The sequence below is a fragment of the Pan paniscus genome, chromosome 14 (genome assembly GCF_029289425.2).
Source record: "Pan paniscus chromosome 14, NHGRI_mPanPan1-v2.0_pri, whole genome shotgun sequence".
NCBI classification, from domain to species: Eukaryota; Metazoa; Chordata; class Mammalia; order Primates; family Hominidae; genus Pan; species Pan paniscus.
Genome location: NC_073263.2, coordinates 52,110,123 through 52,312,110, shown reverse-complemented (window position 1 = coordinate 52,312,110; position 201,988 = coordinate 52,110,123). Strand labels below are relative to the sequence as shown.

The 201,988-nt window shown below is 39.9% G+C and overlaps 1 protein-coding gene across 10 annotated transcripts; it reads left to right on the top strand.

Annotated features, from left to right (window-relative positions):
- The first annotated feature begins 26,149 nt into the window (after positions 1-26,149).
- Positions 26,150-174,565, top strand: DLEU7 (deleted in lymphocytic leukemia 7). 10 transcript variants are annotated; one of them, XR_004665923.3, is made up of 3 exons: positions 26,169-27,190; positions 145,112-145,216; positions 156,759-159,878. XR_004665923.3 is itself a non-coding variant. In XM_055096801.2 (2 exons), the coding sequence occupies exons 1-2, from the start codon at positions 26,732-26,734 to the stop codon at positions 139,863-139,865; spliced, it is 579 nt and encodes a 192-aa protein (XP_054952776.1). In that variant the 5' UTR covers positions 26,150-26,731; the 3' UTR covers positions 139,866-139,880. The 10 variants fall into 10 exon arrangements, 6 of the variants coding, with proteins under 6 accessions (XP_054952776.1, XP_034792621.1, XP_034792620.1 ...); XR_008620634.2 differs by lacking the exon at positions 156,759-159,878 and adding an exon at positions 145,440-146,782 and having other exon boundaries at positions 26,170-27,190; XR_004665921.3 differs by lacking the exon at positions 145,112-145,216 and having other exon boundaries at positions 26,173-27,190; positions 156,759-157,598; positions 158,574-159,878.
- The last annotated feature ends 27,423 nt before the right edge of the window (positions 174,566-201,988 follow it).

The following is a 201,988-nucleotide window of genomic DNA, read 5'->3' as shown; positions in this document are numbered from 1 at the left end:
AATCTCATCTGGTTTTCTTTCAAGCACCGATTGTCAACAGAATTCCTTTTCTTCTCATCCTTTCCACTCGGACCCCTCTTTCCTCAAGCTAGTCTGAGTTCTTCTCAAGCTCTGAATTCCTCTGCCTTCCCCTTCGGTCTCTGCTTCTAAGATTTCCTGTGATTAATTGGTTCTACTAGGAAAATCCTGAATAATCTCCCTATCTTAAGGTCAACTGATGAGTAACCATAATTACATCCACAAAGTCCCTTTTGCCACATAATGTAACATATTCATGAATATAACAGCATCATGAAGGTCATAGGAGCCCAAATTTTGAAACCTAAATACTCCTTTTTTGTTGTTCATTTGCTGCAATCAGATTAATATCTGATTGCAAGATTCAAGCATATTTTTGCAGTTATCAGTAGTAAAAAAAAAGTTTTGAGAAGTATTCTATTATGTGAATATATGATAGTTTGTTTAATCATTCTCTTCGTGGATTGATAGGTGTTTTTCCAATTTTTGGCTTTTGTAAATAAGAATGCTAGGAATATTCTTTTGCAAGTTCTTTGTTAACATATGTTTGCATTTCTCTTGGGGACTACCTAGAAATGTAACTGTTGAGTCATAAGGGATATATATGTTGAATTTTATAAGAAACTCCCAAACATTTCTCCAAATTGCTTTCACCATTTTTTTACACACCCACCAGCAATGTTTAAGATTTTCAACTGCTCATATTCTCTCTACATTTGTTGTTGTCAGTTTTTTCATTTTTTAAAATCATTCTAGTGGCTGTAAAATTATATCACATTGTGGTTTTAATTTGCATTTTCCAGATGACAAATGAAATTCACCTACCATTCTTGTGCTTGTTGGCCATTCATATGTCTTCTTTTGTCAAGTTTTTTGCCCATTTAAAAAATGAAATTTTAAAATTATTATTTGTATATATCATAAGTACTTCATCAGATATGTACTGTGGATATGTTCTCCAGTTTGTGACTTGCCTATTCATTTTCTCAATGATGGCTCTTGAATAACAAAATAATAATAATTATAATTTTCATAAAGTCCAATTTATCAATATTTTTGTTAGTATGATTAGTGTTTTTGTAGTTCTAAGAATACTTACTTATCTTCCTAGAAGCTGTATATAGGTTATAGATTATTTACTTTTAAGGCTATGATACATCTCATATTAATTTTTTTGCTACAGAATGACATAGGGGTTGAAGCTGCCTGATTACGGCATATAAAAAGTCTCGATATCAACTTCGCCCTTCTTCAAAGCTGTTTTGGAAGTTATAGGTCCTGTGCATTTCCATATGAGTTTTATTGCCAGCTTGTCAATTATGCAAGAAAAGCCTGCCGACATTTTGAATAAGGTTGTGTCGAATCAATTTATTCATTTAGGAAAAAATTGACATCTTGACAATATTTGATGCCTTTGATCAATGAACACAGCATATCTCTCCATCGATTTGGGACTTCTTTAATTTCTTTCAGCAATGTTTTGTCATTTTCAGTGTACAGGTCTTGCACATCTTTTGTCAAATTTATCCCTAATTATTTCTTGCTTTTTGATGTATTGTAAATGGCACTTCTTTTACAATTTCAATTTCTAATTGTTTGTTGCCAATATAGTAAAAAAAATTGATTTTGGGTATTGACTTCTATCCTGTGAATATGCTGTACTTATTTATTAGTCCTAGTGATTTTTTTTTGTAGATTCTCATTCGATTTTCTACATAGATGGTCATGTTGTATGCAAATAAAGATAGTTTCACATCTTCCTTTCCGATCCATATACCTTTTATTTATTTTTCTTGACTTATTACACTGATTAGAATCTCCTAGAATAACGTGAATAGAAGTTTAATAGAAGGATGATAGTGGACATCCTTGCCTTGTTTCCAACCTTAGGGGAAAAAAAAATCTTTACCATTAGCATGGTGTAGCTATAAGTTTTTCATAAAGGCACTTTGTCCACCTGAGAAAGTTTCTTTCTATTCCTAATTTCCAGCAAGTTTTTTTGTTTTTGTTTTTATCAGAAATATATGTAAAATTTTGTCAAATACCTTTTCTGTATTTGGTGATATGATGATAGTTTGTTTTAGACCACTAATATAGTGTATTTCATTGAAATACTGTTCATTTTTCTTCAGCATTTTTTCTGCTTGTTTTGGCTTGGGTAGGTTCTGTTTATCTACTTCCCCCTTACAATTTCCAATCTGTCGTTAAGCCCATCGGTTAAATTTAAGTTTCAGTTTTTGTAGTTTTTACTTCTAGAAATTCTATTTTTTAGAGTGTTCATTTCTATGTAGATATACCCTATTCTATTATTCACTGATACCATATTTTCCTTTAGAACTTTAAATCTCTTTATAATTGCTGTTTGTAGCCTTTGTTTGCAAATTCCAATATCTGAACCAGCTTGGAGTCAAATTCTATATAGATTGCCTTTATTTTCTTAGTATGGTCACACTTTTCTGTTTCTATGCATGTTCAGTATTTTTTGTTTAGAGACTGGACATTGTATTTAATACATTGTGGTAACTGGATTTTGTGATGTTCTTCTGAGGATGACAGGTTTTTATTCTATGAGACAGTTGATGTGTGTGAATTCCAGCTGCTAATTTTCCTCTTTCACATGCGCTGCTGAGATTGTGCTCAGTTCTCAGGGTGCTCCTTTGCTGCTCTCTGGACTTGCCACTGCATTATTTGTCAGTCAGTCATGTCTTTGGGCATAGATGGGGCTCACCCTCTCAGTGGTTTCTTTGTTTCTAGGTATCCCCCTCGTTTCCAGCTGCTCTGCTGTTCTTTATTCTTTATTCTGTTCTCTATTTTTCAGGGCCATAATGATTCATCTTCCTGCAGCCCAAGTTGTTGCATGGTTGGGAATGTGCTTAGAGAAAGAAAAGAAAAGGAAAGGGAAGGGAGAAAGGATGGAGGGAAGGAAGGAAGGAAGAAAGGAAGGAGGGAGAAAGGAAAGAAAGAAAGGAAGGAAGAAAGAAAGAAGCAGGAAGGAAGAAAGGAAAAGAAAAGAGAAGAGAAGAAAAGAAAAGAAAGGAAAGGAAAGGAAAAGAAAAGAAAGGAAAAGAAAAAGAAAAGAAAAGAAAAAAGAAAAGAAGAGACAGCGAAGCCATAGATCTGGCCTCATGTAATTTTGTCTTTCAGGACTAGACTTTTTTCTGCATGCTTATTTTGTGGACCACTAGGGTCTCCTCCATGCCTTTGGAGTTTGGCTGTTAGTCAGGGATTTGGGCAGAGTTTATGTTCAGAACTTGTGTTTCACTTTTTCCCTTACTCTTTCCCTGCCAGGATTGTCCCTTTAAATTTCCAGCTGCTTTTCCACCCCTCAACTCTTATCTCTGGCACCTTTAACTAATAAAGATGTGGTTTTCTTCCACAATTTTCTGTAGCCGTAGACACAGGGATTGGGCCATGCCCTTGGGCCAGAAAGCCACAAACTCATTTTACCCCTTCTAATTGCAGGTTTTTGTACTTAAACTCTCCTGCAGCTTCAGTCAGATCCAGTTTTAAAACAGACTCACTGTCTTAAAATCTTTTTATTTTATTTTACCCAGTTTTTATAAATGTTATTTGAAGGGTGGGTTCATGTGACCCACCCTGTTTACTCCTCTGCTATTACCAGCAGTAGCGATTGGTAACCATCTTCTTGTACCATTTAAAAAATATAACTGGAATCATTGTATACAAGTTCTGTGACTTTTAAAAAATACGTCATACCTAGACAATTTTTCCATGTCAGTATGGTAAGTCCTCACTTAACATCGTGGATAGATTTTTAGAAACTGCCTGTGACTTTAAGGAAACCAATGTGTAATGAAACTAATTTTACCAGAGGCTGATTGATATAAATAAGAGTTAAGTTTCTATGGCATATTTCTGGTCAGAAAAACCAACAAACTTCTAAATAAAGACCAAAACACTTTCCATATTAAAATTTGAAATAAAGGTAAACGATATACACATTTAAGAAAGATTAATAAAAGCAAGCTAATTATATTATTTACCTGCTTATTCCATTTTACGGTCCAGACTGGCTGGAGCCTCTCCAGGCAGCGCAGAGTCAAGGCAGGAACCAGCCCTGGACAGGACACCATCCCATTGCAGGATGCACTGTCATACACCCATACTCACCCAGACCGGGACACTTCAGACACGCCAACTCACCTAATGCGCAGCTCTCTGGGAGGTGAGAGGAAACTGGAGTACCCAGGGAAAACCCATGCAGACATGGGCAGAATGTGCAAACTCCACATGGTCAGTGGTCCCAGCCAGGAAGTGATTTCTTTTTTTCTCATCAACATGATAACAAAACAATGTTGAACAAAATGGCATTATTTGAGGACCTGCTGTACTTACATTGTTCTTTTTAATGGTTTCAGTGTATTTCTTAGTATGATATACTCTAAATTATTTATTCATCCCTCTAATTATGTAGATGAGGCTAAAGAAATGAGCTTAACAAAATAAATTATCAAATGACCAAGGCTTAAACCAATTAATAGTTTGGCATTTACATAATATAAAGCTGACTCTTGAGCAACATGAGTTTGAACTGCATGGGTTCACTTACGTGCGGAGTTTTCTTTCTTTTCTTTTTCTTATTTATGTATTTTTTTTTTTTTTTTTTGAAGTCTCACTCTGTCGCTCAGGCTGGAGTGCAGTGGTGCGATCTTGGCTCACGTCAACCTCTGCCTCCCATATTCAAGCGATTCTCCTGCCTCAGCCTCCTGAGTAGCTGGGATTATAGGCACCTGCCACCACGTCCAGCTAATTTTCGTATTTTTAGTAGAAACGGGGTTTCACCATGTTGGCCAGGCTGGTCTCGAACTCCTGACCTCAAATGATCGGCCCGCCTCAGCCTCCCAAAGTGTTGGGATTACAAGCGTGAGCCACTGCACCCGGCCATGTGTGGATTTTTCAACCAAACCTGGATCAAAAATACAGTATTCCCAAGTATATAAAGAGGGCTGGCTTTTCCTGTACTTGGATTCTGCAGGGCCCCTGCAGGACTTGAGTATGCTTGGATTTTGGCATATGTGGACGTTCTGGAACCAATCCCCTAATGATACAGAGGGACAACTGTACTGACAACAAATACACACAGCATGCCTAGATATACCCATGCCTGTGTTTGTATATGAAATATAGCTTTGTTGTCAAAAGGATGGGCTTTTTGTAGCCAAATCAATTGCTTCTCAACGGATCCTGTTGTCTTTCTGTTTCCTAGGGCTGCTCCTGTGCCATGAGGAGTAAGGGAGATGGCTCACAGCTGGTCTCTACACATGTTAGCTATTTGCCTTATTACACTCACAGATAGGGCAGCTTAGAGTGCAGTAAGTTTCTCTATTCTACATCAATTCTTTGCCACATACACCTATGTCTTTTTCTTCTTTTAGCAATGACTATTACTTTTCTCTGATACCTTTTTAAGCTATATAATGCCGAACATTCTATCTTAAGCAAAATACTTAGCCACACATCTTTAAAACAGCAAAGACCTACTAAAATTTTAAGCTGTCACTAAAATTTTGTAACTAAATGCACCTCATATCCCTACAGATCCAACATGCCATAATATCAACATCCCTGAAGCTGAAATTTGTGCCATACTCCCATGGTGCTTTCAAAGTTCCTGGGGCTGTTAAAAGGCCCTGCAGCTGTTGTTTCCATTAGCACCTGAAGTGCATAGGAGGTGCTCTGACAGTATTTGTCAATCATCATCTACTGCCTCAAAATGATGCCAAATACAAACTTTCCCACAAAGGAAATTGTGTCAAAGTTAATTCTTCAACAGTAGCTCTTAATGCACCAAAGAAAATTTACTTGTATTTGGCTTATCTTCTTTTGAATGTCATGAGTAATATATAATTTGATAAAAAAATTGCTTCTCCCCATTCTACTTTTTCTTTTTGTTTTTTTGAGGGGAGGTTTTATTATTATTATTACTGTGAAAAAACACATAACATAAAATTTAACATCTTAACCTTTTTTTTTGTTTTTTTGAGGAGTCTCACTGTGTTGCCTAGGCTGGAGTGCAGTGGCGCCATCTCTGCTCACTGCAATCTCCGACTCCTGGGTTCAAGTGATTCTCCTGCCTCAGCCTCCCAAGTAGCTGGGATTACAGGCGTGCGCCACCCCGCCCAGCTAATTTTTGTATTTTTAGTAGAGATGGAGTTTTGCCATGTTGGCCAGGCTGGTCTTGAACTCCTGATCTCAAATGATCTGCCCGCCTCAGCCTCCCAAAGTGCTGGGATTAAAGGCATAAGCCACCACGCCCGGCCCATCTTAACCATTTTTAAGTGGCATTAAGTACATTCACATTGTCGTGAAACAGATCTCCAGAACTTTTTTATCTCGCAAAACTGAAACTCTATGCCCATTAAAAAAATCCTCATTTTCTTTTGCTTCCAGCCCCTGGTAACCACCATTCTGCTTTCTGTCTCTATGAATTCGACTACTTTAGATACCTCATGTAAGCAGAATCGCAGTATTTGTCTTTTTGTTAACTGGCTTATTTTACTTAGCATAATGTCCTCATGGTTCATCTATGTTGCAGCATGTGACAGAACTTTCTTACTTTTTAAGGCTGAATAATATTCCATTTTATGAATTTACTACATTTTGTTTATCCATTCATGTCAATGGACATTTGTGTTGCTTGTAGCTCTTGACTATAGAGAATCATGCTGCTCTGAACATGAATGTACAAATATCTCTTCAATATACTGACTTCAAATTATTTGGATATATATCCAGAAGTGGAATTGCTGGATCATATGGTAGTTCTATTTTTAATATTTTGAGGAACCTCTATACTGTTTTCCATAGCAGCTGCACAATTTTACAGTCCCACCAATTGTGCATAAAGGTTCCAATTTCTCCACCTCCTCAACACTCGATATTTTATGTTTATTGTTTTTTTTTTTTTTTAGAGTAACCATCCTAAGAGTGTGAGGTAATATCTCATTGTAGTTTTGATTTGCATTTCTCTGATAAATAGTAACATTGAGCAGCTTTTCATACGCTTGTTGACCATTTGTATCTCTTTGGAGAAAGGCTTATTTAATTCATTTGCCTATTTTTTAATTGGTTCATTTGATTTTTTGTGGTTGAGTTGTAGAAGTTTTTATGTATTCTGGATATTAACCCCTTATCACATATATGATTTGCAAATATTTTATTCCATTCTGTAGGTTGCCTTGTCACTTTGTTGATTGCTTCCTTTGATGAACAAGAATTGTTTAAATTTGATATAATACCATTCGTCTATTTTATCTTTTTTTGCCTGTGCTATTGGTGTTGTATTCAAGAAATCATTGCCAAGTCCAATGTCATGGAGCTTTTCCCCTAGGTTTTCTTCCAGGGGTTTTATAGTTTTGGGTTTTTCATTTGGTCTTTAATCCATTTTGAGCTAGCTTTTGTGTATGGTATAAGAGAAGGGTCCATCTTTATTCTTTTGCATGTGGCTATTCAATTTTCCCAACACTATTTGTTGAAGAGGCTGCTCTTCTCTCATTAAGTGGTGTTGGTATCCTTGTTGAAGATCACTTGACCATATATGTGAGGGCTTATTTCTGAGTTCTCACCTCCGTTCCATTGGTCTGTATATCTTTCTTTATCCCAGTATGACACTGTTTTGATTACTGTAGTTTTGTAATATATTTTGAAATCAGAAAGTATGTATCCTCCAACTTTGTTCTTTTTCCAAATTGTTTTGGCTATTCAGGGTACCTTGAGATTCCATATGGATTTTAGGATAAATTTTTCTGTTTCTAAAAAAAATGCCATTGGAATTTTGATAGAAATTGCATTAAATCTGTAATCACTTTGGGTAGTATGGACATATTAACAATATTAAGTCTTCCAGTCCATGAACATGAGGTATTTTTCAATTTATTCACATCTTCTTAATTTCTTTCAGCAATGTTTTATAATTTTTAGTGTATGCGTCTTTCACATTTTTGTTTAGGTTTATTCCTAAATGTGTTATTTATTTTGATGCTAGTATAAGCAAAATTGTTTCCTTAATTTTCTTTTCAGATTGTTCATTGTTAATATACAGAAACCACTGTTTCTTCACAGTATTAAAGACATATGTGTCACATAAACACAGAACCATCAGCTCAAGGTTTTTTATAGATTATTGTAGTTTTTATTTTATAAGATAATGTTGCAATGTATAACATTAAAATTTAAAGTGTTCAATTATGTTATTGTCAAATGCCATCATTTTTTAATGACAAACTTCCCTCCATCTTTTTACATTGTATAATTATATGTGAACAGATCACCTGAGTTCAAATTAAATCTTTTTTTTCAACTTTTATTTTAAGTTCAGGGGTACATGTGCAGGATGTGCAGGTTAGTTACATAGGTAAATGTGTGCCATGGTGGTTTGCTGGATCATCCCATCACCTAGGTATTAAGCCCAGCATGTGTTAGCTGTTCTTCCTGATGCTCTCCCACCCCTTACCCGCTGACAGGCCCTAATGTGTGTTGTTCCCTGCCATGTGTCCATGGGTTCTCATCATTCAGCTCCCACTTATAAATGAGAACATGTGGTGTTTAGCTTTCTGTTCCTGCATTAGTTTGCTGAGGATAATGGCTTCCAACTCCATCTGTGTCCCAAAGGACATGATCTCATTCCTTTTTATGGCTGCATAGTATTCCATGGTATATATGTACCACATTTTCTTTATCCAGTCTATCACTGATGGGCATTTATGTTGATTCCATGTCTTTGCTATTGTGTATAGTGCTGCAGTGAACATGCACATGCATGTATCTTTATAACAGGATGATTTATATTCCTTTGGGTATATACCCAGTAATGGGATTGCTGGGTCAAATGGTATTTCTGCCTCTAGGTCTTTGAGGAATCACCATACTGTCTTCCACAATGGTTGAACTAATTTACATTCCCACCAACAGTGTAAAAGGATTCCTTTTTCTCTGCAACCTCACCAGCATTTGTTGTTTGTTGACTTTTTAGTAATTGCCATTCTAACAGGTGTGAGATGGGATCTCACTGTGGTTTTGATTTGCATTTCTCTAATGATCACTGATGTTGAGCTTTTTTTGTTTGATGGCGGCATGTATGTCTTCTTTTGAGAAGTGTCTGTTCATGTCCTTTGCCCACTTTTTAATGGGGTTGTTTTCTTCTTGTAAATTTGCTTAAGTTCCTGGTAGACTCTGGATATTAGACCTTTGTTAGATAGATAGATTGGAAAAATTTTCTTCCATTCTGTAGGTTGTCTGTTCACTCTGATGATAGTTTTCTTTGCTGTGCAGAAGCTCTTTAATTTAATTAGATCCCATTTAAATGATCCCATTTGTCAATTTTGCTTTTGTTGCAATTGCTTTTGGCATTTTTGTCATGAAATCTTTGCCCGTGCCTATGTCCTGAATGGTATTCCCTGGATTTTCTTCTAGAGTTTTTATAGTTTTGGGTTTTACATTTAAGTCTTTAATCCATCTTGAGTTAATTTTCATGTATGGTGTAAGGAAGGGGTCCAGTGTCAATTTCTGCATATAGTTAGCCAGTTCTCCCAGCACCATTTATTACATAGGGAATCATTTCCTCATTGCTTGTTTTTGTCAGGTTGTTGAAGATCAGATGGTTGTAGGTGTGTGGTCTTGTTTCTGAGTTTTCTATTCTGTTCCATTGGTCTATGTGTCTGTTCTTGTACCATTACCATGTTGTTTTGGTTACTGTGACCTTGTAGTATAGTTTGAGGTCGGGTAGCATGGTGCCTCTAGCTTTGTTCTTTTTGCTTAGGATTGTCTTGGCTATTCAGGCTATTTTTTCATTTCATATGAATTTTAAAATAGTTTTTTTTCTAATTCTGTGAAGAAGTCAATGGTAGTTTAATAGGAATAGCATTGAATCTATAAATTACTTTGGGCAGTATGGCTATTTTCATGATATTGGTTCTTCCTATTTATGAGCATGGAATTTTTTTCATTTGTTTGTGTCGTCTCTTCTTTTCTTGAGCAGTAGTTTGTAGTTCTCCTTGAAGAGGTCCTTCACATCCCTTGTTAGCTGTATTCCTAGGTATTTTATTCTCTTTGTAGTAATTGTGAATGAGAGTTCTTTCATGATTTGGCTGTCTGCTTGCCTGTTGTTGGTGTATAGGAATGCTACCAATTTTTGCACATTTAGTTTGTATCCTGAGACTTTGCTGAAGATGCTTATCAGCTTAAGAAACTTTTGGGCTGAGACGATAGGATTTTCTAGATATAAGAATAAAGACAATTTGACTTCCTTTCTGCATATTTGAATACGCTTTATTTCTTTCTCTTGTCTGATTGCCCTGGCCAGAATTTCCAATACTATGTTGAATAGGAGTGGCGAGAGAGGGCATCCTGTCTTGTGACTATTTTCAAGGGGAATGCTTTCGGCTTTGGCCCACTCAGTATGATACTGGTGTAGGTTTGTCATATATGGCTTATTATTTTGAGTTATGTCCCTTCAATACTTGGTTTATTGAGAGTTTTTAACATGAAGGGATGTTGAATTTTATCAAAGGCCTTTTCTGCATTTATTGAGATAATCCTGTGGTTCTTGTCTTTAGTTCTGTTTCTGAGACAAATCACATTTATTGATTTGTGTATATTCAACCTTGCATCCTAGGGATGGAGCTAACTTGATTGTGATGGATAAGCTTTTTGATGTGCTGCTGCATTTGGTTTGCCAGTATTTTGTTGAAAATTTTTGCATCAATGTCCATCAAGGATACTGGCCTGAAGTTTTCTTTTTTTGTTGTATTTCTGTCAGGTTTTGGTATCAGGATGATGCTAGCCTCATAGAAAAAGTTAGGGAGGAGTCCTTTCTTTTCAAATTTTTGGAATAGTTTCAGTAGAAATGGGGGTAGCTCTTCTTTGTATCTCTGGTAGAATTCAGCTTTGAATCCATCTGGTCCTGGGCTTTTTTTTGGTTGGTAGGCTATTTATTACTGCCTCAATTTCAGAACTCATTATTGGTCTGTTCAGGGATTCAATTTCTTCCTGGTTCAGTCTTGGAAGGGTGTGTGTGTCCAGGAATTTATCCATTTCTTCTAGATTTTCTAGATTATGTGCATAGAGGTGTTTATAGTATTCTTTGATGGTTGTTTGTATTTCTGTGGAGTCAGTGCTGATATCCCCCTTATCATTTCTGATTGTGTTTATTTGATTCTTTTCTCTTTTTTTCTTTATTAGTCTAGCTAGTGGTTTATCTATTTTATTAATTTTTTCAAAAAACCAGTTCCTGAATTCATTGATTTTTTGAAGGGTTTTTTGTGTCTCTATTTTCTTCAGTTCCACTCTGATCTTGGTTACTTCTTGTCTTCTGCTAACTTTGGTGTTTGTTTGCTCTTGGTTCTGTAGTTCTTTTAGCTGTGATTTAGGTTGTTAACTTGAGATCTTTATAGCTTTTTGATGTAGGCATTAAGTGATATAAATTTCCCTCTTAACACTGCTTTACCTCCATCCCAGAAACTCTGGTATGTCGTCTCTTTGTTCTCATTAGTTTCAAAAAACTTATGAGTTTTAAGGCATTAGTTTCTGCCTTATTTACTCAAGAGTCATTCAGGAGCAGGTTGTTCAATTTCCATGTAGTTGTGTGGTTTTGAGTGAATTTCTTAATCTTGAGTTCTAATTTGATTGCACTGTGGCCTGAGAGACTGCTAGGATTTCAGTTCTTTTGTATTTTTGGAGAACTGTTTTACTTTTGTTAATGTGAACAATTTTAGAGTAAGTACTGTGTGGCAATGATAAGAAGGTATATTCTGTTGTTTTTTGGTGGAGAGTTCTGTAGACATCTATCAGGTTCTCTTGATCCACAGTTGAGTTCAGGTCCTGAATATCTTTGCAAATTTTCTGTTTTGATGATCTAATATTGTCAGTGGGGTGTTAAAGTCTCCCACTATCGTTATGTGGGAGTCTAAGTCTCTTTGTAGGTCTCTAAGGACTTGCTGTATGAATCTGGGTGCTCCTGTATTGGGTGGATATATATTTAGGATAGTTGGCTCTCCTTGTTGAATTTAACCATTTACCATTATGTAACGCCCTTCTTTGTCTTTTTTTTTTTAAACTTTGTTTGTTTAAAGTCCATTTTGTTAGAAACTAGGATTGTAACCCCTGCTTTTTTCTGTTTTCCATTTGCATGGTAAATTTTCCTCCATCCCTTTATTTTGAGCCTATATGTGTCTTTGCATGTGAGATGAGTCTCTTGAAGACAGCATACTGATGGGTCTTGGCTCATTATACGGCTTGCCATTCTGTGCCTTTTAATTGGGGCATTTAGCCCATTTACATTTAAGGTTACTATTGTGATGTATGAATTTGATCCGTCATCATGATGCTAGCTGGTTATTTTGCAGACTTGTTTATGTGGTTGCTTGATAGTGTCACTGGTCTGTGTACATCAGTTTGTTTTTGTCACGACTGGTAATGGTTTTTCCTTTCCATGTTTAGTGCTTACTTCATGAGCTCTTCCAAGGAAGGCCTGGTGGTTACAAATTCCCTTAGAATTTGTTTGTCTGAAAAGGATATTATTTCTTCTTTGCTTATGAAGCTTAGTTTGGCTGGATATGAAATTCTGGGTTGGATATTCTTTTCTTTAAGAATGTTGAATATTGGCCCCCAGTCTTTTCTGCCTTGTAGGGTTTCTGCTGAGAGGTTTGCCGTTAGTCTGATTGGCTTCCCTTTGAAGAGGACCTCACCTTTCTCTCTGGCTGCTCTTAAAATGTTTTCTTTCATTTCAACCTTGGAGAATCCAATGATTATGTGTTTTGGAATTGATCTTCTTGTGGAGTATCTTACTAGGGTTCTCTGCAGTTCCTGAATTTGAATGTTGGCCTGTCTTGCTGGGTTGGGGAAGTTCTCCTAGATGATAACCTGAAGTATGTTTTCTAACTTCATTCCATTTTCCCTGTCTCTTTCAGTTACCCTAATCAGTTGTAGGTTCAGTGTCTTTACACAATCCCATATTTCTTGGAGGTTTTGTTCATTTCTTTTTCTTTTTGTTCTTTTTTTATTTATTCTCATTTGCCTGTCTTATTTCAGAAAGCTAGTCTTAAGCTCTGAGATTCTTTCCTCTGCTTGGTCTATTCTGCTATTGATACTTGTGATTGCATTGTGAAGTTCTCATGTTGTGTTTTTCTGCTCCATCAGGTCAATTATGTTCCTCTCTAAACTGGCTATTCTGGCTGTCAGCTCCTGTATTGTCTTATCATGATGCTTAGCTTCTTTGCATTGGGTTACAACATGTTCCTTTAGCTCAGCGAAGTTCTTTATTATCCATCTTCTGAAGCCTACTTCTGTCAATTCAGGTATCTCAGCCTCAGCCCAGTTCTGTGCCCTGCTGGAGAGGTGTTGTGGTCATTTTGAGGAGATAAGGCACTCTGGCTTTTTGAGTTTTCAGCATTTTTGTGTTGATTCTTTCTCATCTCTGTGGGCTCATCTACCTTTGATCTTTGAGGTTGTTGGCCTTTGAATGGAGTTTTTGTGAGGTCTTTTTTGTTGATGTTTTTGTTGTTTTCTGTTTGTTCTTCTTTAAGCAGTCAGGCCACTCTTCTGTAGGGCTGCTGTGGTTTGCTGGGAGTCTGCTCCAGGCCCTAGTTGCCTTGGTATCACTAGTGAAGCCTGCAAAATGGCAAAGATGGCAGCCTGCTCCTTCCTCTGGAGGTTCTGTCCCAGGGTGGTACTGACCTGTTGCCAGCCTGAGCTGTACCTGTAGGAGGTGGCTGGAGACCCCTGTTGGGAGGTCTCACCCAGTCAGGAAGAATGAGATCAGGGGCCCACTTAAAGAAGTAGTCTGGCTGCTTTTTGGTAGCACAGCTATGCTGCATGGTGGAGGACCCTTCCTCATCCAGTCTGGACTCTCCAAAGCAAGCGGACCGGAATAGCTGAGTTGATCAAACTGCAAAGACAGTGGCCACCACTCCACCTGGGAACTCAATCCATCTTAGGCAGACTTCAACCTGTCACCACTGGCTGGCTGGAATTCCAAGCCAGCAGGTCTTAACTTGTGAGGTGCTGTGGAAGTGGGGCCCACAGAACAAGACTGCTTGGCTCCCTGGATTCAGCCCCTTTACCTAGGGATGGATCTCCCACCTTGCAAGGAAACCTGGGGCTGGAGTATGCAAAACTCCTGGGTCTCTGTGTGTGGCCGACTGGCTGCTCTGCTGGGACTCCACACAGCTTATGAGGGGATCTCTGGATATGCTGATTGCAAAGACCCATGGGAGAAGCATGGTTTCCCAGGTGGGATCACATAATCACTACCTGCTTCCCTTGGCTGGGGGTAGGAGTTCCTTTGGCTCTGTGCTGCTCCTGGGTGGGCCATAGCCCCACCCTGCTTTTCTTTGTTCTCTGTGTGTTGGGCTATTTGCCTAGTCTGTCCCAATGCAAGAATCTGGATATTTCAGTTGAAGGTGCCAAATTCACTCACCCGTTTCATTCCTCTCTGAGAGTGCTGCAGACCGCAGCTGCTTCTAATCAGCCATCTTGGCCCCCTCCCCAGCATACGTTTAAAAGAAATCAGGCAAAGCCATAGCAGTCTTATCAACCAAGTACCTTGCCTTTCTAACCTATCTTGTGTAATGCTTATGGGAATTCATACAGAAAATATGTGAGGAGCTGTAGAAGCCAGATATGCAGATGTTGGGGCTAGAGAAACAGATCTTGGATTTAAGGTAAACATGAGAGGCTAAAAATTGAACTGGTGGATCCGGTGATATTTTAAAAGACATAATAATAACCAATGCTTATGGAGAATTGCTACATAGCAGGCACTGTTCTCAGACTCCTAACTATCTTAACTAATTCAATTCTTACAATAATGCTGTGCGTGAGCTAGTTTCTGATTCTTGTAAATTTCCAACAGTCCATTTTTCACTGGCCATTTTATGAGAGCAGGACCCAACTAAGGCACACATATCAGAAGCTACTCATAATCAAATTTGATTGAACCAAACGAGCATATACTTTAAGCTTTGAGTCTAGAGATAATACTTCATATTTTTCCCTAGAAATGCCAGATGTTTTTAAAGTTTAACATTTTATTCTTAACTTTTAATTTTTTGTACTATTTTAAAATGTATACAAAATAAGGGAGAATAGTATAAGGAATCCCTAAATATTCCATTTCCCAGATTCTGAAATTTTTACAACTTTGTCACTCTTGCTTTATCGATTCTTTTCTTTTCCTCTCTTCCTCCTCATTACCTTCCTCTTTCCTCTTCCTTTCCTTCCTCTTCTGCCCTTCTGTCTGTCTCTCTCTCTCTCTACTAAAGATTTTAAAATCAAATGACAGATAGTAAGTCAGTTTCCTTATACAGAATTCAGCATGCCCCTCTACTATGAGGATATTTAAAAATATAACCACAACAATATTATTGCACCTAACAAAATATCCATGTGTCCTTGTTATCATCTAATATCCAGTCCATACTTAGTTTTCCCAAGTTATCTGAAAAATTTATTCTTTTGTAGTCAGATTATTAGAAAAAGGAACTGAAGAAATGCTATATACAGTATTTGGATATTATATCTGTTACATCTCTTTCAATAAAATTTTGCATATTTATCAAAACCTATATGGAAATTTATTTATTATAAGGGGAAAAAACACCTCTCAAGTCTAAACATGGTATACAACTACTCCCTCTACTTTCAAAACCTTTCCATAGATGCTAATAGAATAAGTGGATCTTTTACTAAGAAAGACATTTCAACAAGATTGAAAACAAAGAGAAAATATATAAAACATGTAAGAATGTAAAGTGGTTGGAGAGATTGAGAAGATGACTATCCTAGAAATCCTAGCATGAGAAAGCCCTCTGATTTTAGCAGAAAACATTATTTTGAATGTTTGACAGCAAAAGCAGAGAGGGAAAGTGATGGACAACATGACTTCATAGTAGTTGGTCAGGAGAGGCAAAGTTTTAAAGCTCTAAGCTCCATCAGAAATTTGCAGTGTGGATGAACCTCTGTATAATGAATGTTGAGGTACAACATGGATAATGTTAATAGCAGTGTATTAGTCTGTTCTTGCACCCCTATACAGAAATACCTGAGACTGGGTAATCTATAAAGAAAAGAGGTTTAATTGGCTCACAGTTCTGCAGGCTGTACAGGAAGCACAGCATCAGCATGTGCTTCTTGGGAGCCTCAAGGAGCTTTTACTCATGGCAGAAGGCAAAGGGTAGACAGCACTTCACAAGGCCGGAGCAGGAGGAAGAGACAGGGGAGGTGCCATACACTTTCAAACAACCAGATCTCATGAGAACTCACTATCACAATGACAGCACCAAGGGGGATGGTGTTAAAGTATGGGAAACCATCCCCATGTTCCAGTCACCTCCCACCAGGCCCCGCCTCTAACATTGGGGTTTACAATCGAACATGAGATTTGGGTGGGGACACAGATCCAAATCATATCAGGCAGTCTTTCTGAAACACCATGGAAATGTTCTAGATACAATCTTTGCTTAACCCCACACTCAAAGGCAGAGGAAAACTGACATTTAAGGGCCAAAGAGAAAAAGGATCTGACAAGGAAGGACCAGCCAGAGAACTGGGAGAAAAAAAATAGACAAAGATAGCAGAAGCCACGAGAAAAGAAATGCTTTTTCAAGAAATGGTTAAGAGACTGACAAAGGGTCACTGAAGTTATAAAAATGTTGACTGGCTCTTAGGAAGGGCTCTGCTCTGGGAGTGGAGGAGGGCTGGAATGGAATTAGAAGTGAGGAAGTAAAAACAGGGCAAACAGGGAGGCCTTCCAAGGAGTTTGCTTCTGAATGGAGGATGGAAGTAAGCTGGATTGACAGAAGATGGGATTTTTAAGCAGCAAAAAATAACCAGCGTATTTGATGAAAAGAAGCCAGTGTAAAGAGTGCATTTGGAAACTTATGAGATGAATAAACTTAAAATAAAAAAGGATTTAGTGATGCTTTATGGGCTACATTAAAAAATATTTTCTTATTTAATTCATAAATATTAATATTATCCCCAGTTTACAGATAAGGAACTTGAATTTCAGAGAGTTTAAGAAAATCACTCCATTTACATAGTAATAAGGGTTGTGGGGCTGCATCTGTGTCTATCTGATTCCAGACCTTGTTTGTGTGTGTGTGTGTGTGTGTGTGTGTGTGTTTAAAATGCCTTTTAAAAATTACACAGACAATTCAAGGACGTACTTTTTTTTGATAAAATATCTAAACAATGTAGAAATCCACTGTTAGTCATTTGGTTTAGATCCTGCCAGACTCATGTGTAATTTCTTTAAAACATCAGAATCACACTATTACCCTCCAGTGGCTTCCAGTCATTTAAAATCCAAAGTCCTTGGAACCACAGAATCAAAGTTTACTGGGGAAACTGAATATTCACACAGTCTCAAAATATCCCTCATAAATGATTTATTAGTTGCAAAGCAGCAAATGTACCTATGCAGGGGAAACCATTTTAAATGAGTGATCAAAAGTTTACACCACCACCAACGAGATATTAATAGAATGACATCTGGGGTCTCCTAAAGTATGCACTGAGGTCACAGTATTTATGTAACATTATTGCCAAAAATGCAAATGAATTTAATTGTGAGGGAATTTTTATACAAGCAGGAATTGAGGGAAAGCCTACAAAAAAACTTACCTGTACTATTAAAAAATATTAATGTTATGAAAGACAAAGAAAGGCTGAGGAATGGTTCTAGCTTAAAGGAAACAAGGAAACAAAAGACACATGACAATTAAATGCAATCCTGGATCAGAACGAAAAGGAGAGAGGGGTCCTATGAAGGGCATTGTTGGGGGCATTTAGTGAAATTTGAATGTATTAGACGGTAGTAGCTTGTCAACGTTCAATTTCCTGAGTTTGATAATCATACCATTATTATATAAGAGTATGCCCTTGTATTTAGGAGATTGATAAAAAGTATTTGGGGATTAAGGGTCATGATGTATGCAACTAACTCTCAAATATGTTTTTAAAAATGTTTGCTGAAAGAGATTGATGGAGAAATGAAGCAAACGTGGCAAAATGCTAACAACTGATCAGCTTCTAAAGAGTATATGGGAGTCCTTTGTTGTATTCTTACAATGTTTTCTCAAAATAAAGAGTTAAGAAAAAAGTCTATGTCCTTATAGAAGGCCCTCTGAGGTCCCAGCGCTCTTCTATTCCATCAAGTCCCCAGCATGCACTCTGTTCCATCCCTTATGGTCAGAGATTTCAGTTATTTACATTTTCCCCTTTCTTAAATTACACATACTGTACATACAACTGTGTACACATGTGAATATTTCTGTAGGACAAACCCGCTTCAAAGAGGCTACATCTGTATTGTCCCCCACATGGCTAGCATATGACGCTAGCCATTACCCTGCATTGTTGGTGAACTGTGTATTAACAAACTTTTATTTCTGCCAGTGAGGGGTTGGGGGTGGGGGGATCATATCAACAATGGTGATCTCATTTGCATTTTCCTGATTACTCATGAGGTTGATGATCTTTTCATATGTTTGTCAGACCTTGAATTTTCTCTATTACCCTTCACCTATATTCAATCAAAGTCTATGCCATTAAAAAATTTGTGGTTGCTCTTTGTATATTAATTTATTAATTCTTTGTTTTTTACATTGCAAATATGTTTTCTCAGCCTTCCACTGGTTTTAAAATGTTATTTATAGTGTCTTTTATCAAATTAAGGTTTTAATATTTTATGTAATAAAATTTACCCAGTTTTTTCTTTATGACATCTTGACATCTGGCTATTGTGTCTTATTTCAAAATGTCTTCCCCATTTAATGCTTGTCAATATATCTAATAGTATATTCTTTGAAAAAAAGTTTATTTTTAACTTTTATGAATACACAATAATTGTACACATTAATGGGGTATATGTGACATTTTGATACAAGCATGCAATGTATAATGATCAAATCAGTATAGCTGGGATATTCATCACCTCAAATATCTAACATTTCTTTGTGTTGGAAACATACCAAATCTACTTCTCTAGTACACAATACATTATTGTTAACTATACTTGCTCTATTGTGCTACTAATTACTAGATCTTATCCTTTCTGTAATAACTGTAGTTTTGTACCCATTAACCAACCTGTTTTTATCCCCTTCCCCCAACACACTCTTCCCAGTCTCTGGTCTCTATCATTCTACTCTGCACCTACATGAGAGCAACATTTTTAGCTTCCACGTGAGTGAGAACACACAATAATTGTCTTTCTTGCCTTAATTCTTATTTGTCTTTCTAGCTTATTTCGCTTAAGAAATGTCCTCCAGCTCCACCTATGTTGTTACAAATAACAGGATTTTATTCTTTTTTATGGCTGAATAATATCCTGTTGTGTATATGTACCACTTTTTTTTTTTTTCTTTTTGAGACTGAGTCTCACTCCGTGTCCCAGGCTGGAGTGCAGTGATGTGATCTCGGCTCACCGCAACCTCCACCTCCCAGGTTCAAGCGATTCTCCTGCCTCAGCCTCCCACCACATTTTCTTTATCCATTCATCCACTAATGGACACTTAGGTTGAATCTGTATCTTGGCTATTGTGAATAGTGCTGCAATAAACATAGGAGTGCAGACATCTCTATGATATACTGATTTTCTTTCTTTTGGATATATACCCAGCCGCGAGATTGCTGGATGTTATGGTAGTTCTATTTAGTTGTTTTGAGGAACTTCCATACTGTTATTCCTAGTGGCTGTACTAATTTACACTCCCACCAACAGTGTATGAGGGTTCCTCTTTCTTCATATCCTCACTAGCATCCATTATTATTAGTCTTTTTGTTCTGTTTTTCTGTTTGTTTGTTTGTTTGTCTGTTTGTTTTTGCTCCTGCTTGAAGTCTCTCATGATCAAGGTAGACTATAATATACATGATGGATTCATCATATGTATTATATATTTTACCCTGTCATGGAATAATAATTACTCAAAATTCTTTAAAAATAAGCCACTGTTAAATAGATTGTACATTAAAATGAACATAGAGAAAGTATTCGATTTTTGTTCTTAGCAAAAGTGAGTAGGACATTAAGAATCACCTTCAATGCTTCTTTAACAAATTACCTATCATTAACTAGAAATGATCCATCAAGTCTATGATTTAAACTTTTGAGAAAGTTTAGATTTTTGAACAGAGGCATTTAAGATCCTTATGAATGTGGTTTCAATTTTCAAATGGAAAGTACAGATAAAATAAAATGTACATATGATTTTTTGAACAAAAGCTTGAAATTTGATTATTTCTGTGGACCATTTGCATTTTACGGTCAAATCAGCATCTTTAAGATCCACTTGCTAATTAAGAGTGAATATTAGAGAAACAGATGATGATAATTTAAAAAGAGATATACTTTATGCTAAAATATATATCATATTTTTATGTAAACATATTTTAAAATATTTTATATTTTTTCCTCCAAGAAAAAGAGTCAATTCAATCATGTTCAAGTATTTATTTTAAAAACATATTTTACCTATTTCAACTCTTCTGACCATTCTTAACAATATTTTGAAACAAAAGTGATCAAAATGATCAAACAAATAAAATAAACACATCTGTTGGCTTCTCTTGTTTTCCTAGCACAGACAGACAATGTGGGAAGGCTGTAGTCCAGTTTTCAAAACTAGTTTAGTTCTCCCTTGCTGCACTCAGGGTTTAAGAGTTGGAGATTACATTGAACCTCCCCAGATGAAGTTTTGACTTCATGAATATACCCATAGTGATCTTGTAACAAAAGCTAAGCAAAAGAACCATGTGGCCCCTCAACCCCCTCTCCTTGCCCCTTTTTTTCATGGTAATTACCATAGGAAAGGAAGCTTTGGAAAAACAGACAGAAGAGAGGAGCAGATGAAAGAGTAGATAAAACTCCAATGTCTGCTCAGCCATAAAGCCTGCCAGAAAAGAACTTGGAGAACAAGAGTAGAAAATTCCTTAGAGGAAAAGAAGTGTGTAAGGGAATGAGGATGAATGTAAGGAAAGGTACAGAGAAGATTTTTTTTAAAATTTAAATATAACACCGGGTGTGGTGGCTCACACCTGTAATCTCAACACTTTGGGAGGCTAAGGTGGGCATGGGCAGGTCACTTGAGGTCAGGAGTCTGAGTCCAGCCTGGCCAACATGATGAAAACCCACCTCTATTAAAAATACAAAAATTAGCTGGGTGTGGTGGTGCACATCCATAATCCCAGCTATCCAGGAGGCTGAGGCAGGAGAATTGCTTGAACCCGGGAGGCAGAGGTTGCGATGAGCTGAGATTGTGCCACTGCACTCCAGCCTGCCCGACAGAGCAAGACTCTGTCTCAAAAATAAATAAATAAATAAAAATAAAAAATAAAAATAAATTTAAATATATAGACCCAAGTCAAGCATTTCTTTCCATCACAGTAAAAGGGTACCTACTGAAACTTGAAAATACAGGATGATCCTGGAAAGTGATAAAGATGGTCACATTTTTTTCATTAAGGATCCTAGAATTTAGTTGGCAAAATCACTGAAACTCACCTGACCTTTCTCTTCTCCATTTTTATCACTACTACTCTTTCTGCCACCTCATTTCAATACTATAAGCCATATCTACACAGATAATCAAAATAGTTCAGGAAACCAAGAAGCTTTCTTGGTTTTCTCTCCAAGTGAAATTTTTCCAAGTAAATTTTTCTCTCCAAGTGAAAGGATGTTCCGCAGGGGTTAGATTTTATAATCCAAAATGGAGGGGGAAATCCAGCAAGGCTGTCTTACTGAAATGTAGGCAGCATGAAAATTCATGGCATTCCGTCACTCTTAAACTTGAAATCATCCACCAAAGCTACGATAGTTAGAAAAAATTATATTGACTTTTAAAAAATCCACTTTTGATTTTTTTCTGCCAATATCAATAATTCTCCTTGGAAATAAACTAACTGATTACTAAGCCGAAACCAAATAACTGATTATTAAGACAGAACCAAGCACAATGATTTGTATGTCCAGAAAGAAATGCATTTTGTGTTGACAAATTGCAAAGGCGCAAATGTACATCAGATGACATCTGGACTGGCAGGTGAGAGTTAACATTTTTAACTTATTTTCTTTCCCTTTACCCACTCTTGTCTATTTTTCTTCTCTAGCTTCATTAAACTTCACCAGCTTCACAAGGTCTGGGAAGGTAGTGCATATGATGTTCTGAAAGCACACCATCCTATGTAAACAATTGTTTTTGGCAATTCAGAGACTTCAGGGCGGTATTGCATCTTTGTTTTATCCACCAAAATCAAATGTTTAGGCCAAAGTTAGAAGGGCACGTGCATTTACTTTTATAACTTGGCATATTCAAACATTACAATGGTACGTTTAAAAAAAAGAATTTGGTCTTTTTTGCTCTTTCTTTCTTTCTTGGGCCTACACCTTGTCCTAGTTCCATTGTTTTCTCTTTCACAGTACATTTTCATATCTTGGTGTATCTCTTCATTATCTGTTTCTCCTCAATCATAATTTTCATTCACGAATAATAACTCTTTGGTCTCTTTGGACATGTTTTGTTCTGACCTCACCTATGAACTTCACCAGGGTGCGCTGAAGGTTAACAGCTCTATTTCTGGAATTCTCTTGGATCCTTTTTGAGGAAAAATGCCAAAGAATATAAATAGGGCTCAAATGTATCTGGGCTCTGCCAAGTCCTTTGAGGACAGCTCCACAGAACTGTACCTTCTGCCAGCTCCCTTCAGTTCTCATTGTGCCCGGCTTCTCCACGATTCCACATAGGAACCTGCATCTTTTGCTCATGCAGGAAAGGAAACTTTGGATTAACAGAAGTGCCAGAATATTCATTTATCTAACAACACTCTACCTTGCCCATTAACAGGTAGAAAACTGCTTCTCACTTCACTGAGCTTTCTACCCTCTTCTGTTTTCCATCCCACAGGGTGCTGAATGTTTCCAGTGCTCATTTAAAAATGCTCCCATCAGAGTTACCCAAAGAGCTTTTCCCACAATCGTTGAGACTGTAGAAAGGTTAGGTGAATGGCATAAGCACTGCTAGAAGTAGTTGGTTGGAGGGACCTTCTGGCAGTGCCTTGCCTAAGGGGCACTGGGTCACAGGGTCACTCCATGAACATGCCATCTTTCCTATAACATATGTCAGGCTATTTGCTTCAGCTGTGACTCCTTCTGTTGCAGTAGGCAGTAAATCCAATCCAAAGAGGCTTAAGCAAAAAGAGACTTCATCGGCTCGTATAACTGAAAAGCTCAGAGGTGGGGCTGACTTCCTGTGCTGCTAAATGTGGACCTCAAATGCTGCTATACAGCCACGGTTTCTCTCTATACATCTGTTGGCTTTTGTTTCATGAATGTCTTCTCTCCATGAGTGCTGGCTCATTCATAGGCGGGCTGTCCCCATCAAACTCACAAGATGGCTGCAGAGGCTCCAGAACTTGTATCTTCTCAGCTTTACTTGCACAGGGGTCACTGAAGTCAGATATTTGACAGTAGAAAGATCAGCCTCATGAAACTGGACTTGCTGTGTATTGATAAAGAGAAGCAGCCCTGGAAATCTGATATATTCTTTACCTGGAAACCCCTGCAAAATCCTCATTGTTCTCTGTTGCCATTGCTGATGCTTGGTAACAAAACCTTGCTTCATATCAAGTAGTTTTCATCCTCCCTCCACCAATTGCTTTGAGAGAGGCTAGGCTCAGCCCCAACTCCTACACTGAATTCTAGTTCACCTTAGACTCTCATGGTAGCCTCTTTCCTCTTGACTGTGATTAATTAGGCAAGAACATGTGACACAATTCTGGTCAAGGAGATGTGAGAGGAAGCCAGCTGAAGGCTTTTGAGAAGTGTTTCCTTGCTCTTGAGAAGGAATACACAGGAAAAGATGGCCTTTTCTTCTAGTTATTGTTGTCTAGACATGATGCCAGCAGCTGCTAGTAGCCATAGGAGAACTAGCCCAAAAATTAAGGACAAAGCTGATGTGCTGGGAATGGCATGGCAGAAAGAAGGAAGGAACAAAGGGCTTTGATGACACTGAGGAGCTGCTATATTAACCAACTCTGGAGCCACTCTGCCTTTGGACTTCTTGTGATGTGAGACAATAAATTATTCTTATTGATTAAACTATGTTATGTTGAGTTTTCTGGTTTAAAGGGAATTTGATCTTTTGCTGTTTCATCTCTTGGCCTACACTTCTTTTTTGGCCTGTACTCTTTGCATCTGTTGTTTTCTCTTTTACAGTGCATTCAGCTGAAAGCATCCTAAAAGATACTGTCTCGTTGGCTCTAGCTGGGTCATGTGCCCATTCCTGACCATGCACTGTGGGGATGTGATGTGTGATGGGACTTAGGCTAGATGATCCAGTACCCTTCTGCAGTGAGATGGGCTCATCCCATCTGACTTCACGGGCAGAGTGTGGAGGAAAAGGCATATCTACTGAGAAATGAGGGTATGATTTCTATAAAATAGTGAAATATATGTTGTGAAACAAACATATCAGATATCTAATACTTTGTCCTTTTGAATGTGCCCTTTATTACAGAATGGCCTCAAATTGTGAGTACAGTGGGTAAGAAGTAGGCTATCTGTTACTTCGTCTGGTAGCCCAGCAAACGTAACTACGGAGGTGTTTTAGACCAAAGGTAGATCTGCTATGCTATTGACTCATCTAAATAGACTATGAAAATTTTTCCTGAGTTAGGCTCTCATATCTCTAGCTTTGGAATACAAGCCATTTTGAGATCATAGCAAAACACAGTGCGACCCATAGCCAAAACAGACAAAACACTCAGTTGCCAGATGATCCAGGGCTTCCTAAGAATACTAGAAAAAGCAGGCAGCAATTTAAGCAGCACGTGCCATCCCTCAGGCCCCAAGGTTTTCTGGCACCCTTCTGTCATGCCCCCTGAGGTTCAGTTGGTCTCATGGCTCTGACTCAGTGTGGTATGTAGAAGAGTGGGGCCTCAGGTCAGCCTGTGTCTAGTGATTTCAATTCTGCTCTTGGCTGCAATTCCAACTGTCAAGAAAGTTTTGCAGTCAGCCATTTGATAGTGGAAGGGTTAGCCCATGAAACTGAATTTCCTGTGTATCTGGAAAGAGAGGCACCCCTAGAGATCTGACATGCTCTGTGAAAATTAGGGGTTCATTTTTGCTATTGCTGGTTAGTCTCTGCTGAACCTAATATATTTCAACATTTGAAGATTTTTTTTAAAAAGAAAAATTTTTCTTTCTATTTTTTATTATGAACTTAAGTAACTTCATGGCAAGAAAATCTAATCAACATTAAACTATTTACTTCCCTCCAAAGTAATTTCCTCTCTGTCAATGCACAGACGTGCATTTTTACTTAGTTATAATTAGTGTGAACATACTCGTTTTTGTTTAAGAAAGGTTTTCTTTACCTTGGCATTCAGATTCGTTTTCATAGGCGAAGAAAGCACTGGGAAGGAGAAGGAACCTTTGCTGGCAAGTTGGGAGGATTATATGGGGTCATACTATCCCAGAGTTAAGGAAACCTTAAAGGACCCAACATCCCTCTCCATATCTCTTCTGATGATCCTTTTGTGCTCACAGACTAACCAGTGTGGCCTTTTCACTCAAAGGCCTCTCCAGATCTGCACAGCACCAAGGGTGCAGTCTGGCTCCTAAAGGAGTAATGCAATTCCATCCTCAGGTCTGCCAGGGCCCACCTGTCTGTCGTGGGCATGCACCATTGCCCTGGCTTTACTGGGCTGTTGGGTTGTCTAGTGGTTTTCCTTGCAGAAAGCAAGCAGGAACAATGCTGCTCCGGACTGGTTTTCCATACCACTCCTCTCAAATATCTTCTATTTTCTTAAGTGTGATCACACACCCATGGTTTCCAATCTATCAAAGCATAACATTGCTAGTCGCTTTTTTCTAAGTTAAGGAAGTAGCCATGTTGGGTTTAATTAAAAACAGCAACTATTTGTACAGCTGTCCCTAAGTTCATGGCTCATAAAAGGATTAACTTCAACCTTGCTGCCTAAGTCTTTTGGGAGTGTCACAAAAAAACATTTAGGCTTTTCTGGGCAGTGCCAGGCCTGGGCCTTGAGGCTTGCTGATGCTAGTTCAGCCACCAGGCTCTCTCTCGGTGCTCAAGTGGCACCCAGCAAAGCAGAGAAGAGCAGAACTTCCAGATACACAACTCCTCCTTCTTTTGTTTGGGGGATGCAAGGCCTTGAAGGCTGCTTCAACAAGTTTCTGAAAATTCCCCTCGGGTTGGGAAAGGCACAGTCTTCCTTTTGCAAGTTTTTCTAGAGCCCTTCGTACTTTTGCCCTAGAGTGGGTCTTTTGCACCCCCACCTCCCAGACCTCAGTGGTCATTGGCAGGCATCCTTCGAAGGAGGTGGGGGCGGGGTATCCCCGCCGATGGATGCGCCCGCACAAAGCAGCACGTTTTCTCATCAAAGCCCTGGAGAGAGGGAAGAAGCAACGCTCAGCATTTCGCTGATTTTCAAGTGCACACCGAGCAGCGCTTCAGGCAGCTTTGGGTCAGAACACGCCTGATTCGGACTTCAGGCGAAGGCAGAGGCCAGCACGGGTCACCGATTCAGAGCCGGAGGCGGGGCCGACCACACACGCTGTGAGACCCAGAGGCCGAGGAGCCGCGGGTTAGAAAATGTGACCTTGGCGACCCCAACGCCCCCGCCTCCCTCGCTGCTGCTCCACCTGCACGCGGAGCACGCCGAGCCGCCAGCGGAGGCGATGGCCAGCCCTGCGCCCTTAGTGGCCTCCATCAGCCACCAAATGGTGGCTCTGCAGACCTTGCAGCTGCTGCAGCAGGAGTGGGGCTGGGGGGACGGTCCAGTCGCCCCCGGGAACCCGCGGGACCCAGACCACGTGTCCACCGCTCCAGCCCGTCGCTCAGGCCCGCCGCGGGCCCGGCCGGGGCCCGGGCGCGAGGAGCGGGGCGGGGGCGTGGGGACCAGGAGTCGGCGGACCGCGGCGCGGGCGAACTCCCCAGAGGAGGAGGTAGTGCGAGGCGCTGAGGGGGGCGCCGAGTTGCTGCCCTTCCCCCGGGACCGCGGGCCCTGCACCCTGGCCCAGATGGCGATGCGCAGCGCGCTGGCCCGCGTGGTGGACTCGACTTCGGAGCTGGTCAGCGTGGAGCAGACGCTGCTGGGGCCCCTCCAGCAGGAGCGGTCCTTTCCCATTCACCTGAAGGTAAGTCTGGCCCCCGCCATCCCCTCTGGCGTGCAGGGTAACCTCCCATCCTCCAAGGGTGGGGCTGCTGGGATGGCGATGGGTGGATCGCAGGATCCCAAACACTGCTGCCCACTGTGATTCAGCCCCGGTGGGAGAAGGAAGGGGGCGGGGGACACTCTGGGGACTCAGCAGGAGGGGCAGGGAGCCCCAGACCCACCTGAGGCCCGCCTGGCTGGCACAACCGAGATGTGGGGACTGCCTTGCCAAAACCTCCCCCTGGAACTCCTTCCTCTCTCACATAAATCAGCTTCCTGCGCTAGAAAGGCCCTTTCCACACGTGCAGCTTGTAGGGATAGAGGACAGCTCCCCCCACCCACTTTCCAAATTAATAACGCGTCCTCCAGAGCCTTAAATACACTTACTAAGTCCCTTCTGCCTTTTGTATGATGAAATCATCTACATTTATTTAAAGTTCCTTCACATTCATGAATCACTATTATTTTTTGCATAAATCCAATTCCCCACAGAGCTAAGGGGTCTTACAGAGTCAACCTACATTCTCATAAAGTGGGGTGAGAGCCGGGTGGGTCCCGGGTGTTAAAGCGTGAATACTAAATGCTAAACTCTTGCTAAGTCACCCAGCTCATATAGGTAGGGCACATTTCCTCTTAAGGTACCAAACTGTGTTAGCCAATTTAGCCCGGGAAGGGAGCAGCTGTCTCCCGGGCTGAGTGAGATTGCGGAAATCTGGGGGTCTGGGTTTCAGTCCTGGACTTGCCATTAACTAACCTAATTGGTTTAAGGTCACGAATCTCTCTGAGACATTCTGGCTTTCAGATTTTGACCAGGAGCATTGCTGTATTTTATTTCCCTGGGGCATCTAGCAGAAGGAGTTGGGGAGGGGTGATGAGGAGAGCTTAGAATATGTCTCAAGAGTTGCTATTCTGTACAAGCCAAGGTTTGGAAAAAGTTGCTATACATTAAGTTGTACTATACACTGTAAAAGATTTATTTAAAAATCAAACATAATAAAGCCTATTATATACCCAAATAGGTATTGTTTCTCTACGTAGAGGTTTCTCAATCTCTGTACTATTCACATTTTGACCTGGCTAATTCTTTGTTGTCGGGGGTTGTCCTGTGTATTATAGGATGTTTAGCAGCATCTCTCGCCTCTACCTGTTAGATGCCAGCAGCATATTCCTCGCCGCAAGTTGATACAGCCAAAAATGTCTCCAGACACTGCCAAAGGTGGCGGGGGCGGTGGGGTGGGAGGCAAGATGAGAAGCACTCCTACACTCACTTTAGAAAGTTAGAAAATGAAGCTGCATTTCACCAAATGCTCTCCAATGTAAGATGTACTTTTTTTTGGTATCACCAAAATTTTTTTTAATCCTGTCATTGAACTATGATACACCATTGATTATAAGTTACATGCTAATTTAAGGGATTTTTTTTTTTTTTAATTTTGAGACAAGGTCTGCCTGTGTTGCCAAGGCTGCAGTGTGGTAGCCATTCACAGGTGCGAACATAACACTACAGCCTCGAGCCCTGGGCTCAAGTGATCCTCCTGCCTCAGCCTCCTGAGTAGCTGCAACTACAAACATGTACTACCACATCTGGCTGATTTCAGGGATTTTTTAAAAATGTGAATAAAAGTGCATTTTAAAATAGATGAAATATGAAGTGACTAGTGATGTCAGTAGCACATACAGGGCATAGGTAAGGCTGGCAAAAAGAGAGACTGACAATCAGTTTTACCTAAGGTGACCCTGGAAGGCTTCTCAGAGGAGGCAGCCTTTAAAAAAAAAAAAAACATGTTATTTCCCAGACATTAAAGGGAAAAATATTTCAATCCTTTGGTTAAGGCCCAGCAGCACTGAAAGGGCCTGAGGCTCTGGAGGAACTACAGTGAAGTTCAATATGGCAGAAGGCAAAAACTGATGCTGGAGACACAAATGGGGGCCAGTTAGGGAAAGGCCTGTGTGTCATGCTGAGGACCTTGGATTGTCTTGCAAGCAGAGGGTAGGTAAATCACAGAAGCCTGGATAAATCACAGAAGGGTAGGTTTCAGTTTGAAAGTCAGGTCAGAAGACAGCTGTCTAAGGGCTTGACCCAACTCAGTGGCAATGGACTAAACCCCGTGTCCTCTGCTCTGGAAGCAGTCCACTATAAACTATGCCATTTTAGCTTAATGCCACAGTCACTTCTACTTGGAAATCCTTTTAGCCCTTTCTAATTGACTTTTGATTCTAAACATTTTCCATCCTCCTCAAGCCTTCTTCATCCAAACCTCAACCCTCTCACACCTTTTCTGAGAAAATAGAGGCCAGTGGACAGAAATATCTTTCTACCTAAAAAATTGCATTTCTACTCATCTTCATTTTTGTTTCTAAAATTCAAGTGCTGCCCCCCATCCCCATGTATATTCATGTTAATTCCACTGGAGCAAATCTTTCACTTGCTCCTGGACCTGTTTCTATCAATTTTCTCTCTCCTTACATTTTCTACTGCCCCCTCTTTGCTGACCCTCTTGGTCCATAACACTCTTTACTTACCCACCCCTTGAGTCCCCATCCTTCCCTTCCTTGTCATGAGCAAACTTTGAAAACATTTAGATGTATTGCTTCCACTTTCTAGAAGTATACAACTACTGGAGTCTGCTGTTCACCCGCAGGGGGATAATGAGTTTTAGGGCCCCTGGGAACAGCCAGGCTTTTGAGAGAAGCAGAGAGCAGTTTCTCTGCATGATTTGTTCCCTTGGGAGCACCTAGGAATTTTGCTTGGCTTGCTGTTTGCAGAATAGGTAATATCTCCACTTGGTTTGTAGAGTAATGATTACACAGCACTTAGACTTGAGGAGATGGCATTCTGTCTTTCCAGGGGGCTGGTTATGCAGACTTAGCTTCCTTAATACTAGTGTTAATTCAAATGACTTGGAAGGGTGTTTTGTATATTTTTAAATTAGGAACATACAGATTTCATACAATAGAATGATTTCAGAAATCCTTGCAGGAGGGTTTCCGGGAATGGAAATAACTATTTTGTATCACCTAGAAGTACGTGGGAACCTCCCCAACATCAGATCTCTTTGGTGGTGTTACTTACCACAGAAGGTAGGAGGAAGACTCACTTGAACTAAAGCCCATGGCGCAGATGACAGGCATTAGAGATCCTGCAGTGGAGAGAGCATAGCACAGCAGTCAAGTCCCATGGAGCATTTCAAACCTACTCTTCCACTTCCTGTCATTGGCCCTTGGGTAAGTTATTTAGCCTTTCTGTCCCTCAGTTTCCTCCCTGTATAGTGAGGACAATGGTATCTAACCTAAAGGGTTACTGAGATAATGCATTTAGTCAGTGGCTTCCCAAAGTTAATCTCCATCTATTCGAGCTATTATGATTATCATTATTATTACTGTTAACAGGTTGATGCCTCATGAATACTTATTGACTGTTATTTTTGTGAATTCTATTCTTGATATTAATGAATATGATCCATGAACTCTGTGTCTACTTTTCTGGAACTATTGACAAAAACAGACTTAGGATGACCCAAAGAGATTTCCAGGAAGCCTACACTATCTAGAGGTCAGCTTTAGCCTCATGCCTAGTGACAGGCTTAGAGGTGTCACCAGTGAGTGACTCACTGATCAATCCACCAGAAGGTTAAGGCAGTGAAATCTGCAGGCATGGAGGCAGAAAAATTCTCACCACAATGATAACAGACATTTAAAAATAGGATTTTACTCTCTAATTAAAGAAACCAACACAATACTCCTTTTGAACACTTAGAAATGATCATACACATGCAAACACCTATGCAGTGAGTTTCTTCATGGTGGATGACAAATGCTTAACAGTACCAAGTCTTATTAAATTTGCTGCAGAGACTAGATTTAACCAGCTTAACAAACATTTATAACAGGAGGAAACTGAGGCTTGGAGGAATTGAGGACTTTGCTCAAGACCCTGCAGCTAAGAAGTGATGGGTTTTATCTAACTTATTCTCCTACATTACAGTGCTTGCCCTTAGGGGCGTTATGAACATCATGCTGAAATTGTGTATGTGAGAGATCTTAGGGGCCGTAGTTGTACATGCTGTGCACTGTGTACACTGCTTGGACTACAACAGTCACATCGTAGCCTGGCAGCTCTGCTTGCCATAGCAAAATACCAAAGACGGGGTGACTTAAATAACAGACATTTATATTCTCCCTGTTCTGGAGGTTGGAAGTCCAAAATCATGGTGCCAACAAATTCCATTTCTAGTAAGAGCTTCCTTCCTGGCTTGCAGACAGCTGCCTTCTCGCTGCGTCCTCACATGGCCCGTCCACAGTGCGTGCAAGCAGAGAGAGAAAGCTTTGCATGTCTTTGGTGTCTCTTCTTATAAGAACACCAGTCCTATCAGATTCAAGCCACCTTGTAACTTCAATTTATCTTAATTACCTCACTAAGACCATATCTCCAAATACAGTCACATTGGGGGTTGAACATATGAATGAGGGGACCACACAATTTAGTCCATAACACTGGATGATCTCTGTACCTCCTTCCATCATGGCCACCTGATATAGTGACAGAAAGCACTAGGTAAACTCAGGACATCACTATCAAACTAGTAATACTAGCAGGAATGCATTTAACATTTGCCACCCAAAGGGAGCATAGAAGTGTGCAGGACACCAGGAGGAAGCTAGTCTAGGATTTTTAAAACTGCTGAACATGACTAATTCACATAGGGACCGTTAGCCAAGCCAATTATGAAGTTACTCTGATTGAGTTTTGTCTATCTTCATTTGAGAATTAAAAACATTTATAGTTTCCAAGAGTTCTGTTCTAAAGCAAGTTTCATGGAAATTGTGGCGGAAGCTAACTTTCAGAGGCAGAGGAACGTTTTTGCCCTTGCAGATGAAACCTGCCTGTGAGCTCACCCGTTTCAATGAGTGCATTCTGGTACCAATTATTCCCTCATGTTTGATAGTCCTTGCTGGTTTTCTCATTCTGTGGTGCAAGAGCAGTAGTCATAAAACTGCTGGCTTTGGCTTCGCAGTCATTGCAAACTGCAAGTATGAATATTGACTTGTTCAGAGGAAGACATTGATGATGAGTGCTTTTTTTCCCATTGGTAAAAAAAAATAATAAGCAAATCTTTCACTTGCCCCTGGACCTGTTTCTATCAATTTTCTCTCTCCTTATATTTTCTACTGCCCCCTTTCTGCTGACCCTTTTGGTCCATAAACATGCTCAAAGCTTTCTCTCAGTACCCAGCCCCATGAGTTCGCAACCTTCCCTTCCTTGTCATTAGCAAACTTTGAAAACATTTGAATGTGTCCCTGCCATTTTCCAGAAGTATCTATATTTGTTAATATCAAGAACGGAATTCACAAAAATAACAGTCAGTACGAATTCATGAGGCATCAGCCTTTTAACGGTAATAATAATAATCAAATCTTTTTCCTATTGGCGAGAAAAGCACTCATCATCAATGTCTTCCTCTGAACAAGTGAAGCCAGCTTCTGCAAATTTGAGATTTGTGTCTTCAAAGATTACTAACATACTATTGAAGACATAAATGCTCACGGTTATATAATCAGTAGCCATAGCCAAGGTGGTGCTCATTATCTGTGACAAAATCATGCTTTTATATTAGAAAAAAGGTGCAGTGATGAGTCACAGAATTTCGGTTATTCTCTCCCCCTAAGCCACGGATACGGTGACTGCTCTAGAAGTAGCTTATGTATAGCTTTGCAATTTCTTATAATATGAATGATATGAAAATCAGGACATAAAAGCTTTCTGAAATGAACATTTAGGGAAAGATACTTCAGGAAAGGCCTAAAACAAAACTACTTATGTTTGACATCTTGGTGAAAATGTTACAGTGTTTTATTTTACAATTTTTGGGTTTGCCTGGTGAGCATCCCTGAATCAAGTGCTTATACCCATCACAAAAGTGCTTTTCACTGGATTTTCAGCTGGAAATGGTGTGGTACCCAAAGCAAATGCATCAGGAGCCTTAGTTATTTGTGTGCATTTCCAGTAGGTACACCACAAGTAAAAATGTTTAATTTCCTGTGGATGATAGACTTTTTAATGGTGACTGGCTAATACTTTGGTTCTTCATTGGGTGTTTTATTAATACACAGTTACACATCTATTGAGACTGACCTTGGATTCAGGTGATGGATGACTGCTCTGGGCCCTGTGATTCGTAGTTCAAAGCCAGATGTTGATGAACCAAATGAAGTTGGGGCAAATCGTAATTCATGATAGTATGTTTTCCACAACATCCTATTAAAACAGAAAACATCACTCCCCTTTTATGTAGACATCCAGTGTAGAGGGTGCTAATGGGTCTGGAGAAGGGATTTGTGTTCTTTTGTTGGGCCCAGCACTGGACTGCTTTAATGGAGAGCAACTTGCTGGCCAGGCAGAAGTTTATTAAGGACAGCCCTCAACACAGACTTCTTCCTTCCTTGCCTCCTTCCTTTCTCTCTTTCTTTTTTTCTTTCCTTTTTTTTTTTTCTTTTGAGATGGAGTCTTGCTCTGTCGCCCAGGCTGGAGTGCAGTGGCATGATCTCGGCTCACTGCAAGCTCTGCCTCCCGGGTTCACACCATTCTCCTGCCTCAGCCTCCCGAGTAGCTGGGACTACAGGCGCCCGCCACCACGCCCGGCTAACTTTTTGTATTTATAGTAGAGACAGGGTTTCACCATATTAGCCAGGATGGTCTCGATCTCCTGACCTCGTGATCCACCTGCCTCAGCCTCCCAAAGTGCTGGGATTACAGGGATGAGCCACCGTGCCCGGCCTCTTTTTTTCTTTCTTTTTCTCTCTCTTTCTTCTTCCCCTCCTCTCTCTTTCCTTCTCTTTCTTCTCTTCTGTTCTCTTTCTCACTGCCCTCCCACCCCCATATCTCCATCTCTTTCCTTCCTGCTCTCTGTAGAGGACATGAAGGCTTCAGGGAGAGCTAGAGGTGGAAATGTGAGAAGAAACAAGCTTGTGGAGGCCAGTGTAAGAGAATAAAGCTCAAGGTATCTCAAGAGGTGACTGTTTTGAAAAGAGCCAACTTGTTGTAGAGCTGGTGGTTAAGTGAGTATGAGCTGATTTACAATTTACGTAGATTTAGGAGTGATTTTGAAGGTGACATGGTAGGAGAAAAAAGCACAATCCTTGTGGATTGTTTAAATGTTATCTGCATTTTAGAGTCTATTAAGTCATATTGGGTTTTTGACTTTATTATCCACTGGTGTTGGTTTCAGAAAACAGGCTTTCAAATTGACTCACACTGCTAGATTCTTCTTGTCTTCAAGACTCCAGTTATGATGAGAGTGTTTATTTTCAGTACCAAGCTTTAAAAACAGGCTTAACTTGTCTTCCGTTTTAAGATTTTGCAGGTGCATTTTCAGTTGTTCAAGAATTCCAGATGTGTGCATTCCTAATAAATGCACAATGCAGAATGCAGAAAAGTACACAGTGTGGCGGTTTTTCCGAGAGACATCCCTCACAGTGGGTAGGAGAGAACAGAGCTGAGGAAAGGAAACCTCCAGCTGGGCAGTCTCTGATTAGCTCAGGGTTGGTTTTACATGGGGTGTAGAAGGTTCGATGCCTTGAATATCTTTCAAATAGCCAAGCCCTCTCAATTACGCTGCAGGGAGGAGGGATGGGCCAACAGGCCAGTCTTCCATTTGGATGTGATCCTTGCCAATTTTTGAGCTTCGTACCACTCATAACACTCAGTCAACCTTAAGAAAAATAGTGTGAAGATGGCCAAAAAAGAAACATGAAACGATTCACTTGTAGGCATTTTGTTCCATCCCCAAAACTGGTTTAGTGCTTCTCCCACTTGCTTTCAAGAAGCCCCTGTCACCCCACCGGAGCAGCTACAGCTCTATAATTCCTGCCAGTCTTGTCTCCCACACTACATGGCTGAGCTTGGCTCTGTGAGCCATTACTGCACCTGGCATCATTTGGGATCTGGGGCGAGTCTGATGAGTGAGTTCTGAAATAGAGGAGTGAATTTTTTTTATTATACTTTAAGTTCTGTGCAGAACGTGCAGGTTTGTTACATAGGTATACACGTGCCATGGTGGTTTGCTGCATCCATCAACCCATCATCTACATTAGGTATTTCTCCTAATGCTATCCCTCCTCTAGCCCCCCACCCCCCTACAGGCCCCGGTATGTGATATGCCCCTCCCTGTGTACATGTGGTCTCATTGTTCAACTCCCACTTATGAGTGAGAACATGCAGTGTTTGGTTTTCTGTTCCTGTGTTAGTTTGCTAACAATGATGGCTTCATGGCTTCATCCATGTCCCTGCAAAGGACATGAACTCATCCTTTTTTATGGCTGCATAGTATTCCATGGTGTATATGTGCCACATTTTCTTTATCCAGTCTATCATTGATGGGCATTTGGGTTGGTTCCAAGTCTTTGCTATTGTGAATAGTGCTGCAATAAACATACATGTGCATATGTGTTTATAGTAGAATGACCTATAATCCTTTGGGTGTATAACCAGTAATGGGATTGCTGGGTCTAATGGTATTTCTGGTTCTAGATCCTTGAGGAATCACCACACTGTCTTCCACAATGGTTGAACTAATTTACACTCCCACCAACAGTGTAAAAGCCTTCCTATTTCTCCACATACTCTCCCGCATATGTTGTTTCCTGACTTTTTAATGATCTCCGTTCTAACTGGCATGAGATGGTATTTCATTATGGTTTTGATTTGCGTTTCTCTAATGACCAGTGATGATGAGTTTTTTTTTTGCATATGTTTGTTGGCCACACAAATGTCTTCTTTTGAGAAGTGTCTGTTCATATCCTTTTCCCACTTTTTGATGGGGTTGTTTTTTTCTTGTAAATTTGTTTAAGTTCCTTGTAGATTCTGGATATTAGCCCTTTGTTGGATGGATAGATTGCAAAAATTTTCTCCCATTTGTAGGTTGCCTGTTCACTCTGATGATAGTTTCTTTTGCTGTGCAGAAGCTCTTTAGTTTAATTAGATCCTATTTATCAATTTTGGCTTTTGTTGCCATTGTTTTTGGTGTTTTAGTCATGAAGTCTTTGCCCATGCCTATCTCCTGGATGGTATTGTCTAGGTTTTCTTCTAAGGTTTTTATGGTTTTAGGTCTTACATTTAAGTCTTTAATCCATCTTGAGGTAATTTTTGTATAAGCTGTAAGGAAGGGGTCCAGTTTCAGTTTTTGGCATATGGCTAGTCAGTTTTCCCAACACTATTTTTTAAATAGGGAATCCTTTCCCCATTGTTTGTTTTTGTCAGGTTTGTCAAAGATCAGATGGTTGTAGATGTGTGGCATTATTTCTGAGGCCTCTGTTCTGTTCCATTTGTCTATATATCTGTTTTGGTACCAGTACCATGCTGTTTTGATTACTGTAGCCTTGTAGAATAGTTTGAAGTCAGGTAGCGTGATGCCTCCAGCTTTGTTCTTTTGGCTTAGGATTGTCTTGGCTATGAAGGCTCTTTTTGGTTCCATATGAAATTTAAAGTAGATTTTTCTAATTCTGTGAAGAAAGTCAATGGTAGCTTGATGGGAATAGCATTGAATCTATAAATTACCTTGGGCAGTATGACCATTTTCACAATATTCATTCTTCCTATCCATGAGCATGGAATGTTTTTCCATTTCTTTATGTCCTCTCTTATTTCCTTGAGCAGTGGTTTGTAGTTCTCGTTGAAGAGGTCCTTCACATCCCTTGTAATTTGTATTCCTTGGTATTTTATTCTCTTTGTTGCAATTGTGAATGGGAGTTCACTCATGATTTGGCTCTCTGTTATTGGTGTATAAGAATGCTTGTGATTTTTGCACATTGATTTTGTATCCTGAGACTTTGCTGAAGTTGCTTATCAGCTTAAGGAGATTTTGGGCTGAGATGATGGGGTTTTCTAAATATACAATCATGTCACCTGCAAACAGAGGCAATTTGACTTCCTCTCTTCCTGTTTGAATACGCTTTATTTCTTTCTCTTGTGTGATTGCCCTGGCCAGAACTTCCAATACTATGTTGAATAGGAGTGGTGAGAGAGGGTGTCCTTGTCTTGTGCTGGTTTTCAAAGGGAATGCTTCCAGCTTTTGCCCATTCAGTATGATACTGGCTGTGGGTTTGTCATAAATAGCTCTTATAATTTTGAGATATGTTTTATCAATACCTAGTTTCTTAAGAGTTTTTAGCATGAAGGCCTGTTGAATTTTATCGAAGGACTTTTGTGCATCTATTGAGATAATCATGTGGTTTTTGCCATTGGTTCTGTTTGTGTATGGATTACATTTATTGATTTGCATATGTTGAACACTCCTTAGCAAATGCAAAAGAATGGAAATCATACAGTCTCTCAGACCACAGTGCAATCAAATTACAACTCAGGATTAAGAAACTCACTCAGAACCGCACAACTACATGGAAACTGAACAACTGGCTCCTGAATGACTGCTGGGTAAATAACGAAATTAAGGCAGAAATAAATAAGTTCTTTGAAACCAATGAGAACAAAGATACAATGTACCAGAATCTCTGGGACACAGCTAAAGTAGTGTTTAGAGGGAAATTTATAGCACTAAATGCCCACAGGAGAAAGTGGGAAAGATCTAATATCGACACCCTAATATCACAATTAAAAGAACTAGAGAAGCAAGAGCAAACAACTTCAAAAGCTAGCAGAAGATAGTAAATAACTACAATTAGAGCAGAACTGAAGGAGATAGAGACATGAAAAACCTTTCAAAAAATCAATGAATCCAGGAGCTGGTTTTTTGAAAAGATTAACAAAATAGACTGCTAGCCAGATTAATAAAGGAGAAAAGAGAGAAGAATCAAATAGACACAATAAAAATGATAAAGGGGCTATCACCACTGATCCCAAAGAAATACAAACTACCATCAGAGAATACTATAAACACCTCTGTGCAAATAAGCTAGAAATTCTAGAAGAAAATTGATAAATTCCTAGACACATATACCCTCCCAAGACCAAACCATGAAGAAGTCGAATCCCTGAAAAGATCAATATTAAGTTCTGAAATTGAGGCAGTAATTAATAACCTACCAACTAAAAAAAGCCCAGGACCAGATGGATTCACAGTTGAATTCCACCAGAGGTACAAAGAGGAGCTGGTACCATTCCTTCTGTAACTATTCCAAATCGTAGAAAAAGAGAGACTCCTCCTAACTCATTTTATGAGGCCAGCATCATCCTGATACCAAAACCTGGCAGAGACACAAGAAAAAAAGAAAATTTCAGGCCAATATCCCTGATGAACATCAATGCGAAAATCCTCAGTAAAATACTGGCAAACTGAATCCAGTAGCACATCAAAAAGTTTACCCACCACGATCAATTCTGCTTCAACCCTGGCAGAAGTTAATTTTAACTCTGTCACTAACTTGCTGTGTTACTTAGCTACATCACGTACTCTCCCCAAGCCACATTTCTTTTCATCTATCATGGATTGTGGTGAGCACTGAGTGAGACAAAGTATAGAATGAGTCAAGCTTGCAGTCTGGTGCTGAGTAGGTGCTCAGGCGTGTGGGCCAGACCAGTGTTCTTCAAAAGCTGGTTTGCATGTTATCCAATGATTGGAAGTGTTCAGGGACTTTACTCTGACATTCAAGGCCTTCCACGATTCTGACACAATCATGTCCTCATATTCAACACAAAATTCTATTCTTTTCATACTAATGTTCTCCTTCTCCCTGACCCAGCCCCTTCTTGACTCCACACTTTGGCTTCTGTTATTTATTTTGGTTACAGGGGCCTATAAGCCAAATAATGCTTTCCTCCATACCACCTATCTATCTTGTAGTATCTAATGTAGTCCTTCCCACCTACCACTTCTCTGATACTTCATGCAAGCCTCCATTCCCCTCTTCTGCAAAAAGCTTACTGATGGCCTCCACTTTTGTTGTTGAACCTTAATCTTATTTTTGTGACATTCCTACTGAACAATTGCAAATAGATTTCATCTCACCAATTAGATTCTAAGTTTCTACAAGGCAGATTTTTTTCTTTTCTTTCTCTTTTCTTTTCTTTTCCCTTCCCCTTTCTTTTTCCCTCTCCCCCGCCCTCCCCTCCCCTCTCCTCTCCTCCTCCTTACTGATCTCCCAACATCTAACAGAGTCCACTATAAGTTTAGTTATTAATGTAAAGGACCACTTAAAAAATAGAAAGACCTTCCATATCCATGAGCTAATTTGACTTTTGAAACCCCTCAATGTGGTAGCTATTATTGTTTCCATTTTACAGATGAGAAAACTGAGTGTTCCATAGGCATAATAGCCATAATAGCTTGGCCAAAGGGGTAGAACCAGCATTCAGATGGCAAGTCCACTGCTCTTGAAGGAATGAACTGTGTCTCCATCCCCTGGGTCTTTGTAATGACTTGGAGAGCTTCCCATTCTAAGTAACATCTGCAAAGTCCCTGTGCCATGTGGGGTAACATACAGGTACTGAAAGGCTATTATTCTGCCTACCTCAGGGCAGATATGTGCTAAAAATTAATAAGCCATATTGTAAAAACTAGAGCTATTTCTTTGATTGGATTGCCTCCTAAGCACACGAATTTCTCTAGTGTGTCCAAATGAATTTTGAACAATAAAAACCCAGCACTCTATAGGAAGGAGTCACATGACAGAATGAGCTTTGCATGAACCCCGTGCTGTGCTTAAATTATGATTGTATACATGTCTATTCTTCCATAGAATTGGGGTTTTGTGTTTTCACCATAGCCCTCATCATACTGCAATGGACATTTGCTATATGATCTATGTGTCTCATTTCCCTCTAGTAGGTTATAAGCTCTTTATAGATCAAGTACCATATCTTATTGCCTTTTATCCAGTCATGTGGTGGAGGCTTGATACACATTTGAAATAAATTTAACTAATTCATTTAGCTGAGTTAAACAGGCCAAGGCCATTACCCCAATAGATCAGTTGAGTTACATGAGAGTATCTCAACTGGCTTAAAAATGTAAATGCTGGCCATCAATTTGGACTGCTGTAGTAATCAATACATTTCATATCCAGAGTCTGAAATTACACAAGGCTTTAGAAGTTTCAAAACCTGCTTTTAGATTGCTCAACCATGTAGTTCTAATTCTGGCAAAGTACTCAAAGCATCGTGTAGGATATTACATCATTTCTGGGAGCATCTGGGATTTGCTAAATAAAAGCGGCTGGGAGGATAGGCTTTGTTGTTGAATGGAAAGCATCCTAAGTGAAATCATCACCAATATTGATCATGTGAGTTTCTACTGAAAGCCCATGAGCCATTTAATATACTATTGCCTTAATGCTGTGACTTGTGACCCCTACCTTCCATTGCAGACTCAGCAGAAGTTTGGTCGAAGGCAATGATTATTGGATCCAGAGTTGGCCTTCAGACCTTCTGGAATGGTAGAGAAGCACACACCTGTTTTATTTTTCCCTACCCTGGCTTAAGAGTCCCACGGAAAGCCTATTCCTATTAATTTGTTTTCTTTGCTAATATATTTGAGAAAGGATAAAAAGGAAATACTGTACTAGAATAGTAAAATAAAGTGAGTTTGCAAAGCTTGCCAGAGATCTGAAGTTTGCCCAGGGCCTCAGGGACCAGTACAGCCCAGCAGTCGAATTTTATTGTACATGTAATTTCCCCAAGCAACACCTTCTTTGATTCTTTACAGTAAAACATGAAATTGACTTCAGGTTTTCGGCCCACAACTATATTTTTAAAGGCATTTTAGTCTTCTTTGGGTGATGAATTCCTTTGCATACTGGCTAATAGGCACATGTCAGCACACGTTTTAGTGGTTCCTTCTATTTTGAATTTCCCCTTGCATGTTTTCTTTGATCCTTATACTTTGTAGTTAGTATTGGATTACTTCTATAAAGCAATCGGACAATTTTCCCTGATGTGGATCTTGAGGAAGTAGTCTAGAGTGATTTTTCTCTCCTACTTTCCCATTCCCTAGCAGTATGCTTCAGCACACAGGCCACCCCATAAGCTATGGGACAGGTCATCTACAGCAGGGATGTCCAATTTTTTGGCTTCCCTGGGCCACATTAGAAGAATTGTCTTGGGCCACACATAAAATACACTAACACTACTGATAGCTGATGAGCTAAATTTTTTTTAAAAATCACAAAAAAAATCTTACAGTGTTTTAAGAAAATTTACAAATTTGTGTTGGGCTGCATTCAATGCCATCTTGAGCCACAGGTTGGACAGGCTTGATCTAAACAGCTCTTTGACACCTTCTGGGCAGAAATGAGCAACACACAAAGGTAGGGAAGCAAGAATGCTTTAAAGAGAAAAGAACAAAAAGTATGGTAGCTTGCGAATCCTTGAGCATGGTATGGTTCTGTCCTGGCACCTAGCTCGCAGGTGGTCCTGCTGCCACTGTTTGCTAAGTTGAAATGAACATTGGTTTTGTTTCTGGGGGATGTTTTCTAATAAGCACTTTGTCAGAAACCCAGGTCCTTCTCGGTCAAAAAACAGGGTTTTTCATAGGGAGAAGAATAGTTTCCCCTTATAGACAGAATTAGGAAGGAATCTCTGGTCCCTCATCAAACTTTGGTTCAACTTTTAGTTCTTCCTTCCATTTTTTTTGAGTGACAGTATCTGTTTCTCTTTTCCTACATTATTGAGTTGAATTTTTAGCTCATGGATTTTCAGGGATTATTCTTTATTTACATAATCATTTAAGTCAAAGTGTTTCTCACTGTGGCTACATCCCACAAATTTGTGATATAGTTCAGTATAAAGTATTTGAAATTTTCAATTATTTTTTCACTGATCCATGAATTATTTAGAAGTGGGTTTTCTAAGTCACACATGTTTTGCGAAGGGTGTCTATGTTATTGATTTCTCATTTATTTGCATTGTGATTTGCATGATAGAGTCTTTCTGATATTTGTTGAGATTTGCTTTGTGACATTATAATATAGTCAGCTTTATAAATAGTCCACATATGTTTGACAATAATGTATATTTTCTTATTTCCATTGGCTCAAGCTTGTGATTAGTGTTTTTCAGTCTTTCTCTGTTTTGTTGTTTGATCTATCTAGTTTCAGAGGAAGCTAGGTTAAAATCAGCTTGTATGTGTGTAGACTGAATGTATGTTATGATTATCATATTAGGGACATACAGGTACAAAATTGTGACATCTGCTTGGGGAATCATTCATTTTTTTAGTCATAGTGTATTTCATCCCAAATAATGATTTTTTTTGGTTTTATTTTGGCTTCTCTTTGCTTGGCATATATTTAAATATCCATTCACTTTCAATCTTTATGTGGTTTTAGATTTAAATGTGTTTCATGTAAACAGCATATAAAACCAATATAGTAATCATTATCTTCCAAAAGGTGAGTTTATTGCTTTGCTCTTGTTGTGCTTTCTGATATGTGTAGGCTTACTACTATCTTTTTTAGTGCTTTCTGTTTACCTTGCCTTATGTTTGTATCTTTATTTCTCAAGTTTACTTTCTATATACATAAGGTCAATAATCTGTTTTTTCTTTTTCTTTGAGACAGGGTCTCGCTCTGTTGCCCAGGCTGGAGAGCAATGGCATGATCATTGCTCACTTCAGCCTTGACCTCCTGGGTTCAATGTGATCCTCCCACCTCAGCCTCCTGAGTAGCTGGGACTACAGGTGCATGCCCTCTTGCCCAGATAATTTTTGCATTTTTTTTTTTTATAGAGACAGGGTTTTGCCATGTAGCCCAGGCTGGTCTCGAACTCCTGGAGTCAAGCAATCTGCTTGCCTTAGCCTCCCAAAGTGTTGGGATTACAGGCATGAGCCACTGTGCCCAGCCAATAAAATTTTAATTCATCTTTTCCCTCTGCTGATTTTGAAGTTTTATGTATTATTTCTCTACTTTTAATAATAACTCTTACATTTTTCACACATGTACCTAACAAGTCTGATATTTATGAGCTTGCCACCTTTCTCTTGAATAATACAGTGCTTAGAGTGCCACTCCATTCGACATGTCACTGCTGTTCAGCATTTGAGAAACATCTTGCTCAGATGGTTCTAAAATGAACCGTCATTCATTTACCACATTTAGATGTCCTAAACTCCACGTTCGTTTTTATAATTTTTGTTTTGAACAATGAATTCTTTAGATTTATACCATGTGTTTGAGTTTCTTTGTTCACTGTTGCATCCTGAATCTCAACCATTTTCAGTTGAATTTCCTCTCAGAATTATGTCTTCAGAAATATCTAACTGTGAGAGTCTATTAGTGGTAATTCTGCCCTTTTAAATGAGAGCATATTTATTTTTCCCTGAGTTTTAAATGATAGTTTGGTAGGAATAAAAAAAAAATTCTAGGTTGACAGTTATTTGAAGCTATTATTCCATTGTCTTCTCTATTGTTGTGGTGAGAAATCAGCTGCTGTCTTGTCATTCGTTGAAGTCCATCTGTATTTTTCTGATTGCCTTTAAGAGTAATTTTGCCTCGATGAGTTTAGATTTGGATTTCACTTAACTTGTTCTCCCTATGACATATTTTACTTCCTTAATATAAAGATTTCTGTTTTGGATCTACTCTGTATAATTCTAATCCATTGTTCTCTTTGAATATTGCCTCTTTCTCATTCTGTCTGTTGTTCTCCTAGAAGTGTTCATTGGACTTTCTCATTCTGTCATCCATGTTGTTCAACTTCTCATTCATATTTCCCACATCTTCAACTTGTAATCTTGCATTCTAAGGTATTTTTTTCATATTTATTATCTGGTTTCCTCATCCTCACTTTATATATATTTAATCAGGTGTTTAAGCTGTCAATTAAGTTTTAAATTTCTACTATAATTATCATTTTTTAGAAGTGGATGGGCTTCTTTTGCAAGCCTGTTTTTTCTTAAAACGCTTTTCTGATTTCTTCTTCTATATCTTTAATCACTTAAGGCACAGGTCCCTAACCCCTGGGCCATGAACAGGAACTGGTCTGTGGCCTGTTAGGAACCACACCGCACAGTAGGAGATAAGCAGTAGGTTAGCAAGCATTATCACCTGAGCTCCTCCTCCTGTTGTATCAGCAGCAGCATTAGATTCTCATAGGAGCACAAACCCTATTGTGAATTGAGCATGAGAAGGATCTAGGTTGTGTGCTCCTTCTCACAGGTGGGAATTGAACAATGAGAACACCTGGACACCGGGTGGGGAACATCACACATCGGGGCCTGTCGTGGGGTCGGGGGAGGGGGGAGGGATAGCATTAGGAGATATACCTAATGTAAATGACGAGTTAATGGGTGCAGCACACCAACATGGCACATGTATACATATGTAACAAACCTGCACGTTGTGCACATGTACCCTAGAACTTAAAGTATAATAAAAAATAATAATCTTAGTTCAATTTGTTGTTAAGAAAAGCACTAGGTGTTCCTGTTAATATCTGCAAGAATGATTGCACTTAAATATTATTGTAAAACTAGGGCTAAGAGAATGAAGATTTAACAGAGAAATTCCAGCCACTCATCATCAGATAATAGGTGGCTAATACAACAAGTAAAATATTAGAAATTTTTAGAGTAAATAAGAAGGCCTTATCGAAGCTACCAAATTCACACCACACAACTGGATATTTGGCAGTACTTTAGCAGCAAATTTTCTTTCTTCTAATTCTCGGTTTTATTAATTAAATTACAGAATATTTTCTGAAACTATACCTGACAGTATCCAGTATGATCAGGAAGTAATTATTGAGATGATTTTTTTCAAGAATAATATGTATTCATCCAATCATTCATTCAATCACTGAACACTTGTGGGCCATCTACTATATGCCAGCCAGAATAAGGTGACACATGAGTATTAAGGTGACACATAAGTATTAGAAATTAGTTTCTTTTCAAAGTACAAATGTACTGCATTTTCTCCTTTGTTCACCTTCAATTTATTATGAAATAGTCAGCATGTTGTGATCTGCCTTTCAGGAAAAAGATTGTGATTTTTTAAGGTGCATACTGGGTTTATTTTATAATTGGTAACAAGAAAATTTTGCCAATCATAAAATAATTTTTATTTGATAAAGCATGCAGAAATACTTAAGGATGACTAATTATTTGACTAAAATAAAAAAAAATTATCATCTCATCTCTTAAAAAAAAAGAGAGAATCTAATGCCTGATGATCAGAGGTGAACAGTTTCACAGTTTCATCTCGACACCATTTGCCACCACCAGCCATGGAAAAAAATTGTCTTCCGCAAAACCGGTCCCTGATGCCAAAATGTTGGAGACTGCTGATTTAAAACATATTTTATAGTCTCTATTTTAAATTCTTAGAGTTTAATCTTGTCCCACATTGCATCTGCTATATCACGGTAGATTGTATTTTAAATTTCATATTTTGACTCCATCTTCAACATAGGCATTATGCAAATACTATTGTAGGGCAATGGTTGCAGACACGTTTCCCTGGAATAGGTTTTTGTTTGTTTTTGCTATGTGTTCATGGCTATTTCAGCCCAGTTCAAAATTTTAAGTTAATTTCTTAGCATGAGTGTTCCCAGGATGTTCATCTAGTACAGAGGGCAATTCCAAAGTCAAATGACTGTGTGATACAGGTCCTCTATTACACATTCTCAGGGACAACTTTACTCTCCATCCCAAACCCAGCCCAAGAGAGACTAACTTTCATTTCTTCATAGTATTGGTAGGCAGCTAAAATAATCTTTAAAAAATTTTTGGCTTCTGAGAGATTTCTCTTATTTTCTTGCAAGCTCAGAAAGGATGTTTGCCCTATTTTTATTTAGAATTTTAGGAATTCAGTAGCAAAGAGAATTCCTTAGGAAAACTAAGTTATAGTTTTGTTGCCAGACCCAGAAGTCCAGGGGATGTCATTTCCCTATACTGAAAAGAGATCTTATATTCAACATTATCTTTGATGTGGAATCATCCAAATGTACCATTTATTTGCAATGGATTTTAGAAAATAAATCATTTAGGGATTAAAAATATAGAATTACCTCCTTCTTTTAAACTACCTGGGAACTGTTCTTTCTAAATTGGCATTTGGGGATTTCTTGAGACCATGTCCATTAAATAACAAATTCTGTATTGGAATACTGAACTACTGAACACAGTGAGTATGGGATAATAGAAACACAGGCTATTTGTGTATTTGTCACAGTTCTTTTAGGAACAAGTAACAGAAACTCAAGTCCAACTGGGTTAAGTAAAAAAGTGATATTTATTGACCCAGATGGCCAAAAAATCTTGGGGTTTATTGTTCAAGTATAGCTAGAGCCACATACTCAGAAAGTATTAGATTAGAATCTGGCTCTTTTAATCTCTTGGTTCTCCTTTCTTCTGTGTTGGCTGCATTCTCATTTGGATGCTATCCTTATGGTGGCAAGATATTTTCCAATAGCCTCAGTTAAAGAGGATAGCAGATCCTCTTTAGGTCTTGTCTAGCAGATATTCTGGGCCTGTGGCCTATTGGCCTTGGCTTAGATCAGCTGTCCATTCTGATCAGTCCACGCTGTGATTGGCCTGGGCCCTGGAGTTGTGATCAGCTTTGGTCCAACTGCATAGGCTAAGAGTGGGGTGTAGTTTTCCAAGAAAAAAAAAAAACCAGAGTGCTGTCACCAGAAGAGAAAAGAATGGAAGCTGGGTAAGCAAAGTACAACAATTGTCCCCCATAACCTATCTAATTTCTTGTTTGTGTTTGTTGTTCATTTCAGGATAGTGTTGAGTTTAGAAACATCTGCAGTCATTTGGCTCTACAGATTGAAGGACAGCAGTTTGACAGAGACTTGAATGCTGCCCACCAGTGTTTGAAGACAATAGTCAAGAAGCTGATTCAGTCACTTGCTAATTTTCCTTCAGATGCCCACATGGTAGCCTGTGCTTCCTTGAGACAGATCTTACAGAATCTCCCAGACATATGAGTGTTAAAGGCATCGGGAGTAAAACCACAGCCAGCACTGTTAAGAGAACCAGATACCTTACCTTCCTAATTGAGTCAGCAGACAATGGATATTTTTATATCCAAAGGGGAAAGACTTGATGGTACGTGGAGCAGTCTGACCAGTGGCATCTGTAGCCTTCAGGATTATAGCATGTTAATGAAAATTTTTTAAAGCAGTAGTTCATATTTTTAAGTATATTGACCTATTTGCTGACTTTCTGATTGAAATACATTCTACTTTGTGAAGCTGATTTGATTATGTATGTATATATTTATTCATATTATTAGTTTTTATTGAATGATACCTTAATTTGTATTCATATTAATGTAGGTCTAAAGGGTTTAATGTGGTTATTTATATAATTAAAGTTCCATGGTTCTTAAAATTACCTTGAATGAATGAGATATTTGATAATTGCTTTGTTCTATTAATACTTACTGGACACTTCCTTTTATAAGAACGATCTTTGTAGGACTATATGTGTCAGTAATTATGAGCTTCAATCCTGACATTAATAACTTACTGTTGAGCAGAGAAGAGTTGCTTCTAAACCTTGTGCTTTTATATACTAATTTAAAAACTTAAAGTGGTAGTGAGCTATGAAGTGCCAATCATGTATGATATGTAAATACAAAGCACAGTATTATTAAAGTCTCATGTGGAAAAGTCTAGCTTTTACTGTTTCTAAATATTCTGATTGAAGTAGGAAATTATTTAAAAAAAGGAAAGGAGTGGATCTACTGGCAGGTTTCCCAAACCGTTTACAGCCGGGAAGAGAGAAGGTGATTTTTTTTTTTTTTTCAACAACAGTCCACACATACTTAGGAAAAACTAAATTTCTTGTTGTTCAATGATGACTGTGTTGAGAGCCAAAGTAAAATGCTATTTTTTCCCTTAAAATTTTAATAGAAACAGCAACATATTTAGAAAAAAAGGATTATAGTGATTATGTGCAGCTTGTTTTCTAAAAGAATCATCAACTGGGTCTGCGTGGTGGGAGTACAGTATATTTCTAAGGTGTTAATAGTAATCAAAGCCTTTTTAATCTCACCCACTCTAATCCTAGTTGGTTCTAAATGTTTTCTTCCAGAATCTGAGAATGAAAGGTAAACATATTGCTTCTCTTTGGACGTAACTGACCATTTCCAGAGAAGGGAACTAAGTATATGATACTGAATTCTAAAGGAAAGGCAGATGCTCTGTGTGTCTGTGTGCATGCGTGTGTGTGTGTGTGTGTGCTCATGTGTGTACATGTGCATGAGTGTGTGTAGGGGTGAGGTGGGCCAGAAATAAAGGGCATTTATTTCTTCACTTGATCTTAGCCAAAAGGCTGAGAAGCGGTGGGCATTTATTTCTTGAGAATAATCTTTGCCACTCAGTTTTCCCACACCTAAGAAACATTGTATTCTGGGGGGATGCCTTTCTTTTATGATGAGGTCTTTCTTCCCCCAGGGAAATTAGCTCTGTGCTTTTCTTTCAAGACCCATCATTATTTATATGCTGCCTACCCTATTGTAATTAATGATTCCCTCAATGAATATTAAGTTTTTTTTACCTTACCCAACGAAATAGTGAACATTTTTAATTTTCTGTCTGTGCTTGTGCTTTTTCCTCACTTTGTACCATGCTTCCTATATGCTGACAAAAATCCTATTCATCCTTCAAGATCTGACTTACCCACCACCATGAACCCTCATGGGCCATCCTAGCCAGAGGTGAACTCTTCCTCTTCTAAACTCCCATAGAACACATTTTGTGCTACTTTTCTGGTGTTTATCACATGACATCTTAATAGCATAGCTGTTGGTAAATCTGCTGTCAAGATTAGCTTGCTGAAGACAGGGATTATCTAGACATCTTTGTATGTTACATAGCATCTACAGTTCTTAAAGTTCTATGATGCTACCAGAACTTTGGTTGCCCCTACCACCTTTTTACACCCCTCCCCCACCCCATGCTAACTTTGGTGTCTTATGTTCTATGGTCAGTCTGCATAATCAATTGGTGCCACATGCCACCAGTTCCCTTCCCTTTTTTCCCTTTCGTTGAATGCTGCTTGCAAAACTCAATCCCTGGTCAAGTCCAACTCTCTGCCTACTCAACGTCTGTAGAGGAGCTCTGAATATGGCTGGAGAAAAACACCCAGCCATACCAATCTCACTTCAGCTCGTGGCTCCCAGTCTCCAGGGACCCTTGGCATTCTCCATTAGCCCTACTTCATTTCCTAGACCTGCAATGTTCAGTATGGTAGCACTGGCCGCACGTGGCTACTGAGCACTTAAAATGTGGCTCATCTGAATTGAGATGTGCTGAAAATGTAAAATGCACACTGGCTTTTGAAAACTTATTACTAAAAAAAAAGAATCTAAAATATCTTGATACTGTTTATACTGATTACGTGTTGAAATGATAATATTTTGAATATGTTGGGTTAAGTAAAATATACCATTAAAATTAATTGTACCTATTTCTTTTCATGTTTTCAATATGGGTACTCTAGAAAACTTAATATTCCATGGATGGTTTGCATTATATTTCTATGAGATAGCGCTGTTCTGGAAAATCCACTAGATAATTCACTGCTGGCCTTAACAATTCACTCTCTGAAGGCTCTTCCACACCTTTTCAAACTTTACCCTTGTTTACTCTTCTCATTCTCAGCTGATGAGCTTGCTTCTGATTGCACAGGGACAATGGAAGCCATCAGAAGAGCATGTTCCTCGTCTCCCTAGCAGATCTACCTACCCTGAATCTGTACACAGGTACTCTGAGTTTGTTTCTGTTATAAGGAGGACTGCCCTGCTCCTGTGCAAGGCTGGTTGGCCACTAAGGCTCTGGACTCTGTCCCTTCTCACTCACATTCATTCTCTTGCTTGCATTATCAATTTTTGCCTCTCATAATATCATTGAGTCAGCATGATATTATGTTATAGTATCTCCAATTCAAAAAAAAATTCCTCTGGCTACTGTTTTGATTTTTTTGCTCCCCTTAACAGCAAAACTCATTGGAATAATTGTCCAAATTAGTTACTTACAATTCTTTTTGTCCGATTCCCTTTTGAATCCACTCCAAATGGATTTGTGCCCACAATGCTATCAAAACTTCTCTTGTCAAGACTCCTGATGACTGTCTCACTGATAAATTCCATGGTAGATTCACAATCCTCATATTACTTGATCTATCATCAGCTTTTGATGCGGTTGACTATTCCCTCCTTGAGTCACTTTCTTATTTGTTTTCCAGGTCAGCAGACTTTCATGGTTTTACTTCTTCACTGGCTTACTTTCCAGACCTTTGTCCTGGTTCTTCCACATCTCTTGATTTCTTAATTGTGTAGTGCTTTGGGGCTCAGTTTTGGTCCTTTTCTCTAACTACACCTAATAGTTGGTGATTTACAATACTGGCTATTCACTAATGATGCCCAATGTATGTCTTTCACCCTGAGCTCCAGACTTCTGTGTTCAACTGACTACAGAATATCTCTACTTGGATGCCGAAAGTCATTTCAAATTCCAAAATGGAATTATGGATTCCCAAGACTGCTTCTCTGCCATCTTTCAAATTTCAGTTGGCTATGGCTCTTATCCTTCCAGTCACACAGGCAAAAAACATTAGCGACATCCTTGACTTCCCTATTAGTGTCACCTAAATTCACTCAATCAGCAAATCCTGTTGGGTCAACCTTCAAAACATGTCTCAAATCAGATCACTTCTCACTACTTCCATAGCCACTATTCTGGTCCTAGGCACTATTGTCTCCTGTCTGGAATATTGCAGTACCTCTCTGAGGGGTCATAGTATTTCTCTGCTCTCTATAGTCTATTCTCCACACATCAGCCACAGTAAAAAACGTTAGATCAATTATGTCTCTGCTCTACCAATAGCTTCCCTTTTTACTCAGAATAAAATCCAAATTCTGCCTTTTGGAACCATCTCCTACTACACACCTAAGACACGAGTCTCTTTACCACTCACCTCTTCAAATACGACAACGATTAATCCTATGGCCTTTGCACTTGCTCTTCCCTCTGCCAGAACAATGTTTCTCATCTATTTCAAGGAGGTCTCTGCTCCAAAGCCTCCACATTAGGGAGGCCCTCTCTAGCTCCCTCAGCAAAAATAGCATCCCCTTTTACTCTCTTATCCCTATTCCCTGCTTTGTTTTCTTTGTTGCTCTCACAATGGCCTGAATTTGTTTATGTTTTTATTGCCTGTTGTAGTGGCTAACTGGTGGCCCAAAAAGTTATGTTTATCTTAATCAAAGGGACCTGTGAATATTATCATATATTGCAATAAAGTGAATATTACCTTAGATGGTAACAGATGTGATTACATTAGGGATATTGTGGTGAAATTGTTTGGGATTATCTGGGTGGACCCCAAATGCCATCACAAATGTGCTTATAAGAAGAAGGCAAAGGGAGAGAACACAGGCAGAAGAGGAGGAAGCAATGTGCCCATGGGAACAGAGTACAGTGACGGGCCCACAGTCAGGGAATGCTGACAGCTACCAGAAGCTGAAAGAGGCCAGGTGCAAATTCTCTAGCGCCTTCAGAGGGAGTGCTGCACTGGGGCCATCTTGATTTGGGGCTTCTGGTCTTCAGAACCATAAGAGAATACATTTCCATTGTTAGAAGCCACCCAGTTTGCCGTAATCTGTTGCAGCAGCCATAAGAAATGAACATACCTGTTTTTCCTCTCTAGAACGAAAGCGCCAGGGATGTTGTTCACAGCTGTATTCTCAGTACAGCAGCAGTGCCTAGAACAGGTTAACAGCTCAATAAATATTTGATGAATTAAGTCATGTGGTTAGTCACTTACGTTTTTTGGTAAATAAACCCAAAAAAAGTGAAAAGAATCATTTTAAGGATTAAATTGATCAGTGCATTTTAGGCGGATGTTGAGTTAAAAACAATCATGTAGCAATCACTCAATAAATGATTAATAATTGTGATGGTCATCCTAACAATGACTGGGCCAGCCTGGGCCATTCTGAGTGGCCTTTTCTCCTCAATTTTCCCATGTAGTGCTTTTCCTTTTCTCTCTCACTTCAAAGTCAGACTGTGTTTTTTAAATTTAAGACCATGTAGTACCTTGGGTAATGTGTGACACATGCATAAAGACAGGTTGTGGATGTCCTTTTATAACTCTGAAAAAAGTCACATCATCTGATGTTTTCTCCATTGAATTTCCTTAACTGTTTCACCCTCCTATTTCCTTTAATTCTTATTTTTAGATGATCTATAGTAATGAATTTCTGGATGGTGGAAACACATTTTCTTATAGAATAAAAGTTGGGGACATACTGGTGATCTTTTAATTAGAGCTGGATACAGGAGTGACAAGATGGCACTTGTCCCCTTCTCTTGTCTTGAGATGCTCTCCTCACTGTATTCTGTAATTTCCTGGGAGCTCCAAGAGCTCCCAGATCAGCTTATCTTACATCCTTTTGACTGCCGGCCTTACATTGATTGAGGAACTATCTTCAGGTTCCTTTGGCTGTTTTCCATTTCTTGATTTAAATGAAGGCCTTTGGAGGGTAGGAAGCCATCTGGACACTTGCTTCTGACAGAACATAGGACTGCAAGAACCAAATCTTCCCCATCTTAAAATTCCCTCCAACAGTTGGCTCCATTTTCCATTTTTCCTTCATGCTCTGGTGCCAGATCCTCATGCAGTAAATCTATCTGAGAGGAGTACAAATCTTGTAGATCCGTGAGTTTCAAGACACATTTAATTCAGCAGAACTTCAACTAGCAGTGTTCCATATCATCTGGGTGTCCTCATCAGGGATCCCAGTGTTCCATTCTACAGCCAAGAAATTACCACAGTCCTGGTTTCACTTAGCTACATACCAGAACCAAAGGTCTAGGCTGTCACAGCCCTAGTATGTGTTACCAGAGAGCTTTACCTTTGTTGGATGTGACATGTTTACTGCTTTGCTCAATAGAAATGGTATTTGAAGCTGAACCATAGTTTATAAATTTCTCTCTTTGCAGACAAGTTCATATCTGCTCCATGCATACAGTCATAATTCAGGAGACACTTCCAAGGTTGGTAGAAATCTTTCCTGGCACAGAAGTACCAATAATTTGTTCCCCTTGACTTGGTGGAGACTTTGATAATAATCACGGCTTTATTTTCTTTTTCCTTAAAAAAAACCATTACAAAATGCCTATGGAGCATAAGGGTATCTGGCAGAAAAACCAATTCACAGGGATCCTAGAAACAAGTTGGAGAAGACAATGTTGGCTTAGATTGGTACAAAAGGGAGAGAGGAGGTTCTGCAAAGACCTCTGCCTCCCTGCACCTATATTCCAGCTCTGAATGGAGCTCGAGAGTACAGGAGAACAGCAAAGCTTGGCGCCGTGTGTGTGTGTGGCGGGGGTAGTGCAGATGGAGGGAGGAGAGGGGAAGAGGTACACTAAGCCTGATGCTGTAATCCCAAACATGAAGAAAGCAGTGGGATAATCTGGAAAATTAATGTCCTTGGGATATCCACAGACCCACCTTAAAGAATTCCTCAAATGCACTTGGTTTGTTGATTTGCCCAAATGAAAAAATATAGTGCTCCTCACAAATGACACTTTTCATAACGTCTGGGAAGTGCTGATGCTCTTTTATACACAGCCTCATTCAGTCCTCTGAGTTTGTCTTTGATACCCTCTTGTCTCTCATTCTTTAATCTTATCTCAGCCCCTCTCTGTCTTGGGCCACATTCCACAGAATTGTGGCAAAGGCATTTAGAAGGCTATTAATGGCATTATGTTTTTATGGCTAACTATTCTTTTATACATAAATAAAGTTAACAGATGTTGGTCTTTCTTTTCCTTCCATTTTTTATATATTCCCTTGCCTCTCTTCCAGTCTCAGTTTACATGATACTTGTTAGACACCTATTTCCTGTGTAACTCAGAATGGAAGTATATGAGTGTATAGCAGGATTACTGTTTACACTCACATTGCATTAATTGGCATACTCAGAGGGAACAGAAATAAGCTATTCTATCCATTTTCTTGCCTTGCAGCAAGTTTAATTGAAGGATGAAAGGGAGAGAATGAGATAAAAGTTATCTCATTCTGTTAACTTTATTTATGTATAAAAGAACAGTCATATAAACCATAATGGAATTAATAGCCTTCTAACTGCCTTTGCCACAATTACGTGGAATGTGGCCCAAGACAGAGAGGGGCTGAGATGAGATTAATGAATGAGAGACAAGAGGGTATTGAAGACAAACTCAGAACACATTTGATGTAATTGACCTCACACTTTTGCTTAATTAAATTTAAATGTTTACTATGATACCCACTTTATATTATAAAATTGTACTTTTCTGCAGCCCCCACTCAAGAATATTTCCTGTTCTTGAAGCAAATTTTTGTATTTTTCATAAAAAAGTGGGGTAGTTTTGTTGTTTAGTAGTATCAGAAGCTCTAAAGTTAATGGGGCTGGAATTACTGCATAGTCATGAGGTTGCACTAAAAGTTGTTTTGCTCCTGTTTTCTGGGACTTGCTTCTTTAGGGAAAATGTTGTACCATTAAATCACAAAACATTCACAAATTCACATGCACCATAAGTGGGCCTGTGGGACAGTCTACTTCAAGTTCATCTAGAGCATTTAGAAGCAAACATTCCTACATTTCTTGGGCCTAGCTCAAATGCAAGCCACCCTCTAGTCTGCTTGCAGAATACAGCTAGTCCATTGTTTCCAGGTGTTTTAATGAATGAACCTGCTCAATAGTTGATCTAGTCAGTATAGAAATAATTGAAAAAGAATTGAGAAGAAATCCAATAAACTCAGTAAGGCTCTGTATGTGTGCGTATATGTGTGTGTAATTTTTTGTATCAATAAACACATGATTTACAGGTGTTCCCTCTCATTTTCTTCCCCTCATTTCAGTAGACTGATATATAGGTTTAAAAGATCTTTGAGTGTAGAGATTTTTCTGTCGACAATGAGTATTCAAAGAAGTGAGAAATTTCAGAATGACATGCAATTGTAAGTAATGATTACGTATCTAACATGCTCCCAAATGGACTTCTATGCATTAATTATCATTACATTACAATTTCCAAGATGTCTTTTAGCTACAGGTTTTAAACACTGTTGATAACAAATAAAATGAGTTCTTGGCGGGGGAAAAAGAGGGAGACTCTTAGCAAACCTGTGTCACAAGTGAAAAATAGTTTGCCAAATAAATAACTCAGACACTTTAATATTTGTCTAGATAACTATATCTCCATTTTTTACCTTTTATTTAAATAGAATTATAGATTTATAGATTCTGTTCATAAATTATTCACAGATTATAGATTCATAGTGGCAAAATCTAGTACATGGAGTCTGATGAATTCTTCACCCAATCCAAATGATGATAACTTGTATGACTGTAGTACAATAGCAAAACCAGGAAACTTACATTGGTACAGTACTGTTAACTGGATTGGTACAGTACATACACAGGATTAAATTGCATAGAACTACACACACACACACACACACACACACACTCACATGAATACATGTAAAAACTGATGAAAACTGTTTTCATCAGTTTTCATGCGAGTGTGTGTGTGTGTGTGTAGTTCTATGTAGTGTATAGATTTGTATAACTACCACCACAATCAAGATACAGAACCTTGATTCCCTACAGCCATGTTGGTTGGCCCAATTGGGTTCTTTATGTTCTTTTTGTTTCTTTGTCTAATGTTAGACATGTAATCATTACTTACAATTGGATTGTAACTATCCAAACTATCAATATGCTAGGTATTATTGTTCATTATTATTAGTTTGTTGTTGAAACAACATAATTTATATAAATAAACTAAAACTCAACTTAGTCACAGGAACTAGACTTTTTAGTTTCTCTAAAAATATGAGTGAGTGAGTGGACGGCTGGCTGGCTGGCTGCCTGGGTGAATGGATAGATGGATGCATGGATGGATGGGTGGATAGATGATTCGTCTGGGTTGCTCAGCATTTTATCAGCATTGATTCTGGCTTCTGGACTGAGACTGGATTACCTTGTAGAGGAGAGCTAAGGAATCATGGAGTCAACTTCTATTTTTTTCACTTTCTTCTTTCCAAAGTTCATTTCCTAAATAAAACTGTTTTTGTGAAATCTGTTGGCAATGTTCATACCTGAATAATGCCATGAAGTTGGTAAGCTCTATATTAAAAAATGACTATTATCAAAATCTTCATCTAAGTGGTTGAAGTGAAAGCAAGCATTCTCTCACCTTGGTCTGACAGAATGAACGTCTATATGTGGACTTCTCTTTCCCAAACCCATATCACAAATGGCATGAGCTGAATATTTCCAAGTGTGGGTCTGACTTTTAAGTGATTTCCCACATTTTCACTTCACAAGACATCCCTTAAAATATTGTAGTGGTGACAATGACTTCACTCAAATAGACACAGAACCAGCCTTTCACATTTCTAATGCATTTTTCTGGAGTTCAGACTAAAATATACTGCTTATTTGATCTATCAGGTGAGATTGGTAATCCCTCACTAATTTAAAAATTACCATGTTGAATTTGATCCAATTTAAAAAATATATATTGCTTAAAATGCCATTTTTGTGATTTCTTTTTTGTTATTCTAGCCATGAAATATGGAAGCTCAGTCTCCTTAATATAAATGAGTTAATTATTTCAAAGATCAGAAAATGACATTTGCTCTTTATTTTTAAAGTAGATAATAATGCTTTTATGGAAAAAATCTCCTAGAATCTCTATTTCAATCTAATCAGAGGGAAATTTGTATAATTTATAAGAAATAAATACACTGTGGAAAACAGAACTATTGAAAAATAATGCAGGGTATTTCCTAAGCTGAGCCATAAAACATAGCACTTGTTTATTTTACCATATAATTCCAGGGTTATCACTTCGATGTTTAAAGCAAAGACCTCTATCAGTTATCTAAGTGTATATATATTGGATATAAAAAGTCTCAAACAAATTACAGAGTTTTTTAGTGATGTAAGGAAGGAAATTTAAACTCTCAGTCATCCTTCCTGAAGCTTACAGCATTTTAGTGAAACTCACATAGATCAATGTAAGCATATATTTCATATATGCTTATATATTCCATCTGATCTTGAAAGCTAAGCTGGGGCGGGCCTGGTTAGTATTTGAATAAGGGATCATGTGGGAATAATGGGTGCTGTGGGCTTAAAAGAAATTTATTTGGTGTTTTATCTTTTCGGAGCTTTTGGGTTTTCAAAGGCAACAGCTCAAATCAAACCTTAAGCAGAAGTTTTAATTTTTAGAGTTTTTTTTTTTTCTGTCATTCTACAGTCTTTGCTACTTTCATGTTAAGAATTTCCTCCATTACTTTAAATATTTATTTACCTATGGCTTTACTGAGAAGACTTATACATATACATACATATGTATAACTGGATTTATACATATATAGCTATATGTAACTATTTATACATATATAGCTATATGTAACTATTCACATATATCAACAAGTAACACCCTGAATCCTAATTGTGATTGATGTAAAGCTGTTTGTTTTTACAGACTGAAGTTTATGCCCCTCTGCAGACATAACTGTGGTAGGGGCTGTGCTACACCTCAGATGCATGGAGACAGGACCTTTATAACTGCTTTTCTTGGGCTTAGTTTTGAGTAAACTGTTGATCTTGTCATGGCCTTTCTTGCCTTTACCCTACATACAGACTAAAACTCCCCTTTGAAAATGTTAACCACATGTGCACACCCAAGTGGGATTTCTGTAGCACTAGCCCTGAGTCAGCAGATGTGAGGGCTGGAAGAATGTCAGTCAAACCCGAAATGCATCTTCGCCTGAGGTCTCAAGAGGAGTTTCTCAGAGCAGTTGGGATCAGCAGTGTCCATGGGGGCCCCTCAGGTCTGAGATCCAGTGTCCACTCCTGCAGCCCCTTCTACACACCATCAAGCTGCTTCTATATTTATGCATTTATATTGATTTTCAAATCGCATTTCTACTGAAAATAGGTTCTGCTACTGAAAAAAATACCGTAAATCAGTGAATAAAATAAAACAAAACACCCCACTGATATTCACCAACTTTCTTCATCTTACAGATTTTTTTTTTTTTTTTTTGAGATGGAATCTCGCTCTGTCACCCAGGCTGGAGTGCAATGGTATGATCTTGGCTCACTGCAGCTGCTGCCTCCTGGGTTCAAGTGATTCTCCTACCTCAGCCTCTGGAGTAGCTGGGATTATAGGAGTCTGCCACCATGCCCAGCTGATTTTTTATATTTTTAGTAGAGATGGGGTTTCACCATGTTGGCCAGGCTGGTCTCCAACTCCTGACCTCAAGTGATCCGCCTGCCTTGGCCTCCCGAAGTGATGTGATTACAGGCATGAGCCACCATGCCCAGACATCTTACAGATATTTAAATATGAAGACAAGTCCAGTTCTTCTAACTCCTGATCCAGGCTTCCCTCTGTAAGGCCCTAAAGCTAAAACACATCAGGTTGTTGGGGCAGCTAGGCTTTCCTACTTAGCATCCGCAGGCCATGTGGCTAGTGCTGGAAGGCTGGCAATGGCTAGGAAGGGAGCCTCAATGCTAAACCCATTTGATGGGTCCATTTTCTTCCTGGACTGAGCCACAGAAGTTCTGCCAGGAACGTTTCACAGGTGAGCAGACTTCCCTCTCAGAAATGCCCATCATCACAATCCTTTCTGGGACAGGAGGTTTTAGCCAATTTTACGCATGTCTATTTAATAGATAGGAGTGCTATATAGAGGAGAAAGCTCTCAGTAAAGCCATGGATTGCTGGAGCCCTGAGGACTCCTTGTAAGAAGTCTGGCATATATGAGCACTCCTTCTTCTTGGTGTTCTTCCTCTCACCTCTCTGCTTACTTCTCTTTCTAAAGGCTTTCCCTTGGTTCTTAACTTTCAGTTTCTGCCTAAACTGTTCTAATTTGCACTTCCCTTTTCTGGTTAGATGTTTTCTAAAAAGGACCAAAAGTGACCTTTATAGTTTGCCAATTTAAGTCAGAGCAATAAGTTGCAGTTTTCTGGGGCCCTGACAAACAAAAGTAGGGCTCTCCCTGGTAGGTGCTTCCAGCTGCCACGCACGCACACACATGCAAACAGATGCAGGCACACACATGCATACCCATACAAGCACACACATACACACTTTCCTGCATGAAACCCCTAGGAAGTCTGTGTATGTTCACTGGTATCACAAGTTATCCTGAAAATGTTCAGAACACTTTCTATCTCTGTAACACTACTTTTAAAAATGAATTTCTGGGGTCAAGGTCATTAAAAGGAAAACATCATTAAGCTCTTTGAAATTCCACTGGGCTTTAAAGATTTAAGAATCCAGGGATGTATAATATAAATTTTGCCAAACTTTAAAATAAACTAAAAAATTCACAACAGTTGAATTCCTCCCAAGGCCCCTTTACAACACTTATAGATTGCTGAGATACGGGTATGATGAACAGCTATGGGTATGACAGCTCTGCATGAACCACACACAACAAAACACCTCTGTGTTCTACAGCCCTTGGCACAAGACATTCCCGGTGGCCTTTCCCCTAATGCGGTGATTTCCAAATGCCCGTCTGTGGACCAGGGCCACTTACTGATATAGTCTTCAACTTTCAATAGCTAAATGAGAAGGATTGGGCTTTATCCTTTATTTTGAGGCTTTTATCCTTGCTTTTCTTGCCTTTCCCTTTCGGTATTAAAACATTCATATCTTATAGAAAGCAAAGGTAATAATAGATGGTAGAAACATATTGTTTTGTTTAGATGACCTTTCTTTGTAAAATTAAAAGATAGAAACTCTGTATTGGGTTTAAAACCAATTTTAACTCTCCATGAAATTTAAAGTCTGGAAAACATTTCTGTAAGGCTGGGCCAAATCCCAAACCTGGGGGAAAAATAGCTTCAGGAGTGAATGCCTACAACCACTGAAATTCTTAAGAGAATTTAGCTTTTTAGCTTTTTTTTTTTTTTCCAGAATTTCTTTTCCGGAAAGTATAGAGAATGAGGATGGTGGAGACTCATCACTATAGTTTCCTCTCTTTCCCCAACATCCACAGACGTATCAATGGTCTGAATGTAATGTCCTCTTAAAATATGAAGCAGAAAATGGGTTAGGTTAAAAAAAAAAGTGCTACCCCAAGCATCATGAGAAAGCTGCTTCTGTTGTTGATCTGTTCTTGTCCCTGCTGGCTCAAAGGATCATGTGTGACACTGTGTCACAAACAGAGTCCCTAACGTGTTTACTTTTCCCTGACAAATGCTATAAATTTTCTTCTTGTAGTGAATGAACATTGTTTATGCAGCTGTGTTCCTTAAATCAATACTGACTTTCTGTCCCACTGTATCCTTTTTGCAAAGACACTTAAGGAGAACTTTCTCCTGGCATTTGGGGAGAACTTTTCAAGTCAGACCTCCTAATTAGGAACAATCATTGTACACTGGATCCACCAAAAAGAAAAAAGTGTTTTTGGCCTGGTTAAGTGTTTCCATCTTGGGTTACAGCCTTCATCTAAAGCAGCTTCTCCCTTGGCCTGAATGGGCTTTTCCGTGGAGACAGAAGGTAAGATTGCATGCTGGCTGACCCAACAGAGATCCAGAACAAACTCTCAAGAAATCTCAACCCCTCAGGCAGTTGAATTCTCACTCCTCTGAGACCAGCTGAGGTTATTTTACTTCATTTAACTAGCCAGATGATAGGTTGACTGATGGGGCCATTATGTCCGGCGTTAAGTAATTTTAGAATGAAAATTATACAATAGGTTAGACCACAGCTCAATTTTTATCACCCCAATTGCATACAACGTCCCTAATGTGATTGCCTTTGGGCTAAGATGGAAAGAAATGTTCAGTCCCAAAGTGGCTATATTTTCTGGAATAGATTGAGTGAAACGTCTCTTTTTTTCAACCAAAACACATGGAAATAAATTTCTTCGGTTTTGCTTTCTAAATATCTGGTACAAGGTAAAAACTGCAGTGATTAATATGTCCTATGGGGCTGCCGGTTGGTGAGGAAAGGTTGTCAAGCTTTAGATAACTCCACCAAGTTGCTATTATCATTTTTAGGCCTGGGTCAGTCAAGTAGGTAGACAAGCTTCTTGACATGTGGAATTGACTGGGACACTGGTAATTGATCCTATTTAAGAAAATGTCCTCAACGCAATGATTTTGCTTAAGTACCTTCTTATTTTAAATGTACCCCAGGACACCATAGTTGTTTCTCTCTGTGGCTTTTTAATTTCCCTTTTTGTTCCAACTGACCTTTCTAAGTTTTTTTTTTCCTTCTGAAATAAAGAATTCTAAACTCATGATTTTATAGAAAAGCTCAGTTTGCAAGAATATCAGCAATTTCTTATTTAAATATCTTCTACTATACCCAATTGCTAGAGCATAACTCTTGGCTCCTAAACCCAGTTTATAAATCAGTCATCCTTTCCACCCCTACTCACCCCAAATTTGTTCTTCTTCCTGGTGTTGCTGTCTTATTTCTTGGCACCCTCATCTACTCAACAGCAGCAGAAGAAAAGAAGAAACTTCATAGTTGGAGGATCTTCCTTCTATCTATTTATTCATCCATTCACTCAACACATATCTGTGTCAGATACTGCTCCAGGTACTAGAGACAAGCATGTACAGGACAGATATGGAACTCTGTTCTCACAGTGATTATACAGCGATTATATTCAAGTACATTTCTTCTAGAAACACTTGGTACTTCTTGCAGGGACCCCCAACCTCATATAAGTATATATACTTAAATATGTCTAACAGATCTTGATATATTACATATTTAAGTAAATAATGATAGAAAATGAATATTCTTACATGGATGCCCCAATTTCTTTCAGCTGCCTCAGATACTCACTGGATAGTGATAGCCAATGATATGCCAGACTTGATATTGATTGATAATGTTATGGCCCCACCAGGGAAGGTTAGAAGAATGGAAGCTGCTTATTTCAAATTTGAATGAGCAATCAAACATTCCTGTTCTGATTAATGTTTTTTTGCCTTGATGCACATATAAGAACTGGGACTAGCAGAAAGGGTTTAGCTTAGGACTGTGGAGAAATGCTTTTCTTCATTTCTGATAAAGCTCCATTTGCTGTTTGATCCTGTCTTCTTGATCTCCCAAGTTCCTGATAAGTCTACAAAGCTAAAACACTCACAGTTTGATCATTAGTAGTGTAGATCTTCCTCTCATTCAATGGAAGTCTTCTCTTGGAGGTCAGCAGTAAATGTCTCATTGCCGTGACCCACTGGTCAGTCCTTATGCCTCTTCATCTTTGCACATGCTGATCCCTTTCTCAGAAAGAAAGTCCCTTTAGCCAGGCATCATCTCCTTTGAGAAGCTTTCGCTGACCTCAGACTGGAGAACTCTATTATAGCATTTGACACTCCCCGCAAAGGGGAGAACAGTAAGTTGCAGTCTGATGAAGTCATATGATGCCCGGGCTGGCTTATGAGTAAAGAGGTGAGAAGGTCTCCTACTGAAACAGATTTTCCCTCTTTCTTCCCCTTAGAATAGCCTTTCAAAGTTCTTGAAATGTCCATTAAGGAATTCCTATACTTTACTTTTGATTTCACAATTTCTCAGTCAAAAGCTCAGTATCATTGCATAGGATAATACATTACCTTAAAAAAAAACACCAAAAAAACCTCAACACTCAAAGATTAAATTTGTGTTTGGAAAAGGCTTTATAGGCAGTGGTACCTGGAAACTGGTGCTTGAGAGAAGCAGGAGGAGGGAGGGGAGATGTCAAATACCATCTTTTAAAAAATTTGTTTGTTTTTGATGACCATCTTTAAGAGATTTTTAAATGCCATGCATGAATTCAAGAAAGAGAATAAAGCAGGATTCTATGAAATAATAGAAAGCTTCTTAAGGAAGCTGGTATAGTAACATTTTATATCTCTGATATTTCTGCTCATCTACTAAAGCTCATTAAAACCTATTAATGATTAGGAAATACTTCTGTTTTATGAAATTTATAAAAAAATTTAAAGATAACAATCTAAACTCTCTTTAAAAATTAATTTTTATATATATCTTAACACCATTTAACACACTTAATTTTAGTACTTTACTAAAGTTTGCAGAGGCAGACTACTCTTAAAAGTAGGAAAACAAAAGGCAGAGGAGCAGACAGACTTTTTTTTTTTTTTTTTTTGAGAGGGAGTCTAGCTCTGTCACCCAGGCTAGAGTGCAGTGAGTCTAGCTCTGTCACCCAGGCTGGCATGCAATGGTGCGATCTCTGATCATTGCAACCTCCACTTCCCAGGCTCAAGCAATTCTCCTGCCTCAGCCTCCTGAGTAGCTGGGATTACAGACTTCTGAAATTCTGAATAGTATAAATACAACTGGAATTACACTTTATTTTTAAATATACATTTCTAGGTAAAAACATAATTAAAGATCAAATAATTTTGGTTAAATTTTAAAATAAGCCCAATATGTAACTAAATAAGTCTTAGCAGAAAAATGTGAGGATAAAGTTGAGATTGCTCCTATTTTTTAATATAGCATTTATTTATTTGTAATTACTTGTGAAGTTTCAAGTACTAAATATTACTCCAAACTGTCTAATATGAGTCAGAATTTAGGGCAATAGAAAATATAAAACAAATTTTTCCTAATACATGTTTTTTAAAAAGTTGTGTTTATGTTCTTCATTGAGAACTAAATAATCACTAAAAGAATTGCAGAAGTCATAAAATCATTAAATTAAGGAGAGAAAATCTATATATATTCAGGATAAAGATATTTAGTATGCTAAGATCTCTATCCAATGGTCAAAAAACAACCAACCAAAGATGAAAATAAAAAATAATTTCTTGGAATATTATCTGAGGACTTCCAATTTTAACATGCAGAGCTAAGTGAGTATTTTCTTATTCATATCTCAGAAAAACCAACCAAAACATCAAGGGAATCAAGAAAAACAGGAATGCAAAGCTTATCCTTTGTAAAACTGGGAAACGACAGAGATTTTTAAATGAGAGAGAGAGAAGACTTAGTGGCATAGGACATAGGAAGTACCAGAGTGAAGATGCCTGTGGATTCTGAGCTTCAAGAAAGTCATAAAAGCACAATTCTAAGTGATACATACTGAAATGTAAATGGAGGTTTTTACAATAGAGGGCAGCAAACCGCTTCTTATACAACCAAATAGTAAATATTTTAGAATTTCTGGGCCATATGGTCTCTGCCATAACTATCAAATTCTGCCATTGTAGTGCTGAAGCAACCATGTACAATAAACAAATGGGCATATCTATATTCCAATAAAACTTTACTTATAAAAAAAGAAAGCTAGCCAATGGGCTATAGTTTGCTGATATTTGTTCTCTAGCAATAAGGGTGTGTCAGCTTGACTGAGTGCTTCCCTGGGCCTCAAAGTGGCGAGGTTTCTAGAAAAAGGAAAGGCGATAAAGCTGAATGAGAAGTGGTAGGAAACTGCACAAAGAAGACAGGGCATTGCTGAAAGCATGGCTAGACATGTGGAAGACAGAATTAGAAAAAAATGAGTAAAAAGAATAAATAAAAAAGATATTTAAAAGGGTTATATGATAGATGCAAAATATATAAAAAATAAATCAAACATGCATAATTGGTGTTCTTGAAGAAGAAAATCAAAATAATAAAACAATAACTGTTAGGATTATTACACAAAAATTATGAATATAAAGCATTATTAAACAAAATCCAGTTACACATTAAAAAACTAACACACCATGAGCAATTATATTTATTCTAGAATGCAAGGATGGTTCAATATTAGGAAATCTGTTAATATATTTCTACCACACTAATAGATTAAAAATCATGTTTCTAGATGCTGAGAGACATTTGGTAAACTCCAGCATCCATTCTTACTAAACAAGCAAATAAACAACAAAACAAAACTGTCAATAAATGGCAATAGATACTTCCTTAACCTAGTGCAATATACTAATCTCAATCTAAAAGCTAGTGCTATAATCTATAAGGAAACTCAGAAATATTTATATTAATGTCAGGAACAAGACAAGAATGTCTACTACTACAACTATTCATAGACGTTGATCTAGACATCCTAAGCAATGCAGTTTTACAAGAGAGAAATAAAGTGTATACAAATTAGAAAAGAAAAAGACAAATAATAATTGCTTGTAGATTATAAAAGTAAAAATTTTATTATATAAAAAGTGAGCCAACTGAAAAAAAATATTAGAACAATAGTGGAATTCAGTTAGGTCTTTGGTTATAAAGTAAACATATACAATCATCATCCTTCCTATATTAAAATAAAAAAGGCATAATAGAAGAAAATACTTCATTTTTGATAGCAATATCACTAGAAAATATTTAGAATAAATTTGTCAGATGTGAAAACCTATGTAAAGAAATCTTTAACTGGCTGGACGTGGTGGCTCCTACCTGCAATCCCAGCACTTTGAGAGGCGTAGGCTGGCGGATCACCTGAGGTCAGGAGTTCGAGACCAGCCTGACCAACATGGTGAAATCCCATCTCTAATAAAAATTTTTAAAAAATAGCTGGGTGTGGTGGTGCATGCCTGTGGTTGCAGCTACTCAGGAGGCTGAGGCAGGAGAATCACTCGAACCCAGGAGGCAGAGACTGCAGTGAGCTGAGATCATGCCACTGCACTCCACACTCCAGCCTGGGTGACAGAGTGAGACTCTGTCTCAAAAACAAAAACAACAACAACAACAGAAAAAAAACCCCCATAAAACGAACAACATTACACTGTCTCTTGTGGACACAAAAGAACACTTGAACAGATATAAAAGTATATTATATTCTTGGTGAGGGAAACTCAGTATCAGACAGTTTTCAATTCTCTCTAAAAAAATATAAACATTTAATACAGCTCCTATAAGAATATCAATAAAATTTGGGAGTCTATATATGATTCTAAAGTTCATATAAAGGAAAAAAACAAGCAGGAATAACCAGGAAAATTCAGGGGAAAAAATAGAAAATACATGGTACTAGCCCTACCTGACATTAAAATATTTAGGATGTGATGACATTTCAATTAGTAGGAAAAGGGTGAAATTAATAACTGTTGTTTATTCTAGCCCTCTAAAAAATTAATATTGGATTCTAACCTCAGACCTTACATCAAAATGATTTCCCGATGAATCAAAGATTTCTATGTTAATAAAAATATAAAAATACTAGGACCCACCATGGAAAAGTTTTAAAAGTATTGTAGTAAGGAAGACCTCTTTAAGTCCATTACAAATCTCAGAAGTCATAACAAAAAACTGATGAATCTGACAATATAAAAATAAACTGGGCAAAAAATTTGCAGCTCACATAGTAGACTAGCACTGTCAATGGAAATACAATGTAAGCTACACGTGTAATTCTAAATTTTCTAGTAGTTAGTGTAAAAAGTAAAAAGAAGTCTGTTTTTAAAGAAATGCATCACCTTTTTTCTTTAAAGAAATTAATTTTAGTAATGTTTTATTTAATTTGTCATATCCAAAATAATTTATTTCAATAAGTAATCAATATAAAATATTATAAATAAGATATTTCTATTCCTTTTTGTTCCAAGAAATCTGGTGTGTATTTTATAATTACTGTGCATCACAATTGGAACTAGCCACATTTCAAGTGTTCAAGAGCCACATGGGGCTGGTGGCTACCATATTTGACACACTTTAATGGGTTAATTTTATTAATGTAGAATATTCTAATATAGAGAGAATTATATCAATAAGGAAATGTCTAACAACCTAATAAAAAAGGGCAAAGCATTATTAATTCACTAAAGTTGAGAGCATTTCAAGTTAAATTATCAGAAAATATTACTTCACATCAGATTGACAATGATCAACACATTCTATAACATGCTGAGTCCATGAGGAAGGGGAGAGTGAGTCGTTTCACACACTGATGGTTAAAGTATAAATTCGTACAATCTTAGTTGAGGGAAATTTGTCAATATCTATCAAAATCACAAATGCACATACCTTTGACCTAGCAATTCCAATTTGAGGAATGTTTCCTACAGATGTATTTGCAAATGTGTGAAATGATTTATGTACCAATGACCTGTTAGGCTATTGGTTATACATGTAAAAATCTGAAACTGCCTAAATGTTATCAATAGGGAACAGGTTAAATAAATTATGAAACATTACACAATGAAGTGCTGTGTGATAAAAACTAATAAGAAAATATATTATGTAATAATGTAGAAGCCTATTTAAGCTCTATTGTTATGTGGATAAAAAGACAAGGCACAGATAAGTATAAATAGCGTGGTCCCAACTGTGTAAAAAAGTACATGTACATGTATGATATACACATGTACAGACATATAAAACATATCTGGAAATATCCATATATAATTAGTAATTCAGGTCACCTCCCGTGAGGAGAACTGTTTGTCTCAGTGACAGAGATAAGAGGGAGAGTTACTCTTTAGTGTATATCCTTTTGTGCCATCCAAGTTTAGTACCCCAAATATGTATGACCTATTCAAAATTAAATAAAATATTTAAATTAGTTTTTGAGGGCATTGAAACAAGAACAACCATGGAGAAAATTTTATTCAATTTTTGATATATATTGCATTTTCTTCATTTCTGCTTAATATTTCTCAACATAGCTGTTGACATAGGCACTGTCGCTTTCTAAATGAAGACACCAATATGAAGAACATGGGCTTGCTATCTGAGAATTTCATTTTTGGCTCCAGCTTTCTTGAGAGTCAGGAGCACTAATTAAATGGTTTTGCTTAGTTCTTTCTTTCTGACCTACTCTGTTTAGTGGAACCAAATGGGAGGTATTTCCAAATCATAATCTCTTTCACCAATTGCTCTCTTAACTTGATTGTACCTTCCTGGGTGGAGAAGCATCAGTTGGGTTTCTATTGAAAACAACAAGTGCCCAGTTCCTCAGAGGCCAGCCACTCTGGATTAAACTGCATCAGGCCTGTTCCCAGAAAACTAAACTAATGGGCTTGTGCCTTTTTTTTTTTTTTTTTTTTTTTTTTAGTGTATAGAGGCTCCCTTGTTCATTTTGCCTTGTATCTCTCCTGAAATCCTGGCTTGTTCCAAGTCCTGACTACCCCCATGAGGAGAATCACAGCCCACCTTTAGTGGCACTGATCCAAGCGGGCCTTCCTTGCCCACCTCCAGACAACTAAGGCATTGGCAACACAACATCTGGCACAGATTCTCTGCAGGCAAGATTATTATACCAATTGAAAATGGGGTTACAATGGCCAATTGGAGTTTGAGGCATTTAAAAGGTAATAATAAATCTATTGGCAATTGAATAGTCATTAATAACATGGAAACAGATTGACATAGATTTCTCAGATTCTCATGAATTCAACTTTGAACTCCCTAACTTGGTGTAAACAAAATGATGTTGTGGTTTGTGGTGGTACAAGGGCGCGCTGAGGTCTCAATGTTGGATCAGAGTTTTCCAGAATCTACATATATGCTCCTTGGAAGGTAATTTAAAATCATGTAAAATCTCAACCAACAGTGCAGTGCAAGGTGCTGAGGGCTCCCTGTGCACCCCGTGAAAATGGCCAAGGCATTGAACGAAAGGGATTAGGTATTTCCATGCCAACCAGTGGAGGTCAGTGTTGAGTCGTCAATCTCTTGCCTTAACTGGATGCATTATGTTGCCACAGTAGACCGGTCTCTGCTCAGAAAAGGGATACTCAAAAATGAAAATGTGGGGCTGATGACACTTCGAAGTATGAACAACAGCTCCGTGCTGCTAAAGAATGGTCACCTGGAATAGCTGAAAACATCTGAAGTGACCTCAGGAAGGGTTGCTGCACTGGGAGCAGGTGGATTGAGGGGTGACGGTGTAGTTATGCAGCTTCAGCTACTGAGAGCTCACTTTGCCTTTCAAACCGACTCCCCTCCCAAATTCCTCTCCACTGAGAGGTACTGGGATCCAAGATGAGCATGTTGGTCTCTTTATTAGCTAAGCGAGTTTTTAAAAAGCAAGGAGAGGACAGCTAAAGTTGCTTCCAAAGAGTAAAGGGACCTTCTTGTAGACAACAACTTTTTTTGTAGTCACAATCCTCATTTCTATGAAATTTGAAAAGCCTCTTCAAACATTCATTCCAAATTGAGAGGCAACCCCACTGCTGGCTTGCTAGTGGTCACTCTCAGAGTGGGCCTTCCTTATTAATCTCTAGATACTGTCCACATGGGGAAACATAAAGTGTGAGGGAAGAGCCTAGCACTGTATGCTGCAAAACTAACCACTAAAACACCAGGAAAACATAAGGAGACAGAAAAGTCCAAGAGGCCATTGAAATCTCTGTACTTTCTTCACCTCGCCTCTCTCTTCTCCCTAAGGGCTGCAAGCTTCCTCTCCATAATTCGAGGATTTAGGGTATAAAGCACTAAGAAGAGTATTTGTCCAAAGCAAATATTTAAGCTCCTGGACATTCATTCAGCACGATTATTTTGGTCTTCATCATGATTAACGTGATTTGGCTGGAGGGGAGGATGGGCAGAAGTTTTAATGTGCGGGAAAACCCCTGAGGTTCTATTTTTAGATGCTTATGTTCTTCCTCAAAGGGCAGCCTAGGAGGAGTGAAGGCAGCTCTGTTTGTTTAATGCCAGGGGGTATAGGTAGCAATTAGTAACTTAAAATTATCCTCAATGAGGAGGCCTCTTCATTCCTCAGGGTGTGGTTCCTGTTCAAAGCTCAGATATACAAAGTGTATTTTTTGAAACTGAAGGGGAAGGGGTGCTTTCCCACTTTCCGAATTTGGTATTCTGTTTTACATTTTGTCGGTATTTTTGAATATTTTAAATCTATTTTTTACACTCAGTCAACCGGGCTGAGCATTAGCCATAGATAGGACTCTTCTGATACAAGTACTATGTGCTTTAACTTCCAGATGCCACCTCTGTCCTTTTCATACCATGAGCTTTTATTCTCTTGTGCCCTTTCTTACACTACTTTCTATTTGTCACACTCCTTTCTTTGTGCTTTCTTAATCTGCCACCCTCAGCAGAGGCATCGTACCCAAATGCTGAAATTCTATTTATTCTGCAAACTTAGTTCAAATGCCATCTCCTGCATGAAGCCTTCAATGCCCCTTGCCAATCTTTTTTCACAGGCAAAATTAATCATTCCCTTCTCCATACCCCCAGAGTTCTGTGTACAGTTTGATAGTGTTTACACACATATATGTGGACATCCAGTAGTTACACAGCAAATCTTCAGCAACGCAGGACAGATAATCTAAAACTTCTACTGTTGCTATTGAGAGAATGAAGACAATGCAATACAGTTAGCAATCACAGAGTAAGACTCCAACGTAAGCAGAGGAAAGAGAAGCATCTAAATAGAAAGTTGTAATTGCTGTCCACAAACAAGAGGGTCCTAATATAATACCACTCCCTTCCATAATAGTGAAGAGAGGAAAAGATATTTTGTAGCAGTCATCTTGTAGAGTCCATTTTAAGGCAGACCCACTAAGTTTCTGCATTTGCCCAAGACCTGCTACTACAGTAGCAACTAGGAATGGAAACTGCTGGTGCTACAGAAATGCTGTTATTAAAGGATCTAGAGTTTAGAATCTAAACTACAATGTCAAAGCTTTTTACAATTGCAGAGACGCACAATTGTCTGTATAAAAATCACTTTGCTACAAGGCAGTTAGTTACTAATCTGACCAACCTGCTGGAGTGAAGGTGAGACATGGACCAAAGTGGAATAGAGAGCAGGATCAGCAAATAGCAGAAACCCGTGAAATGCAATAGAATACAAGAATCCACACAGGAACAAGGCAAGGGTGTTTTACACGGCCATTTCTGCCGAGGATTGTATCAATGCGTTAATGAAGAAGGGCTTGCAGTGAGTCCAGATTGTGATTATCTCTGTGTTATTTGAAGGTTGTAATATGCATATATGTGTGCATGTGTGTAGGAGGATAAAACTGTTACTTCTTCACCAGTCCACTGCCCTACCCCAACCAAGGCAAAGCGCATTGTTTGTGGTTAGCTGACTCAGGGAGAGGATGTATTCATCAAAAGCAGAGAATAGGGACCCTGTTCTGGCTTTTGAGGTTGCAAAAACATAACCCAGGGAAAGGCAGGGAAAATTCGGAGCAAAGATCCTCACTTCCAGGAGAAAGATAAAGCTTCTCCAGCTTGGGTGAAAGAGGAGAGTTGGAGGAGAAGCAAGAAGCCCTGGACAGTGGCATGCCTTTTCTGCAGGTGGAGTGAGGAGGGAAGGAGGCCCACACAGGTGAGTGGGTCCCAAGAGCTAGGGGGAACCAGGGTTCCAGAATACAGAAGGCTCCAGGAGCAATGGCTGTGTGCACTAGTGCTTTGACAGTCTCCTCGAGGTTCCAGCACTCTGATACAGGGAGTGACCAGCGGAATTGTCCTGCTTATCATTTCTAGAGTGGCCTGGAGGTTGACATGAGACCCGGACAGCCTCGGAGAGTTTCTCTTGCCTCATTGCATGTTGGGAGCAGCCAAATAGCTTGCATGAGCTCAAGAACAGCCCAAATATAGTACAAAGAGTCCCCAGGCTGGACAAGGCCCTGCACACATGATTTAAGGATTGTGGGTGGAGACCCAGAGAGATGGAACAATGGGAGCTGGCATCATCAGGTGAGAAAGGACTAAAGGCATTGGACTCCTAGCCCTGTCCCCATGCCACCTTGAACGTCTATGGCATCACAAATTGCCTAGGTGTCAGTGTATGTCCCACTGGACAAAGGGAACTTAACGTAAAAATTAAAGTAAATAACCAAAAATATTAAAAGTTTAATTTTTTGCACAACTGAGTTTGCAGTCAGGTTTGTGACTGCGCCACCCATATTGTGTTGTACACATATATGTGCTATTTATTTTGAATGAGTTGTAAATATACATTTCATTTCATGTGGGTTAGGTCACTTTCAATGACTTCCTTAGTTATCATATTATGAATATTAATGAGTGGTTGCAGAACCAGGTAGAGTGAATAGACAACTGCCATCAAGGTGTCCAAAATGGCATACCACCTGCAGAATGACATGTGAACCAGGCCTATTTGGTGGTGCCACCTATTACAATGGCATTCTGAAATCTGCTCTTCTGTACAATTGCTTAATTCTTCATCTACCCATCTGTTAGACTGTGAACTTCTTAGTTAATATGTTTCCCTAAGCCAAAACAGTGTGACCCAGAAGAGGGGCTAAATCAACTTTTGCTAAATGAAGAATGTTCCTAATAATAGGGGACAATAATACGTTCTTACAATTCCTCTGTGGCCCCCATTAAATTCTGGCAGATTTGGGAGCACAGAATCTGAGCTCTATACTTGTTAAGTGAATGAACAAATAATAATTTTTAGGCAAGATAAAATATGTGACACCAAAGGGATATGCAGTGTACTCCGCATTTTGCAAACATAAGTGAATCTGCATCTCTGTCCATTTTCCTTAGTTATATGCCTAAAGATCTAAGCAGGAAAACACCCTTAATCTTTTCATATACTTTCCTGCCATGAGAATAAACAATTGCCATTGAGTTCAAGACCTACCAAAACACAAGAATGCTTTTAAACATCACAATGAAGAAACTAACATCTACTCTTTTTCCATTTCCTAGTCCTACTTAAAAAATGTTTTTGATTCTTCTTTAAAATGTAAGGGCTTGTAAAGAAAAAACACTTCTTGTACGTGCTGCTTGGTGATTGAAGCTTTAAAGTGCAATAGAAGGCTCCCGTGTCTGGAACCCTTATTATATTAGCACGTCCCAGAAAAAGATTAGATTTCTCTCAAGATTGACTTTGGCTGAGTTTCCTCCCTTATGTCGTACTCCCTCAGTGTCTGAGCTTCCTGTCTTGGACTCCAGGCTGTGATTCTTACCACTGGGCCCCAGTTTCCTGGAGGATGAATCCCAGCACGCTTTTTCATGCCAACTACTTCCCTTGGGTTGAATCCAGGTTCTAGACCTACTCTCTGCACTCACGTTCCTACCCTATTTGTCCCAGAACAACCAACTCCATCCAATGTACTCCACGTTCGGATCTTACATCCTCTCAAATCTGATCATGCATCAAGTCTGTTTCAAAACCTGTGATACATCTTCATTTTCAATTGCAGAATTTTCCTTCTGCTTGTCTATAGCACATTTTATTCAATGTATTAGTTAGAGTGTGTTAACTGCATTAACAAACAACCCCACATTTGTAGTGGCTTAACACAAAACATTCTACTTCTTGCTCACAACACAGTTCAATGCAGGTCAGATGGGGTGTTGGGATCCACTCCATGTGGTCTCTCTCAGGGATGCGTTTTCCTTCTATCTGATGCCTCTGCTCTTATTAGGGTCTTCATAAACCTCACCGTTCAGTCAGAGGGTGGGGGAAGAGCAAGGACTGGACATAAGAGGTTTTCATAAGCAGGCCTGGAAGTAGCACACCTCACTTCCTTTCACATTCCATTGGCCAGAGCTCAGTCACATGACTGAGTGGGAGTGGAGTCACATGACCACTTCTAATTGGAATGTAGTAGTTCCCACTTATACCTGGTTTCAGTTTCTGAGTTTTTTGTTAACTGTGGCCAACTGCAATTCAAAAAGATTAAATGGAAAATTGCAGAAATGAACAATTCATAAATTTTAAATTGCATGCCATTCTGAGTAGCATGATGAAATCTAACACCATCCTGCCCAGGCCCACCCCAAGACGTTCATCCTCCCTTGGCCTAGCAGATTTGCACTATAGATGCTTCTCACCTGTGAGTCACTTGGAGGCCTTCTTGGTTATCAGATTGACTGTTGTGGGATCACAGTGCTTGTGTTCAAATAACCCTTATTTTACTTAATAATGGTCCCAAAGCATAAGACTAGTGATACTGGCATATTGTTATAATAGTTCCATTTTATTATTAGTTATTATTAATCTGTTACTGTGCCTGATTTATAAGTTAAACTTTATCATAGGTATGTAAGTATAGGAAAAAATATAAAATATATAGAGTTCAGTACTCTAAGGGTTTCAGGCATCCACTAGTGGTCTTGGAACATAGCTCCCTCAGATAAGGGGGGAATATTATATATATCCTGGTGGTATGCTGAGAAAAAAGGGAAAACAGGTACTGGTGAGCAATGGTAAACTGAGTCACAATTGTATAACTTTTGCTATGAAAAGTACGTAGTTCCTAAAACTTTTAGGCCAAAAGTGTCTACTGATGCATAAGAAAAATCATACTCTGACTCAATTGCCCTAACATATTTGCAGTCCCATTTTTTAAACCACAAGGATAGAAAAATGAGTGGGTAGAGATCATTAATATTAATCATACTAATTATCTTTAATTTCCAGTTTATGTACCTAATCTCAATTCTGCAGTTTGCTATAAAAATAATCGCAGTGTGAGTTAACATTTTAGCTTGCTGATAAAAATAATATTAAATAACATTTACTGTTAATTGATAAATTTAATAGAAACACAAATATGTGTAACATACATATATTATTGAATGGTTCAAGGTAGAGAATTTTAATATTTTAACAATCTGAAGTACAGTTTAAATTTAGAAATATTGAAGAAAAACAGGATAAACGTCATACTCCATATTGTGGCATACAATGTCCTTCCCAATCTAACCTCAGCCTACCTTTTTCACATCATCTCCACTGCTCTCTCAGGGAATAGAACTTGCTGGAATGAAGAGAACCAAGGTCAGGGGCTACATTTCTACTGTCTTCCCCTTTATCATCAACCGCATTTGTTGCCTGAGAGAGTAGGTGAGATACTGGACCACTCTGGAGACGTGCATGGACATGAGTTCAAGGTGAATCTGCTTCTGTCCTTTTGCTATAATCCCTGATCTCACAGGTAAAGTTGGGGAGGAGGCCACTGGAGCCCAAGAGGATCTGTTTGGCTCAAAAAAATATATGACCCCTGACCAGAGGCTACTTTTCCAGGGTTGGCCCCTTCTCTATGAAAGCACTTATAGATCTCCTATAGATAATATGAGCTAGTATACCTCTAGCTTTTGGTTAATCATGGTAATTCCCAAAACAAGCCAAGGATTTCACACCTTGGGGCCATTTTGTGTGTTTTTTGAAGCCAACCCCATCAGTAATAGAATATTTAATTCTTAATTAGATGGAGATCACATGTCAGCCTAGCCATCACCAAGTAATTTTGTTGTAATAATATATAATTACATGTATTTATATAACACATAATATATAATCACATAATTTTATTATTTTATCATGTATGATAACTACATACTTAATTTCCAACCTAGCCAGCCAGCTTCCAAATGTGGACCTTTAATCTCATGTATAAGAGTCATTTGAAGTAAATCTGGGTATAAATCCTGTATTTAACATTGATTGTGAACTTCAGCAAATTAATCATTTGAGCCTCAGTTAAAAGGAACTGCTCAATAATGCCTACATCAAGGGTTATTGTGAAGTTGGATGAGAACACGTAAAGAACACCTGCTCTTCTCTTTTGAGAACAAATCTACTACAACTACCAATGTCTTCCAACTCACAGCACAAGTACAAGTAGCAAGTCAGCCATGATTCTCATATTAAAAAACTTAAATATTTTCACCAGATGCTATTGGCAGCCTGGCAACCTGAAGTAGTAAGTGGAACACAGGAATAGGAGTCAGAAGCCCTGAATTCTATGTCCAATTTGGCTCCAATTCAACTGTGTGGCTTTGGGCAAGTTAACTTTTCAGCTTCCCCTTTTGTAAAATGGGAGGACATAATCCTGCTCTGATGACCTGGACTTGAATGTCACAATGATTGTAATGCCATCATTATTGTGACCAAACACTCCATGTTAAAAAAAAAAAAAAGTCTTTTTACTCAACTTTTTAAAAAATGTAAACTCTTACGACAAGGGCCTGGGGTGTGTAACACATTCACTCAACAAATATCTATTGACCTGTGCTTGGCTGGGCATCGTTGAGCTAGGATACAGTGGTGAATACAAAGGGAAAGTCAAAGTGTAAACAATAAGCAAGTAAATAAATCAACTAGATGATTTCAAATACTTACAAGTTGTTTAAAAACTAAACCATGTCTATCCATATGCAGAAGAATAAAACTGCACACCTACCTACCACCATATACAAAAATTAACTCAAGATGGATTAAAAACTTAAACGTAAGACCTCAACCTCTAAAAATCCTAGAAGAAACCTCGGAAATACGCTTCTCCATATCAGCCTTGGCAAAGAATTTATAACTAAGTCCTCAAAGGCAATTGCAACAAAACTGGAAATTGACAAATGGGTCCAAATTAAACTAAAGAGCTTCTGCACAGCAAGAGAAACTATCAAAGAAGTAAACAGACACCCTACAGAATGGGAGAAAAAACTCACTAACTAGGCATCTGGCAAAGGCCTATTATCCAGAATCTATAAGGAACTTAAATAAGTCAATGAGCAAAAAACAAACAATCCCATTAAAAAGTGGGCAAAGGACACGAACAGACACTTCTCAAAAGAAGACGTACAAGCAGCCAACAAACGTAAGAAAAAGTGGTCATCATCACTAATCATCAGAGAAGTGCAAATTAAAACTGTAATGAGATATTTCATACCAGTCAGAATCACTTTTGTTAAAAAGTAAAAAAATAGCAGATGTTAGTGAGGCTGCAGAGAAAAGGGAACCCTAATACACTGTTGGTCAGAATGTAAATTAGTTCAGCCACTGTGGAGAGCAGTTTGGAGATTTCTCAAAGAACTGAGAGTTGAACTATCATTTGACCCAGCAATCTCACTACTGGGTATCTACCCAAAGGAAAATATGTATGTTCACTGCAGCACTATTCACAATAGCAATGGTATGGAATCAACCCAGGTGCTCATCAATAGTGAATTGAATTTTAAAAATGTGGTACATATACACCATGGAATACTACACAGTCATTAAAAAAAAGAATGACATCATGTCTTTTGCAGCAACACGGGTGCACCTGGAAATCATTATCCTAAGTGAATTAATTTGGAAGCAAAAAACCAAATATTGCATGTTCTCACTTGTAAGCGGAAGCTAAACATTGGGTACATATAGACACAAAAACAGGAACAATAGATACTGGGAACTACTAGAAATGGGAAGAAGGGATTCAGGGAAGGGTTGAAAAAAACTACCTGTGGGGTATTATATTCAGTACTTGAGTGATGAATTCATTCATATTCCAAACCTCAGCATCACACAATATAATTTGTAACGAACCTGTGCATGTACACCCTAATTCTAAAATTAAAGTTGGAAAAAAAAAAAAAAAGAGGAGCAAAGAATGCAAGAAAACCCAAAAACCAGAAGACAAACTAAGCTATTTGAAGAGAGTAAGTAGGGAGGAAAGGGCTGGCTTAAATTGACTGGTTAAGGAAGGCCTTTCTAAGGAGGTGATATTTGAGTGGGGACCCAAAGAACATATTCAGTTCTTGCACACCTTATCAACAGTGGAATGACGTAAAAAACAGTGCGCACACCATTAACAAGTGTGAGTTAAATTTGATTGATTAAGTTCAGTTCCTGGAAGTGAATAGAGAAGTGAATAGAGAAGAAGAGATTGTAGAAGGAAAAAATAGGCCAAGAAAAATAAGACAGTCAGTTAGGACTGCTGTCTCTTTCCAATCTGTCTTCCCCCAGCATACTCCTATCTGTGTGGAGTCATGCTGGGGTGCTGGACATTTTAGGGAATAGCTAAAGGGAAGTTGCATTGGGGATTCATTTTGTTTGGGTTTATGAGGTATGTTTATGAGACTCACAGGCACTTCTCTGTAGTTATTGAGCTAATATATTTCCTATGTAAAAATATCTTCCAGGATGGAATGTTGGACAAAAGTAATGGGTAGATTCTTGAATTATTTGATAATTCAATTAAAGAGAAGGCTAAATCACATGAGCCATTGCAAAGATATTCCTACTGATTTGACACAAAATACTGGCATCGATGAAGAAAACAGAAAACTCATGTTCACCATTACAATAGGATATATAATACACTGGTTCTGAGTGTTATCAATTTAAAGAATATTTAGAAGTTAATATATAAGAAATTGAGTTAATATATAAGAAAACTTGAAAAGTCCTTAAATCCTACAGCTCATGTATGAAAGAAACTTGATAGAGTTTTCCCCAGATTTGACAACAGTCCTAAAAAAATGTAAGACATTGCCAACAAGAAGTTGTGAAGTGGTAAGTTTTCAGCTTGGAAGGAAAGACTGAAGCTCAATTCTATTTCTTTGTGTAAAAAAATGCTGTTACCGTATCACTGTCATAGGAAAAGGTGATCAAAGAGCAGCCAAGAAAATGTGGAAAACATGTAAAGGCGTCAGGCTCTTAACTAATAAAAATACATTTCTGGATTTTGTGATTTTTTTTGGTTTTTGTCAGATCTTTAAAATTGTCATTTGCTGTGGTTTCTTTTCTCATTTTAAATAGATGTTTACATTCAGGCCAATTTGTATTCATAATTTTGGGAGGATTTTTCCTTAAAGATTGAGTCCTTCACTTGGGTAATTTTTAGGTTCCACAAAACTTGGCTCTGACCCTGCAAGCTGGCCTGGTGGAGAGGTGAGGGGAGATGGGGATGTTTCCAGAGTGATGTCCTAGGTAAGGGGAGATTCTGGATGTTCCTAGAGTGGCCCAGAACATGTACACACTGTCACCAACACATACACGTGTCCTACTCTACCCTGTTCCGACTGCTCCCCAGAAGGCCACCAAGGTGGCTTTTCTCACCCACCTGCAGCTGCTGAAGGCCCAAGTCTCACCACCCACATCCCTGAACCTCACATGGTCACCTCCTGTCAGGGGCATGAAGTGGGTGGGAGAGCACTGGGCAGGTGTTGGGTGTGTAAGCAGGAGAAAGCATAGGTGCCCCTGCATGTGTACAACCCTGCCTGGCCCTGCACATTTCTCAGAGGAGAGCCCAGCCAAGCCCAGGGGACACATCTATGCAGCAATGGTTTCTCCTGGAACCTGATGGTATTCATAGGTTGCTTTAATGAGTGTGATTAACAGGTCCACAGGTTGGATGCATGATGGTGAATTTTGGCACTGGAACCCCAGGGCCAAAGCCCCTGGACTCTTCCTTTGTGTCCTCCCTCCCTCCCTCGCCCACTCGGTCTTCTTACAAGCCACCGTCCAGAATCACCTCATTCTGCTCTGAGAGAAGGTAGCCATGTCCCCTTCCCTGCCACTTTTTCTGCCTTCTTTGGGTATAGCCGAAGTGAGCTTATTCAGGTTGGGCAATAACATGCTAAACTTTTTTTGAGGAAGGAACACTTTTTTCTAAAGAGCACAAAGCCTCAGCCCTGGTTGTTCTTCGGGAATGCACCAGGACCTCGAGAGAGCATCCGTGGCTAATCTCTACAGGAAGCCTGACTGGCTTCTATTGTCTCACCTGGAAAATGGAGTTATTGACAGTTTATACAGCATTGGGTTGAACAGAGTCCTCTTCCTACCCCAGCCAGCACGTTGCCCGCCCACCCCACACTCCTCGCATCCCACAGACTAACCATCCCAGCTTGGCTGTTCCAAACTTTCCCCAGACATGCCTCCTTTCCACCAGTGTGTGTGAGAGACCAAGGATTCCTCAGAGCTGTCTCTGAACAAGAATGATGGTCAGACTCCATGGAGAATGCCTCAAAGATAACATGAAAAAGCAGCGGGGGTCTCCTTAAATGGAGAGTGTTACTTTGGTTCACAAGATATCCTTGCGGGCCTGAGAGGGCACCTCAAAGTCCACATTGTGTCATGAAAAAAATATAAAAGGATTTGGGAGAAGGAAAACAAACTTCTCTCCCACACAACTCCCTCCCCCTTCAGATCTTTTTATTTTTATTTATTTTTAACAAAAGAAAGAGATATTGATAGTAATGGGCATACAAATAATCATGTGACAAGATGGCTCTGGGAGGCCGGGTGTGGTGGCTCACGCCTGTAATCTCAACATTTTGGGAGGCCGAGGAGGGTGGATCACTTGAGGCCAGGAGTTCGATACCAGCCTGACCAACATAGTGAAATCCCATCTCTACTAAAAATACAAAAATTAGCTGGCCATGGTGCCACGTGCCTGTAATCCCAGCTACTTGGGGGGCTGAGGCAGGAGAATCACTTGAACCTGGGAGGCGGAGGTTGCAGTGAGCGCCACTGCACTCCAGCCTGGGCAACAGAGCAAGACTCTGTCTCAAAAAAGAAAGAAAGAAAGAAAGAAAGAAAGAAAGAAAGAAAGAAAGAAAGAAAGAAAGAAAGAAAGAAAGAAAGAAAGAGAAAAAAGGTGGCTCTGGGAAACAAAGACTTGTGGAAAGACTTGCTGTTTAGTTTCAGTTTACCTGATCAGACCTTAACATTAAGAAAAATTCTATGCAGACATGTTTTGAAGTGGGCAGTAATTTACCTCACTGGGTTTTAGCTTCCTCAGATGCTATGAAAAGTTAGAACAAAATGATTTCCAGGGTCCGTTATAGGGCTGACATTCTATAATTTCATAATGATGATGTATTCTGTTTAGGTAACATGTTGTTCTATATTTTAAAGGTGACTCGCAATCAAGTAGGCATTGATTAAGCACTAACAGGCCATATAACTTAGAAAAGTACTATTCTGTAGAAAACAATTGTGTTCCTGAAAATGTGCACTAAATATATGTGTGTGTATACATATATACATATTTAAATAAATCAACTTCTATTTTATACACACCATGAGTTTCCTGCTCTCAAGAATCTTGTGATGAAGATTTTACAGGGCTTAGTTATCTAGTATGTCAAGTTCAATTTTCTTAAAGAAAAAGAAACATTCACACTGAATGTTTGCATTGTGTATGTCTCATCATCTGGAGAATGGCATTGAGGCACTGAGAGGTTACATGGGTTGTTCAGGAGCACGGGCAGCAGCAGAACCAATATAAGAACTCAGGAACTTAGGCCCACACTCTGACCCCAGTGTCCCACGCGTCCTTTCCTGGTTGCAACTGGAGAATTAACACACTAACCTGCACGTATGCTGTCCACACTCTGCACACACTGAGCTCTGAAACACTGAGCACCCTCTAGCAACGTTTCATGCAGAAAACAGACAACCTTCTGGATGCTGTTGTTGTGTTGTGATGAGGCTCTGTTTGGCAATACGACGATGCTCCAGATGTATGTTTTCCAAAATTGAAGCCATTATTTACAGCCATACAGAGGGAAAATAAACTTCACTCGGCTGTAGACTTCCTAGAAGCCACTCTTTCCTCGATATAACCCAGGCTCCCGCTCTGGGTTTACAGCTGAAAATAAAATGCAGTTGGTGTGGTGGCTACTTTCACAGTCCCAGGGGTGTGAGGGTGAAAGCGTGTCTGTGAGGATGCCAGCTTTTGCTCCCCACTCCCAAACATCACTCACTGTTACGATGAAGTCTTAACCTAGCATCTCTCATCATTTCTGTGGGAGGGATTTTCCTATGAATCATTTCCACATTTGAACATCCCAGGCGAGGGCCCTTGATGCTATTTTCCTCTCAGGAAATATTTATTCCCTTGTAATATTTTCATTTCTTGGCTCCTTGAAGAGTGATAGAGTCTCACTCTGCTTGTCACTCTAGGACACAGAGGACAGAGTGGTTGCTCTGTGTTCTTTCTGAAGCCCTGGAGTTGGAGATGTAGGCAGCCATTGATGGAGGCTCAGTATTTAGAGTGTCCTCAACAATGAGGTTCTTTCTGCTAAGTTCCAGGAATTGTTCTTTTGACTTCAACCTTTTCTTTCACAGCCTTGGTATTATCCGTCAGTGTTTTCACACACACGCACAGGAGGGTCTGGGGGAATGTGTTGGGAGATGTCACAGGCCAGCCCAGAACTGGTGCCCACATTTCCACCCCGTCTCTAAGAGGAGGCTGAGGAATGTGGTCCAGCCATGAGCCCTGAGAGGTGAGGAGATTGGTTTGCTGGGTGTCTAGCCAGGCTCCAACCAGGATAAGTGTTGGAATAAGGCAAGAGAGTTGGTTAAGAGAATACTTACAAGGCTGGGGACAGAGCCTGCACACAGCTAGAGACTGAGAAATGCGAGGTCCAGTGGAACTCAGCCCCTGCCCTCAGGAGTCACAGTTGAGAGATAGAGATGCTATCAGATTATCTAACTGTGGGAGAATCCTATGGTGCTGGGGAAACGCCTGCTGTGCCACGAACAGAGCTGTGAGAGTGGAAAGAAGGGAAATGTAGGCTACTGGCTTGGGCTTAGGGGAGGTTTCACAGCAGAGGATCCATCAGAGTGAGTCAGAGAGGAGTGAATATGGGTTTGTGAAGAGGAGACGTGGACAATGGGTATGAGCAGAGGGAAGGCCCTGAGCTGGGTGGTCCAACATGAGTGGAGAGTGAGGCCACAGAGTCCATCGGGGAGATGGGGGTGGAACTGGTCTGTGGGGATAGATGGCAGGGAGTCTTGGGCGCTGCTATGTAGGTAGTAGGTCATTGTTAAAGGTGGTGGGGAGGGCAGGGGAATGACATGATTGGATCCATGTTTTAGGCAGTAGGTCTCGTGACCAGTGGAGAATGAATGGGAAGTAGGAACAGCAGGGGGCAGGGAGCTCAGTGAGGAAGCTGTTTCCACACCTGGGGCAAGAGGTGTCAGCAAAGATGCAAGGATGGCAAGTGGGAGGTGGTTCAGGTGACTTCTGCAGGGATTTGATATGGCCATTGAGGGGTGCCGCCCTTTGATTCGCTCCATCTTTGCTATCTCCCTGCCCCCAACACATGCTGGTGTTCCATTTCCCTTTGAGAGTCATGGGATATGAAACCCCAAATGCTACTTTAAGTGTTAGTAATTACAACAGAGAATGCAGACAGTGTTATTCATTTCTCTTCTGATTTAACAGTGGGAGGTCCTCTTGATTGGAGAAGTAATGCTAACAGTAACATTTCTGAGCTCTGTGTTTTAAATCCCCTCCTGGGCATTACTAAGCAGGCCTGACCTCACCAGGAAAACTCATAGTCAGTACAGCATTTACTAAGTAAATGCCAGGCACTGTTTTAAGGACTTTTTGTTATGTTAACCCATTTTATCCTCATAATAAGGAAGATGATGCCAGAAAAATTATCTAAAACTTGGAACAAAGGCTAAAAGGTGAGAGACATGTTCTTTCAATATCATAGGAGAGAAAAGGCCACTCAAGGATTTTCTTGAATAATGTCCTTGATTTACCTCATCACTCAACTTTGATTAAAGTTCCAAGGCTTAAGGAAGTCACTTGTTAATTTGAAGACTTTGGTCCAGCAGATTTACAAATAATTTCTCATCAGGGAAACTGAGAACCCCAGTGATTTATGGCATGTTGGACATTACCCAGATTATATCTAACCTGGCAGTCTTATCCTAATATTTCTCTGTTAAATTTTCTGTAAATATCCTTACTCCTCAGATGCTCTTTGAGAGGGTCATAACATTCATTTTTAACTCACACAAAGAGTTAAAAAATAAAGGATTTTATGTTTTCTAAAAATTCCATTTTGAAAATTATCATTTGCACAGAGAAATTATGGGGTTTGACCAAGGACAGAGAGATTCAGTTGGTAAAGCTGGGATTCTCACTCAGGAAGTCTGGTTCCAGGGAAGTCCTGTATTTACCCACCATGTATTAGTGAGCAATTTTCTCCATTCTTAACTGTTCTGGATTTCTCTTCCTGCTGAATCCTACGAGTATTTATTTCATTTAACAAATATTCACTGAGCTGCTACTATGTGGCAGGTTCTGGATTAACCTACATGGTAAATTGTATTAATGTTGTATAGTACAAGTATACAAATTAGCTCTTGTCTATGTGTTCAGGAACTAAAAAACAAGACAAAACAACCAAAAACCAGGCAAGGAAACTTCTGGGCAATTACATAATTTGCTGTGTCATTTCTTTAGAGTCTTGTGATTATCTATGAATATGGCATATGGTGAACCAAGTTTATTTGCCACACAGGTAGAGAGAGAAACCAGAATGGGTAAAAATCAGGCTCTTTGATGATGGGGTTCGGGCCCATGTAAAGTCCAAGAGTTAGGTATTTTCTAGAACCTTGAACCCATCAAAGTCTTATTAGTAAAACCACACAAGCAAAATGATGTCACACGAAAGTCTCCTTCCGCCAAATCTCTGCCACCATGATCTGCTTCAAAACGATGGCTGCCTTGAGTTTCTCCACCTAATTTTCATCTTAATGCTGGTCCTTTATGCTAGAGTCTGTTCAAGCAATTATGAGTAGTGGTTTCCTTCTGTTTTGGCGGCCAGTATGTTCTGTCATTTTAAAGGTGTTGCTGCCTTTAGATAATGAAAGTATAGAATAAAGGGCCTGGAATATCCATGGCCACACCTGTATTTCTATCTCTCTGTTCCCTGAGAACATTTGGCAAATGTTGGTGATAAATGCTCTATTCTTGGAGAAAACTGGTTCTTCCCATGACATTTTGAAGTGTTTATCTCCAAGTCATGAATGGCAGCTTCAAATCCCAAGTCAGGAAATTCAGCTACAGCCCAGAGAAGAAGGAAGTGATGCCACAGGAGTGTTTCCCAGTTAGGCGGTTCAACATTGAGGAAGACAATGCTTAATTTACCATTTAGCTTTGCAGCCTCTTAATCACCCAGTAGTTGGCCAAGTTGCCTTAAGTGATCTTTTTTTATAGCTGAGGATAAGGCTGTAAGGACTATTCAGCACTCAAATTTTCAGATTCCAATTTTCAATTTCCAACGGGTCATATTAACTCCAGGATCAACTACCATATTTGGCTTCTAATACAGCAAAATTCTAGGTGAAAATTGTTCTGTACTCCCCAGGTACTCCTCTCAAAAACAAAATTTAAGAAAATTGTAGTGTTACACTGCTTACTATGATTACTGTCACATCTTCTGATTTAATCTAAAATTGCTCTAAGATGTGAAATAACTGAAAGCTAGTGAATGCCTGGCCTCATTCCTGATTCCGGGTGCATCCATCTCTGTGTCTCACTTGTCCCAACCCCAGGTGCCCATTGAATATGGGTTTTCTCCAAATGATTTGATGTCACACCTGGGTAAGTTACTCTTCAGCTTAAGTCAGCAGGAAGGAACATTAACCCAGGCCATCTAGTAGATTATCCATTGGCAAACTCAGGCTTCACAGGACCAACAGTCATGGCACTTCCATAGGGCATGACGTAAGCTGAGGGGTTGTCTCTTCTCCTTATATAAGCAGCCCAAGTAAAAGCCCAATTATGTTAAATCTAGAGAAGAACAAGGAGTCCCCAGACTCTCTTCAGTAAGAAAAAACTAATTTGTACATCTGAAGACAGCTAGTTTCAGGTTGATAACTGACAGCTCTAGGGAAGAACAGTTCACTCAGAGCTGCAGGACAGGTTCCAATATGAATCACTTACTTTTATAAAGCACTTAACTGTTCACACAGATGCAGGGAAGGAGATTGATCACTCCACTACAGATCAGAGAAAGAACCCAGATGGTCCAAGCAGCTTGTCTAAGGTCACCGCTAGGGAGAAGTGGCAGGTCAGGGATGGGAGTCCACGCTTTCAAATGCAGTGGCCATGCAATCTCTCTGTGAGTGTCTCCAGGACAGGTTGCCATTTGTGCCCATAGAAAATGCACTTGAACACTTCTCCTGAGTGTGACATGCTCTGTGGAGGGAAATGGCCATTATCTGGGGGCACAAACATCTTTCTTGGAGAATAATGTGATCGAAAATTCCCATTGCTTCTCCTCCTTTGAGATGGAAACAAGTTGGGGAGAGGTATGCAGTGAACAATTCAGAAGAACCAATAACCAAGCTAAGTTAAGGCAGATATGCAGATGGAATTCCAGTAGGTTTGATTTCCACATGAGATGCCCAGCTGCATTTTTCCATCACTTTTTATGGGCCTCTAAGGAACTGTGAAAAATACCTGGTCTCTAGGGACCAATGTTCTGAAGTAAGCAGCTAGGAAAAAATCCTTCTTTAATATGTCTTGAAGTGAATTCATGATTGTACCAGAAATATATCTTAATACAACATGAGCACATCAATAACCCAAAAAGCAGAAGTGCTTCCAAAGCACTTCAAGTGGACGTTTGATTAACATCTCATAGCTCTAGACATTTGGAAACTCTCTGCATCCAGGTTGCACAGAAATCCATGTGCCTGGCAAAACACAGGGGGTGGGTCTCTGAACTGAAGCTAGAGCTTATGGCTTTGCAAGAGCAAGGGTTGGCAACCTCTTAAAAACAGGGAGTGGTAAGTCTGTGATCTTTGTTCTGGCAGAGCAGTCACAGCACAGGCCTAGAGGGCCTGGCCATATCTCTATATGTGTTCCTTTGGGCGCGGTATGGGCCAGCATGGGGAGAGCCTATGGCAGGGATCAGGGACTGGTGGCTGGGGATGGGTGTGTAAAAAGTGTCTGTTGCTGGAGTAAATTTCAGAGGACTCACCTTAGCTCACCAGTACGTCTCCAGCACTTTGTGTTGAATTTGTGAGCACCTATTTTCTTTATGTTTTACATTCCTGCCACCTGTTTGTGGCAGATGCTATTGGCTGTCAATCCGTCAGCTATAGCTTGTGCTTTCTTTTGCTCACAGGACTTCACTGCAGTCACCCTCCTCTGAGAGGTTGTATCGGCTGGGTCCCTCCCCATACTAGGGAGGGAAGCTCCACTGGTCTAAGCTAATCATAGTGGTGTCATTCTAAGTGAATGAAACTACAGAATAATTATAACTTGGAGTGAGATGGTTTGGGGATCAACAAGGCTTCCCAGTTGGCCAGAGGGTGGACTCTGTGTGAGATTATGTGTAAGATGTTGTAACCTGAAAATATAGATTAGAATCAAGCTATTGGGGTACTTTGAATGAAAGGCCAGGAAGTTTAGATTTTGTTCATGTCACTGTTTGGTTCAGATAGTTTATTTGGAAGGCCATCTCTGGGGGCACAAGGGAAGAAGTAGGGGAAGTGAGATAGGGAAGGGAGAAACCAATGAAACATTTGTTAAATTAGTGATTTGCTGCTGTGAGCAATGGGAGCTCAGCCCTGCTGGGCCCCCTGAGAAATGGAGAAACACACTTTAGAATCCATCTACCGGAGATAAGGAGACTGAGGAATTCAGCAAGTGATTCCCAACCCCTATTGGTTGAGGTTGCCCTCAGCAGTGTTGACTTTTCCCAACTTCTGGGTTATACCTTTTGTAAAACAAGCTCCCTTGATGCTGGAGAAAACTTTTAGGAAGAATAGAAAAGAGACACACGCCTTTGAAGTGGGAAACTGTCTTGGGAGCTCATGTTGTAGGTGAACGCAGGCTGAGGGGAGGTGGACCCAGGCACCAACAGCATCTGCTACATTCAGTAATTAATGGAAGACACAGAAAATGTTTGAATAGGTAAAGGACATGATTAGAAGTTATCCTGAAGAGTTTTTTTTTTTCTGTAGACAGTGTATATGATGGGTGGGAATTCACATTTTTATTCAAAAGACAATTTTGAGTCCTGTGCAATATGCTAGGAATATGGTAAGGAATAAATCTTCTGACTTCAAGAAGCTCACTATATGGAAACTAGGGCTATTTTGTAGAAGATGAGGAGGCTGTGCTAATGGTCAAGTGTGAAATAATGAGGAAGCAAATTAAAGCCATGGCAAGGGAAGGCAGAAAGGATAAAATGGTTGGAGATAAAATTGCAGAGATCAAATGAAGAGGTCGCAATAGCTTCTTGGACAAGGAGGCTGAGAGTGAGGGAGAATTCATAGATGACTAAAGTTTTGGTTATGGCTATTTGAGAATATCACACTGCCAACAACAGAATCTTAGATGCTGAGAAAAGAGCTATATTGGAGGATGGCACAGAGGCTGGGAAAATGATTACCATGGCAAAGAGACAACATATGCACATGTCTGATTTCCGTTAGCCATTTATTGGAAATGGCTTTTGTTTCAGGAACCATGCCAGTCACTGTACTAAAGTCTAGTTATAAAGACTAATGAAAAATGATTTTTATTCTCAAGGGACTTACAGACCCTTTGTGAGGGAGGTGGTTTTCTAGATATGTGAGGAGTCATGATCAGACCACTAACGGAGGGAAGAGAGTGTTAAGAAAGGCTTCTTGAAATATATGACATTTGAGCCAAGTTTTTTGGGGGTATGGGGGAAAGAGATAGATGAAATGCTTTTATTCTAGAGGGCAGCCACTATGCATATAAATAAAACCACAGTTTGAATACATATGGAGAAGGACATACTAAATGTTAAAAGATATTCATGGCTTACAGAGCCTAAAAGTGTAGTGGGCTCTTGGCATCAAATTTCAAGATTTTCTGACTTCTAACATAAAATCTTAAAATCAAAGCCATCTATTTTTTAATCTCACAAATATTTGCAAATAAAACAATTAAGTAGAGTTTTTTTATTTGTTCTATTTCATCTGAGGCAAAATCTTGTCAAAATTATCACAACTTCCTAGTGTTCTGAGCTCAGATGCAAAGGACAGATAGGAGTCTTCCAGGCAAAGACAGGCGTGGTCTAGATCATGGTTGCTATTGATAATTTATGCCACAGATGATAAGGAGCCATAAAAAGGGCTCCAGGTAGGGGAGTGTTACAATCAAATGTGTGTTTTAGGAAGATCCACGAGGCAGTGATGTGGGGAACAAGGGACTGAGGCAGGAAGACCATTTGCAGATGCTCTAGAGCAGCCGTTTTCAAAGTGTCTAGGGATGTTGGCGGTGCTCAAGATTGTCCTGGAGGTCCATGAGTTCAAAACTATTTTCACAGTTACTAAGATGGTATTTGCTTTTTCACTTTCATTCTCTTACTGGTATACAGTGGAGTTTTCCAGAGGCGAAGTGACATGTGATGACAGCATTTCTCTGATGGCTGGTCAAATGTGCTTCGCTATTTTTGTGTGTTTTAAACATTCCTTTCTACTTTCTAGTTAATTTCTAAAGTGGCCTATGTCCAATATGGTAAATATTGATTGGTACAACCCTCATGAACAAAAGCACTTTGAGATTCTCAACAATTACTGAGTGTATAGAGGTTTTAGTACCAACAAGTCTGAGAACCACTGCTTTATAGATATTTACCAACTTGATTTGGAAAAATAGCCATTTAAGGAAGGCAGGCAGAAATGCTCCGGTTATTTGGGTAAGAAAATGCAGGCAGAAAATCAGAAAATGTTTGATTGATTGCTTGAGCAAACCCAAGGATAGATGGACAGATGGATGGATTGGGAACTCATCTGAAGAAAGCCAGTGTTTGAGTGCTGGCTCTGGGAGGGAGGAATGGAAACCTATCTGGCAGAACAGGGGAAACGAGCGGAGACAGGAAGGCGAGATATCACACTTACTGACTCCCAGCCTGTTCTCTGCCTGGCCACAGACTCTGATTGCCCCTTCTGCATTTGCACACTCACAGATTCCATCTCTGTGAGATTGACCACAGGCCTTCTCCACCTCCCTCTGCCCTGTGCCTTACCTCGTTTCTGTGGGAATCCTTTTGTGAAAGGACCAATGATGACTTTACTTTTTGGACTGAGTTTATTTCACTTCAGCAACTATGTAGCCTGAGGATGGTATTCTCCCTCCACCCCAATTCCACATAAGGCAAATGACTGCATTCTCAGAGAGGCAAAGAGCACATATATTTCTCCAGAAACGTAGTAATTGTTAAAGCTGGTTTTATGAGGGCTCCTTAGCTGTAATCTGATTCCCACATGATAATGTGTTGCAAATTACTAGTAAATGCTGTTTTCAGAAGTCTGCAAACTGATATTTGCTCTCAACAAATGAGTCACTAGTAAAAAACAAAATGACCCTTCACATTCGTGAATGCCAATAAATCCAGGTTTTAAATCAAAAAGTCCTTGGTGAAATACATTTGGTGGACTCAATTTGCTACAACGCACAGAGCAGTAATCTGTGGCATGCAGAAACTGCTATCTAGGAATGATTCAGACAGAGGTGTTTTTACTCCTAGGGTGAACTTCTAGACCATACTATCCTGGAATGAGGGGGGCTGCAGCACTGCTCAGGGGCTCCACCATGGCTGTACTCGTAAGCCTACCACCTGAAGACCTTGACCCCCGATCCCCTCTGCCAGCTGTTCTTCCAAATTGACCACAGCCTTAAGCTTTTGCAGGGAAGAACTTGCTACTACTAACACAGAAACTCACAATCTCTGTTAAGATGATAACACATTAATCTCTGTTAAGCTGTTAACACATCTGTTAAGATGTGTTAATGGCTTAATAGGGCATTCTTCAAATGTGTTAGGTAGAACTCTCAGTTCTGGGAGGTTAGAAAAAAAGTGTGTTGTGATAAAATAATTTTTAAAAACTCTCTTTGACGAATCAGAACATATTAGCATTTTAAAGGCTCTGAAGTCCTTCAATAAAGACGCCCATTTAAATTACACTAATTTGATGAGGTGGCAGAGTCTATATGCCTGCTTCCGTTTTCTAAAAAGTTACATTTCCCAGGACTCCCTGGAGGCTGGATGTAGGCATATGACCTAGACAGGACCAATCCGTGAGACCTGGGAGAGGAAGTCAGCACATCCAGAAGGAATTGCACCTCTTGATAAGCATGGGGCTGCAGGTATCTGGTTTTCCCGAGGTGGCTGTGATGGAGTGCCTGGCGTCCACTCTCAAAGGCTATGGTTGCTCAGTCGTATGTGATAGCAGTAGTAGTGATGTCTCTGCTACAGATGTACCACAATGCAATTGGGCCTCATTTTCTGCCTGTTTTTGGCCCCAACTGTTTTATCCCTGGCTGTGTAGCACACAAGTCTGGCCTCCCAAGGAATAATAATAATAATAATGAATTCCCTGCTAATTAAGCTAGATAGAGTGAATTCAGATTGCAATTAAACTTTGGTACACTACGGCAGCTATCTAATACTTAAGAATATCCCACAAAATTACTGGTTCATGGAACATAAGTTTGGAAATGCTTTTCTTCAAAAATAGGACTTGGGGAGATTCCGAACCTTAATTCAAGGTAATGAAAGCTCTAAGGGTGGGAATTTCTGCTCCTGTGCTTGGTGATATCTGTCACGCTGGCTGTAGAACGTGCTGTGTTTTTTGCTGTCTTTGGACTAGAAGCCTTTGAGGTACTTTTTAAATCTACAATCCCATGAACACGTTAGCTGGACTAAGCACCTGTTCTTTATCTCACACCCTAGCAGGACTTTGTGAGAAAATACAAATGTGTCAATAGTTTGATTGCCTATTGGGACTAACAAGAGGCTAGAGATTTATACATGAAATCATTCCACAATGCAAAAAGATACAAAATTAAGTGCTACATTTTGAAGCTTAATATAGCTAACTTATTAAACACATAAATCAAAAGCAATTTTTTCCATTATTTAAGATTTCTTTATTTAAATTCATGGCTCATAGGCCAAATCAGCTTTATCTAAATTGAGTTCATGGACATGTTTTATTTTGCCCAGACAGGGTTTTGTTTAAAGGGAATCAGTGGACATTTGGAAAACTAGGAAATTTGACCTTAAAAGTTAAAAGAGCTGGCACTATGTGTGGAGATCATAATGCTATTCTCTGATACAAAGAATGTTTTTCTTTTTGTCTTTTGATCCCTAAAATTATTCTTCACAAAAAGACAACAGCCAACAGCTATCTGGTTCATTTTTAAGTTCCCCAAATGTAAACATGTCCAGTAGTTCATGAGATGAATAGAAGAGCACCCACCTGATTTCTCATAGCTATGGGATGGAAAGAAGAAGGAGGAAGCAGCAGATGGAGGAAGTCAGAGATGGAGATTGAGAGTCTGGGTTTTAATCTGGTTTGGCTGTGTCCCTACCAAAATCTCACGTCAAATCGTAATCCCCACATGTCAGGGAAGGGACCTGGTAGGAGGTAACTAGATCATGAGGGTGGTTTGCCCTATGCTGTTTTTGTGATAGTGAATGAGTTCTCACCAGATATGATGGTTAAAACTGTGTGCCAGTTCCCCCTTTGCTCTCTCTCTCCCCTGCTACCACGAGAAGACATACCTTGCTTCCCCTTCACTTTCTGCTATGATTGTATAAGTTTCCTGAGACCCCTAAGTCATGCTTCCTGTTAAGGCTGCAGAACTATGAATCAATTAAACCTCTTTTCTTCATAAACTACCCAGTCTCAGGTAGTTCCTTGTAGCAGTGTGAAAATGGACTAATCCAGGTTTGTCACTTGATCTTCCTGAGAGTGAGATATCCAGATGGTAAGAGATAGGTCTGGAAATGGAATGCATTCTGATGCCCACTGCGGTGTTCTGCTTACTTTATCATGCCCCTCCTAATGAAATATAAAGTTAGATATTTCTTAATACAGGGGAGGAAAAAGGTTAGAAAGGTGAGGGCAGGTTTATGGAAAGATGAAATTTACATAAACTAAAGCTCTCTCCTTACCTAGAACTTTGTGACATCTCAATGCTTCTTAGGGACATCTTTGATCTAATCCTGTTAAATGATGAGAGAAAGATATTACTTTAAACAATGGATTGTGGGAATGAACAAAAAAGGCTTCCCAAAAGAAGAAATTCTTCATGTAATGCCATGCATAAAAATGTGATAGAGTCTTATATTCGTGTTCTCTAAAGGGACAGAACTAATAGGATATATTATATATGGGTTTATTAAGGAGTATTAAACTCACATGATCACAAGGTTCCACAACAGGCTGTCTACAAGCTGAGGAGCAAGGAAGCCAGTCCGAGTCCCAAAGCTGAAGAACTCGAGGTCTGATGTTCAAGGGCAGGAAGCATACAGCATAGGAAAAAGATGTAGGTTGGGAGCCTAAGCCAGTCTAGCCTTTTCACGTTTTTCTGCCTGCTTTATGCGGGCCATGCTGGCAGCTGATTAGATGGTGCCCACCCAGATTAAGGGTGGGTCTGCCTTTCCCAGCCCACTGACTCAAATGTTAATCTCCTTTGGCAGCACCCTCACAGACACACCCAGGATCAATATTTTGCATCCTTCAATCCGATCAAGTTGACACTCAGTATTAACTGTGACAAGTCTATTAGTTCAGTGATTAGAAATTTAAATACTTTCCGTAGCCAGGAAAGTAAAGCAGGTTAGTTGTAAGTCTGTAAGGTGCTGTAGTGGCCATGGGAAGCTCTGGAGCATTTATCCCTTTTCAAAGGGGGAAGCCACTACTAAGTTCCAGCTTACTGGTGCCATGGGAGAATGTGGCCTAATATCACCCAAGATGCAAAATTTTCAAGAGAAGATGGAAATCTGGATTTTCGTGTGAAATGTTCAGCTTAAAAAACAAACAAACAAGCAAAACCTATAAGCCACCAATATGTAGTCTCTGTTTAAGACCATTATTTGATTAGGCTACTTACAAACAAACGTAGAAACAGGATTTCTATTCCAGAACATGGCAAAAAAGATAATAGAAACCCTCCCTTAATAACAGATCTAGTAACTATAGATGAGATATGAAAATCAACATTTTAAATGTTTAGCCAAACTCTTTAAAGAGTGAGATAAAGCCCTGGAGTGGTGACCCTATGAGCTGATGGTATGCCTATCCTGGATTTGGGGGTGAGGTAGTTTCCTGTCTTAGTGACCAAGAGACTTGGGTTATAATGACTATTTAGGAATAGGAATTGAGATCTGGGACCCACAAGAGGCTCACAAACCTCCTATGGAGCCATGACTCTTAAATGGTTAATCCCTTGTTAAAAGAAAGAACTATAAATAAAGCCACCCATCAATATAAGGATATGTCAGGGAATTGGCTATTTTAGCCCTGACTGTGGTTGGAAAAGAGCTCACAAAGGTGCAGGAATCCTGAAGCTAAGAAATTAGTGAAAAGTGTGCCCAGGCCAGTGACAGCACTGGGCTATCTGGCAATTCAACACAAAACCTCTTTGGAAGGCAGTACCCTTCACCAAGGACCATAGATCATTTCCACAGATAAAACTCAGCTGCAGATAAATTCAAAATCCAAAACTGAGTCAAAAACTCAAACATACAATGATACCATCGACCAAGAGTAGAAGTCAACTGACTGAATAAATAACTTGATTTGACCCTTGAGGATATACAGGTAATACAAGTCCCAGAGAGAGATTATAAAAACAGGTATTGTAAAAATGACTAGGAGCTCACAAAGGAATTTAAAATGTAAGAAACAAACAACATCTTCACAGGAATAAAAGGCTGATTTGAAAAAACAGATTTCCTAGAAATAAAAAACACAATTATTGAAAATAAAACTCAATTGATAGATTAAATAGTCACCAAAACAAAGCTAGAGGAAGATTTAATGCATGGAAAGATAAATGTGATGAAATTATCCCGAAGATAACAAAGGGAAAACAGATGAGAATTATAAAAAAGAGACTAATGGCAAAGTGAAAATTTGAATACTTTCCTGCCAATAGCTATTGTAAACTCTAGGAACAAACAATTCGGAGATAAACAAAAGCTAGCAGAAACTGGTGGGGATTTGACCCTTACTGAGTGAAATTCACATTTATACGTTTTTTTCCACTAAAGTTACTTCCCAGTCCATCTACGTGTAGCCCACAGAGCTGAAGCAGAAAGTGGTAGTCTTATGAGACTGAGGAATCAGAATATGGAGTTTGGGGCTATATAGAAATTTCCCTCAAATAATTGGCTGATTCCTAGTCTACACATGCACAGGATGAGACTCCAAGAAACTCAAGAGAAAACAAAAGCTAGAAAGCTGTTGCAGAGATTTCAGTAGCTGCCCCATGCAGGCAGACAGTTTGGAATTCAAGTCCTGATAAGTTAGACAGACTTGAAAAATGCCTCAAACTATTAAAATTAAAACCCAGAAGTTATACCTTAAGGCTCAGGACTAGGGATTCATCCTAGGCTAGTTGCAAAACTAAAATAAAACCACTCTAACAGCCTAAAACCAAGCTTCATAAATCAAGTTCATCTGCCTGTAATTTAGCTACCTTCTAAAACAAAAGTCAATGTTCTTCAGAGGAAGATAACAGAATCCAGTCTCTATAAAACACCACCTACAATATCTAGTATGAAATTAAAATTTATTAGACTTACAAAGATACAGAAAAGTGTAACACATAGCCCAGAGAATAATAGAAATAGAAAGAGACCTACAGAATAACAAGATGTTGAAATTAACCAGATGTTAACATTGACAAAAATTTTTAATATAGTTATGATAAATATGTTAACGAATTTATAGGAAAGCATGGGTATAATGGGTGAAAAAAAGGAAATTTTCAGAAATGATATGTAAATCGTAAAAAGAAAGAAATGGGAGTCGAGTCCTAGAACTGAAAAAGAAAATCTTTAAAAAATTCATTCCCTGGGATTAACAGGACATTTAATACAACAAAAGAAAGGAGTAGTGTCCATGAAGAAAGCCAATAGCAAGCATCTAAACTGAAGGACAGAGAGCAAGAGATTTTTTTTTTTAACTTAGCAGACCCCCAGTGAGCTGTGCAATTGTCTCAAAAGGTCTGACACACATTTAAGGAGAGGAGAGAGAATATGGAGCAAGAAAAAAAATTGCAACTATATTATATGAAAAATTTCTAAATTTGATTGAAAACAGCAACCCACACATTCATGAAACTCTGCAAATCCCAAACAGGGTAAGTGCAAATAAAAATATAACTGTATCATGGTCAAACTGCTGAAAACCAAAGAATAAATCTTAAAAGCATCAAAAGAAAGAAGACATATTATGTAGAAGTGTATAAACATGATGTCTAGTTTCTATAGGAAAAAATGAAGCTAGAAGACATGGAACAATATCTTTAAAATCATGAATGGAGGATCCATTCCAAGATGGCCAAATAAGAACAGCTCCGGTCTGTAGCTCCCAGAATGATCGATGAAGAAGATGGGTGATTTCTGCATTTCCAACTGAAGTAGCTGGTTCATCTCACTGGGACTGGTTGGACAGTGGGTACAGCCTAAGGAGGGTGAGACGACGCAGAATGGGGTATCACTTCACCCAGGAAGCTCAAGGGGTCGGGGGATTTCCCTTTCCTAGCCAAGGGAAGCTGTGACAGACTGTACCTGGAAAATCAGGTCACTCCAGCCCCAATACTGGGCTTTTCCAACAGTCTTAGCAAACGGCACACCAGGAAATTATACCCTGCGCATGGCTCGGTGGGTTCCATGCCCACGGAGCCTTGCTCACTGCTAGATCAGCAGTCCCAGATCGAACTGCGGGGCAGCAGCCTGACTGGGGGAGGGGCATCCACCATTGCTGAAGCTTGAGTAGGTAAACAAAGTGGCCTGGAAGCTCAAACTGGTGGAGCCCACCACAGCTCCTGCCTGCCTCTGTAGACTCCATCTCTGGGGGCAGGGCATAGCTGAACAAAAGGCAGCAGAAACTTCTGCAGACTTAAATGTCCCTGTCTGACAGCTCTGAAGAGAGCAGTGGTTCTCCCAGCATGGAGTTTGAGCTCTGAGAACAGGCAGACTGCCTCCTCAAGTGGGTCCCTGACCCCCATGTAGCCTAACTGGGAGAAACCTCCCAGTAGGGGCCCACTGACACTTCATATAGCTGGATGCCCCACTGAGATGAAGCTTCCAGAGGAAGGATCAGGCAGCAATATTTGCTGTTCTGCAGCCTCTGCTGGTGATATCCAGGCAAACAGGGTCTGGAGTGGACCTCCAGCAAACTCCAACAGACCTGCAGTTGAGGGACGTGACTCTTAGAAGGAAAACTAACATACAGAAAGGAATAGCATCAACATCAACAAAAAGGACAACCACACCAAAACTCCATCTGTAGGTCACTATCATCAAAGACCAAAGGTAGATAAAACCACAAAGATGGGGAGAAACCAGAGCAGAAAAGCTGAAAATTCTAAAATCCAGAGAGCCTCTTCTCCTCCAAAGCATCACAGCTCCTTGCCAGCAATGGAACAAAGCTGGATAGAGAATGACTTTGATGGGTTAACAAAAGTAGGCTTCAGAAGGTCGGTAATAACAAACTTCTCCAAGCTAAAGGAGGATGTCTGAACCCATCGCAAGGAAGCTAAAAACCTTGAAAAAAGATTAGACGAATGGCTAACTAGAATAAACAGCATAGAGAAGACCTTAAATGACCTGATGGAGCTGAAAACCATGGCACGAGAACTACGTGACGCATGCACAAGTTTCAGTAGCCAATTTGATCAAGTGGAAGAAAGGGTATCAGTGACAGTAGAACAAATTAATGAAATGAAGCGAGAAGAGAAGTTTAGAGAAAAAAGAGTAAAAAGAAAAGAACAAAGCCTCCAAGACATATGGGACTATGTGATTGGTGTACCTGAAAGTGATGGGGAGAATGGAACCAAGTTGGAAAACACTCTGCAGGATATTATCCAGGAGAACTTCCCCAACCTGGCAAGGCAGGCCAACATTCAAATTCAGGAAATACAGAGAACGCCACAAAGATACTCCTTGAAAAGAGCAACCCCAAGACACATAATTGTCAGATTCACCAAGGCTGAAATGAAGGAAAAAATGTTAAGGGCAGCCAGAGAGAAAGGTCGGGTTACCCACAAAGGGAAGCCCATCAGACTAACAGTGACTCTCTCAGCAGAAACCCTACAAGCCAGAAGAGAGTGGGGGCCAATATTCAACATTCTTAAAGAAAAAAATATTCAACCCAGAATTTCATATCCAGCCAAACTAAGCTTCATAAGTGAAGGAGAAATAAAATCCTTTACAGACAAGCAAATGCTGAGAGATTTTGTCACTACCAGGCCTGCCTTACAAGAGCTCTTGAAGGAAGCACTAAACATGGAAAGGAACAACTGGTATCAGCCACTGAAAAAACATGCCAAATTGTAAAGACCATCGATGCTAGGAAGAAACTGCATCAACTAATGGGCAAAATAACCAGCTAACATCATAAAGACAGGATCAAATTCACACATAACAATATTAACCTTAAATGTAAATGGGCTAAATGCTCCAATTAAAAGACACAGACTGGCAAATTGGATAAAGAGTCAAGACCCATCAGTGTGCTGTATTCAGGAGACCCATCTCATGTGCAGAGACACACATAGGCTCAAAATAAAGGGATGGAGGAAGATCTACCAAGCAAATGGAAAACAACAAAAAAGCAGGGGTTGCAATCCTAGTCTCTGATTAAACAGACTTTAAACCAACAAAGATCAAAAGAGACAAAGAAGGCCATTACATAATGGTAAAGGGATCAATTCAACAAGAAGCGCTAACTATCCTAAATATATATGAACCCAATACAGGAGCACCCAGATTCATAAAGCAAGTCCTTAGAGACCTACAAAGAGACTTACACTCCCACACAATAATAATGAGAGACTTTAATACCCCACTGTCAATATTAGACAGATCAATGAGACAGAAAGTTAACAAGGATACCCAGGACTTGAACTCAGCTCTGCACCAAGCAGACCTAATAGACATCTACAGAACTCTCCACCCCAAATCAACAGAATATACATTCTTCTCAGCACCACATCAGACTTATTCCAAAATTGACCACAGAGATGGAAGTAAAGTTCTCCTCAGCAAATGTAAAAGAATAGAAATCACAACAAACTGTCTCTCAGACCACAGTGCAATCAAATTAGAACTCAGGATTAAGAAACTCACTCAAAACTGCACAACTACATGGAAACTGAACAACCTGCTCCTGAATGACTACTGGGTACATAACAAAATGAAGGCAGAAATAAAGATGTTCTTTGAAACCAATGAGAACAACAACACAACATACCATAATCTCTGGGACAGATTTAAAGCACTGTGTAGAGGGAAATTTATAGCACTAAATGCCCACAAGAGAAAGCAGGGAAGATCTAAAATTGACACCCTAACATCACAATTAAAAGTACTAGAAAAGCAAGAGCAAACAAATTCAAAATCTAGCAGAAGACAATAAATAACTAAGATCAGAGCAGAACTGAAGGAGATAGAGACACAAAAAATCCTTCAAAAAATCAATGAATCCAGGAGCTGGTTTTTTGAAAAGATCAACAAAATTGATAGACCACTAGCAAGACTAATGAAGAAAAGAGAAGAATCAAATAGACACAATAAAAAATGATAAAGGGGGTTATCACCACCAATCCCACATAAATACAAACTACCGTCAGAGAATACTATAAACACCTCTGCACAAATAAACTAGAAAATCTAGAAGAAATGGATAAATTCCTGGACACATACACCCTCCCAAGACTAAACCAGGAAGAAGTTGAATCCCTGAATAGACCAATAACAGGCTCTGAAATTGAGGCAATAATTAATATCCTACCAACAAAAAAAGTCCAGGACCAGACGGATTCACAGCCAAATTTTACCAGAGGTATAAAGAGGAGCTGGTACCATTCCTACTGAAACTATTCCAATCAATAGAAAAAGAGGGGATCCTCCTTCATTTTATGAGGCCAGCATCATCCTGATACCAAAGCCTGGTAGAGACACAACAAAAAAAGAGAATTTTAGACCAATATCCCTGATGAACATCGATGTGAAAATCCTCAATAAAATACTGGCAAACTGAATCCAGCAGCACATCAAAAAGCTTATCCACCACGACCAAGTTGGCTTCATCCCTGGGATGCAAGGCTGGTTTAACATATGCAAATCAATAAACATAATCTATGACATAAATAGAACCAAAGACAAAAACCACATGATTATCTCAATAGATGCAGAAAATGCCTTTGACAAAATTCAACAGCACTTCATGATAAAAACTCTCAATAAACTAGGTATTGATGGAACATATCTCAAAATAATGAGAGCTATTTATGACAAACCCACAGCCAATATCATACTAAATGGGCAAAAACTGGAAGCATTCCCTTTAGAAAACTGGCACAAGACAGGGATGCCCTCTCTCACCACTCCTATTCAACATAGTGTTGGAAGTTCTAGCCAGGGCAATCAGGCAAGAGAAAGAAATTAAGGGTATTCAATTAAGAAAAGAAGAAGTCAAATTGTCCCTGTTTGCAGATGACATGATTGTATATTTAGAAAACCCCATCGTCTCGGCTCCAAATCTTCTTAAACTGATAAGCAACTTCAGCAAAGTCTCAGGATACAAAATCAATAGGCAAAAATCACAAGCATTCCTATACACCAATAACAGACAAGCAGAGAGCCAAATCATGAGTGAACTCCCATTCACAATTGCTTCAAAGAGAATAAAATACCTAGGAATCCAACTTACAAGGGATGTGAAGGCCCTCTTCAAGGAGAACTACAAACCACTGCTCAACGAAATAAAAGAGGACACAAACAAATGGAAGAACATTCCATGCTTATGGATAGGAAGAATCAATGTCGTGAAAATGGCCATACTGCCCAAGGTAATTTATAGATTCAATGCCATCTCCATCAAGCTACCAATGACTTTCTTCACAGAATTGGAAAAAACTACTTTAAAGTTCATATGGAACCAAAAAAGAGCCCGCATCACCAAGTCAATCCTAAGCCAAAAGAACAAAGCTGGAGGCATCACACTACCTGACTTCAAACTATACTACAAGGGTACAATAACCAAAACAGCATGGTACTGGTACCAAAACAGAAATATAGACCAATGGAACAGAGCAGAGGCCTCAGAAATAACACCGACATATACAACCATCTGATCTTTGACAAATCTGACAAAAATAAGAAATGGGGAAAGGACTCCCTATTTAATAAATGGTGCTGGGAAAACTGACTAGCCATATGCAGAAAGCTGAAATTGGATCCCTTCCTTACACTTTATACAATAATTAACACAAGATGGATTAAAGACTTAAATGTTAGACCTAAAACCACAAAAACCCTAGAAGAAAACCTAGGCAATACTATTCAGGACATAGCCATGGGCAAGAACTTCTTGACTAAAACACCAAAAGCAATGGCAACAAAAGCTAAAATAGACAAATAGGATCTAATGAAACTAAAGAGCTTCTGCACAGCAAAAGAAACTACCATCAGAGTGAACAGGCAACCTACAGAATGGGAGAAAATTTTTGCAATCTACCCATCTGCCAAAGGGCTAATATTCAGAATCTACAAAGAACTTAAACAAATTTACAACAAAATAGTCAAACAATCTCATCAAAAAAATGGGCAAAGAATATGAACAGACACTTCTCAAAAGAAGACATTTATGCAGCCAACAGACACATGAAAAAATGCTCATCATCACTGGTCATCAGAGAAATGCAAATCAAAACCACAATGAGATGCCATCTCACACCAGTTAGAATGGCGATCATTTAAAAGTCAGGAAACAACAGGTGCTGGAGAGGATGTGGAGAAATAGGAATGCTTCTACACTGTTGGTGGGAATGTAAACTAGTTCAGCCATTGTGGAAGATGGTGTGGCAATTCCTCAAGGATCTAGAACTAGAAATACCATTTGACCGAGCCATCCCATTACTGGGTATATACCCAAAGGATTATAAATCATGCTGCTATAAAGACACATGCACACGTATGTTTATTGTGGCACTATTCACAATAGCAAAGACTTGGAACCAACCCAAATGTCCATAAATGATAGACTGGATTAAGAAAATGTAGCACATATATACCATGGACTACTATGCAGCCATAAACAGGGATGAATTTATGTCCTTTGTAGGGACATGGTTGAAGCTGGAAACCATCATTCTGAGCAAACTCTTGCAAGGACAGAAAACCAAACACCGCATATTCTCACTCATAGGTGGGAATTGAACAATGAGAACACTTGGACACAAGGCGGGGAACATCAACACCAGGGCCTGTCATGGGGTGGGGGGAGGGGGGAGGGATAGCATTAGAAGAAATACCTAATGTAAATGACGAGTTAATGGGTGCAGCACACCAACATGGCACATGTATACCTATGTAACAAACCTGCACATTGTGCACAAGTACCCTAGAACTTAAAGTATAATAAAAAAAAAAATAAAATCATGAATGAAAAAAATACCAACTTGAAATTCTATACAGAGCAAATATATATATGTATATATGTGTATGTACACACACACATACATAATTTAGATAAACAAAACCTGAGAGGATTTGTTGCCAGCAGACCCATATTACCGGAAAGCCTCACAGATGTTCTTTGGCTGAAGAAAAATAATACGAAATAAAAATTCAGAGCTACAGGAAGAAAGGATAAACATTAAAAGTGGTAAATATTTGGGTACATATAAAAGACATATTGGACTTGGTTAAAATTAGCATCTATTCTTCAAAACACACCACTAGGAAAACAAAAGCAAGTCACAGAATGGCAGAAGTGTTTGTCCCGTGGGACTGCTGACATGGTTCTCACTGCTGCCACCCTGGAGGGATTGGCTGGGACTAGTGCTAGAGAACAGCCAGAAGAAAGCTTCACGGAGGCTTGACCTTCAGGAGCTGCCTTTCCCGCTATTCAAGCCAGGGCTAAGGGGTGTCTCCTGGAGCTTTCTGTGTGTATGCTGGTCCTGGTCTTACTTCCAGGTTTCCGGCTGCCTTGAGTCTATGCTAGGGGACACTGGAGGAAAAGTGGGAAGCTCACCACCTGTTTGGTGATGCCTTGAATTCTGGTCCTATTTTCCAACTTCCAGAGTCCTACAATAGCTGTCCCAGGTGCTAGAGCTCCACTGGGGAAGACAGACAGGGTTCAGTATGCTTCTCCCTCTTGAACCATGGTCCCATGAACTAAGTCTTGAGCATGGTAAGCCTGAGCTTACCATGGACATCCAGGTGGAAATGCATGTCTGGAGTTTTGAAACGAGCTCTGGGCTAGAAATAAACATTTCAGCCTTCAATGTATAGATGTTGTTCTCATTTACGGAAGTGGATGAGAGCCATCAGGGATAGTGTGTAGGATAACAGAAATGGACTGTGAATAGAACCCTGGAAACTAGCAACGTCTAAGTAGTGGGCAAAGGAAAAGGAGCCAATGATGAGGGTTCAGACAGGCAGGAGAAAAACCAGGACACAGACCCAGGGGAGACAAGTCTCCACTCCAGCTGTCTTCTGGCTGTGCACACCAGTGTTGCTCTGTGTGTTTGGCCAGCATTTCCCAGGGTTCTGTATGTACAGCATCTGTATCAGAATCACTGGCAGGGGCGGGGGGTGGGGGGCGGGATGTCAAGTGTGTCGAGTCTTAGGCCATGCTCCAAACTTCTTTAATTATAGGCATAAGCGGTGGGGCCCGCCTGCCTGAGTTTAAACTAGCTGCGCAGGGATTTCTCACGAACAGTTGGAAAGCCAATTCCCTAGGCCTAGGGAATGTAGGGACTCCTGAGCCTGTCACCAGCATAAAGAGAAGGTGCTGAACAGAGGGAAAAGTAAGAGAAGAGGAGGAGAAAGGAGTGATGATGAGGGAAAGAGAGAGATTCCCAAAGTTTGGTAAGTGGTGTGGAAGGAGAAAGAAGAGGAAGGGGAGATTAAGAGGAGGAGAAGGAAGAGAAGGAAGACAAGGAAAGAGACCCTTTATTCTCTTATTCTCATTATTTCAAAGCAGACATACTAGGAGTAGCTGAATCTTGGGTTCATCTTCCATGTTTGCAGTCTGCTAAGAGCCCAGCACGAGCCTGCAGTGCTCCAGGCTGGGTGAGGAGACAAGGAGACGGGTGGAGTGCAGCCACTGCAGCTGTGCTGAACATGATGCCGAACGTGATGGGAGTGAGCAATTTGGGCTGACACTATCCTTCTTTAAACAGCATCCAATGCTCAGTGAGCCCTGTTGCTTTTACATGACTCAATCAACATAGGTTAATTGGTACATTTTGTGCCAAATCCAGTAGTCATGTTTTATGCTGTGTTGCTCTAGCCAGACAACATCTGTTTGGAAGGGGAATGAAACTTGCTGAGGCAAAGCTACACGCATCCTTTTCTCTCCACCCCACCCCCAACCCTCCTACTAAAGAGTACATTTAAGAAATCTTCTGAAAAAGTCCAAAAGCTAATGTCAAGTAGAAACCACATTAGATGAAATGGGAATTCATCACTAAAAATGCTTAGAGAAAAAGCATTTGACCCCTTTTGAGCCTCCAAATAATCCACGCAATGCAAGTTTTCTTGGCCTTCACTTGCTGTCTTCTCAACCTTGGTTCTTCCCTGTGAGTGCCTCCACAACAATGGCCATGTCTCCTTCATCTTCATATTGCTGGCTCCCAGTACAGTGCCTGGCACATGTGAGGGGTTCAAAACTTTTGCTGAACTAAGCTTAACTTTCATTCTAGTGTCATTTTAACATATCTGTGTTCTCGGTGTCTTCTACATTTCTTCTTTCCTCCTTCACATTTCTCCTGGTCTTCTTCTTTTCTATCTGTTTATTTTATTCTCTTCTTTGCCCTTTCTGTCTTTTACTCTTCTCTCCCCCAGGGCCTGATTATTGCCAGAAGAGGACCAAGTTGGGAACCAGAATGTGGAGAAAACAAATTCTTCCAGCCTCTTCCAAACTTCCTTCCCTCCTCTTCTTTCTCCTTCCTCCTCTTCTTTCTCCTTCCTCCTCATTTTCTCTTCCCTTGTCTTCTTCCATTTATCTTCCTTTTTCCTTCCCCTGTCTGCACCCTTCAGGCTTCGCTTTCTAAAGTCCTCCATGTAGAAACATCTTATTAATGTGAAGGATGCAGTGCTATTTGAGTCATTGGAGTAAAAGCCGTTTTTCATTTCCTAATAATACCCTGTCTTTAGTGATTCTTAATTTTGAATAAATTCTCCTCTACATCACAAACACAAATTCATTCTAAGGTGCAACATGGCAGTGGCTCATGCCTGTAATCTCAGGACTTTGGGAGGCTGAGATAGGTGGATCACCTGAGGTCAGGAGTTAGAGACCAGCCTGACCAACAAGGTGAAACCCTGTTTCTACTAAAGATACAAAAATTTACCAGGCATTATGGTGCGTGCCTGTAATCCCAGCTACTTTGGAGGCTGTGGCAGAAGAATTGCTTGAACACAGGATGCAGAAGTTGCAGTGAGCCGAGATTGCCCCGCTGCAGTCCAGCCTGGGCAACAGAGTGAGACTCTGTCTCAAACAAAACAAAACAAAACAAAACAAAACAACCCAAAAAAGGTGCAACATGACCCATTTAATATACTTCATTCTTCAGTATTCTTAATTAGTGAACACTCTAACTTTATGGATAATTATTATATCTTCATCAGCATTTCATGGACTATCTGATGGAGTGAGCACTCAAGGGATTTGACTCAAGTTCCCTGAACAAGCTAAATGGAATAGTACACTGCCCCTTCATCTCCAAGACAATCCATTGTGTTAATTTGTTCAATCTTCTATGAAAGATGATCAAATGCTTATGAATAACAACTGTGCCAGAAATGACTAAGATTAGGGGTTCATAGATAAGTGTTTTAAGCAACACTTAAAGCCTCTGAACTTATTTAATTCCATTATTCTTTTGACTCACTGCGTTCTCATTGGTAATTCACAGCTTTCTGTATAGCCTAGGTCCTTCGGCCATCCAGAGGTTTTGCTCGTTGATAGTTAACGACTCCTGGAAATGAGAGGAAGAACACAAAACTTCAGACCAGTTCAGAAAAGATGAGCTTCTGGTGGAACTATATTATTTTTCAGGAAGAAATAATATAGGAGTGGAAGAAGGAAACCAAGACTGTTGAACTCCTTTTATGGAGTTCACAGAAGCAACTATGAATGATTATATGTTATGATGCAACTTGTAATGTGTTAACTCTTTAATTCTCACAAAACACTGTAAGGGAGGAATTATTATATTATAGATGAAGGAATGGAGACTCAGAGGGGTGAGTGGACTTGTTCAAGATCACAGAGCGCGACAGTGGTGAAACCAGGATTCAAACCCAGGTCTGGCCAAGTCCAAAGCCCATGTGCGTTCTAGTACACTCTACCTGCAGTGCCTTAAATGCAGTGCGGGACTATAAACACAGCCTTTCCGCCTGTCTCTTCTCTAATATTGTCTCTTACTTTGTTTCATCAGTAACAGCACCTCCCATTTTATGGTGCTTTACAGACATTTATCAGGTGTTTTCACTGACACTGTCTCACTTAGTCCCCACAGCAATCCTGGGAAATACTAGTGTTGTTTGCAGTTTACAGATGTGGAAACTGGGATCTGGAGTGATGATGGGGTTGGCTTCTGGTCAGACAGCAAGTCAGTGACGGGGCTGATTCTGAAAGGAAGATGGGGCTGGGCCAGGTCACTGGGAAGCCTGCAGGGCAGATCCGGGAGCTAGGATTGGTAAAAGACAGGTCAAAAGGGTCAGGGCAGGAAGGGCAGTGTGGCTGGCTGAGTATTTAATTCAGAGGTGAACTCTATTTTCTGTGAATTGCAGAATTTTCTGACAGTTCTGTTTCCCACTTTGCTGTTTAGGGCTGTTACATGATCTCCCTAACTCCTGACTCTGAACATTCTTGCTTCACCCAGGGTCTTGCACTTTTCTTTCTATGTTCATCTTCTTAAAGCATGGTTCATTTTCTTCTTCCATCTGCACAGGCTTGATTTCTGATGCAGGCCCTCATCATGTCTTACTTGAATAACTGCAGAGCAGTCTTCTGATAGGGCTTCCTGTCTTCAGCCAGCTCTCCTGCCCTGCTGTTCACACTAGACTGATTTTCCTAAAATGCAAATGTGATCATAGTTCTCTGCTTAACATTTGTTAGTGGTTCCCAATCTCTTTTAGGACTAGATCCAGCCTCCTTATTACAATGAATGGGATCCTTCATAACTCGAGCCCTCCCCAGCCTCCCCAGGACATCAGTGCCACAGCAGTACCGAGCTGCTGCTTGATCTCACACCCCTCTGCATCTCACACATCATTGTCCCTCTGCGTGCAGTTGATGATCTCTCCTGCTCTCTTTTAATTAACTGCCAGGCAGCTGCCTTCCCACCTCTCTGGTGTTGTCTCCTTTCCTAAAGACCCAAGAAGACCTAGGGCTACCATTACATATGCACTTGTGGGTCTGCAGGGCACTTTCTCTCCACCAGTTGGAGGCACACTGGTGGGAAGAACTTTATCTTTTCACCTGTGATTCTTTCTCTCCCTGCAACATCCCTTCCTGGATGCAGATCTTTCCTGGATGCAGGGGGACTTTTTGTAATCTTGGGGAGGTGGCTGTTGCTTTTTTTTTTTTTTTTTTTTTTTAGCACAATAAAGGGCAGGAGATTAACCTCTTCAGTGTGAGAGTGTGTTTTCGTTGTTTTGTTGTTTTGTTTTGTGGGGTGGCCTGGGGTAGGGAGAGTTCCATTCTTAAACCACCTTGGTGGCACCTTCTCCTTTAATCCCCGCCTTCAAGATGTATACAGCTTCTTTCTTTCTCCTCCATTTAATGTGTTGACACTCATAAAAGTTGTGAAAAGAATGCAAGCTTCCATCAAGTTCAAAGTTACTGGATTTAGATGAAAAAGACACTTGCAGGCCTTGAGAGGCAAAGAAATGCCACCCATAATAGTGAGGCAGCAGCCAGGATAGGTTCCGACCTGGGCTTTACCCTGTTCCGTGAGCACAGCAGGGATATGAGCTGTCTAGATTCTGAGAATGATAAGTCTGTATTTTAATTATAATGCTCCAGGAGTAGGCATTAATTCATACAGTCAGCATCCTGGCTAAAATCCCTGCTTGTGATAGTTGTAATCCCCAAACATTGCATAGTCAGAAACCCTGGGAAGACACAGAACTAAACATATAAGTCTTTTAGAGAATCAAAACTGTATCACTGATATTTTCTTTTCTTTTTTTTTTTTTTTTTTTTTTTTTTTTTGAGACGAGTCTCGCTCTGTCACCCAGGCTGGAGTGCAGTGGTGCGATCTTGGCTCACTGCAACCTCCGCCTCCCGGGCTCAAGCAATTCTCTGCCTCAGCCTCCCGAGTAGCTGGGATTACAGGTGCCCACCACCACGCCCAGCTAATTTTTTTTGTATTTTTAGTAGAGATGGGGTTTCACCATCTTGGCCAGGCAGGTCTTGAACTCCTGACCTTGTGATCCACCCACTTCGGCCTCCGAAAGTGCTGGGATTACAGGCGTGAGCCACCATGCCCGGCTCAATATTTTCAAGTTAAGAATCTCTACTTATTTGGTATATTTCATTAATGTTTTAAAGAAATTGCCTATTAGAATAACAGGTCAGCTTTAAAATGCCCATTTCAGAGGCATAATTGAATACTTTTTGATTTAGACTTGTGGTTTTAGATAAAACTTTAATGTGTCAAAGAGAATTCAGCCTCACCAGATACCTCTGGCAGTCAGATTGGGGCCCATGATTCATTTGGGGCAATGAAAACTTGTGGTACTTCCAAGTAGAAGCAGTCAAGTGCAGGCATGTCTCCTCCATCTCTCCTTTCCTCGTGTAAGCGACCTGGTTGGTGCGGGCATTGGATGGGAGAGGCCATGTGATCCACACTGTATTTGCCTGAAGGAGAAACACACCTGGATCATGTTGTGAGACAGCATGAAAGACTGAATTGTCCACTAGGGATCCCACATGTCCTTGCCCCAACAGCTGGGTTTCCTCTTCCCTCTTTTTTTTGCACATGACATTAGCCCCTAACTGTTCCACTCCACCCCTTTTGATAAAATTCAGATCACTCAAACCATCACTGCTAATTCACTAAAACAATTCATCCCCCTTCTCAAACTCTTTTGACAAACCACTGCTGCTGATGGCTGAACTTCAGCTGACACCTTCTTGCTAAGGCCCTATAAAACATTCTGCCCTCCTTCCCCAAGTTACAACTCCCCTTTGGATCCTTCTCATGCCTGGCATTTTTGAATAAAAGCTGATATGAATGGTGCTCTGGTTGATTTTTTCCGAGCAAGGACGGGATCCCCAGTGGACAATTCAGTCTTTCATGGTCCCTCACAACACAATCTAGGTGTGCTTCTCCTTCAGGCAAATACAGTGTGGACCACATGGCCTCCCCCACCCAGTGGCTGCACCATCCAAGTCACTTCCACAAGAAAAGGAGAGATGGAGGAGACATGCTCTTCTTGACTGCTTCTACTTGGAAATACCACAAATTTTCATTGCCCCAAATGAATCATAGGCCCCACTCTGACTGCCAGGGGTATCTGATGGGGCTGAATTCTCTTTGACACATTTAAGCCATCAAGATTTCAGGCTTATTTGCTATCATACCATAGCCTAACCTATACTGGCTAATGTATTTACTAAATTTATAAACAATATATGAACATTTTCTTAAATTTAAGATTCATCACATTTAGAAATTTGCTTGATTAAATTTTCAGTAAATACTTACATGCATGGGAAGTTTTACTATTAGAAAATTGGGCCAGGCACAGTGGCTCACGCCTGTAATCCCAACACTTGGGAAGCCACGGCAGAAGGATCACTTGAGGCCAGGAGTTTGAGACCAGCCTGGTCAACAGAGCGAGACCCTCATCTCTACAAAAAATACAAAAGTTAGCCAGGCCCAGTGGCACATGCCTGTAATCCTAGCGACTTGTGAGGCTGAGGCAGGAAGATTGCTTGAGCCCACGAGTTTGAGGCTGCTGTGAACTATGATCATGCCAGTGAACTCCAGCCTGGGCAACAGAGTGAGACCCTGTCCCTGCCCTCCCATTGCCCCCAGCTCCCACCAAAAAAAATGAATACTGAAGTACTTAAAAGTACTTATATTTGTAAGTGTAATTGAAAGCATTCAAAGATGTTTAATTAGCTTGCTTTATAAAATGAGACCAAATATTATTCAAGGGATCCTTAACTGTGATTGCTAAAATTTGCCAGAAGTTTTTATTTTACAAGTAAAATAGGGTTTATAAGATGAGCACAAAAGCCTAAAGAAGAATTGCATTTTTAAATATAGAACTTGAATAAATCTAACATTGCTGTCTAAAAACCAGACCAAACTCCTGAATGATCTTTTCTATGTGTAAAGTGTATACTCAAGAATACGTAAAAGACCTCATATTTAGCAATTTGCTATGGAACCAGGTAGAGCTGACACTGACTGATGAGCTACATGGGGGGTCACTATCCAAGGAATAGTAGGATCTCAGAAGGAAGGGTCCAAAGGATGGAAGGTGGCTGGCAGAGGGAAGAGAGAATTTGCAGGACTGGGCTCCAGGAGAGAAGTTCTTGCTGTGGAGGGGTGGCCAAAGAGTGTACGTGGAGATCCAGGGTAACTCAGAGAAGTCACAGAAGCCCCCTGAGTTCTTAGCACACTGAGAATCTAAAATAGGTCCAATATTTCCCTCACGGGTCACTTCCTCCACTGGGTCACTTCCTCTGCTGACTCCCTTCCTGGTGTTTTTCCACTGGGAAAGAATGGATCTAAGAGAGTGACACTGGGGGCCACCTGACTAGCTGAATAAGAAGACTACTATTACTACTGTGCCCTTCTGCCCTGATCTATTCATGATAAGGGCTAAATAAGAATAAGCCCTTACATGTGCATAGGACTTTAGAGTGTACAAAGTGCTTCATAAAACTCCGAAAACTTATTCATTTAACTTTCACTATAGACCTCTGAAGTCTTTATTTCTGCCACACATTTAGTTTCATCCCCAGTTTACACACATGGAATCAAAATCTCATAAACTTCTAAATCTGTGGGAGGCTTAAGAGATCACTGGGATCAAGCCATTCTTCCAGTAGATGAAGGAACCAAGACCCATAATAGTTAAGTGATTTTACTGAAGCCATACAGCCAGTATGTATGTCAGTCAGATATTTTTGTGTTTGTTTCTTTGTTCCTTCCAGATATCTCTAAATGAAGCTGATAGACTAGGCTTAAAATGGAAAATATGTATATGGGGGGAGTGGAAAAGGAGGTTACAAAGATGAGGAATAAATCAACCCCTGTCTAAGGGAATGTGTTTGCAAATTGGATGAACTAGTTTGAAATGAATTTTCAAAGGAATTCCGATTTTCTTGTGGTAGCTAATGATTGAAGAATCTCAGTGACACTAGTTCAAGACATTCTCCATTGAGGATTACACATTAAAATATTTGGAAATGGGGGCTGTGGTAAGCCTAAGATGGGCTCCAATTATCCTTGCTTCCTTCTGCAATCTTCTCCCCTTGAATGTGGGCTGGACATAGTGACTCACTTCCAGTGAATAGAAAACAATAGCTAAGTAAAGGAGTGCCACTCCTGAGATTTAGTCATAAAAAGACTATGGCTTCTTTCTTGAGTATCCTCTTTCTCCTTCTCTCTCATCCCTCACTCTGGAGAAAGCCAGTTGTGTTTATAGTCAGCCCTGTGGAGAGGTTCATGTGACAAGGAACTGAGGGAGGCCTTCAGCCAACAGTGGGAAATAGAGCCCTCTGTCCAACTGCCCATGAGGCCTGGCAACCAGCAGGTAAGTGGGCTTAGAGCTGGCTTCCCCCGGTGGAGTCTTCAGTGGAGACCACAGCCCCAGCCCTAAGTGACTGCTGAACTGCAGCTTCATGAAAGCCACTGAGCCAGAGGCACCCAGCTGAGAAATACTGGGATTCCTGACTCACGGAAACTGTGAATATTGTGAAACTGACATAATAAATTTTTTTTACACTGCTCACTTTGGGGGCCATTTGTTATGCAGCAGTGGATAACTAATACAAGAGTGAAGTAAGGACAAAAGAAACCTTAATTAACTGGTTATCTTCTCACTTTGATCAATGTGTACCACAGTCTTAAAGACACATTTTGGAGTGTTTTTAACGTTTCTTTAGCACTGTTAACAATAAGCTTCCAAATCACAAAATTCAAAAATTATCTATTTTCCCCATTAAACATGTTGCTTGCTCCAATTAGGGTTAAAAATACATCTTGGGGCCAGGTGTAGTGACTCACACCTATAATTCTACCACTTTGGGAGGCTGAGGTAGGAGGATTGCTTGAGGCCAGCAATTTGAGACCAACCTGGGCAACATAGCTAAACCTCATCTCAAAAAAAAAAAAAAAAAAAAAATCTTGGTAATGAAAATAATACTGGGGACCAAGTTAGGTATAAAATATATTTCACACTTACCATATTTAGATGCAAGGTCTAGAAGAATTGTTCTGAAGATATGACAGAGTTGGTATTTTAGGTGTAAATCACTGCCTGAATCAGAGTGCTTCTCTCTTTCCTGGAGGCCACTCCTCAGCAGCTGGTTAGCCCTGGAAAGTTCTCAAGGAGCCCCTGCACTTTTGCTAACATCACATTGCTTATTTGAAGAGCTGTGGATATGCCTGAAAAAGATATAACAAATTCCTATTTTATAATCACATTTAGAAAGAGAAACATTTCCATATTCTATCCCCTACCCATCCACTCAGCCTGTGATCAAGTTCAGCCTGAAAGATGGAGGTTTAGAGGAAAATAGAAATCGACTGCAGTAACAAGCATGACGAATAGTGTGCCAGGAGAAACAAACCTAGACTGAAGGTGTGAGTGCTTGAGTTTACAAAGTCAAATTTTGCATTGGTTTGGCTGGTGGGGAAACTCCAGAATGCCATGCAGCAGAAATGAAAAAGTAACATCTCAGAATCTCTGATCATTTTGGATGTCTATCAATAAACCTAGCATGGCAGATTAGCGGAGAATAAGTCAAGAAGAATTATGACCAGAGAAGATTAATTGAAGTCAAGGTTCCTATGACTAAATTTGTTTATATCTGGGTGCTGAGTTAGAAGCCCAACTAGTTCGTCTGCCTCACTTTTGTGTTGCTAATTTCTTTAAAAAAACAACAACAACAAAAGATCATCATGGCAGATGGGAGGCAGGACTAGATTGCAGCTCTGACTCAGATGGACAGAGCAGTGTGCAGAGGCTTGCATCGTGAATTTTAGCTCCAGAATGACAAGAATAAACCAGAAATCCTGAGAGGATCCACAGACCCTCTGAAAGAAGCGGACTGCTCCTGCAGGACCTGGAAGACACTGTAAATACTGTGAGTGCCCAAACTGCAGAAGTGGGAAAGGGAAACCCTCCGCTCCTGAACACACACCCTCACTGGAGTAAATAAATGAAGGTTTAATTTGCGGGAGAAGTTTCCAACCTTACCTGGAGCTGAGCCAGTTTAGAGAGCCCAGCAAAATACAGGGGTAGAGGAAGCAGCGGGAAAGGCCCCAGGAGCTCGCTGGGTCCCCAAGCAGGCTATTCCTGCCTGGCATGACAGGGATCCTTCGGGAGGGCAGCCAGAGGTATGGGGGAAAACACCACAGGAAGAAGGAAGTCTCCAGCTGAAATTTGAAAAAATTTGAACCCAGAAAGAAGCTTCCTGGCCGGAAATCAGGGGAGGGTGCAAATCTGGTGTGCAGACTCCACAGGCAGGGGAAGAACAAAAGCTGTGTTCTTTCACAGCTGGGAGGCAGGTAGCCTGGGGCAAGTTCTCAAGCCCTGCTCGGCCCACTGCCTGGAAACAGCCTCAGGGTTGTTAGCCGGTCACAGTGAGAGGGAGACCGGCCCTCTGAATTGTGTGGGAGCTGAGTGAGGCCTGTGACTGTCGGCTTTCCCCCACTTCCCTGACAACCTGCATGACTCAGCAGAGGCAGCCATAATCTTTCTAGGTACACAACTCCATTGACCTGGGAACCTCACCCTCATCTCCCACAGCAGCCACAGCAAGACCCATCGAAGGAGAGTCTGAGCTCAGACATGCCTAGTCCTGCCCCTACCTGATGGGCCTTCCCTATTCACTCTGGCAGCTGAAGACAAAGGGCGTATACTCTTGGGAGTTCTAGGGCCCCGCCCACCACCTGTTTCTCTCCATACTACCACAGCTGATGCTCTCTGGAAAGTGCCACTTCCTGGCAGGAGGCCAACCAGCACAAAAATAGAACATTAAACCACCAAAAAGCTAAGAACCCTCACAGAGTCCATTTCACCCCCCTGCAACCTCCACCAGAACAGGTGCTGGTATCCGTGGCTGAGAGACCCATAGACAGTTCACATCACAGGACTCTGTGCAGACAACCCCCAGTACCAGCCTGGAGGTGGGGAGACTTGCTGGGTGGCTAGACCCAGAAGAGAGATAACAATCATTGCAGCTTGGCTCACAAAAAGCCACATCCATAGGAAAAGGGGGAGAGTACTGCATCAAGGGAACACCCCATGGGACAAAAGAATCTGAACAACAGCCTTCAGCCCTAGACCTTGCCTCTGACGGAGCCTACCTAAATGAAAAGGAAGCAGAAAAACAACACTGGTAATATGGCAAAACAAAATACAAAGTTCTTTAATACCGTGCCCCCCCCTCAAAAAAAAAATCACATTAGCTCACCAGCAATGGATACAAACCAAGAAGAAATCCCTGATTTACCTGGAAAAGAATTCAGGAGGTTAGTTATTAAGCTAATTGGGGAGGCACCAGAGAAAGGCGAAGCCCAATGCAAGGACATCTGAAAAGTGATACAAGAAGTGAAGGGAGAAATATTAAAGGAAATAGATAGCATAAAAAAAAACAATAAAAACTTCAGGAAACATTGGACACGTTTATAGAAATACAAAATGTTCTGGAAAGCCTCTGCAATAGAATTGAACAAGTAGAAGAACGAAATTCAGAGCTTAAAGACAAGGTCTTCGAATTAACCCAATATAACAAAGACAAAGAAAAAAGAATAAGAAAATATGAACAAAGCCTCCAAGAAGTCTGGGATTATGTTAAACAACCAAACCTAAGAATAATCGGTGTTCTTGAGGGAGAAGAGGAATCTAAAAGTTTGGAAAACATATTTGGGGGAATAATAGAGTAAAACTTTCCCAGCCTTGCTAGAGACATAGACATTCAAATACAAGAAGCACAAAGAACACCTGGGAAATTCATCACAAAAAGATCATCACCTACACACATTGTCATCAGGGTATCTAAAGTTAAGACGAAGGAAGGAATCTTAAGAGCTATGAGACAAAGGCACCAGTTAACCTATAAAGGAAAACCTATCAGACTAACAGCAGATTTCTCAACAGAAACCTTGCAAGCTAGAAGAGATTGGGGCCCTATCTTCAGCCTCCTCAAGCAAAACAATTTTCAGCCAAGAATTTTGTATCCAGCGAAGATAAGAATCACATATGAAGGAAAGATACAGTCTTTTTCAGACAAACAAATGCTGAGAGAGTTCGCCACTACCAAACCACAACAAGAACTGCTAAAAGGAGCTCTAAATCTTGAAGCAAATCCTGGAAACACATCAAAACAGAACCTCTTTAAGGTATAAATCACACAGGACCTATAATACAAAAATACAATTTAAAAAGCAAAAACAAAAAAACCAAGGTACACAGCCAACAAATAGCACAATGAATGCAATGGTACTTCATATCTCAATACTAACACTGGATGTTAATGGCTTAAATGCTCCACTTAAAAGATACAGAACTGCAGAATAGATAAGAACTCACTGACCAACTATCTGCTGCCTTCAGGAGACTCACCTAACACATAAGGACTCACATAAACTTAAAGTAAAGGGGTGGAAAAAGGCATTTTATGCAAATGGACACCAAAAGGGAGCAGAGATAGCTATTCTTATTTCAGACAAAACAAACTTTGAAGCAGCAGCAGTTAAAAGAGACAAAGAGGGATATTATATAATGGTAAAAGGCCTTGTCCAACAGGAAAATATCACAATCCTAAACATATATGCATCTAACACTGGAGCTCCCAAATTTATAAAACAATTACTAATAGACCTAAGAAATGAGATAGACAGCAACACAATAATAGTGGGGGACTTCAATACTCCACTGATAGCACTAGACAGGTCGTCAAGACAGAAACGCAACAAGGAAACAATGGATTTAAACTACCTTGGAACAAATGGACTTAACAGATATATACAGAACATTTCATCCAATAATCGCAAATACACATTCTATTTAACAGCATATGGAACCTTCTTTAAGATAGACCATATGATAGGCCACAAAATAAGCTGGAATAAATTTAAGAAAATTGAAATTATATCAAGCACTCTCTCAGACCACAGTGGGAAAAAACTGGAAATCAACTCCAAAAGGAACCTTCAAAACCATGCAAATACATGGAAATTAAATAACCTGCTCCTGAATGAGCACTGGGTCAAAAAATGAAATCAAGATGGAAATTAAAAAATTCTTCAAACTGAACGACAATAATGACACTGAGAGGTGACAGCGTGCTGGCAGCCCTTGCAGCCCTCGCTCGCTCTTGGTGCCTCTGCCTGGGCTCCCACTTTGGCGGCACTTGAGGAGCCTTTCAGCCTACCGCTGCACTGTGGGAGCCCCTTTCTGGGCTGGTCAAGGCCGGAGCTGGCTCCCTCAGCTTGCAGGGAGGTGTGGAGGGAGAAGCCTGAGTGGGAACTGGGGCTGCACACGGTGCTTGCGGGCCAGTGCGAGTTCCGGGTGGGCGTGGGCTCGGGGGACTCCACTTGGAGCAGCCGGCCTGCCCTGCTGTCCCCGGGCAATGAGGGGCTTAGCACCCGGGCCAGCAGCTGCGGAGGATGTACTGGGTCCCCCAGCAGTGCCAGCCCACCAGTGCTGTGCTCAATTTCTCGCCAGGCCTTAGCTGCCTTCCCGCGGGGCAGGGCTCAGGGCCTGTAGCCCGCCATGCCTGAGCCTCCCACCCCCTCCGTGTGCTCCTGTGCAGCCTGAGCCTCCCCAACGAGCGCCGCCTCCTGCTCCAGGGCGCCCAGTCCCATTGACCACCCAAGGGCTGAGAAGTGCAGGTGCATGGCGCGGGACTGGCAGGCAGCTCCACCTGCAGCCCTGGTGCGGGATCCACTGGGTGAATCCAGCTGGGCTCCTGAGTCTGGTGGGGATGTGGAGAACCTTTATGTCTAGCTAAGGGATTGTAAATACAACAATCGGCACTCTGTATCTAGCTCAAGGTTTGTAAACACACCAATCAGCACTCTGTGTCTAGCTCAGGGTTTGTGAATGCACCAATCGACACTCTGTATCTAGGTACTGTGGTGGGGACTTGGAGAAACTTTGTGTCAACATTCTTTATGTAGCTAATCTGGTGGGGACGAGGAGAACCTTTGTGTCTAGCTCAGGGATTGTAAAGGCACCAATCAGTGCCCTGTCAAAACAGATCACTTGGCTCTACCAATCAGCAGGATGTGGGTGGGGCCAGATAAGAGAATAAAAGCAGGCTGCCTGAGCCAGCAGTGGCAACCCGCTTGGGTCCCCTTCCACACTGTGGAAGCTTTGTTCTTTCACTCTTTGCAATAAATCTTGTTGCTGCTCACTCTTTGGGTCCACACTGCCTTTATGAGCTATAACACTCACCACGAAGGTCTGCAGCTTCACTCCTGAAGCCAGCGAGACCACGAACCCACCGGCAGGAATGAACAACTCCAGACGCGCCGCCTTAAGAGCTATAACACTCACCGTGAAGGTCGGCAGCTTCACTCCTGAGCCAGGGAGACCACGAACCCCACCAGAAGGAAGAAACTCTGAACACATCCGAACATCAGAAGGAACAAACTCTGGACACGCCACCTTTAAGAACTGTAACACTCACCGCGAGGGTCCACGGCTTCATTCTTGAAGTCAGTGAGACCAAGAACCCATCAATTCCGGACACAACACAACCTATCAAAACCTCTGGGATACAGCAAAGGTGGTGCTAAGCGGAAAGTTCGTAGCCCTAAACGCCTACATCAAAAAGACTGAAAAAGGCCTGGCACGGTGGCTCACACCTGAAATCCCAGCACTTTGGGAGGCCGAGATGGGTGGATCACGAGGTCAGGAGATTGAGACCATCCTGGCTAACATGGTGAAACCCCGTCTCTACTAAAAATACAAAAAATTAGCCAGGAGTAGTGGTGGGCGCCTGTAGTCCCAGCTACTAGGGAGGCTGAGGCAGGAGAATGGCCTGAACCTGGGAGGCAGAGCTTGCAATGAGCCGAGATTGTGCCACTGCACTCCAGCCTGGGCAAAAGAGCAAGACTCCATCTCAAAAAAAAAAAAAAAAAAGACTGAAAGAGCACAAACTGACACAAGGTCACACCTCAAGGAACTAGAGAAACAAGAACAAACCAAACCAAAATGCAGCAGAAGAAAGGAAGTAACCAAGATCAGAGCAGAACTAAATGAAATTGAAACAACAACAACAAAAATACAAAAGATAAATGAAACAAAAAGCTGGTTCTTTGAAAAGATAAATAAAATTGATAGACCATTACCAAGGTTAACCAAGAAAAGAAGAGAGAAAATCCACATAACCTCAGTAAGAAACGAAATGGGAGATATTATAACTGACATCGCTGAAATACAAAAAATCATTCAAGGCTACTATGAACACCTTTATGCATATAAACTAGCAAACCTAGAAGTGATGGATAAACTTCTGGAAAAATAGAGCCCTCCTAGCTTAATTCAGGAGGAATTAGTTACTGTGAACAGACCAATAACAAGCAGTGAGATTCAAACAGTAATTTAAAAATTACCAACAAAGAAAGTCCAGGACCAGGCGGATTCATAGCAGAATTCTACCAGACATTCAAAGAAGAATTGGTACCAATCCTTTTGATGACACTATTCCACAAGATAGAGAAAGAGGGAACCCTCTCTAATTCATTCTATGAGGCCAGCATCACCCTAATACCAAAACCAGGAAAGGACATAACCAAAAAAGAAAACTACAGACTGATACGCCTGATGAACATAGATGCTAAAATCCTTAGCAAAATACTAGCTAACTGAATCCAACAACATATCAAAAAGATAATCCACCACGATCAAGTGGGTTTCATACCAGGGATGCAGGGATGGTTTAACATATGAAAGTCAATAAATATGATACACCACATAAACAGAATTAAAAACAAAAATCACGTGATATCTCAATAGACGTGGAAAAAGCTTTTGGCAAAATCCAGCATCCCTTTGTGATTAAAGCTCTCAGCAAAATTGGCATAGAAGGGACATACCTCAATGTAATACTGTCTATGACAAACCCACAGCCAACATAATACTGAATGGGGAAAAGTTGAAAGCATTCCCTCTGAGAGCTGGAGCAAGAGTAGGATGCCCACTCTCACCACTTCTCTTCAATATGGTACTGAAAGTCCTAGCCAGAGCAATCAGACAAGAGAAAGAAGTAAAGGGCATCCAAATCAGTAAAGAGGAAGTCAGACTGTCCTGTTTGCTGATGATACGATTGTTTACCTCGAAAACCCTAAAGACTCCTCCAGAAAGCTCCTAGAACTAATAATTCAGCAAAGTTTCTGGATACAAGGTTAATATACACAAATCTGTAGCTCTTCTATACACCACAGTTACCAAGAAAAGAATCAAATCAAGAACTCAACCCCTTTTACAATAGCTGCAAAAAAACAAACAAACAAACAAAAAACATAGGAATATACCTAACCAAGGAGGTGAAAGACCACTACAAGGAAAACTACAAAATGCTTTTGAAAGAAATCATAGATAACATAAATGAGAACACATCCCATGCTCATGAATGGGTTGAATCAATATTGTGAAAATGACCATACTGCCAAAAGCAATCTACAAATTCAACACAATCTCCACCAAAATATCACCATCATTCTTCACCGAATTAGAAAAAAAAAATTCTAAAATTCATATGGAACCAAAAAAGAGCCTGCATAGCCAAAGCAAGACTAAGCAAAAGGAACATATCTGGAGGCATCACACTACCTGATTTCAAACTATACTATAAGGCTATAGTCACCAAAACAGCATGGTACTGGTATAAAAATAGGCACATAGACCAGTGGAACAGAATAGAGAACCTAGAAATAAATCCAAGTACTTATAGCCAATTGATCTTCAACAAAGCAAACAAAAACATAAAATGGGGAAAAGATACTCTTTTCAACAAATGGGGCTGGGATAATTGGCTAGCCACATATAGGAGAATGAAACTGGTTCCTCATCTCTCACATTATACAAAAATCAACTCAAGATGGATTAAGGACTTAAATCTAAGACCTGAAACTATAAAAATTCTAGAAGATAACACTGAAAAAACCGTTTTAGACATTGGCTTAGGCAAGCATTTCATGACCAAGAACCCAAAAGCAAATGCAATAAAAACAAAGATAAATAGTTGGGACTTAATTAAACTAAAGAGCTTTTGCATGGCAAAAGGAACAGTCAGAGTAAACAGACAACCCACAGAGTTGGAGAAAATCTTCACAATCTATACATCTGACAGAGGACTAATATCCAGAATCTACAACGAACTCAAATCAGTAAGAAATAAAACAAACAATCCCATCCAAAAGTGAGCTAAAGACATGAATAGCCAATTCTCAAAAGAAGATATACAAATGGCCAAACAAATGTATGAAAAAATGCTCAACATTACTAATGATCAGGAAAATGCAAATCAAAACCACAATGTGATACCACCTTACTCCTGCAAGAATGGCCATAATAAAAAAAATCAAAAAACCGTAGATGTTGGCATGGATGCAGTGATCAGGGAACATGTCTACATGCTGGTAGGAATGCAAACTAGTACAGCCACTATGGAAAACAGTGTGGAGATGCCTTAAAGAAGTAAAAGTAGAACTTCCATTTGATCCAGCAATCCCCCTACTGGGTATCTACACAGAGGAAAAGAAGTCATTATACAAAAAAGATACTTGCACATGCATGTTTATAGCAACACAATTTGCAGTTGCAAAATTGTGGAAAGAACCCAAATGCCCATCAATCAAAGAGTGGATAAAGAAACTGTGAGATCTATATCTATATCTATATAGATGTATAAAAATAGATATATAAATATATGTATATATGATGGAATACTACTCGGCCATAAAAAGGAATGAATTAATGGCATTTGCAGATACCTAGGTGAGACTGGAGACTATTATTCTAAGTAAAGTAACTCAGGAATGGAAAATCAAACATCATATGCTCTCGCTGATATGTGGGAGCTAAGCTATGAGGACACAAAGGTATAAGAATGGTACAATGGATTTTGGGGACTTGCGGGGAAGGGTGGGAGGGGGTGAGGGATAAAAGACTACAAATAGGGTACAATGTATACTGCTCGGGTGATGGGTGCACCAAAATCTCACAAATCACCACTAAAGAACTTACTCATGTAACCAAATACCACCCGTACCCCAATAACCTATGGGGAAAAAAAAGCATGTAGATTGACTTGACTGAAGACATGAAAGAGGAGACTGCTACAGCCTCATGAAGCATAGACAATCAGCATACTGAAGAATATCTAGATATTTCGCCTCTCTTTTCTCCAATTCTCTCTTCTTTTTCTTCTCCTTCTCCTTCCACTTCTTCTCTCTTGCTTTCTCTCTGTCTCCCTGTCTCTCATTCTCTCTTCCTCATTTTCTTCTTCAAAAACATTCAGACTCTTAGACCAGCCTCCTTGGGCTCTATAATAAGGAAGCAAACAATCCTTTAAAAAAGGTGGGACTAGGGACCCGAGGTAGGACCGTCACCTGAGGACACCCCCATGGCTTGTGACTCTTTCCATCTTTATTTGTTCCAAAAGCCATATTTATCCTTTAAAAAAAATTAGAGACTCTATTTCTAGACATGGACTTTTAAAAATTTATGTTCCTCTCTAGTAGAGTCAAACCATTAGACTCATGTCCTTTATAATCAAGGAATAGAATATTTATATTTTTAAAAGTATAATTTACCAATGACCCGGGGTGGCTTCTAAATATAGAAATGCTATTGGGGCCCTGTCCTGTGAAAGCAGCAGTCAAGATCCCTGTCCTGGCCAGCTGTGAAACCTGTGATTGATTTCTGAACAACCTATACAAAAAAAAAAAAAAAAAAGTTTAAGGAGTCTGTGTAAGAAGTAAAAGAAATAAATTGAACACACATGTGTAATCATTATTCATATGAGCGTTCTCTGTATTACTTCATAACACAGCTGTGTACACACAAAAAAACTTTGCTTCTTTCTCTTGGAGTCTTATTAATTTCTGTTTAATGAAACACAAATGTTTGTGCGCTTGATTTTGAGGAGCATGGTCTAGTTGGGTGTTTGTTAAGAACTAGCCAGGATGGCTATGCCCACCTAATACAAATGTCTTTAGGCCTTTCAGAGCCCCTGACAGGGCATCTTTTGAGCATGCCAGTTGCCATGGTCACCAGTATGCCCATTTGCAAAAAAATTGGAAGCCATGCTCATTGTGTCAAAAACTACATTGGGGGATAAAAAGAGCATGTTTGCTTCAAGAGTTGGCAATTGGTTGTTTGTTAGCCTCCCCGCCCACATACTTCCATCAAACAATGTCTCATTCAACTGCATAAGTCAAAGTTTACAACTCCCATCTTTCTCATTGGGATAGGCTGGGGGAGTGTGGATGCAAAATCATCACTTACAGAAACAACCCAGGCTCACAGGCTGACAAGGACACTAGAGGGGCATCAGATGAGTAGCGGAATGGGAAGTGGTGACAACCTGTGTTCTGTGACTGGCTCCAACTAGATGTTTGACCTGGCTGTGAAATTTTGGGCTTCTCCATCTATGAAAGGAGGTGAGGGAGAGAGAGCATCTGCACAGTCCCTCTCATCTTCCAAATTTCGTGATCCTAAAACACATTCTTTGTGCTTATTCATCCATCTTATGTGCCCCCCAAACACACACACACAAATGCGCACACACGCCCACTTTCTCCCTCTCTCTCTGTCACACACACACACACACACACACACACACAGTTTTTCTTTTCTTTTTAAAATATGTATTGTTTGGAGAGCATAAATGGAATGCCTCATATTTTTACATGAGTTTTACACACAAAGTCCACTCCTTTCCCCAATATAGTTTCCCAACCTGCAGACAGATTACAGCCACAGTAACTTGAGAATTAACCTCAGAAAGCATTGATTTAATCATCTATGATTGCTTTTACTTAACAATAACAATTCTAACCCATTCAGAAATTATCAAAATTCTATCTTTCATGAATTCTGGTTCTTATTATCATTACCTTTTGGTTATATTGCACGAAAATTTATGTCTGTGGGTAATTTTAGGGTTTATTTTTCACAAAGATGCTTATATTCACTATATATGTGTGTGTGTGTGTGTGTGTGTACGTTCCACAAGCAGATGCTTATAATAATTACATAACAATATGTATGTATGTATGTGGAGAAAACTGTGGTTAGAAGAAGCCAGATAACTCACCCAAGGCCTTGCAGCTCAGTGACAAGGCTTGGGTTTGAATGTTGATCCTTTTTTGGTGTCAAAATTCATTTCTGTCCTATCTACTAGGCTGCCTCTCTTCATCTTTCTGTCATCTTAACCTAGAAGGCTCTGAAAAACAGTGTGGAAGTAGAAAAGTGTATTATAAAGGGATAAATCTAGGAAAAATTCATGGGGCTGAAATAGAACTTGCCCAGAAAAAGTACAATTGCACCAATGAAAGCAGTGTATATGTGTACATGTATAATACTGAAAAGTGATTCATACTCAGAGGGGAAGGTATTAGTCAAAAATGCCCAAATGTTCAAAATGTCTTTATTTTATTGATTCAATTTAAATAAAAATGACTGAATTTTGATAGCTTACCTATGCTATCAGGAAATTAAATTTATCCATTGACACCTGTGATGGAAGAATAAGGCCACAGGATAGCTGATTTGGAAGTAAAGGAAAGTAAGGCTCAGCAAGGATTAAATCACATTGCCTCAGCTGAACTAGGCAACAGTTATTTTTTTAGCATTTCTTGAGCTATTTTCCTTTCATTGTAGGACTGTTTAAGAATCAAAAGAGTTAATGGACATGAAATTAGGTTGTAAAAAATACCTAGCCAACATTAATTGCTATTAAATAAATATGTATTTGTTTGTTTTAACAAATGCTTGCACAGAACTTACTGTGTGCCAGGTACTACTCTAAGAGCTTGATTCTGCTAAAGACCTTAGGAAGTATTGATTGCTATTATCTCCATTGTGTGAATAAGGAAACCGAAGCAGACAGATCAGTAATAAGTTGATGGAGCACAGCTGTCTATGGCCTTGGTCTAGAACACAGTTATTAGGCATTACGGTTCCCTAAATATACAGTAGAGTTGGCTTCATCATGGTTTTCAAAATATTTATTAAATTGTTTCAGTTTCCATCTGAAAAATTTGCCTTGCTATGACTATAATTAAACTTTTGGTTTCCTTTCCCTTGTTCTAATTTGAATTCCCTTTGAATATATATCCTGTCTTTCCTATTAAATAGACTGAAAGAATCAGGAAATTCACTGCCATTCAGAGAGTACCCACCAGAGGCATAAATACCCATCCCAAAGAGGATGGAAAAAAGAGACCAGGAAGATAAATTTCCTTTCAGTGCTGTCACTCGGTTTCATTTCAGCTTGTCATGACTTCTTTCAGCATTTTAAATTTGAGGCCTGGATATTTGACAAGATAATCCATCTAACAAGGATATTATAGGAAGAACAACCACAAATGTGTATATATATTTTCTTTTTTATATTGTAAAATATACATAAAATTTACTACCTCTAAGTGTATGGCTTGATGGCATTAAGTGTATTCACATTATCACCACTATCTATCTCCAGAACTTCTTCCACCTCCCAAAACTGAAACTCTGTACCCGTTAAACACTAACTCCCCATTTCCCAAACCTCCCAGCCCCTGATAACCATCATTCTACTTTCTGTCAGCAAATCTGACTATGTTAACTTCCTCATATAAGTAGAATGAAACAGTATTTGTTTTTCTGTGACCAGTTTATTTCACTTAACATAATGTCCTCAATGTTCATCCATGGTGCAGTGTCAGAATTTTCTTCTTTCTTAAGGCTGAATAATATCACTTTTTATGTATATGCCACATTTTGTTTATTCATTCATCTGTGGACATTTGGGTAGCTTTCTTCTTTTGCCGCTTGTGAATAATGCTGCTGTGAACATAGGTGTACAAGCATCTGTAGAGTTGCTGCTTTCAATTCTGTTGGGTATACACCTAGGAGTGAAATTACTGGGTCATATGGCAATTCTATTTTTGCCTTTTTTGAGGAACCACCACATTGTTTTCCATAATGGCTGCACCATTTTACATTTCCATTATCAGTGGACAAGGGTCCCAACTTCTCCACATACTCTCTAACACTTTTTAGTCTCTATTTATGGATAATAGGCATCCTAATAGGTGTGAAGTGGTCCAACATTGTTTTGATCTGCATTTCCGTAATGATTACTGATGTTGAGCATCTTTTTATGTGCTTTTTGGACCTTGGCATATCTTCTTTGGAGAAATGTCTATTCAAGTACTTTGTTCATTTTTTAATTGGATTGTTTGTTGTTGCTGTTGCTGAATCGTAGGAGTTCTTTATATATTTTGCATATTAATTCATTATTAGATATATAATTTGTAAATATTTTCTCCATTTCCATGAATTGCCTCTTCACTCTGCCTATCTATAAACTGGCTTTTTATTTTCACAGTGTTGTACCTTTAAAAGATTTCGTCTCTTGTCTAAAGCGTTCACCCACAAAAGTATGCTTACTGAGCCTATTCCTTGTGATACAGAATTTGCGAAATTGCTAATAGACCTTTGTGAGTTAACGTTTAACACTTACACAGTCAAAATCCAGTCAGGAGTTAGAAACCACACCAATAACCTTAACAGAGTGAATTTAATATAAGGAACCATTAAGCAGGTGCTAGAGAACCGAAAAGACAAATGAAAGAAAACTTAGATAACATAGAGATAGTAACTGTAGAAAGTCGCTACCATCCTTAGGGCTGGAGGAATCAAGTTAAGAGGTTGGGATTTATAAAATTTAGAATGTGGGAGAGAGGGCTTGTGGGGTTGACTCAGACCTTTGCTCATACATCAGAGATCAGCGCTGAGTGGGTCTAAGAGTGTGGAAACACTGCAAGTAAATTGCTGCTGCCAGGGTGAAGAAGCCTTCTGGTGGTCATGCTGACATGACACAAAGCAAATGGGAACAGAAGCAAATATCCCTTCTCCTTCCTCTAGCCTTCCAGTCTCCCTTATACACCCATTGGCAGAGCCTGATAGGGTACAGCTGGCAAATGAGAAAAGCAGTTTTCTGAGTATCATTCCCAGCATCACCAAGCAGTGTATGGAAGGATGAGTTTGCAGCTCAAAAAGACAATAGCTTCATAACAAGCACAGCCACCAAAGCACTTTTAACTTTCTATCCTCAGAAGTGAGGAAACTTTATTGATTTTTGTAACCCCAGCAGAGTGCCAGGAATATAATAGGTGCTTCAGAAACATTTGCTGAATGAAACAATGAACAAACCTTGAAAACAAAATTCTAGAAAGGAAGTATAATGCATGAGCTTATTGCTTTGTTCTTCACTCTCTTAGAACCTTAATCATATTTTAATTCTTAGTTGCTCTCAATACAAATTTCCTGCTCAAAATCTAATTAATTACAGTGGTTTCCATTTACTGGGCCTCTATGTTATGTTAAAGGTTCAACATACTTTTTTATTCCTTTTAAACATCCTGCAAGGTAGGGTATCCTTACTCACATTTTACAGATGAGAAAACTAAGGCTTGAAGGTTGAGCGACATGCTCAAGACCTAACAGCTGTAAAGAATAGAGCCAGGATTTAAATCTTAGGTCTGTTTGTCTCCAGAGCCTATACTCTTAACTACTAACCTCACATGCTCACAGTCCTTTCCACAGTATTGACCACTGTTTATAAAGACATTCACAGGGACACTCTAGCCTTTTCTTCTGTTTAGATGCCCTGTCAGCAAACCTGCTTGGTCCCACAGGCCTGTGCACATAGAACCTGTCCACCAGAATATATTCATTTCCTTGGATAACCTAGCCAGCCAGCCTGCCTGCCTGCCTGCCTGCCTGCCTTTTTCTTTCTCTTTCATTCTCTCTCTCTCTCTCTTTTTCTTACAGATTCCATTAATGATTCAGCCACATGGCTATTTAAAGGGAAGAAAGAATTATTCACTATGAAAAGCAACAGCACTGATCACTCAATACATAACCCTTTCAGTAAGAACTTTTTGCCACCTTTTAGGAAGAGTGACTCTCCTCTGGAGGGGTGCATCCTGTATTGCCCTGAATTCCAGACATGAGTTTTATCAGTGCTAGACTCTTTCTCATCCCACGAAAAGGGTTTTTTATACTCTATATAGGACGTCAGCAAACTTCAGCCCATGGGTCACCTGTTTTTGTAAGTTATGTTTTATTGGGAAACAGTCTCATTCTTGTATGTACTGTCTCTGGCTGCTTTCACAAAACATCAGAGTTGAGTAGTTACAACCAAGACCGTTTAACCCCAAAAGCCAAATATATTTCCTATCTGGCCCTTTACAGTTAGTTTTCTGGCCCCTGCTACCAGAACAATGACCCAGATGATCTCCCATCCACCTCATCAGTGTTTGCAACTACTTCATCTTGGTGCCTTGGGGTTGAGAGTTTCTCTTCAGTCATCACCTTCATAAAGAAAACAGGGCTGCAAACCACATTAAATACAAATCATAAACCTTGAACCCTGAGTGTGGCTTCCTGTGTTAGCCTTAAAATGGTGTTCCCTACTCCAAGAAATCTACACTCCTTGGGTAAGTGGAAGGTGTTGCCTGATTTCTAAAGAACTTGGGTCAATTATGCCATTTTAGGGTTTCTTTAAACATAAAAAGGAAGAAAGAAGCATAGTCTTCAATTTCGAAGAGTACACATAAGAGGACAATAAACTTTCCACCAAATGCTCTTACATAAAAAAGCAAGTAATTTTTAATTTTGCTCTTTTATTGATTCGTTGATTGCATTCCTTTTTTTCAGAAAATTGGAAAACACAAATATATCTGTATACTATTACTCTTGTTCCAAAACCTTAAAAGTCTCTTGTACCTAAACTTCCCTGTCAATCTTACAGACTTGTCCCATTCTGGGACAAGCAATTTTAAGTAATATTAGAAAAATTTTTTTGAATATCTTAGGGCAAAATAAATGTGGCTTAAATTTATTTAACTGAGTAGAGGTACTCATGGAATTGTTGAAAGTGAACATCTATATGTGAGATCATTTCCAATTTTGAAGAAAGTAAATTTGGCTGCAATACATAATAAAATCATAGTAATGTACTGAAGAGCATACTAAGTTTGACAATTTGCATGTACTGTGCATTTGGCCCTCCCATGCAAAAACTGAAAGAAAAGTCTGTAAAATGGACAAAGGCCAATGAGTTACTGTGTTTTTGGATTCTTACTTAATTCATATTTAATTTAAATATCTGATTAATGCCCACTTCATTGAATTATCATGGTTTCTAGTGAGAAATGCTATTTGTTTTATGATATTAATTGAGAAAGCTCTCCTCAAATGTAAAATTATTAAAAAGCTAAGGTAGGAACAGCTATGGGGAATTCTTAAAATATGAGATATGGTCTTGGCTTTCAGGCAGTTTATAATCTGGCTGGGAAACAGCAATAAAACAGGAAAAGTGTAAATGTTGATGTAGATAGAGGTACTGAGCCTTTACTTTGAAACAGTTGTCCTGAAATTTATTTTTGTATAAGAACTCCCCTGGTCAGAGTAGGAAAGCTTGATGAATTGCACATTCCTGGGGCCCAGCCCAAGAGATTTAGATTTTTAGTTTGAGGAAAGAGCTTAATCATCTGCATGTTTCCCAAATACCCATGGCTTTCTGATTTAGGTGGTTCATGAGCCATATCTTCAGAATAGATGTTCCAGGTATTTTAATAGATGTATATAAAGCTGGCATTTGAGGAGGAGGATTAGGCACACATCTTAAGGGAATAATTTAGGGGAACTGAGAAGGCCCTTCTCCCTGCTGCTTCTTCCAAATAACTTTCTAAGTCTTCTAATTGGAAAACAAAATAATTCTACAAGTAGAAATGCATCCCTTCTGTTAGGAGCATTGTTCCTAATACAGTAGAAATACGTTGAGAAGAGAAGATTGTTTAGATGTTAGCTTTCAGCTGTACCTCAGTTTGGCTGACTTTATTAGATCTTCTCTGAGACAGATTTTGATGGGGAAGCAGGTGGTGGTAGGGACACAGTTGCCCACAGTGTAGAGAGGAGAGGGGCCCAGGATGAACAAGGCTGTTCCAAGTGTTTCTACGAGTTCAGGAAGAATTGAGGATGTAAGGAGGATAATGGAAAAGAAAAGTGTGGCGTACAGAAGGCTTTTCACTTATAAGCAGGAACAGTCCAAAAAGGTTGGGGGTTTCATTTACTCATAAGATCAAAGTAATACTATTAAAATAAGGGTTTTTAATAGAATGGATGCATTTTTGCTTTGGTTCATTTGTTTGCATCTGTGAAAGTTCTTAAGTTGAGAGCTTGTAAATTTATATGTTTCTATATTTGAGACTATCGCCTCATATAGGCTTGGTTTAGAACCATAGACTTCAGAGATTAGCGATAAAAAGGCTTGGGGACCTCTTTGTTCCAGGACAGCAAATAGATTTCAGCTCATGTGTAGTCTTGAGTGGAATGGTAGTGACTGCCTGGTATACTGTTTTGTGAAGTTTTCTGTAAGTGATTATTAGCAATGCCTGTTCTATCTGTCATGGGAGTAGGCAGAACTCCATTAGTCTAATATCCTAATTTTATGCACACCAGGAAATTGAAATTCAGGTTTAGTCACAGAGAAACTTCAGAAAAGATTAAAAGAAATAAGCCTATGGTTTGTAAATCTTTGTGTGGACATGGATTTAAATTGACTTGATTTTCTTATTAGGAAAGTTGCCCACAGGACTCCAGATGTTGAAAGAATGGTTTACTGTTACACTATTATGGTTTGGGGTTGTCGTGCATACTGTTTCAGTTTTCATCCTTTTCCTATTTGCCCATCATTAGGATGGAATGTACCAAGGGATCAATAAATAGAAGCCTAAATACTGCAGGAAAAAAATGTGTAAGCACCTTTTTGGAATAAAGCTTTTCAAACATTTTCAGGCTTAAAAGAACTTGAAACATTTAAATTCCTGTCAGGACTAAGGAAATGGAGCAGAAATCAATGAACTAGTGTGTGGTCTCGACAACAAGGCAGGGATCAACTCTCTACACATTCTCTCTCTATATGCCCTACCATTCATTAACCCATTTCTGATTTAATAAAAAAAAAATCTAGGCATCTAGAATCATTTCTTTGGGAAGCTTTACATGCCCCCAACAGGGAGTCTAGTGTCATTATGTATCTAAGCATTTGGCCAAAAGGGACTAGGTAGGGTTGGACTGTGCTGATAAGAAAGTGAGAATTCTCAGGGATCTGGCCACATCCCAGTTTTGGTCTCTTTGGTGTTGTGAGATGTAGCAGAAAAAGAACATTCCCTAGAAACTTTAATTAGAGATATGGCTGGTGAGAGAATTTTTGCAGATTCTCTCTCGTTCCTCTAATCCACCTATTTTTTACAAAAGGTAGTTCATGTCTGGTCCCCTCCAGGATAAGCACAAAAGCCTCTTGAGAGTTAAAAAATCAGTCTCAGAAAGTACCTAACACCCATGTCTCTGTTTCTCTTCTCATTCCTTCCCCGTCTGGGTTTTGGCTCAAGGTTTGCCTGTCTCCAGATGGCACTTGCCTTCATCTCCATTCATAACTGAGTGTTAAAGGCCTGCCCTTTGTTCATTCATGGATTCACCTACTAGGCCATGAAGGTCTATTCAGTCAACAAATATTTATTGAATGCCTACTGGGTTACTGTTGGAAACAAGTCAAATTTGGTTCCATATGACGCAGATCTTCTAATCTGGACCACAATGAAATTTACACAGAAACGGTACAGTAACAGTTGTGTTCTGTGTCCCAAAGAAGAAAAAAAGGGAAGCAACCCAGCCTGAGAGGTCCGAGAAGAATTCACTGAGAAAGCAGTCTTGTATCTAACTGCTGAAGAATGAGTAGGATTGAGCTAGGTGGGAGGAGAGGAGGAAATAAAGGAAGAGCATTCCTGGTAGGGTAGGTCCCTGGTAAAGCCGCAAGGCAGGAAAGAACATGATAAGAAGAACAGAAATCAGGCCAGTGTGGCCAGTGTTTGTGTGTGCGCGTGTGTGCGTGTGTGTGTGTGTGTGTATTGTTTTTTAGGGGCTGCTCACTGGGAGATGTCCAGAATGAGGATAGAGAGGTAGAAAGGGACCAGATCACCTAAGAACTTGTAGACCATGTTAAGAATTTTGAACTTAAGCTTATGAACATCGCATGAGTTTAAGTAGCCAACACAGTACACCTCAGATACTATCTCTTCCAAGAAACTTTCCCCCATTTTCTTCCAGCATGTTATTTGAAAATACATAATATTCATCTTGTATCACAAATATATAAGTATGGATCTGTCTCCACTATACTATGATCTCATTGTAGGCAAGATTTGTATCTTTTTCATCTTTGTATGATTTGCTGTGTAGGTAGCAGGGTAATGTGGAAAGAGTTTGTTGGCATGGGAAGAACTTTGGAATCAGGCAGGTTCTTGTCATTACACTTTTTCCAATTCCATGACACTAATCATGTACCAAAAGCAGTAGGAGGGCCTACCCTGGGTGCAGGCAATAAGGTGTGCATTGCCATTGAGAATTTAAAAACAAGAATAAGTCTGACTGAACGTTGGTCTGCTTTTTATTATCACCATGTACTGGCAATTCTAAACAATGTCAGTGATAAAATACTCTTCTCCCAAAAAATATCTTGTGAGTCTAGGTTTGAAACAATGGCAGTGGTTACTGCTGAGGTTTTTTTCCCAATGTTTTATGAAAAATTTCAGACATATAGAAAAGTTGAAATAATTTTATATTAAGAACTCACCATCTAAATTCTACCATTAACATGTTATACTGCTTCATCTATTAAACTTCATAAACCAACCTCTGCTAGTTCCAAGCATTTCTTCTGCAGCTTTCTTAGCCTTTACAGAATTGAAAAGAGTCAGGGTCTTGCTCTGAGTTAGGCTTTGGCTTAAGGGAATGTTGTGGATGGTTTGATTTACTATCCAGACCATTCAAACTTCCTCCATATCAGCAATAAGCAATCACTTTCTTATCATTCGTGTGTTTACTGGAGTAACACTTTTAAATTGCTTCAGGAATTTTTTTCTTTGCATTCACATCTTGGTTTACAGTTTGGTGCAAGAGGTCTAGCTTTTGGCCTATCTTGGCTTTTTACAGGCCTTGCTCACTAAGTTTAATCATTGCTAGCTTTTACTTTAAAGCAAGAGACATCAATTTAAAGGAAGAGAGACACTTTCCTTTCACCTGTACACTTAGAGGCCACTGTAGGGTTACTAATTGGCTTTACTGCCATATTGTTGTGTCTCAGGGAATCAGAGGCCCAAGGAAAGGGAGAGAGATGGGGAATGGCTAGTTGGTGTGGCAGTCGGAACACGCACAACACTGATCCATCAAGTCTGTCATCTTCTATGGGCATGGCTTATGGTGCCCTAAAACAATTACAATAGTAACATCAAGGATTACTGATCACAGATCACCATAATAGATATAATAATAATTAAAAAGTTTGAATTATTGGAAGAATTACCAAAATGTGATCACAGAGACACAAAACAAGCACACACTGTTGAAAAAATGGCTCCAGTAGACTTGCTGATGCAAAAGGTTGACATAAACCTTAAATTTGTAAAAAGAAAAACCCTTAATATCTGTGAAACACGATGAAGTGAAGCATAATAAAATGAGGTATGCCTGTAATAGGTTAAATTTCAAATGTTAAACTGATCTTGAATTCCTAGGATAAACTCCATTTGGTCATAACGTATTATCTTTTTATATTTTGACTATTTCAATTTGCTAATATTTTGTTAAATATTTTTGCTTTTATGTGCATGAGAGATATCAGTCTAGCAGTTTTTTCTTTTTAAATGTCTTTGACAGGTTTTTGTATTAAGGTTTTATTGACCTCACAAAATAAATAGGGAAGTGAGCTCTCTTTATTTTCTGAGAGATTTTGTATGAGATTGGAGTTCCCCCACCCCACAAACTCATTAAATGTTGGATATTTTTTTTTCCTGTGAAACTATGTGGAAAATTATCCTGAAGTTTTCTCTGTAGGACTTATTATTTTAAAACATGATATTGCGCTATTCAGATTTCAGTTTTACCTTGTGTCAGATTTCACATTATATAAGTTGTATTTTTCAAGGAATTTGTTAACCTCAAGTTGCTAAATTTTTGGTATCTACTTCTTCTCATCCATTTAATATTTGTAGGATCTGTAGTAACAATTTTTCCTTCATTCTTGGTGGTATTAATACTTTGTGTTCTCTCTCCCTCTCCATTTCTCCTTTCTCTCCAACTGAGTGCTTATCAATTTTTGTGAGTATTTTCCAAATATCGGCTTTGCTAAATTTCTTTACTTTTAAAATTATTTCCTTTCTTTTATTTACTTTGAAATTATTGTGTTTTTCTTTTCTTCCTTCTTGAAACAGAATCTTGGCCACCAAGTTTAGATCATTCCTCTTTGGTAATCTAAACATTAAAAGCTATAACATTTTCTCTAGGGATTGCTTTTGCTACATTTCACAAATTTAAATACATCTTTCTTTTCTTTAACTTTTGTTTTAGGTTCTGCGTATATGTGCAGATTTGTTATATAGGTAAACTCGTGTCATGGGGGTTTGTTTTACAAATTATTCTGTCACTCAGGTACTAAGCCTAGTACCCAATAGTTATTTATTCTACTCCTCTCCCTCCACCCACCCTCTACCCTCAAGTGGGCCCCAGTGTCTGTTGTTCCCCTTTACGTGTCCATGTGTTCTCACTATTTAGCTGCCACTTATAAGTGAGAACACATGGTATTTGGTTTTCTGTTCCTGCGTTACTTTGCTAAGGTTGATGACCTCCATGTTCCTGAAAAGGACATTATTTCTTTCTTTTACTATGGCTGCATAGTATTCAATGTTATGATGTAAATGTACCACATTTTCTTTATCCAGTCTACCATGGATGGGTATTTAGATTGATTCTTTGTCTTTGCTATTGTTAATAGTATTGCAATTAACACACACACGCATGTATCTTCATGATAGAACTATTTATATTCCTTTGGATATACATACAGTGATGAGATTCCTGGGTTGAATGGCAGTCCTGTTTTTAGCTATTTGAGGAATAGCCACACTGCTTTCCACAATGGTTGAACTAATTTACACTCCCACCAACAGTATAGAAGCATTCCTTTTTCTCTGCAACCTTGCCAGCATCTGTTATTTTTTTGACGTTTTAGTAATAATCATGCCGACTGATGTGAGGCGGTATTCATTGTAGTTTTGATTTTCATTTCTCTAATGATTGGTGATATTGAGCTTTTTTCATATGCTTGTTGACAGCATGGATGTCTTATTTTGAAAAGTGTTTGTTCATGTCCTTTGCCCACTTTTTAATGAGGTGGTTTTTTCTTGTAAATGTGTTTAAGTTCCTTATAGATACTGGATATTAGACTTTGTTAGATGCATAGTTTATAATATTTTCATTTTTTCATATATTTTCTATTTTTTCTTGTAATTTCTTTTCTGAGACATAATTATAATATTTAGAAATTTGCTATTTAATTTCCAAATATTTGGGGGTTTTCTATCTTGTTGATTTCTAATTTAATTCCATAGTATACAAAGAGTGAATTTGGTACAATTTTATATTGTTTAATTTATTGAGACTTGCTTTATGGCCAAGTATATAGTCTCCCTTGGTGAACATGTACTCTTGAAAGGAATGTTTATTGTGCTGTTGCTTGATGAAGTACTCTATAAATATCAATTAGGGTAAGATGGTTGATAGTGTTACTCATATGTTTTATGTCTTTACTGAATTCTTGTCTAACTGCTCTACCATTGTTTGAGAGAAGGATGTTAAATTCTTTGAGTATGATTGTGGTATTGTCTATTTCTTCCTTTAATTCTTTCAATATTTGCTCCAGGTATTTTGAAACTCTGTTATTATACATACACATTTATAACTAAAAATCTTCCTGGAGAATTGGGTATTTTATCATTATGAAATGTCCCTTTTTACTTTGGCATTATTCTTTGTCCTGAGGTCTACTTCACCTGATGTTAATATAGTCATGACAGCTCTCTTAAGATTTACTGTTTGCATGGTATGTATCCTTCTATTCATTTACTGTTAATCTACCTGTCTCTTTAAAGTTTATCTCTTATAGATAGGGGTAGGTATGCCTTATCTTTATTTTGTTTGAAGTTTATTACTCTTCCTTAAGTTGTAAAACTATATATTTCTCCAAATTTTAGACATTGTTGCATATTATTTCTTCAAATACTTTTCTACCCTATTATTTTCTTCTAGGATTCCAGTAGTATGCATGGCAGACTTTTAGATATTAACCACCAGTCCCTGGGACTTTATTGTTGTTCTTCCTTTACTTCGTCCTCATCTTCTTCCTATTTTTACCTTTTTTCTCTCTGTTCTTCAGATTGGGTATTTTTAATCTATCTTTAAGGTCATAGGTTTTTCTAAACGTTAATATTCCCTTTTTTCTCTAAATGATCACAATTTGAGTGTGCTTTGGCTCCCAAAGGAAATGAAATAACTGATCTTTATTTTTGGGGAGATGGGGGTATTAGCTACAGAATGGAAATAACAAAAAACTAGATCATTAAGTTTTAAAAATCGTATTTTGAGGGCCAATATGAGTAAAATTAGGTTACTCAGAGGACGATAAGGTGGAAAGCAGCCTTAGTGAAGATTTTGAACATTTTCTGGAACTTCAAAGGTTAGTAGTACCAGTTCTCTATCAGGTCTAATTTCACATTAAAACACACTTTTTTTCTTTAGTTCACTGCTTTTATTCTAAGTGGTCAAGATTTGAATACACTTTTGGTTCTCAAAAGATATAGAGTGACTTGCCTTGATTTGTTTCTGGCAGGAGTAGAAGAGCAGGAATCCTAATTTGCGGAGCCTAGTGCAAAAGAAAAATGTGGAACTCCTTGTTCAAAAATTATTCAGAACTTCCAGACAGTGACAGACAGCATTACATCAAGTTTGATGTCCTCTGAGCACAGGACCCTGTGTGACTGTACAAACTGCACATCAATGAAGCCAGAGAGTGCGGTAATACAGCTTGGAGCTTTCAGCATTGGAATCAATATATCAGAGTCGGAATCCCAGACCTGCTACTTGCTACTTAGGTGATGTTAAGGAGGCTGTATTTTCTCTATGGCCTTTAGTGTCCTTATCTGCAAAATGAGTCTATCCTAGGTTTGTTGTGAGGCTTTAATGATAGTTATATAAAATGCCTACCTAGTAAATGTGTGATACTTAACATAGTCAAAGCGGAAGTTACTATTATTATTTTGTTAAGTGGGCTTTATTAGAAGGAAATACTGTGGAAGGAGAATTGTTAGATCAGAAAGAGAATGTCTCTAGTGTGATCAACTAAAGATTGAGAGATATGAGACAGGAAATGTGTGTGTGTGGGTGTGGGCAGGTAGGGGACAGAGTTGAGGAGTTGGGTGCCCCCCTTAATGAGTGGGGAGAAGCTGGTGGGGAGATAGATCCCTTGCATCAGTCTCTGGGTGGTGTTATGAGTCCAGAAGAACTTGGATGCATTCTAAACATACAGGTAAGATCCGTGAATCCACCAGGCATTCCTCTAAGCAGAATTTTTGAAAAGCTGCTGAATACTGAAAGAGTATGGATAGTACTTCTAAACTTCCTAGTAGATGCAGGACATTCAATTCATCTAGGGAGAAATATGAGGACATTTGGTTTGTGTGCAATAATCTAAAACATTGGTTCTCAGGCTGGTTAAAAATGAAAATCACCTGAGGAGCTTTCAAATCTATTGATGCTCTGGCTCCAGCAGACATAAATTCTGATGTATTTGCTCTGGGTAGAGGCTTGAGCATCATCACTGTTTTTAAAACGCTTTCTCAGATGGTTCTAATATGCAGACAAGTGCTGAGAACCACTTATCTAAAACAATGGCATGCTGTTGAGATCTTCTGTTTCCCTCTGACAAAAAGAAAAGGTAGTCAACTGTGTGTGTGTGAGTGTGCATACATGTGTGTGTGTTTGATAACCAGCAGATTAAGCAGCAGTAAGGCACACACAAGTAGAAACCATCTGATGCCCTCAGGACATCACAGTGAGTGATGTTTTTTCTGGTCCACAGCCATATCTGCTCAGGAAGCCTCCTCTGCCACACTCTGGAAGCACTCTTGAGAAAGAGGCCCTTACATAAGTTACTATGCATACTGTGTTTTAACAGTGTTTGGCAGATGACAAAGGCTTGGGAAGTGTTAGTTGTTGTTACTACTGCTATTTTGTTAGGTCATCTAATAGAATTCATTTTGAATTTTAAAAAAAGGACTCAAAGAAATTTAACATAGTGTGATCATTTTTCCTTTGGGAGTTTAACTCATTCTTTCAAGTCTTGCATACCATTGAACATAAGCACGTAAGCTTTTTTTTTTTTTTTTTTTGAGATGGAGTCTCATACTGTTGCCTGGGCTGGAGTGCGGTGGCTCGATCTCGGCTCACTGCAACCTCCACCTCCTGGATTCAAGTGATTCTCCTGCCTCGACCTGAGTAGCTGGCATTACAGGTGCCTGCCACCATGCCCACCTAATTTTTCGTATTTTTATTAGACATGGGGTTTCACCATGTTGGCCAGGCTGGTCTCAAGCTCCTGACCTCATGATTAGCCCACCTCAGCCTCCCAAAGTGCTGGGATTACAGGCGTGAGCCACCATGCCCAGCTTGAACATGAGCTTTTTCAAAAAAGCAATACAGTAAGTGAGACGTGATGGAGATCACTAAAACATGGATGATGAATTATAAAAAGAAAACCTGTCCTAGCTTGTAGAAATGGATACTTGTGGTCTGGGATAAAATTTTCTGTGATAGTATTACATCTGTATTTAAAAATTGCTGTGTTATAGAAACGTGGGTGGCAGAGAAGATAGTTTTGGAAAACTGTTTTAAAAAATCAGAAAGGGTTTCCAGTGATGGCAAAGTTGCTGACAGCCAAGATGCACATGACACATGTGAACAGATTGTTTCATGAAATATCAGAGTAGAATAAAGCAATATTGCAAAGTATTAGTGTATATAATTTCTTTTCAGTTTTATGCAATTAATATACATATGTGTAGATTAATAAATGGAATATTATAAGTAGATTTTTAATGATTTCACTTAGAGGCTTAAATATTTGTATGTTCAAATTGGCAAAAAATGTTTTAAAATTTTTCTGTTTCAAAAAATAGGCATTGGCTTTGTAATTGGGAGGGACTTGTATTCAGGTGTGTAGATAATTAAGGAAAATGTAAGGAAAGGGACTAATTAGGAAGAAAGACAAACACAAACAGCCTCCCTTTCCTTTGTTTATACTTCTTAGCAATTATCACTGCAACATTTTAGAATAAGAAAATACTTCTAAGTCACTGAATTGTAGACTTGCCTGGGTTTGTTCTTGGGCCAGTGAGGTTTTTAGAAGAAAGCTCACTTCCTGCAGTAGCCATGGCAACTTCAACAATACAGGCCCTACCCTGCCAGCTCCAATCTGTCCAACAGATTCCCAGGGAGGAGAAATATGTTATCACAATAAGAGATGATTTCCAACTTTTAACATTTTTAAGTAGGATATTTATTGTTATTCAATTCATAAATCCACTCATCTTCAATCTCAGCTACCTACCACCTCAAAAACACATATACATGTTGCCAGTGGAGGGCCTTGACTACAAGTTGTCCAGGTTTTCGGCATTTTGAACCAAGAATTGGACAAAACGCACAAGCAAAGCAATGAAAGAATGAAGCAATGAAAGCACAGATTTATTGAAATGAAAGTACACTCCACTCAAGAGCACTGGTTACAGAATTTTCTGGGGTTTAAATACCCACTACAGGTTTCCCATTGGTTACTTGGTTACACTCTCCATAAATGAAGACTTGGCCGACGACCAGTCTGGTCACAGGAGGTGACCAATCAGAGGCTGAAGTGAAGTTACAAAGTTAGACATGAAGACTTGGGCCACGACCTGTCTGATTGGTTGCAGGAGGGGACCAGTCAGGGGTACTTTCCATTTTTCATTGGCTATGCAGTGCAAAAGGAGTAGCCTCTGATCCTTTTGTTATGTGGGTGTGGAGAGGTGGGGTTTTCCTTTTGATTAAGTTGTAGGAAGTCAGTGAATCAGCCATGGATTCCCTGTCTCCAGACTCTATTTATTTTCCTACCTCACACCCACACACAAACACACACACCTTCATTTGCTCCATCTTTTTTATCTAATTCTCTCAAAGATAACCAACAGAATTTTGGTAATCTTGGGATGCAGAATTTTGGGATGCAGCCATTGAGTGAATTGCCCACAGATTTGAAGTTGTAAAATGCCTTTTCTGCCTGCCTGAAACACAACCACAGAAATTCCAGTTGCATGCCACACTCTGATTTAAAAACCAGGAGATTCCCTGGAAAGTATTTTTACTTTTATGTTCAAGGAAATATTCACCAGGATGGAGACCCCTCAGCAGAATCTAGAGGAAGCATTGCTCTCTGAGTTCACTTATCTTATATTTTTTTCTACTATCTGCCCAGACAAACTCTTGAATTTGAAAGAAAAATTCTTAAACTTACTCAAAATATTTAACCAAATCAATCTGCTGGTCTTTTCTAATTGCAAGTGACAAGCAATGAGGGAAATATATTGCTCTCATTGTTTTAAATACTCTTTCTCTTACCTTTCCTCTGCTCTACCACAACCATTCTGCTTACACGGTTGACCCTTGAACAACATGGGTTTGAGTTGCTCAGATCTGCTTACTTGCAGATTTTTTTCAGTAAAAGTTACACTGAGTGTGCTGCCTCCCCTTCCACCTCTTCCAGCTCTGCCACCCCGAGACAGCAAGACCAACCCCTCCTCTGCCTCCTCCTCCACAGCCTATTCAACATGAAGACAACAAGCATAAAGACCTTTATGATGATCCACTTCCACTTAATGAATAGTAAATATATTTTCGCTTATGATTTTCTTAATAACATTCTTTTTTTTTCTAGCTTACTCTATTGTAAGAATATGGTATATAACACATATAACATACTAAATATGTGTTAATTGAACTGTTTATGTTATCTGGAAGCCTTCTGCTCAAAAATAGATGATAAGTTAAGTTTCAGGGAGTCCAAAGTTATAGAACACACATAACCCCATTAAAAAGTGGGCACAGGACACGAACAGACACTTTTCAAAAGAAGATGTATGCGCGGCCAACAAGCATATGAAAAAATGCTCAACATCACTAATCATTAAAGAAATGCAAATCAAAACCACAATGAGATACCACCTCACAACAGTCAGAATGGTTATTATTAAAAAGTCAAAAAATAATAGATGCTGGCAAGGCTGCAGAGAAAAGAGAACACTTATACTCTGCTTACACACTGTATTATAAATTAGTTCAGCCACTGTGGAAAGCAGTTTGGTAATTTCTCAAAAAACTTAAAACAGAAGTACCATTTGATCCAGCAATCCCATTATTAGGTAAATACCTAAAGGAATAGAAATATTTCTACCATAAAGACACATGCACACAAATGATCACTGTGGCACTGTTCACAATAGCAAAGACATGGGGTCAACCTAGGTGCCCATCAATAGTAGACTGAATAAAAAAAATGTGGTACATATATACCATGGAATACTATGCAGCCATGAAAAAGAATAAGATATTGTCATTTGCAGCAACATGCATGGAGCTGGAGTTCACTATCCTAAGTGAACTGACAAAGGAACAGAAAACCAAATACTGCATGTTCTTTCTTATAAGTGGGAGCTAAGCACTTGAGTACACGTAGACATAAAGAAGGGAATAACAAACACTTTAGCCTAATTGAGGGTGGAGGGTGGGAGGAGGGTGAGGATGTGAAAACTACCTATCGAGTACTATGCTTATTTTAATACATGGGTGATTAAATAATTTGTACACCAAACCCGTGAAACCAATGTACCTATGTGACAAACCTGCACATGTCTCTCTGAAACAAAAACAACAGACAAATAAATAAATAAATATATCTGATAGAATTCTGAAAAAAAAGTTATACAAAGATTTTCAACTGTGCAGGTGTGGGTGTCATTGCCCCAAACCTCACCCCTGTAAAGGGTCAACTGTATATTAAGGAGGGGAGACAGTGGTAAAGGAATACCCTTCAGTAGTGAGTATGATGTGCATATGAACAGGTGACATGATGACATAATTTTTATATCCCAGGCTTAGCATTTGAGAGAAATGTGTGCTATTTGTAAAGAAAAAAAAAAGTCAATGGACACATGAACATCCTTAAAATGACTAAGTTATCACAAATGAATCTGAGAAAACAAACACTTCTGTTCTGTAATCTTTGGGGCAGGCAAAAGAAGAGCTGAGAAAGGCTGATGAAGTCAACTCTTGGTGGGTTCCTATGTTACACTTTCCCAAAGAGCTTGACCCTTCCCCATGGAGATTTAGTCCTATTAACCTCGCTGAAAAAAAAAATAGGGCTTTCCTGGGAAAACACTTTTGGGGAGTGTAGCATACTTTATGTCCTTCTTGGAGATCTATAATGTACGTTCACTTATTAAAGCTTTTGAAAAGTTCTGCAGTAAAAACCTATTAAACTTTGTTTAACCTTGTGTTTAGATTTTAAATTCTAGAACTCATTTGAGCATAGAGATTCCTTTTGCACATAACTCCTATTAACATCACATAGGACCACTATTTCTTAGACTATATATATCTAGGGAACTGCAATGTTAGTCTATTATATTTCTTATTGGTCTTTAAAACAACTAGTTTCTTATCTGTAATTGGAAAAAGCTGCAGACACCCATTCCCACCCCCCACCAAAGCCCAACCTCATGTGATTACTTTACAACCTAAGGACTAGCTTCTTCCTATCTCCTGAGAGGTGTTCCTGTGGCCAGGGCTGGACCCAGAGGCCAAGAAGGTGACCCTGCCAGGTATGAACATCTGCAGCCTGAGGTGCACTTCAAAGTCTTGCTCTCAAAAAGTCAGGACTGCACCTTTCTCACCTGCAAGCTGTTAGAAATGCAAACTCTCAGGCACCACCCCAGATCTACTAAGAAAGAAACTTTATTTTCACCAGATTCCCGAGGTGACTTACCTGCAGTGATCCAGCACCCACAGGGGAGAAGCAGAGAGAAGGTGTCTCATTCTGGAAGAGGCTGGGGAGGCAGCTTGCCTGGCGGTGACACCGAGTGTTCATGCAGAATAACCCAAAGTCACAGCAGTGTGTGGCTCTGCACATCTTGAGGTTGTAATGGGGATCAGTGTAGGGTCCGAGAAAAGCCAGGAGGATAACTTGGAATCTCTTCAGGGAAGTGGAAGAGGACTGGCCCAGGGAACTGAGACCAACAGACACAGCAACCCTGGAGGTATTCCCAACGTGATTCCTTGGGAATCACAGGGAGCCCAGGCCTTAGGGGGATGTAGCTTCTCATGAGAGTCAGGTGAGAATGATGGGAGCAGCCCTTCACAGGTGTGGCACCTCAAACCAGCTGGTGTCAATGACCCCCACCTCCCAGATGAACAACTCGGTGGCAAAGAAAATACTGTGATTGCATGCAAATATGAAATCAGGCCTCATCCTGGATTACCTTCACATTCACTGAACAAATTAGTATTTGGTTGGAGCTTTTGTTAATTCTTCAGTCCTCACCCACATATGCATGCACACATGCTTACTAAAAACAGAGAAAAAAAATACCTAGACCTCATACTTGTGAATATCACAAGATGATTTTTCAATCTCTGCCTCTTCATACATTCGGAAACCTCCTTGTTCACACACACACTCGCACACACACACACGTATGCAAGAGTGTACAGAACTTCTTATTCTTTTTTGGGTAACACTTAGCACATATTAAGGACAAAAAAAGTCATAGACCTCGTAGGATTACAGTTTTTAGCATAGCAATGATTTTGTAGCTCAGAGGAGGTGGCTCTTCATTCCATTGCCTGCTATGAGTTTTGTCTCACATTGCTGGGCACCTCTAGCAGATATATGGTATGTGCAGTGCTCAAAACATTGCCCAGAAAAACATATAAAATTGAGGATATAAATAATTTCACCTTCCCCGTGCCCCCACTTTCCTCTTGCCTCTTGCTGATAAGAAAAAGATTAACTGGATTAATTGGCATGTGTCATCCAAGAATCCCAGTAAGTCTAGAAACATGAAGTCTCCAGGCTCAGTTATGAGTGGAGCTGGTTCCATCTTCATTTCCTGAGGCCCAGGAAGGTAGGGGGCATGGTCAAGGTCACAGCCCTAATTAGAAACTGCCACCTAGAGTCATAGGTGCTCAGCCCACCCCCGAGGTGCACCCATGCCTGGAGAAATAAAAGGCATAGCCAGTGGGCTCTCAGAACGATGACACACATGAAAAGACCTCCCATGCGATCCACAAATTTCACTGCAGATGGGAAAACCTTTCAGAAAGTGTCTCAACCTATTTTTTTCAAACATTGTGAATTTTGGCAAAAACTTTTGTGATTTGAAAATGCAACATTTACCCTTAATTTAAACCCTTGTGTATTTTCAAGGGAAATTTAAGTTAAAAAACATGTATTTCTGGTTAAATGGAAGCCTGTGTTCCGTGAAAGGAGGAGGCGGGAAAGTCAGGTGACTGTTGCAGGCTGGTTCCCAGGGGGATTTGGGTAGAAGCTGTTGAAGTTGGAGAAGTAAACTGTCAGCTGAGGAGGGGTGGGTGGGGGAGCTAGAAAAACAGAAAAAGGAATGGGCATGTTGCCCTGGGGATGGTCAAAGGAGGCAAATCAACAAAGTGCTGAGGTGGAGAGGCCTGGCTGGGGATCTCATGAGTCTAATAGCACCCAGAGGTTGGCAAGGCCATGTTACCTAAGTGTCCTAAGGCCACAAGGCAGGAGTAGGGAAAGCAGTCATGTAGTTTGTTGACTATAATTTTCACCGTTACTTCTCCAAGACAGTGATAGGTCCCTTGAAGGCAGGAATCACACTGCATTGATCTTTGTATCCTTGAGGCCTGACATAATGCTTAGCTGCATACAAATGATGCTGCAAAAATAGATGATAAGTAAATGAGAAAAATAAGGTATTTCCAATCCAAACCACCAAAAGCTAATTAAGTCTAGACCAAGACCTTCATGATTAGAGTTATTTGTTAATAGTCATAGAATACCTCTTAAACTGGTAAAATAATTGTTTGACTTAGTGAAATAAAAAAAAAATCCACTGGTTGATGTAGTACAGAAAAATAAAATAAAATAGAAAAACTTCATCAAACTCTGTTCAGTTTAACAGTCAGATTAACCCAGCAGCTGAACCGTGGCTGTAGGTGGACACGGCATCTCTTTTCCCTCCCATGCCCCTGCTCCTGACCACTGCTTGATTTTCCTGCCTTCTCTTTGATTTTTAAAATCTACTAGTTCTTGATGAAAACATGAAATTATGCTACATGGGCTCACTTTTCATTCTGAATCTCATAGACAGCTAATTACTTTGTAATCTCATAGACAGCTAATTCCACAAGCCCTAGGGGTGGAGCAGCTGCTGTCTGGGCTCAGACCTGAGGCAGACCTGGGCAGGAGCTCCATGCACACAGAGCCTGTCTTGACTAAAGGAGGGAAAAACCAAACCTCAGATCTTAAGCAGTGCACAGCCTCTCATCCTCCTACAATCTGGCAAAGTGGTGCACAAGTGCACATCACTAAGGATCAAAGCAGGTTAGAGCAGAAAGAGATTTCAGGGATTTCCTAATTTTGTCAATGAGCCCATTGACAAAGTCACAGCCCATGACCACGTGGCTGGCTGGTGAAGATTGGGACCTGGATTCCCTTCTCTTTGGGTCAGTGGGCTTTCTTTTGCAGACACTTCATACTTGTGGCCAGTGGAGGCAAGGTAGTTCACTGCTGGCACCAGGCAGAGACTCAAGGACATTGCGAACGGGGGAGCTGGGCATTGTGGTCAACTAACTTTGGCTTACATACATACAGTCAGCCCAGACCATGGGCTATTGATATTAGTGTTGTTTGGAAAGTATTTCCAGGTCTTCTGGAACACCTGTGGTAGGAAGGCCTTCTGCCCTTTGTTGTGGGAACATATAAATAGTTTGAGGCAATGTAGGTTACAAGCAGAAATGATGTCTGTCACTTTTAGACCGAAACATTTAATTGCTGGCATGGGACCCTCAGAGTCACTCTCTTTTTCCTTTTAGTGTGGCAACCAGTGACATTTGAAATGGTGGCTGCTCCTGAAGTTTGGGCTCCTGAGTGATGCTGATGAGCAGAGCTCACCCTGATGCGATGGGCCGATAGCCTGAGTGAGTGAGGCATGCGCTATAGGATTTGGAGGGCATTTGTTACGGCAGCAACACCCAACATATCCTGGTTGACAGAATCTCCTCTATCATTTCCAAGGCAATTGACTCTTTCTCTGTGCCTCTCTTCCCTTTCACTATCCCAACTTTCCCTCTAATTCACTTTCACCTTGTTTGGGGAGTCCTTTAATTTTTGTTTTTGTTGCTTTTCTTTTTTGCCTGCCAGATTTCATCCGTAGGAAAGAGGAAGAGGAGCTGTGATATTGTGTGCTTCCATCAACCCTCCCACAGCATCTTTTTAATAATATCTGAGACTCACAAAAATATCTCACTCTGATGTTGCCTAGGAGCCCCAGGGATAAAAGATGAAGAAGTATGGTGTGCATTCACAAAAGAAAAAAGTAATTTTATAATATAAGTTAATAAATAGAACACTGGTAGAAAAGAGATTCAGCCTGTGATCATTATTTTGAAAGACAGTTAAGAGGAGAGTGATAGCAACTATCATCACGAACAAGGGGATTTCATTAGTTTTAGGTTAGTTTGCTTAAAGGACTGCATATTCTAAAGCTTTTTCTTCAATTAGTGATGGGCTATGTGCCATTCCAACTTTTATTATTAAATGTATTGACCATCTGTACCTCATAATTTAAAACATCTTTTTCTTTTAAAAATTTAGTATTTTATAAACACAATGGTAGTACATGCTCAGTGAATAAAACTTGGAAAACACAGAGAAACAAAAAGAAAAAAGTTCTAGAATTTGCTCTCCTTCTATGACCCAGAAATAACCATTCAGCATTTTGTTCATTATCTTGGAGACTTTCAACTATACAAGTATACATGAATATAAATTATATATATATATGTGTGTGTGTGTACATATATATATATTTATTATTTTTTTTTTCTGCTATAGACTGAACCATACTGCACCCCAGAAAGATTCATAGGTGGAAGCCCTAAGCTCCAATGTGATGGAATTTGGAGATGGGGCCTTTGGGAGATAAATAGGCTGAGACGAGGTTTTGAGGGTAGGGCTTTCATGATGTGATTAGTGCCCTTATAAAAAAAGACACCAGAGAGCTTTTTCTCCCTCTACTTCCCCTCACATGAGGACACAGCAAGAAGGTGACTGTCAACAAACCAAAGAGGCTCTCACCAGAACCCAACCACAGTCACACCCTGGTCTCAGACTTCCAAGCTCCAGAACCCTGAAAAACAAATTTCTGTTGTTTAAGCCACCCCATCTATGGTATTTAGTTATGGAAGCCTGAGATGACCAATACGTGTGTGTGTGTATGTGTGTGTGTGTGTGTGTACAATTATTGTTTAAAACTACCGAAGAATATTATGCAATGGTAGCTAATAGATATAGAGGTCCATAATGTTTGTTGTTTTTTTAAACTAGGGGATGTTATTGTATATTGGGAAGAATATACATTAATTATCAAATAAAATTGATGGCTAATTATAAAATACAATTGAAAGTCTAGTTACCAAATACCATTCTTCCTGCTAGGTTTCACTTCTTCAGTAAGAATTATTAGAAATAGGTAATTTCTTTGACTTAATATTTCCACTTGAAGAAATTTAATCTGTAAAACAGATATATGCAATAAAATTTATATTAAAATGTTTATGAAACCTTTATTGCACTGAAAATTAGAAACATACTAATGTTCAACATTAAGGGATTGCTTAAGAAAATCTGATACATTTATCAATACAATAGAATATTCCATAGCCTCTAAAGTTGTTTTGCAAATGAGTACAAGTAAAACTGGAGAGATCTGAATAAGATCAATGGAATGCTATGATGTCAATATCCTGGTTGCCAGGTTGTACTATAGTTTTGCAAACTGCTACTATTGGGAGAAATTAGATAAAGCGTACACAGAATCTCTGTAGTATTTCCTACAACTACATGCAAATCTACAATCATCTCAAAATAAGTTTAATTTTTCAAATAATGAAAAAAATTGTGGGAATGGTTTATGAAGGACAATAGTACTTGAGGATGAATTCTTGTTCCAAAACCCTAAAGTAATAGATTAATGTTATGGTAGAGAATTCTGTGAAGGTAGCCAAGCATTTTGCTGAATGTGCTTTAAATAGATAACATTGTATTTTAGAAAAGGAATTCCACTGCCTAACCCACTGTGCAATAGCGTATTCCTTGTTTTGTGAATTTTTTTAATTTAATGTAAATAAGCAGAAAAATAATACATAGAAAATGTTAATTTGTTCATTTGTTTCCCAGAAGTGTAGTGGCAAGAATCTCCAAAAAATATATTATGGAAGAATATTTATTGACTTGAGGATTTGTTAACAAAGTCAAAATACAGATTAGAAAAGGGTATAGTGTAATAGAGAAGAAGTTTATGGCTATCTTAGTGTTCCCACTGGTTCCTCCTCCTGGAAAAGCAGGTGAGCCCAGCCATGCTCTCATAATGATACAGAAACACAGGAGCCCAGGCCTACCTCTGGGCTTAAAACCAGGACATCATCCCTTCCACCTTATTCTTTACACCAAAGCATGTCACATGGCAAGCTGAGAGTCAAGGATGGGGCAGGTCACTCCAGCCATGTTGGGAGGACACTGCAAAGTTACGTGGCAAAGGGCTTCTTTATATAGATGAGTGAAGAAACGGGGCCATTCTCATAATCCACACAACCCCATGCTCTTCTCTACTTGCTCTCACCTTTCTCTGTGAAGGAAATGTAAATGGGCCTTTGCAGAAAAGCTCTTCAAAAGGGTTGTCTGGCTTCTGGCATATATTTGATGAGTGAATGAAAAAAAAATGCTGAATATTATATTTTCAGCCTTTGCAGCCTGATATAAATCTCTTTAAAATTTGCATTTCTTTTCTAGTGATTTTGAAGGTATTGGTCATACTTATTGGATGTTACATTGTTCCTGTTGTGAAATGCACTGCCTTCCACACTAGCTAGTACTTCCCATGCCTAGACTTTCTAGTGCTGCCTTGCAAGGGTTGGCTTGCTTCTCACTGGCATTTCCTTCACAGGTACTTGATGCTTGAGTTTTCAGTTCTGTTGATCTTTTTACCTGTTCTCCATCTTTCAAAAATTTGATTTCCTTTGTCCATTGTCTCTTCTTCTGTTTATAATTTTGTATTATTTTTATTCATTTTTTGCCATTTTGGTAGTAACATAAATAATATAACAAAAAATAACAAACATTTAATCTGTCATATATATTATGAATATTATTTCCCAGTTTATCACTTGCATTTTTTTTTAATGCTAGATGTATTAGTCAGGGTTCTCTAGAGGGACAGAATAAGATAGATGTATATGTGAAGAGGAGTTTATTAAGGAGAATTGACTCACACGATCACAAGGTGAAATCCCACGATAGGCTGTCTGCAAGCTGAGGAGGAAGGAAACCAGTCCCAGTCCCAAAACCCCAAAAGTAGGGAAGCTGACAGTGTATCCTTCAGTCTGTGGCTGAAGGCCCGAGAGCCCCTGGCAAACCACTGGTCTAAGTCCGAGAGTCCGAAAGCTGAAGAACTTGGAGTCTGATGTTCGAGGGCAGGAAGCATCCAGGAGGGAAGAAAAGATGAAAGCCGTAAGACTCAGCAAGTCGGCTTCTTCCACCTTCTTCTGCCTGCTTTAGTCTGGCCGTACTGGCAGCTGATTAGATTGTGCCCACTCACATTGCAGCTGGGTCAGCCTCTCCCAGTCCACTGACTCAGATGTTAATCTCCTTTGGCAACACCCTTAGACACACCCAGGAACAATACTTTGCATCCTTCAATCCAATCAAGTTGACATTCAATATTAACCATCACACTGGGCTTTAATATATAAATATTCTAAATTCATATATAGCCAAATCTACATTTTTTTTTCCTTTAGGGCTCCTGTCTTTGATATTAAGTTACTTAGAAAGGGCTTCCCTGCCCTGATTTATACAATTATTTGCTCACCTTTTCTATAATTTTAGGGAGTTACTTTTCTTCATCTTAAAAAATTTATCATGTCAAATTAAGTATAAAGAGGATTGTGACCATTTCTTATTCCTCTCTGTTAAGAAATAAGTGAGAAAGTGGTCCCGCATGTCTACAGGATAAGTTTAGGAGGAATATTAGGATAGAATTTAGTTTGAGAATTTGTTAATCTGCTAAGTAATAAAACAATAACATGAGAATAAAACAATAACAACCACAAAACTGTCTAATAGTCTGGGATGGTGTCTGTGTGTCTTTCACACAGGTTGCATGTTGCAGTTTAGTGGTGCTCTCACATACATCATCACATTCCCCAAATGCAGGAGGCAAAGCACTAGATCTGGCTCTCCTAAAGGATGTTTCAGCCTGATCTTGCCCTGATCTGGTCATTAGGCTTGCAAGAGCCCCATTTTTAAAGATCTTACCAAGTTTGGCTGACATATGAAGAAGGAAGGGAAGAAAGGAAAAATGAAAACACACGGAAACATATTTGAGGTTGTATCTATGCCCCTTAACTCTCAGCTTGCCACATGATGTGCTTTGGCCCAAAGTAGAAGGCAAAAGGGATGATGCCCTGGTTCCAAGCCTAGAGGTTGGCCTGGGTTCCTGTGTTTCTGTAGTACTGTGAGAGCATGCCCAGGATCAGCTGCCATCCCAGGAGGAGGAACCAATGAAACCACTGAGATAGCCATAAAATTGTTGTCTATTACATGATACCATTTTATAATTTGCTTGTTTTTCAACTTTGTTAGCAAATCCCCAAGTCAAGAGATATTCTTCTACAATATTTGAATTGTGCCTACTCCACAAAGTGAGAACTAGAAGAATGTGACTTTCGGGTCAGCTTGTTTTAGCATGCTTCTCTAGGCTTGCCATCAGCTCCAAAGGAATAGAGAGACTGTAAAAGATACTTTAACTCAAGTGACTATATTCAATTCATTCCATTTTTCTTATAAAACTGTCTAAAGTCATATCTAATGTGAGACAGTTCTAACTTGCTAACTAAACCACGTATTAATTCCTACTGACATTGAATCACAGCAGCATATTCACCTGGTTGTTGTAACACATGAAAATTCACAAGCACGACTCAAATCCAAGATGACTGCACCTAAACCTACACAGAGAAAAGAGATTTTAAAACAGTTGTTTCCCGTCTGTTCAAGGTGGGACCCAAATACACATTCAAACATAACAGCTGCCGCATTATTCTCCAAAAATGTCAACACAGAGCTCAATCTTTTAGCTAGTTTAGGTACCTATTAAAGTTACCTTTGAGGTACAGAGTTTTTATGAGGAAGAGTTTTTAAATTTTTTAATTAATTGAAAACCTTACTAAAAATCTCCATGCTGAAATACTGAAGAAGAATTTGCACCTCTGCCAACTAAAAATTACTCATGGAGTTAAGACTTTTGTTCCATGTAAGTATATTTCCACTCTCAAAAATGTCACCTGTTGTAACAGAATTCCTTAAATCACCAAAAACGTAACATAAAGCTGGCTAGAGTCCTGATAGTCTGGTTTACTATGTAGGCACTTTCTAGAAGAAATTATTCATGGTAATGGATTATAACCCAGCCCCTGCAATTAGAATGATGAGGGCCTTCCACATTGCAAGTGACAGTTACAAATGATTTTTCTTTATTTTATTATTCCCAAATTCAAAATAAAGAGTCACCCGCTGATTGCTGATGTCTACTGTTTCTCCAGTTTGTTTCCAAGTGGGACAGGTCTGAGCATTTCCAGGTGTGTAGGTTAATTCCTAGTGACTTTAACTGAATTTGTTAACGGGAAGACCTCATTACAGAAACAGTAGGAAAACTCTTCCTATTTTATAACCCCCATTCTTGACCTTAGTCCTTCTTCTTACCTTAGTCCTGAGAAATTTCACTCAGGTTAGCAATGGATTCTTGTTCTTTTGCACAATTAGGGAAAGTCCTTGAGTTATTTTCTAACCAAAATCATATATGGAAAACTGTATACCAACCAAATTATAAAGTTTCTTTGCTTCTATCTAGAATTATAGCAAATTTAATGGTCACACATTATCTGACACTGATCAAAAGGACTTTAATGAATAAAAATGGGGAAATATTCTTATTTAGCAAAAGAGAGCTTTTGGTAGATGAAGCCTTTTAAATCAAGGGCCCATGGTGGGGAAAGCAATAAAAGCTACTCTTGGTGTCACACAGAATGACTGATTCAGAAAACATGCAATCCCGTGAAGAAAAATCCCAGGTTTTAAATGTCCTAGTTTGGGTCTCCATTCTGTTGGTACCTCACTAGTTAGTAGATTCCTTCTCCAGCCAATAGCCCCTCATTCTAATCACCAGAGTGGGGAGCCTTTGGTCTTCACAGGACTTCACGTTCAATCAGTTGCCAAGACTTGGAGTCTCCATCTTTGATCTTCTTTTTCTTCTATTTCCTTCTTTAAATTTAAATGGCACCCAAATGGTTCCACTGTCTCAAAGCCTTTTCTTTGGAAATATGTTTCCATGTTATGTTTTGGGCTGAATTTATGTATTAATTATTTATTCTCAAGGAAAAATCCAAAGTTGACCATTTCTCATTTCTGAGATAAAACGATTGCTATCTTTTCATCAGCAACATTTTTTTTAACCTGGAGCACATCGATACATTTAAATTAGTGCTTCTTAAATTTCAATATTCATAGAAATCACTTGCGGATCTTGTAAAACAAAATATTCTGATTCTGTAGGTCTTGGGGGAGGGCCTGAGATTCTGCATTGGAAACAAGCTCCCATGTGATGCTGATGAGGCTGTTTAAGAAGCACTTTGAGCAGCAAGATTTTAAATTTTCCCATAGCTATGTCAATATTATCTATAATGTCTTAGCATTGGTGGTGATTTCTGCATGTGATAGTTCGAGTTTTTGTTCCATTTTCATTTTGCCTGCTTTGTAAATGTCATCCTAGGTGCTTGCTTTATAACAGAATAGCAGAATTGATGCAACTACATTAAAACAGAAAGGGAGACATAGTGTCTGGCTGCCTTGGGCATTGCTGTTAGCAGAAATGGAAGTCTTTCAGGGGTCTTAATTTTTAATAGCTATGCTATCAGATTCTCAATCTTGGCATTAGGGCTAGGTGTTAGAACTTCTCATAAAGTGTTCTGATTTATGGACTCCCTGCGCCTTACCATAAAATGAAGAGAAATCCTAAATTTGAAAAAAAAAAAAAAAACCCCACAGCCTAGCTAATGAGACTTCATGCTGTTTGTTAATTAATAAGCATTTAATAGCATGAAGATCAGAATAACTCCAGTTTGCAAAATGTACTTACCATTTTGGAAACATCAGCAACTGAAAAGTGGGTTACGTGATATAATAAGTGTAGTTGCCTTTCTCCAGACCTGTTCTGTTTCCTTGCCCTCTCTGGCCTCTTTCTGGCTCCATTTACCTTTTCCACTAGTTTACCAGATGATTCATCAACTTTCTGGCATTTTCCACTTACCATCTGTGTCCAGCATCCTGGTAAAATCCAATAAACTTTCTAATATCCAGCATCCCATTAACTATATCCTTGTATATAGCAAATTCACTGGGAGTGGATAGTCATATGATGGCCTCAAGGCAAAGGGCTCTACCACTTTTTGAATACCCACTGTGTGCCAAGTTCCATGCTGGTTGCATCAACTAAATCATCTCACTTAAAGCTAAAGTATTAAAGATCCTAAAAAGCCATTTTACAGAAAGATTAGATTATTTTCAATTTATTATTCAGAATAAATATATCTTTTTTCTTTAACTTCTCAAATAGTTATTGAATTGTATTGGTTTAAATTAAATGCGTCATGTGTATATATAGTATTAATTCAAGAGATACAAAAGGAAATTGAGTGAAAAATAAGTCTGCCTCCTTCCCATCACTCTCATGTCTCTACCTAGAGGCAATTATTGTCAACAGTTTTTGATGTGTCTTTCAAAAAATAGTCCATTAAGCATGGTGTACTAGATCTCTTTTAAAAGTTTACAACCTGTTACAGAATATATATAAATGTTCAATTACTAGTAACACCTTATTCCATATACAGATTACAACTTAGAAATATATTTTCATGACCATTATGTCATTTGATTCTCCCTACAATCCTATGAACAAGGCAGGGGAGACATTGTTGTTACCACCTTACACATGAAGAAACCAATGCTCAAAAATGTAAAATGATCTGCCCATGTGTATATAGTTAGTGAGAGTCCCAGTTCTAGAACAATAACTAGTCTAATGCTCTTTCCGTGACATCACGGAAAAGGTAGCCCAAGGATTAGAGATCAAAAAACATTAGCCTTCCTCGATCAGTCAAAGTACTCTTTCTGTATAGTGTCAATTAACAGAGAATTTACTATGTTCAATATGGTACCAAGAGGGCATTATTCCATGTAAATAATATAGCATATAAAAACTCAATATTCTGGCTTTGCAACTGTGGTCATTAAGCTGTAACCAAACATTTCAATGAAACAAGGGCTTGAGTTCCTGTTAATGGAGATGTTTGGCCCTTCTCTTGAGATAGCCCTTGGTGATCAGAACCTACACATTGCTAGAGAAGGGTTGGGGCATTTGTGAATCTGGTCTATTAAACAAAAAAGACCAAGCAGGAAGCAATTCTATTCTTTCTTAGAACTGCCCAGTGAACTTGTTTCCTTATTTGGTGATAAAATCCTAGGTTGATCTAACATTTATGCCACCTTTCAGTTACTAACAAATACTTTGTGTTTTGAGATCTTGAAGGTCCAGTTCAGTCTAACATCAAAGCTTCAATTGCTCACCCAACTCAAAGCTTCCTGTGTCCCCAGCCCAGACCTGCCTCAGCAGGGTGTAGAGGGGAAGCAGTGCATGGCCAGGTGGCAGGGAGCTGCAGGGTAGCAGCAAGGTGCGCCAGGGCATGACAGCCAACCTTGCCTTTCTGCTACTCTTCTTTGGCTCTTCTGCTGCCTTTGGGTCCTCCCACATCGGAACAGCAGTAGGGAGGAAAGGCAAGGTTGTGATTTGGTAGCATTATCTGGCATAGACGTTGTCTGAAGGCCGATGATTTTCTCAAGGGGAATCTTCAGAGTTTTTCCGAAACACCTCCACTAGGGAGCTGCCATTGTAGCTTCCTAACACACATGTCTCCTCCAGCTACGACTTCCCCTCCTCCATCTCCGACTTCTTCCTGCTGGGGTTCCTTGTGTCTCCTGTTGGTTCCTCCTTTTGAGTGGAGCCCCATTCTCAGCTGATAGCCCAGTTCCGTTCCCTGAGTCCTCCGGGGCAACATCCCCTTTGCTGCGCCATCGGTGGAAGTGCGACTTCTCCAGCTCTCGCCCCCTTTCTCCTTTAGCTGCCACCAGCTGCTCTGTCTAGCTTCTCACCTGCTGGCTTTTCAGGTACTAATCTCTATGTGGTAGGCTGAATAAGGCCCCCACCAAAGATGTCCTTTTCCTAATCCCCAGAACCTGTGAATAGCTTACATTACACGGCAACAGGGACTTTGCAGATGTGGTTAAGGTAACAGATTTTTAGATGAGGGGATTATCCTGGATTATCGGGTAGGCTCAAAATAATTACATGATCGTTTAAAAGCAGAGAACATTTCCCGACGAAAGTCAGAGAGATGAGGCCTCGTGAGAAGGATTCCACACACTCACACTCTCGCTGGCTCTGAGATGTAGGTGCCCTTGTGCAAGAATCAGAGAAAGGCTGCAAGGAGCCAGTGGCAGTTCCCACCGACAGCCCACAGGGAAGCAGGGACCTCAGTCCAGCAGGCAAATTGAACGGAATTCCGCCAACAAGGCGCAGAAGCCTGGAAACAGATGCTTCATTAGAGACTCTAGGAGGGAGTACAGCCTGGCCAACACCTTGATTTCAGCCCTGTGAGGCTTGAAGCCCACACACCAGCCGCGCCCACTGGACTTCTAACCTACAGAACTGTGAGGTAGTAATTTTGCTATTTTTAAGCTGTTAAATGTGTGCTAATTTGTTTCAGCAGCAATAGACACTAATACATTCTATGTTCCCCAAAGCCTAGGGGTCCTAGGTCAGCTCTCCAAGTAATTCTCTGAAGGCCCCCTCTTATTTGCGTAAGATGAGGGGAAAACACATGAGAAGGGAGGAGGAAGCATTTTAGCAGCCTGAAAGCTCTGTCTGATGAAATCCTTGCCGTCCTCATTAATTTACAAGTCTCCCCTTACATAGCTAAGATTTGAGCAATGGTTTCAGGGTTATTGGACCATTTTCTTGGTCACTCCTTAGCAGATGACATCTCTTGAGAATAGATGAGCATTTTTAACAATATTTTTTTTCTCAGCTCAAAGATGTCAGCTAGCACTGAGACAACAGGAAAAGTCTCATTTTAATATCCTGTTACTTAAAGGTATTCACAGAATGGCTTACCATTTTAGGTTTACCATTCTAATGATATGCCAGATAGACTGGGGTTGCTCGGAAAAAGCTGGGTGACAGGAGAAGGAGTTGAGATCCCAGAAAGAGAATTCACCACTAGGGTGGGAAGACAGACAGGTCGGAAAATAGCCACGTTGCCCAAGACCGGAATTAATGTGGATGAAACAACGCTTCTAGCCCTCGACCTCAGGCATGGCGGGATCCAAGGCAGAGGTGAGAAGGGAGTTTGTGTTCAGTGGCTCACCAGTAAGCAGGACTCTTATGCCTTCCTACAATGATCCTGCAAGAATGGAATAAACTGAGACTACATAGCTTGAGTATGTGCAATAGTTGACCACTTCCTTTCTGTGTTTTGTGGTTTCACAACTTGAGTTTCCAACAGAGCATGGGAGTGAGGGGAGTCAGAGACAGAGCAGCAGTTCTGTAACACAGCCCACAGTCTTCATGAGGGTAGGGGCAAGGCCCTACTGCCCGGTCTGGGAGGCCACATGCGGGCAGAGTCTGGGTCGTTTTCACATCTGTGGAATGATGTGTGTCTCAGGAGGGAGGCAGGTGGGAGACAACTTCCTTACAGTCCCCATCCCATGTTGCTGCCTTTAATGAGCTTTTAGGAGGCATGATTTCACAGCCTAGTTTATTTTATAATCAAGCCCAGCTTCCTCTGTTAGACCAATCAGTACCTATTAACTGAATGCCTACTGTATGCAGGCTTATGACACTAGGAACAAATATGTCCATGATGCTGTTGCTGTTTAGGAATTGTAGGATCATGGATAGAACCCCTTTCCTGTCAAGAGCTCACTTTTTCCATAGAGTGAAGGGCAGCTGTAAGGTTATTTCCAGAATTCTATTTTCCTTCCCTTCTCATTTCAGGAAGAAGAAGATGAACATAAAATACAAAGAAAAAGATTACTATAAAGTATAAAGATAGCTATAGAAAAGTCTTCTTCCTGGGTTGTTTGACTCAAAATTAGGGTCCTTCTATGCATATTTTGTGTTTCTCATGTAATTATCTATAATGGGTAGCCAAGCAATGTGTGTTAGCTCATATCTCCAGTACCTAATGCCATTCCTAAAATGCAATATAGTGCTCAGTAAATATTTGTTGAATCAATGAATATAAAAAATGCAAAGCAAGCATTTGAGATATTATTCTACATTTCTTTCAGCTTCAACTCCTGGCTAATGAGTGAAGAAGGTCACTGTAGGAGTGTGAGGACCATCAGGAGCTTCATATTTCAATAACCAGTGCCAAATTCTGAATGCCAGATGGGATGAGATGGGATGTTAAACCGCTTCTTATTACCACGTTGTTGGCCTCCATTGCCTTCGTATTGTTCTCCAATTGCATGGTCTCTGTGGATCTCTGACTTCTTATTACCTCCGATTGGAACGCGCCACAAATCATCCTGCTTTCTTTATCCTCTCTCACCTCCAAGTAATCCTGTCATCTTGCTCCAATTAGAGCCGCTTCCATTAAGAAGATCGTGACAAATTCCCTACCCCTGTTTGCTCTTCAGGAAAATTATCCCCTGGAAAAGTGGATATTATAGTCGCTTTTCAGAATGTATTGTCTGAATTTCTTGTCTTCCAACATTCTCCTAAGCCAGTTACCTTTACACTGAAGTAGAATTCAAAAGGAGATAGAGGTTCTGAATTTCTTCCTTTGACCAGATGGAAGTCGTTACATCAGAATGCTGATGACTGCAAAATCTTGGACATATTGTTTTCACAATTAGGAAATGGCAAACACAAAGTTCTTCAGTGCAAAGCCAGCATGCGAGTTCAGCTTCCATTTGCTGCTATAAATTTTGTTCTTGTTGCTGCCAGTAAACACCAACTGTTCAAGTGAAATAGTAAATCCAAATGTGCCTGTTGGATGAGAGTAAAAAAATTATATGCTGCATAAATGCTGATGCAAAAGGATTTTTCAACACACTAAACCAGGGTAGGGAAAGGAACCGAGAAAGAAAGTTGAACTGAATGCAGCTCTCACTAAGAACTTCTTGGTAAAAGCACTAAAAAAGCTCTTGATAGAATGTTGATTCAACATACTGTTTAAACCTCAAGGAAAAAAACAAACGCAGAATTGGGATATTGGCCTTAGGATATCTGCTTAAAGTCCTACTTTGAGCTCTCATCAGGGTTACCAAAGAAGGCATACACAGATTGTTACAAATCAGAGCAAAGAAAAATCCCAAAGTTCCCTCAAAACTGATGTGGGCACTTGGCCCAGAAATTGTTTGCTAATGATCAGTCTGACAGCTGAAAGTCAAAGTCAGTGGCTAGTACCATCTGCAATAGGATTTAGGAAGTTTTGATCTTACAAATTTACTGTAAGGCTAATCAATGAATGTTTGTACTCAGGTCTCCCTACAGTTAAATTTAATGTGTAACTGGAATTACGATTCAAAGAGATAGTTTCATATATGGTCCCTGAAATTTAATTTTGGATTGCCTAAGTTTACAATGGATTTCTCTTCTCCTTTCCCCAATATTTTTCTTACGCAGAAAAAAAAAAAAAAAAAAAATCCTGTGTGACCTTGGAGCTGGCTGCCCTGAGTCCCAGGCTCTGATTTGATTCTGATGCTCCAGAGCCTGCTTTCTCATGTAGGTAGTAATGCCCCCACCCCCGCTGGGTCATTGCGAGGGTTAAACAAGATAATACTTGTTAAATGCCTGGCACAGCCCTTGCACACAAAATGTCCTTAATAATATTAATTCCCCTTCCAGATTAGACTTTGCAAACAAATGATTGAAAAACAGAACATTCACGTGGATTGGATTCTCTAGCATGATAAGGCTCCAGGCCAAGAACCATGCAGTAAAGATCTTCCAAACCAAAGTATTTCAGCATCTGAGAATGGCTAGGGCTTATCTTCATGGCTAAAATAAGCATTTTAATATAAAGCAGGCTTTTTTCTTCATTTTCTTATGGAAAGGAAAGCATTTTCAGAATAATGGTTAAAATCTGTCCTTTGTAGATCTGAAAATGTGAGCAAGTTTCATACCGAAGTCAAGATCTACTGCAAGTGTTAGATGAATATATGACCAGACGCTGCTCTCAAAAATAAAACAGATGCTGGTGTCTTGAATGCCTCCATGTGCCAAAGCTGAGTTCTTTGACTTATTTTTGTCATTGAATTAATTGGTATATCTGGTTTAATTGGCCAAATTGTTTTTGCTTAAATGTTCACATTTTCATTGTTATATTGATATACTCAATGTTTTTGAGGGTACAGAAAATACCAATATTGGCAAATATATGTGTTCAGAAGAAAAATTGTTCATTTCCAGATCCCAGATTTATGGCAATTTAAAAATATATAGTAAAGTGTTGGTTTCTCCTTATGATTACATCTGAATGTATATAAATTATCAGAGTCTGTGTGCATTTATCTCCATAGAAAATAATACCAGCAGAGACACAGCCAAACCAAGCTGAACCTTGCTGAGTGGATTTGAAGAAACACAGGCCAACTCAGGGCAAGGCACACCCAAGAGATAGAAAGTCTAAAATAGTAATAATCAGCCTTTGAAACATTTTCCCTTGAAAAAGGCATCTCAGTCCCGTCCTATATTTACAGACCAGAAGAGACACACATGTGTTCTACGTATGGCACAGAAAGTAAAACCAAAAGGCTCATTCTGAATGCCCAGTCCAGCTTGAATTGAAACCTTTGTGAAAAAGTAGTGCTTTTGATTCAAAGGAGCTCAGGTTTGAAAGGGAGATGTGAAGTCTAACATCCCATCTATCTGATGCCTGGTCTTCCTTTACACAGTTCTGGCAAAGATGCCAACCAATTGATACTTGAACATCTATAGAAATGAGCAACTCATGCCCTAGAGAAGAACACTCTGCCTTTGAATAATATTATTAGAAAATGTGTTCTTATTTTGGACCAAGGCCTATTTATCTGTAACTGCCACTTATGGCTTCTATTTCTATCACTCAGGGGTCACAGCCAGGCAGAATTCCATTTCCAGTGACAATTAGTCTTACAAACATTAAGGCAAAGCTCACAAATTAGCCCACATAGTATTTTAGATAATTGTAAATTAGCTACTGACATTTGAAAATTAGAAAACTACCCACAGAAATTTGTATTTTCAACTAACGAAATTGCTGATTCTCTGAAAGCAATGGGCCACATTCCCAAATGGTAAAACTAGTACCCCCTTATCCACAGTTTCACTTTCTGCAGTTTGAGCTACCTGTGATCAACCATAGTCTGAAAATATTAAGTGGAAAGTGCCAGAAATAAACAATTTATATGGTTTAAATTGCACACTGTTGTGGGTAATGAAATCTCTGAGTTCCACTCTGTGTTGCCTGGGATGTGAATCACCCCTTTGTTCAGCATAGATGCTACCTGCCCATTGGTCACTTAGTAGCTGTCTCAGTTATTAGATGGAAAAAAAAGCCATAGTATCTATAGAGTTCTGTATTACCCATGGTTTCAGGCATCCACTGGGAGGGGAGTGTCTTGGAATATATCTCGGTAGATAAAGGGATACTACTGTACTTGGCTGAGCTGAGTAGCTGCTGCCACTTTTAGACAGGGAATGTGCTGGCCTTTTTGCCACAGTCCTCACTACTCCCTATTACTGTGCACTGAGCCTGCTTTCCTCATTTTCTGATACTTAACTGGCCTCTGAGACATTTGCCTTTCTAGTTCTTACTGTGTCCTCTCTAAGGCTTCTTTGCTTCAGGAGATTTATCCTCACTTCCTCACTCTTCCCCTCTGCAAGACAAACCTCATGCATGCCTGAAGCCTAGACCTGCTGAATGACAGTACACCTAGAAAACTGACAACTGATTCATCCAATCTCACAATCAATCCTCAGAAATGTGCTGGGGTAAATATATAGCTATAGACCTTAGAATCATTTTAGATAGCATAAGGGTGGGATGTGGAGGTTGTAAAAAACCTGTGCCCATGGAACAAAATAGCTTCTCATGCCTGCTAAAGGCCTAATTCCAGATAGTTGTTATTATTTGCAGCTGTAAATCCTCATAAGCACTCAAATCAGTACCTACAACCAAGAGCACGCTATGAGGTTTTCTGCTTTGTTTAGTTGCCTCTATGATGTTTAATGCCTTTGGTATTAAAGAAAATCTCACTCAGCCAGTGTCTGTTGGTGACTTACTATCAGTTGCATCACAGTCCTCCATATTCTGGAAAGGTGAAGAGTCCCTGATTTTGAATCCAAGCACCTCCACTAAATAGCTGAATGACCTTGGGGAAATTGTTTAACACCTCTGAGCCTCAGATTCTCCATCTGGAAAATGAGGATAGTAATAGGTAAGCCCTATTACTATTCTCATGATGTGAGAAATACATGAGACACACATATAGCGCATACAGCCGCCCTTGGTTCATATTAATCACTCAGTGGTATTCATATGTAATTCCTGTACATTATAGCAGACCACTCCCACAGTGCCTCAGCCTTTCCCACATCTGGGCATACAGGATCAACTTCTGAGTGCCAGCACTTGTGAGTCTTGCTGAAAGTTTTCTCCTACACCCAGTTTTTTCAGTCCCTATACACTGTGGCAGGCTGGAAATGTAGGGGAGTTAATAGCCCTCCTCTCTTCCCTCAGGAGTTGCCTCTACCAATGATAAATGGGAGCTGATAAATGAATGCCCCAGCTTCCTCACCCCTCAGAAGAGATAAGTCAGGAATGTGCACTACTTGGTCTTCTAGAGTTCCCCTTAGTGCATTTAGCTCCAGTCGCCCATAGTTGCCAAAGCTTATTTGGCAATGTGCCCTTTACAGACAGCCTTGCTGTCCCTGTCTCCTTTCTTCACACTGTTATTGATATTTCCTGGGGTCAATTACACAATAAACTACTTACACGCAAAAACTTAGCTCAGCATCTGCTTCTGGTGGAACACAAGCTAAGACAGTTGGTACGAGAAGTAATCCTAGGAAGCAGATCTTTAGGATACAGTCTGGAGCTACATCACTTGCTTGACAAGTAGCAATAAGCAAATCCCATTGCTGGTGGCAAACCCCAACTTACTGTGGCATTGATGATAGATTTGGATGGGATATAAGTGGCAAGTAATTATCCTGTGTACTGTAGTATTCACGATGGATTTGGATGGGATATTGATGGATTGGCTTCTGTAATACCACTAGCATTTGAAAGATATTTGAGCACTCATAGAGGGTCTGATTTAGCTTTTTCAGGATCCCACCTAACATTTCCTGGACCAACAGACTTGCTTTCCAGGGAAGGAAGTACTATAATTGACACACAGCGATGGTATTCACTGGTCCTACTCTATACTATATCACCCTAGAGCTAGTCTGGTAGAAAATTTGAATGGTGTTTTAAAGGCACAGCTGGGGTTCCAGCCTGAGAATGCCACTTGCAGGGTTTTGGTGGTGTCATTCAAAATGTGGCATATTGTCTAGATCAATGTTGTTGAGGGTACAATGCCCCCAGCAGGAAGAACTCACGGGTTTAGGAAACAAGGGGTAAGAGGAGGAGTGGCTCCTGACACTATCACTTCCCATGGTCTACTTGGGGAATTTGTCCCCTGGTCTGGTCTGCTGGACCAGAGATTATGGTTTCTAACTGGGAAATGGAGAGCTCTTCTGCCAGCAGACACAGGAAGCACTACATTAGCCCTAAAGCAACAGCTGCCATCTAGTTATTTTGGGTTCCTCATGCCTGTAGAGCAACAGGCAAAAAAAGAAGTTACCTGTTTATCAGGAAGAGATAGAGTAGCTATTATATTATAGAGGCTGGTTCTTAAGGGGGATTTGTTGGAATCTCTCTAGGTGTTTTCTTTCCTGGTAGTAACCAAATGGGCAGTTACAGAAACTATGGACTGACAGAGATGAAGGAACTCAGAGGTCTCAGATCTTTCAGACTTTAAGGTCTGGGATCATAAATATTAATTATGACCTAGGAACCAGCTTCTGTGTGGGGACTGTACCCTGGCCCACTAACCTTTCTGCAGTAATTATTTTCCTTTTTTTTTTTTTTTTGAGATGGAGTCTTGCTCTGGCACGATCTTGGCTCACTGCAACTTCTGCCTCCTGGGTTCAAGTGATTCTCCTGCCTTAGTCTCCGAAGTAGCTGGGACTACAGACGTGCACCACCGTGCCCGGCTAATTTTTGTATTTTTAATAGAGATGGGGTTTCACCATGTTAGCCAGGCTGATCATGAACTCCTGACCTCAGGCAATCCGCCCGCCTTGGCCTCCCAAAGTGCTGGGATTACAAGCATGAGCTACTGCGCCCAGCCTATTTTCCTTTTTTAAAGTATTGACAGTCACCCCCATTAAGAATCAGTGACAAGACAGACTAAACTTAAGTGGGATGTAAGTGGATGAGAACGGACCCATCAGGGACTGTGGCAGATGCTATCAGTGCCTTATTCACATCCCCTCAGCTCCTACTGGCCCAACTTCCAGCACCTTCCAGAATGCACCACCCTAAGGCCCTGCCAGAGAGAAACCATAAATATATCACAGTTTTCCCTTTTGCTCACCCTGAGCTCTGGCTGCTATAGTGAAAAATTATCTAGAAGTCATAAACTCAAGTGCTTACTATCCAAACCAGGCCAACAACTTTAGTGAAGCCCATGGAGTCAGATGTAAACCCTGGGTAATGGTCAGAACTGGCTTCTCCAGTGGCTCCAGCCCATTGGACACTCAGCCAATACTGCTACAGGAATGATCCAGGCTTCTGATTGCCTTAATATTTCCAGCAACAACCTGATGCCAGCCCTTCACACTCTTGGAGGGGACAGCAGGAAGCTGAATGTCATTGATTAAAGGAAAATACAATCAGATGAGGTGGCTCAGGCCTGTAATCCCAGCACTTTGGGAAGCCGAGGTGGGAGGATCGCTTAAGCCTAGGAGTTTGAGACCAGTCTAGGCAACACAGCGAGACCTTATCTCTACAAAAATTAAAAAAAAAAAAAATTAACTGGGCATGGTGATACATGTCTGTAGTCTCAGCTACTCAGGACGCTCAGGTGGGAGGATTGCTTGAGCCCAGGACATCGAAGCTGCAGTGAGCCATGATCATGCCATTGCACCCCAGCGTGGATAACAGAGTGAGACCCTATGTCAAAAAAAAAAAAGGAAGGAAGGAAGGAAGAAAGGAAGGAAGAAAGAAAGAGAAAGAAAGAAAGAAAGAGAGAAAGAAAGAAAGAAAAAGAAAATACCCTGAGGTAGCATGGCTCCAAACACCCTAGGGCCACGTCTGGGAGAGTCAGCCTAGGCAGGGTAGATTCTTGCGTGTTTGAAGACAGCTGTTGAGAAGCTGTGAACCAAGCCCAAGGACCCAAACAGACAGGGAGCTGAATCTCATACCAGAACAACCACCACATTTATATGAGAAAAGTTAAATATGGTTATTCTGAATGCAATTTGCAGGTACTTAAAAAAATTATAGCACCAACCTTGCACAGAACATATGGGAAGCTATTCGAGGTAAAGAACCAGTTTTCTCTAACATGAACATGATCTTTTGCTGCACTATCTGGTGCTACTTTGATCTAAAGAGAAGAGCCACAAAGAAGGTAGCTGTACCAGGAAGGGGGACTATGGTATGTGAACAGCTGTAATTGTAAAGCTGCCAGCTTCAGTCCAATGGAGAGAGTAATAGTGAATTTCCACTGATGTGTCAGGCTTTATTCTAAGCATTTTACATATAGCAACCAGTTAAATATTTATAACAACCTTATGGTAGAGGTATTATCATCATCCATTTTGTACAAATAAGGAAACTGAGGCACAGAATACTTTAGATTATTTTGCATCCCAATAGCCCACTCCAGAGCCTGGACTCTTAAGACTTCTTTCTGTTCTACTATTCTCTTTTAATAACAACCCCAATAGAATAAGGATTGGGCCGGGCGTGGTGGCTCACGCCTGTAATCCCAGCACTTTGGGAGGCCAAGGTGGGCGGATTACCTGAAGTCAGGAGTTCAAGACCAGCCTGGCCAACATGGTGAAACCCCATCTCTACTAAAAATACCAAAAATTAGCCAGGCGTAGTGGCGGGCACCTATAATCCCAGATACTCAGGAGGCTGAGACAGGAGAATTGCTGAGCCCGGGAGGCTGTGATTGCAGTGAGCCGAGATTGTGCCATTGCACTCCAGCCTGGGCAACAAGAGTGAAACTCTGTCTCAAAAAATAATAATAATAAAATAAATAAATAAATAAATAAATAAAAAAAGAAGAAGGATTGATTTGGATTCCTTAGTATTGGATGTGTACATGATGCACGGTAGTTGTATTTTCCTCTGTCGTGTGTGTGTGTTTGTGTGTGTGTGTGTGTGTGTATGTTGTATCTGCGTTTCTTAGGCAAATTATTAAGCAAAGGACTCAGTTTAGTCTGAAGCTAGCTGATCAGACACATAACTGAATATCAGGAGGCTTAATCAGTGGCACCACTTGCTACTAACTGGCTTTATAGTTAGATCTCAAGTGCTCATTTCCTCATCTATGTAAGAGGGGGTTGGACCAATCACCTTCTCATTTTCAAGATGGGTAAAACTACAGCTGTGTCACCTTCCAATAGGACTGAAAGTTTGGGAAGTGAGGCAATTACCTCCCCTGCCCCTAGTACTACCACCAATCAGCTGCCATAAAGCCAAATCTTAACTGAGGGTGAATTCTTTGGTGGTTTAAGTGAGTTTGAGAGTTAGACTAGACACTCTGACCTCTCTCCATAGGAACCTAGGAGAGACCCTGGTTTCTTCCAGGCTGTATGGTGAGTGAGCAACCACTCAGGGTGGCTTCTATTCAATAGAAGGATTTGTTTCAGCAATTTCTAAAAGTTAGCCACTTTCTTCTCTTTAGGATGTGACTTGATTTGACCAAAGTTTCTACAAGGCAGCCCTCTAAGCTGCCATGGGCCTCCTGCAGGCATGGCCTGAGATATAGTCTATGATATAGACCAAGGCAGTCTGTAGAATCTGGAGTTAAGCATCTTATCAACCCAGAGATTTGACTAAAGAGAGTATGGAATGCTCAGGTGCGGCAGACCAACCTGACTCAAGCACACATTCTTTCTAAAGGGAAACAGAAGAAGTTAGACACATGACCTCAAAGCTCAGAAAGTGAGCACTTCTTACATCTATTGCTGTAGAGAGCCACACAAGAGGCATCATCAGCGCTTAAGTAATTTAAGATTCATTCTGTAGGACACATTTCTAGAAAAGGAATCTGGGTAAAAGAGTACTAAAATGTCTAAGCTTTTGGTTCAAGATGCCTTTTCTAACAATAGCTATTGACTGAAAAGACTAAGAAAAGGTGGCACGTGGCTTAGCACATGCTTAGCGGCTGGAACAGAAGCTTCAGCTACACACCTAGTTAGTGATGTATGATGTATCTGGCTCTGTCTTTTGCTTCCCTGGCTTCCCTTTTTTTAAAGTCAGGTTTTTCAAGGTATAATTTATATACAGTAAAATTTACCCTTTTTAAGTGTGCAGTTTGATGGATCTTGAAAAACACATACAGTTGTGTAAGCACCACCACAATCAAGACCTAGAGCATTCTCTCTGCACCTTTGTGATCAGTCCTCTCTCTCCATTCTCAGCCCCTGGCAATTACTGTCCCTATAGTTTGCCTTTTGCGGCATGTGATTCATATGAAAGGACAGAGCAGGTGGTCTTTTAAGTCTGGCTTTTTTTCACTTAGCATTATGCATTTGAGTTCATCCATGTTGTTACATATAGCACAAGTTATTCTCTTTAATTGCTGTCATATTCCATTGTATCAATGTACCAGAGTCTGTTCATTTATTTACTGGGCGGTGGTTATTTGGGTTGTTCGTAATTTTTTGGAGGTTGTGAATAATGCCTCTCAACACGAAGATGTTTTATATCTCTCGGGTAGATACTCCAATGCTTTATGTTTTCATTTCTCTTGGGTAAATATCCAAATGCTCAGTTGTATAAGTGACATTCAACTTCATAAGAAATTGCCAGACTGACTTCTTAAGTGGCACTTAGCATTACCACCAGCAATATCTGAGAGTTCCAATTACTCTGCATCCTTATCAGCTCTTGACCTTGTCGTTTTAAAATTTCTATTGTTAAAAAGAGGTATGGCAGTATTTCACTGTTTTTAATTTGCATATCCTTAATGACGAATACTGTTGAGTGTCTTTTCATTTGTTCATTTGCCTTCCACATACCTTCTTTGCTGAAGTGTCCAAGTCTTTTGCCCATTTTTTATTAGGTTGTTAGTTTACTTTTATTATTATTTGTCAGAGTTCTTTATATATTCTGAAAATAAGTCTTTCATAACATATGTATTTTGTAAATATTTTGTCCCAGTCTGTGGCTTGTCTATTTATTTTTTTTCTTAACAGTATATTTCAAAGAACAGCACTTTTTATTTCAATGAAGTCCTACTTAATTTTTGTGTGTGGCCTAGCTAAGAAAGCAGCACTTATCCATGGTTGCAAAAATCTCTTCCCTATCTTTTCCTCTAGAAATTTCTTATTGTTAGGTTTTACATGTAGGCCTATGTTCCATTTTGAGTTGATTTTGTATTTGAGGCAAGGGATGGGTTGAGAATCATGTTTTTGCATACGTATCTGTTTCACTGACATCTGTTGAAAAAAACTATCCTCCATTGAATTTCCTTTGTTCCTTAGTTGAAAATCAATTATCCTTATATTTGTGGATTTATTTTGGATTCAGTTTAATTTCATTGACTTGTGGTGATTCTTTCACCAACATGCACACTTTTGATACTGTAGCTTTAGAGTTAATTCTTTAGATTAACTTTGTTTTTTCTCCAAATTCTTTTCACTAATCTGTTTACTTTGCTTTTCCATAAAAATTTTAGAATCTGCTTGTTGATTTCTACAACAGATCTTGAGGCTGCATTGAATCTACAGATCAATTTAGGAAGGATTTACATTTCTGGCCACCTTTTTTTTTTTTTCTTTTTTTTTTTAGACAGGGTCTTGGTCTTGCTCTGTTGCCCAGGCTGGAGTGCAGCAGCACAACTACTGCTCACTGCAGCCTTGATCTCCTGGGTTCAAGCACACCACCCACCTCGGCTTCCCAAGCTGCTGGGACTACAGGCACATGGCATCATGCCTGACTAATTTTTTTTTTTGTAGTGACAGAGTTTCTCCATGTTGCCCAGGCTGGTCTTGAACTCCTGGGCTCAAGCAACCCACCTGCCTTGGCCTCCCAAAGTGCTGGGATGACAGGAGTAATCCACCACCCAGCCCTGGTCACTTTTTGATACTAACTTATTTCTTCTACCTTGGCTTATGAAACCAGCCACCAACGTGCCTGTTGTTATTGCACAGCTTGTCCTCATGATTGGATCTGCACTGGATGTTAGCTGTTGGTAAACAATTCATACTGACTTTAACCCTACACGGCATAGTATCACCTGGTATACGGACCCAGGTTTTTACCATCCCTTTAACGAGGTCTTTGCAGGTAACTTTGTAATGTCCTCCTACTGTGGATAAGGTAACCTGCTCCACCACTTGAAATTGGGCTCAAAATTAGCTTTGTCCCATGGAATTTAGGAGATATGACACAACAAAAGACTTGAAATGGTCTTGTACATTGAGGCTTGCTTTCTTGTGCCTCTGTCATTGCCTCAAGAATATGTCTGCTGGAGAATGAAAGATAATTGGAACTGAGCCAAATTGCCCCAATCATCCCAGTCAAGGGAAGCCTTGATCAGCTGACAGCCAATTTACCCCCAGATATGTGAACGTGCACAGCCAAGATCAGCATACTGCCTAGCTAAGCACTCCAAATGCAAGAGTTATAAATATCTATTATCATATGCCACTGAACGTTTGTGTTTATTTTTTATGAAGCATCATGATAGCAATAGATAACTGACACATGTCGGTAACAACAGGCTCTTTAAATGCATTACAGATAGCATCGCAAAATAACTTATAGGGCTAGGGCAGTCTTTAACCAAATATAGCTAGTTTCATGGGTTAATCACATCTCTTGATTTTTTCCCGTCATTCTCAATACCAAATACTAAAGAAAATTATTACAATAGAAACTTTTCTAGGTCCTGATCACCACCTCCAACCCCTGAGTCAAGTAAAACTGTAAAACTGTGAAGAACTCCATTCCACTTCATTTTTATTCTTAATCACAAGGAGGTTATATTGCCTTAACCCTTTTAGTAAATGATTGAGCATCCCAGATGTGTAATGGTTTTGGAAAAGGTCAGGAAAATGTCAAAAGAAAGGCAAGCAACAAGAAAATGATTAATCAGCTTTTCTTCTCATCAAAGTTCTTAAACTATTTGCTGAATTGGGGTTTTTAATTTTTTATATATTTAAATTTTTAGGTAGCTATCCTTTGGAGTAGGAATGCCATGGCATAAAGAGTCATAACATTTAAAACATGTTTATGAAGTCTAAACCACTAACTTGGCTGCGGTTGAAATGCATTAGGCTCCTTTGTGCTGTGCTCACACCCCTCCCAAAGGTTGTGCTGGCAAAGCTTTCTCCTACTGCTGCTGCCTCCTCCCTGGATGGCACCATGAGCTGTAAGACAAACGTAGGCATATAACCCACATTAAAGGGCATTGAGAAGTATTAGAAGTTGTGCTTCTTCAGGCTTTGACATCTGACACATTTCTAATCACTGGGGTGTGCTTGGGTCAGAGGCCCTTTACATCAGGATCATTTTGCACAGCTTAAATTTCAGGATCTCCTATTAGAGCCGAAGAGAAGAGAGATCCCCAACCCACAGCCATGCCACTGTCAAGGGCAATACCTCCTCGAAGAGGGGCCTCTGGGGCCCAGGGACAGAAACCTGCCACCACCACCCATGGTGGTGGAATTTAAGCCTGGAATGCTTAAGACTTTGGCCCTGGCAGTAGTCTCACTTGATTGATTTTATTCACCCACCCTGACCCAGTCTTTTTGATGACTTTGTTGCATTGCCTCCTTGAGAAATAAAAATAGACTGGGTAAACCAAATTTGGTTAAGATTTAAGTTCTTAGGCAAAAAATAGCACTAGTCTCTGAAGCCAGTACAGGGCTTTGCTCATAAGCTGAAGGGGCAGTCCAAAGAAAAAGTTAGGGTTTGTCAAATATTCTAAAACAGCAGGGCAGGCCTAAGCTGATAAGAGCTACTAGTGTGTTTACATGAAATGAACAGGTCAAAGCACATTCAATAGAAATTATAGGAGACAGATAGTGGGATAGAATCACATTCATCTGGTTTCAAATTTCTTCTTTACCCATTACCAGCTGTGGTATCAGAATCTCAGTTTTCTCAATTCTAAAACAGGGATATTAATAGAACTTATTTCATACGGCTGTCATGAACTTTAAAATAAATAAATAAATATAGTTTGCCTGATACTGCTTCTGACTCATTAAGTACTCAATAAATGGCAGTTAATATTGTTAGTATTGATGCCATTACTTATAGTGAAACTGCTTAGGATGTGATATTACATAAAAATCCACCAGAATACAAAGTTGGATTGGCAATATAATTAAAACTATGCTAAAAAGAATGATAAGGAAAAGGCTGGAAATGCATTGGAATGCTATCGTGTGAGTCAGGTCAGTGGGATTATTGGTGGCTTCTCTTTCTTTTCTACTTTCCAAGTTTTCTGCTACAGTACTATACTATATTTATGATTAAAATAATGTTTTAAAAATGTAAATTATGTGCAATATCTTACCAAATAGGCTAACCTGAATCTAATCATGAGAAAACTATCATATAAAACCAGACAATGGGACATTCAGGAAGACAATTTCCTTGAATTCATAAAAATGTCATTAAAAAAAAAAGTACAAAGGATCCCAACTTTGGGAGGACAAGGCGGGAGGATTACTTGAAGCCAAGAGTTTGAGACCAGCCTGGGTAGCAAAGTGAGACCCTTGTCTCTACAAAAAACTTTTAAAAAGTGCAAAGACAGGAGAACTGAGAACGATACTATAGTTAAAGAGATCAAAGAGATAATAGCAACCAAATATAATGTGTGAATCTTGACGGGATCCTGGATCAGAGAAAAAAATATATGAAAGTCAGTTTTGGGAAAATTGGGGAATTCAAATCTGGCCTGTATATTAGATATGTTATATGTTATTTTTTCTTGGCTATAATAATGAAAATGTTATGTAGTAGAATGTCCTTATTCTTAGAAAATGCAAGCTGAAGTACTTATGAGTGACATGTCACAATATTGATTATATAGATACAGCTATATCTGTCTATTAATTATCAGTAACGTATTATCTATGGCTAAAAAGCATTATGTTTTCAAAGTGATTTTTATGTCTGTGAAGTTTTTTGAGTCTCATAAGAAGCCAGTTGGAAAATGATCATTAGTTTTATGGTAAATTTTGACTTTGATTTATCTTACACGGATATATGTCTTCTACAAATAATTCCCAGAGGACTAAAACTATGCCATTCCAACACATCTAATGTATGTATGTACATGTGTATACATACACACATATATGTATATACATGATAGATATACATATATATATGATAGATACACACACATATTTTTTATATATATATATATATTTTTTTTTTTTTTACATATTTTATTTCCTGATTCCCTAAAATGCTTGGCATCAAATTTTGATTTTGGTCACTTCTCACTGTTGCTGATTTGATTCAGCTGGTCATAAAGTGATGCTAAAATACAACCCCTGTCCTAAGGAGTTTACAGCCTCTTGGGAGACTGATGTGTAAACAAGCAATTAGAGTGATGCCTTATGAGGGAGATCAGCACAGAGTGCTACAGAATAGATGAGAGGTATTCAGTCACAGGTTAGGGACAGCAGACTGGGGGTAACCTCTTCCACAGAGCTGCCTGGGCTCTTGAGAAATGGCTGCCATCTCCCCCACAGGTGACATCTGTGGGGAAATGTCCTTTCCTCATTACCTTGTAGTGTCTCAGCAAGGAGATAATGTGCAGACTGGCAATCACCAGACTCTGGGTCGGCTTCATTTTTCCTGTCAGCCCCAAGGTCATTTGTGCAGACAGGAAGGGTGTGCCAATATACATCTCTGAGCACTAATTAATGTTTTCAAAGGAATGACAGGGCAGGAAATTTCTTCAGGTACAAGAATGAGAGGAGAAGGACTGGGGAGACTTCCTCTCCACTCCCCCCCCCCCCAAGAGCTAATATAGAGTAAAGAATTAAAATGAAACTGCTTAAACATCCTGCCAGGCATCTCCAACCTCATAGCATACCATACTAGGGGAATGACTGAAGAATTTCAAAGGATCAATATGGGCATTCTGAACAATTCAATGATTTTATCACTTCAAAGCAAAGTGCCCCTTTTGAATATCCTTATTATGAATTGTTTATAGACCATTTCCAGCAATTGTGCTTCATTGGGCTCTCAGCTCTACAGCCGTGTACATAGTGAACACTCCAGCATGCCCTGAACATTTGTCTGTGCAACCCCAGGCTTTAACGAGATGAACGTTGCTGACCCAGAGCTGCTTTGTTCAGTTTCTTTACAAGAGCCAGAATCATTATAAACTCACCTGAACTGAGAGAGTCACTTGGCAGACTTCTGATGTTTGAACCTTACTAATGAAAGCAGTGATATATAGGGACAACTACCATTTAATTGTAGGAATTCACACTGAGAAAAGTGATTGCTTGCAACTCACATGTATTCACATAGTTTATAATTCCCCCAAACAAGTCTCTGCCAGAGACGCTGCTGCACCATTTGCAGGGCAAGAACAGAAAAAGCACAAAAAAGTCTGTCCCACATGTGTGTCAAAGAAATGAGAACACACCATCTACTTTGCCAGTGATAGAGGGTCTGCTCTCCCCACTCTGGCATGCACACTGGAAGTGTCCCCCATCTGAGGAAGGACATGGTGGAGAATGAACTTAGGGAGTATTTGGGACAAAGTAAAATTTATTAAATGTTTGCCTATATTCTCCAGTATTGCAAAATGCAAAGAGAGGTAGAGTCTGTGACAAGTCTCCTCTCAAATAGACGGAAAAACCTTGAGTCACTCTTTGGAATAGCATTTTGGTAAAGAACAAACTCTTGCAGGGAATTGGGTTAATCAGGGAAATAATTAGAAGTTATTTTGGAGACAAGGCTGGTGAATAAGATTAATAATGCCACTGGCAGAGGGCATATTCTAGGCCAGAAATGAAATGTACAGGGGTGCAGGGATTGTTACTATGTTAGAGAGAGAGAGGGGGGAGAATGATTGAAAATGTGAAAGCATCAGATGAAGAGTAAACTCACTACACAATTCTATATTGGCTCTAAATTCAATGCTAAAAAGAAAACTGCCAAAAATATTTTGAGAAATGATGGTGATAGCAACAGGAGACAGACAAATTCCTAGGCAGACAGGGATGAGTCCCTGGTGAAACCTGATCTTCAAGCCAAGAACAGTTTAAAATCTGAAAACCAAGCTGCCAGTTCCAGATAGAGTCCATGACCAGAGTGAGAACTTCCATCCCCATCTTACCCTCTCTCTCTCTATTGATTCCTTCTGAATGATGCCTTTTAACCAATTGAATGGTGCTTTCCAAGACCACCCATGGGCCAATCAGCATGCACTCCCCCATTGTAAGCACATAAAAACCCTGGACTCAGTCTCACAGAGGGCTACCCACTTCCAGGTCTCCTCTCACATCTGAGAGCTTTCTTTCTGTCACTCGATAAAATTCTACTCTGCCTAACTCACTCTCTGTTGTCTGTGTACCTTATTCCTTTTGGTTGCAGGACAAGAACCTGGAACTCACCAACCTGTGGGAGTGAAAGAGCTGTAATGCTTCCGTTTGCCAAGCTGCAGGCAGCAGGAATAAAAGAGCTGTAACCCTCTCTCCTGCTCAATGAACAACAGGAGAGAAGAAGCTGCTGGGTGCCACTCCCTCCTGCTTGCCAAACTACAGGAGTTAAAAAGCCCCAACAATGGTATCCTTGGAGTATATTTTAATTCTTCAAAGAGACTACTTGAAAAGGATGGCACTATTTAGATGTGTGGGTTCTTGGGATATTTGTTTAAATAATGAATCTTCATATGTCTATTATAGATCTAGATCTTCTGGAAATGAAGACTATCCAAATGAGAACACACAGGTCTACAGTAAGGGAGTCAGCTGCATCGCTTGTATTAATATTTAGCAGACTCATAGACAGGTGGAGGAGTGGGCATCCTCCATGGTGAAAAGAGAAGCTTCAGGTATGCCCTGATTGGAGGTCACTGGCATAGGCCATTCAGAGTCAGGCTAAATAGAAGTGGCGCATCTTATATGATTGGTTTGGGGACCATATTTGACCTTCTCTGAGTAGTTCAGAGTTACAAGGGGAGGCAAAAAATAGTGAAGCTGACCGCCATTGATCAAGTCCTTATTTTTCTGGGTCAATTGCTGCAGAGGTTGTGGGTATAAACCAAAAATAAAATTCTAAGGTCCCCCGGTCATCTGAGTGGACCTCCTCCTGAGCCAGTGCACTCTAAAATTTAACCTGAAAGACTGGTTCCCGCCATGAGGGGAAGGAGAGTCAGACTTGCCTCACTATATCCTCCAGCATCAACATCAACACAGACCTTAAGTCTGATAAGAAACCTTACAATCTATTATCTCTGAAGCCTGCTACCTGTAGGCTTCGTCTGCATAATAAAACCTTCATCTCCACAACCTCTTATGGTAACCCAGATATTTCTTTCTACTAATAATAACGCCTTCAACCAATTGCCAATCAGAAAATTTTAAAATCTACCTATAACCTGGAAGCCCCCACAACCTCCTTCAAGTTGCCCCACCTTTCTGGACCAAACCAGTGTATATCTTCAATGTATTTGATTGATGTCTTATGACTCCCTAAAATGTATAAAACCAAGCTGCACCCCGACCACCTTGGGCATATGTTCTTAGGACCTCCTGAGGGCTGTGTCACGGTCATGGTCACTCATATATGGCTCAGAATAAATCTTTTCAAATATCTTACAGAGTTTGACTCTTTTCATTGATGGGTCAGAGCCCTACGGGCATGTACGGGTTGACCATTGTCCATTTGTGTATTTTCCTGGGCTGGGACAGGTCCTCAAAATTGGTATTGGGTACCTGGAGATGTTTGCTTTTCTTAGCTCTTTTCATCAGTCCACCCATTCAGGCTCAAGGCACTGGGTGCCACATTAAAAGCCTCTGCAATGACACACTGTGATCTAGGGAGCTTCCCCAGGTCTCAGCCTGACCTTCTGTTCTGACCATTTGCCTCATACTCTGACCATGTGGCTCCCGATTCTGAGCTGATTCTCTTGGGCTGCCTCCTGATTCTAGGCCTTGATTCTGATCATGAAAACTCATGGGAAACGACGTCTGGCAGATCATTCCACCCCAGCTCTGACTATGCTCAGACCAGCCCTCCAGGACCTCATCAACTAGACTTCCCAGTGCATTCATCCAAGGAGAATATCAGGTAGGCCTATTTTATAAAGTTAGATGAAAACCAGAAGGCCATCTGGGCTATCACTTAAGACATTAAGACACAGCGCAAGCTTAAAAATCAAGTTTTTAAGTATGGAGTCTGTGGAGATAAAAGTTGGGAGTCCTACGCTCAAAGAGGGAAAGAAAATGAGCCAGAGACTAGGGGATCTATGGTATGCGGGCCTCCACACAATTGCCCTCTGGCTATGATATAATCAGAAACACCAAGTACATCTTTGGTCTTGTAGGTGAAAAATAATAACTTTATTAATTTTTCAGCTGGCCACCCAGCCAGCTTGTTACAAAACACAGATTAATAAGAGAAAAACAAGTGTATTAGCATGTATATTTTATATATACATAAGAGACACACAGGGAATGAGTCTATCCCAAAGAGACGGCTTTGAAGCACAGCTTATATAGCATCTTCAACAAAGAACAGTACATCTTTAGAGAAATGATAAAACAGAGGGAAAGGACTCTGAGTTTGTATGGGCTGGTGGCAATTTGGAGGAAGGGTTAGTTAGTAAAGCTTGTCTTCAGTGGTTAGCCTTTGTTTTCCATGGGAGAAGAGTGGGGAAGAGAGGGAAAAGAATACCTTTTTGTCTCTGTAAAAGTATTTTCCTGAGGGAAGAGAGCTTTCTTGTAATTGCTCTTTCTTAAATGCCATCAGCTCAGCAATCCTTCATATTTCGGGGTAGTGCATTCTGGTCTCTCACTGTCCATTTTTTTCTAACACCAGCAAACTTAAATTTTTAAATTTTATGCAAATTTTCTAGTGGAAAGCCAGCCTGCCAAACCCAGGAGGAGGAATTCCCAAGGCTGGCCTGAGGAAGAAGGAATGTGGTTAGTGAGGCCACTCTGTTCTGGGGCCTGGCCAGCCTCACTGCACTGTGCACTGGGATGTTGTATTGCTTTCCTGTGAAATGTCACATGGGTTTTTAAAATGCTATCACTTACGAGCCAGTCCCCATGCAGTCTAGGGCCCAGCTACTCTCAAGACTTGTTGACATTTTATTCCCCGTGATAAACTCTCCACTGGGTATGGAAAGCTAGTTTTGCTTTTCCTTTCAAAAGGAATAAACAGAACATGGAGAAAAGAAAAAGGAACTAAGCTTAGTGGGACCTCCTCATAGAGTATTTAATCGTCAGGATGCCTAGGGCCGGATGACTCCATTCTTTATGGGCGCTGAATTCCTGGTTTCCTCAGGAGTCACTTTACAACTGAATTTTGTCGCCTGTCTCTTTGCAAAAATCAAAGCACTCAATGGCTGTGCAATTACCAGCAATATTAATACCTATTCCAGGCTCTTCCTGACAGTTTACAGAGAGGGAGGGTGGACAAATCAGGCTTGCAAAGCTCCCTCCTCAGCAGTAGCTTCTGGACTATTGGTCCGCTGTAGGATAAGCATGACAAGGCACAAGGGGGCTAGATGAGACCACTGAAATTGGTAACTGGTTGCTTTTTTTAAAAACTTAAATAGAATTTGAATCAAATTGTCTAATAATGAAAGGAAACGTGAAGCAAAAATAGAATAAATGGGGAAATATAGCTCAGTATTTCACTGCTTTCATTAGCTAATATAATTCATTCATAAGCTCCATTGCTAAGTTTAAAGACTGCAAGTTGCTCTAAACACACACCAGTGGGGGAACGCTCTGGGCCATATGTCATGTGTCAGGAGCCCTGTCCTGAAAAAATTTCAGGGTCTCTGTTTGTGGCTCTAGGATGGGTGGAAGTGGGTTTCCAGGAGCCCCTCCTCCTTGCCTCCCTCTTATCTCCTGGGGCTCCCGATGCTGCAAAGGAAGGCAATAGGATACTTGGTTTTTTTCTTCAATATTTTAACCTATGTGGCTAGTGAGAAATCAGTGGATTGATATTTTAGCCTCACTCAGCTTTCCACTTTTTCATCCGTCTTTCATCTTATGGTTTTAGCATCTATTGTTGACCTGTACCAGAATCAATGACTTCACTAGGGATTATAAAATGGTGATTCTTAATGATAGAATTAAGATTCTATCATTCCTTCTGTATTTATCAGATGGTGTTCTTCTGTAAAGAAGCATTTTCTTTAAAACAAAACAAAAAAACATCTTTCACATGTGTTCCTTTTGTGACTAGCAAATAACTGGGTTGATTCTTTAACACTTGCAACAAGTCATGGGAATAAAATGTGGAACATGCTACATATTCAAGTGCCTCTTCTATTACCTCCTCCCACCATTTTTTTAACCAAAGGCACAGTGCTATGCGCTTTAATTTTGTTATTATTTAATATCCATTCATCTAACACATACTTACTGAATGCCATGTGCCAGACAGTATTCCAGGTGCTTGGGATATAGCAGTGAACAGAAAGAAATCCCTACCCTCACTGGCTTTCATTCAAGAAGAGAAAGGCAGATAATAAACATAATAAATGAGTAAAATAAACATGTTATCCGGTGACAAGTGCTCTGGAGAAAAATGAAGCAGAAAAGGAGGAAAGGGGTTGGGAAAAGAGTTTGCAATTGTGAATAGTGTTGATAGGATCCCTGAGAAGGTGATATTTGGGTAGAGGTCCTCAGAGCTCAGGATCTAAGCCATGCAAACACTTAGGGGAGAAGAGCTCGAGGCAGAAGGAATAGTATGTGTCAAGGCCCTGAGGCAGAACCATGAGCAGGGACCTGCCTGAGTAATAAGGCAGCCAACATGGCTGGAGGTAAAGAGGTCAGAGAAAAGGTCAGAGAGGATGGGGCTCCATATCCTGCTGGGTCTTGCTGGTGGACCACTGTCTGGATTTTAGCTTTTACTCAGAGTGACACAGGCAGCCATTCAAGGGTTCTGAGTAAAGGAGTGACATTACGTGACTTATATTTTATCAAGATCTTTTTAGCTGCCAATTATCCCAACTCTCAGAGAGAAGGCCGTTACTACCCTCTTTTTATACTAGAAGGAATGGGGACTCACAGAAAGTAATGTGATGTATTCCAGGTCACCATCTATGAGGGAGGGAAGCCGTGATTCAATCTAGGCCATTATATATCAGTTTATAAAGCAGAGCAGACTAACAGACCTTGCTATTAAGGAACGAAGTGGGGTTAGGGGTTGTCTGTGCTGACAGATGGCACAGCCCCCCAGCACACTTGCTCTCCATTTTCTTCCCTGTTTGGCAACAAATGCTAAGATGCTTAGCACTGGGCAAAAGCTATGCTATTAATCTTGTCTTTTCTCATTGAGGCTTCTCATCTTTCCAAAAGATGACATTTCTAGAATCGTAAGTGCAATAAACTTAAGGTCATAGAGCACGGCTCTTAAAAAGACAGTTTCATGAGCTGTAAAAAGTAATCATGGTTTGTCAAGTCAGCAGATCTCTCCCCTTCGGCCTTCTAACTGTCACTAATGCCTTTTTTGGAGAGAGCACACTTTTGTTCTTTTACTTTTCAGAGTTGTTGAAGGGGGAGAACTATTTCTTTACACAGAGGGCCCTGCATGGCAGCTTTAACCACTTGAGACTGATAAGATAATTTTACTCAAGAGTTTTGGTTTTTTTTGTTTGTTTTCCTGCCCTCTCTGTTGAGACAGGCCACCAGCTGACCAAATAATTGCAATAGCGGTTGGGAGACGGTAAATTCCACAGAATAATCCAAGGAAATTCCAGTTTTTCTAATAATTGAATGATAAGAATATTTATATGATCTCTTCTGCATTGCATTGGTCTATGTGAGGAAAATCAGGTGATAGCATAATTCATACGGAAATAATCAAGCTCCCTTTTTAAAAAAGAATGACACTTTGGGAGGCCAAGGCAGGAAGACTGCTTGAGTCCTAGAGTTCAAGACCAGCCTGAGCAAGGCCTGTCTCTACAAAACAACAAAAAATAAAGAAATTAGCCTAGTGTGGTGGTGCCCACCTGCAGTCCCAGCTACTTGGGAGAATGAGGCGGGAGGATCACTTGAACCCAGGAGTTCAAGCTATCATGACACCACTGCATTCAAGCCTGGGCAACAGAGTGAGACCCTGTCTCTAAACAAAAAAAAAAAGAAGAAGAATGACATATAAGCAATGTCATATTTGAAAGTGTACTGGGAATATAAGCATACTTTTTGTACCCAAATTACATAAATCTGAACATTATTTGTACCTATTATTGAATCCTCAATGCTGAGTGTTTTGGCTGGAGTAGGAATCCTTTATAAGTAGCAGAAGAGCCATGTTCTGTCATTTAGATGTAAGAAGACAATGTGGATCCCAGCTTCCTCCATTGCCAAAATACCCCTTTAGATGAGGGGTATTAACCACGTGGCCCATGCCAGTGTGGCCTGCTTGGTAGTCAGAGCCAAAACTGCAAAGCACCCTCACATGCAAGATCCCTTCTGAGCCTCATAACGAACCCATGGAGCGGCTATAATCTCCTCTTTCTTATAGACAGGGCAATAGGCTCAGAGAAGTCAGCAATTCATCTGAGGATGCTCAGCAAATAAGGGGTAGAGTTCAGGTTTTAACCCAGGCCTTCAGAGTCTAAAATCCAAGCGCTTTGGGTACCCCACACTGTTGGCATGGTGTTAGCTACAGCTCTGATTTAACAAAGCAAAATCCCCATCACCCTCTGGGATCCTTCTCAGGCATCCTTTGGTTGCTGAGGATGACTGAGCACCAGCTGTGCATTTGATGGGCTGTCCAAGCATTTAATATGCCTGGAAAAGAATCCAGGCTACACCCCACACTGGGGAGACTAGTAGTGAATTAAAAGTATCAGATGGACTCTAGCTAAGGAATGTAATAGGTTTGAGTCCTAATGACTTAGCCCATTATCCAGCAATAAAGGCTTTCTACCAAGCTATTTTCTTTCAACAGAGCTTTAGTCATTTTCCTGAAATATTCTATGGGAATAAAAAAGTATTTATGGGAGTAAAAAATGGTTTATTTCCCATTGCCTGTGATATTCTAGTCTTGGAAATTCATAGTGCACTTAGCATTTTTAAAACTCTGGAAATCCTGCAACAATAAACAAATAAACAAACAAAACTTTAATTTTGTGTAACACTCAATTTCCTAAACTTATGTGAGCACAGTCTGTGTTTGCCCGTGTAGTCTCTTCTAATGTCTTGAAAAATTCTCATTTTGGAACATGCTTTGGAAACTCTACAGGAGACTCTCTAGAATAGAAGCACCTTTGGAACAGAACTTTCTGTCTCTTGTTTATTGCTGAGTGCTCACCATTAGAACAGTGCCTTCCATATAGAAGCCTGCCATTAAAAAGTATTCAAATGAATATATAGATCTTTATCCTTCATTTTAGCCCTAGTCTTCTAATGTTATAGAAAAACTCCTCAAATTAAAGTATTCTATAATTAATCATTTAACATCAACTGAACAAAGCCCATCCTGGTGGAAACATTTATGCCAAAACTTTCAAATCAAATGACTAATTTTTTTTCTATATTGCTCGTAATATTGATGAGTCAAGGTAATAGTTTTTTAGCTAACAATCAGACACAAATACTAAACTAAGTATTTTTCACATGGTAAGTCTACAAGACACCCAAACTTTTGAGAAAAAAAGTGAAAACTTTGATCACTCTGATACCCTGCACATATGCCAATAATCTTTATATTGAAAACAGCTGCTTGGCTGGCAATTTTTCACGCGCCTTCCAACTGTTGGGTACAGGGAAGGCTCCATTGCAGCAAAAGGAAAATGGTAATAAGTTTCCCCTTCCTTGAACAGGTGTTGTGAGAATTTAGAGTGTTTTCAAAGAAAACATCACAGACTACACAGTACCAAAATCTGCTTGACCCAATATCATCAGCAAGGAGTATTTTAAAAATGACATTCTAGAATTTTATTGTAAATCAGGCCTTGGAAATTGTTCAGCAGAGTCCGTTCATTAGATAAATGGGCAAAAAACTCAAAGTAATTGAGTGACTTTTCCAGAGTTATATAGCTTGCATTGAAGGGCTGGGACTACATTCAAATCCTCTAAGTTCCAAGAAGTTTTCACCAGGTCACCAGTGCCTTTTCTCACCACAGGGGCTTTCTGAGAGTTGTACATGGCCCCCAGGTATCAGGAAAGTGCTTGGGATGAGAATCTCAGAAGTGGGAGGATCCTAGAGACTTGGTGATCTCATCTACTTATTTCCTAGATGAGAAAATGCAGAGATCAAGCTAGAGTAATTACTCAGTGAATTTAGGATTTTTCAGAGCAGCGCCTTCTAATAGAACTTTCTGCAATGGTGAAAATGTCTAATACGGTAGCTTTGAAGCACTAGTGCAACTGAAGAACTGAATTTTCAACTTTAATTTAAATTAAAGTTAACTTAAATCAAAGTAGTCACTTGTGGCTAGTGACCACCATATTGGATAGCACAGCTCTAGAGAGCTAATCTAGTTATACCATTAACTGGCCTTGTTGTACTAATCCTCTGTTAGGATTTGGGCATGACAAAACTACCAAAATATACCACTTGTTACAACATTGCAGTATGTATGTTTTACAAATACCAGGAGTTCAATATAACAAAGCAAAGAGAAAAATCATCTGCATTTGTGATTAAATGAGTAACAGTAAATCCAACATTAAGAGTCAAGCCATCACAAATAGTTATTTTGCTCCTATTAAATCTATGATTTCTGTAATCCTGGTAAAGAAGTAAAAATATGGAAATGTGTAGTAGCTATATTTAACCCTCTGCATCTTTTTATTTTTTAGCTATTCGGATGATCTATAAAATGAATACTGATTATCTATTCCAAATATAACCTCTAAGTAATTAGTCAAGGCCAATCTTTCACCCTTTTGGCAGTGAAATAATCCTTTGTAGAGACATACGCTAAGTTAATCACCTCATTAAAACCTAGGCCAGGCAGTTTTGCTTTCTTTAGCTATATGTTGCCTTAGAAGCTAACTAAAACATCTTCACTTGCCCACCAGTGAGCTGTGTCCTGTATTCAATTAGTTTCAGCAAATTATTAGAAAAAGAGGAGCATTGTTGAACCAAGAGCTGCATGCAATATTTAGATTTACAAACTAATACAGTATAAAGGCTCCCTAAGAAGTTCACATGCCTCTGTCTAAAAGACCGGCTCCTTCAAACGATACCATTGATTCCTGACATCAGACAGTCTGTCATAGAGAAGTCAGGCAGTGGACATTCTGAAAACTAATTCAAAGCGGGGCACTTGCTCCATGGCATGTTTCTCCTTAATGGGCTCAAAAGGCCAATGTTCTCTCAGACAATTAGGCCTTCTCATCCTGGCGAAATCTGGCCTTCAAGACTTGTTTTTCAATGTCTATCTTCCAAGACAATACAAAGTTTTAACCAGACAAAATCTGCCAATGTGACTATTTCCCCCCTTCTGGGGTGACTGAATCACCTTTTTAAAAAATGTCTTGGATGTCCTTTTGCACAAGCCCAGAAAGGCCTACCCATAGGATGCTCTGTTTGCATTTGTAGCAAGAGAAAGTCAGTGTAGTTTGAAATTGGAAGTTCAAGATCTATTAAAATAGATCATTCTACCAAAAAGACATATGCACTCGTATATTCATCGCCATGCTATTCACAATAGCAAAGACATGGAATCAACCTAGTTGCCCATCAGTGGTGGATTGACTAAAGCAATTGTGGTACACATATTCCATGGAATACTATGCAACCATAAAAAAAGAATGAAATCATGTTCTTTGCAGCAACATGGATGGAGTTGGAGGCCATAATCCTAAGTGAATTAATGCAGGAACAGAAAACCAATACCCCAGTTCTCACTTATAGGAGAGAGCGCAACATTGAGCACCCACAGACATAAACATGGGAACAACAGACACTATGGACTACTAGAGGGAGGAGGAATTGAGGGTGGTATGGGTAGAAAAAGTACCTACTGGGTACTATGCTGACTACCTGAGCGCAATATACCCATCTAAGAAAACTGCACATGTATCCACTGTATCTAAAGTAAAAGTTGGAATAAAAGATTTGGGGGTGAAAATGAAAAAGATGTGTCCTATTAGGGAATTTTGTCTAAGACTCTTTGCTTAATAACGGAGAGGTTAAAAGCAGGGAACCAAAAAGAAGCTGCAGACTTTATCTCTGAGAATCTGTGGTGAGAACTGTCTCAGAAAGTACTCTAACCACAGAGAAGATGAGGAGACCAGATGAGTCTCACGGGCCCATGAACACTGAAGTGCTTATGAACATTTTTGGGACACACATGAAAGAGGCAAAAGCAAGTTGTAATGTAGCTAAAAGTTGAGGCACTCATTTATTTAAAAGAGAGGGGAAAATCATACAGAAATCATTTTTAAAAACCTTTGTCACTTTTTGAACCTTTTTGGGCTCAAAATCAAGATTCCTAATATTAAAGTAAACAGTGATTTGTTTTTGGTGGGAGCTGTATTTTGAATCAGTAGATTAATACAGAGATCCTAAAACCAGCATGTCCAATCATGTGGTCCCAACCTCAAGGTGTTCAAGCTGGGAGTATTATTTTTCCCAATCAAGCAACAGAGAAGATACACATTTGAGTATTTTACTGACTTGTGAATACAGATTGCTACTTCTAACAATCAGGCAGAAAATTGTATCTTGGTTCAATGTAATGCCACATGGTATATAATGACAAGCTGCTTTGAAATGTAATTACTTTTATAGAAATAAAACCCTTTCACATTTTGTTTTGTTGACAAATAGACCAGGCAGCCGCCAAAGAAGTGTCGATGGAACACTTTTCTCAGAAGCATATGCTTCACTTTAGCCAAGAAAGAAGAAAACACTTGATCAACATGTATGTGTGTATCCTGAGACGCTTAATCCGAAAGATACCCCGATCTTTCTTTTCCATAATCATGAGACCTGAGATTTTTCTCGAGGGAAGTGTTCCAACATGAGAAAGAAAATACATAGTTCAAAAAGCCCGTGTTTTCAATTTGCTGCCACATGGTTTAAATTATCTATGTATTTATTAAGGGCGCTAAATAGGCAGCTTAATTTAGGGAGAGGGGTCATTTAAGTTGAGAAAAATCATGTTTAATCCCTCAACTCACTACAGGTTGATTGTGCTTTTTAAACGCATATAGCCTCAGCTAACAAAATTCCCCATGATAAGAAGTTCCCCTGTCTGCTTCTAAATTTGTCAGCTGCCAATAACAATGGAAACTTGTTAAGCTCCTGGCTTGAGGCCCAGCTGCTCTGGGCATCTTCCAGAATTAGAGATTTGTCAGTTACTTTCTCTTTATGTTGCCAGTGTGCTTGCCTGCAATTTGGGGGTCAGCTCTCTGTTCCTGGCATATCATGTGTTTGTTACATTACTATAGAGTGGAAACCAAAGGGCCAGGGTATCAGAGCTTCTTTGCTTGTATAAGTCTGCTTTGGTTTTTTTCTCTGGATGGGCGTAAAGCAGGTGTGAAGGGAACCATGAGGAAGACATGATTAGATGTAAAAGGCTGGAAATTTGAACATTTACTGGCTATTTGATGACAAGACAGAATTCTAACTTTCTAAGCTTCAGAATGGATAGTTATGTTTCTATAAAGAGTCCTTATTTTTTAAAAATACAATATGAAACATTTTAGATAAAATTATATATTATCTGTAATTTGTTTCCAAATAATATGGGAATGAGACAGTGGGTCCAGATGAAGTAAGATTGGCTGTGAGTTGATCATTGTTGAAGGTGATTGGTGGGTACACAGGGATACATTAAACTACTACGCATATTTTTGTATTCATAGTTGATATTTTCCAAGATACAATTTTTTTTTAACTGGAAGAAAAAAAGTGCCTAAGAAGAATGCAAGATCCCTTAATAGCCCTCTCTGGACTATCAACAAATCTTAGGGAAATAGGGTAAGAGTTTGAGAATCTTTTAGAAACATGGCTTTCCATTTTTTGCCAGCATTTATGAAAGAGTATTTGATAGTGCCCCCATGCTTTGCCCTGTGTCTTCTACCACACTATTTTTATTATATGGTTCTCAGGCTGAGAACCTGAGACCCATGGACTGTGAAACTCTTCTCCAGATGTCTTACAGCATGCTTAGGGTTTAATCCGCCCACCTCCTTGGGTCTTTGACTTGTACATGGCTTCTTAAGTCCCATTTTCACTGGGCCAAAATGCCCTGAATTATTTCTTTATGGCCTCCAGCCCCAGTGGATTCTCTGTGTGAGTCTGGCTCAAGATGTACACATGCATATCTTCAATGTCCACCTATTTTTATTTTCATCTGAGCCTGTATAGCCAGACAATGGCAGGAAGTGTTTCTCTTGGTGACCCACAGTAGCCTTCCTTCCTCCCGGCCCACTGCGGTGGCTGTGGTTGTCTCATTCCCTTCTGTGTGCTAAAATCAGCCCCACTCAGAACCTCCCCAGACTCTGGTCTGTGCCTTTTACTTGCCTTGTGTGGTTATTTTGAGTGCTATAGCAAGAACCCTATTTGTAAGCAGGCTGAGCAGTGTCAAGCATAGATGACCTGGGCGACAGCCCCAGGCACTTGCCTCTTGGTGCCTTGTGTCTAATTCAGAGGCATGAGGTGCTCTGCCTTATTTATGGCAGCATGTGAGGGTTCCATCTTGGAAAGCAGATGTTAGCCTTCATCTAAGATAGTGGACATCTTGGGCTTTTGATATTGGCATCAAAGCTCCTACAAAGTGCTCTGGGCCCCATTGCAATATAGTCTTCCTTGGACCACTCTAAGCAGAAGTTCTTGAGAGAGAAAGAAGACAAACATGTTATGAGAATAAATCATCATTAAGGACAAAGAGACTGAAAAAGCAGAACAATCTTGAGCAAAGGATGAGGACACCAGTCATCTCTTTCTGCACCAGCATCTCTAGTGCCCAAGAACTTCTGGCACATGGTATTACACTTTATCTTTATCTTTATTTTTAAGGGAAGGGAGAGGTCAAGCATGAGAAAGACTGATGTGGAAGTAAAGAAACCTGAATTCTTGACCCCGCCCTGCTACTAGCCAGCCTTCTGATATCAGGTACACTTTTATTTCATGTATTTATCAAGCATCCAGTACCTAGCCAAGCATAGTACTGGCACTTCAGGAACAACACAGATGAATAAGAAACAGGATCTGTTTTTAAGAAGCCCATGGGGAAGCAGACCCATACATAAAATCTAAGCCACAAAATATTGTAGGATCTACGATGTAGGGTGCTTGAGTGTAGGTCCCAGGGGTCTCCAAGAAATGCATGATTGATGGTAACTGGTTTGCGGAGGAAAGGATTGGCATAGGCTCACCTCAGTCTTCCTGTTACCATAACAAAGGCAGACTGCAGTATCTATAGCATCATTCTTCTAGAACTGTAAGTATCTCTGAATTTATGTAATTGGGGAACCACAGCACAGAAATGATGGGTATTTTCCCATAGTCCTATGAAGATTTTGTGGCAAGGCCAAGGCTGGGACAGAAGTATTGGGACTCCTGAAACAGTGCTCCTTCCATCAGCACTAATTCAGTCTCGGTGCTGAGTTGCCTTACAAAGTTAATTAATTCAAACACGTCTGCTTATTTTATCCAAAACAGAACTTGAAATATCCACAGTGGTTCTCAGCTTGAACCTAATTTTGAACAAAGAGAAAGAACTGTTCTGCAAACCCTCTCCATTTTTCTCACAGCACATGATGAGCACTGGGGCTCTTTGCAGAAGTCCCTTATGGTAAAAACAAAACAAAACATAGTGCTCACTCCAATAAACTTGCAGTCAACCCTAGCCCAGAAGCAAAATCCCATGCAGAGAATACAATCCCTTGTTCCTCACAAATCTAAAAGGGAAAGAGATTTGTGAGTAGAGCTTTCAGCTATGCGAATAGACCATTGTTCATCAGGCATCTCATTGTAAATTCTACTTTAAAACTTGTTTGTTTCCACTGAACCCCTGAATTTTTTATTTGTGTACCTATCTGTAACAAAAAGGAGAGTTCCAAAAGCACAAAGGAAATGTAGAGGATGAGAAAGAGACAGGGAGAGGGGAAGTGAGGTGGGGGGCGGGAATTGAACTGTGGAGTTCAAATGAACCTGTAGCTAGTGACATCTGCACTTATCTAACTCGGGTTTGGCCATACCCTATAAAAATGCACATTGAAGAGTTTAATGAACCTTGGTTCCTTGTCAGATTAGCAAACTTTTCACTATCTGACTGTAATGTTTCCAATGCTTACATCTCAGAGGCTCAACGTTGAGGGAGACAGAAATCATAGGAAAAAAGAGCAATTACACAGTGTCTCAGTTGCTCGCCCTCTGGGTTCCAAGAACTCAGCTAGAAGCTGAGGCAGATCCATTCATTGTGCTCCCAGATCTCTTCTCCCGGTTTTAGTTGAGCCCATGGCTGTCCAGGTAACTACTTCATTTTCTATCAGCTCTGTAGCTAGATAAAACCAATGACTAGATTCTGACCAATGAGATGTGACCTGCAATGATGTACTCCACTTGTGGGTCTTGCCCTTCAAACAATTGGGCATACATTCCCCAGATCATTTATCCCTTCCCAGTGTCTGTAAAACAGCAAGAACAAGCATTGTCACTTTGGATCCAGAAATGGAAGCCATTTGTTGAGGATGTCAGTAGTGCCTCCCCATCAGCTCTGACCCATTCACACCTGAGTGGTAAAGTGAGAAAGAAAAAAGTTTCCAACTTATTTAAGCCACTATACCCTAGGGTCTCTTTGTTATAGCAGCTTACTTCAACCCAAACTAACTACCCCCATGGTGTGGGGTCAGAGTCTGGCCAAAAGATGCATTCATGCTTTTCTAGTGACATAGACTCACCCTTTCTCTTTGTCATTGACAGCGGGAAAAGCAGAGCTAAGCCAACTTTCAATACCACATGTAGTATTCATTTCTAGATGTCTGTCCTAAGGAATGTTGAAATTAGAAAAAAAATCGTGGTATTATTTATAAAACTAAAAATTGGACTCAATCAACTTGACCAATAGTGGGATAATAAATTATAATATGGGCTATCTATTTACATTTTATATTATTCCACAGAAGAATTAAAGTGTGCCCATTGGGGGAAAAATCATGTTTCTGGAGAGAGAGAGAGAGAGAGTGTGTGTGTTTGCATGCTCCCCACTGGCTTTATTTAGTTTGCAACCAGATGACTCTTTTATTTAAAAGTCTTTTGGCCTTTGTTGTTTTGATCACAGCTAGGCACCATTATTTAATGGTGTGCATTTGAAACCATGACTCTCAGTTCATCGACAATGTCAGTAAGATGATAGATAAAAATAAGAAGGCTCACTGGGGCTATTGCATGAATACTGATAAAAAAAAGTAGAATCATAATCCCTACAGCTAAATTTCCCCACTAAATCATAATAGATTATAATTTTTTGATTTGCTAGTTTTCTAAGTATTTAAAAACTATCTTTAGTTCCAGACTTTAACCACATGATGTTTAGAGTAATCCACCCTGTTGCTTGTCTACTTCTTGCACTGAATAGATTTCTCCTATTTTTTTGAAAATTTCAAATTTTTAAAAAAACTTTTTATTTTGAAAATTTCAAACCTACCAAGAAGCTGAAATAATATAATGTACACTTTTCACCTAGTCTTATTAATTGTTAAAATCTTACAAATCTGCTTTATCTCATTCTTTCTATCTTTCTCTGCTGAATCATTTGAAAGTAATTTTCAGGCATCATGTTTAATAAAATGAAAATGATCACAGTATAACATCAATTGAGAAAAAATGGTTATCTATGAAAATGCTAATTATAATCATTTCTGAATGGTAAGACTGGGTGATTTTTCCCCCTGTGTGTTCCAAAGTTTCTAGAAAAAAAGCTTGAAACTTATAATTTCACTGAACCAATAATTCTATTTGGAAGTTTGATTAAAATTTGCTACCATTATATCTGTTGCAATTATTTCCATTTTGTGAACATAGATAGTACTACGTATAGTGGCAGAAGTACAATGAATATTATTAAATCACGAGGATGGTAGTATTTTTACACCAACCAAAACATGACAATTTGTATCTCTTCCATCTAACTAAATAGATACTCCCATTGTCTTTCAAACATGCCTCAATAGGCCCTTTGGGGCTCATGGTGGCCCCTCTTGAAATGATTCACCCACCTTCTCTCTAACACCCTCGCTACTTAGTTTTGTGTAAGACCAATATTATCTGCAAGGAAGCTATAATTGATTTTGCTCAAGATGAAGTCATGTGCCACATGTTTTTCCCACAATTATAGGAAAGTCTTTCTCTATAAAAGTCTGTTCACTTGGTATTTTGGTGCACAGAGAGTTTCTCTAATAAAATGTTTCCTTAATGCTGACTGCATATCAGAATCACCATCTCAAATATGTAGTGGTCTCATCCCAGACCTGCAAAGGCACTGTGTGTGTGTGTGTGTGTGTGTGTGTGTGTGTGTGTGTGTGTGTGTGAGAGAGAGAGAGAGAGAGGGAGTTGTATTTGTTTGTTTTAGAGAGAGACTATTTATTCTTATAAAGCTCCCCACAATGCTGACGTATACACAAGTTTGAGAACCTCTATCCTAGACACACACTTGTCTTCTCCTTTCAAGACTGAATATCAGAAAGTATTCAATAAAGACTTGCAAAATGAATGAGTAGATGAATGCCAGTTCTCAGGACATCTGAACCTTTCCTAACCAGTAATGTTGACTATGCAGAACTAGAAAAGTGTTGCTTAAGTCACCTTAAGTCTAAACCAGTAGTTTTTTACTTCAGTATGCCCAAAAATCACTTTCAGGGCTTTTAAAAAAATACATATCCCTGGGCCCATCTGCAGAGGGTCATATTGAGTAGGTTTAGAGTAGGGACCAGGAATCTGCATTTTTATTAGCACCCTAAATGTCTCCTGCAATGACATTTTTTAAAAAACACCACATTCAAATCATGGGTAGAAGATGTTGTAGCACAGTTTGAAAGAAGTCCTACTATCCAATCCAAATAGATCACTGGCATTCATAGATGTGGTCACATTACTAATTAACATTTCGTCTAAAATTTTATCGAGAGTAAAGAGCCTGGGATGCTGGCTCAATTGATGCTCTGACTGGTACTGTGGAGTTCCAGTGGCCATTTATGCCTCCATCCCTTACTATCTGGTGCCTGTCCCTGGGGCTGTCTTCAAGTCAAGTGACATCAAAAAGAATGGAGGTCAAATCAGGTAGTTCTAGCCAGAACATTTTAGTGAAAAGAAATAATTACAAAATCGTTTTTCTTTTATAAGGTATATATGGATTCCTGCCCCATCCCCAAAGTAGAATAAAGATAGGAAAATACTGATGCAATATGGTGTGAGATTATTATGGGTCAAAATGACTAATGCTGGATCAAAAATCAGAACAGGAAGGAGACAGGAATTTCAAAAATGAGCAACTCCAAAATAATAGGAATGAAAAAAATAAAAGTTAGTGTCACAGGTCAAATGTTTAGATCCCATATTGTCACTCCATTCTGGTTTTCTTTAACACCCCTGCTTGAACATTTTTACAAATTTCTCAGACAGAATCATAGTCTTGTTTTTTGTTTCTTGGTGTCTACTGGTGTGAAAGACAGCTTTTCCATGTTGTAAGAAAACAAGCTGCTCAATCTGATTTCAGGTCTTGTCTGACACCATATCACAGACCACACACAAGGGGCTGGTGGTGTCAGCACTCTGCAGAAAACTTGTCATCATGTCCTCAAGTGTTGTGCACAGGGTTATTCCATAGGAGTCAGGAAAAGCCTGACAGCCATCTGAACCAAGGACTAAGGACCCCAAGGGCAGCATAGCCATGGCCAAATGTGAGCCCCAAGTGCCCCACACTGGCATGAGGTCCCTCTTAAAAGGTGAGGGAACTTCTTCACAAGGATCAAAGCAGTAACATTTCTAGGAGACATTCACAGTTTTCCATGTTGGCTGAATTTCTCATTGTATCTTATGCACTAGCCAACTTGTGCCTCGAAGCTGAAGTGACGTCACGGAAAAGAACCCTCCCCAACCAAAATTGCTGAGATTGGCACCATGATTTGTAACCCAGAAGGAAAAAGCTACAGTCTCTTTCACTGTCTCTTTTGTTCGTTAGCCTTCCTGCCCACCATCCCTCCCACCCCCGGGCCTGCTGGTCACTCTGTAGTAGGCAGCCTGAAGGGGGGTGTCCTCTGTCACTCCCTCTACTTTCCTCTCTTAACAGTGAGCCCTTCCTCCTACACACACCACAAAGCCAAAAGAATGGGATTAAAGCTGATGACACACAAGGCAGATGTGTGACCAGCTCAGGTTCTAGGGCCAGACAGCCCTGGATTCCAGTTCCACTGGGTCACTCACCACAGTGTGACCTCAAACTGGTTATTTCAACCCCCTGAACCTCAGTTTTTTCATCAACTTTGATGTTTAAATGAGGCAACACATTCAAGGCATTTAGCATGGATCTAGCAAGCTCTCCACCCCAACATCTCAATCAAAGGGAGGCAACTAACAATCGCAGGGGTAGCAGTGACAATGGAGGCTGAGAAAAGGTTTCGTCCTGTGGTCTCTCAGGCTTGCCACAAGAAAAAGAACACAGAAAATTCTTATTACCTGGAGATGTACATCCATCCACTACTTGGTAAGCAGGAGTCTAGCTATTTATAGACCTGACAGGCCTACAGAACAAATCCCTGATTGATTTGTAGCGCCTCGTTCTCATCCAAACTCTTCCACTGCAACGATGCTTCTCTGAAGAATAAACCGTCATTTGGTTTATGACATTGTCTACGTAGCCACTCATTAAAGGAAGCAAAGACCAGCCAACAATCCTGGATTCTCTTTCAAGGCCTCGTGAGTCTCCTCTGCCCTCTGGCTGGCTGAGGAGTCACCAATGACATCAGCCAGATGGCTGACACCACACATAACCCCCAGGCTGCTAAAGTTTAAAGGGTCCCTGCTTTCTCCTCCTTGGCTGTAGATGGAAAATTGGAGTCTCTGGGGGTGGGGAGTTTGAGGGAGAATCCAGCCAAGAAAGGGAGTCGGCAGAGAGAGGAGGGAGTAGTGCCAGCTATTCATGTTTCTGCGACTCGCCACGCACAGTATGGGCATTGTTTGAAATCACACAGACATTGTCCTATCCAGCCCTCAGTCATATTAGCTGCCCAGCCATTTTTCCACATTAATCATTCAAACTGACATGAGTAAATAATACCACATGTGGTCGTGATGACAGTTGTCTCCATAATGTATTCATCTCAAGGTACTCATGGTTTTTACTAAAATAAAAGTGCAAGTGAATGACTTTAGAAAAATCTGCAGTCAGGATAGCAGCAGCTATCTTTATGAGGAGTGGTATAAACACTCAAATACATGCTGAAGACGTTGAGGACAGTCAAGAGTGGTGAATTGCACTCTTAGCACTGGGAGGCCTTACGATTTTGGAGAGACATAGAAACAAATTAGTAACACTCAGTCCCCATTTCACATGCACAAGTACAGAACCACTCCCAACCCGCTCTGTCCCTTGCATTTTTTGCACAGGTCTCAAGCAATCTTTGTTGAAACTGACATGATCCTTTGGACAAGCATATCCTGCCTTCCCATCTTCGCTTCTGCTTTCCTCAAATATTGAACACTTGGTTTATGCCTAGTTTTGTGCTGGATGCAGGAAATGCCGAGAAGAAAGACATAGCTCTGGCCCTGGCAGAGCTAGAGTATTGTAGGGGCTGGGACAGGAGGGAAGGAAGATGTACAAACAAACAATGACCATCCAGTGAAACATACACATTAGTTTCAAATCCCAGGTGAACATTGTGTAGAAAGAATTGAAAAAATTTAGCCATCCTTATGGGGCATAGTGCCTGTTGATTCAAGCTTGATAAAATAAGGTCAAAATAATTCTTCCCAGTGGATCTGTAGGGATTTGGTTGAGGAAAAGCTTAGGAAAGTGTTCTCAAACATGACTATGAGAATCACTTGGGAGCACTTTTACAACTCTACCCCAGACCTGCTGAATCAACATTCCATCGGAGATATCAGAAATCTGTTTTGTAAGAGCTAGAGAACTTGTCCTGAAACCAGCCTGCTGAGCAAGTAACTATACTGGCTTTACTGAGACTATCAACTAATCTGTAAGAGTTGACTGAGATAGGAGTGAGCTGAAGCTCAGCCAAGCTCCCCTGAGTCACTGCCACTGTCACAGAAGAAAACCTTTTGAAGCATTCACACTGTGGTGAGAACTGTTAATGTTTGTTCCCTCAAAGGGCAATGTGTGAAAGAGGAAGAGATCTGCCATCTGCAGTGAGAGACACTGAGCCCTGGGTCACATGCGGGTGGGCAAAGGGGATATCACACCTTTAAGGAATCTCAAGGCTGGAAGAGGACATCCAGTCTTTGCCTCCACCAAATGAGAGTCCACTCAGCAACATGCCTGCTAGATAAGGCTCTGCTCAGACACATCCAGAGTCAGGAAACTCACTACCTTCAGGGGAAATCTGTCCCATTGTCTTACAGCTCTTGCTGATTAAAAGAAAAGAAAGAAAACACCTGTGCAACTTCTTGTAACAACTTCTTTGCTTTTCCTGCTGATACTTTGAAGAATATGCCTAATTTTTCTTTCAAATATTTGGAGTCCCTTATTAGATGCCCTCAATCTTCTCTCATGTCAAACTCTCAGGCCCTTCCACCAACCCTTTTATGACAGGTTTTGAGACCTTTCTCAAGGCTTCTAGATGTTACAATCACAGCATGTAGGTCCCCACCTTTCCTTTTCCCCACAAACCAACACACAAGCTGGGCTTCTGTTGCCCATAACTGGCTTGGAGTTGCAAAGACAAGGATGTCTCCCAGGGCAGCCTGAGAAGTGGTCTCTGAAGAGGTGAATAAACTGGGGTCCCTTCCTCCATCCTCAGCATAGTGGGAACACTGGGGGAGGAGGCCGAAGTTCTTGGCTTCCTGTCATTATAATTATAGCAAACACAGGGCACAGATCTCCTCCTCTCTGAAGAAGGGCTGTAGGCCTCTCATACAAGAGTCCCAAAGGGATCAGACTTTGTCTCTAAGTCTTGGATTCCGGCCTTTCAGCAAAGAAAAAGGAACTGAATAAAGAAGTCCAGTGACTGCTTTCCCACCCAGGGCTCTGTGGCAAGCATTAATGTTTTGGGCTAGCAAAGCTCTGAGTCTGCACACAGCCCATTCCTGGGTGGCCTCTGCAGCTTGCAAAGGTGTTCGCCTTTGTCTTGGGACAGGATGGTGGTTGGGAGGTGCAGGTCTACAGTCACACCATAAGTGGGCCAAGCCCTTGTTCCTGACACTGATAGTTACTAGAGGCTTGGAAGGATGGAGTAGGGCGGTGGGAGGGTGGCAGGCAGGTGATGAGATATTGGTTAGTGGGTACTATGTACAGTTAAATAGAAACAGTAAGTTCTCATGTTTGATAGTATAGAAGGGTGACTATAGATAACAGTAATATATATTTCAAAATAACTAGAAGTGAGGACTTAAAATGTTCTCAACACATTGAAATGATAAATGCTCAAGGTGATGGATATCCTAAATGTCCTGACTTGATAATTACATACTCTATGCATATAACAAAATATCACATGTAGCCCCAAAATATGTAAAAATATTATGTATCAATAAAAAAGAAAAAAATGTAACAGGGCCACCCCCTGTCACCTTGCTCCTTGACACTGAAACTTCTGGGTTGAGAACAGAGGGGCCTCCTCTCCAGAGGGTTGAGTATCAGAATTGCTTGGGGAGATGTTGAAAATATTCTTCCCTTGAGGCAAAAGGGAGTGGGTTTGCACGGAGACGCTCTATGCTCTCTATGTGTTATTGTAGTTGGGGGCAGGTGGAAGCTGTCAAATCTCCAAGCTGATCTTGCCTTGTTGAGAACCACTGGTTCAGAGGGTACAGCGAGCCAAGTCTAAACTCAGGTGTCTCTCGTGTATGTCAAGGCATGCAGTAAAAGCATCATTGTCACCACAGCTAGAATAATTTGCAGTGGGACCTCCAAAACACCTGGAAGCAAAGAAGTGAAGGCTGCTGGGACTGTCTCTCAGGACAACGTGAGCCTTTTCTGGACATTTTCATTATCCTCTGGGTCACCTTCATTCCTACACTGGGAACATGGCTGCCAAAGTGTTGTAGGTGTCTGATTCCACAGCTCTTCTGCCAGAGCAGGACTCAGGTTTTCTCTCCAGCAACAGTTACATCTAAGGCTTCCCCAAACTCATTCCCTTGACTTGGGGTCTCATAAGCTCCTCCTTATCCCAAGCAGAGAAGCATGAGCTGAAGTTGAAGGGTAACAGAGACTTATGCTCTATGACATATACTGGGAACCACCTGCCCTGTGTCCATTCCTCACTAACAAAATTCAGTTTTTGTTTAGTGTTATAGCAAGGGGTAGCCATGCCAAAAGGTTCTGATTAATGAGATAAAAGTTGAGAGTTTCTGGGAAAGCTTTTGCTTTCCTAATACAAATGCTGCCATTTCCTATTTTGCATTCCATTTCTTCCCCCTGCTTTGGAAAGATCATGTGTTGTCTGGTGGGGCAGCAGCCATTTTGCAGTCATGAGGCAAAAACTTACTTAAGTATGATGAAATGAAAAAACTGAAACAAACAAACAAAAAAAACTGGGCCTCTGATGGCATCGTTGTAGAGCCCTAGACTGCCTAATCTGAAACTTCTAGTTGTGTTAAATTTCTATTCTCTGTTTAAACTACTGTAGTCAAGGGCCCGTGGTGGCTCATGCCTGTAATCCCAGCAGTTTGGGAGGTTGAGGCTGGAGGATTGCTTGAGGCCAGGATTTGAAATCAGTATGGGTAACATAGTGAGACTACATCTCTACATAAAAGTTAGCCAGGTGTGGTGGTGCATGCCTGTAGCCCCAGCAACTTTGGAGGCTGAGGTGGGGGCAGGAATCGCAGGAGCCTCAGGAATCAAGGCTGCAATGAGCTATGATTGCACTCTAGCTTAGGTAACAGAGTGAGATACTGTCTCCAAAAAAAGAAAAAAGAAAAAAGAAAAACTGTGGTCAGGGTTTTTATTTTTGTTTGGTCATTTCAGTCATTCATCTGTTTAAAATTGTTTATTGAGTACTTACTTTGTGCTAGGCACTGTCCTGGACAAAATGTAAGCTTCCTACTCTCATAGAGATTATATTTTTATAGGGAAGAAAAATAAAACAATAAGTCAAATATATAATGTATCACATAATCCTAAATGCTAATAAGAAATGAAGCAGAAAACAGTTATAGAAAGAATATGTGGAAGAGTGAGAGTGGAGAGCAGGTTACTATTTTAGGTCATGTGGTCAGGAAAGGCTTCACTGAGAAAGTAACATTTGAATCCAGACCGAAAGGAGATGATGAGGGAGCCAGCCTTGCAGGTGTCTGGGGGAAGAACATTCCAAGAAAGAGAACAGCAACTGCAAAGGCCCCGAAGCAACAGGTTACCTTGTATGTTTAAGGAACAGTGAAGAGGCCAGAAAAGAGTTAAGAGAGGCCAGGGGTGGGGGAGGGGATTAAGGTGAGGCACAGAAAAAACAAGGGGCCGCAGTGTGGAGAATCTTGCAGATCATCGTAAGGATTTTTGCTTCTAAAGTGGGGAAGCCCTTGGAGAGTTTGAACAGAGGAGTGACTTGATCTGATACACACTTTAGCAGGATCGCTCTCGGTACCCTGTTGAGAATAAACTCAAGAGGAGTGGGAAGGTTGGGGGCAGAGTAAGGAGATCCATTTTGAGGCTATTGAACCAATCCATGGAGAAAGGATGGCAGCTTGGATGGAGCGGGGCAGTGAAGTAGGGAGGAGTAGTGGGATTCTCAGTTTGACATCAAGGTAAAGCCCAAGACTGTGCTGATGAAGCAAACGTGAAGGGTGTGACAGAAGAGCCCAGGAGGGCTCCCAAGGCCTTCACTGGAGCTATCGGAAGAGGGAACTGCCATTGACTGAATCAGAGAGAACTAGGAGAGGAGCAGGCTTGAAGGGATTGGGCACTCAGCGCCGTCCTAACTGGGTGTGCACAGACAGATGAGTCTACAGGATGTGTCTTGGTCTCCCCGGACCCGAGTGTCTTCTCTGCCTCCTTCCCAGTGCAACCTCCTCTTCCCTGTTCCTGTCTCTGGTGTTGATCAGCAAGCCTGGAACTCCTGAAAGTGCTGAAATCAATACTCTGTTCTGTCCCTTATGTTTAACTTAATAAGGCCAGAAAATGGGCCAAATAAGTATTTTAGAAATGTTTTGAATTAAAAGAGTGGGAAAGCTTCTGTTTGTTCAAGATTTCCCAATGAGCTCATGTTTCATAAATTTTAAAAAATCAGTACAAGGACTCCTTGGTTTTTCATGGGAGAGAGCTGGCCCCTGAGGAGTGGTCAGCCACAAGCTGGACGTTGATGATGACCCTTTCATGTGCACTGCCCTTCACAGCTATTAAGCATCCTGTTGTGCTTTCATTTGTCACTATTTGATTTTCAACTAAATCTCATAAAGTTCCTCTCATTTGTGAATAAGGAAACTGAGGCTTGAAATGTTCAGGCCACTTACAGTCTATCTGATTAGAAATCAACAGGGGCAGAATTTTAATTCTAATATTTGGACTCCAAATGTGCTTCCTTATTTTCTATTATATGCTCTACCCCATGCAACGTGAATTAGCTTGGATTTATGAAGCAGCAATGAGACCTTAAGAGGGAACATTATGCAACTCTTTGTGTGTGTGGGGGGGGGTGCCTTTGCTTGTGTCAACTGTGCCTCAAGGCCACAGTTTCCCTATGACCCAGCTAGCAATTGTGACTCACTTGTTTCAAAGGAATGTGGATTGATTTGAGATTTTGAAAAGATAGATTAAAAATTGACCTAAAGTATCTCCTTCATAAAGGGGCCACTGTGCTAAATAATAGGAAGATTCACCAAACTCTTGGTGAAGAATTGCGGCTTGAAGCCCTCTTCTTCATCTGCTGGGTCTCCTTCCATTTCCATTTGACTGACACAGAACAAATTCTCCCTTCTCTCCTTCTGCCCTCCTTAAAGCAGTGGGATACAGGGGAATTTATTCTAGATCATCTTTGAAGGACTTTCATTTTACTTGTTAATTTTGGCCCTAACCCCAAACACCTTAATAGCACTTCTTTTGTCTCTTCTCACAGTCTCTTTATAAAAAATAGAAGGCAGACAGGAAGAAGTTGGCAAAGTGTGAAAAGGAAAGGGAATAAGATTCTCACCTTTGTCCCCACCTAATCCTGTAAGATCACCCCCTTCCACAGATTGCCTGGTTTACTCTTTCTTTTTCTTAATTCCCAGAGATCTTTGGTCCCACCTTTTGGTCAAAGGCCGTATGTAGCCTCAGGAAGCATCCTGCCCTATGGGTGCTTATAAACCCATGGGTGTATTGGAAATGACGAGAAGCTGGGAGATATGAGCTTTTCACCAAGGGTATATGACTGTGCCCAGAGCCTGCCAGGCATTTTTGTCAAGGGAGTTTTACTCAAAATGTGCTACAAATATTTCAAAAACAATGAGGGATAGAAATAACAAAAGGCAGATGTTGGCTTGTTTTGTGAGAAATGGAATTAGAAAATTAGATGTTCATGAACCCTGCAAATGTAATTTGATACAGAAATATTAAATGTTGGCTTTCAGCCCTCTTGCTGCCCAAGAAACTCCCTGGAATTGGGTTAGGAGCCATGCAATACAACATATTGCACCATCCAATCCATTTCAGGACACTAGAGAGAGTGAATTAACATTTCTCCAAATTTGCTCCAAAATAGTCACAACTCCATGAATCCCAGGCAACAGGAACAATGTTGAAGGTGATGTCAGTGTAACCATTGTTTTGAATGTTATCTTAAGGTGGATCACTCCTGTAGGAAAAGGTCCAGGCTTCCTTTTAACTCTCTCTAATATTTTCCCTCTGGGCAGGGTAATGTAGTGGTGTGTATGCTGGACATGGGGTCAGAAAACATAGGGGGCTCCTTCCTGCCAGCTGTGGACCTGGAGCCCTTGTGGGCAGTGTTTCTGGGCCTCTCGTGTCTTTATTTGTAAAATATGGGAAATGATCATTAAAAATTCATCTCCCGCAACTCTATGGCTCTCACTCTTCATTGGCCATTGTATCTACATTTATTTACCTTGCTCAGATTTTTCCTCTCCTCTATGAAAAGGAAAGTAAGACAAAAGAAAACAAAAGTAAAACCCTGTAATGATTCAGTTTTGAATTGAGCATCTCACAGTAAGCACTTGGATTTTCAGAACATTTCTATTAAGAACAACTGGAAAACTCAAGATGTCATCATGGTTGTCTTTGTTTGGGTTGCTATAAAGCAGAGGTCCCCAATTCCTGCCACTCACCTCCTGCTGTATGGCCCAGTTCCAAAAAGGCCACAACTGACCAGTCAGTCCATGGTCTGTTAGGAACAGGGTCACACAGCAGGAGGTGACTGGTGGGCCAGTGAGCAAAGCTTCAGGTGTATTTACAGCTGCTCCCCATTGCTCGCATTACTGCCTGAGCTCCGCCTCCTGTCAGATCAGGAGTGGCATTAGATTCTCCTAGGAGCGTGAACCCTATTGTGAACTGCACATGTGAGGGATCTAGGTTGCGTGCTCTTCATGAGGATCTAAAGCCTAATGATCTGTCACTGTCTTTTATCACTCCCAGATGGGACAGTCTAGTTGCAGAAAAACAAGCTCTCCACTTGTTCTACATTATGGTGAGTTGTATAATTATTTCATTATATTTTATAATGTAATAATAATAGAAATAAAGTGCACAATAAATATAATGTACTTGAATCATCCTGAAAACATTCCTAGGCCCTCACCTACCCCATCTGTAGAAAAATTGTTTTTCATGAAACCAGTCTCTGGTGCCAAAAAGGTTAGGGACTGCTGCTATAAAGGAATACCTGAAGCTGGGTAGTTTATAAATAAAAGAGGTTTATTTGGCTCACAGTTCTGCAGGTTATGCAAGAAGAATGGTACCAGCATGTGCTTGGCTTCTGGTGAGGGTCTCGGTCTGCTTCTGCTCAAGGCTGAAGGCAAAGGAGAGTTGGCATGTGCAGAGATCACATGGAGACAGAGAAGGCAGCAGGAAGCCAGGTGGGCTGGAGTGGTGTGGGGAGGAGAGGTACCAGGCTCTTTTTAACAGCCATCTCTTATGGGAACTAACAGAGCAAGAACTCGCTCACCACCTCAAGGACCCCAAGCCATTCATAAATGATTTGTCCTTAGGAGCCAAACACCTTCCATTAGGCCCCACCTCTAACAATGGGGATCAAATTTCAACATGAGGTTTGAAAGAGGTAAACAAACCAAACCCAAACTAGCTATGGTGTTTTCCATTCAGTGAGATAGTTTAAAAAAAAAAAAAATATATATATATATATATACACGTGTATATATATATATATATATATATATATTTACTGCCAAGTTGTACATTACAGATACATATAGTTTTGCTAGGATTATAATTGTAAAATTATATGAACTGGTACCAAATTTACATCTTCTCTTGATTGTCAGCAAAGGAACATCACAATTTCCCTCAATATTTTGAAATCTGCTGCATCATATTCAGTTCCTCTAGCAACTGACATTTCCAGGCACTGCCTTCCTCTGCCACTGACTGGACAATCCTAGGGGGCCACTTTCCTCTGTTAAAATTGGAAATGAACTGCAATTGGCAAGAACACTGGGACAGGTGGGCACTGCATCCCTTTACTTCATCTTTACCCCAAGGGAAAATGGAAAAATTCATGAGACATGTTATATTATTTACTTGCTTAAGAACTTCCCTTCTGCCGTTCTCTCCATCTGGTTTATGTTTTCCTTCTGAATTGGTGCTTTCACAGCACAAGCCTGCCTTTGTTGAGAGGCAGCAACAGGTGTGTTGTGAGAGAGAAAGCTCAAGAGAGAATGGAAGAAAATGTACATCTGTGCGTGAGAACATGCAGGGCAGAGTGTGAGTCTTCTGTGTGCAGGTGTCTGTGTAGTCTACGGCTCGAAGACCCAGTGTACTTGGTGAATTCCTCAGGAGAATATATTCACAGCATATTTAAGAGCCCTTGGCAGAGAAATCTACGCACCATCTGTGAGTGCATCTCCTCCAAAAAGACTCTGCAAAGTCACCTTCGATTCCTGAGATAGACAAGGCAAGTGCATTTCAGCAAAGGAGTTCTGAGGGAATGTGAGCTCCACAGATGACACTGGCTCAGCCATATTCACCTTGTTTGGCTTGTCTTCTTAAATTGTGTATTAGACAAAGTGTGGGCTTCAGATCAGGCAGACTGCATTAGAAATTCTGCCTGGTATTCCTTAGTGTGGGAACCTTGGGTGATTTACTAAATTTCCCCAAGTTCTTGATCTCCTTATCCATAAGTGCCAGCTAACAATGCCCAACTCACAGGGTGATGGAGAGAATTCATTTGTAGAGGTGCCTTGCTTGGAATCTAGTGTGCAGTAAGCACTCAGTAAATGTCCTGTCCCATAAATGCAATTCTCATTTAATTAAACAGATTAAACAGAGATAAAAAAATCATTTCCATATGTTCAGGTAAATAATTGAAAAGGTTTAAGTTGCCTTCTAATTTGCCAACAGAGGTTTCCACCTCGTGTCCTTTGGCATGAGGAACTTGCTTAAGATGTTGCAGCTGCACGTGTTAGCTGTGAGCTTGCCATCTCGGCAGAACATGGGAAGGACAGTGCACCGCTTTCAGGATACAGAGGCTCTTTTCCTGCCTTGCCTTCAGCAGGTCCTGACCTCCAAGCTGTTCTTACTGGAATGGTGTTGGAGCTGTGTCCAGCCTTCCAAGTCTATCTGAACTGATTCTCATTGTTTCTGGTGGCACATGGGACGGACTGCTGCCCGGGATGTGCTCCATGGCAGTGAGACCACACACATCAGAAGCATCTTTGGGGGAAATGTAAAACCAAGACCCTTTGTTTCATCAGACCCACAGAGCAATCAGCTCAACTGGACTCTGGTGGGAAAGGAAGACTTGCTCTGCTTTTCAAGGTCCATTGCAGTATGGT

Excerpts from the sequence above, each read along its gene's own strand:
- DLEU7 (XM_024925326.4), top strand. The coding sequence starts at position 26,732 with ATGGCCAGCCCTGCGCCCTTAGTGGCCTCCATCAGCCACCAAATGGTG. Across the intron at positions 27,191-46,879 it reads CCTTTCCCATTCACCTGAAG|GATAGTGTTGAGTTTAGAAA; the intron begins GTAAGTCTGGCC and ends TGTTCATTTCAG.